At 39.6% G+C, this 284,088-nt stretch overlaps 24 protein-coding genes, 2 long non-coding RNA genes and 1 pseudogene across 37 annotated transcripts in view; 17 read left to right on the top strand and 10 right to left on the bottom strand.

Moving 5' to 3' along the window:
- Window positions 1-20,315, top strand: part of LOC108032576 (uncharacterized) — a 24,689-nt gene extending 4,374 nt beyond the window's left edge. Inside the window, exons 2-12 of one of the 2 annotated variants that reach the window (XM_017106478.3) lie at window positions 1-37; window positions 1,633-1,796; window positions 8,436-8,892; window positions 10,618-11,017; window positions 11,367-11,797; window positions 11,860-12,004; window positions 12,080-12,231; window positions 12,589-12,905; window positions 13,213-13,497; window positions 15,518-15,625; window positions 19,889-20,315. The exon at window positions 1-37 is cut by the window's left edge and continues 86 nt beyond it. In XM_017106478.3, the coding sequence (XP_016961967.1) occupies window positions 1-37; window positions 1,633-1,796; window positions 8,436-8,892; window positions 10,618-11,017; window positions 11,367-11,797; window positions 11,860-12,004; window positions 12,080-12,231; window positions 12,589-12,905; window positions 13,213-13,497; window positions 15,518-15,625; window positions 19,889-20,074 (2,682 nt within the window). In that variant the 3' untranslated portion in view covers window positions 20,075-20,315. The remainder of the gene's footprint in view (window positions 38-1,632; window positions 1,797-8,435; window positions 8,893-10,617; window positions 11,018-11,366; window positions 11,798-11,859; window positions 12,005-12,079; window positions 12,232-12,588; window positions 12,906-13,212; window positions 13,498-15,517; window positions 15,626-19,888) is intronic. The other variant, XM_017106479.3, reaches the window with a different exon arrangement.
- On the bottom strand, window positions 6,713-7,926 carry LOC108032577 (uncharacterized). The gene has a single exon (XM_017106480.3). It carries the CDS (start codon window positions 7,845-7,847, stop codon window positions 6,984-6,986), a length of 864 nt encoding a protein of 287 aa, XP_016961969.1. The 5' UTR covers window positions 7,848-7,926; the 3' UTR covers window positions 6,713-6,983.
- Window positions 20,316-20,341: 26 nt separating the features above from the next.
- On the bottom strand, window positions 20,342-45,711 carry LOC108032575 (uncharacterized). Of its 4 annotated transcripts, none has more exons than XM_017106474.3 (12): window positions 45,608-45,711; window positions 36,415-38,321; window positions 32,582-32,730; window positions 29,211-29,374; window positions 28,252-28,524; window positions 28,072-28,168; window positions 27,213-27,340; window positions 26,213-26,355; window positions 25,005-25,127; window positions 23,581-23,692; window positions 23,255-23,436; window positions 20,342-22,523 (listed from the first exon to the last, which is right to left on the bottom strand). In XM_017106474.3, the coding sequence occupies exons 2-12, from the start codon at window positions 38,206-38,208 to the stop codon at window positions 22,122-22,124; spliced, it is 3,567 nt and encodes a 1,188-aa protein (XP_016961963.1). In that variant the 5' UTR covers window positions 38,209-38,321; window positions 45,608-45,711; the 3' UTR covers window positions 20,342-22,121. The 4 variants fall into 4 exon arrangements, with proteins under 4 accessions (XP_016961963.1, XP_016961965.1, XP_043949891.1 ...); XM_017106476.3 differs by having other exon boundaries at window positions 23,581-23,683; XM_044093956.2 differs by lacking the exon at window positions 45,608-45,711 and adding an exon at window positions 45,402-45,456.
- A 4,490-nt stretch (window positions 45,712-50,201) lies between these two features.
- Window positions 50,202-51,052, top strand: LOC108032461 (uncharacterized). Its single transcript, XM_017106287.3, has 2 exons — window positions 50,202-50,366; window positions 50,423-51,052. Exons 1-2 carry the CDS (start codon window positions 50,336-50,338, stop codon window positions 50,986-50,988), a joined length of 597 nt encoding a protein of 198 aa, XP_016961776.1. The 5' UTR covers window positions 50,202-50,335; the 3' UTR covers window positions 50,989-51,052.
- A 5,722-nt stretch (window positions 51,053-56,774) lies between these two features.
- LOC108032333 (uncharacterized) lies at window positions 56,775-59,004 on the top strand. The gene is made up of 5 exons (XM_017106144.2): window positions 56,775-57,050; window positions 57,104-57,391; window positions 57,471-58,186; window positions 58,247-58,624; window positions 58,689-59,004. The coding sequence occupies exons 1-5, from the start codon at window positions 56,838-56,840 to the stop codon at window positions 59,002-59,004; spliced, it is 1,911 nt and encodes a 636-aa protein (XP_016961633.2). The 5' UTR covers window positions 56,775-56,837.
- Window positions 59,005-59,924: 920 nt separating this feature from the next.
- On the top strand, window positions 59,925-62,089 carry LOC108032419 (uncharacterized). Its single transcript, XM_017106239.2, has one exon. The coding sequence runs from the start codon at window positions 60,011-60,013 to the stop codon at window positions 62,030-62,032; it is 2,022 nt and encodes a 673-aa protein (XP_016961728.1). The 5' UTR covers window positions 59,925-60,010; the 3' UTR covers window positions 62,033-62,089.
- A 23,613-nt stretch (window positions 62,090-85,702) lies between these two features.
- On the top strand, window positions 85,703-88,549 carry LOC108027637 (putative gustatory receptor 22a). Its single transcript, XM_017099154.2, has 5 exons — window positions 85,703-86,723; window positions 86,778-86,957; window positions 87,416-87,601; window positions 87,794-88,209; window positions 88,466-88,549. Exons 1-5 carry the CDS (start codon window positions 85,703-85,705, stop codon window positions 88,547-88,549), a joined length of 1,887 nt encoding a protein of 628 aa, XP_016954643.2.
- A 110-nt stretch (window positions 88,550-88,659) lies between these two features.
- Window positions 88,660-89,819, top strand: LOC108027744 (putative gustatory receptor 22b). Its single transcript, XM_017099297.2, has 2 exons — window positions 88,660-89,679; window positions 89,736-89,819. Exons 1-2 carry the CDS (start codon window positions 88,678-88,680, stop codon window positions 89,817-89,819), a joined length of 1,086 nt encoding a protein of 361 aa, XP_016954786.1. The 5' UTR covers window positions 88,660-88,677.
- A 216-nt stretch (window positions 89,820-90,035) lies between these two features.
- LOC108027634 (putative gustatory receptor 22d) lies at window positions 90,036-90,668 on the top strand (annotated as a pseudogene).
- Window positions 90,669-94,929: 4,261 nt separating this feature from the next.
- Window positions 94,930-96,154, bottom strand: LOC108027745 (gustatory receptor for bitter taste 22e). Its single transcript, XM_017099298.1, has 2 exons — window positions 95,138-96,154; window positions 94,930-95,082 (listed from the first exon to the last, which is right to left on the bottom strand). The coding sequence occupies exons 1-2, from the start codon at window positions 96,152-96,154 to the stop codon at window positions 94,930-94,932; spliced, it is 1,170 nt and encodes a 389-aa protein (XP_016954787.1).
- A 31,341-nt stretch (window positions 96,155-127,495) lies between these two features.
- LOC108027741 (uncharacterized) lies at window positions 127,496-128,560 on the top strand. The gene is made up of 3 exons (XM_017099294.3): window positions 127,496-127,664; window positions 128,073-128,336; window positions 128,398-128,560. The coding sequence occupies exons 1-3, from the start codon at window positions 127,554-127,556 to the stop codon at window positions 128,449-128,451; spliced, it is 429 nt and encodes a 142-aa protein (XP_016954783.1). The 5' UTR covers window positions 127,496-127,553; the 3' UTR covers window positions 128,452-128,560.
- An 888-nt stretch (window positions 128,561-129,448) lies between these two features.
- On the top strand, window positions 129,449-132,227 carry LOC108027638 (putative gustatory receptor 22f). The gene is made up of 3 exons (XM_017099155.2): window positions 129,449-129,463; window positions 131,011-132,042; window positions 132,099-132,227. The coding sequence occupies exons 1-3, from the start codon at window positions 129,449-129,451 to the stop codon at window positions 132,225-132,227; spliced, it is 1,176 nt and encodes a 391-aa protein (XP_016954644.2).
- Window positions 132,228-135,223: 2,996 nt separating this feature from the next.
- Window positions 135,224-135,765, bottom strand: LOC108027740 (uncharacterized). The gene has a single exon (XM_017099291.3). The coding sequence runs from the start codon at window positions 135,696-135,698 to the stop codon at window positions 135,312-135,314; it is 387 nt and encodes a 128-aa protein (XP_016954780.1). The 5' UTR covers window positions 135,699-135,765; the 3' UTR covers window positions 135,224-135,311.
- Window positions 135,766-136,118: 353 nt separating this feature from the next.
- LOC108027942 (glucose-fructose oxidoreductase domain-containing protein 1) lies at window positions 136,119-137,553 on the top strand. The gene has a single exon (XM_017099570.3). It carries the CDS (start codon window positions 136,212-136,214, stop codon window positions 137,364-137,366), a length of 1,155 nt encoding a protein of 384 aa, XP_016955059.1. The 5' UTR covers window positions 136,119-136,211; the 3' UTR covers window positions 137,367-137,553.
- Window positions 137,554-137,734: 181 nt separating this feature from the next.
- Window positions 137,735-157,531, bottom strand: LOC108027865 (ATP-binding cassette sub-family G member 1). 2 transcript variants are annotated; one of them, XM_017099476.3, is made up of 12 exons: window positions 157,458-157,531; window positions 146,980-147,370; window positions 146,795-146,912; window positions 145,450-145,645; window positions 145,130-145,275; window positions 143,748-143,986; window positions 143,539-143,679; window positions 142,865-143,160; window positions 140,691-140,859; window positions 139,538-139,638; window positions 138,714-138,872; window positions 137,735-138,645 (listed from the first exon to the last, which is right to left on the bottom strand). In XM_017099476.3, the coding sequence occupies exons 2-12, from the start codon at window positions 147,344-147,346 to the stop codon at window positions 138,301-138,303; spliced, it is 2,277 nt and encodes a 758-aa protein (XP_016954965.1). In that variant the 5' UTR covers window positions 147,347-147,370; window positions 157,458-157,531; the 3' UTR covers window positions 137,735-138,300. The 2 variants fall into 2 exon arrangements, with proteins under 2 accessions (XP_016954965.1, XP_016954964.1); XM_017099475.3 differs by lacking the exon at window positions 157,458-157,531 and adding an exon at window positions 151,296-151,844.
- On the top strand, window positions 145,643-146,374 carry LOC127010606 (uncharacterized). Its single transcript, XR_007763343.1, has 2 exons — window positions 145,643-145,827; window positions 146,152-146,374. It is a non-coding gene; the product is annotated as an uncharacterized LOC127010606 (long non-coding RNA).
- Window positions 154,726-156,930, top strand: LOC127010605 (uncharacterized). 5 transcript variants are annotated; one of them, XR_007763340.1, is made up of 4 exons: window positions 154,726-155,821; window positions 155,879-155,970; window positions 156,240-156,499; window positions 156,562-156,929. It is a non-coding gene; the product is annotated as an uncharacterized LOC127010605 (long non-coding RNA). The 5 variants fall into 5 exon arrangements; XR_007763342.1 differs by having other exon boundaries at window positions 154,726-155,608; window positions 155,691-155,821; window positions 156,240-156,925; XR_007763339.1 differs by having other exon boundaries at window positions 156,218-156,930.
- A 188-nt stretch (window positions 157,532-157,719) lies between the features above and the next one.
- Window positions 157,720-158,747, top strand: LOC108027750 (rRNA-processing protein UTP23 homolog). Its single transcript, XM_017099302.2, has 3 exons — window positions 157,720-157,903; window positions 157,967-158,167; window positions 158,285-158,747. Exons 1-3 carry the CDS (start codon window positions 157,784-157,786, stop codon window positions 158,696-158,698), a joined length of 735 nt encoding a protein of 244 aa, XP_016954791.1. The 5' UTR covers window positions 157,720-157,783; the 3' UTR covers window positions 158,699-158,747.
- A 263-nt stretch (window positions 158,748-159,010) lies between these two features.
- On the bottom strand, window positions 159,011-160,177 carry LOC108027752 (dehydrogenase/reductase SDR family member 7). Its single transcript, XM_017099305.3, has one exon. The coding sequence runs from the start codon at window positions 160,097-160,099 to the stop codon at window positions 159,134-159,136; it is 966 nt and encodes a 321-aa protein (XP_016954794.1). The 5' UTR covers window positions 160,100-160,177; the 3' UTR covers window positions 159,011-159,133.
- Window positions 160,178-160,537: 360 nt separating this feature from the next.
- Window positions 160,538-161,377, bottom strand: LOC108027751 (exosome complex component RRP40). The gene has a single exon (XM_017099303.3). The coding sequence runs from the start codon at window positions 161,288-161,290 to the stop codon at window positions 160,592-160,594; it is 699 nt and encodes a 232-aa protein (XP_016954792.1). The 5' UTR covers window positions 161,291-161,377; the 3' UTR covers window positions 160,538-160,591.
- Window positions 161,378-162,112: 735 nt separating this feature from the next.
- Window positions 162,113-165,901, top strand: LOC108027749 (enolase). Its single transcript, XM_017099301.3, has 3 exons — window positions 162,113-162,279; window positions 162,908-163,090; window positions 164,344-165,901. The coding sequence occupies exons 2-3, from the start codon at window positions 162,945-162,947 to the stop codon at window positions 165,656-165,658; spliced, it is 1,461 nt and encodes a 486-aa protein (XP_016954790.2). The 5' UTR covers window positions 162,113-162,279; window positions 162,908-162,944; the 3' UTR covers window positions 165,659-165,901.
- Window positions 165,902-166,977: 1,076 nt separating this feature from the next.
- On the top strand, window positions 166,978-177,330 carry LOC108027878 (mitochondrial carrier protein Rim2). 3 transcript variants are annotated; one of them, XM_017099495.3, is made up of 7 exons: window positions 166,978-167,510; window positions 174,514-174,718; window positions 174,931-175,001; window positions 175,062-175,193; window positions 175,282-175,555; window positions 175,618-175,835; window positions 176,338-177,330. In XM_017099495.3, exons 1-7 carry the CDS (start codon window positions 167,464-167,466, stop codon window positions 176,462-176,464), a joined length of 1,074 nt encoding a protein of 357 aa, XP_016954984.1. In that variant the 5' UTR covers window positions 166,978-167,463; the 3' UTR covers window positions 176,465-177,330. The 3 variants fall into 3 exon arrangements, with proteins under 3 accessions (XP_016954984.1, XP_016954983.1, XP_016954985.1); XM_017099494.3 differs by having other exon boundaries at window positions 174,514-174,739; XM_017099496.3 differs by having other exon boundaries at window positions 166,980-167,510; window positions 174,514-174,674.
- A 640-nt stretch (window positions 177,331-177,970) lies between these two features.
- LOC108027791 (WD repeat-containing and planar cell polarity effector protein fritz) lies at window positions 177,971-182,464 on the top strand. Its single transcript, XM_017099359.3, has 7 exons — window positions 177,971-178,668; window positions 179,578-179,878; window positions 179,930-180,880; window positions 180,940-181,442; window positions 181,499-181,896; window positions 181,954-182,113; window positions 182,172-182,464. Exons 1-7 carry the CDS (start codon window positions 178,254-178,256, stop codon window positions 182,276-182,278), a joined length of 2,835 nt encoding a protein of 944 aa, XP_016954848.1. The 5' UTR covers window positions 177,971-178,253; the 3' UTR covers window positions 182,279-182,464.
- Window positions 182,374-183,508, bottom strand: LOC108027790 (39S ribosomal protein L48, mitochondrial). Its single transcript, XM_017099358.3, has 3 exons — window positions 183,376-183,508; window positions 183,216-183,314; window positions 182,374-182,909 (listed from the first exon to the last, which is right to left on the bottom strand). Exons 1-3 carry the CDS (start codon window positions 183,385-183,387, stop codon window positions 182,475-182,477), a joined length of 546 nt encoding a protein of 181 aa, XP_016954847.1. The 5' UTR covers window positions 183,388-183,508; the 3' UTR covers window positions 182,374-182,474.
- A 38-nt stretch (window positions 183,509-183,546) lies between these two features.
- LOC108027793 (transmembrane protein 87A) lies at window positions 183,547-186,944 on the top strand. Its single transcript, XM_017099360.3, has 10 exons — window positions 183,547-183,690; window positions 183,792-183,852; window positions 183,944-184,023; window positions 184,093-184,281; window positions 184,684-184,842; window positions 184,900-185,183; window positions 185,355-185,570; window positions 185,631-185,751; window positions 185,815-185,968; window positions 186,027-186,944. The coding sequence occupies exons 1-10, from the start codon at window positions 183,583-183,585 to the stop codon at window positions 186,251-186,253; spliced, it is 1,599 nt and encodes a 532-aa protein (XP_016954849.1). The 5' UTR covers window positions 183,547-183,582; the 3' UTR covers window positions 186,254-186,944.
- Window positions 186,945-187,345: 401 nt separating this feature from the next.
- LOC108027789 (F-actin-capping protein subunit beta) lies at window positions 187,346-189,423 on the bottom strand. Its single transcript, XM_017099357.3, has 2 exons — window positions 189,215-189,423; window positions 187,346-188,926 (listed from the first exon to the last, which is right to left on the bottom strand). Exons 1-2 carry the CDS (start codon window positions 189,215-189,217, stop codon window positions 188,099-188,101), a joined length of 831 nt encoding a protein of 276 aa, XP_016954846.1. The 5' UTR covers window positions 189,218-189,423; the 3' UTR covers window positions 187,346-188,098.
- A 2,878-nt stretch (window positions 189,424-192,301) lies between these two features.
- On the bottom strand, window positions 192,302-239,935 carry LOC108027753 (zinc finger protein chinmo). The gene is given in 7 exon segments (XM_017099306.3): window positions 192,302-198,677; window positions 198,806-198,953; window positions 199,036-199,889; window positions 200,031-200,248; window positions 204,263-204,964; window positions 237,297-238,340; window positions 239,496-239,935. Coding segments are annotated over 5 exon segments (2,571 nt in total). The 5' UTR covers window positions 204,381-204,964; window positions 237,297-238,340; window positions 239,496-239,935; the 3' UTR covers window positions 192,302-197,444.
- Window positions 239,936-284,088: the final 44,153 nt, after the last annotated feature.

The following is a 284,088-nucleotide window of genomic DNA, read 5'->3' as shown; positions in this document are numbered from 1 at the left end:
CTGCCCTTCACCACTTTTCTTAGCCCGCCCATAACAGGTGAGTGAGCTGCAGGTGGGCGGTTAATTGTTTTAATGCATCCTAATTAGCGCTGTGCGTCGATTTTAATTAAAAGTTTTGCCTTGTTTGGTTACTCGTGCATTAAGACAGCAAAAACCGAAAATTGCCAAGAAGCGTTTTTGCGGGTTTGCCACAATGAAGTTGTATTAAATCTACTCAACCAGTGAAATATAAATGTTAACCTATAATATTTTGTATAACTCTGTAATGTAAAACCCTAAATAAAACGCATGCAAATTGTTTTTTTTTACTAAGAATTAATTTAAAAGATTTCATTTAAAAAGCAACCAATAAAAATAATTAAATCCGGACTAAAAAACAAAGATTTCAAAGGCTCTTCGTTTCGTAAATACATATTTATTCAACCAAACTGCCGACACTTGATTGGTTTTTTATCCAGCAGCTATGGTGCACGTTTTTTCATTGGGCCACATTTTCTTTTTTAGACCAGGCCACTTTTCCAAGCGAGTGCGAATAATTTAATTCACTTGCAGTTTAAATGACAATTAAACAAAGTTCTTGTTGTTCTCCTTTGACCGTCTGTATGTGAAGTGCCCCCATCGTGCGGTTGCACTCGCTTCCTTTTGTCCACCGCGTTGTATATCCATTCTTATTATTTGCTTTTGCATTTTAAAAAATGCATTTGCGGTATGGAATGTCGCCGACAGCGAAGGTTTTTAAACATTTTATGTGGACACTCGCCGCAGATAAATGTTGATGGGAGCGATGCAAGCTGAAACAAAGAGACGAGGCTGGTGGTGGGGGAAAGTGCATAAAGCTGGCCAAATTGTTCGACGTAAAAGCTGGGGAAAAAATAAATAAAATGTGAGCTAAGTGAAAACGCTCTCGTAAAGTTGCGACATCAAACTTTCGATCATCCAACCTGCATTATAATCTTGCTAGATAGTCCCATTTAATGGCATTGAAAGCTGCAAGCGGTGGCGCGATAAAAGTGAAACGAGCTGAAGATATATGGGTAAATAAAATGGGATGATATCAAAGAGTATAATAATAAATTCAAAGGAGTTTGAGATAAGTGTTCTTATTATTTACGATGGTCTATGTTCTACAATTTTGTAAATGTTTATCTCTGAAGATGACTTCTGTCCAAACTTAAACAATATTAAAATATTTTTGTATTTACGAAGGTTTGTGATTTAATATAAGTTTTATACAAGTTAGTTTACATACCAATTCAATTTTTAGCCAATAAAACATTTGTACATTTCATTTACCACAAGCTATTCATTTCTAACCTTTTTTGAAAGTTAAGACTTATAGCCAACCTTAAACAATACTGAACTGCTGCCCAAATTTAAGAGGCACCGCTCAGGACTATTTCAGCTCTTCCAGCTTGTCTTCTTGGTGTGGCAAATCCAACTTAAACTGCATTTAAGCTGCTAGCAACCAATCAGAGCCCCCAGCCAAATTGTAGACAACTTACTTTGAGCAGCGAACTCTGGGACTCACACAACCGTCGCGGCAGTTTCAAAACATCTTGCTGCAATTTCGCTTACATTTTCCCCAGATTGATTCCATTTTCGTTTTTTTTTTCTTCTCCTCACTCCCTGCAGGCTTCCTCGTTGACAAATTTGGCAAATACAAACCGGTCGTTGTGATGAGTCTGCTCCTGAATGCGATTTTCCATCACTCGCTGCTCTTTATACCGCAGCAGGAGATACCGGGCGTGGTGCCATCGGCGTTCGTATTGAGACACCCAGACAGCGGTGATATTGAGGTAAGATGTTCACACACTGCAATAAAATAAAGTAAATATGTCACAACAAAATAAAGAAAAATGAAATACTATGTAGAAACAAGTAAATATGATTTATACAGCAAATATGAAGTGCAAACAGAGCTAGATCTTAAAATATTGAAGTGAAAATGATATTCTTCTTTTAAAAGTAAGGCGGTGTTATCTGGCAACATTTTTTTTTACTGTGCACACTCTAAGGCGATGAAAAGTTTCACCTTTAATCGATTAAAGCACCCTGACTTCGTTTCAATCAGTTTGAATGTTTGGCGAAGACTGTAATCTGCTTAGGGGGCTGTGGTTGAGGTGCGTGGGTAAATATCTTTAGACGCTTGTTTAGTTAAGAGCTAAAAATGATGTTGCTGCGGTTTTCCAACCTCGATGCTCTGAGTTTTCCCTCGCGGGGAAAAGTTCGTGGATGCATTATTCTCCTGCTCATGGGGAAACAGCTGTTGCTCTTGTACAGTTTTAATGCGCTTACTTCATGGTTACCCTGCACTTTCCCCACTTTAACGTCTTCGTATTTCATACCCTTCACATTTTCCTGATGACTTTGACTGCACTGACAGTGAAGGGGAGTGTATGTAGTTACGGGCTGGTAATTAATATCTCACACTTAATATGTTTCAAACTTATGTGCAATTAAGGTGTTACCCATGAAAATATTGCATTTCACATTGGCTCCTCCAGGCTACATTTGGCTTCTACAAAAGAAGCTTTATTAAAGTGTGGTAAATATATTTATTTCAAATTATAATCTAACAAAGCCGAAAATCTCATATATTTGAAGCACACTCTGTGGGATTTCCATTTATTTAGATAGAAAACAAATTATTTCGTTTTTAATTTGCATTTATGTCCAATGGGAAACCACAGCCATATTAGATAATTTTGTTCAAATAATTTGGCACTTGAATAATAAAAACTCAGTGATTTATTATTAAATTATAATTTTCTTTTTCGTATGAAAAAATATAATTTTGATACGAAATTCTAAACCACAAAAAAGTAAAACGTTTTCTAGCAAACGTTAATAATGCTCTGAATTCGCTTTCGTTCTTAAAGTGTTCTACATTTCGGGCAGTAAATTTATTGCAGCCCGTCAGATAATTTTCAATGGCAATTGTTGCGTGCGAGTTGCCAAAAATCTTCGGCATCCTCTTGGCCATTGGGAACTGCTTTTAAGCGCTCTCTCCACTCTTCACAATGGTCCCACTTCAGTCACGGCATGTCTCTATTTTCGAGGGGACCAGGGAGCCAAGGATGTGGCAGACGAGAACTACATAAAAGCCGGCATTTATTCGAGGCAGCAGCAACATAATGTTGCCACATGCAACATACCCACCTATACACACACACACCAGCACATCATGCACACAGAAACATCCATACCAGTGCGAAGTATCTGTGTGGTGGAGTTTGTATCTAATGCGTGGCACGTTGCCGCGTTGCGCGATTCTGCGGATAAAAAGCGGGGAGATGCTCTGTTCCGCTCGGCAGCTTCCTGTCGATTCCTGTGCTCCCAGTAGCTTGCCACATGCTGGCGCACACACAAACGCACCACGTAGCGTATACGCAATGCGACGCGGCACACACAGATGGAGCGGTGGCAAATATTACGTATACGCAGGGAGTACCAGTCCTGGCAGTTATTCCTCTATTCAAGTGACTCGACCCTTGACAAAAGAGCACATAGAAGCACAAAGGGGCACAATTATTAACTCTCAAGTATAGAAATTGTTTTGGAATTTCTTAAATTGGTTTTACTTTCTTTGTGAGCTGTATTTTTCGGTCAGTTCACTGTGGCAATGTGAATATCTGCATCCAACCAACAAACAAAATCGATGTTAAAATTAAAAAAAATTAAAGTATATACTTGAATTTTATAGAAAATGCTAATTTAAATTGAATTTGATGAACTTTTAATGAGTACAAATATATTATATATATACAAACATAACAAATTTGAAAATCAGGATGAAAATGGGTAGACTATACAAACAAAATCACTATTGTATTTGATTTTTCTGCTTTTCTTTTAATATTTAATATTTGAAAATCCTATGAATCTATGTAAATGTATTTTTCGAGTGCACTTGTTTTTCTGTCACCCTCTGAGTGCAGCAGCTGAACATCCCTCCTCCTTTTTCGAATTTTTTGTCCTTTTTGCTGCCGTTGCCATTGGTTTGGTCCTGCTCCTGGTTCTATCTGCATTTGTGCATAAATTTGCGTCATGTAAAATCATCGAAATAAAGCAAATAAATGTCATGCCATCTGAAAGAAGGGGCGGCAGGATATACATATATATGTTGAACCAGAATTTCTGTGATTTCCCCCAGCGTTTCCTTTTTATTGATATCGATATATATGTGTGCGCTTTATGCTTATGATCATATCAATGCAAACGACTCTGACTCGGGCTTTGGGGGCTGGGGGTTGGATGTTATTGCGTGTCCTTTGGGTCCTGTGGGTCCTTTAAGCCGGTCAGATGTGGCATAACAAATTTGAGTACATGCTTTATGGCTGCCATGGAAGAGATTTCGGGGCACACAGAAGCTGCCAGAGCTTTTCCTCGAGGTGTTCGACCAGAGTTCAGCTCCGCTCAATCCTCTCGAGATTGCATTTTCTTTATGGAGTTCGAGGAGCACCCGCTGACAGTCTCACACCTTTTGGCAATTGCATTTGGACACAAGCAGCTCTCGAGTTCGGGCAGCAAATTGCAGCAGTCGCAGGACTACAGGACTACAAGAGTTTTACATAAATCGAATTATGGCCTGGCAGGCGAAACGGAGGGGGGCGAGGAGCAGGGGGACAGAGACATCCGCATGACTGGGATATTATGGTAAAACGAAGCCAAAGGGCCCTTACGATTGAGAGCCAGCCGAGGCTAAACAAATTCAAATGGAAAATGGAAAATAGAAAATGACAGAAGCAGCAACGCAGCCTGACAGCCAGCAAGCGAATGGAACGCATTAGAAACAGCTCACCAGAAGCAACTACAAGACTCTACAGAGTGGGGGAAATATTCGGGGCTCTCCTAGAAGTTCTATTTCTAGGCGGTGCCAAAAAATCCACTTAAGCCGAGTGCACATCAGGTTTACAAGCACTAACAAAAAATCTTCTTATGTTGCACAACAAGGTTGGAAGTAATTTAATAACAAGCTGAAAATTTAAAATTATTGAATTCTTTGTGCAAGATAATTCATTTTGAATATAAAAATTGAGACAGAGTATTTTTTAATCAATTTTTTGACCTAAAACACGACAAGCATTACCTTACAAAATAAGAATATGACTCTACATAGTGCAAAATGTATATTACAAATTAAATCCATTAAATTTTTACGATCGCCCTACTTAAAAAAAGGTATATTTAGACAATTTGTTTTTGTGTAAATAATAGGAATACTTTTTTGTATCCATTAAATTTTTACGATCGCCTAACTTAAAAAAGATATATTTACACAATTTGTTTTTGTGTAAATAATAAGAATATTTTGTTGGCTAAAGAATATTTGTTGACACTCTTAACAGGAAAATTGTGTGGATTTTTCCGAGTGCTAGTGTGAGTGTTTCATGTCCGTGCCCGTGTATCACGTACATTTATCTTAGTGTCGTTTTGCCAGCACTTAAGCCGCACTAAAACACCAACACGAATGCACACTCGCACACACATTAAAATCTTTCTTTCGCTCACTCACACACTCGCAATCGCACTTCAGCCATTGCCGTTAGTCGTAATGAAACGCAATGGAACTGCTATTTTGGGGGAGATCCTGGATTCGGGGTCCTTGGTCCTTGGCCCTTGGCCAAAAGACGGCCCAGCACTCGCCCCATTCCACGAATGTATCTGAAGGATACGCACACACGCAACCAATGGCGGCCAATCCCGCCTCCCAGCAGTGGCCACTTGGCACGGGCGTATATTGAATTTGTATTTATGATGTGCCCATAAAATACAATAACACCATTAAAATAGCTGCAGCAAACAGGGGAAGTTCAGACATCGACTAGGGGAATACGAAATACCCTAAGAAAACAATTCTCTTGAGAAATAAGGGAAGATATTCACCGAATCCATCTGATATTGATTTCATTCACATTTACTAATAGACCAATGTAACACAAATTGCGAATATTTTATAATTAAATTTACATATATTTTAGACAATGAGCATACAGAAAGTAAATAAATTTTACAATAATATATTTATGATCATATTTTAAGAAGAAATTATTGAAGAAATTGCACTCTATATCCTAAATTTCAAGAATGAAGAAATTAGTAAAAATTATTAAATCTCGGCGAAACATATATAAAAGGCTAAAATTGTAAGTAATTGTATGTCCTAAAATATTACATTACTTTATTCTACATGCCCATATCCCAAGCGCAAGTGTATATACCCTCTTTAAAGGACGATTGGGCTGGCATAAGGGCATGCAAACGCATCTTATGGCTACATTTGTGTTCATTCCGCACGTTCGCCGGACGTCGCCATCCTCCGAAGCCAGGGATCCAGGAGTCGGAGTCTCATGTAGCACATCCCGTGTACTCCCGTACCACTGGCCATGTCCTGTTGCTTGCGGTTTACTATTTTATGCCATTATAGAGCCGAGCTCGGTTTGCCGTTTGGCATAAATTTATTTGGCATCGACCGCCGGCGACGGCAGTGAACGGAAATTACCATTTTATTATTGCAGGCGAGCGCTCGATACTGCCGCCCAATCAGCCCTCTGCAACCCTTGAAAGAGCCTTATTGAATTCGCATTAAAATCGGTAACGGATATATGCAGAAACACGAACACATGGCCACAAGCCATACACGTCGAAAAAGGGATGTTTAAGTTGAAGACTTCTCTACTCGATGTCATAAATAATAATAAAAAACATTAAGTCTCTGACACATTAACCCATTTATTTCATAACAATATATTACAAATCCCCACTGAACCTCAAGCAATGTACAATTTTGAGCTGTGTAAAAAAGTTTTGATGATGGGTTCTCGCTGTGTAAGTGCTGCAAATGCAGATACACATAAAATCCGAAATATATTTATGTTTGTGTTATTATGGCTGAGGCTTAAGTTCATATATGGGAGGCTTATGATGGGTTAAGTGCCACTTTTGGCTGGATTTCGATGGGTGATGCGTGAAGGTGAGGGGATTTACGAAGTGGCCACCATCGTTACATCTGTGTCATTCCAGATGGTCTGATTGGGAGCTTCATCTGTTGGGGCATTGCCATCATTGTCCTCCTGGCCAGCTTTAGGGAAATCTTCCTTGTCATTAGCATCTTTTTCATCGTCTTCATCATTCAGCTCATCAAGACGATCATCTTGTCCTGGTGGAAAATCATAGGCAGTGCGTAGGGAATCGCAGTCAGAATTGATAGCCTCATCTGGTGGACCCAAGTCCAAGTCGGGAAGCTCTGGAATCGGTTCTGGAATCAGTTCTGGTTTCACTTCTGGTTCCTGAGTCAGTTCTTTCTCTTCTTCCTTGTCCTTCTCCTCAATATCCTTCATGTTGTTCACTTTAACTTTACCCTCGAGGAACACTTCCCTTTCACCATCGATTAGCTTGCCAGCAGGATAGAAGAAATCCTCCAACATCATTTGCCATTCGGTCAAATATGTTTCATAGTCACGCATTTCGAAGAAGGCTTGTTTCTTTATGAACCCAGTCACCTCGGTTCCCGATAGCTTGGCATATTTACCACCGGGTCCAAAGTCATGGGCTGCACTGGACACATCGTAGATCACGTCGAGGAGGGCCACCAAATAGGTCTTGTCCGGACGCTCCGAGTTATACTTGGCCAACTGCTTTCGATTGAGCCGTAGACCCGTCAGTGGAGCTGGCAGCTTGCGGTGCCCCTCCCTTTCGTAGTCCTCATCATCGTAGGTTCCGTGCTGACGCCTGGTCTTTATGTAGGTAACATAACCCAGGACACAGGTCAATGCGATTATGGCAAAGGGCGAGGTGACCAGTTCGCGTAACTGAATGCTCCAGGATTTGGTCGGCAGAGAAGACATTCTAGATTTTCCTTAGTTTTCCCTTGGTGATTGTATGACCTACCTATATAACTTGATAACTGGGAACTGAGCTAACTGAAGTGTGAGAGCTGTGATGGAATATTTACGGCCTACTGAGGACTATTCGTTATTCCTTTTTTTTTTTTAATGTATTTGATTCCTAGAATCAAAATTATAATCAAATTATTTCGAAAAAATGAAAAAACTATGGAAATTATGTTACATTTGGTATTATTAGTTAGAACTTATTTGTTTTTTGAATAACCTGTTTAAATTCATATTTAAATTCAGGAAAACCTTCAAATATTTTTATTAACTGTGTGTTAAATACAAATACAAGTCGAAGCCATGCTAAGCTTCCTTTTACACATTCTATTAGTTACAATAATACCATTTTAGAGCGATTCCCAGGAAGCAAGCTTACAACCGGCTTAAACAATCGATGTAAGGAGTCCGAGCATGTGTCCAGGGATATTTGAAGTTTCTGTTCGACATGCTTTGGCTTTCCAACCGTTTGCACAAATCCTTTACCCAATTCTAATTTCCAATACATTCCTTTGTCTTTTCACTCCGCATTTTTCTCCGCAGGTCTGGTGGTCTCCGTGTCCGAGTCGAGAGTGTCCGGAGGAACCGGAGCTGGAATTGGCCGTGCATCAGTGCGTCGACTATTGTTTGATGCAGGAGCAAGTTAATCCACAGCTTTACACGAATAACCCGGCGTACGACGTCCGCCCGGCCACCACGTCGACCACCCAGAGACCCCAGCTAACAGCAACCACAGCAAGGACGACCACAATTGAACCCTCCTCCTCCGAATCGAGCTCGTCGCCGGCCCCAACCACATCGACCACCGCATCGCCGGCGTCATCATTGCCAGCATTATTCGCAACGCAAACGAGGAGCAGATACCAAGAAGTACTTAATATGTCATCGACCATGTTCCCGCCAATGTCCCAGCTGAAGGAGGTGGGCCTGGGTCGGAGTCTGGAGCCCGGCCAGTCATCGTCAGCCGAACTGTCAGCCATGTCCATGCAGGGATTGAATTGTAAGTGACGTGATGAACCCGTCCACAGTGGACTCCCCTTGCGCAACCACCGACTGACCACAGCGTTATTATCATGGGCAGTTGGACGTGCACTCAAAAAAATATATGTCCAGTTATTTATTTTTTATTAATTTTTATTTATTTATTAAGTAACTAACTAGTGCAATCGTCAAACCAACGTCCGTTTGGTTTGAAAAAGCTTCACACATCTTATTTTTACATCTTTTCTAAACCCTTTTTCAAAGGTATTAGGAAAATACTTTTAAAGTGTAGGATTGCAAGTTGCTTCTATGTAGTTGGTCCTTTGTTCTTCCACTCAGTTTACTTGTTGTCGACTTGCAATGCCCTCCTATGCTCTCCCCAGCCATTTTTTGATATCCATATACTCCGTCCGTGTCCGTGTCGATGTCCGTATCCGTGTCCGTATCCTGGCCCGTGTCCGTGTCCGTGTTCCTGTCCTGTCCGTGTGTTTTACTTTTATTAGTTTGTTTTTCCGTCTTTTGTGAGCTGCCAACCGGGAACAGGAGCCGTGGCAGGAGCAGAAATGCCACGAACAACTTGCTCCATAAAAGCCAAAGACCGAGTCGACTCTCTATGAAACTACAAAAAATAAGTATAATTCAACCTGTCTGAGTGCGTGCGAGTACGGTGGCTGGTGGTTGTCATTAAAGCCTGACGTTTTGTGGGGAGCCAAAGTTTACGGGGAAACTTTTTTCCAATTCTCCGGAAAAAAAACTTCACTGAGAGGCGTTCTTATTCCACATTATTAAAAGTGGGCGGCAGCTTGTCACTAGGTATGGGAAAATAGATAGGGGAGTAAAATGAAAATATTTCCAATGGGGATGGGAAAGAGAGTGCTTTCACTTGGGATAATATCTTGGGTAAACAGTTTAGTTTTGCAACGAAGAAGATTGTGGCTTTTCATTCAATTTAAAATGGGTAAGCTTTAAAGTTTGGGCAAGAAATTGCGACTATTTAATATAACTATCATTGAAAGTATGCCAACAATCATGTATAAATCTAAATTGAGGTACATACCTCAGATCAAATATTATACTCGTATGTTAAATAATCAATCTAGCTTGAAATGTTTCTGTTCCGTACTGTGATTTCCCTAATCCCAAAAGTGCGAAACCCCACTCATGCTCTACTCATAAGGGAAAAGTAAATGAGTTGTTGGCAAAACTTTCTTCCTGCCCCATTTCACCTAAACAAAACTGAGAACAGACCGAAACTTTGGTAATGTCCTGGCTGGAAATCACAAAAAGGGGGCACTACGGCAGCAGACAAAAGTGCATAACTAACTAAACATGATGGCATTACACTGGGCTGTACGCTTGACACTCGGCACAATTGGAAATTGGTCATGCATGGCCAGCACAGGACATCAGGGCCCAGGACACAACAGAACACAACAGGACACGAATGCAAGTAGGAATCTGGCTTCGCTCTCCTCGGGGGTGCAGAAAAGTGCAGGAAAAGTGCAAAAGCAATTTCACTGCCTGTCCGATTATGTGAAAAACTCACTATTACATTGCGGGCAAAATGGAAAGGGAAAATGACTTACAATTACAGCTCCATTAAACAAATGCACTGGAGAGTTAAATTAACGTTAAAAAGTTGGGACCTCTTATAGACTCTATCTCGGAGTTCAGACTTTTTAAGAAGGGTGAAGCTTATTATAATTTCATTATTTATTATTATTTATTAAATTTTTCCTAACAGTGACCGATAGCAGTCAGCAGAAGTTGCCTTGGAATAGTTGGGTGCACTCTGATAATGACGACGCCACATACTTCATGCTGCAAATGCATCCCGATCTCGCCGATCCCACGGAGCAACTGGGCATGGAGATCGAACAGGATGCCAACGAGACGGTGACTGATATTCTGCAGAGATTTGGTAAGGACTACTTGGACAGGGGTAAAATAAACCTCACCGATATGGACGACCTGGATCTGAGGTGTGGCGGCTTGGTTCGTCGCACGAATATGACGCAGTTGGGATCCGGAGCTGTGAAGTGCATGATGCAACGGTGTACTTTTACCATGAATGCCCCGGAAATCTGTCCACCGGACTATAAGGAGACCGATGAGATCATTTTCTGGGTTTACTTCTTGCTGAGGTGAGTTTCGGGAGACATTTTCTAGCAAGTTTTAAATTATTTAAATTTTCATATAATTTTTATTTAATTATTTAAACTATAAAAATAGAGTGGAATATTTTTCCTTGACTCCTTCTTTTTCTTAAGTTGACAAAAAGCTTAGAGGTAAATCTATGTTTCGCATTTAAGTTTAATATTTTTATAGTCTTCAAAGCTTTTTTTCAAAGTCGCGAGTGATATTTCCAATATATTTAATATGTCTTGAGACGTTTACAGTAGAAAAACACTTGATTCTTTCCTCTTTTAAAAACAATTCATTTCACTTAATAATTTATTGTGCCCATGCTAAAATTGATTGGGTATCCCCCAGATTCCTGGCCACCACGATGCTGTCAGCCGGAGTGACCATCATGGACCCGATTGCGCTGACAATGATTGAGAAGTATGGTGGCGATTTCGGACGCGAGCGACTGTTCTCCAGCATCGGCATGGCCATATTCTCTCCGATAACGGGCATCATGATTGATTACTCCTCGAGGGGCCTGGGCTATACGGACTACTCCGCAGCCTTCTACACGTACGATGTACTGTTGGTAATATCCACGATGTCGGTTCTAATGATGCCTCTGGGCGAGAAGCTGCCAGCTGATAATGTGTTCCGAGATCTGTGGAACCTGCTGAAAATGCCCCATGTGATTGCCTTTATTTGTTTCCTATTTGTGCTCGGCAATTTCTGGGGCTTCATCGAGAGCTTCCTGTTCCTGTACCTCAAGGAACTGGGCGCTCCCAACTACCTGCTGGGTGAGTTTGGACACATTAGAGCTGGTTAAATGTTACCTAAATACGTGCCCTTTGTCGACCAGGCATTACCATCACCGTGGGCACTGTGAGCAGTATACCCTTCCTGTATGGAGCGGAGAAAATCACTCGGATCTTTGGACACGTTAATTTGATTATCATCGCTTTCTTCTCGCATGCGGGTCGCTTGGTGGGCTACTCCTTCATCGAGTGAGTGCGAATAATGCCGGTCACATGTCGGCCTAATGCAAGTCCGAAATTCAATTCCCTTCTCCTTCGATAAAGGAATGCCTGGTGGTGCTTTCCGTTCGAGGCCATGGAGTCGTTATCCTGCCACCTCATGTGGGTGGCTGCGGCGACCTACTGCTCGATTCTGGCCCCGAAAAGTTTGCTGGCCACCCTGATTGGTGTCCTGGGCATGGCTCATTTCAGTTTGGGTAAGTACCCGACTTACAGGAAGAAAACGTGTTGCAGAAATATGGGTCTTCTGTTGGCACATCGAAGTGTATCAGTGTGAGATATTAGTTTAGATACAAACAAAGAATCTCATCAATTTATAGAATTTTCGAAGTGTATTATATTCTTTAAAATGCGTATTAAATGCTTAAATAAGAATTATTAAATGAAATCAAATTTTCAAAAGTTATAAAAATTAGAAGCATTTTAAAATTGAAGAAACTTGTTTGATTTATGTTATATTTTATACTGATATATTTCGCATTTTTTCCACGTGTAATTTCCTAATGAGGCACTCTACGCGTATGTAATCACATTTGGTGTGTCTTCAATTTAAGGACGCGGCAGTGGTAGTTTTACTGGAGGACTCCTCATTGGTCAGTTCGGCACTCGAGATGCCTTTAGGTACATGGGTCTGCTGGCTGTGGTCGGAGGTATTGCCTACGGGCTACTCCATCTGATTTGGCTGCGCAAATTCGATCATACTACCGAGGAATCCGAGGAGGAGGTGGAGCAAGTGGAGGCCGGAGAGACGGAGAAGCTCACCGAACCGGCCACAAAGGAGCAGGGCACTTCCATGTCCTTGGAGCGGCTGAGTCTGATGATTAAATACAATCAGATTGGCAGTCTGTCATCGCTGCCCCGGGGATCGCGGGTGAGTTTAGGCTTAATCAATAAAACCCTTTGCGGTCAGGTCAAAAAACCACAATTATTAATTTAAAGTGCCTTTGAACTAATTATTGATAAAGCCAAGTCAATTATAATTGTGGTTTCCTCTTGGAGTTTGAAGAAGAGTAGTCTTGGAAATTTAAAGTAAGTTGATGAATAATTACCTTAGTTAAACTTTCCTAATGATTCCCTGCCCGCCTGTCCAAGTGTCCACCTGTCAGACCTTTTTGCTTCGATAATTTTGTTAATGACACTGCGAAGCGCGCTTTTCAAATTGATTTTCTTTCCTGCAGGCCGACATCCATGACCATCTGTCGGTGCGTCGCAGCAGCTACAACGTGGAGTCCTTGAGGGGGGTTCCCCGGCACGGAAACATCGGTAGCGCCTCCAAGGTGGATATCCTGCGCTCGGCACTGGAGATTAATCACAAGTCCTCGAACAATTCGATGCTGAGCAAGGCCGATAACAAGACGTCGAATCAATCATTGGGTCGCAATCGGGCCGACAGTGCCCCCAAATTGAATCACACAAATCTGAAGAACATTTCACAGCCGGCCCTTGAGGGCGTGGTCCTGGAGGTGAGTAAATATCTATTTAAACTCCCCTTTTTCGTCCTTTTTGTTTGAGTGTGCGCTCGAATGTCTCGCTGATTGCTGCCAATTGTTTTGATTTCTGTTTTTTTCGTCGACGAAAAAAAGCTTTGGGTCTACCCTCTACTCATCGGTCGTATGTTTGGTTTTTAAATACCCTCTGCAACATCTGTTGCCACAATAACTTTTTAGCGTGCTGCCGCGTGTCCTTTGTGCCCGGCTGTGTCCTGTCTCTGGTTTTTGCCTTGACAGCCGGAAGCCGGGGCCAACTGCATCCGCCTCGGATTCCATGCACTCGGAAAAAAGGCAGTTGCAGTCAGGAAAATATGAAATCCAATTTAAAATGGCTTTTAAAATAAAACATTATGTTAATAATCTATATTTCACACGTCTTTCCTAAATAAAAAGTATTTTTAGAAAGTCTTGACTACATTTATGCATATGTTTATCTAGGAAAAGATATTTAAACATGTACTTCTTCAATAATTTCTTATGCTGAGAAGACAAAACAATATATTTATATACTCCCTTAATAACTGAAACATATTGTAGTAAGATTTTTTCTGAGTGATCGCTTTTTAGGACGGGAGCGGGACACTGAAGAGGCGGTTGTTTTGTGTGTTTGGCATTTGGTTGCCTTTGTTGGGCGGTCGTTTCTTTTGATGCCGCTCCAGTGGATTCGATTTCTCTCTGGTTTCTCTGATGCTCCTCCATGCCTGCTGCCGTGCAGCTCGAATTCGAGCCGGGTTTATTGGTTTTTGTTTTCCAAAAGCATATTCGCCGCTGGCGAACCACCATTCTTGCCAATTTAAATTCCGGGCAGAGAGGAACTTTTCGAATTCCCAGAAAAGCTTGGGGTTTTAAGGTGAAAATCTAATTGGAATGCAGCTTTTGGGGGGAAACAACAGACTTTTCAATAGCAAATAGAAAAATTTTTTTTACGAATTTCGAATTTTATATGCATCTCAGATACTTTTCTTTTTTTAAGTTAGTATTTTAAACTCTATTTTTTTCGAGCCAACTCTGTAAACACCTATTGGCAAATCCTTCGGACATTTTTACTATTTTATTGCTTCTGCTATTGGCCAATCCAAGTTGCAATTGCAATCGAGCGTACAGTTTCATCCGAGCTATCCTGTAATTAAAAACTTTGCCATGATGTATGTCCGGCAATTGATTATCCCCTGCCACCCTTCTTCACCCAAGCCAGCTGCACTCTCAAAGCCGCTTGTCAAAGTTAATTTCGTAATTAATTTTCAATGCTTTGAGGCGAAGCTTTTATGGCAACTAGGCAACCATAATTCAATAAATCAAATGCTGCTGCAGCAAAATAAATGGGAGGGAGAAAAACACAACAAATTAATGAATTTATGAACAAGACAAAGTTTTCCCCTGGCATTTGCTCTTTCGCTTTTAGCAAAAACATTCCGATGCGAAACAGACCAAACTGACAGTTTTGCCTCCACACATCACCGAGCAAAGAAATAAAATAAAACAAAACCAAACCCTAGAAGACCATGAGTTCACTACAGTGTTTTTTAAAAAAAGGGGCAGCAACCTCAGCGGGGAGTTGAAGTTATTACACACCGAATAACTTTTAGTTGGCATTTATTTAAATTAGTATTGTGAAATTATTCAACATTGTTTTTAATTACAGTGCTCCACTTTCACTTAACAAAAATATTATTTTTCTATTTTCACAAAAAAACATGCCAAAATGGAGTTATTAGTGTGGATACTTAATATCTACTAGATCATCAGCTCATTTTCTTTCTGTGTATAGCCCAATGCTTGCAAATTGCAGGCCAGTTGGGCTGTAGAATCCCGAAGCAGGGCCAAAACTTCGCTTTGTGCAAAATAAATTTGCCAAAACCAGAGAAAGCTGAGAGCTTTCTATTCGATTTCAGAGTGTGTGTGTGAGTCTGTATCTGTGTGAGTGCATCTCCCTTTTTACTATACGTGTGGATAATATATGCTTTAGCCGAAAATGCCATTCGCATACAAACAGGGCGTGGAATCAACATTTTTTCCCAGCCGCATGAAAAAGTATCCAAGTGGTTTGTTAACTTCAATACCCGCTGTGGATTTATCCGTAATACCCAGCTCCATGTTAATGGTAATGTACAAGAATCCAGCAAAAAACAAAAAAACCAAAACGAACTGTAAGACCAAAAATAGCCAAAACAAAATGAAGCATGCAAGATCGAATGTCGAATTACCCTTTCTTAGGTGAATAATTTTATAATTTGGGGAACAAATCAGGAAAAAATTCACGAAAGATAAAATAAAAAATTAGAACATAAAAATTATTCAGTCGATATTATATTCAAATTTTTTTATGATCATTTGAAAAGCTCACTACTTAAATAAACAATCTTATTGAATTAATCTGGAAATTAGTTTAACATTAAAACTAAAGTTGTTTTTTGAAGACCTTAGTCATTAAGTAAAGTCATTGGGTATGCATAAAAATAATCAAAATATTTTTTTTGATTTAAGTATTGGTTTAAATTTACATACAATTTTAGAACCTCTCGAAGAAATTTATAATTAAGTCGTTAGAATTCGAAGATCAACGAAATTCTCCTCCTTTATTAACACATTGTGTGGCCACATTGCAGCCAATCGATGTGACCCCTCGACAAAGGGTAATTCGGCACACAAACATATGTAACTGCGACTGCATGGCATGTCCTGGGTCCTTCTGGCACCGCTTGTCCTGGGATGCAAGCGCCCGAAAGCATGCAGCACTGAATGCGAATAAACAGAGGCCACGGCAGTAGCAAAAGCAACTCAGGCAGCAGCATCCATTGCCAAGATATTGCACTAATGCACTGCGAAAAATTGTGTCACTTATATCTTATATTTAATTTATTGATTTTAATGATCTTTATTATTTTTCCATTTGAAACCGCCACGAAATAATAGTTTTTTTTTATTTTCCACCTGCTAAAAGGCTAAAGATGCTTTGTTCTCAGTGTAGGGCTGCAGGAAAATGCAATGGCATATACAGCATTTGTTGCTCACTTTTTTTTGATGGGTGGTTGGAGCGAAAATAGCTGGGTGGCCGTAGAGAGTGGTGGTTCTGGCGTCGCAGTTTGCCAAGCCATCCGGGCATTAAGTTATTTCGTTGAATTAAAGCCCGCACTTGCGCCATTTGACTTTTGGGCATCACTTGTTTTTATGTGCATAACCCACAAAACCAAGCACCTCCCATTCCGACCCCCTTAACCCCCTGAAGTTAAGTTCTCCTAGCTGAATGCTTAGCTGAGTTTAGTTTAATTTTGCACACTCGTCGAGCAATTTGAGCATTCCTCCTCACATCACCTCACATCCCATTTGGCATTTGTTTTTCTTTTTGCCCTCCTTTAAAGTTTTCCATTTCAGCTATGGGGGGCAGCTTGAAAAATGTCCCTTTTCCTATTGTTCTATGGTTTTTTCATGCGCTTTGATTTTGTTTACGTTTTACGCCAAATGATTTGTTGTTGAACTTAATACAAGTTGACAAAAAGGAATAACAATGGCAGCTGTTGCAAAAAAGCAACAATGTTTGTTTTTTATGCCAAGGGTGGGGGTGGTGTTAAAGAGGGTGGGAAAGGAGGTGGCGTGGGTGGCAGGTGATTGCGGGTGGGGGAGTGCAAAAGAACAACAATCCCATAGAATAACAAACAAGCCGAGGCAAGGCAAAAGGCAACTTCTGTTCGAATGTAGCAAATGGTTTCAAACTTTTCAATCGACCGTGGGTAATAGTTTTGCAAATATTTAAAATTCTATAAACTTCTTTCAAAAGGAATTTTAATATATATACATGTATTAAGATATAGTGTTTCACATCGGACTGAAAATGTTCATATAGCCTTAGATCGCTACATTTTTATTATACTAATGTATTCCGTGATTATATTAAAAAGATATTCATGTAGGAAATCCCAAAGAATAAATTTCTTGGAAATATATCTGCTCCTAATTAAAAACATTGCCCGAAAATAATTCAGATAAAATTAAATTTTTTTTACCACGGTTCTGGCAAGAATACCATGTATGAGATGAATCCCAATCGAATACTCAATACTTTAGCATTGCGAACTCACGTCTTTGTGTGTGTGTTCTCTGCACATACACATGTACGTGTGTATGTTTCCGCTTCCTTCGACGATTTCCGGTTTGCTTTCTCCTCTTCTTCACCCATTGCTTTGTAGCTAGGAAAATTCCCATTTTCCTCCACAAACAAACACATATACGAAGACTTTTCTTTCGCCTCAACTTTTTTTGTGCTGGCATTATTTTTATTTCTTTTTCTATGAAAGCGATTTATCGATGTGTGAGAGAAAGTACGGCCCCAAAAAATAGAAATATTTATGGGAATGATCGCAGAATGAATGCCACGTAATTCGATGCTGCTGGCAACATTTGTCATTGTTGATTTTGGCCAGAAACGACTTTATAGCGCGCCGTATACGTAGCTCGTCCGTCGAGGCCAATAACTTCTTCAGCATAACGCACACAAAAAGTGAACGCGAAATTGCGCGTAAGTAATGCCCATTGTAAGGGACTTCAAAGAACAGAGGCGGGGAATATAGTGGTAAAAGGGGGTTTTAAAATGTATATAGACCAACTTGAAGCCAAACAAAGGAATGGAAACAAAAGCGGCGCAAAATGAACTGAACAGGAGCATTATAGAAATTCTTGTCCCTCTTTCACTAGATACACTCAAAATGAATGCCTAATACAAAACTATTTTCGCATTTCACTATCTTATTAATTTGTTCAGTTTTATAAGAATATTCTTAGTAGTAACTAGTATAAAAATACGTATATTGTGATATTTATAATAAAGTAAGGAACAATTTAAGATTTAAAAATGTAGAAAAGACATAAAATATATAAAATAATAATTAACAAAAAGGAGGATATGAAAAATTTTGGTATTATGATATAATCTGTTTTTGATTATTAGTCGGTAAAATGTTTTTACTTTGAAAAAAGTTAAGCTTCGATGTTTTCATAAACTTTTGTCGGTGCATTCTTTTGTGTACCCCGAGCTTTCCTTTCAGTTTTCCTCTCGCTCTCCACCACACATGGCACTTAAGATGCGCATTTCTGTACGAAGGTGCTCCTGTTTGTGTGCGTGAGTTTGTTGGAAAACTTTTGTGCATTCAACTGCAAGGCCGGTGCATTTTCCGGCCACCCCACTCGGCAGCGGCCAGGCGAAACACTTTTTTAATAAAAACCCAAACAACGAGCAAACTACGTTCGATGCATGGCGAATTATCCAAAAAGTTTGATGACGCGGAAATGCCTTTCGACAATAAACCAACAAAAAATAAAGGGGAAAAACACCAAACAGCTTCGTTGCAACTGCTGCAGTTTATTCGTTTATTCGTGCATATGCGAAGCGAACTCAGCCGGAATGCTTATGGAATCGGGAATTGAGTAGGGGAAAAATGAAAACATCATTTGAAATTCGAATGGCGGTGCCAAGGACCATAAAAATGGCATATTCCGCTGAAAAGCACCCGAAGGAATAATTAGGGAGCAGCTTAAAGGGGTGAAATCGAGTTGAAAATCAACATTGCGAATGATCTTGTAAAGCTAAAGGGAAAACTCTTGAACCTAAAAATCCTTATACCCCAATATTATCTATATCTAGACTTTCGTGAGATTTCTAAATGGGAACCATAATTTTCAGTCCAGACAGCAAACACGTTCATTATGTGTGGCATCCATATAAGTAGCATCCTCTTGGAATCATCGAACTACAACTCCATTAAATATAATTTATCGGCCACTTAAATTTCATGTTCAAACTCAAATTAGCATGCATGTTGATTATACTTGCCCGGATGTGCGTGAAAATCCGTTGAGGGCGCAAAGGGAAAAACTAAAAGCAAGTTGAGTGAGTAAATTGTAAATAGCACTTTACACTACACAACACGATGGCGGCCGCTATTCGGGATGGTTTTTATCCGCTCTTTATTTTTTTTATTTCGGAATCGGTTGGTTAATTTTTATGCTCGTTATGGAATTGGTTTTTGCATGCTTTTTACCTTTTTAATTGCTAATTGCATGTGTGCGTATAATAAAACGAGTGTATGAAAGTGTGTGGTTGTGTGCTCACTTGAATTGCAGAAAGTACAGAAAAACTTTAATATGTCTACCATCTATTGGAAGCCCTTTATTTCAATGGAAATATTAAAAAAAAAATCCCCATTTTAAAGGTTCTAGATCTATTTTAAAGTTGTACTGTACTTAGCTTGTCATTGTTGTGATACTTACCCTATTTATATAGCATTGGGCATGGCAAAAAAAGCATCTCTTTTCATAAAACAATTAATCACTTACCTGTTTTTTTATTTTATATTTTTTCTCCATTTGCCAGGATCAAGAGGGTCGCAAGGTAATTCCTGAGGAGACGGAGTTGCACGCCTCGAAGACCACTGTGAATTTGGGGGAGGAGAAGGCGGAATCGCCAGCACAGCCACAACAACAGCCCCAACAGCAGCCAAATGGAAATGGGAAAAGTCCGCCGCAGCAGCAGGATGATGAAAAATCCGATGCCACTTGATGGACTGCCAGCCCAATTCTCTGACCTGCCACACGTGGCGTATGAGTGATATTAATAAACCAAAAGCGAGGGGAATTGAAGTGAATAATAAAATTGATAAACGAAAACTATTGTTTAGTTGTACATGTGTGTGTTATGTTATATAAATGTATATGTCTATGTATAAATTATGCAAAAAAGAAAGGGAAACCCGAATAAACAAAAATTGTTAAAAGCACAAACAAGCAATTGTTTTCCCATTCAAATTGAATTTAAGGCATTCCACGGTTCGATGGAGTTTCCACTTTATTTTGCTGATTGGCTTAAAAATTAAATTGTAATTGCCCAAAACGCCAAGTGTTTTGCCATAGGTTAAGTTGCTATTGTTTTATTTCATTTTCATTACATTACTTTTATTTGCTTTGCTCTCTGTGTCTGTATTTATCTCCTTAGGCTAAGGCTTCTCATTAATTTAAATTTACTTGTTTTTCATTTGTGTGTTTTTTCCATTTTGGTTGCCTCAGTTTATCGTTATTAATTACTTAATATAGCATTTTAATTACAATCTCATTTTCCTTTGCATATCAAATTGCACGAAATTATTGATGCAAAAGTTGATGCATCAAGTCTCAATTTATTTCACTTATTTGCCTTATGGTTTTTTGTATTAATTTGGTTTTTATTTGATTTAAATCGCAATTGAGCTCTACTTTGTGCCGACCTGCCGACCTCTATTGCATTTCGATCAGCATTTATGTTTACATATCAACAGCAATATGCTAAATGTGGCCAGCACCCGGATACACACGCCACACACTCGTTTATGGAAATAATTTCAAAATAAATATTATTTATGCACAAAAAACATATTAACTTTTGTGGTTACAATTTTAATTTATGCTAATTATTTTTCACTAACAACTTTCGACTGCGGTCGAACACTCGGGCCCAGCAGCGGCAATAATCTCTGATATCTGCCCTGACCGAATTCAATTTAAAACGCCCTCCCACTCCGAGAACAATTTATTAGTAAGGCAAAATTAATTAAAACTAAACTAAGCTAAACAGAATTTTCCCGAAATTAGTTTATATAATTCCAATATTTGCGACACATTCAAGAGAAAATTGATTTCATCGGAACTAAAAACGCAAACACAATACAATTCGGTTTCGCCATATTATTATTTAACTAATTGCAAACATTCGCAAATGAAAATGCGGTGAAAAGCGAGCTTTATTAAATGCTATCAAATTCTATTTTCTGCTGCTCATTATAGTGTCATATTTTCGGAATGGCAAACGTAATTAGTTGGACTCTCTTTGATGTTCGCGTGGAAAAGTTTTGAATTTGCGAAAGGCAACTCTAATTAAAATTACAGAGAAACCTTTTTGCTCTTGGCCAGGAAAATCATTTAATCTCCTTGACTGTCCATATGCAAATGAGCCACCTATAAACTTGAATTTCAGACCGGGCATTTGCATAACAAATTTCGAGAAGATTTTATGGCCACAATTAGCCGAGATAGTCAGCCATATCTGCTCCTTCAGGCCGGCCATAAAAAGATTCCACATGAGGAGGCCAACATAAATTAATGTTTTCTCGGATAAATGTGCAAAATTCATACAATAAACGTAGGAGGTCAGGACAGCTGAGAGCGAGCATATTAAACATTTACATAATTCTAGATGATCTCCCACTCTGCCTGCATCATATTTCATTTAAAATCAAACATTTTCCCCTTTTGTGTCAGTGTGGTCTTGTGTGTGCTTAGCCAAAATAAACCTTGGTAAACAAGTTTGCTAGGCCAAGAGATACATGTATTAATCATACATGTTTGTGTTTGCATTAGCCCGGAATCATAATCATAAAGTTAATTCACACACGTCTTTAGTTTATTATTATCGAATACTGTTCAATATTTGGAATATTCAACGAGTAGCATCATAGATAATTACACAATCCCACGAACCCAACCCTATAATTTGCCACTTAACCCACTCACTCCTGCTTGTGTGGGGTGAATTTGACTAGCCAACCGCCGCTGCCGTTGCCGCTGCTGTGCAAGTCTCACTGTATCAACGGCGAGTGCTGTGAATTCTCGCTAAAGTCCACCGTGTAGTACATGTCGTTCTCAAGATTCATGGCCAGGTGCCGTTGAAAAGGTCGCTCCTGCAGCTGGCCACCCAGCGTGGTCTGCGTCAGAGGTTGTCCTGGCAGATGCCGAGTTCCCGGCTGCGCTCCGCCCCCTGTTCCACCGACAGAGCCGACCCTCGGTCCACCCGGGGGCGCCACATTATTGGCACTGCTGGTCGCAGTCGTGGCGGTGGCCCCTTTGCCACTCAGCCAATGTTTGTTGAGTTTGCCCTGCATTTTCGGGCGGCGACTGAAGCCCAATATGGGTATAAACGATGTGGAACGTGTTGAGAATTTCCGATACGTCTGATTGACCTTGCAGTGACAAATGGTGACCTGCAACGGAGAGAAATGGTCACGAGGGGTTAGGTAAATGGTTATGGATTGGTTCGTAATGGTAATGCATGGAGCAGTTTGGTAGTTTACCCAAAAAAAGAGGTTATTCGTTGAAAAGCACTTGGCTAAAGTCCAGATCAAGATGACTTAAAATGGAAATTCAGCCAAAGAAACTCGCTTATGAAGTTCTATATATAAGAGAGTGCACCACTTTATTTGAAACTTCTTAAAAATTTAAAAAATATAAAATAATTATTCTAGTACCCCCACCATTCGACCCAAAGAAATGGCCAAACTTTGGTCGCTAAATAACCCAACTTAAACTTTCGACATTAACCTGTCCAATACAAGACTCTATAAGTTTGCATTAATTTGGCAAGGGAGCCATACCGAATCGCTCTTGGCTTCCAATAAATTGGCATGGCCTCGGCTCTACACTTGAAGGAGCACACATTGTGAACGGACACCAATTGTATAAATTTGCATCTACTTTAAAAACGGCATCCGGGCGATTGGTGAACTTTCGGTTAAAGCCTCGTCTGCTGCTGCTCGAACCATTTTGCCGACATCGAAATGAATATGCAATGGCATTCCGCGCACTTTGCATAACCGCAGAGTACAATTTCCCCCGTTCGGGGAATGGGTCCTTGTACGAGCAGTCCGGGATTTTCGGGGGTATTCAGCAGGAGGATGAGGATGAGGATCGGGAAACCGGGTAGCGGGAAACTTACCACAACGGCAACGATGAAAATGGCGGCTGCCAGGACTCCGGCCGCAAAATATGCATTATGCAATTCAATGGGACTCTTAAGCACAACCGATGAACCGAAAGTTTTGTCATTAAAATTTCTAGCGTTCGCATCGTCCACAATAAATTCGCTGGAACTAACGACCGTCTCGACCACAAACTCATCTGCAAAAAGGCCGGAAAAGAGGCGTGGGTAAAAAATAAAGTTAGATTGCCGCCAAGGGGAACATATTTCCTCCTGGCCACGCTGATGGCCCTAATCAAGTTAATGAGTTTTCGGGGAAATCCGCATGGCTCCGGGCAACTCACCTTCGCACATGGTTCCCGTGTATCCGGGACGACAGGCGCAGTAGAAGCTATCGCCACTGGACCAACAAGTGCCGCCATGGGTGCAGGGATTCACGTTGCATTGCTGGAAGTACTGAAAGTTATCAATGCGTTGGAGGTGGATTGAGTGGCAGAGTGCGTGGGAAGTTCCCATGGGCAAGTACACTCCAATAAATAAAACAACCCAAATAATAATAAAAAATGTTTCATTAAAACGGAACTAAAATATCATATTACTAAGCCGAAAATCATTCAATAATTACATTTGGGAAGAAAAAAACATAACATTTTAATGGGGGCTTAGAAGAGGATTTTTAAAAATCTAAATATTATGTATTTTAATAATATCAGTAATTAAAATTTATTTTTTAAGGACACAAACAAAAAGTGTTCTATTTATATAATTACTAATATTTTAAGAACGAGTCTTCTAACTTCTTATTTTTTTAACACAATCAAAATATTATTTTTTTGGAGTGTAACGTATTACTGTTTATTAACTAAGAGTTTCTTAATATTTTTCTGGTTTTAAGGAAAATAAAAAGCATAAAATAAAAAGCATAATGCCCAAACAGAGAACCACCATTTTTGTATTAAATATCCGTGCCCTGACGGAGCCCGGTATCATCTAACCACACCCAACTAACAATTAGAATGGCGGGGATGCCGTTCCGCCATTCTTCCACTTTCTGTGTGTGTGCCTGGCATGTAGAATGTAATTAATTTTGCTGCCTTCCCCAACAGGAGCCACGAGCCACTGGCAGCCGCAATTTCGAGCCGTGGTCTGCCCCGGCCACGCCCATCTATGCCACCGCCCCTCCTGCGTCCCCCTCTATAATGACAGTGTTCTGCGGATCCTTGGGTCCTTGGAGCAGTCGCGGTTAGTCATCGTGTCCATCATTTTCACAAAGCTTTAATTATGGCGCCTTGACGCTTAATTTATGTACATTTTGTTAAGTTTTATTTTAGCACCACAAATTATCAAGTCCATTGAGCGTTTATTAAATTCCTTTCCCATCCCCTTCCCCTTCCCCCGGCGGGGCTAACTCAATTTATGAACCAAGTTGGCTTGAATGGAAATTGATTTGCAAGTCCAAACAGCCGGAAAACTTCTACACGGAATATCAATTTCAATGCAGAGACTATTCATTAGAGGCCGACGTAGTCGAAGTCGTAAATCAGTTTAAAAATGCACAGCAGCCGCACAAACAATTGGGTGTGTGTGCAATTGTGCAATGGAAAATTGGCTACAATTATGCTACTGCGAGCAATTTGTGGCTAGGAATATGTTGGAATTTTTGCAGGACTAGGAGTACCAAAAGGGCACCACCTCCCTTTCTCCTTTCACCCTTCACCCGCTCCCGAATAACCGAAACCAAAGCAAAACTGCATAAATCATGACTTACCGTTCGTGGCATTTGATTACAATCCGGTCCGTTGCGACCTCCTGGGCATTCGCAGCTAAAATCATTTCCATGATCAATACAGCGATGTCCTTCGGGGCAAGGCTTGTTGGCGCAGAAATCGACCTAGAAAACACACCGAGAACAGAAAAGCGGGCACAAATCAAAGCATATTGTGGCGGCAGAGCTCAAATAGAAACGAAACGAAACAGCACAGGACGGAGCGCATCTGAAACTTCATTACGTATTCAAAAATGTATTTGCCCAGAATTCGAATCTGAAAGATACACTGCTCCCTCGCACACACACACATCCAATTCCATTTCCTATGCCTGTGTGTGTGGGCGCGAGAGTCTGGGCAAATTAAATCAATATCCATTCAACTTCCACAGACAACTGCCTTCTGGCTGGCTGCCGCCGAGTCCTTCCGCTTTCTCATCGGGGAATTGTCGCGGGATTTGTTTTCAATACAAAATATTGATTATCCCGGGGAGCTGGAATCAACTAATGGGCACTCTTGGGGCCTCTTCTCCATTGGAGATTTATAAGTCATGTTTTCGCACTTCTTTAGTTCCTTCTTGAGTATTTCAAGTGTTCAGCTTGAGAGCATTTATAAGAAAATATCTAAGGCAGCTTAAGAGGTTTTTTAAGAAAATGTTTCTTAGACATTTGAAGAGCTGCATTATAGGCATGGATTGAGCCATTTCACAGTCTACTTTAAAATTTAATTCTTAATTATTACAATTTGCAATAGGGCTGTTAAAACCATCGATAGACTTACCATCGATAAAAAATTATGAATTGCGAAGAATAAAATACGATTTTCAAGTGTGTTTATTAATACCCTACAAGATAATAATAATATAATAAGAGTTAAGCATTACGTTTTCGTTGCAAGATATAATATGCATAAGGTGTCATATTTATTTTACTGGGCTTAAAAAGTCTAAAGTATCGATAATTTCGATTATGGCTGCTATCGGTTGGTTAAACTATCGATTCTTAATCAAAGATATTTTTCACAATAATATAAAGGATTGTTAGAAATTTATAACTTTAAAGTCCTATCAGAGTTTTAAAAATATTATGTATATTTCGAAGAATTATTTAAAGCTTCAATCTATTATTAGTCATATTTTTTAGGGTATTTCCGAGTGCGACCAGCCTAAGGAGCGACTCCCTCTTATATTTATTTGGCATTGTTCACTCACCTTAATTTGGCAGCGGTTGCCGCTGTATCCCTTCGTGCAGCGACACTCGTAGCTGCCGATGTGATCGATGCACTCGCCGCCATTCTGACACGGATTCGATTCGCATTCATTATACTCGAAGTTGCACAGCTCGCCGGCGAATCCTGCGAGACAGGAATCCGAGAGGAGACAAAAAAGTGTGAATAGGGGGAAGGGTTCTAAAGGTTGCGGGTAATGTAAATGTGCAAAGTAAATGAAATGGAAATTTCAATGGGAAATGGGAAATGCTTTGGCTGGGCGACAGACTGAGACGCTGCTGCCTCGACTTCCCGGAATTGCCTTCGACTCTGTCTCACCGATTTTTTATACATTTACTTTCATTGTGATTGAGTGCGATTTATGCAAATTGTGTTTGTGCCAATGAAATAATTTATGAGCTCCGATGTAGATTTTTTGATGTGCGCTGATTTCAATTCGATTGCAAAAGCGAAATTTGATTGCCTTAAAGTACGCGGATGTTTGCCAGTCAAGACGGGATCCAGAAAAATGAACTTACAAAGAAATGAAATTTTGTATTAACCTTATGGTTTCTTTCAAAAACATGTCCTATCAACTTAAAAAGATATTGTTTTTTTAATAAATTTAAATTTTTTAGTGAATTAAAATGAATGATTGTTATATTTCTTAAACGCAACAAATTTAAAATTGAGTTTCCAAATGTGGCGACCTGCATATTATACATAAAGTTAATGGTTGCTAATATTTGTGTAACAAAAACGTTTAAAATTGGTTACCGAAATTTGAAACGCCATAGTACAATCTACTTTCAATTACCCTCTCTACGGCGAAACAAAAACCCAATATATAATTCGGCTGAAGCCAACAATCGTTGTGTGAAATTTCCACGATGATAACTCACAAAATATTGGCATTATGGGAGCGATTCCGCCAGCGAATCAACAAAAGAATGATGGCAATTTGCGTTCATCTGGCTGGAACCCTGTTGGACGCATTTACTCACCTGGCTGGCAGAAGCAGCGGAACCCGTCCTCCTGGTCGACGCAAATGCCGTGCACACACGGCGAGGACTCGCACTCGTTCAGGCTGTGCTGGCAGAGAGGTCCTGTGAACCCGGGCGCACAGTCGCAGCTGCAGGGGCGTCGCAAAAGAGGGGCGATTTAATACAATGGGGACTCGCAAAGAAAAAAAAGAACACAAACAATACGGCAAACTGGAGAGAAATGGCGAAACTGGGGAATTTTTGAACATGCGACAAAAGTCAACATTTATGAGCAAACACAGACGGCTAGACAGAACCGCAAAACAATGGCCAGGATAATTGAATGAAAGTTGCTGCTGGTGCTGCTCCAACTGAATGTATGTACTCGGCAAACACTCTAACTAAATATGATGGCTACATTTTCTCTAGGAATACTGAAATCTTCTTTGGGAAGATAATTCAATAATTGGGAATGCTGCAAAAATCGCAAGAGCTATGAAAACTCTTTAAAACGCCAATTTAAGTGTCGAAAAGTATGCAGTGAATAACGATAGCCGTTGTTCTGCAAAAATGCTTTCTAAGTAAATTGTTGCATACTTTTAGACGTCTCAAAATGACATTTAGATTTTTTTTAGATTCTCATAAATCCTTTTTGGTTTTCATTCAAGCAATTTTTTTTTTTTTAATATTATAATTCAGACTTGTTGTGTTGTTTAAAATAATATAAGTTTTCAGATTATTTTTTTTAATTTGCTCATAAACAACTCTGTTTTCTTGCTATTTTTGTATTCAAAAATGAGTTAAATTTGTCACAGTGTACCTAAGCCCCGCATCTTTCAGCCATTTCTGTACTTTCTTCTTTTGTTTGCCCCCGACTCACCGAAAGTGCGTGGAGTTGCCCACACAGCTGCCGCCGTTCATGCACTCGGCGGGATTGCAGGGATCCGACTCGTATTGACAGTTCTTGCCCGCATATCCTGCGAAGACAAAGTGGAATGAATGGATATTAATGGCATAATCGCAGGACCCCTACTAATGAGGCCCTAAGCTAATGACCTACCGTATGGACAAAGGCACTGGTACGAGTTGCCCTCGTGACCCTGCGATAGATCCACGCAGATGCCATTGTTGGTGCAGGGACTCGGATTGCAGGCGTCTATCTCCTCGCAGTGGGGTCCTGCGAATCCACTGCAGCACTGGCACTCGTACTCCTCCATCCCGGAATTCGAGTAGCACACTCCCTTGCCGGAACAATCGGCGTTCTCGCCGCAATTGTCGGTTTTGGTGGTCACCTTCAGGCGCACACACTGCGCCCCCCACAACTCGGACACCACTGGAGGGCAGAGGGAAAATAAAAAAAAAACCAGAAAGGGTTTCATATTAATTAAGGCTACACGAAGGCTCCGGTAAAGGATGCAAGCAAAAAATATATTTAATAGGCCGAAAGGGACCCCCAAACAGGGGAAAAATTGCTCCCCCAAGGCGGCTTCCTTGGACACGAGACGGGTTTAATATCGGCTAGATGAAGATGGGATACCCTAACTGAATAAGCTTTCACAAAGATGGTGGACATTTAAGTAAAATTCGTAATTATACCTTTAAATAAAACGAACGTTTTTGTAAGCCTCTTTGTCCTTTGTAATTCTAAAGGTAATGCTTTAACTTTTCTCTAACAAGAAAAGGTCGTATATAAAGCCAGTCTTTAATAAGGGCTTTGCCAGAATCCAATAACTCCAATAAGCTTTAAAAATATATCTTTGGAAATTATAATCAATATATAAATAAGTTCAAGGAAACTTTAAATAATATTCAAGAGATAAAACTGTTTATTGTTATTGAAAACCATAATTTGCTAGCGTACCGCTTCCTTAATCTGAATTTTTTATCACAGCTTTACCTGAGCGCTCTTATAAATTCAAAGCACAATGATCTAATTAGGACCCTTCTTCAGCGACCAAAGCTAACCGAATTTGCAGCCACAAATTTAGTACCTCCCGCAAGTAGTGTGCGTCTACTCACCAATTAGCAGGTTAACTCCCTCGGTGAGGTCCTTATCATACAGGGTAACCAGCTTCCTGCCATCGACCACCAGCGGCGTGATATCCAGCAGGACGCCCTCGGTAACATCGCAGTGTTCGTGGCCGGAACGAGTTACCTGATACACCTGTGTGGCATGTACCGCGCTGCTCGTTCGTTGACGTTTATTGGGCCCACAATCCAGGTGAGGGAATGAAACGGGAAAAATATACATAGATAGACAATGAGAGCAGGCAGGCAGTCAGGTGGCAGCCAAGTTAAATGGCCCATGTTAGCTTGTTTAAGTTATAAATATGACCGAAGACGTCGGCGAGGGAAGCTCGGTCTTAGCCCATATTCCTTCTATTTTGCCTGTATATGTGCTTAATTAATTGAAATTTATTTATAAGCAGTTGCTCTCTCGCCTGTCTGGCTCTAGCGGAAATTAAATAGCACAAAAACGGAAATGAAATTAGTCGAGGCTGGGCAGCAGCCTCGGGAAAAGGGTATTTTCAGACGATTCTCGGGCCAGGGGATTTTCTTATAATTTCACTGCTGCCAGGCGGTTATTGCGGTTACTTTTTGCTGGGCTTTGCCGGTATATAAGTAGATATTAATAGAGTGCAAACTGGCAAACCCTAGGCTGAGGTATAGGGGTATATTTTATACTGTCTTTAATGTGTTTTGAACTATTACAAATTAAAAATTTTTCATTTCACGAGATTTAAGTGTGATAAAACAATTTATATTTCAACATAAATATGCACCTCTTTAATCCATTTTATTTTTATCTTGCTTGCAATTTATTTTCTATTAAAAATATCTAGACAGTTGTATTTTGTTAATGGGAAGATAACTCTAAATTTGTGTGATATTATGATGGCGATTCTGTTAATAATTTATTCCTTGATAGCGAAATTTATTTATGTGCATGATATATAATACTTCAATAGAAACTCTGCAAGGCCCTTAAAGTGCTGCACGTTTGTATGGTAATTTAAACAGAAATAGAAAAGGAGGGCGTCGGGTTCCCACTCTTGTTCATTTGAAGCCATCTTGTACAACTTTCTACACCTCCTGCGAAGACTTCTCTGTATTTCCCCCAGACGCAAAAACATAGACACAAACAGAGGGCGACACCTCATATAGGATCCAAGTTTGCAATTTTTCAACAACACGTAGTCGAGTCAGTGGAAGAAAAAATAAAAGGAAAACTTGTTAGAAAACTGCGAGCCGAGAAAGTTTTCACTACCTCCAGCTTTTGCCAATCTATTTGCTACCCACTCGCAGCCCGCTTTTCCTTGGCTTCGCCGTGGCATTATTATTTGTTGCTATTGCATTTGTTAACTTGGCCGGGAGACCCTCTATCCGCACACATACACATATTAAATCGATAATAAAAACTTTTTTGACATCTCATTTTCATAGTTGGCGGGAACTTTTCTCTGCGGGTCCTGCGCTCAATTGTGCGCTATACTTCGCATCACTTTCACTCCTCAACTAACTCGATTGTTTGCGGTCTTATTTTGCCCCCCAGGAAAGTTACGAAATCGGAACTTATGCCAGGCATTTCGAGTTGCCAGGGCCTCGGGGCTGAATAGGGAAAAAAAATTATTTATATATAGAAGGAAAAGGCGGAAAATTTCCAACGCGTTCGCGTTTGATGTCTGCCCCGAAAAGTTCGACAAATGAATTTTAATTTTTCTTGCGCTTCTTTTTCGGGGCGCAAAAACTTTGTGATGGGTGGCGGCAGCATCTATCAAGCGATAAGATAAGAACCAGCCACGGAGCTAAATTAAAAAGACCGAAAAATGTGCGCAGCAGCCGGGGTAAAAATGATAGCAAAAACCGAGAGAAACGTGATAATTGCCGTGGCAAAAAGGGTCAGCCAGCTGTGGTGTGTGTACGTCCAGGCCAATGACTAATGGTCAACAACTAGGACTGCACAGGGAAAAAAAGAAAAGGAAAAATCGAAAATTGCTAGAAAAAATTGTATTAAAATAAAAAAGAGGGAAAACGCTAGACCTGCTTTTTACAAATAAATAGTTTTACAAATGAACTCTGATTTAAATATAATTATATTATTTGTAGCTGATACATTTATTTTAAAAGATTTATAAGCACTTTGTTTAATCATGTATGACAACCTAATGCCATTAAGTATTAAAAAACATTGAAGCATATTCAAGTACATAAACATATTTAATTTTTTTCTGTGCCTTGGAAAACCGTCCGACATCGCATTTATATACACAGTTTGTGAGGGGATTTTTGTGCGGCATTATAAAATAAACAACACCGAAATAAAAATTTACAAACAGAAATAAGGAAAGGGATCTGGAAAGAGAGTCAGACTGCGACTGTGGAGTTCGAGGAGACAATTTAATAAACTGTAAAAAGGGCATGATAATGGCGAAACGTGTCTGGGACCAGTAACTATTCCCCCTATCTTCGTGCTCCCGAGCAGACGTGCTCAAGAAAAATCAATAAAGGTCCTTAATGGACGTTATTATATAATAAGCCCCCCGAACAAACACGTTTCAGTGCGCATTAAAGCGCTTAACTGAAAATAAAAACAAAAAAAGGGCAAAAAAATAGCTCAACCAACGCCGCAACCCGCCAACTAGGTGTAAAAATAAAGAAGTGATTTTATGTTTTTTCCATGCCGAGTTTAGGGGATTCTCCCCTTTCTCTAGCCTGCTCAGGTGTCTGGCGAAAGGGTCTGCCCATGATGAGCTCAATGATGAGGCAGCAGTTGCTGCTGGAGGTGTTGATGTTGCCCTTGCCGATGTTGCTGCTGTTGTTGATGATGTTGCTGATGGTCCATAATGACAGTTTTTCCCCGGGACCCCAAGTCACTAGCTTTGATCTACTACATACATCACTGCCAGCAGTCAGGTTAACTTCGTTTGGCCAGCAACGTTTTCAACAAGTAATGATGGCAAAAAATAGAGATTATGTAATTGGATACCTAATCCACAGTAAATTGATACAGTTGATTCTCGTACAACATCGAATGATTTTATGACTTTAAAGCTAAAGCTTTAAGGGATTTCCACTATGAGACCATTATGTATTGCGCAGTGTATTGTTCAGCTCGCTGATAAATCATTGGTAGAAAAACTTTTTTCTTTTTTAACACATGTCACTCTCGATTGTTTTAAGCAAAAAATGTGGTATGCACAGCTGTGATCTCATTTATATGTGCCATTTATATTTAAGCTTGAGCACTAGAAATGGATTTTCGGACTTTTTACTTATTTACACAATGTAAATATTTTTTGCTTCGGTTCACAATTAGTTTTACCATACTCTTCGTTAATAAAAAATGCTGTTGCGATAAACCAATTAACCGAAAATTGTTTGCCACTTACCTGCTGGTGTTATTCGGCTCATGCGATGGATTCAACATGGCATCATTGATTTCCACAATTAAAATATCGCCGGACTGGATTTCCGCCTCACCTCGCCAGGTCAGGACATTCGGTATACAGTGCTCATCCGGCTTACAGTGTTCCGTGGTCTAAGGAAAGGCAAATGGAGGATGGAAATTGTTTATTCAACTCATAATGAGAGGGAGGTCTAAAAGGTTTTGTGGCCTGACAACCGAACATAACTGAATTATTTAGCAAGTTTACTAATTTCACTTTTCTAACATTGTCTACGGTCCAGCGGATGCTGTCCCTTTTAAGCCAGTTTAGTTTTGGGCGCAGAAATAAATTTACATAAGTAGTAGCCCGAACATAATAAACTTCCAGCTAAAAGGTTCATTTTGGGGTGGATATTAGCAAAGTTCCAAACATATGCCCAGATCCACTTGATGTTGCCAAATTTTTATTAATTTGGGTTAAGCCACAGACATGAGCCGCCTGTTAGGCCCGTCAAAATCGGTATACAAATAAAAAAAAAATAATCCACAACCCAGGCTCGCATTTGCGGTTGTCCCTGCCCTTTTTTATGCGATCCACTCCTACATTGTCCAACAATTTTAGCATATTTTTGCGCAATTTGAAGCGGTTTAGTTTGCCTGCCGCTTTTTTATGCCGCCCTTGTACTGTTCGGAGGGGATTTGTAGGAGCTCAAAATTTATGGCATTTTAATGGCCTGTCTCTACGCACATAAAAATGCACATTGTATGTTGGTCAGTTCGCAAAAAAACCGCATATTTACATCTAAAAGGGGAATGTTGGCCCACTGGGAAAATGGCCAAGTTTTTGGGTCACATAGAATTTCATGCGTGCTTTGTGGTCGTCTCTTTTTTATGAACACCGCAGTAGGTAATGGCATAAATTTCCATTTTTATTCGTTGTATACGTTTTCCCTGTTCCTTGGGAAACATACAATTTGTTGAAATTAAAACCACAAATATTTACGAATTTATGTTATTGTACAGAACAGTGGGGGTTTTGTAAGTTAGGCTAGTTCACGCATGGAATAATTCAAAACTTTAAAGGTACTTCTTTGTTTTTAAATAAAGCTATGGGTATTATTATTTTATTATTTTAAAGCTGAAACCCTCCACTTAAGTAATTATCTTAAGTGCTTCCAAACATTATGCATTCAAGTTTTGCAAAAAAAAACTAAGAAACTTTCATCTAGGCTTAAATGACTTAAAAAGTATTTAAATAAAGACCAAATGAGAGGAGAAAGGACGAACAATTCCATCAAAACGAGTCCCAAAACAACAAACGACAGAGTAAACAAATTCAGTTGAGAAATGTTTTCACTGGCCTCCACAAAGAAAAAAGAAAATGAAAACACAGAACATTGAAGAAATGCCTCAGCCTTTTATGCAAAACCTGTTTTCTTTAATTGTTTTCTTTTTTCCGTACCTGGACGCTGGGAAAAGGACCTCGAGGTGGAAGTCGGCATTAATTTTATGCAAGGTACACATTATGCCAATGCTTAATGTATTCGTATACCTGTTTTCCTTTCAGGTGGCCCTGAGTTTGCATAATGCTGCAGTGCTTCTTAATTAAATTCATGGCCGGGCTGCCATTGGCCATTTGCTGACCAAAGAGTAAACAGGAAATCAATTTCGTTGCCTTCGTTGCCTGCGGAATTTTTCTCACCAACAAAAGAAAACGAATCTTTTCGGTTGAAAACACACAGGAAACAGTTTCAATAGACAGCCCCGACCAAATGTTAATTAAACATTCGGTGCACAGTCAGTTAGTCAAAGGCTTTTGGCCCACAAAAACATACTCACATAACTCCAGAGGCCGATGAAAGGGTGAGCAGTTTCTACGAAATGAATTTAAATATTTGCCAAAGGGGCAGCAGCTGTGATTTGGCCAGGCAAATGGCTTGATTTACGTCAATATAAACAGGACGTGAAAGGGATATTGTGCACAACGGAAAACTGACTCCAAACCGAAAGCCAGACCCACACGGACTTTGCCAGATGAGCTCCGGTTCGAGTCCCTTGTCTAGTTTATTCGTGATTTAACAACAAATGCGATTTAATAATGAAATGGATAACCCTTTTCTCGGCCGAGATGACAGTGCGTTTCAAATTTAGCAAAGCGAATTATTGTTATTCCCTTTTTAATGGAATAAATTAACATAAATCATCACCTTTTTTAAGTAATTTGTGGTCATCAATAGCAGTAAAATCGCCACAAATGTTAATTAATCGCTTTTATTTTGCCTTGACATTTGTTTCAATAATACCTAATAATATTTTTTGTGGTTGTCGAAGCGCAATAAAATTACCACACGTTATTAACAAAATAAAAGATTTCCAAAGAAATATTTTTTTTGTAGACAAGGAAAATCTGTCATATACATAGTCATACATATTTATTTTATTTAAAGTGTTTTCTTTCACCTGTCTTTGGTGTAACCTACCCAACCGAACCGGACTGTAAACTCACCCAAGGTCTTGCCCATTTTTGCATAAGAACTAGGGTAAAACCTTCATGTTTCCGGTCAACTTGCTTAGGGTCATCCTCCTATTTCCATCACACACATGCTGCTCGGGAAATGGCCAAATAAAATGACGATCAATAATTTCCCTTTGTTGGCCAACTTATCGGGGGGATTAAATTTGCAGGGTTCGTTCTCGCAGAACCCTTTTTTTCCTAGTTGTCCTTTTCTTGTCCACTCAACTGTTCCCGTCTGTGTTAACTCGGAATGTGCTTGTTATTTATTTATGTGGCTACGGCCGCCATTGATTTCCTTCGGTTGCCGAATTGTCTCAGCTCTAAAAGGTTTTCAATTAGCCGAGCAAACAGTTTTAACAAGTTTCCGTTGTTGGAAGGGAAATTGGATATCGAATGTCGGTTGTCGTTGGCAAAGTTAAAGAATGTTTGGGTTGCTCTGCGAACTCAATCCCTAATCAATCTTTCGAACAACTTCAGCAGCTTCATTAGGGATTCCCGTTTCCGTTTGGCTAATCCGTGGGTTCGTAGAACCCGAAAACTAAGCTTTCTCCATACTAATTAGCCGTCAGCAGGCGTATTATGTAAATGGAGTCCGTTAGTCAGTCGCCCACTTTCACAACCCCCTTTTCCTTTTCCTTTTACTTTCCCCTGCCCTTGCTCTTAGCCACCAGCTAATTGCTTAACCCGCTTACTCGAATAACACGCATACGCCGTGTGTTCTCATTCCATTCAGCTGCTAAGCTGTCTTTTCTTTCGCTTCCTGTGTGTCCTCTTGTCTGTCTAATGATAAGAACTTAATAAGGCCTCAATTGTTTTGATAAAGCCGCAAATGAACTGCACCAAAAGAAATTATAAGGAAGCAAGTTCATAAATATAAGGGCTGTGCATTTTTTCTAGTAACTAAAAAATACTATTTATATATATTCTGTATCTCTTAAATTTAACATTAAAAATAAATACATTTTTAGATAAAACATCAATATTGAACAGTTATAATTCCTTTTTCGAATTTGCATAAAAAATATGGATTACAAGATGAGTAACGTCCATACAACAAAACGTCAATAAAATGCTGTTTTCGTCAATAATCTTTAAATGGTATCAAAGTAAAACCAAATTAATTTTAAATACCTTAAAATTGATTATAAAATCGTTTCCTAATTTATGAAGTGATAAGATACATTTCAAAGATACATTTATTTTATATTTTGCTTTTTTGAAATTAACCTAGCTTTGCTAAATATCAAGCGACTGAAGTGGTTTATATTCATAAATTAGGAACTATAGCTAGTGAATGGTTTTTCAAGTGGACTCGGACTCACCACAATGGGCAGCAGCAGTTCGTGGGTCTCGTTGCCGCGCCACAGATGCGAGTCCTGCGGCACGTTGGGGATCTCGCATTCGAGCGAATTGATTTTCTCCTGCAGGCGACTCAGAATGCGCGGCCTGGCAATTGGCTTTGCGGCGGCCTTAGTGGGATTAGCCGGAGAAGGACGAGTCCTGGCGGTGGCCAGCAGAGTGGCCATCGTTGTGGTGGTGGGCAGGACCATCGATGACGGTGTTGGGGTCGAGGAAGGGGATTCCCCAGCCTCTGTCCGCTTGTCACTCGACTTTGGCGGTGTCAGGGCCTTGAGCAATAATTTGGCACGCTTAAGCTCCTTTTGATATTTTCCTGCGGTTGTTGTTGATGTCGTTACTGGTCTGCCAGTGGTAGTCGTTGTTGCTGCTGATGTTTTTGTGGTAGTTGACTCAGCAGCAGTTGTTGTAGTTGCGGCTCCAGAAGTTGTTGTGCTCCCAGTCGTTGTCGTCATGGCTGGCCCCAAACTTTTCCCTTCTGGCGTCACGTTCAAGTTTGTGCTGGCCCGAGTTGTATCCTCCTCCGCTGACTTTATCGGACTGCCTTCAGCTCTGGTTGCCTTTATTAACTTGCGCTTATTGTGCAGCAGCATTTCGTTGTACAGCTCCTTGCTGTTGTAGAACTTTGTGGTGGAGAACTCGGGATGTGAGGCAGGCGGATTGGGTGCATCGCCATCCGTTTGGAACTTGGTGTTGGCAAAGTCGATGTGTGGCATGGCCATCACATCGCTGGCACGATGTTGCATGGGGAACTCGAAGCTCTTCTTCACCCGGCGATCTATGAAAGTGTTGCCAGGATGCTGGATAGTCGTGGTCCTGGGTTTCACAGTGGTCGTCTCATGCAGCTGGAACTTGCTCTCGATTTCGGTGATGAGATCATCTTGATCGGCCAGCAGTTTGCCTGTGAAATCAGCTGTGGTTCCCTGATTTGGTCTACCCGTTGTGGGTGTTACCGTAGTGTAACTCTCGAACCTATCCTGGTTGATCTTAACTTTCTCCCTCACCTCCTCCACCTCCTTTTCGACCATCATCTCCACTTCGTTGGGCATCAGATTCTGTTTGTACTCCTCGGCATTTTCGGGCTGTGTGAAAATGGTCCTCTGCTTGATCAGCTCATCGTTGTCGTTTTGTATGATGGGCTGGAAGTCCTCGATTTTCAGGGGATACAGATCGACTATATTCAGTTTACTGGCCGTGGGCTGTTGGGCCAACATGGCATCGTATCTGGCCCGCTCCTCCTCATTTAAGTCGGCCAACGTTTCGGCTACTTGATACGAGGCGGCTGCCTGCATTTGGATTTGCAGTGGTGAAATTGTGGGGGTCACATCCTCCTCCTCCCGCTGCTGCTCCTCCTGGTCATCCTGATCCACGGCTTCTGGTTGCTCAGTTGTGGTGGTTCCTTCCACTGGCCTCTCGCTCAGTTTAATGCGATGCAGTGCATCCTTGATGCCTCCTATTTCCGCCAAATCGGCTTCGGCCATCTTTTGGGTGGTGGTCGTCATTAGCCTCGCAGTTGTTGGCGTTTCCACATTTTCCTCGGCAACAGTTGTTGCCCGGCTGGTTGTTGTGCTGGTTGTGGCCGTCGTGGTGGGCGTGGCCGTTGAGGTTGACCCGCCCACAGCTGAAATTTCCCTCGACTCGTCGGTGGAAATTTTCAACAGCGTTCTGTTGCCTTTTGGAGTCAAGTCATTTGTTATGGTTTCGCTAGTTGTTGCAGCCCCAACCGCAATTACCAATGTAAAAATGCAGATTTTCCACATTTTTCTGGCTTTGAATTTCCCTTTGCGGATTCTTTCGCGCTTCAGAAATTTGTATTTTGATTTTATTCGCCTTTTTCTATTTTTGTAAATATCCACTCATAGCGACTGCAAATCTGTAAATAGAAAAATGCATTTTATTAGTGTAAAGCATTTTGGGTTTTCGTTTTTTTTTTTTCGCGACCACAGCCATCGATTTATAAAAAGAGAAATGCATTGGTCATATTTTATTTATAAAACCATGGCCGACTGACTTTCCGTTGTTTGGCTTTGCTGGCATATACATAAACAAATATTTGCATTTAATCGTATTTATTTTCCCAGCTAGTTTCGCTTTACAACATTTGTTTGCTTATTTGAAAATCGGATGGCACAAATAGAATTTATAATGGCTGGCAACATATTAATTAAAAATCCATACACCCTCACTTATTTGCACAAATTCCGCACACACATTTTCAGAATTGTCCAACAATAAACTGGTAAATACACTTGTTCTGCGAATTTCAGGCCCTCGAAAAAGATTTTTCGCTCAATGAGTCGAGCGAAAGTATGCAACAAATTTGTGCACTCAACACTTCGGAAATATTTGCTAAATGCAGAACGAATGTTTTTGTCAGCCAATCGAATGATTTCCATTATACGGGTTCGGTTCAGTACATTCATAATTCATTGGGCAAATTGAATAAGCGACAAAGTAAAATAACTAATACATGCAATTGAATTTGATGGCCCTGATAGGGGGAAGACTGGGATTATATAATTGACAAAGCATTTCAAGGGGCTCTGAAGCCCGAAATCATTGGGGAATTTAAAGGGGAGCCCGATTGACTTGCGGCTCGCCGCCCTTAACCCACTGTGGCCCACACCACTCCTTTGGGGCTCTGCCACTGCCTCTGGCAGCTGACAACTCACACTTGATTGCGCCCAGTGGACTGGACGAGACATCCATTGGGCCAACTTGAGTGGAACTCGAGCTGGACATACATTCATGACTGGCTCTGTACTCGGTCTGGGTCCTCCCTTTCGCTCTCTTATCTCTGCAGTTTGTCAACGCAACTGAAGACACAGAGTCGCCCCATGAATTACCAGAATGCACTGATAAAAACATTTTTTTTGAGAAACCAGCATTAAGCTAAAAACATAACAATGGTTATTTTATTGGGTAAAATTATAAAGCTAATTTTAAATAAAGAAAAAAGAGACTTTAAAAATATAAAAAATAAATATGATCAACATAGTGATTATCAAAGTTTGTACCACTTCTTATTTTGTGCCAACATTGAGTTTAAATATTTAATAAATTATATTTAAAATATAAATAAATAAATTGTATAATTCTCAGCCTTATGGTCATTTATCCCAGTGTAGCCTCATGTGTGGATGGGCTTGAATGTTGAATCTAGTTCAACAGTCGTTCGTTGTGGTACTTTATGTGCGACAGATTTATCAGGAAAAGCCATAATCCTGAAGAAGGATATGGGGGAGCTTGCTTGAGCTATTTATAGGCACATTTTCCCAGATTAAACCGGTTTGTGCACGCTCTGCGAAATGGTTCGTATGACCAGTCCAATGAGATGAGCCATCTTAGATATTCTGTTTGAATGTGGCTTTGGCCGTTAGGCCACTGAAGTCTAACGACTGCTTTAACTAAATTGGCCCCGGCGAAGACTGATTGGGTGGCTCACTTCAGAGTGGAAAACCCATTCAATTTGGATAAATTGAAAGCGATTTTGCATTGACTTAAATCTTTAGAAATTTGGGGATGGAACCCTTTCATTAGAATCTCTGTTATTGTTGTCTAAATAGCATGAGCTACGGCTTCCGGTGACAATGTTATTATTAATATAAATAAGATAAAACATACAAGTTGAAATATAAGACAATCTAAGAGTTTAAACAAAAGAAAATATTATGTTTTCATGACCTAAGATGAAAAGAGGAATATGGTTGATTTTTGTTCAAGACAAATAAATCTGATATAGTGCTAGACAAAGACAAAAGCAGTTCATATTGAAATAAAAAAGTATTTGCAGTCTTTGTCAATATTAAATGAAATATCCTGTATAGTGTGGGCCATGGAAAATCCTTAGTTTGTTCACCCCCTACCCCAGGGACTGTGTTTAATTCCGTTCGGGGTTCCGTTTTGCTTATTTACGAGCGCCCATGGCTGGCAATAAATCAAACCTAGTCGCACACAGTGCCGTCGAAAAGTTGCCTCCTGCGGTGCATGTGTAATGCCCGACTAAGTAGCTGTAAAATATATTGCAATTTGTTGCAGCTGCGCATCCCGCCCACGCCCAGCCACCCACATGTACGCACGTCCTTGAGCGCCCCCCGGCTGGCACTCAATTAATTATTGTAATGACGAAATTAATTAAAACTCATCCAATTTGATGCTGCGGCTGGGGCCATATTGAAAAGTGTATTTATGTTCTGCGGTCTGTCAGGTAGATGGCAAACTTACATCCAGCTCTCAAACGGATGTTAATTCTGTGTTTAAGAGGGCACACGTTTTGTGTGGGTGGGCAAAAAAAAGCTAAGAGCATCGGGGACTTTTCCGGCACAAACAACTTAAGCACATTTCTTTGTTTGGCTGGAAGCAGCTAGCGAAAACAAATCAAAATCCGCTTAGTTCCGGCTCCTCTGGTCCCTCGTCTTTTTTAAAGTCCCCTTAAAGCCAAGTCTGTAGCAAGTCCCGATAACTGGGTTCCCAACTTTTCGCCTCGCAAGCCTTCGTATTCCCAGATTTTTCCTCATTTTTTTTTGCGGTTGAACTGAGCACACTTACACACAAAAAGCTGGTGAAAAAAATCGTAAGATGGGATAACTGCGGAAATTTTCATATTTCCTTTGAGGAATGATTTTAAGCTTCGCAATTGCCCTCTTTTTTTTGCTGACCAGTCTGCACTTCAAACAGACATTTTTATTTTACTGTATTTCTTTGAGGGTGAATGCTTCAATTAGTAGTGGGGCTCAGCCTTCCATTTTATTTAATTAAGTTGCTTCAAAGTGGGATACAAAATGTTGTATTTAAAAATATTGCTAAGAAAGCTGCTAAACATAGTCTGACTTTTATTTATCTGTCCAAATACACATTACACTAGCTTATTGTGATCCCTTAAAAATTTCTCATCTAAAATCAATGAGTTCAAATAACAATTTTCAATTTTAAAAATGTATTTTATTTAGAATTCTACTCTTAAATATTTAATTAAGCAAATGGCATCAAAAGCTGGTTATTTTTGGCAGAAAAAAGTTTTAAAATAAAATGTAATATTCTTTTTGACAAAGCTCATTCAAATCCCAGGCATTGCTTCTCACGAAAATTGTATATTCAAATAGAAAAACTCATTTCTGTAATCCGGAACGAGATCAACGCTCAAGCTCCCCCGACTGTTTCCTGTCATAAATCATGCTCACAAAGCTAATTCCCAAAATGAAACCAATCTTATGCCGGCTTATGGAAAAAATAAAAACACTTACAAAATTTCCCAATTTACTGAAGCTTACAACGAAAGGCATACGAAAATGGTAAATAAAAAAGAAAATGGACTGAAGTAAGCCTGTAAAAGAGCGAAGTAGCAAAAACGCAGAACGAAGCACACATAAATAAACACGTTCAATGGCAAATAAAAAATAAATCAAACATTTCACTTGGCGCAGCCCAAAAATAAATAAAAACAACAACAAAAATATTGTAGAAATGCTGGAATAATAAAAGTGAAAATGAAAAACAAATAAAAAATGTGGGCTGGGGCGGGGGGCGTGGCCCTCTATGTCTGGAAAAACTTTTCTTCTTTGGCAAACAGTTGCAGTAGCCGAAGAAGAGGAGCAAAAATAAAAAGCGATGCGAGAGGGCAAAATGTAAATAGAAATAAAAATGAAGCTTAATTTAAAATGCGACGAAGCGTGGCTCACACACACACAAAAAGAAAATCCTTACAGTGCCCCGAACAGTTTATACCCGGTTATAAGTAGGCTTAAAAATATTGCATACTTTTTTGGGCAACGCAAATATTGTTCATGCAATTTTTTGGAATTTCAACCTTAAACGATTTGGTGAAATTTATACGAATGTTTGCTTCAACATTTCAAAAATATCAAACGAGACTCACAATAAAACAAGTTTCAAACTGGATCATCAGAAAAATATAATGTAAATTTTGTTTGTTAGAATATCTTTCACCAATAAATCGAAATAATCTTAATGTTAATATTTAATGAAAAGAACAAATGTTCGACTACTATTTTTTTGTTTAAAATTTGTAAGTAAGTATTTTTAAAACTCTCTATACCCCTTACTTTCCAAATACTGGGTACAAAAATACATATACACCGGGGCCCATAAACAAGCGCTAATATCAACAGAGCGGGGAAATGGCGATGGAGATGGGCCGCTGCAGATAAACATAGCTAGAAACATTTTTCGCTCTATGCAAAGCAACTTTCCTCCTTCATTTTCCTACCCCCTGTATATTTAGAAATGTGTGTGCTTTTTTTGTAGCCCTCCTTTGGTCGCATTTTTGGGGTAACACACATACACCAACACACCCGTACTCCCAGATCCAGAGAACAAGGTTAAAAAAAGAAGAAATCTAAAACTCGCAACCGCAAAAACCACTCCACTCGCCTGTTCTCCTAGACCAACTCCATCCACAAGTTTTTGGCCTGCCGGTGACGCTTTTTTGATAGCAGCCACAGAGCCACCCGAAAAACCTCCTCTTATCGCCGCCCAAAACAAGGACCTTAAAACAAGGTGTGTCCTTGCACAGTGGTGGCCAGGATGTTGGAAATCCAGTTTGTCTAATTGAAGAGGTGCCTCATTTGCCGACAAGTTGAGTGGAAGTTGTTGAGATGCTTTTAAACACAAACATTTTGAAAACAAAAGTGTACGGAAAAAATATTGTTTTCTAAATTAGTTTCGCAACTTATTGAAATGAATTTGTTGATATTAGTCGAAACGGAAAAATAAAAATGTTCCTAATATAAAATTTAATTAGATAGTTTTAGTTCGAAATAACAACTACTTCCAAAGTATTTGGCTTTTAGAAGCTATAAAACTTATTGCCCCTTTTTTACCAGAGCATATAATTCATCCCAAGAACTCAACATTTAAAATAAACTTATTTTTGCGTTTTTCCAACGTAAGCTAACTTTTCTACGCACTGGCCACAGTGCTTGGCTTCAGGTCGGCTGCAGGGGCGTAGTCAGACGTGGGAATTCTGGGGTTTCGTGGCGACCAACTCAAAGTGTTCGGCACTGCGTTGTAAAGAACTCGCATTTATCTTTATTTTTATGCCACAAACACGGCGTCTTGCTCAAAGCGAAAGGGAGGGCGACGTGGCGAGGTTTTTAGTGCGAGGCGAATGGGGGTTATGGCGGAGTTAACTTTCGCACCCATAGCCTTCTGCTCCACCCCCTGTGCCACCCGCGGCACCCAACGCCACCCTCTCGAGGGCAAAGCGAAAGCCAACATTAGCTGGGGGCCATGTTGAAGGCGGCGAACGCATACAAATCACAGAGAAAAGAAGGTGCGAGTGCAAAAGGGACACTCAAAAAAAATATTCCACTTCGTTTATATTGAAAAAAAATATATATTGTCAAATATTAAAAAAATCCTTAGAAATTAAAAATTAAAAAAAAGTACACCTTTAAGCAGGAGAGTAAAATGTTGATGATATTATCCCTATTGCTTTAAAATATATCCTATCATTTAAATTGAAAAACAAAATATTCATAGGTTTAAAAAGGTTATAAATAAATAAAAGTAAACTAAGAATTTAAAACCAAACCATATCATCACACCTTCAGTTTTAAAATATTTTTTAGCTTGTAAAAAATTTATCTTGGTATTTTAAAAAAAGACAGAAAATTTAAAATGAAATTCTATGTTGATAAAATATGATTAATAAAAGGTTGAAAAAGAAATTTTAAAATATTTTTGCTATTTTAAAAACAAGTAAGCAGAATTCAAATTATATATTTATAATTTGTCTCAAAGTTAAGAACTAAGTACGAGTTCCATATCTTTGATTACTTATTCCTAGTGTACGGAAGGAGGAGGGCCTGAAGGCTTTCGGGTCTTTGGGGTGGGTATAATCTCTTCAATCTTCTAGTTTTTGCTATGTAAAGTGAAGCGCTTAAGGCCTCTCCTCGTGGGTGACAACATCAGTTAACCGCACACACATATAGTACATCTCATCCAGTGCCATACCTTCAGTTGGAAAATCGAAGCTTGTGCGCCACTTAAAGCGCTAGGCTAAGCTGGGAAAAAGGGGACCAGAAAAAGCGGGGAAAATCGCAGAAAATCCAAAGGAGAAAGGGGCCACAAGAAGCTAAGTAAAGTTCAAGTGCTGAAAGCCAGAAAAAGGGGGCTGGGGATAATATCAGGCTCAGGCGGCGAGGACCTTGCACATCTGCCGGTAAACATTGTTCAATGTAGTTCTTGAGAGCAAAATCACGTACAAACTGCGGCCAAAACTCCCACGACCACCGATACGATCCGTTGGCTTCGCTTTTCGTTTTAGTTTTAATTGCGAAATTATTTGTTTGGGTTCACCGTTTTTACTTCGCCCCTGGCTCGTGGCCCTCTGTTTGCACTTTTCCGTTTTTGTGTTTATTTTTTTTGTTAATTTCACTTTGTCGCTTTTTGTTTGTTTTTCATGAATTTTACTTTGTTTGTACTGTAAAGAATTTTGTGGGTGACTTCTATGGAATGTTATCTTTAGGGGGACAACTACCCGAACTGTGGCTATTTTGTGTGCCAGCTTGTGCATTTAGATGGTAATTCCCAAAAGTTTTTTAGACTAACAAATAGGGTTACCACTGAAAGAATTATTTTCTACTCTGTGTTTTTATAGTTAAACATGAGGAATTGGAAATATTTTTATTTTTTAAAGAGTTTTTAATGCAAGCAGTTTTACCATTCAAGTTAAAGCTATTTTTATATGCGACTTAGATACATATTTATTTAGACTTAATGAATATTTAAAAATTAAATAGAAAACAAAGTCTGACATTGAACACTTTTCATCACATTTATTATTCAAGTTTATGTTGCCTTACAAATGCTTGTGCAAACATTTTGACATTTAAATGGAATAACTAATGAATTGAAAAGGCTCTTGAAATCTTCAGCAATTGAAATTGTGTTTTTCATAAATATTTAATACGTTATCGAGTTGTGTAAATACCCAAGGGGGTTTGTATTTATTCTGAAGAAAATCCGGATTGTAAAATGTGTAAATTCTCGTTTTGACCAAGCTTGCTTTGAGCAATATGGTTGGCAAGTTTATTTTTCCCAATTTTGCTATCACTTGGCCAATTAAATTTCAACCGGAAAACGATTTGAGCACTTCAGCAGAATCATGATGATGGGAAAAGTCGGCAGTGAACTCACTTTAGCTTGCAAACAATGTAAACACACTTCGACCGGGGAACTTTTGGGGTCCTTTACGATATTCCGAATCCAAATCGCGACCAACCGTAACGTTTCAAAGTTACTCCGCTACTGGTCAAAAGGATGCTGGTCATGTTCAGATAAACGTCCTGGAGCTTTGCTATAAAATCCGTGCGAGCGTGTGTTTCACTGGGGAGAACAAGATTTTCCCAGCATGCGCACTCAGCATCCGAGAGAAATGTTTTGGGTTTTATTTGCCAGGGATTTTTGTCTCCGAAGCGAAAGGTTTTACCTGAAAATTACCCAAAACATTGGATGCCAGAGCAGCTGGAAAAACAGCTGACAATTTGAGGATGGTTGGGAGTCAAAGCTTTCATAACTTGTGGAGCGTTTTGTCTGTACATATGTTTTTTTTTTGTATCTCTACTTTTTTTTCTGCCGGCTTCTCTGTCTGTTTGATGTTGCGGTTGCTTTGGTATTCCCCATTATTATCGTCATTATGGCGTGACGCACTCTTGGCTGCGAACTTCTTTTCATTATGCGCACTAATGTCTATGGCCTTTATGTCTAATGCGTGCATAAGGACCCTCTCTTAAGTCCCGACTTGGCGCTGTTTGCACTGCGCTTTACGTATATAATAATACGATATATGTGTACAATGTACATAAATATAGGAGGCATGTCGGCGCACACATTATGCGGATTGGTTGGGTTTATTTGTATTTTCCTTGGCTCTGGATTATTTTTATCATCGCCGCTGTGCATGTAATTTATTATAATGATTTACACATTAAGTATCATTAAGCCGAGTGCTCGTCTGTTGTGTAAGGCCGTATAAATTGCAACTAATTGTTCACAACGCGGCGTATGCGTGATATATGCGTGAAACTTTAATGAGAAAAGCGCAAATATTTGCACGCACCCACACGGGCACACAGTTATTAATAATCTGGCATCGTTTGGGCAATTTTACGCAAATTCTCATCGGCACCTTAATGAGCAACTTTTCCACGCGCGGGGAAGGCGGAAAATGATTACGGAAATTCATCCAGCTTGCACGCAAAACTTTCCTTCTCATCAATTCGAAACTAAGATGAGAGTTTCGCAGGCGTGCATGATATTTATGCCTTGGATTTCGGGTTTCCCCGCACATCCTCTCATTTTGCCAGCGAAGTTCATTAATTTTCTCCATCGCTTCTTGCGCAATTATGCGAGAAAAGTTCTTTGCCGGCAGTTAGACAGACAAACAAACGGATTGACGGCGGGTGAGATATTGATTTAATGCATTCCCAGAACTCGACGGTGGAGATTTGTGATTTATTTTCTGGCCGCCCGAGTGAGCAGTGAAATGTGCCAAAAGTTTGGCAGCAACTGTCAGTCTGCAGAGGCAAAAAGATTGAATAACATTTTTGGGGATAAAACAAACGCTAGAAATGATTTTAATAAAATTTAAACAAAAAACTTTATATCTTTTCTGAGATTATATTTCACATATTTAGAAAGCGAAACCTTGGCTAATCAACATATTTTCGTGGGATATTGAAGAAAACAAATACATTTATTATATTTCCCCTATTTTTTTCTCTGTGCCTCCGCTTAAAATCTCACTTAAAACCCACTGAATGGCAGTCGTTCGCTGGGCAACTTTGTCTGCTAAATGCCGGCATACATCTGATATTTTCCTATCAGCAACCAAACACACCGCAGGAATTGCATTAAAAATATGTCGGGCATAAAAAATGTTCTCTTATTCTGCGAATTTACCCCAAAAAGTTGGACAACTTTCGATTTTTTTTGTGGGCGATGGTTGAGGGGCTTTGAGAGATTGGCACCGCGCTTTATTGCCCCAGTTTTGCTGGTCCTTTTTATCTATTTTCTGGGGCTTTTTTTGTGGCTGGCGCCGCCTGCACCTTGACACTTTTGCAATTGTCGCATGAAAATATTTTTTCATTCGTTGTTATTCTTGCTCAATTTGTTTGTGTGCGCCCCCATTGTTTGGGCCCGTTTTGTTGATTTTTATTTTTGCTCTTGCTCTATTTTTCTGTACTTTCTCTGCACTTTTTCTGTACTTTTTATTTATGGTTGCTGCAAAATATTTCAGCATCAGGCCAAAAACCAAAGTGCCGAGTGTGAGGGCTGCATCGGGGCCAAAAACTGTGTGGGAGCTTCTATTTTTTCCGCCTTTTCTCGGCCTCTTCAGTTCAATGAATAAATCATTGGACACCGAGGGGATTTGTTGGGGCTTTTGCAAAATGGAGTCAGACTTCTCTGGTAATGTTTGATAATATTTTAGGGGAATTTTTGTACTTGTTTTTTGCATAAATGTGGCAAGAGTGGGGCTATACGAAAAGAAAACAATTTAGAAACTCGGTTTAGTTTTCGAGAACTTTTTGAGTACATACGTTTAAATCCCAGTGGTTTGGCTAGAGTTGTTTAGAGTTTTGTTTTTGAAAATGAATTTAAGCAAGCTTAATCAACGTAAACATAGTTTTGCAGTTCAGCAAGAGAAAAAAAGCCTTCAGGGGTATACTTTAAATCTTTAAATAAATATACAACTTAACTGCAAGACTAAGGCTCGATTCCATGAATGCTTTAAGAACATCCCTTCTTATGTTGTTAATGCCTAAATCCTTTAGCCCTTTCCCCTTTTTCCAGGTCCATTAGCCAAAAATCCTAGCCCTTTCACAGGCCTGCAGCAAAGTAAACTAAGCAAATCTGCTGGCAATTTAATCCTTTTGAAATTTGCTTTAATTAACTCGAATAATAAGCAGGATCTGCATACTTTGAACTCCTCCTCCTGCCGCAGCCTTTTTATGCTGTTTGTGGGCTTATAAGCTTAGGCACTTTGTGGTTGAAATTTTGTGTGTTTTTTTCTTTTTGGCATTCGGATATCCGACATTTGCCAAAGCAAATTTCAGCGGAGCGGGACTAATAAGCCAAACAAGAGACAGTGGTGAAGGAGGGGCGGAGTGGCAAAGGGGGAGCGACTAGCAGACAAAGTTAATACGACACAGCTGCCTTCGCAGTTGGTGGGCAATTGAAAAGTTTATTAATAACCAGCTGAAATGGCGGCGGCAGCCACAGGAACTTTAAAGAGACTCCTGCTCTTTTTCTGTATTTGTATGATTTTTATTTTTAATTAAAAGAAGGCATGGCCTGGCTGAGCGGAAGCGAGCGCGGTCTGGAGGAAATGTAATTATATTTGAACAGCATGCGAAATATGTTTTAATTTATTAAATTAAAATAAGCGAAAAAAGAGCGGAAGGAAGGCAAAATAACAACAAGAACCGAACAGGCAAAGGAAGCACCCAGCCGCAAACCGAGTGCCCAAAGCAATTTGAACCAACGTCACACGCGGCGTATGCGTAATGTGCTCGCAACAAAATCAACGTTATGCAAATTTTAATGCGAGCATAAGGCGGAAACGAAACGGCGCTACGCTTTCCAGTTTTCTCTTGATTCTTGCCATCGTCAGGGTATCGAGTGGGTATTATGGTACTTAACAAAAAACAAGACAATTTAAAAAAATTATATATAATTTTATAAGAAATATTTTAGAACTAATATAAACATTAAAGACGTATTAAACGCTTGAGAAAACAGCTGAAAATATAAATTTAAATGTTTTAAGCAATGTATTAGGCACTTCAGATAATAAAAGATAAAAAAACATATTTATTAAATACTAAATTGTTTGGAATTCAAGTGGTTCAAGAAATTATATTTATTTTTTCAAAGATACGTTTATACTATAAATTCACCACACAAAAATGAATAAAATACATTTACTCATTTTAACAACTATTATAAAAGCCCAGTTAAGCGAAAGAGCCACAACAAACCAATTTCAGCCTTCCGGGCAATTGAACAATCCGAGGGTATCGCTTAAATCCGACCAAAATCAGCGCAGGACTTCTTCGTCCTGCCAGTCGCCCTGCAGTTGTACTTGTATTTACATATGTGGCTGTATGTATATTTCCCAGGGCACTCTGCTGGCACAAAATTACACTTTGTTGGCGGGACACACACTCACATACTCGTAGCGCAAAATTGTAATGAGCTTATTAAGTCATATTAAAGTCCAAGTACAACCAATTTGATAAAAACAGCAACTGACAGCAGACTGGCGACACACACATGAAAATGTTTTTATGCGCCATTTTTTATGATAGCATTTGGCATTAATGTTAATAACAAATGGCGCAGACTCTAGCCCTATATGTTGGTGCTACACTGAACAAAAAAGCTTCAAGGAAGAACAAATGAAATTGACATCGAACAAAAAAATCAGATTTACTTGGCGTCAGTAAAGTCAAATAATTTTTACAAAAATTTATAGATATTAATTCTTCTATTAATAAATAATTATAGCATTTTTAATGGGCTAAAATTTAAATTCTATTTACAATAGTAATGTACCTGCATCACAATTTTCTTTTTAGATTAACACACATTCAATTTTTTTCCCCCCTTTGTTTTAGTGCATGTAATTTATATGAATAATGTAAATGAGCTTGGCAGCAGGTGGCTTAACATTTTTATTCGCTCCGCACTGCGGTAAATTGTTCTTAACTCGGCTTAATTGAGTATGATCAAATGGCCGGGGAGTCTGCACTCAAATTCGTTTTGATAGAAATTTTCCAAATTCATATAATGCTGAGAACGAAAACTACATAAACAGATTTAATATATGGTTTTAAAAAAAATAAAGAGACGCAAGATTCGAAAATGCAGCTTCTGAGTGAAATATATGCAGCAAGTAAGTAAAGTTGTGAAAAAAAAGTATTTAATTTATTAACTTATGTTCTGGTTTAGAACTAAGCCCCAACTTGGAGACAGCCTCTAGACTGCTAAGAAGTCCTCTTGGTCAGGCGCTCATATCCTTTTTGCTGGGCTACTTTGCCACCACAAAGTTGTCGCAAATGTATGGAAAGTTCAAAAGGGACTCCGACAAATACGATGCTTTAAAGGAGGCTGAGGATTCAGATCCCATAGATGAACCTGATGTTTTGCCCAAGGGGAATGAGGTGGTGCTGCTCACTACCATGGAATTAACTGCTTTCGATGGCATAAACCCTGATCAACCCATTTACACCGCGCTGAATGGCCTGATCTATGATCTGAGTCCGGGTCGAGAGAAGTTCAGTAGTCATGGCCCCTACTTCTTCCTAGCCGGTTGCAACGCCAATAAGGTCCTGAACATTGCCTGCCGTTCCATGGGTGTCTGCCCCAAAGATGTAATCAATCGTTGGGAGCAGAGCCTCAATGCCGAGTTTAATATCGTGGGATACCTGATTGATGGGTATGAGGGGATTACTAGCGAGGACCAGCAGATCGATCAAGAGTCGGAAAATGTTTGCCAAACGGAACCAGAGGAATAAGTTAAATGAGCTTTGAATGTCCCTTTCTTTTAGTTTGGCAATAAAATTATATTTCGTTCTTTTACTTCCAAACTAAAAGAGGGGTATGTTCAATGCAGCTATTAGTATAAATATGTTATCTTAGAAAAATTAGATGTATTTTGCGCTGAAACCAGATAAACAATCTATTAATTTTCTGTTTTCGCATCCAAATATAAATAATTAGATTTTTCCCTTTCCAGAAATACAATTTTTAAAGCAAATGTATATTTACGTTGGCTTAAAAGCTTACCCCTTGGGTCTCAAAGGTTTATAGTTACTAAACAAATACTTGGCTATTTTTTTATGCTTCCCATTGGCCGAGATTAAATTAATTTTCTCTCCCCTCTTTTTGCCGTTTGACCGAACCCTTGGCATTTGGAAAGTCTGAAAGTTTTCCCCGCTTTGTCTTCCAGTTTTTTCCCGGCGCTTTGACAGGAAAATATCGACAACGGCAAATGTCGATAACAACAAATTGTTTGTCGTGCTTTTCTTTTATTTTTTTCTTGGCACTTTTTGCCCATCAAGCTGTTGACTTTGTCAAGTTGTCGCCGAATTTTTAGGGCTTCGGGTGAATCGGTTTTCCCATTGTACCGGTGTGTGTGTGGGAAAAACTTTGCGCCAAACACGCAATTGACTGAAATTGAATTGAAAAGCTGAGAGCTGAAAGCCAAGAAGTGACAAAGAGGGCGAAAAAAGGAAAGGGAATGCCGTCAGGTGCTACACAGCTAATAAAATCAAAATTACTTTTTGCCAGCGCCAAAGTTTCGGCATTCGACGTGCTTAAGGAATTTAAAAAAGTTGTCCAAAAATTGTTAAGCACACACTTCGAATTCAGTGAAATGTGCAAAAGGACAACACTCGCACACACACTCACTGCCAAGTGCCAAGAACAACATTTGGCAAAGTGTTGTTTGAAGTGTTGAATTTGATCAAGCGCAAAGGTGACAAAAGGGCTCAGAAGTTAACAACAGTAAGGGGCCTATAATAACAAGTGGAAGGGGTCCTTAAAAGGATGAAATGGCGGGGAACGGAGCGCCAAACCAACTATCCAAAGTCCCAAAATAAAACATTTGCATAAATTATGTAATGATTGCGTTCCTTTTTTCGATTTTATGTGTTTTATATTTACATTTTCTAAGAGCTTTCAGAAAATTCGATTATTTCAGAGTCAATAGCCATTATTTAACACATAGTACCATTGTGCTATTTAAATGATTATTTCGTTAATGACTCGTTTACTGCTGCCTTAAAGTTGTGGTAATTATTCATTCCACTTTTAAATGAGGGGATTAATAATGACTGAATGGGTACTTAATCAATTTCCCTGCATTTTATCTGTGCACTTGTTATTTTGTGTCTTTAATTAAGCGAATTACACCGACCCCTTTATGGCTCCTCATAATTTCAGTTGGCCACGCCCCCTTCTTTTTGCCATTTATGGCTGCCCCATAATTTTTGCCAAAGTCTAAATTTATTACCATCTGGTTGTCATGTGCAAACGAAGCTTTAACCCCCTGCTTTCTATGGGTCTTGAGACCCCCATCCTCCTGCACTGTCATTCATTCATTTTAATGTTTTACGTGACCCATTCGAAATCGAATCGAATGACTCATTAAATGCAGAATAGACCAAAACAGGTGGTAGGGTGAAAAAAAAGGAAAGGAGGTGCAGGTGGCGGCCATAAGAGATGTGCTCTCGGGGTGAAAGGCAATTAACCATGGGAGCTTATGGCATGGAACGTGCCTAATTGCCAGAAAACACTACTCGGAATCTGGGTTTTTGCTATTTACCCAGGCAAAATGCTTGTGCGAGTGTGGCAAACAATTAGTTTTCCAATTTCGGAACTAAAATGTTTGCAAACAACACAAATTAAATTCGCTTCAATTGCATTCCATTGCCAAAACGAAGAGAAAGGATACGCCTTCTTTCTGGCCAAAAGTTTACTTTGCTCTCTGCCATTCGCTGGTAGCGCGATTGCGGGAGTTAATTTAATTAGTTTTCATTTATCTAAAGTACACGCTTCATTACATAATTTAACAATTCATTAGATTGAGCCGGGTGCGCCGTGGTAATTGAAAAGCGCGTCACGCTCTAGTCCCTTGATTTTCCAACACCCCCACCCAGATTTTTCCCGCCCAACCAGTTCCTGCAATTGCCACTCCTCTGCTCCACCTCATTTCACAGTCTGGTTTTTATGTTCACTTTGTTATTATTGCCGCCAGACAATTGCTAATGGTCGCTGTAATTATCATTAAATGCTTCGCTTTCTTTTTAATTCTTTTGCCATCTCTTCTTTGCCACCTCTCAATCTCGTCTACTTTCTTTTTTTGTTCCTGGGAACAAAGGCAGTGGCTCAACAGCTGCTGGCTACATTTTAATGTGTTTGTAGAAGGATTAAACTGCACTTGGCTCCTTAATTTGATTGCATTCGAGAGTGATTTGGCATTCATGGACAATTATGGGTATGTGAGCAAATGGAATTGGTGGCAAAGGAATTGTAACTGGGGTCTTTCATAAGTGAGCCTGTGAGCTGAGTAAAAATAATTTATTAATATTTTTTTGATATTATTTCTTTCTATACAATACAATATGCAACCAATAGAAAATATTAATAATATACAAACATAGATTTCATTAGAAACAAATAGCTTTAAAACCTTGAAACTTGTTGTAATAAATTGATAAAGCTTTCAGAAATAGTAGGCTTTACGTTTAAATATACAGAAGTCCTATTTCATTTGGTCCCTTTTGACGTTCCCACATATCACTCACGTAAACTCAATTTTTGTGTGCCATGCATATTTCCACACAGCTTACTGTGTGCAACAACATTTTCCAGATTTTCTCGTATTTTCCGTAGAAAGAGGCTTAAATTTGGCAACGAACAGTGCGACAAGTCAAATGTCATGCAACCATTTTGGCAATAATTTCTTTTTTTCGGGGGGTATGGAAACATTTTGATGTTTTTGCCTGGCCAAAATTTGATTTACAAATGGCATTGGGCCGGGCCATCTCACAGCCCCCCCCACATACCATTGCCCAATGGCTTTTTGGGCATTCATAAATCCATGTTACCCACAACGACACGAAACAAAGCGAAACGAAGCGAAAGCTGAACCAGTTTTGTCTCATATATCAAGCTTAATTGCAATTCAGAGCTGGAAGAGTGGGGGCATGCAATTTGCGATCTAAAGAGTTGACCCAAAGGCATTTTGCCGGCGATGTCTAGACTTTGAGGCCCAGCAGCCTCGGGTTCGGCTCGGTACGGGTGTGGGCAACTAAATTTCAGGCAAAACTCTGGCCCGGCCCATTAAACGTGGCCACAGACTGGCTGTCTCGGGTGCGTTATGCGAGTACTTTATATTCAAAAGTGTGTAATTTGCAAAAATGTCGGCTGGAGCTCCGCTGGCTTCGCCCCACAGCAGCTGTGCTCGTCACATTAACCTGATGCCACGGGGGAAATGGGTAAAAACGGGGAAAATGCTGGCCAAGTGCGCAAGGGATTACACTTGGAGAAATTGTCTTAGTTTGATTTGTATTTGTATATAAAAAAGGGAAATTAATAAATAGTATCTGTATAAAAAATATTATTCAAATTTTATAAGTCTTATTTTAGTGGTGTAATTCATTAATTATTAGTTTTTATATATTGTTTTGTTATACTGAGTATCTAAAATATATACCCATTTTTCTTTTTTCGTTTTCAAAATAAAATAAATGATTGAAAATGTAATTAATTATAGGCCCCCCATCATTCTTGAATATTTTTTCTCAGTGTACATTGTGGATCCCTTAGGCTGGCGGCTTTTTGTAGGTCGCCGACGTCGTCCTCGGCGCTTTCACGTTGTTCTGGTGTGGTTGTTGTTGTCGTCAGGTCGCGGTTAATTATGTTTTTTGTATGTCCTTACGCATACCAAGAGGCAAAAGGACGACGTCTTCCCTATGTGCCTATGTGCGTATGCTGTGTGTGTGGGTGTGTGCGGCGTGTGTGTGATTATCGTCTCGGATTTAATGCGCACTTTGATGTGAAACATTGCTAATTTGGCTTTTTATGTTCTTGGCGGCGCTGCTCGGTTCCACTCTCACGGTCCTGATTGCTGTTGTTTTTGCCCCAGCTTGTGGTCCCTATTTTTGCCATATTTAAAGCCGCATTAGTGCCTAACCGGTGACATTTTTACGCAGCTTCGGTTTCAATTATGAGTATGTGACATAAATATGAAATGTCATGACTCATGAGAGGTTGTCAGCAGGATGACAAAAGATTATACGAACAGTCCATTTTTTCCACATTCCCCATGTGAACAGATTTAATATTTTAATCATGAGTGAAGTTTCATAAGTCGGTGGTAATTTATAAAAATTTTAAAAAGATAGACATAGGATTTTTCCCTAATTTTATTATTGGTAATGCCTTTTTTTGACGGACTGTCCTTCCACCTTTGAGATCCTAAGATGCTTTACGATAACAGCTTATCCCGCTCTTAACTTGGCAATTTACTTCAATTTCCAGCCTCTTCAAGTTGATTCCTCCTTAAAGCAGCTTTCAGCCATTCAAGTTCCATGGAGACTCCGAGTTTCTGTGCCTTCAATTAATCCTGGGGAAAAAACATTCTCGGCTTGCAAAGGCCTGTCGATTTTTTTTTACCGGGGCAATTTGTGAATTGTGAAAATTGATTTATGGCATTTTGGCGCAGCCATCTCGCATTTCACTCTTCACTTTTCGCCTTACTGCCGATGACAGCCGACGCACAACAGCCAACAAGAGCCAAAGTCAAAATGTTTCCAAAAAAAAAAGGGGGATGGCTAAAAAAATTACGACGAGCTAAAACAAATGGCATCCATCATCATCAACATTATCGTGATGGCCGAGAAGCAGCCAAGCGTTTGAACAAATTGACTGCAAGCAATTTGGGCGAAGAAAGTGCCAAAAATAAGGAGCATAATTTAGACAAATATTTCTCATACGCAGTGGGGCTCATTAGGGACCGGCTCGGGTGCTTAATTTAAATAAATCTACAGGGACTCGAAACATTAACCAGTTCGCACTTTGGCTGCCTTGATTCTCGACTTAATAGAGTGCTCTGTCAGAAGGCAACAAGTTATTACATGTCTCTGCCACAAAACAGACTGAAAGTTGTATAACATTTCTCGCCGCTGGCCAAATTAAATAATGGAATATTATGAATAACATAAGCCACAGCAGAATCTCCTCAAATGGCGTTGAAAATTTCCCCCTTGGCCATTTTCAGATAAATTAGTTTCAGCTCAAAGTTTTGGTCCAGTCAGTGAGTCCATCTGAATCGCATCTGAATTTCACTCGCTTTTCGTTTAGTTTATTATTCACTTATCAAAGGGCAAAAGCCAAGACCAGATGTTCGACTTTACATTTTGACCAACATGTTTTAGTACTCAAACAACAACAAAAACAGACTAAATTTGAATAAGGCAAAAGTTTTTACCCTCTGGCTGACAATGAAGTTAAGGGACTTGGTTTTGGTATTTTATTCTAAACCAAACTATTTCAACTCTTAAAAAATCCCCTAATAATACTTGAACATCTGAATTTTGGTGTAGTGTTATCATTTAAAACCAGCTCGTTCAGGGAATCTAAGCTTAATAATGGAATAACTGATAATTACGTTAATAAATGATAACAATAATGCACATCAGCATTCAATAGCCGAATTGTTCAGATAAGAATTTCAATTATATTGGGCAGCCGTACAATTAGATGCTGCTCATTAAGTTCAAAGCATCGGATCGGATCGGTCGAAAAACTCGAGCTCTTATCATTCTATTGGGTAGTCACCACAAAAACGTTTTTATTGATGATTTATTTTCAAATAACTCAACACTGCGCAGTTCATACCGTTCAGAAAAACATGAAATATACAATTCTTTTATTTTTGCCCATGCTATTGGTTTTTCTAAAACTAACTGAAGCTAAAAATAACTTTAATTATATGAATGACGAAGAAATGCTGCATTTAGGAGAAACCTTTAAAAATATTGATAGATTAGAGCAACGAAATATATCTCAGGTGAGTACGTTTTTTATGCTTAGTTCCCGTCAGTAATTACCGATTAACCTCAGCACAGACAGGGCGCTGCCTTTGCCATAGATTCAAATGGCTACTTTAAAACAACCATTTCAGGCGTGACGGATTTGATAGATATCTACAATAATATACGTAGGATGACACTTCATTACAACCTTATGAGGAGGTTCGAGACTAATAGGTTTGAAGATACAACACAAATAGATATGGCTCAGACCCAGGTTACAACCGAAGAAGACCAGAATCTCGATGTGATGGAAAAGATACACCGGAAACTCTTTGGAAGCGATGACCTAATCGGTCTCTTGGCCAGGGGAAACCAGGTAAATAAACAATTAAATAAAAAATTAAATTATTAAATAAAAAAACACTTCTTATTCCGAAAAAAACCCGTATTACCAGCTGCAAATCTTTACTTGCAAAACACCGCAGTCTCCTCAGCAATTCCTTTACACGCTATATGTGGAATATGTTATACTAGAACTGAAAGCCCACGCCATGGTAGAGTGGTCCTGGATGTTTCTCAGGAAGTTCGGAAAGGGAGGATCCCTCGAGGAGGAGAAAGCGAGTCGGGAAGCTTACAAGCGGAGGACACCTGGCACTTTGCCGAAGATCAAGGCTTTGATGAGCCAAGCAGATCGCTCCGTGTGGCGCTGCGATCCTAGGGAGCACAAGTCCAGGGTCACCTACGAGGAGATCACCCGCCTAATGCAGGGTTACGTGGAGAATGAGGTGGACCTGAACACCGATGGAACCTGCAGTCCTGACTGTGGCTTCTACAAATCCTCTAAAAATGAGGGGTGTTTCGATAAGAAGTTCTGTTCTGAGCAGCCTAAGTGCGCCGGCGGAGTGTACGACTGTCGCTTTGTGGAATCAGAAATGCAGATTTGTCAGGCGGAGCAGAGCTCCAACAGGCGGTACCAGTTTATCCAGTATGAAAGTGGAGTTGTTCATGGACAAAAAGGATCCTGTCACACGTGGTTAAACCATGCCAAAAGCTGGAATCGGTGGATTTTCCAGGAGTGCAGCTACTGTGCTTGCCTCTGCGATGATCGAATCCCCCAATCGGATCGGTACTTCAACCTGCGACCTGTGATCGCCGATGTGGAGAACAACAGGTGAACTTGTTAGTCCAAGGAAGGACCATGAGCAATAACAATGCAAACCCTATCTTACAGAGTCGTGACGGGCCTTCGATTTGTTAAGAAAAATCGCATTTTTCACCTGCAGATTCAGGAGGGCGAGCTCCTGCCATATGGGGTCATCAATGAGTCAACTGTTCAGTGGAGTCCCGTGGATACATACTCCATATCCGATGAGTATGTCAAGATAAACGTTGACTACCACATGTTGACCTATGAGAATCGATCCATAAATCTTGGCAAAGTGGAGGCGGACAACAAGTGGGTACTGGTGGTTACCGGGCTGCGGTTCCAAGTGGTCGGAGGCCATCTTCAGCTGGAAGCCCAGTTCAGTAAAATCGATTTTGAAAACGGAAAGCTCATCGAACCGACAACATCGAGCATTTGGATATCTGAGGGCAACGATAAACCAAGGTCAGTCTTTTTAATAACTTTATAGTCAATGTGTTGCCAGAGCTCTATACCTCTCGTATTTTAGGGAGAAGCTATCCTTAAAGGACGTCCGAGTGCCCACGCAATCCCCTGTCCCTTCGATACCTTACCCAAGCGACAACCAGTATATCGAATTTGCCAGCACTGGCTTTGAGCATGATGCTGCCCAGACCACCGTGCCCTTCATCGACATCCAGGAGGTGGTTTCTGAGCCGGCGGTGCCACTCTCCGGAATTGGAGTTCACTACAAAGGCCGCGATGGCTATGGTGGGTTTCTGGCCCCCAAGATTATCACCTATGACTTTACACCATACGTCTATGTGCCCACATGGGGGTCACTAAACTCCAAAAAGCCGGAATAAAAAAGTTTTTAATTAATTAATCATAAAACCGAACTGCTTATCGCAAAGTATTATTTTTCTAATACTTAAGAATTTGAAATCATGAATTAGAAGCATTGATGATTCAGACACTTGCTGTGTTTCGCCATTTATTAAAGCGAAACCAAATCTACAAAGCCTTATCACTAAAATGTGTTTTTGAATGGGATGACGCCATCAAGTCAGCTCCCTGAACCTTAACCCTCCGCCACTGCCATTCCCTAAATCCCTTGGGACTGCAGCAGATTGCAAGGAGCAATAGCAAAATTCAGAAGCAGTAGCCAAGGACCAAGAAGAGCTGAACCTTTTTTGTCGCATGCTCGGCGCGGATTTTGACTGCATAAAATATGAAATTAAATTGCTAGCCAACAAAATGGCGCCTGGGAAAATGACAAAAATATGAGACAGAAGTGCAGAAGCCCCGTCTTTTCCCGCACTTTCCCCCTGAAAAGCTCTTTTGGCACTTTGTTGCGAATTCTCTTGGCGCTGTCGACTTGATGACTTGCAGCTGTCGCATTTCTTTTCAGACTTTAGCAACTGCAGTGGAACCAAACGGAACGGCTGTTGGCACCTGGTTAGCCACCACCAGCTGGATGCGGATGTGGATGTGGATGCGGATACGAGAGTAGGAATTTTATTTGACGGCAAATATGGCGGCCCCCCTTGGGATCACATCGCACACTTGCCAAGAGGCAGATCTCTTTCAAAATAATGTTTGAATTTAAAATAATTGTGTAAGGAATTTTTATGACAATTCCACTGTTTATATAAAAATAAAAGGAAATATAAATATTAAAGTATGAGAAACCCAAATGATCAGCAGAAAGGAACAATAGTTCCTTGGACATAATTGATTGATTGACCTAAATAAGTCATACCTAAAATAGCTTTGAATCCTGGCAAGCCTTGTCTTTTTTATCTCATTCATTTTATTTTCTGAAACTGAATCTTTTTTCTTCCCATTTTGAGATCTATTCCTCATCTTATCATGGGCGAAAGGAACTTTCGAAAATTTGGCCTGGGTGTGATCCTCACGGCCCTCATCCTCTACACGGTGCTCTTTATGGACACGCAGATATACGAGTCCGGCGGGAAGATACACAATGCGTTCTTTGTGAACACAGACGGATGTCGTGTTGTAGCCATGGATGTGATGAATCCGACGATCGCCAAATACACCGACTGGGAGTGGAACGACGAACGATTCTATCTGGAGTGCCCATATCAGACTTGGTTCCGAACGGAGGTGGCCAAGGGGGAGTGGTACCTGAAGCTAATCCGCGACATCGACAAGATCCTGGAGGAAAACGATCTAACCCACGACTGGCAGATAAAGTGCTTTTGGTTCCACATGGACGTCATGTCGCGATGGAAGGCCAAGCTCACACACGAAACTCAGTTTGCGCTGGAGTTTCCATATGCCGTGAAAGTGCCGAAAGGTGTGAGGCACTTGCGAGTGAAGTGCATAAATACTTTCACGAACAAATCCTTGTACGAAGATGCCCATTTCTTCATTCAACCGCCACCCGAAAAGTTGCTCAAGAAGGCTCCACCCACTTTAAAGTACTGGGATGAGGAGAAGCACTCAAATAGGGAGACACCGCCCATTTCCGTGATGATCTTGGGCCTGGATTCCGTATCGCACCTTAATTTGCTTCGTCAAATGCCGGAGGCGGTGCGATACATGCGCCAGAATATGTCGCATGTGGAGTTTTGGGGCTTCAACAAGATCGGCACCAATACCTATCCGAATCTGATACCTCTACTCACGGGTCTGAGTGCCATAGAGTCGCAAAAGTTTTGGCTTACACAGGGCTATATGGATGACTTACCACTGATTTGGAAGGAGTTCAAGAGGGCAGGCTATAATACAAGTTTTGCCGAGGACATGGCCATATACTCGATGTTTTACTATGGCAAGCCAGGCTTCAAGCGCCCCACCACGGATAACAATTTGCACGAGTTTATGGTGGACATGTACATCCTGAGGCAGCCCAGTTCCATGGCAGACACCCATTGCGTTGGGGAGAGGACCTTCATGGATGTCCTGTTGGAGATGAACGACCGGCTGCTGCCTCACAAACAGCGCTACCCATTCTTCTCGTTCTACTGGTGGGCCAATGGCTTCCATGAGTTCTTCAATTCTCCTCGTCTTGCGGATGGAAGATTTGAGCGATTGCTGCGGAGCCTCGATGACGCCGGAATTACCAATAACACCATTATACTCTTTATGTCGGATCATGGCCTGCGGTGGGGTCGCTTTCGCAGAAGCTTCCAGGGAATGATTGAGGACTGTCAGCCCTTCTTGTCCGTTATGTATCCCGATTGGATGAGGAAGAAGTACCCCACGGCCATTAGGAATCTAGCTGGCAATGCTCATAGCCTAATAACCACCTACGATCTTCACGAGACCTTGAAGCATATCTTGGACCTGAAATCGCTGAATGACAAGAGCATTGCCCAGAAGACTGAGGAATTGTGGAAGCTCAAGGGTCTGGAAACCCCGAGGGCCGTCAGCCTGTTTCTACCCATTCCACCTTGGAGGACCTGCAACACTTCGCACATACCCAGTGAATTCTGCCTGTGCCACAAGCAGGTTTCCATTCCCGAGAACAATCGACTGGCGAGGAAAGCGGCCAGCATTATAATTGATTATGTCAACCAATTGATGGCGGAGTATCCGGTTTGCATTCCCCTGGAATTGGAATCGATAGAGAGTGCCTATTTCGCTGCTCCCCAGAGGGATAATGAATATTACATTGAGAAGGGGCACAAGAATGCGTATCCCGAGCAAGGACCCTACTGGGAGAAGAAAAAATACGAGGACAGGGATATCGTGGTGCGATTGAAGACCAAGCCGGGAAATGCCTACTTCGAGGGCATGACCCGCAGGCAGGGCAAAAGACTTTCCCTCGTGGGGGATGTGGTTCGAGTTGGAGATGATGGCAATAAGAACAACGACTGCATCGAGAATGCCCTGCTGGAACCATTTTGTCACTGCGCACTATAGGTTTTTCAATTTATTTTAACAAGAAAATAACAATAATAAAGTCGTGCCAAACTTTCATCCATTATTTTTTTACTGGCAGAAACTGGAATAAATAACATGCAAAGGTTTCATATTTAATTCCATTTTTTCCATGTTTTTCCTCTGTTATTTGTATTTTTAATTTAAATATGAAAATGTTACACTTACATTTATATATTATTTAATTGGTTTAAAGTGTATTTTTAACCTTATTGTACTTTTAGTAAGTACAATATTCCGATAATCAATTTTATTATTCCATGTTTTTCAGTTATTTGGTACCTGTCAAATTTGCTAACCTTACCAACAATTATTTTTGGACGTTTTAGGAAGACTTACAACTTTAATACAAACTTCAGAGGCCAAGAATCCCAGCGAAATCTTCTAGCTCCAACCAAACTAACCTCAAGTCGATTTTTCTCCGCTCATGCTAAACTGAAAACTGCCCTCAATGGCTTCTGCTCCTGGCAGCATCATCCCCCGCCAATTATCTGTGAGTTATAACTTTTGATTTTGCACGTCGAACTTCTACCAATTAGTGGCCTCTGCCGCCGGTGGCGAGTCTTTAAAAGTTTGCCGCATGAGTTGGCAGATGCCAATGGAGCACCTGCAGGGGGAACTTTTGAGGGATGCACTGTACATAGGTCGGCATGCAGGTGGACCAGTGCGATTCCAAACTAATGGCATAAGCCGCTTACGTACCGTGTACTCTCGTACTGGCAGTTTGCTCTTACTTTTAACCCACTCACCAGCAAAAACTTTTTTAGGATTATGGCAGATTTACCGAGCACACACATATATGTATGGCTGGGGAAAGAGACAGATAGAGGGGGTGCGAAAGAGACGGGGAGAGAGAGAGAGCAAGAAGCGAACTCTTTATAGTTTCAATATTTGCCTTGTCCTGTTCGGGGAAAATCCCCTGGGCAAACGCTGCACGGATTTTGAAATGGACTGGCAAACATTTGGTCAAAAACTTTAAGGGAAACAGAGACAGAAAGGTTTTCGCAGAAAGAGACGGAAATGTTTGCTCCGCTTTAAAGGAGTTAGGTTTTATTGTTTTTAGCCAATTAGTCTTGGTCTCTAACCCGTCTCGGCAATCGTCTTGAATCTCTCCCCAAGGCGTCCTTAGCAGAAGGAAATTTATATACACTCGTTTCGGGGCATCCTGGAAATCCTTTGGCGTCGGCCAAAGGGAAGTTAAATATGTTTTATGGAGGACCATCAAATTCAGAACACAAGAGCAGCATCTGTTAACTTAGTCATTTGAGACGTTGGGGTAATTAAAAAATATTTTAAAAATTTACAAAAAGTTTATTTCCAAAACTAATTACATTTTTTAATGACTATTTAAAGAACTAAAATATTATAACAAAAGTTTTATTAACAGAGTACACTCATACAAAGTAATCCACTTAAATAGACAACCTTTTATAATATATTATTTTAATAAAACATCTCAGACAACTCCGAGTCGAGCACCAGGAAAGGGTATTCATAACTTTAATATGCCATTCGGATTTCTTCCTTTTTTCATTTTGCGTGCGAAGCTGAGAAACATAAGATAGCCGGATAAATTCCATTTACCATGCTTAAGTTGCTGCTAAAATGATTTATGTGCCGAGTTTATTTATTGCACCTCAATGAATCCAAATTTAAATGTTTCGCCAGCGGAGCAGGAAACCCGTAGAATTTAACGCATGTCAGGAGGTAGACAAACATCCGGGAAAAAAACAATTCAGGGATAATCGAATTGGAAAGCGGAAAATGAAAATGGAAACTGCCAACTAGAACGTAAAATGCATTCAAAGCTTCAATTGTTAAAATTTCCAAAAATATAGGTTTATATATTTATGTGAATTATGTTATTTATGGTTGAATGGGGAGGAATGGGATCAGCAAACAAAAAAATGTACAGATATGAATTTGCCAAACGGATGCTTTGTTGGGCACAAGAGGATACATTTTGTGCATTCGCTTGGAAGGATTTCAGCTCCTCTCCAGCCTGTTCAAACAGATTGCGAATAATGCGATTTAAGTGATTTAAATTATGCAAGCAGAAACAGATCGGATTTTGAGAAAATAGTCCTGAGTCCGCATGAATTTCTTAATAAGCCCTGCCTGGTTGCTCAGCTGAACTTATTTGTAATTTAGGCCACTCAACACTGGCTTAGATTGTTTACTCTCCTGTCCCTGATAATTTTGGTAGATGAAGCCAATTAATTTCTCAATAACTCATTCCTAAGTGCCCAGCTAGGCTTAATATATTTGCATCAATAAAGTCTCCTAATTATCTGCTCCAGTTAACCAAATTAGATTGTTCTCTCCGATATTACAACCACATGTGGAAAATGCTTTCATAAAATGAGCAAGTTATTTCCATTAGTCATTCCAAAACCGCATAAAGAAGCAACCAACCAGGACGAAGGGTAACTGACGCAGACAAGGACAATTACAGGGAGCACAACTGAAGTGGAGTGTCCAGCATGGGATTGAGTGCCAGGATAACCACAGCAACCACAGCAGTTTATGAGGATGCTGAAAACAGGACCAGGTCAAGTGGTCCTTTTGAAAGGAGCAAACTGAAAGCAGAAATTGGAGGAGACACTGCTGACCCGACAGCAAGCCACAGATATCAATAGGGCAACTAATTGTCCAGGTTATAGCCAGAATAATCTAAGTGATTGGTCAACCTTTTCAATATTTCCTCAAAGCAGCAGTTTTCCCTTCTCCCGACTAAATTCCCCAAGGGAAAAGCACCTTTCCCTTGTTTTCCCGGCAATTCCAAACAATAAGTTGCCATTTTACTGCCGAATGCTTAACCTTGTCCTCAATCGTAAAGGGAGCAGTCGCCTCCTGTTCACCCTCGCCTTTCCTCCAGATGTTGCCCAAGATTATTTTCACCATTTTCTTTGTGCCCTTTGTTTGGTTCCCTAGGAAAGGAAAAATTGCGAGGGAAAATGGGCAGGAGTTTTCGTGGGCTGGAGCCTAATCAGATATTTACGCCACAGGCGGTGGCCCAAAGTAGAAAATATCCAGCGGAACACCTCTTTTACACCGCAAGAAAATCTATTTACTATAAAATGGTAAATATAAGTTATTTTATGTATAGGAAACATATATATTTTTTTGGGCTTTATTGATTTATGAGATGTAGGGTATCAACTTACACAGAGTCCGTTTGATTGCTTGCAGTATTTCTCTCAATGTACTCGTATTACATTTGAGCTTTGGGCTTTCGACTCTCGCTGGGTGTTAAAATAAATGAGGAGCATTTAAGGCCAAATCCCCATGGCAGACCAACATCCGCAGTCCGAATCCGAATAGGAATCGATATGTGAGCTCTGCCCTCCCCCTCTACTTACTTTTGTGTTTCCAGGGAAATCCGTTTTCTGTCAAGCTTTCCCTTAATTGGCAGCATTTATCAAAAATTTTCATAGCAATAAGCTGGTAAATTCTGCATAAATTCGAGAAGGAATAGGGGGTTGGCATAGATCCGCAGACACATACATCTGCATCGGAACGTGTCCAAGTGGGAGAAGCCCAGGAATCAGGTCGCCAGTTCTACTTTCTCCGACTTGGAGCTCCATTGTGTGCTCCCTGTTTGATGTGTTGTGTGAGGAAAAGAAAAGTGGCAAATGGGAGGTCTGGGAAAGGAGAAAAGTTTGTGGAGCGCATTTCACTTGACCTGCTTGGAGGCTGAGATCCTCGAGAGCGAATGGCATGGAAACTGTTCGAGGAGCGAATAAAGTTCGCTAAGCAATTGTAGGCCAAGGCAAGGCAGTTTGGAAGGAGCAGATTGAACTCCCTAATTGACTCACTCCTCCTATTAATTATCTCCCATTATGAGCGTGGGAGTAACACCCGATTGTCTTTCAGGCGCTTTAATCGCTGCTCAACCGCAATTTTCCCCTCTCCAACGGATTTTCCTTCCCCCCGGAATTGCACTTCCGGTTCAATTGGCCAACCTCGAAACCGGAAGGATATTGCGCCTACTGCACAAATTGGGGGCGTGACCCGTTCGCCCTCCCACTGGTGTATTGTTAATGAAAAGGCAGCGCAGTGGGGCTTCGTATCTCGCATTTTCCCCTGCACTTCCACATATGAATAAATTATTGATATCCGAAATTCACTGCGATGTGGAACTTGGCTCCGAGCGTTCCAACACCCAGTGCAAAAATGCAAATATTAAAACAGTTATGAGTGGGAGTGCTCCTTGGCCACCCTTTTAATCCTCCGTGCTGGGAAATCCTTAATCCCTGACTGCCCACCAAACAAATGAGGATTGAGGGGGGGTTCTGCGATTTATGGGGAGATGGTATCCTGCTTCCACACTCACTGGCATATTTAAAGTGTTTGCAAATCACGGCTGTGGGAATTAGCAGGGGGTTAAACGGGGGAAAGCGTGGCACGGGCATTTTCATTTGGTCAGCTGCACAATTCTGACCAAATTGGCAAATACCAGAGGCAAGAGGATGAAGGCCTCCATATGAGGATTCCAAATATGAGATGTCATGCGGGTTTGCTCTGAACTCAAAGTGGATGCACATGAGAGGTGAAAAGGGGAGGCATTTGGGTAGATTATTGGGGGCTTAGGGGGGGCAAGACTTCCCTTTGAATTTTTTAAAATAATCTGTACATTGTTTGGTAAAAGTAACTTATACATAATAAGCAGTGGCTTTAATTAAGGACCCAGAATTAATAAGTCACAAACTGGTTGTCTATTTAAATGTCAATAAATTTACCTTTTTTTTTCTTTTTAATAAAGAGTAAACCAACGCCCAGAGGTAAAGAGAATGCTTGTTTATAGGCGGTTTCCAATCTGCAGTATCCACAAGAGACGAGCGCGGCGCAGGACATCCGACCAGGACAACCACGAACTATCCACGTCACAAACAGGAGCAGGAGCAGAAGAAGAGGAAGACAAACAGCGGAGACAGCCGACAAGGACGATAATCAACTGGTAAACAGCCGCAGTTTCCACCAACCTCCAATCTGCTCCTGCCTTTGACTTCAAGGACCTCCCTCTTCTCCTCCCAAACCAGCAGCAATTAAATTTCCCAGTCTCAGTAATTGCGTCGAGAACGGACAACGAGATGTGCCACGCCCCATTAGCCCTGCCCACAAGTTAGTGGTAGCTATTAAAAAATCATAAATTAGGCAGTGTTATCCTTTATAGCCTTCCTATCCCCAATGTCTTCCAGTCGAGTTGGTAGGAAAGCATATTAGTCCCCAATAAAGTTTTCTTTGATTGCAGTTGGATGTTTATTGCGACTTTTGTTTTATTTCTTCCATTGCCACCATAAGGGGAAAAGAAAAACGCATCTGCAATCTGTTTTCCATCCATTTTCATTGCATTTTCATAGCCTCGATTGTTAATTAATTTCCTCTTCTCTTGCTTTTTCCCTCGGCTTTCTTTTGGCTTTGTTTTTGTGGTTTTGTTTGGTTAATTGCCACTTTGTTGTTTCATTTCTCCTTGTTTTCCTCTCGGTTTTCTTGGATTGAAAAACGTTTCCAAACTGATACCACTCAGCTGATGAACTCTTTAAAAATTCAAACCAAGTTTAACCCACATAAATTTCTATCAGTCAGTATTTTCTTTCCCCCTTTAACCTTTTATTATGGGTTATCCCGATTCTGCCAGCCTTGAGACAGGGTTTTGCTTTACTTTCCGCCATAAATTGTAAATAAACTCGGGAGCCGCAGTGAAATCTCAAGATGAGTCATAAACTGTTGGAAGACAAATCATAAAAGCAAGGAAAACACGAATTCCACTTCGAGAAGTGTAATGGAAAAATAAGAGGTTGAGAGGAAGTAATTTATAAAACATTTTAAGAAATTTATGGAACTCGCCACAAAATCTGATGTTGGAGAATGGAAACAGAGTGAACTTTCCCTACTCTCTACCTCCCAATCCAATTTTCCTATCCTAATATTTAGGCAACCTTTGGCTACTTTTCCCATTCATTAATCAACTCCTCATCCCTCCTTTCCACATTCGTCGCACCCCAAGTTCAATTGGAGCAGAGGGTGATTTTGATATATTACTGGGGACAAACTCCCCTTGATTACTTATTTAATTAAAGCTCCTACAAACTCACATCCTGCTGAGAGGAGGAAAGTGGCGGAAATTTAATAAAAATGTCACAGCTGAGCTGTGCCAAGGACCTTCTCATTCTCGCTTTCAATTTCCCCAAGGACCTTGGCAACCTCCCACGATAATTATGAAATGGAACTCATTTTTTCAGCTGTCGCCGGGCGAAGTTTTCCAGCTGCGAACTGACCACTGGGAAAGCTTTAAGGCGGGAAATCGGGAAAGAGAAAAGCAAGAAGATGTGAGTGAGTGATTTGCATTATGATGCTTTCTCCCGCTGCCTTTTTCTTCCTCCAACCACAACCGCATCCACATGAATAAATTCCAATGGCCAATTTTGGACAAACTTTGTGGCATGTGGAGGACGAGGATCTGGTGGTTAACACGTGGTGCCGATGGCATCCAGGCAACATTCTGACAATTTGTGCAAAACAAATAGGAAAAGCCGGAGGAAGAGTTTCCCTGCTGAATTATTCATAAATATGCAACGCATTTCCATCTTGTTTTAGGTTCGCTGGAAAATTCACCTTTAACCGGTGACAGGCCAGAAAAATGCGGATACAGATTTGTCGAACACCCTGCGAAGGTGAGCCTGACATTGAACATCCTGTGGCATCGGAAAAGATGGAAGACGTTTGGACTATGCAAATCAGAGGAAGTCAGTTGGAAAGGGATATCCATTGGTGGGATTACTAGGAAAAATCACATGTGCATTATTGAATTAGAAGTATATGTATAGCCTAAGTATATTAAATATTTATTATTGGCTCTACATATCTATAGACATTTACATGCATCTTGATTCTTATTTCACTGTCCACAGACAGGTTTCTTTTACCATCCCGCGATATAATTTATTTTTTCTCCTCCTTCCCCATCTCCTCCAGCTATATTGTTGGCCTTATCCGAAACCCAAACAGTTTTCCCAACCATTTTCCTTTTTCCGCTTCAGAATTTCTCTCCTTTTTTCTCTTTACAGACGTTTTATGGTTTTGCACTTAGCAATTAACGAGTTTACTCTTTTTAGTGCTACTCCCAGAGCCCGCATCAAGTGGACATATCCTCCTCCACTCTCTCCACTTGCTCCCCACCCGGAACCCGCTTTCTCCGCTCCTTTCACCACCCAAAAACACCTCCCGGTTGGCTCGTTGCTCTCAATTAGAGTGTCACTTCCGTTTGGAATTTAGTTCGCTGCTGGACAAATTTACCTATGTGCAGCTGCCATCACCTCTGCTTTCCCACCTCCTGTTTCCCTAACCCTCTTAGACACACCCTGTTTTCCCACCCACTTTTCCGACTTTTCCAGCTGCCATAAAAACGGAACTCGGACACGAACTGCATTGCGGTCTTTTCCTCTTCGGGGGATGCTTAATGGAAACAGGATGGGGATGTGGATGTGGATCTGGGGAGACTACGGCTGGATCCTCTTCGGGTTCGTTTGGAAATTATCGCACTTCGGAGAGTTGGTAATTCAGGGAGGGGTCAACTGAAGTTCAAGGTCCGAGAACGAATTTATTGCGAGGAAATTTCCATTTCAACTGCATTAAATTCTCTTCGCGGACAAAGGAAACTTCTCAGCATTTTCTCCTGAGTTCTTGATACAAATGAATGCACGTTATTCTTTGGAGTTTCCACTTTCCTTGCTCCTATTAGCTCTTCTGCAACTACTTAGTTGCTTTCTTTGCAGAAAATGCAGCGGAAATTATTTCTAAATAAAAGTAGCAAAGCCAAAGAAATGGGAAGATGTCAAAGAAATTTAAGAACCAGAAGGAAGTGGGGTTTTTTAGGAAGGCAGGAAATATTGCATTGAAAGCTGTGATTGAATTGGTGTCAAGGAATCGGAAAATACAAACAGGTGGCAAACAAAATCTGAAGGGGAGGAGGAATTTCCTCTGAAGTTTTTTCCATTTCCGGAAAAGGTACAAACACATGTCGCTCCTCACCTTTCACTGGCCTTTCAGCTTTAATTTTCCTTGCGGTTTCCTTTTAGCTTTCCATCATTCCCTTCTCCCTGCGGTTTCCAAGCAGGAAGCTAACATTAATTATGGGAAAAGTGCCTGCAAACACATTTTCACATCATTAAAAATTATTTATGTGGGCCAAGTGGAGGATAACCAGAAGCCAAGGATACAATTTAGGCAGAAATAATGTCTGTCCTCGCCTGTTATCTCTTCTACTCAAATATGAAATAGCAAAAACGGCTTTACAGAATTTCGACTTCTGAGCAGGATTCGCGAATCTTCAGAATCCCATTGTCCGTCTCATTGAAATTTGCATAATTCGCAGCGAATTTTGTGGCCAAAATTTAACAGGCCACACAATTGTCAGCGGACAGCCCCGAATTATTCATGGGCAGTCAAAAAGGCAGGACAGGTGTGAAAGGTGGGAAACTCTGTCTGCGGAGCAATCAACTTTTGTGTCTATGAATTTGTAATTGGGAACAGGACAGAAGTTAAATGGGACGGAAGCAGACGAAAATTAAACGCCAAGGAAGGCTGAGTTAGGTGAAAATAGCTGGCCAAATGTCTGAAATTCTTCTTAGATTGAATGGAATTGTTCCAAGTCTGCAAAGGTATGTACTACCAGAGCGAATCATTAAAGTTATATTAAAATAAAATAAAAAAAAGCTTAAACTGTCTTTTCTACTGAACTACTATTAACAAAGTTAAGTAATATTTATGGGTTCCCAAGCTTACATGTTGTATAATTTGTAAACTACCAAAAATAAATTAGTGGCCATTTAGACACAACATTAGACAAAGGCCAAAACGCAAACAGAGCAGCAAAATTCAACTCGGGATGTAATGAGTAGGGGAGTACAAGTACAATCGTTATACTGCCAAATGGGAAAACAATTTTCGAATTAATTGCAAATACCAAAAACCAACAGAAATAATGCAGATGGACGGGGAAAGAAGAGGGGTCTCTGGGAATAGGAGCATTTCATTTGTGGTCATCGGTAAATAATTTAGAACTGCTGCAGCAACCACTCTTCCACCGAATCCCCCGCTTTCCCGATGATATATTACCCCGATATCCGCGACTGAGCTATTTAATCAACGAATTATACGGACAAACAGTGTGGGCGGTGATGCGGACAGGGGCGTGGCAATAGGCAATGACAACTGAAAATGGGAACTCGGAAAATAGATTTGACAGCCTAAATTTCAGAGCTACGTTTTAGATAACATTGAAACCTGTGCAAAATGCTGGTAAATGAAAATATATGAAAGCGGAGCGAAACCTCAGGTCTTTCAATTTATTTTGATCGATTGTTCACGGATGAATTTTTCTGAGGGCTTAGCAATGCAATTCAGACAATGTTCTTTTACTATTTTTTTATTCTTGCCTATTTTTCGATAGCCTTGTTTATCATTCGATAAAGAGTGGAACAACATAAAAAATATCAATATATTTTCTAGATTGTGTCCCTAAAAATACTTAAAACCTTGAAATATTGTCTTCGGGCAGTTGGCATCTCAATCCACGAAATATCAATATATTTTCTAGATTGTGTCCCTAAAAATACTTAAAACCTTGAAATATTGTCTTCGGGCAGTTGGCATCTCAATCCACGAATTCTTAGGGATTCTAAGGATGCTCACCATATACATCATCCCCTCAATCATCATCATTCTCATCGATGAATTCGCACGTGACCCCATGCCACATATTTTCCTTCCCCTCGATTTCCCCCAATCCATCGCTGGGAAAACAAAGGAGTCGGGAAAACGTCAACAAACACGAGCGGGGAAATCGTGAGTGGGATAAGAGAATGGGAGATGGAAAACGTTCTCCAGTCAATTCGCCAAGTGAATATTTTGTGTCGCTTTCGTATTTTGCATGCGTATTTCCCAATCCCACTGTCAATATGCTAGGCGTGGGAAAGAGATGGGGATGGCAGGGAGAAAGAGAGAGACACACACGCTGGCTTTACCCAAATTCTCCTCTCACGTAGCCGTAAACCATTTTGGGGCAAAAAACGAAAAAATAACGATAAATGGAGCGAAACCGAGACCACGGAGAAACTACAAGTTTTGCATGGCGGATGAGAAACGCCACGCCCCCTAGGCCTCAGCCCCTTTTGAAAGGCCTTTCTCCAGACTGAGGCGACTTTATTACGAGCCATTCTTCCCCCGAGGGAAAGGAGAGCAGAACTGAGATGAACGCGACATTTCAACGAAATTAAAAGAAGGCAAATGCTGAGAATGTCCTTTGGAAGGGGAGAAAAGGACGAGGAACCATCGAGCTTGCCAATTTAATTCGTTTCTGAATTCCAAATCCAGTTTGCTGGCTTTTGGCCAAAATAATTTACAATATTTACGTGGGTAACAAGGGAAGGAGTCGAGGGAAGCTCTTGGCCAAGCAAAAGTGGGTCAAAGGAGGAGGAACAAGGGGTTATTTGGTTATGCGAGTAAACATGAAATAAATATGGGATATGCAAGCATTCAAATGCAAGTACCAATAATATGTTGAGTAAATTTCGAATGCAACAACAAGGAAGTAATTTCAACAATTTGGAATAAGTATCGGATTTATTGGCCTATAAGCTAGCATAATTATGCTAGAATGAGATAAATCTTTCAGACACCAAACATCCTCAAAGGGATCTCTTCATTTCATTGGACCTAAATATGCATAAAACTGCCTTATCCGTTATCAGAACTGAGGGTCCTGCACCTGACCCTTGGTCATTATCCCACTTCCACCCTTAGAAGTCCTCCCTGGATCCACTTAAGTTCATTTGAAAACTTTCCCCCAACTACAGTAAACTAAAATGGCAGTGAAACGAAGGAAAAACTAATTTGGGACTCAAAAGACGGCAGAATATGATAACTTCTTCTAGGAGTCCCTCCCCCCTCTCCACCTGAGCAGATTGTTTCGGCCGGAAGCAGTTCCTCTTCCATATTTGGGGATTCCTCAAGTTTAGGGGATTCCAGAGGAAGTGGAAGTGAGCCACATAACTCCTGGACCACTGACAATTTGAAACTTGCACCGCGAAATTACGCGGACTGATGAGCAAAGTTGGCCCACAGAGACATTCAACATTCTCCCTTACACCCACATTCATAGGATGAGAAATTACCCACGGAGAATTGGAGAGAGATGGGAAGTAAGGGAGTGAAAGAGAGGGCTTCTCTGGCTCTCAAGTATCGTGTAAATGGCCACAATTTCTGTTGAAGAGCAGCATTTTTTGAATACTTCCAGCATTAAAATATAATACACTGGTACAACAGCACAGTCGTATCAAAATAAAATATTCTACGAATCTTTAAAGATCGCTAAGCATTTTTAAATATTTTTTTTGTTTTTTAAAATAAGTTTAAGTTTTTTCTTTTTAAATATGAGTTGTTTATTATTTTTTGACTGTAAACACACACTGGCGGTTGATGGTAAATGTGCCTCGCATTATTTAAATTTTCATTCTTTCAAATTTATTTCGCCACAGACTCATAATTTAATACAACTTTTTCTGTGGCGTCTCCCTCTCTTTCTGTCTCTTTCCCTCAGACTCTTTCTTTTTGTGTTAATATGTGTGTGTTCTAATGTGTGTTACTTTCCTCCCGGCGGAAATTTTGTGCTTCCTTTCCTGTGGCTTTTTTGGTGGTTTTAAATTATTCGGTGGCTCAAAATAAGTCAAAAGGAACAAGGGGAATCCCCCCTCTACCCCTGTATACCTGTCTCTTTCCGCCCCATCTCCCCATCTCTTTCTCGCCAGCTTAGTTCCCTTGTCTCACTTCCATCGCTGTAAGCCAAACGCTCAGCATACAAAAGCAATTACGATGGGTGCTCCACTGACTGAGGCCTTAAATGGGTCCAACGTCACCGCTTTTCGCTTTCTCCTCTCTCCGTTCCCTCGGAAAAACGCGAGACCTAAAGTCAAGGGATTGACAGGTGCCCCGCCTCCTTTCCTGCCCTTCTGCCGACCACTTTTCATGCCTCAATATGTCAAAGGAAGGGAAAATCTCTGCAGGACCCACCAAAGTTTTCCTCGACAGAACTGTGGCCAAACTGAGAGCTGTGAAGAGAGGGGGAGATGTCTCGCCAATGCAAACAATGGAAAACCGCTGCCCTTCTCCCGCATTTTCACTCATTCACTCTGCTTGCATTTCATAATTAAACAGAAGTGGAAATTCCACAAATCTGTTGCCAGGAAAAACTGTGACACGACCTCAAATCGGAGGGGGAAAAACATTTAAAAAAGTAAAACCAAAGGGAATGTGGGTGGTGGCGACTTTGTTTCCATTTATCACGAACTTTTCTTTTTCTTCTCCCAGCTTAGCTGCAATATTTCCTTGTCTCCGAGTCCTTTTCCTTTTGTGTAGCCTGGAAAATGAAGAAAGGCGATACAAATCATGACGAGTGACCCAGAATCAAACAAAACTGAACTCGGAACTTAGCAGCTTAGAGAAAAATAAAAATACTTCGGAAGTTTAAAAAAATCTTCAAAAACTTTAAAACTAAGCACATTCGCACATTTATTAAAAAGAAAACACATAAATAAGTACCTAAACTAAAACTAAATAACATCTCCTGGAAAAATGCTTTCCCTTTTAATTTTATGATGCTGTAAATATTAAGCCGACAAATTGAAAATATTTATCCACTTACAACTCTGTGAAGGATGGAAAACTTTTGCTTACAATTAAACTAAAAGTTACTAATTTTTTGTGGCGAGCCCAAACTTTTTGTAAGGGAAAGGTTGGGAAGAAATATTAAATACAATTACCAAATTAATTTACATGACTGAAGGACTTGCAAAACAATCAAAAAGTTAGCAAAGTTAGCGCCCAGGCAAACAAAACTACAACCAACAAAATAATTTGGATTGTATAGCTTTGCAGTGAAAAGTTTGCCAATAAATCGAAACGTTGTTAGACAAACTAAGGCCGAATTCTTTATATCCCCTTCGGCTGCTGAGATATTTCAATCGAGAATTCCGTTTGCTCTGCGGATTCCTGGAACCGCAAAGGTTTGTTTGTTGCGCAGTTGTTCTCGTGGTTTTTCCTGTGTTTGCCAAGCGCATTTCCACGAGAAATAAATTTGAAAGTGGTGCAGTTTTTCCTTTGCTTATCTGTTGATTTATCTGATTTTCTTTGTCTCTTTTTTTCTATGGTAAACAAATTAACAGAAATGTTGAGCAGTGTTATTCGAGAGACAGATGGAGAAAAAAAGAGAGAAAGGTTTCCCAGCCGCACAAATCAATTAAAAGTTTCCCCAAGCTCGACAAAACTCTTCAGTCTTCCGTCCTCATCAGTCTTTAAAGGGAATCTCCTATCTCAGAAGAGGTATCTGCAATCATGAATCAGGATGCTATTCAAGCATTTCCTCCATATATATTTGATGGCGATTCGAACATTGATTGATGGCAGTATCTGCTTCGCTCATCCTCATTCTTATTCCCCGATAAACATTTCTAATTGATATTTAAATTGAGACTTTTGTTTGCTGCCCTCCCAAGGCAAACAGATTCCAAGAAGTTTGCAGCCTCCTGCAAGCCAAATAAATTTAAATTCGGGTGGATATCTCCCATATCCTCGAAATCCTCATCCCATTGGAATGTGCGAGTCGTTGACATGAATAATAAGAATTTCGACCAAGACGGAGGACTGTCTACGGAGCAAGGACTAAGGACTACTGACCTCCCCCAAAATGCGGCCCTCAAACGGATGTTGGTCTCTAAATTATGGCAACAGAGTGCGGAAAACGGGAGAAGAGAGCGGGAGCTTTTCCAGAGAATTATCTGAAAGATACCCTCGAGTGAAGAGAGAATGTTCCTGGCAGCATGTTGTCGATGTCTGGCAACATTTGTTGACGAGCAAAACAGCATCCTTCGTCCTGTGCCTTTCCCTTAACTTCCCCCTTTTTATTGATTTCCCGTTCTGTTTTGACTTCGATTTGGGGTTGGAAAGGGGAAAAGAAGCAGGGGATGGGTGGCAGATGGATTTCTGGGTCAATTGCTTTCTGGTTGCCCATTTCAGCCATGTGTTGGTGCTTGTTGGTGACACATTTCGGGGGTCCTCCTCACCAAACCACAGCCATTCAACTTGAAAGGCGGGTAACCGTGAGCCTACCCCCTCGCCACTTCACACACTTTAAACCAATTACGAACTTGGCCCAAACGACAAACACTTAATTGGTACGAAGGCCTTGACGCGCAGTTTTCACTGGCAATTTGTGATGGTTGCGCATTTGGTCCTGCTCACATGCCACGCCCACAAATTTATTTGTTTGGTTTGGGGTGGGAGAAAATTGCACTGAATTCTGCGGCCGAAGCCCAACATTAATGAGCGGATGCAGGTCAAAGTGCAGTTCTCTATTTTTACTCCTAACCCCTGATCACTGAAACCCCTTTTGTGATGGATGACGCTGCTTGTTTCTGTTCCTGGCACCCGTTTAAAATTCCGCTCACGCAGGACATCAGCCAGGATCCCTGGTCCCTCCCACTGCTCTGATTCTGGCTGTGGTCCTGCTCCTGGCTTCGTCCTTCAGCAACGAGCTGCGGCTGCCGTGGGCGGCGAGGGGCTCAAACCGGGGAGAACGGGTGGAAAACAAGGTGCAGCTGCAATTTGGGGCCTCGGTTCGGCTCACATTGTCAGCACTTTCATTATTGCCCGCATTTTGGATCCAAAATAGGTAAAGGAAGGGGGTTTAGGTACGTGGGCGGAGGGGCGGAGGTCCACAGGGCGTGGCCGTGCAGCTGAGTTCAGTTGATTGGAGAGCATTTTTCCACGCTTCTCACTAAAGTTCCGATGAGGCTGCAAACAAAGCATTTTTCAAGAGTTTTCCTTCATTTTCAGGCATCCGATAAAAGGCAACCAAATGGAGATGGCGTCTGAGATGGCTAAAAGAGTTTTTTTTACTCATCCGGAAAATTAAAGGGTGGCCTTCCTTACGTATTCAAGTTTGGAAAATAAACTTATAAGGACTCAGTAATTTAGTTAAATTTAAGGAAATTCTCGAAACCTTTACTTAAATTTAGCTTTCTCTGAGGTCAGCAGAATGTTTTACTACATCCTCCTAAATGTTCTTTTCTCTTTTCCGCATCTTTAAATTCCATTGCTCATACGCAGCGTTGTCCACACTCGTCTGCCCCACTTGTCTTTTTCATCCGACTGGGGAAATGCTTTCGGTTCCGCTCTCAGAATTTTTAATGAGTTTACAGTCCGACAGAAGTTCGGACACAGATTAGAGAAATAGTTTCCTCCACTTTTAAATCGGTCAAGGTTACTTTCTGACCTTGAACTTACACATGAAGAAACTCGAATGGAAGCCGAATGAATCATTTCCTTGCCTCCTTCTCACTGAAGTAGGAGCACTTTGCCACATAATGTCTTATCCTTCCTCTAGCCCGTTTCCCTGCTTTGTTTCACAGTGTGAAATTCCTTTTGGCACAGAAATGCAAATGGAAACACTCTGATAAAGTGGAAAATTCTTGTGATATTCCACCCACTTTAAGCCGCTGTTTGGCCGGGCAAATAAAGATTTTCTCCACGTTATAGAGAGCTTTCCTGACCCCAATGCCTTGCTAGTTGAGGTTCTACTCTTGCTTCAATGGAGATGAACACCTCGTTACCTCTTGGCTCCCTCCTCATCTTGGGGTCACATCAATTTGAATGTTTCGCCTTGTTTGAGATGCTAATGCTGCGGAGAACACGAATATCTCAGTTGTCGGGGAACAGAGAGGTTAACCGGAGGTTAGGGGAAAGTCAAGTTGGAGGCACCTGAGTCACGTCGTGCGATTCCATCCTCGATTGTGCGACAGGTGAACACTCGGATGTGGGTCGAAGTCTAAGGTGTTGCATGATTTATGGACGGATGAAGATGAAGACGAAGGGAGTCTCTGAAAGTGGGGGAGATGCACTTGCAACCGCTGTTTATGTTCAAGGTGGTTAATATCCTCCGAACATGGAGACAACAATGGGAAACTGGAAGAAGGCAAACGACTCGAAGGAGTCATCATTGGCATACGTACCTCACCCATTCTAGAATTCACTATTTTGCCAGTGAGCTACTTCATGCCCAACAACCCAGGAACCCACGATAGAGACATCTGCCATTTATCCGATTCCTTCCCACATTGTTCAGTGAACGCCCATTGAGGCATGCATAAAATATGTTACAAGGCAACAGACCATGCCCTCATCCCCAAGGGGGCGGAAGATCCTGGGAGATGCCATCCTGCCATCGATAAATTCGTTAAAGTCTTCGCTTCGTTCAATTAAAAGAGGAAAACAAAATAAACCGAAAGCACGTCACCAGAAATGAAGGAAATTTAAGTGGAGAAGAGTGAGTGTATGTAAAGTGAATGTCATCAGTGGAGGAAATCAGAAAAAATATTCTTGAATCGATCCGAACTGACGTAATGAAGAAATAAAAGTTTCGACTTACTGAGGGTGAAAGGATGAAGTGGAGAAAGGTGTGGAAAAACGCAGAGGACCAACTGTTGCAAGGATGTTGTTGCAGGATTCAGGACATTTCATCCATAACTTGTGGCTGAATGTTAATTAAAAGCAATTTCAGCGAAAGTTGAAAACTTTTCAAGGGAGAACTGCTGGGTGGTTAAATGGAAGAAGAGTTAATGACCCTGCTTGATTTCTCATTGTAAAGTGCACTTTCGTTTGACTTCACCCTTAGATTCTCTAGCGAATTCCTTGACCTGTTGATGAGGAAGGGCCAAACCACTTACAAATGTTCTCACTTTAAAGTAAGGTATTTCTGATCTGAACCATCCTATTGAACTTAACTAAGATAATAAATCAAGTAAATGGCTAAAAGAAGCTAAGGAAAGGTCAAGCTATGCAAACTCCTAATAGGAACCTGAACCAAAAGCAGATGGAATCCTTCATCAACGAAATTAAATGAACGTATGAACAATATAATTCCGTTCTCCGTTCTTTTCGACTCAGACTGCGATGTCTAATTCCCTCCATAGTCTCAGTTTTCACTTGCTAATGTGCGAAGAGGTTCCTAATTAATTTTGTATGACTACGCAAGTGAAAGGACTCCGGAATGAAGTTTCTGGGGGAAATCGGGGATGGCAAGTCATGTGGACTAATGATAAACACTCTCGTTGGGGATGTGTGGGAATGGAAGTGAGAATGGAAGGGGAAACTAACCCGAAGCGGATGCTTAGATAACGGACAGCAAAGCCCCGGAAGTTGGAGTTGCGAGAGAAGACTGCGGAAATAGAAGGGTTGCAAGTGCAGAGAACATCGACGGGGTTCAGTGAATAATAACGAGCTTTAATCGAAAATACAAAGTTATTCTTTTAACCGGAAAATTGCAAAAAGAGAGTCAAAAGCAGTAACAGTTATGACAGCAAGGAAATGCAAATAAAGCATAAATGATGGCTAATGAGGCAGTCAAATGGAATACATTCCAAACGCTTTTATGCCAATTAAACGCAATGCAGACTGCAAATAAAAACCCTGGAAAATGTAAACAAAATTAACGAGGGGAATCTGCACAATCAAAAGTTGCGCTCCATTGGAGTTGGTAAACGGAAAGTACGGAATTACCCAGTCAATTATCAATATGATTTTGTTTAAGAGACTCACAAGTATCTGTGCTTAAAGTGAGATTTTTGCAAACTTTTCCCAGGAAAAGAATTTTGAAATCTACCAAATGAGGCGGAAAAGAGATAGAGAAGAGGGCAAAAAGAAGCATTCCAAATGAAAAGAACATGGGAAACTGCCGCAATTTGTTGCAGAAACAAAGGAAGTTTTGCTTGTGGAAAGGGAAATGCAACAAAGTTTAAGGAAGGGCAATGCAGCTGGGCAAATATTTAAATCCCTTTTCCTCAGACTTTTTCCCTTCTTCAGTGGTAACTGCAATCAGCCACGCCCACAGTTCTCGCTACGCCCACTTTGATGACGCTTAATAAAAAGCCACAGAAAATAGAGAAAAATGTTTGAAAACGCAGAGGGGAAAGTTCATGTTTTTCCCTGTCAACTCTTTCTTCAGTTGGCTTAAAGAAAGTAGAAAGCAAAAAATGTGTACGATGAAAGGGGATTACAAATGGGGAAGGACTAAGGACACTTGCTGCTTTCGTTTCTGTTGTTTACAACTGGCGAGTGACTTTTATTGCCTCCCATTTGGATTTGCATATTATAACAACCTAATTGAAAGTAGGGCGAATCGGGATTACTTAAATATTATAGATTCCTACCGATTGAATATCTTTAGAAAACTTCCAGTCCGAGGAATCCCAATGGAAGTACCTTCCCTATGAAAGGATTCCCTGCACAGTTAGTTTTCCACAGCCTCATTTTCATTCTCGCCACATTGAGCAACTCTGAATGTGAGAGCATAAAACTAAGTGCTGCCTTTCAGGATCTCCCTCTGCTCCTTCCCATATCCCTTACATCCCTTTCCAACTTCACATCCTGTGCCTTCCTGAATCCTTTCATTTCATATTTAGCCAAAGGGAAACGCAACAGAAAGGAAAATGCGGCTAGACAAGAGCAAGAAAACAAGAACGGGACCGCAACTGGTATGAGGAAGAGACGGGAACAGAGGGCTGAAAGAGAGGGCTGACAGGTTAGCAGTCAACATTTGCTGACTTAGCTGCAATTATGGCAGATATTTTTATGAACTTGATGTCAGCACACACTAACACTGGGACACATCCTCCGACACATGAGCTGAGTAGATAGGGACATTAGGACTTCTGAATGGAGCAAGGCTGCTGGCTAAAATGCCAAACGGTGCATGGAAAATGGAGATGAAAATGCCAGTTGGAAAATCATTTACAACAGTTTGAAATGTGGCTGAAAGACTTTTTAAGAGAGTGGGAAATCTTCTTTCAGTTTTCCTGGATTAAGTCTAAGTTGCAATGTATATTTATTTTGTTGTTAGAAAATTTACCTTTTTGCTTTCACCAAATATTATCCCCAATTACTTCAAACATAATGGGTAATTTCTTCCACGCAATAAAAACACCCATATAATTATTAATTCCACCCTCTTGTTGACTTTACGGGTGGCACTTGCAAATGAAAAGCATGTACTATGTGAAAAAGCCGCACGAATTTCCGCCGGGAAACAGCAAAAAACAAAACTTAATTGTTTAAATATTTTCAGAGCACTCATCCCCTTTTTTTACTCCCCTGAAACCGTGAACGTAGGAGGAATAAAATCGCAGCTCAGGTTTTACCAAAAACACTCTCGAAAATAATTTACAGTGCAGTTAAACATGCAAACATTTTCATTGTTGATTTTGATGGGGAAAAATAAGGGGGAAGTAAGGGAAGCTGGGATAGTTCGCTCCAATGTTGCAGTTTTTACACCCTTCACTGAAAAACCAAATTTGGCAAAGCTCTGACGCACATTTTCCATTCCAGTCGAGGCTCAATAAAAATCATCTATAATTCATTTCCAGTTTCATTGCGTTCCCATTTGCCAATTTCATTCCTCTTTAAGAGTCTCGCGAGGAAAACGATGAAATTCTCCGTCGTAAAATTAAATTTCTCCGCAATTAATTCCGACTTCCTCTCCTTGGAAAAACTTCGCTGGAATTTTTATCGCTGACCCGGAATGACCTTCGCATCGATTTCATCGCCCCCGACTTACCAACCTCCCCACAATTTTATTTTCTTTTAATTTATTTATCTTTTTCGTAGTTGATTTTATGCTCCAGCTCACTCTGTCTTTCTCCTTAACTTTTACGCATTTTGGTCGCCTTTCCTGTCGCCTTTTAATTGTGTTTAAATTATTGTCGAGAAGAGGGGATGGAGCTTCTATTTCTGTTTATCTTAAGTAATTTCCACCGAAATTGGAATGAGTTTTCTTCGAAATTTATTGCTCCGGAAATTAAAGAAAGTTTGCTGAGAAAAAAGGCTCCAGAGAATTTAGTGTACATTCAGCATCTAACAAAATATTATATTTTGGTGCAGGATCGTGAAATCTTGAGGATTGCATGGTCAAATATCAATCAAACGGATATAGTAAAACGATATAAATATTTATAATCCTTTTATTGACCTCTGCAATTTCTTCGGCGTCTGAATTTCACCCCAGAGATCCCAGGAGCGTAAGCCTTATCCAACTTTCTCCAAAACAACAACAGCCTGAAGTTTTGTATTTCGTCGCTGCGTTTTCATTGCTGATTTTTATCACGGGCACATTGAAAATTTACGAGTTTTCACAGCGCATAAATTTTGCGCTGTTTGCCAATTGTTATTATCTGCAAAATACTTTACGCGCATCTGAGGAATACACGAGTGTAGGGAGTATCTAATGGATACATGAACCCAAATTGAGACACTTTGCATAGACCAAAGCAATCATCATCCCCTCCACTGGAGTCGGGAAACTTCTCCACGGAGAAAGCTCGGAAAATGAGCCAAGAAATAATGATAAAAGGTGAAAAATGCACTCAGTGGGGAGGGAAAAAGGAAATGCTAAGCGTAACTTATTACTAAGGATGGAGGGAGGAAGCGAAAGAAAGGAAAAGAAAACTTTCCGCGAAACTTCAGCTGCATGTGTTGCATACTTTGTGGCGCTCCAAAGAAAGCATGAAAAACGAGCGAAGGGAAAAGGAAAACATGGTGAAATTTCAGCCCCAAGTAAACGGAAAAACTAATTTTTAATGTCCCTCCTAGGAAAGGGAAAAATGATAAGTTTCTTCCCCCGATTGCGATGCAAAATGTTGTCACTTTGTACCCTGACATCCAGGATCATCAATCGCTGCTCCCTTTTGTCTCTGGCACCAAAGGACCCCTCGGAAAAACTTAAGAAATATAATGTATGTAAAAGGAGCAGCCTCATAACCTGCACTTTTTGTGTGCCAATAAATTTTCAATTTCCGTCCTGAAAATTGCAATTTGTTTCACTGCAGCAAAGCTAATTTCTCCGCTCTACCAACACTTTGCTTCTTTGTTTTCCAGGGAGGACGGCCAGTTTTCCCCGCAGTTCTCCACACAAGCTCACTAGAGTTTATCGAAGGACCTAAATGCGATGGCAAATTGCATTGTCTGCCCAAAGATTGCACTTTATTAGATAAGCAAAATAAAAGGTAAACATCTGCCGGGATTCCCCTCCAATCCTTTGACAAGTAAACAACTGGGAAAGTTCGTCCTCCGTTTTCCCCATAAATCACGGCATTTTCCCTCAGCAATTGGATTTGATTTGCAGACTCTGCGAGAATATTTCATAAATATTTACCCACCAATTTTTTCCCGATTTTTAAACACTTTTTCTGCGTTTTTCCTTATTGCAGAGCGAGCATTTGCAACTGTGAAAATATTTTCCACGCTCTCCGTTTGTTTTTCTCTTGCTACTTTGTAGTGCAAATATTTTCCGCCATTTCGCACTTCATTTGCTGGGTGGGCGTGTCCGAGGGGCGTGGCTGTTTGTTTTCCTTTGATGTGCTAAATTGGTGCACCGATTGCATTCGAAATGAGATTTGATCGCCTTGAAACCATGAGAAGTTAACTGGGGTTATGGAAAATAGGGGGAGAATGGAAAGCCCTTAGTTTGCATGCTTAGCTCTCGGAACAGAGATTTTTATTCCCTCTTCCCCTTCGGGACAATATCCATTTGATTTTAACGACTTGCGAGCAAAGTTTCCCGCAGGCAAGCGAATCCTTTTCCAAGTGAAACATTAAACTTTGCCCCATCAGAGAAAAAAGGATAACAACAACATGGCGAAGGATATCACCAGACACGAAAGGCAGTCAGGATAATGGCCAAACAAGACATGACAGCAATGGGAGAAAAAATTTCCAATAACCCCATGAAAAGGTTAAAGGCGCGACATTTTCAAAACGTTTTCTTTCGTTTTAAGGCATTACAAATAAAAGCATTAATTCCAGGGTCTCAAGGCTCTTGAATCATTTGGATAATGTTTACACAAACCAAAAATGGGAAACAGGAAGGCGACGAAAGAAGCTCAAATCGTGTTGAAAAGGCGTTTACTGTGCACCCTCTCTCAACCAACTCTAATTAATTTGCCTAATTAACTCATTCTGGTTTATCCATCGAATGCCCCTTCCTATTTCTTTTTCTACAGGAACCCTTTTCAGAGAATTTCTCTTAACTCCGTTTGAACTTGGCAAAGGAAATCCTTTAGAGGCTCTAATTATGCCAGTTGGCTAAAAATGCGAGTGGCGTTGCCTAATTGCAGGCGACTCCTCGAAGTAGGCTCACGTGGCGTATGCGCAACGTAGGATAACTTTTCCTTTCGCCTTTGGAGGTGTTGTTCCCTAGCGCCTTATTTTTAATGAAATCACGCACATTTCCGGGAAAGTGTGTACATCATGGGTTGAGCTAGGAATCAAGGAACAGAATTGCGCTGATAATGGCTGAGTTCCGCGCTTAATCAGCTCTGAAGAAGGGGTTATATAGATGGCTAAGCAAATATTTGCCCTAGAATTCAGGAGGGGATCCGCAAAGACTTTTCACCACAAATATGCCCTTGCCTCCGTCTCCAACTGCAATCGTTCTGTGGTTTCTCACAGTTTCCCCCAGAAGATGAGGAGTTCATTGAAGGGAAACGATAATCCACAATTTTGTGTCTAATTAAGATCGAGTTGCAAATGAATAAAGTCACTCTCCCGTGCAAAAACAAAGCAGACTCGTTTAGCCATGCAAATTGGATGTGCCGTAGGATGTCCAAACACCTGAAAGGATCCTCGCCCTTCGGCACTATTGCCCTCTGTTTACTACCCGGCTGTATGCTGTGGTCAGCAATTAAATTTCAAAGTAGAGTTGTGTCGAGAAATGCATTACTAATTCTAATTGCAAACTGTGTAGAGAGTGTCCGCAAAGGATCCCAAAAGGACACCCCGAGGACGGTGCTCAGCTGCTACCAATTTTAGCGAAAATGCGGTTGAGTTTTGGGAGAAAATATGCTTGAAAATTACATTCAAAGAAGATGGGAAATTACTTCAGAATTGATTAAAATCTGATTGGGCAAAGATTAAGTCATCTTGTCCTACTAGAAATGGGCACTTTTGTCAGCTCATAATATGCCAACGGCGAATCTTTCCCATTGCCACTTGAATTCTGCCCGAAACAAACTTTGAAAGATGCCAAAAAACACCACTAATGAAAAAGGGAAATAATGGAAGTTCCAGGTGACAGCTGCTAAAAGTTTCCCAGCTAACATAACTGCCAATGGGGAAGGTAGTTGGAAAGGCATTAACTTTGCAGCACTGTCAAAAACTGCAGGCGCATCGGGAAAACAAGTTACTCCATTCGAAAGTTTGTTGCGGCCAATGGGAAAAGTAAAAATGAGGATGGCTAGAAATGTGCCGAGCTGGTATGCTTCGATGACGAATTGTCAGTTGTTAATTTTCTCCACCAGTTCATTCAGCCATTATTGAATTTAATTTAATTAAATTCTAAATATCTGCAAATTTCCGATTAAATCTACAGATACATCGTATTTATTGCGAGTAATGTTCTTCCCTAGGGAGGCAAGTCAAAGCCCCTTAGCCAGTAGATTCGAGTAATTAATTAGCTTATCTGGTTGACTATCACATTCCTACCGAGCTTTCGCCACTCAATGCTCCCTTTGCTTCGTTTGACAAATTACTCGGAGTCAGAACTCAATAATGTTACAACTGAAACGCGTCCATCGCATTCGCCAGAGGTTGGCCCATTTCACCCTGAAATCCACATTGTATGGATCCTGGGTCCTCGGACTATTTCCTTTCACATTTGACTCCAGGAGAAGACAACTGCATCGTTCTAAGTGGCTTTTGGCATATGGTTTGGTTTTAAACATTAGTCTGATGGTTTTGGCATTGCTGCCATCTACGGATGATCATAATTCCGTCAAAGTTGAAGTCTTTGAGCGAAATCCCTTGGTGAAAGAGGTCGAGGAACTCGTGGAGGTTATAAGCCTAATAACCACAATTATAACCCATTGGCGAACATTTTGGAATTCAAAGGAATTGGTTGCTGCTCTGAATGAACTTCTGATGCTGGAAAGCCGTCACTTTAGTAAGCTTATCCTCGGAGAATGCCATCAATTCGATAGGTATGTGATAGAAAAGGGTCTGGTGGTAGTCCTGGAGGTCGCTTCCTCTTTGCTAATTTACTTTGGAGTACCGGATAGCAAAGTTGTTATTCATGAGGCACTGATCATCTACATAGTTCAGCTGGAAGTTCTCATGGTGGTGATGCACTTTCACCTAGCAGTTATCCTTATTTATCGATATATGTGGATTATCAATGGACAACTCTTGGATATGGCCAGTAGGCTAAGAAAAGGTGAAACTGTGGATCCTGAGCAAATACAAACACTTCTCTGGCTCTATAGTCGCCTTTTGGACTTGAACACCCGCCTGGCCGCCATTTACGACATTCAGGTTACCTTTTTCATGGCCACCCTCTTTTCGGCCAACATTATTGTGGGCCATGTCCTGGTCATCTGTTGGATTAATATTACAAGATTTTCACTGGTTGTGATGGTTCTACTTTTTCCTCAAGCCCTCATCATTAACTTTTTGGATCTGTGGCAGGGCATCGCCTCTTGTAATTTGGCCGAGAGTACGGGCAGAAAGACCTCCATGATCCTGAAGTTATTCAACGACATTGAAGGCTTGGACAAGGAAGTAGAGCACAGAGTAAGTGGCTTTATCTTGCATTATCATATCTTTTAATATTTTAATTTCCCTTAGGTAGCTGAGTTCACATTGTTCTACAGTCACCGCAGGCTGAGAATCCGACACCTCGGTTTATTCGACATAAACTACGAGATGGGCTTCCACATGATCATAACCAACATTTTATATGTACTTTTCTTGGTGCAATTCGACTACATGAATTTAAAATTCAAATCAGACGATTTAAATAATCCACAAAGTGACACAACATAATTGATAAGATTTTGAATATTGTATCGTTAGGGACTTCATATAATTTTGTAAGTGAGTGTATTCCCGGCATTATATTTATTGTTCTATTTAAAATCGACATTTCATCACCGTAATAACGCTAAAAGGGTTTATAGATGGTTAACTACATGGACACTTCAGGACATCATTTAGTGGGTAATTACTTAGTACACGTTTGTTTACATTTTCACAATTGATTTTACCATTTTGCTTTTCACTTGGAGTCGGAAATGTTGGGTTCACGTCGCGAATTTTGTCGCCATTGGGCGCGGTTTATCCTAAAGGCAGCTCTGTATGGATCTGTGTTGTTTGGACTGTTCCCTTTAACTTTAGATACACGAAAACGTCAATTAAAGCGTTCTCGCTGGCTGCTGTTCTATGGCGTAATAGTAAATCTTTTCCTTCTGAGCATATTGAGTTACTTAGGAAGTCAGAGACACGAGAAACTGGAAGCCCTGGAACGAAATCCTGTCCTGAACAAGATATACGAGCTAACTGGAGTAATGGACTTCTTCTCAGCCTTTGTGTTGTATTTCATGAATTTTATTGGAAGCAGGAATATTCAGGAGATTGCCAACGAACTTCTTATCCTTGAGTACCAGGAACTCAGAGGTATGACTGAAAGTAATTGCCCAAAATTTAACCGGTATGTGAAACAAAAGTCATTAACATTGATTGGTCAATTTGCATCTCTTTGGATATTGAATTGCGGATTGTCTGGAAATAAACCCCCCTTAATCCAAATAATCTTCACTGGCGTGATTCAGGTGGCCATGAACCTCAATTGCATGCAATATTATGCAGGGGTACTTTTCATCTATCGCTATGTGTGGACCATCAATCGACAACTTGAGGAACTAGCTAAGCAACTAAAAGAAAATCCCCTAACTGAATCCTCAAGAATTCGCAAACTTCTCTCTGTGTACCACCGGCTTTTTGTGTTAAGTAAGAAACTAGTAGCGACCTACGAACTGCAGATGACTCTCATGTTAACTGTTGGCTTAGCAGGAAATATTGTGATCATATATTTCCTGATTGTGTTTGGCATCAGCATGGGCAGTGCTTTGATGGTATTCTTCTTCTGTGTGCTAATAAATATTTCGGATTTTTGGTTGAGCATCGTTGTATGCGGCCTAACGGAGGAAGCTGGTAGGAAAACCTCTACTATCCTGAAGCTTTATACTGATCTCGATCAAAAAGATGCCGAACTTGAAAGAAGTGTATGTATCTATACTACTGCACTCCAAGTAAATAAATAAAAAGTATATTTTTCTAGCAGTGTATAGCAAATGAATTCGCAATTCTGGGCAGCCACGAAAAATTCCGGTTTCAGCTTTGCGGACTTTTTTCGGTAAATTATAAAATGGATTTTCAAATGATCGCAAGTAATTTACTATATCTAATTTCTTTAATCTTGTTTGATTATATGAACTTGTAAAATCTTGTTGTAAATAAATACAACTTATGCTATCTTAGTTGCTTCCATTTCTGTATACCACCGACATGCCGCATCTATATCAGTTCATCGCCGTATTAATAAAGCTAAAAGCGTTTGTATAGATGGTTAACTTCAACAGCCATCAGTACTTCGTTCAATGGCTTTTTGTTCTTTCGTTTCAGTAGAGTGCTCATTCCTTTTCCAGTGTTTCCGTAAATATAACCCATTTATTTTTCACTCGTGATCGGAAATGTTTGGTCCACGCCGCGAATTTCGTCCTTATTTGGCAAAGCGCCTCCTTACGACAGTTCTATATGGATCCTGGCTACTTGGCTTATTCCCTTTCATTTATGACTCCAGAAGATGTCAACTGAGGCGCTCTCGATGGCTTGTTCTGTATGGCTTCACCGCTAATTATTTCCTTCTGTTCTGCCTGGTATACCTTGGATTACACCAGGATCTAAGGAAACTAGAAGCCTTCGAGCGGAATCCTGTGCTGGAGTGCATAAACATTTTAATTTCACTGATGAGCATATTTTCAGCTATTGTGATAAATTTTATGAATGTTTGGGGAAGCAAGAAAGTAGAGAGAATCGTCAACGAACTGTTAACCTTGGAAAATCAGAAATTTAAGGGAGCGAAAGTAACCAATTGTCCGAAACTTAACTGCTTTGTGATTCAAAAATTTGGGACTATGGTGAGTCAGATTACAAATTTCTTGACGGTCAACTACGCGATGCCTGGAAACGAGACCCTTGTATTGGTGGTGCTCCTAAGTTGCCTGATGCAAATATCCGTCAGTTTTAATATCATGCACTACTATGTCGGGATACTGCTCATCTATCGCTATGTTTGGATGATCAACGGACAACTTAAGGAACTGGTAAAACAAGTTAGACTAAATTCCACAACAGACACATCCAAGATTCGGGAGTTGCTCTCCTTGTACAGTCGCCTCTTGGAGCTAAATAGAAAACTAATCGACGCCTACAAATATCATATGATCTTAATTATGACATCATGGCTAGCTGGTAATATTGTGGTCATCTATTTCTTAATAGTGTTCGGAATAAGTATGCGTAAATACTCCATCTTTTTGATGGTATTTCCGCAATCTTTGTTGGTAAATATTTGGGACTTTTGGTTGACTATTTCCGTATGTGATCTGACCGAAAAAGCTGCTAGAAAAACCTCAACCCTGCTCAAACTCTTTATTGATCTACAGCACAAAAATGATCAGCTGGAAAGAAGTGTAAGTACTTTTATGGTAAATTTTAGTAAAATATAATATAAATGAATTTCCAACAGGTGAATGAATTCGCATGGTTGTGCAGTCATCGCAAATTCGATTTTCAACCTTGTGGACTTTTTACAATATGGGTTTCCAAATGACCATAACCAGTTTTCTATATTTAGTTTACCTAGTTCAGTTTGATTATATGAACTTGTAAAAAAATTTTCTAACTAAGAAGATATTTTATCTTACATATGAGGTAAATAATATTATATTTTGTAACTTCTTATTAACTATTCATTAGTGACACAAGCTTTTATCGATTTGAGTTATTTGAGTTTGCCTGTCATTAGTGGTTGGTCAGTCGTACAGCGATGTTCCAACCTCGTAGGGTGGTCAAATTGGGAACCTTTCTGCTGGCCATTCAGTTTCATCTTGGTACAGCATTTATCTATCGCTTTGTATGGCTCATAAATAGAGAACTTCTCACCTTGGTCAGTTCATCAAGGAGAATCGCAAGGGTAGCTTCTCCAGAGCTCGTTTACTCCTGAGACTCTAAGGAGGATGGACAGAATGCCCTCATGATAGTAGTCTTCCGGGCAGCAAACATTATAGTTTGTTTCTATATGATAGTCTACAAAATGAGCCTGCTCTATTCGTAATGCTGGTCTTGTTTCCTTGGGCAATGGTCAATAATTTCTTCGATTTTTGGCTGACTATTGCAATTTGTAGTTTAGTGGAACGCACTGAAACAAAAACTTTTACAATCTTGAAAATGTTTAATGACATAGAAAGTATGGATAAAGAGCTCGAAAGAAGTGTGAGTGCATGTGACTTAAAAATCAAGTAAATATTATTAGTTTATCTTGCAGATTTCAGAATTCGCCTTTAGCTGCAGCCATCGGAGATTGAATTTTCTGCACTGCGGTTTATTTCATCTAAATCGGGAGATAGGCTTTCAAATGCTGGTCACAAGCGTTCTGTACTTGCTTTTCCTAAACTTGTGATTCCCCACGCTTTCAGGGATTTCCCTTTAAAGCTGCTACTTGGTTTCCCAGACAGACGAGATGCAATATTAAGCAGGTGACATCATGGCTATAAAGACTGAATCACTTTCCCTACAAGCTGTTGACGTCGAGTGAGCCAAGTGAATGACTTGCATTTGGGAAATGTGAGGAAAATCGGAACAGGGCCGCAGGGCATAAGCTGCAGCAATAAAAGACAAACTCCTTTGCCATTCCCTCTGTCTTAAACGGGGCTAAGCAAAAAGCCAAAAGTAAAGCTTACAGAAACACATACCAGTCAAAGAAGTCTGGCGAAGGGAGTGGCTGTAAAAAGAAGTGCAATTAAGGCCAGCAAATGAACGGGTTTTGTGCTCTGCAGCTGGCTAAGAATGAGGGGAGTCCCCGTTTACTATTCTCTACAAACAATGGAGTATTTTAAAGCCCCATTTAGATAATTTAAGTTGCATGTTTAATAGTAAAGTAATATTTTCATTTTAAACAAAAATGCTATTAAAGAAAATTTCTTCTGATTTTCGCTTTATTTAACATCCACTGGCAGACACCTGAGTTTGATTTATGCTTGTATTACTACACATTCTATCTATTATTCGTCTGCTCAGATATCGGCAACATTTAGGCCAGAAAACTACAACTGACAGGCAACAATTAGGCCAACAATGTGGGGCTGGGGAAAAAGTCAGACAAAGGATGCCCACACACTGGGGCCTTCGTCCTTGGCATCCTTGCCCTCCTTGGCTGTCACGAGCAGATACAGGCCTCCGGTCCTTTTTCGTCCTCGCCGAGGGAGAGCCCCATTATCTTCGATTATCGAGAGCACAAAGCCAGCAGCGATAACAGGGCCCACAGCAGCCACACTCGACACAATCGCGCAAATTGATTTTTATTATCCTGTGCCGGGGACTCCCCTCCTGCTGCACGGCATCCTCGAGTTTCTGGCAAATTTCCTGCTCATCTGCACGTTGGCCAAACAAATATAAACTCGAGTGTACACAAGCATTTGATTTATTGCCCTCGCTCAGGACATCCGCCAATTGTTTGGGCCACGTGGCGTCCGCCGTATCCCTGGGACCCTTTGTTTACACAATAAAATTCCAGCAGTGAAGTCAGCATTAGGTCAACATTCTTGCCATTGGGGCGACTCGTCAACGCTTACGGATAATTCGATTCGCTCATCTCGATTTGTTCCAGCTTTCAATATATTTTTATTAAAATGACAGCATCTGGTTATCGCCACTGCCACTGCCCCTGCTGAGTGAAGCACATTTTCACCATTCTCACGGAGGCAGAAAAATTCATAAAAATATTTCCGTTTTATGATGATTCGCCCTGTCAGCAGAAAGTAGGCTAGAAATGGATTTCTTTTATAGTGATAAGTTCGGTTATCTTCCCTCGTTTTCGTCTCCATTGTGGGATCATCTTGTTTATGGTATTGGTTTTTATGTTCTGAAATGATATAAAGTATCGATGAGAAAATGTTGTTCTAAATTAAAAAATGTACAGACATTCCCAAGGCAATGTAGAATATCCCATTTTTTGGGGCTTAATAATTAAATTTCAAACTTATCCAAAGTTCTAATTCGTCGTTTTGTCAGCTTCCTCTGACGTTTCCATTATCACACCGAACTTCCTTCTCAGCCCAACTGTAATTAAAGTTTTGCCAAACAAAATGTGCTATAGCTACAATATTTAGTCAGACTTTCCACTAATTGCCCGGCTTTTCTCGGCTGCCTTCCATCGCATTTTCCTCCTTCCGCTAGTTTCATTTTGGCTGGAGACACAAATCGGCTTTGCTCGTCGCTGAATTGTTGTTTAAACTGCCAGCAACTTGCAGCAAATTGGCAATTATTTAATTTCGCAAACTTTTCTGAGCCAAAGTTTCGAGGAGAGCTCAGCCTCATCGATCGGCTTATATAAATTGAGGGCTGGAGGCCAAAATTATAACGCATTGGCAAACTAATTAAGGCAGTCGACTCGAATCAATGGAACAATTGGCGGGTATTTATCGTAATTAGAAAAAGGGCTGAGGGTTGCCTTTTCATTAACTGCCTTCCTTGAAGTTCAAAGTCTCCTTGGCCAATTCCCCCACACTCAATCAAGCCATTCCCCAATTTGCGGCGGCTGGAAAACATATAAATTTAAATTAAAAATCTGCTGATAAACTTTAACCTTTCATTTTCAGCCTTTGGCAATCCTTTTGGGCCATTGAACGTCCTTTACCTCAGAGAGGGCGAAAAAAAAGTTACGCCCTTACCCTAATTACAATAAATGGTCAGTCAGCTCAATTTTGTGGAAAGCCTGGCGGCAAATTTTAATTAATTTACTGAACAAGTTATAAATTGAGGTGAACTTGATGGCAGAAAAGTGTGAAAGGTTGGAGGCAATTTGTATCAGCTTTAAAAAAAGATGCGCAAACCCTTTGTTCCAGCAGGTTTTTCTTTAATACGCCCAAATTTTTGGAATAATTTTATGCCTGAGCCAAAGATACTAAGTCATTTGGATAATTTGAAAGCTATTGCATGTAATTTTATGTAGGTGCGCAATAAATTATGCGCTTCCTACCCCGAGTGATTTTTATATTCTCATAAAATAATGGCTGAACATATAAATATTCCGGCAGACAAAAACAGAATAAGAGCGGAAATTATCGATGAAATTTACGAGGCAGGCGATGGAGCCTTTTGGCGAACTAATGCGTCCATCAGGATTTTTATGGTGTAAACAAAGCAATGAACAATTTGCGCGCATTCCGGATAAAGCCAATAAATCAAATATATTGGCCAATGCGAAAGGGAGGAAATGTGGCCCGAAACTTTTTGCTGAGCCAAGTTGGATGGATGAAGGAATCGGGTAAGTGGCCAAGGGGAATGTTGGAGCCAAGGACTCGGGATAATAAAAATCAATTTACGCACTTTTGCTGTGAGCGACGTGTCCTTTGTAGTTGTTTTTACTGCTGCTGTTCTCCTCCTGTCGATGTTGTGGATGTCCCCCTCGGCATTGTCTTCCTCATCCTGACTTCTAATCGAGGCTAATGGCGGTGATTCCAGGGATAACAGTTGGGGGCAGGGGTGGGTAGATGGTCTTGGCCTGGCCTTGACAGCGGTTGGCCCTGACAGTAAGTGGCTGAGGGTCAGATTACCCGCAGCCTCAAGTGTTGATTTTTTAACAGGATTTCATCCTTGCACTCAGCCTTTTAATAGAAGCTTTCCAAAGGGATTTCATTTCACTTTTAAAAGGACAGTTCGTCGAAAATCTTAATATTCAATTTAAATCTTTTTTCCTTCTTTTTCATCTGTTGAGGATTTTATTAATATATTCTAAAAATGTTCCATTTTTATTTAAACACTAAATTGTTTTTTTGTATTCGAGGCATAGACTTATTGAAGCCAATCTTTGGAAAAAGAATATATATAATAAAAATATGCCATATCACGAATTCAATAAGCAAATATTTATTTTACCTATTAAAGTGTGGAAATACGTTGTTTACGGAACTACATGATAATTACAAAATTTAAGTTAGCTTCAAATAAGTAAAATTTTTTGAAAGTGCTCTAACTTAAAGGATTTAGCTCTACTGCTTCGAAAAAGTTCGCTCAACACTATAGAACACGCATTTATTTGAATGAAAGTCCGCAACAAAAGCCAAACCCGAAGCACAATAAATCAGGAAAAACAAGCAGCCAGTGAGTAAGGAAAGTGCGGAACCAGCTGGAAAATCGCAGCGGGGGAAATTAGCAGAGCACACCATGTGAATCACACAAGAGGCGAACAAAGAAAATGCACCAAAGCTGCTTTCGGCTTTTCACAGTTTTCTCCGCAGCCATTGTTCGCCGGAAAATCCAGCTGCATTCTTAGCCGGCCAAAAAATACAAAACCCCGTTCATTTGTTGCCCTTAATTGCGCTGCTTTTCACAGCTACTCCATTTCTCCAAATCCTTTTGGCTTTTGCATGGCACATTTCTCCTTTTATTGCTGCATTTTTTCCTGCTGATGTCCTGCGGCCTGATGTTGCGTTCCCCCAGTCGAAAAGTCAACAAGGCTTTCACTTAGACACGACTTGGTGTAAGCTCGGGGACACATCCCACTTGTTCTGGCAGCCCCTTTTAAAATTCCCCCGACATCTTGAGCTGTCACTTGTTAGTCCTTCTGGGTTCCCCCTTTCGAGAACCCTCGACTCTAGACGACACGAAGAAGTGCGAACCAATTAGGGAACACTTCCAGGGGCGCTTTTATTACGCTTTCTTCACAGGTTCCAAAAATCAAACTGAAGAAGGAACAGGAGGTACAGGACACTGGTGATGGCCATGCGAAAACCCATCTCGTAGTTGACGTAGAACAAGCCGCAGTGGTGGAATCTCAGCCTTCGATGGCTGCAGTATAGGGCAAAGTCGGATATCTATGGGATGTAATATTTTCATAGCTTAAAGATTAAATATTAAGAAAAAACTTACACTTCTCTCTAGTTTCTCATCGAGATGTTCAATATCGTTGAATAACCTGAGTATGCTGGATGTTTGTCTTCCTGTGCGCTCCGCCAAATCACAGACTTCAACATTGAGCCAAAAATCAAAAATATTTATAGCCACAGCTTGGACGAATACGACTATGTAAAAATTCAGCTTATTATTCAGGCTGATAGAGTAGATAATGAAGAAATAGATGCCCAAAATATTCGCAATCATAAAACTGACCATTACTAGAACCATTTGATAGTCATATATGGATGCCAGGCGATTGCTGAGTTCCAATAGTTGGTGGTACAAATGAAGTAGATAGTCTATTCTCTCAGACTCCACAAATTGTCCATTCGCCAGTTGCTTCACCAGTCCGAGAAGTTCCCTGTTCACAATCCACACATATCGGTGGATAAAAACCACTGCCAGGTGAAAATGGGTGGCTCCCAGGAGGACAGCCATTAGCATTAGGCACAAGCTGGTTACTCCTATGAAGAACTGGCTACTAAAATTCGGTGACATTCCCAGTTCCAAAACCAGCATGGATACAAGTTCCAGAGCCACCGAGACACCTTTGTATATGACAAACCTGTCGAAGCTGCAGCATTCCTCCGAGGAATAATGGCGAAAGTGGCGGTGTTGGAGATCCACCAGTTCATTCAGGATCTTCTTTATATGTCCGCTCTTCCAGAATCCTCTTAGCAGTATTAACGACACCATCGAAAGGTTCTGAATGTCGTGAATTTGGTTGACCTGCTCGGCCAGTGCGTTCCGATGGAACACCTCCATTTTCAGCGGCGTCTCACTCTCCGAGTCATTTGTGATGACCAGCAGAATAAATCCGGCATTAAGGACAAGGCCATACGCAATTAACCACTTGGAACGATGCAGTTTCCTCGTCCAGCTGTCGTAGGTGAAGGGAAACACGCCCAGGATCCATGAGCCATACAGGACGCCCTTCAATGTGAGGCCAGACAACTTCTGGCTGAAGCCACTTCCGCTGGGGCGGAACATTCCGGCCGGAGAATCAACCTCGAATGGACAGCAGTGTAATCCGCCGACGAGTGCCAGCTGCGATAAGGTCGGTTGGATGTACAAATGTTTTCCGGCCATAGGGTGGGAAATTCTGATAAAGGGATTACATGTAGTGACCAACGGGCATTTCGCCACCACTGCACAGAAGAAAACGAATAGGAGTTTTTTATGGAACAAATTTTATTAATTTAAACATGAGGTTTTCATATAAATTTATTGTCCCTTTGGTTGACCTAATATTAATAAAATGCATAAGAATAATACTAAATCAGCATTATAATATTATATTTTATTATATTCTGTTCACATTATTATATTTATTATATTTGTATTTACCTTCTGATCCTTAAATTTATCTCAGTGCATTATGCATCACCATGTTAACCAGTGTTCAGGCTTTTTATGGGCCAAACGAGCTCTTTGTGCTCATAATGCGAACAACATTTGCTGCGATTAAATCATTTAATTAATTGGATGGACATGGAGTTGAAGTTCAGTTGAAGTTTTCCGACCCCAATTCTTCCCACTTATGTAGTGGGGTCATTTCTGATGGCAGGAGGCTCGTGAAAAACCAAAAGGAAACCTGAAAACCAGCTCGAGAAGAGCCTCTCATTGCCATTCATCTGAACTCTGTGAGGAGCTTCGAGTGCGATAATATCCCCGGCATATTTCACTTCATATCTGAAGAGTTCTCCAGGAGATAAAAGGGGAGTACGAGTGTTTGACTTGTGGCCTGTAATCCTCTCGAGAGGCCTTCTCGCAGTGCTCCGGAAAATTGCCGAAGTTGTGCAAATGAAATTTCATTCAATTAGTGTGGCAGACGACAAGTTTGATGCCTGAATGAGCTGCTCAAATTGGAGTGGAAATCCAAGAAGAGTGTGCGAATAATGGTTGGCGTCCAGTCAGGCGTTTAAGTCCTTGAACCCAAATCGATGCCTGGACGTCAGATTAATAAGGCTCGTCGTGTCAATAACTGAGTTATCTTCATCGAAGTGGCAGTAACCGTTTGGACACATTCCTTTCCAGAAATGCCAGTTTTTTAACTTTCCCCCATTGGCCGCAACTAACTTTCGAATGGTTAAACTTGTTTTCCCAATGCGCCTGCAGTTTTTGACACTGTTGCAAAGTTAACGCTTTTCCAACTACCTTTCACTTTGGCAGTTTTGTTAGCTGGGAAACTTTGGCAGCTGTCACCTGGAACTTCCATTATTTTCTATTTTCATTAGTGCTTTAGTGTTTTTTGGCACCCCTTAAAGTTTGTTTTGGGCAGAATGCAAGTGGCAGTGGAAAATAGTCTCCTTTGGCCATATTATGAGCTGATAAGAGTGATTATTTCAAGTAATCCAAGGAGACGAAGTATGTTCGAGTTCAATCCCTGCCCAATCAGATTTTATTAAATGCTACAAAATTCCCATCGACTTTGCTGTAATTTCCAAGCATATTTACTCCATAATCAACCGCATTTTCGCTACAATTGGTAGCAGCTGAGCACCGTCCTCGGGGTGTCCTTTTGGGATCCTTTCCGGACACTCTCTACACAGCTTGCAATTAGAATTAGTAATGCATTTCTCGACACAACTCTAGTTTGAATTTTTAATTGCTGACCACAGCATACAGCCGGGTAGTAAACAGAGGGCAATAGTGCCGCAGGACGAGGATCCTTTCAGGTGTTTGGGCATCCTGCGGCACATCCAATTTGCATGGCTAAACGAGTCTGCTTTGTTTTTGCACGGGAGAGTGACTTTATTCATTTGCAACTCGAGCTTAATTAGACACCAAATAGTCCGCAATTGTGGATTATCGTTTCCCTTGAATGAACTCCTCATCTTCTGGGGGAAACTGTGAGAAACCACAGAATGATTGCAGTTGGAGACGGGGGCTAGGGCATATTTGTGGTGAAAGGTCATTGCGGATCCCCTCCTGAATTCTAGGGCAAATATTTGCTTACCCATCTATATAACCCTCTCTTCAGCGCTCATCAAACGCGGAACTCAGCCATTATCAGCGCAATTCTGTTCCTTGTTTCCTAGCTCAACCCATGACGTACACACTCCCCCGGAAATGTGCGTGATTTCATTAAAAATAAGGCTCTAGGGAACAACACCTCCAAAGGCGAAAAGGAAAAGTTATCCTACGTTGCGCATACGCCACGTGAGGCGCCTTCGAGGAGTCGCCTGCAATTAGGCAACGCCACTCGCATTTTTAGCCAACTGGCATAATTAGAGCCTCTCAAGGATTTCCTTTGCCAAGTTCAAACGGAGTTAAGAGAAATTCTCCGAAAAGGGTTCCTTTAGAAAAAGAAATAGGAAGGGGCATTCGAAGGATAAACCAGAATGAGTTAATTAGACAAATTAATTAGAGTTGGTTGAGAGAGGGTGCACAGTAAACGCCTTTTCAACACGATTTGAGCTTCTTTCGTCGCCTTCCTGTTTCCCATTTTTGGTTTGTGTAAACATTAGCCAAATGATTCAAGGCCTATAATGAGCCTTGAGACCCTGGAATTTATGCTTTTATTTGTAATGCCTTAAAACGAAAGAAAACGTTTTGAAAATGTCGCGCCTTTAACCTTTTCTTGGGGTTATTGGAAATGTTTTCTCCCATTGCTGTCATGTCTTGTTTGGCCATTATCCCCTCTGCCTTTCGTGTCTGCTGATATCCTCCGCCATGTTGTTGTTATCCTTTTTCTCTGATGGGGCAAAGTTTAATGTTTCACTTGGAAAAGGATTCGCTTGCCTGCGGGAAACTTTGCTCGCAAGTCGTTAAAATCAAATGGATATTGTCCCGAAGGGGAAGAGGGAATAAAAATCTCTGTTCCGAGAGCTAAGCATGCAAACTAAGGGCTTTCCATTCTCCCCCTATTTTCCATAACCCCAGTTAACTTCTCATGGTTTCAAGGCGATCAAATCTCATTTCGAATGCAATCGGTGCACCAATTTAGCACATCAAAGGAAAACAAACAGCCACGCCCCTCGGACACGCCCACCCAGCAAATGAAGTGCGAAATGGCGGAAAATATTTGCACTACAAAGTAGCAAGAGAAAAACAAACGGAGAGCGTGGAAAATATTTTCACAGTTGCAAATGCTCGCTCTGCGATAAGAAAAGCGCAGAAAAAGTTTTTAAAAATCGGGAAAAAATGGTGGGTAAATATTTATGAAATATTCTCGCAGAGTCTGCCAATCAAATCCAATTGCTGAGGGAAAATGCCGTGATTTATGGGGAAAACGGAGGGCGAACTTTCCCAGTTGTTTACTTGTCAAAGGATTGGAGGGGAATCCCGGCAGATGTTTACCTTTTATTTTGCTTATCTAATAAAGTGCAATCTTTGGGCACACAATGCAATTTGCCATCTCATTTAGGTCCTTCGATAAACTCTAGTGAGCTTGTGTGGAGAACTGCGGGGAAAACTGGCCGTCCTCCTTGGAAAACAAAGAAGCAAAGTGTTGGTAGAGCGGAGAAATTAGCTTTGCTGCAGTGAAACAAATTGCAATTTTCAGGACGGAAATTGAAAATTTATTGGCACACAAAAAGTGCAGGTTATGAGGCTGCTCCTTTTACATACATTATATTTCTTAAGTTTTTCCGAGGGGTCCTTTGGTGCCAGAGACAAAAGGGAGCAGCGATTGATGATCCTGGATGTCAGGGTACAAAGTGACAACATTTTGCATCGCAATCGGCGGAAAAAACTTATCTTTTTCCCTTTCCTAGGAGGGACATTAAAAATTAGTTTTTCCGTTTACTTGGGGCTGAAATTTCACCATGTTTTCCTTTTCCCTTCGCTCGTTTTTCAAGCTTTCTTTGAAGCACCACAAAGTATGCAACACATGCAGCTGAAGTTTCGCGGAAAGTTTTCTTTTCCTTTCTTTCGCTTCCTCCCTCCATCCTTCGTAATAAGTTACGCTTAGCATTTCCTTTTTCCCTCCCCGCTGAGTGCATTTTTCACCTTTTATCATTATTTCTTGGCTCATTTTCCGAGCTTTCCCCTTGGAGAAGTTTTCCGACTCAAGTCGAGGGGATGATGATTGCTTTGGTCTATGCAAAGTGTCTCAATTTGGGTTCATGTATCCATTAGATACTCCCTACACTCGGGTATTCCTCAGATGCGCGTAAAGTATTTTGCAGATAATAAAAATTGGCAAACAGCGCAGAATTTATGCGCTGCGAAAAGTCGTAAATTTTCAATGTACCCGTGATAAAAATCAGCAATGAAAACGCAGCGACGAAATACAAAACTTCAGGCTGTTGTTGTTTTGGAGAAAGTTGGAGAAGGCTTACGCTCCTGGGATCTCTGGGGTGAAGTTAAGACGCCGAAGAAATTGCAGAGGTCAATAAAAGGATTATAAATATTTATAGCGTTTTACTATATCCATTTGATTGATATTTAACCATGGAATCCTCAAGATTTCACGATCCTGCGCCAAAATATAATATTTTGTTAGATGCTAAACGTTCACTAAATTCCCTGGAGCCTTTTTTCTCAGCAAACTTTCTTTAATTTCCGGAGCAATAAATTTCGAAGAAAACTCATTCCAATTTCGGTGGAAGTTACTAAAGATAAACAGAAATCGAAGCTCCATCCCCTCTTCTCGACAATAATTTAAACACAATTAAAAGGCGACAGGAAAGGCGACCAAAATGCGTAAAAGTTAAGGAGAAAGACAGAGTGAGCTGGTTTATGCTATCAACTACGAAAAAGATAAATAAATTAAAAGAAAATAAAATTGTGGGGAGGTTGGGAAGTCGGGGCCGATGAAATCGATGCGAAGGTCATTCCGGGTCAGCGATAAAAATTCCAGCGAAGTTTTTCCAAGGAGAGGAAGTCGGAATTAATTGCGGAGAAATTTAATTTTACGACGGAGAATTTCATCGTTTTCCTCGCGAGACTCTTAAAGAGGAATGAAATTGGCAAATGGGAACGCAATGAAACTGGAAATGAATTGTAGATGATTTTTATTCAGCCTCGACTGGAATGGAAAATGTGCGTCTGAGCTTTGCCAAATTTTGTTTTTCAGCGAAGGGTGTAAAAACTTCAACAAAGGAGCGAACTTTCCCAGCTTCCCTAACTTCCCCCTTATTTTTCCCCATCAAAATTAACAATGAAAATGTTTGCATGTTTAACTGCGCTGTAAATTATTTTCGAGAGTGTTTTTGGTAAAACCTGAGCTGCGATTTTATTCCGCCTACTTTCACGGTTTCAGGGGAGTAAAAAAAGGGGATGAGTGCTCTGAAAATATTTGAACAATTAAGTTTTGTTTTTTGTTGTTCCCCGGCGAAAATTCGTGTGGCTTTTTCACACATGCTTTTCATTTGCAAGTGCCACTCGTAAAGTCAACAAGAGGGTGAAATTAATAATTGTATGAGGTTTTTAAAGCACGCAGGAAATTACCCATACTTTTTTCAGTTAGTGGGGGTAATATTTGGTGAAAGGAAAAAGGTAAATTTTCTAACAACAAAATAAATATTCATTGCAACTTCCACTTAATCTAAACTTAAAGAAGATTTCCCACTTTCTTACGTTTCAAACTGTTGTGGATGATTTTCCAACTGGCATTTCCATCTCCATTTTCCATGCACCGTTTTGCATTTTAGCCAGCAGCCTTGCTCCATTCAGAAGTCCTAATGTCCCCATCTACTCAGCTCATGTGTCGGAGGATGTGTCCCAGTGTTAGTGTGTGCTGACATCAAGTTCATAAAAATATCTGCCATAATTGCAGCTAAGTCAGCAAATGTTGACTGCTGTCCTGTCAGCCCTCTCTTTCAGCCCTCTGTTCCCGTCTCTTTCTCATCCCAGTTGCGGTCCCTTTCTTGTTTTCTTGCTCTTGTCTAGCCGCATTTTCCTTTCTGTTGCGTTTCCCTTTGGCTAAATATGAAATGAAAGGATTCAGGAAGGCACAGGATGTGAAGTTGGAAGGGGATGTGAGGGATGTGGGAAGGAGCAGGGAGAGATCCTGAAAGGGAGCACTTAGTTTTATGCTCGCACATTCAGAGTTGCTCAATGTGGCGAGAATGAAAATGAGGCTGTGGAAAACTAACTGTGCAGGGAATCCTTTCATAGGGAAGGTACTTCCATTGGGATTCCTTGGACTGGAAGTTTTCTAAAGATATTCAATCGGTAGGAATCTATAATATTTAAGTAATCCCGATTCGCCCTACTTTCAATTACGTTGTTATAATATGCAAATCCAAATGGGAGGCAATAAAAGTCACTCGCCAGTTGTAAACAACACAAATGAAAGCAGCAAGTGTCCTTAGTCCTTCCCCATTTGTAATCCCCTTTCATCGTACACATTTTTTGCTTTCTACTTTCTTTAAGCCAACTGAAGAAAGAGTTGACAAGGAAAAACATGAACTTTCCCCTCGCGTTTTCAACATTTTTCTCTATTTTCTGTGGGTTTTTATTAAGAGTCATCAAAGTGGGCGTAGCGTGAACTGTGGGCGTGGCTGATTGCAGTTACAACAGAAGAAGGGAAAAAGTCTGAGGAAAAGGGATTTAAATATCTGCCCAGCTGCATTTCCCTTCCTTTAACTTTGTTGCATTTCCCTTTCCACAAGCAAAACTTCCTTTGTTTCTGCAACAAATTGCGGCAGTTTCCCATGTTCTTTTCATTTGGTATGTTAGCTTTTTGCCCTCTTCTCTATCTCTTTTTCGCCTCATTTGGCAGATTTCAAAATCCTTTTCCTGGGAAAAGTTTACAAACATCTCACTTTAAGCACAGATACTTGTGAGTCTCTTAAAAAAATCATATTGATAATTGACTGGGTACTACTTTCCGTTTACCGACTCCAATGAAGTGCAACTTTTGATTGTGCAGATTCCCCTCGTTAATTTTGTTTACTTTTTCCATGGTTCTTATTTGCAGTCTTCATTGCGTTTGATTGGCATAAAAGCGTTTGGAATGTATTCATTTGACTGCCTCATTAGCCATCATTTATTCTTTATTTGCATTTCCATGCTGTCATAACTTTTACTGCATTTGACTCTCGTTTTGCAATTTTCCGGTTAAAAGAATAACTTTGTATTTTCGATTAAAGCTCGTTATTATTCACTGAACCCGGTCGATGTTCTCTGCACTTGCAACCCTTCTATTTCCGCAGCCTTCTCTCGCAACTCCAATTTCCGGGGCTTTGCTGTCCGTTATCTAAGCATCCGCTTCGGGTTAGTTTCCCCTTCCATTCTCACTTCCATTCCCACACATCCCCAACGAGAGTGTTTATCATTAGTCCACATGCCATCCCCGATTTCCCCCAGAAACTTCATTCCGGAGTCCTTTCACTTGCGTAGTCATACAAAATTAATTAGGAACCTCTTCGCACATTAGCAAGTGAAAACTGAGACTATGGAGGGAATTAGACATCGCAGTCTGAGTCGAAAAGAACGGAGAACGGAATTATATTGTTCATACGTTCATTTAATTTCGTTGATGAAGGATTCCATCTGCTTTTGGTTCAGGTTCCTATTAGGAGTTTGCATAGCTTGACCTTTCCTTAGCTTCTTTTAGCCATTTACTTGATTTATTATCTTAGTTAAGTTCAATAGGATGGTTCAGATCAGAAATACCTTACTTTAAAGTGAGAACATTTGTAAGTGGTTTGGCCCTTCCTCATCAACAGGTCAAGGAATTCGCTAGAGAATCTAAGGGTGAAGTCAAACGAAAGTGCACTTTACAATGAGAAATCAAGCAGGGTCATTAACTCTTTTTCCATTTAACCACCCAGCAGTTCTCCCTTGAAAAGTTTTCAACTTTCGCTGAAATTGCTTTTAATTAACATTCAGCCACAAGTTATGGATGAAATGTCCTGAATCCTGCAACAACATCCTTGCAACAGTTGGTCCTCTGCGTTTTTCCACACCTTTCTCCACTTCATCCTTTCACCCTCAGTAAGTCGAAACTTTTATTTCTTCATTACGTCAGTTCGGATCGATTCAAGAATATTTTTCCAGATTTCCTCCACGGATGACATTCACTTTACATACACTCACTCTTCTCCACTTAAATTTCCTTCATTTCTGGTGACGTGCTTTCGGTTAATGTTGTTTTCCTCTTTTAATTGAACAAAGCGAAGATTTTAACGAATTTATCGATGGCAGGATGGCATCTCCCAGGATCCTCCGCCCCCCTTGGGGATGAGGGCATGGTCTGTTGCCTTGTAACATATTTTATGCATGCCTCAATGGGCGTTCACCGAACAATGTGGGAAGGAATCGGATAAATGGCAGATGTCTCTATCGTGGATTCCTGGGTTGTTGGGCATGAAGTAGCTCACTGGAAAAATAGTGAATTCAAGATGGGAAAGGGTGAGGTACGTATGCAAATGATGACTCCTTCGAGTCGGTTGCCTTCTTCCAGTTTCCCATTGTTGTCTCCATGTTCGGAGGATATTAACCACCTTGAACATAAACAGCGGTTGCAAGTGCATCTCCCCCACTTTCAGAGACTCCCTTCGTCTTCATCTTCATCCGTCCATAAATCATGCAACACCTTAGACTTCGACCCACATCCGAGTGTTCACCTGTCGCACATGGAATCGCACGACGTGACTCAGGTGCCTCCTACTTGACTTTCCCCTAACCTCCGGTTAACCTCTCTGTTCCCCGACAACTGAGATATTCGTGTTTTCCGCAGCATTAGCATCTCAAACAAGGCGAAACATTCAAATTGATGTGACCCCAAGATGAGGAGGGAGCCAAGAGGTAAAGAGGTGTTCATCTCCATTGAAGCAAGAGTAGAACCTCAACTAGCAAGGCATTGGGGTCAGGAAAGCTCTCTATATCGTGGAGAAAATCTTTATTTGCCCGGCCAAACAGCGGCTTAAAGTGGGTGGAATATCACAAGAATTTTCCACTTTATCAGAGTGTTTCCATTTGCATTTCTGTGCCAAAAGGAATTTCACACTGTGAAACAAAGCAGGGAAACGGGCTAGAGGAAGGATAAGACATTATGTGGCAAAGTGCTCCTACTTCAGTGAGAAGGAGGCAAGGAAATGATTCATTCGGCTTCCATTCGAGTTTCTTCATGTGTAAGTTCAAGGTCAGAAAGTAACCTTGACCGATTTAAAAGTGGAGGAAACTATTTCTCTAATCTGTGTCCGAACTTGTGTCGGACTGTAAACTCATTAAAAATTCTGAGAGCGGAACCGAAAGCATTTCCCCAGTCGGATGAAAAAGACAAGTGGGGCAGACGAGTGTGGACAACGCTGCGTATGAGCAATGGAATTTAAAGATGCGGAAAAGAGAAAAGAACATTTAGGAGGATGTAGTAAAACATTCTGGTGGACCTCAGAGAAAGCTAAATTTAAGTAAAGGTTTCGAGAATTTCCTTAATGGCCATTCGACACTTCCATTAATTTCAACTAAATTACTGAGTCCTTATAAGTTTATTTTCCAAACTTGAATACGTAAAGAAGGCCACCCTTTAATTTTCCGGATGAGTTAAAAAAAAACTCTTTTAGCCATCTCAGACGCCATCTCCATTTGGTTGCCTTTTATCGGATGCCTGAAAATGAAGGAAAACTCTTGAAAAATGCTTTGTTTGCAGCCTCATCGGAACTTTAGTGAGAAGCGTGGAAAAATGCTCTCCAATCAACTGAACTCAGCTGCACGGCCACGCCCTGTGGACCTCCGCCCCTCCGCCCACGTACCCGAGCCCCCTTCCTTTACCTATTTTGGATCTTGGTAAATTTTCTAACAACAAAATAAATATTCATTGCAACTTCCACTTAATCTAAACTTAAAGAAGATTTCCCACTTTCTTACGTTTCAAACTGTTGTGGATGATTTTCCAACTGGCATTTCCATCTCCATTTTCCATGCACCGTTTTGCATTTTAGCCAGCAGCCTTGCTCCATTCAGAAGTCCTAATGTCCCCATCTACTCAGCTCATGTGTCGGAGGATGTGTCCCAGTGTTAGTGTGTGCTGACATCAAGTTCATAAAAATATCTGCCATAATTGCAGCTAAGTCAGCAAATGTTGACTGCTGTCCTGTCAGCCCTCTCTTTCAGCCCTCTGTTCCCGTCTCTTTCTCATCCCAGTTGCGGTCCCTTTCTTGTTTTCTTGCTCTTGTCTAGCCGCATTTTCCTTTCTGTTGCGTTTCCCTTTGGCTAAATATGAAATGAAAGGATTCAGGAAGGCACAGGATGTGAAGTTGGAAGGGGATGTGAGGGATGTGGGAAGGAGCAGGGAGAGATCCTGAAAGGGAGCACTTAGTTTTATGCTCGCACATTCAGAGTTGCTCAATGTGGCGAGAATGAAAATGAGGCTGTGGAAAACTAACTGTGCAGGGAATCCTTTCATAGGGAAGGTACTTCCATTGGGATTCCTTGGACTGGAAGTTTTCTAAAGATATTCAATCGGTAGGAATCTATAATATTTAAGTAATCCCGATTCGCCCTACTTTCAATTACGTTGTTATAATATGCAAATCCAAATGGGAGGCAATAAAAGTCACTCGCCAGTTGTAAACAACACAAATGAAAGCAGCAAGTGTCCTTAGTCCTTCCCCATTTGTAATCCCCTTTCATCGTACACATTTTTTGCTTTCTACTTTCTTTAAGCCAACTGAAGAAAGAGTTGACAAGGAAAAACATGAACTTTCCCCTCGCGTTTTCAACATTTTTCTCTATTTTCTGTGGGTTTTTATTAAGAGTCATCAAAGTGGGCGTAGCGTGAACTGTGGGCGTGGCTGATTGCAGTTACAACAGAAGAAGGGAAAAAGTCTGAGGAAAAGGGATTTAAATATCTGCCCAGCTGCATTTCCCTTCCTTTAACTTTGTTGCATTTCCCTTTCCACAAGCAAAACTTCCTTTGTTTCTGCAACAAATTGCGGCAGTTTCCCATGTTCTTTTCATTTGGTATGTTAGCTTTTTGCCCTCTTCTCTATCTCTTTTTCGCCTCATTTGGCAGATTTCAAAATCCTTTTCCTGGGAAAAGTTTACAAACATCTCACTTTAAGCACAGATACTTGTGAGTCTCTTAAAAAAATCATATTGATAATTGACTGGGTACTACTTTCCGTTTACCGACTCCAATGAAGTGCAACTTTTGATTGTGCAGATTCCCCTCGTTAATTTTGTTTACTTTTTCCATGGTTCTTATTTGCAGTCTTCATTGCGTTTGATTGGCATAAAAGCGTTTGGAATGTATTCATTTGACTGCCTCATTAGCCATCATTTATTCTTTATTTGCATTTCCATGCTGTCATAACTTTTACTGCATTTGACTCTCGTTTTGCAATTTTCCGGTTAAAAGAATAACTTTGTATTTTCGATTAAAGCTCGTTATTATTCACTGAACCCGGTCGATGTTCTCTGCACTTGCAACCCTTCTATTTCCGCAGCCTTCTCTCGCAACTCCAATTTCCGGGGCTTTGCTGTCCGTTATCTAAGCATCCGCTTCGGGTTAGTTTCCCCTTCCATTCTCACTTCCATTCCCACACATCCCCAACGAGAGTGTTTATCATTAGTCCACATGCCATCCCCGATTTCCCCCAGAAACTTCATTCCGGAGTCCTTTCACTTGCGTAGTCATACAAAATTAATTAGGAACCTCTTCGCACATTAGCAAGTGAAAACTGAGACTATGGAGGGAATTAGACATCGCAGTCTGAGTCGAAAAGAACGGAGAACGGAATTATATTGTTCATACGTTCATTTAATTTCGTTGATGAAGGATTCCATCTGCTTTTGGTTCAGGTTCCTATTAGGAGTTTGCATAGCTTGACCTTTCCTTAGCTTCTTTTAGCCATTTACTTGATTTATTATCTTAGTTAAGTTCAATAGGATGGTTCAGATCAGAAATACCTTACTTTAAAGTGAGAACATTTGTAAGTGGTTTGGCCCTTCCTCATCAACAGGTCAAGGAATTCGCTAGAGAATCTAAGGGTGAAGTCAAACGAAAGTGCACTTTACAATGAGAAATCAAGCAGGGTCATTAACTCTTTTTCCATTTAACCACCCAGCAGTTCTCCCTTGAAAAGTTTTCAACTTTCGCTGAAATTGCTTTTAATTAACATTCAGCCACAAGTTATGGATGAAATGTCCTGAATCCTGCAACAACATCCTTGCAACAGTTGGTCCTCTGCGTTTTTCCACACCTTTCTCCACTTCATCCTTTCACCCTCAGTAAGTCGAAACTTTTATTTCTTCATTACGTCAGTTCGGATCGATTCAAGAATATTTTTCCAGATTTCCTCCACGGATGACATTCACTTTACATACACTCACTCTTCTCCACTTAAATTTCCTTCATTTCTGGTGACGTGCTTTCGGTTAATGTTGTTTTCCTCTTTTAATTGAACAAAGCGAAGATTTTAACGAATTTATCGATGGCAGGATGGCATCTCCCAGGATCCTCCGCCCCCCTTGGGGATGAGGGCATGGTCTGTTGCCTTGTAACATATTTTATGCATGCCTCAATGGGCGTTCACCGAACAATGTGGGAAGGAATCGGATAAATGGCAGATGTCTCTATCGTGGATTCCTGGGTTGTTGGGCATGAAGTAGCTCACTGGAAAAATAGTGAATTCAAGATGGGAAAGGGTGAGGTACGTATGCAAATGATGACTCCTTCGAGTCGGTTGCCTTCTTCCAGTTTCCCATTGTTGTCTCCATGTTCGGAGGATATTAACCACCTTGAACATAAACAGCGGTTGCAAGTGCATCTCCCCCACTTTCAGAGACTCCCTTCGTCTTCATCTTCATCCGTCCATAAATCATGCAACACCTTAGACTTCGACCCACATCCGAGTGTTCACCTGTCGCACATGGAATCGCACGACGTGACTCAGGTGCCTCCTACTTGACTTTCCCCTAACCTCCGGTTAACCTCTCTGTTCCCCGACAACTGAGATATTCGTGTTTTCCGCAGCATTAGCATCTCAAACAAGGCGAAACATTCAAATTGATGTGACCCCAAGATGAGGAGGGAGCCAAGAGGTAAAGAGGTGTTCATCTCCATTGAAGCAAGAGTAGAACCTCAACTAGCAAGGCATTGGGGTCAGGAAAGCTCTCTATATCGTGGAGAAAATCTTTATTTGCCCGGCCAAACAGCGGCTTAAAGTGGGTGGAATATCACAAGAATTTTCCACTTTATCAGAGTGTTTCCATTTGCATTTCTGTGCCAAAAGGAATTTCACACTGTGAAACAAAGCAGGGAAACGGGCTAGAGGAAGGATAAGACATTATGTGGCAAAGTGCTCCTACTTCAGTGAGAAGGAGGCAAGGAAATGATTCATTCGGCTTCCATTCGAGTTTCTTCATGTGTAAGTTCAAGGTCAGAAAGTAACCTTGACCGATTTAAAAGTGGAGGAAACTATTTCTCTAATCTGTGTCCGAACTTGTGTCGGACTGTAAACTCATTAAAAATTCTGAGAGCGGAACCGAAAGCATTTCCCCAGTCGGATGAAAAAGACAAGTGGGGCAGACGAGTGTGGACAACGCTGCGTATGAGCAATGGAATTTAAAGATGCGGAAAAGAGAAAAGAACATTTAGGAGGATGTAGTAAAACATTCTGGTGGACCTCAGAGAAAGCTAAATTTAAGTAAAGGTTTCGAGAATTTCCTTAATGGCCATTCGACACTTCCATTAATTTCAACTAAATTACTGAGTCCTTATAAGTTTATTTTCCAAACTTGAATACGTAAAGAAGGCCACCCTTTAATTTTCCGGATGAGTTAAAAAAAAACTCTTTTAGCCATCTCAGACGCCATCTCCATTTGGTTGCCTTTTATCGGATGCCTGAAAATGAAGGAAAACTCTTGAAAAATGCTTTGTTTGCAGCCTCATCGGAACTTTAGTGAGAAGCGTGGAAAAATGCTCTCCAATCAACTGAACTCAGCTGCACGGCCACGCCCTGTGGACCTCCGCCCCTCCGCCCACGTACCCGAGCCCCCTTCCTTTACCTATTTTGGATCCAAAATGCGGGCAATAATGAAAGTGCTGACAATGTGAGCCGAACCGAGGCCCCAAATTGCAGCTGCACCTTGTTTTCCACCCGGTTTGAGCCCCTCGCCGCCCACGGCAGCCGCAGCTCGTTGCTGAAGGACGAAGCCAGGAGCAGGACCACAGCCAGAATCAGAGCAGTGGGAGGGACCAGGGATCCTGGCTGATGTCCTGCGTGAGCGGAATTTTAAACGGGTGCCAGGAACAGAAACAGGCAGCGTCATCCATCACAAAAGGGGTTTCAGTGATCAGGGGTTAGGAGTAAAAATAGAGAACTGCACTTTGACCTGCATCCGCTCATTAATGTTGGGCTTCGGCCGCAGAATTCAGTGCAATTTCCTCCCACCCCAAACCAAACAAATAAATTTGTGGGCGTGGCATGCGAGCAGGACCAAATGCGCAACCATCACAAATTGCCAGTGAAAACTGCGCGTCAAGGCCTTCGTACCAATTAAGTGTTTGTCGTTTGGGCCAAGTTCGTAATTGGTTTAAAGTGTGTGAAGTGGCGAGGAGGTAGGTTCACGGCTACCCCCCTTTTAAGTTGAATGGCTGAGGTTTGGTGAGGAGAACCCCCGAAAAGTGTCACCAACAAGCACCAACAGATGGCTGAAATGGGCAACCAGAAAGCAATTGACCCAGAAATCCATCTGCCACCCATCCCCTGCATCTTTTCCCCTTTCCAACCCCAAATCGAAGTCAAAACAGAACGAGAAATCAATAAAAAGGGGGAAGTTAAGGGAAAGGCACAGGACGAAGGATGCTGATTTCCTCGTCAACAAATGTTGCCAGACATCGTCAACATGCTGCCAGGAACATTCTCTCTTCACGCGAGGGTATCTTTCAGATAATTCTCTGGAAAAGCTCCCGCTCTCTTCACCCGTTTTCCGCACTCTGTTGCCATAACTTAGAGACCAACATCCGTTTGAGGGCCGCATTTTGGGGGAGGTCAGTAGTCCTTAGTCCTTGCTCCGTAGACAGTCCTCCGTCTTGGTCGAAATTCTTATTATTCATGTCAACGACTCGCACATTCCAATGGGATGAGGATTTTGAGGATATGGGAGATATCCACCCGAATTTAAATTTATTTGGCTTGGAGGCTGGCAAACTTCTTGGAATTTGTTTGCCTTGGGAGGGCAGCAAACAAAAGTCTCAATTTAAATATCAATTAGAAATGTTTATCGGGGAATAAGAAGGAGGATGAGCGAAGCAGATACTGCCATCAATCAATGTTCGAATCGCCATTAAATATATATGGAGGAAATGCTTGAATAGCATCCTGATTCATGATTGCAGATCCCTCTTCTGAAGGAGGAGATTCCCTTTAAAGACTGATGAGGACGGAAGACTGAAGAGTTTTGTCGAGCTTGGGGAAACTTTTAATTGATTTGTGCGGCTGGGAAACTTTTCTCTCTCCTTTTCTCCATCTGTCTCTCGAATAACACTGCTCAACATTTCTGTTAATTTGTTTACCATAGAATAAAAGAAGAAAGAACATCAGATAAATCAACAGATAAGCAAAGGAAAAACTGCACCACTTTCAAATTTATTTCTCGTGGATATGCGCTTGGCAAACACAGGAAAAACCACGAGAACAACTGCGCAACAAACAAACCTTTGCGGTTCCAGGAATCCGCAGAGCAAACGGAATTCTCGATTGAAACATCTCAGCAGCCAAAGGGGATATAAAGAATTCGGCCTTAGTTTGTCTAACAACGTTTCGATTTATTGGCGAACTTTTCACTGCAAAGCTATACAATCCAAATTATTTTGTTGGTTGTAGTTTTGTTTGCCTGGGCTCAAACTTAGCTAACTTTTTGATTGTTTTTCAAGTCCTTCAGTCATGTAAATTAATTTGGTAATTGTATTTAATATTTCTGCCCAACCTTTCCCTTACAAAAGGTTTGGCTTGCCACAAAAAATTTGTAACTTTTTAGCAAAAGTTTTCCATCCTTCACAGAGTTGTAAGTGGATAAATATTTTCATTTGTCGGCTTAATATTTACAACATCATAAAATTAAAAGAGAAAGCATTTATCCAGGAGATTTTATTTATTTTTAGTTTAGGTACTTATTTATGTGTTTTCTTTTTAATAAATGTGCGAATGTGCTTACTTTTAAAGTTTTTGAAGATTTTCCTTAAACTTCGAAGGTATTTTTATTTTTTTCTAAGCGGCTTAATTCCGAGTTCAGTTTCGTTTGATTCTGGGTCACTCGTCATGATTTGTATCGCCTTTCTTCATTTTCCAGGCCACACAAAAGGAAAAGGACTCGGAGACAAGGAAATATTGCAGCTAAGCTGGGAGAAGAAAAAGAAAAGTTCGTGATAAATGGAAACAAAGTCGCCACCACCCACATTCCCTTTGGTTTTACTTTTTTAAATGTTTTTCCCCCTCCGATTTGAGGTCGTGTCACAGTTTTTCCTGGCAACGGATTTGTGGAATTTCCAAAAAAGGAAGGAAAGCCCCCACTTCTGTTTAATTATGAAATGCAAGGAGAGTGAATGAGTGAAAATGCGGGAGAAGTGCAGCGGTTTTCCATTGTTTGCATTGGCGAGACATCTCCCCCTCTCTTCACAGCCCTCAGTTTGGCCACAGTTCTGTCGAGGAAAACTTTGGTGGGTCCTGCAGAGATTTTCCCTCCCTTTGACATATTGAGGCATGAAAAGTGGTCGGCAGAAAGGGCAGGAAAGGAGGCGGGGCACCTGTCAATCCCTTGACTTTGGGTCTCGCGTTTTTCCGAGGGAACGGAGAGAGGAGAAAGCGAAAAGCGGTGACGTTGGACCCATTTAAGGCCTCAGTCAGTGGAGCACCCATCGTAATTGCTTTTGTATGCTGAGCGTTTGGCTTACAGCGATGGAAGTGAGACAAGGGAACTAAGCTGGCGAGAAAGAGATGGGGAGGTGGGGCGGAAAGAGACAGGGAACAGGGGTAGAGTGAGGATTCCCCTTGTTCCCTTTGACTTATTTTCAGCCACCGAATAATTTAAAACCACCAAAAAAGCCACAGGAAAGGAAGCACAAAACTTCCGCCGGGAGGAAAGTAACACACATTTAAAGACACACATATTAACACAAAAAGAAAGAGTCTGAGGGAAAAAGACAGAAAGAGAGGGGAAGGTGCCACAGAAAAAGTTGTATTAAATTATGAGTCTGTGGCGAAATAAATTTGAAAGAATGAAAATTTAAATAATGCGAGGCATTTACCATCGACCGCCAGTGTGTGTTTACAGTGAAAAAATAATAAACGACTCATATTTATAAAGAAAAAAACGTATCCGTATTTTAAAAAACAAAAAAAAATATTTAAAAATGCTTAGCGATCTTTAAAGATTCGTAGAATATTTTATTTTGATACGACTGTGCTGTTGTACCAGTGTATTATATTTTAATGCTGGAAGTATTCAAAAAATGCTGCTCTTCAACAGAAATTGTGGCCATTTACACGATACTTGAGAGCCAGAGAAGCCCTCTCTTTCACTTCCTTACTTCCCATCTCTCTCCAATTCTGCGTGGGTAATTTCTCATCCTATGAATGTGAGCGTAAGCGGAGAATGTTGAATGTCTCTGTGGGCCAACTTTGCTCATCAGTCCGCGAAATTTCGCGGTGCAAGTTTCAAATTGTCAGTGGTCCAGGAGTTATGTGGCTCACTTCCACTTCCTCTGGAATCCCCTAAACTTGAGGAATCCCCAAATATGGGAGAGGAACTGCCTCCGGCCGAAACAATCTGCTCAGGTGCAGAGGCGGAGGGACTCCTAGAAGAAGTTATCATATTCTGCCGTCTTTTGAGTCCCAAATTAGTTTTTCCTTCGTTTCACTGCCATTTTAGTTTACTGTAGTTGGAGGGAAAGTTTTCAAATGAACTTAAGTGAATCCAGGGAGGACATCTAAGGGTGGAATAGGGATAATGACCAAGGGTCAGATGCAGGACCCTCAGTTCTGATAACAGATATGGCAGTTTTATGCATATTTAGGTCCAATGAAATGAATAGTTCTCTGTGAGGATGTTTGGTGTCTGAAAGATTTACCACATTCTAGCATAATTATGCTAGCTTATAGGCCAATAAATCCGATACTTATTCCAAATTGTTGAAATCACTTCCTTGTTATTGCATTCGAAATTTACTCAACATATTATTGGTATTTGCATTTGAATGCTTGCATATCCCATATTTATTTCATGTTTACTCGCATAACCGAATAACCCCTTCTTCCTCCTCCTTTGACCCACTTTTGCTTGGCCAAGAGCTTCCCTCGACTCCTTCTCTTGTTACCCACGTAAATATTGTAAATTATTTTGGCCAAAAGCCAACTGGATTTGGAATTCAGAAACGAATTAAATTGGCAAGCTCGATGGTTCCTCGTCCTTTTCTCCCTTTCCAAAGGACATTCTCAGCATTTTGCCTTCTTTTAATTTCGTTGAAATGTCGCGTTCATCTCAGCTCTGCTCTCCTTTCCCTCGGGGGAAGAATGGCTCGTAATAAAGTCGCCTCAGTCTGGAGAAAGGCCTTTCAAAAGGGGCTGAGGCCTAGGGGGCGTGGCGTTTCTCATCCTCCATCAAAACTTGTAGTTTCTCCGTGGTCTCGGTTTCGCTCCTTTTATCGTTATTTTTTCGTTTTTTGCCCCAAAATGGTTTACGGCTACGTGAGAGGAGAATTTGGGTAAAGCCAGCGTGTGTGTCTCTGTCTCTTTCTCCCTGCCATCCCCATCTCTTTCGCACCCCTAGCATATTGACAGTGGGATTGGGAAATACGCATGCAAAATACGAAAGCGACACAAAATATTCACTTGGCGAATTGACTGGAGAACGTTTTCCATCTCCCATTCTCTTATCCCACTCACGATTTCCCCGCTCGTGTTTGTTGACGTTTTCCCGACTCCTTTGTTTTCCCAGCGATGGAGTGGGGGAAATCGAGAGGAAGGAAAATATGTGGCATGGGGTCACGTGCGAATTCATCGATGAGAATGATGATGATTGAGGGGATGATGTATATGGAGGGCATCCTTGGAATCCCTAAGAATTCGTGGATTGAGATGCCAACTGCCCGGAGACAATATTTCAAGGTTTTAAGTATTTTTAGGGACACAATCTAGAAAATATATTTATATTTTTTATGTCGTTCCACTCATTCGATAATGATAAACAAGGCTGTCGAAAAATAGGCAAGAATAAAAAAATAGTGAAAGAACATTGTCTGAATTGCATTGCTAAACCCTCAGAAAAATTCAAGCCGTGAACAATCGATCAAAATAAATTGAAAGACCTGAGGTTTCGCTCCGCTTTCATATATTTTCATTTACCAGCATTTTGCACAGGTTTCAATGTTATCTAAAACGTAGCTCTGAAATTTAAGCTGTCAAATCTATTTTCCGAGTTGCCATTTTCAATTGTCATTGCCTAATGCCACGCCCCTGTCCGCATCACCGCCCACATTGTTTGTCCGTATAATTCGTTGATTAAATAGCTCAGTCGCGGATATCGGGGTAATATATCATCAGGGAAAGCGCGGGATTCGGTGGAAGAGTGGTTGCTGCAGCAGTTCTAAATTATTTACCGATGACCACAAATGAAATGCTCCTATTCCCAGAGACCCCTCCTTTTTCCCCGTCCATCTGCATTATTTCTGTTGGTTTTTGGTATTTGCAATTAAATTGAAAATTGTTTTCCCATTTGACAGTATAACGATTGTACTTGTACTCCCCTACTCATTACATCCCGAGTTGAATTTTGCTTCTCTGTTTGCGTTTTAACTTTTGTCTAATGTTGTGTCTAAATGGCCACTAATTTATTTTTGGTAGTTTACTAATTATACAACATGTAAGCTTGGGAACCCATAAACATTACTTAACTTTATTAATAGTAGTTCAGAAGAAGAGACAGTTTATCCTTTTTCATTAATTTCATTTGACTTCAATAAACTTTTAATAAGTCGTCCTGCTCATTTTCTTCTGGTAGTACATACCTTTGCAGACTAGGAACAATTCCATTCAGTCTAAGAAGAATTTCAGACATTTGGCCAGCTATTTTCACCTCACTCAGCCTTCCTTGGCGTTTAATTTTCGTCTGCTTCCGTCCCATTTAACTTCTGTGCTGTTCCCAATTACAAATTCATAGACACAAAAGTTGATTGCTCCGCAGACAGAGTTTCCCACCTTTCACACCTGTCCTGCCTTTTTGACTGCCCATGAATAATTCGGGGCTGTCCGCCGACAATTGTGTGGCCTGTTAAATTTTGGCCACAAAATTCGCTGCGAATTATGCAAATTTCAATGAGACGGACAATGAGATTCTGAAGATTCGCGAATCCTGCTCAGAAGTCGAAATTCTGTAAAGCCGTTTTTGCTATTTCATATTTAAGCAGAAGAGATAACAGGCGAGGACAGACATTATTTCTGCCTAAATTGTATCCTTGGCTTCTGGTTATCCTCCACTTGGCCCCATAAATAATTTTTAATGATGTGAAAATGTGTTCGCAGGCACTTTTCCCATAATTAATGTTAGCTTCCTGCTTGGAAACCGCAGGGAGAAGGGAATGATGGAAAGCTAAAAGGAAACCGCAAAGAAAATTAAAGTTGAAAGGCCAGTGAAAGGTGAGGAGCGACATGTGTTTGTACCTTTTCCGGAAATGGAAACAACTTCAGAGGAAATTCCTCCTCCCTTTCACATATTGTTTGCCACCTGTTTGTATTTTCCGATTCCTTGACACCAATTCAATCACAGTTTTCAATGCAATATTTCCTGCCTTCCTATAAAACCCCACTTCCTTCTGGTTCTTAAATTTCTTTGACATCTTCCTACTTTCTTTGGCTTTGCTACTTTTATTTAAAAATAATTTCCGCTGCATTTTCTGCAAAGAAAGCAACTAAGTAGTTGCAGAAGAGCTAATAGGAGCAGGGAAAGTGGAAACTCCAAAGAATAACGTGCATTCATTTGTAGCTAGAACTCAGGAGAAAATGGTGAGAAGTTTCCTTTGTCCGCGAAGAGAATTTAATGCAGTTGAAATGAAAATTTCCTCCCAATAAATTCGTTCTCGGACCTTGAACTTCAGTTGACCCCTCTCTGAATTACCAACTCTCCGAAGTGCGATAATTTCCAAACGAACCCGAAGAGGATCCAGCCGTAGTCTCCTCAGATCCACATCCACATCCTCATCCTGTTTCCATTAAGCATCCCCCGAAGAGGAAAAGACCGCAATGCAGTTCGTGTCCGAGTTCCGTTTTTATGGCAGCTGGAAAAGTCGGAAAAGTGGGTGGGAAAACAGGGTGTGGCTAAGAGGGTTAGGGAAACAGGGTGGGAAGGCGGAGGTGATGGCACCTGCACATAGGTAAATTTGTCCAGCAGCGAACTAAATTCCAAACGGAAGTGACACTCTAATTGAGAGCAACGAGCCAACCGGGAGGTGTTTTTGGGTGGTGAAAGGAGCGGAGAAAGCGGGTTCCGGATGGGGCGCAAGTGGAGAGGGTGGAGGAGGATATGTCCACTTGATGCGGGCTCTGGGAGTAGCACTAAAAAGAGTAAACTCGTTAATTGCTAAGTGCAAAACCATAAAACGTCCGTGAATAGAAAAAAGGAGAGGAATTCTGAAGCGGGAAAAGGAATGGTTGGGAAAACTGTTTGGGTTTCGGATAAGGCCAACAATATAGCTGAAGGAGATGGGGAAGGAGGAGAAGAAATAAATTATATTGCGGGATGGTAAAAGAAACCCGTCTGTGGACAGTGAAATAAGAATCAAGATGCATGTAAATGTCTATAGATATGTAGAGCCAATAATAAATATTTAATATACTTAGGCTATACATATACTTCTAATTCAATAAGGCACATGTGATTTTTACTAGTAATCCCACCAATGGATATCCCTTTCCAACCGACTTCCGCTGATTTGCATAGCCCACAAACTCAGTAAATATCAAGGAAATGTCTTCCATCTTTTCCGATGCCACAGGATGTTCAATGTCAGGCTCACCTTCGCAGGGTGTTCGACAAATCTGTATCCGCATTTTCCTGGCCTGTCACCGGTTAAAGGTGAATTTTCCACCGAACCTAAAACAAGATGGAAATGCGTTGCATATTTATGAATAATTCAGCAGGGAAACTCTACCTCCGGATTTTCCTATTTGTTTTCCCCAAATTGTCAGAATGTTGCCTGGATGCCATCGGCACCACGTGTAAACCACCAGATCCTCGTCCTCCACATGCCACAAAGTTTGTCCAAAATTGGCCATTGGAATTTATTCATGTGGATGCGGTTGTGGTTGGAGGAAGAAAAAGGCAGCGGGAGAAAGCATCATCATGCAAATCACTCACTCACATCTTCTTGCCCTTCTCTTTCCCGGTTTCCCGCCTTAAAGCTTTCCCAGTGGTCAGTTCGCAGCTGGAAAACTTCGCCCGGCGACAGCTGAAAAAATGAGTTCCATTTCATAATTATCGTGGGAGGTTGCCAAGGTCCTTGGGGAAATTGAAAGCGAGAATGAGAAGGTCCTTGGCACAGCTCAGCTGTGACATTTTTATTAAATTTCCGCCACTTTCCTCCTCTCAGCAGGATGTGAGTTTGTAGGAGCTTTAATTAAATAAGTAATCAAGGGGAGTTTGTCCCCAGTAATATATCAAAATCACCCTCTGCTCCAATTGAACTTGGGGTGCGACGAATGTGGAAAGTAGGGATGAGGAGTTGATTAATGAATGGGAAAAGTAGCCAAAGGTTGCCCAAATATTAGGATAGAGAAATTGGATTGGGAGGTAGAGAGTAGGGAAAGTTCACTCTGTTTCCATTCTCCAACTTCAGATTTTGTGGTGAGTTCCATAAATTTCATAAAATGTTTTATAAATTACTTCCTCTCAACCTCTTATTTTTCCATTACACTTCTCGAAGTGGAATTCGTGTTTTCCTTGCTTTTATGATTTGTCTTCCAACAGTTTATGACTCATCTTGAGATTTCACTGCGGTTCCCGAGTTTATTTACAATTTATGGCGGAAAGTAAAGCAAAACCCTGTCTCAAGGCTGGCAGAATCGGGATAACCCATAATAAAAGATTAAAGGGAGAAAGAAAATACTGACTGATAGAAATTTATGTGGGTTAAATTTTGTTTGAATTTTTAAGGAGTTCATCAGCTGAGTGCAATCAGTTTGGGAACGTTTTTCAATCCAAGAAAACTGAGAGGAAAACAAGGGAAAATGAAACAACAAAGTGGCAATTAACCAAACAAAACCACAAAAACAAAGCCAAAAGAAAGCCGAGAGAAAAGCAAGAGAAGAGGAAATTAATTAACAATCGAGGCTATGAAAATGCAATGAAAATGGATGGAAAACAGATTGCAGATGCGTTTTTCTTTTCCCCTTATGGTGGCAATGGAAGAAATAAAACAAAAGTCGCAATAAACATCCAACTGCAATCAAAGAAAACTTTATTGGGGACTAATATGCTTTCCTACCAACTCGACTGGAAGACATTGGGGATAGGAAGGCTATAAAGGATAACACTGCCTAATTTATGATTTTTTAATAGCTATCACTAACTTGTGGGCAGGGCTAATGGGGCGTGGCACATCTCGTTGTCCGTTCTCGACGCAATTACTGAGACTGGGAAATTTAATTGCTGCTTGTTTGGGAGGAGAAGAGGGAGGTCCTTGAAGTCAAAGGCAGGAGCAGATTGGAGGTTGGTGGAAACTGCGGCTGTTTACCAGTTGATTATCGTCCTTGTCGCCTGTCTCCGCTGTTTGTCTTCGTCTTCTTCTGCTCCTGCTCCTGTTTGTGACGTGGATAGTTCGTGGTTGTCCTGGTCGGATGTCCTGCACCGTCCTCTCCTCTTGTGGATACTGCAGATTGGAAACCGTCTATAGACAAGCATTCTCTTTACCTCTGGGCGTTGGTTTACTCTTTTATTAAAAAGAAAAGAAAGGTAAATTTATTAACATTTAAATAGACAACCAGTTTGTGACTTATTAATTCTGGGTCCTTAATTAAAGCCACTGCTTATTATGTATAAGTTACTTTTACCAAACGATGTACAGACTATTTTAACAAATTCACAGGGAAGTTTTGGCTCCCATAAGGCTCCAATGATCTACCCAAATCCCTCCCCTTTTCACCTCTCATGTGCATCCACTTTGAGTTCAGAGCAAACCCGCATGACATCTCATATTTGGAATCCTCATATGGAGGCCTTCATCCACTTGCCTCTGGTATTTGCCAATTTGGTCAGAATTGTGCAGCTGACCAAATGAAAATGCCCGTGCCACGCTTTCCCCCGTTTAACCCCCTGCTAATTCCCACAGCCGTGATTTGCAAACACTTTAAATATGCCAGTGAGTGTGGAAGCAGGATACCATCTCCCCATAAATCGCAGAACCCATTTCCCCCTTCAATCCTCATTTGCTTGGTGGGCAGTCAGGGATTAAGGATTTCCCAGCACGGAGGATTAAAAGGGGGGTCAAGGAGCACTCCCACTCATAACTGTTTTAATATTTGCATTTTTGCACTGGGCGTTGGAACGCTCGGAGCCAAGTTCCACATCGCAGTGAATTTCGGATATCAATAATTTATTCATATGTGGAAGTGCAGGGGAAAATGCGAGATACGAAGCCCCACTGCGCTGCCTTTTCATTAACAATACACCAATGGGAGATCGAACGGGTCACGCCCCCAATTTGTGCAGTAGGCGCAATATCCTTCCGGTTTCGAGGTTGGCCAATTGAACCGGAAGTGCAATTCCGGGGGGGAAGGGAAATCCATTGGAGAGGGAAAATTGCGGTTGAGCAGCGATTAAAGCGCCTGAAAGACAATCGGGTGTTAATCCCACGCTGATAATGGGAGATAATTAATAGGAGGAGTGAGTCAATTAGGGAGTTCAATCTGCTCCTCCCAACCTGTATTTAATATTTGCCTTGACCTACAAATGCTTAGCGAACTTTATTCGCTCCTCGAACAGTTTGCATGCCATTTCCCTTTGCCATTCGCTCTCGAGGATCTCAGCCTCCAAGCAGGTCAAGTGAAATGCGCTCCACAAACTTTTCTCCTTTCCCAGACCACCCATTTGCCACTTTTCTTTTCCTCACACAACACATCAAACAGGGAGCACACAATGGAGCTCCAAGTCGGAGAAAGTGGAACTGGCGACCTGATTCCTGGGCTTCTCCCACTTGGACACGTTCCGATGCAGACGTATGTGTCTGCGGGTTTATGCCAACCCCCTATTCCTTCTCAAATTTATGCAGAATTTACAAGCTTATTGCTATGAAAATTTTTGATAAATGCTGCCAATTAAGGGAAAGCTTGACAGAAAACGGATTTCCCTGGAAACACAAAAGTAAGGAGAGGGGGAGAGCAGGGCTCACATATCGATTCCTATTCGGATTCGGACTGCGGATGTTGGTCTGCCATGGGGATTTGGCCTTAAATGCTCCTCATTTATTTTAACACCCAGCGAGAGTCGAAAGCCCAAAGCTCAAATGTAATACGAGTACATTGAGAGAAATACTGCAAGCAATCAAACGGACTCTGTGTAAGTTGATACCCTACATCTCATAAATCAATAAAGCCCAAAAAAATATATATGTTTCCTATACATAAAATAACTTATATTTACCATTTTATAGTAAATTGATTTTCTTGCGGTGTAAAAGAGGTGTTCCGCTGGATATTTTCTACTTTGGGCCACCGCCTGTGGCGTAAATATCTGATTAGGCTCCAGCCCACGAAAACTCCTCCCCATTTTCCCTCGCAATTTTTCCTTTCCTAGGGAACCAAACAAAGGGCACAAAGAAAATGGTGAAAATAATCTTGGGCAACATCTGGAGGAAAAGCGAGAGTGAACAGGAGGCGACTGGTCCCTTTACGATTGAGGACAAGGTTAAGCATTCGGCAGTAAAATGGCAACTTATTGTTTGGAATTGCCTGGAAAACAAGGGAAAGGTGCTTTTCCTTTGGGGAATTTAGTCGGGAGAAGGGAAAACTGCTGCTTTGAGGAAATATTGAAAAGGTTGACCAATCACTTAGATTATTCTGGCTATAACCTGGACAATTAGTTGCCCTATTGATATCTGTGGCTTGCTGTCGGGTCAGCAGTGTCTCCTCCAATTTCTGCTTTCAGTTTGCTCCTTTCAAAAGGACCACTTGACCTGGTCCTGTTTTCAGCATCCTCATAAACTGCTGTGGTTGCTGTGGTAATCCTGGCACTCGACTCCATGCTGGACACTCCACTTCAGTTGTGCTCCCTGTAATTGTCCTTGTCTGCGTCAGTTATCCTGCGTCCTGGTTTTCGGCTTCTTTGTGTGGCTTTCTAATAACTGATGGAAATAATTTGCTCATTTTATGAAAGCATTTTCAACATGTGGTTGACACATCAAAGGAAGACATTTAATTTAGTTAAACGAAGCACAAAATCAAGAAACTTTACTTTATAGCGGTTGAAGTGAACATTTGGAAAATGAACTGGATATTATCATTATTTTTTTTCCTTTAATTTTTTGGATTTAAATTGTTGATTTTTTTTTGACAAAGCAAGGGAACTTGTTATTTTCATCCACGTAAAGTTAACTTTCTTGGAGTGACATTTATTACTTTTTAATGAGCAATTTTCATTCCAGAAAAGGCACCACGTGGCTGTCATTAAGTGGGGCCCCAAAAACCTGGCCCACGAGTCAGTAAAACTTGCAACACTTGCAAAAACTTTTCAACAACTTCGAAATGAACTCGATAAAATGGCCAAATCATGGTGGAATTTGAGGACATCCTTGGCGAGATTACCGCACCCGTCATAAAGGCAAATGATGGCTAAATAAAAATGGTAAACTACAGTTGCCAACTCATGCAAACGGCTGTCCTGTCTGCGTTTAAATTACTTCTCCACTTGGATGCCAGTTAGGAGACCAGGATGAGCAAGTGCCACATGACCACAGGGTGAGCTCAAAGTCGAGCTGTGGTCCGCCCCTCTCAGGAACTTGAGCTCCAGACCAAAGACAAACTCAGACTTTAGGAAAACTTTGGTTTTTGCTAACATGTTGCGGCTGAGAAAATGTCGCCAGCAGGAAAACTTGGCGAAAATGCTGAGCTGCAATAGGCTTAAGTGCTGCACAAAATGGGGAGTGTGGCGAAGATGTAAAAACCTTCCCTAAAAATGTTTCTTTTTAGTTTACAATTACATCTGAAATATTTCCCTGATAAAAAAGGTAATAAATGCAAAGGTTTCACATAAAATCCGACGTCTAATTAAAATTTTTAGGAATAATTTTTTTTTAGTATAATTTATTATTAATTTTTATTTTTTCCCGAGCACCTATTTGCAAGCGCGTTCCGCAGAAGGTAAAGAGTTATTATTATTATTCACCAAACAAATAAAATTCAGTCACAGTGAAACAAATCTATAGAAAAGGGATTATCGTAAAGTAAACTCCCACAAAAATAAATTTTTTTCGCAAGTTACAATAACTTTAATCCATATTGGATATCAATTCTTAATGCATTTTGCAACTGCAAATAAAAACACAAAGCAATACTGCAAATACTGAAATCCTTTGCCATATGAACAAAAATGTTATATTTTGTTATTTTTCCTTTAGACGGAAGCTCTTTGATAATCCTTTGTGCGCACTCAAAGCAAACAAAACTAATTTCTTTTTTGTTTTTTGAGCTTTTACTTGCAGGCTGAGATTTTCTGCTTAGCAGGGAGTGGCGCATAAGCTAAGTCGCTAAATAAATCAGTTTATGCATCTACAAATGGAGTTTGGAATGCAAATCCTTGTGCCAAGTGAAAAGGATTTTCGCGCTGCAGCTTTGGGCGTGTTTACTTTTCAGTTGCCACCCGTTTCAGACCATTTGAAGCGCTAAAGAGACCGCGGGGAAAGATTAAGACAATTGTCGATCCGCTTCGACGCTTGCAGCCGGAAAAATCTTCTGCATTTTGCCATCCGAGACTTTGACATCTCCACTTGCATGCGAAATGAAAATCCTGCTTTTTGCTAATTGGCGGATAGACAAACTTAAGTTTCACCAATGAGATTAGCCGGGCTCGGAGTTTTAAGTTGTTTTTAAGTTTCAGAAACTTTGAACCCGAACTCTGAGCTCTTTCAAAAAGTTTTCATTTTTTATAAAGCATAAAGTGTTCATAAACAAGTTTAAGGGGCTACAAAATGCTTGAGAAAAAGTGTTTAAAAATTACTTGTTGAAAAATAATTTAGTTGCTTTCTTTTGAAAAAACTAATTGGGTAGTCTTCAAGAAGTTTACCCTTTTCAAAGTATGATTTGACTGGTTGCTACATAGTTACATAATTAAATATTTTAATTTTATTTATGTATATTTAAGTTAGTAATGCTTATATCTAGATGTATGTTTTTTTTAAACCATAAATAGATAGATCTCAAGTTTAGTTATTCTAATATTTTTTTAAGCAATTCAATTTAGCTTTAAACTGCCTTTAAAGAAAATATATAATTTAAATCCTGTTGTGTGAGTGCATTTCAACCCAAGGACTTCCAAATCCAAAAGGCCATTTGTCTCCCGTTTTCCCTCCTCGAATGATGCCACAAACTTTACTTTTTTTTGCCTCTTGGACTCTCCAAGGATATGCCAATATTTCCCCGACCTCAGAAATGCACAACGAATGGCATCGCGTGACAGGATCTTCTTTCAGCCCGCAGGCTGTCGAGGCAACTAATCCAATAAGTTCCACTGGCACTATCCTAATGAGCCATTCTATTTGCTTAGCCCCCAGTTGAGTCGAATCCCCTTGATAGTTCCTTCAGCATCCACATCCTGTTGCCGGAGGATAAACTTTTCCAAGCCGCCCGCCGACGAAGGCAAAAGTTACATTTAATGAACCATCAGGACACACCACTCCGGGCATCCTGTCGATGGAGGGGCGGGAAAAGGGGACAAGGGGAAGACAATCCCCAGAAGTTAAGTTGCAATTTTGCATGTCGCGCAATTAGGCAAAAGTTAAATTGCTTGTCATAAATGTAAAATTTGCAACACAAAAATTGACTTAAGTGAGTGCAGGAGCTTCGGCTCCAGCTCGAAATAAATTTAAGCGGCTTTTGAATTTAAATTGCACTCATAAGCGTCGTAACTCCTTGAGCTGTAAAAAGCGCTGAGCCACGCCCCCGTCGGCATCCCACGACCTCCGCCTCCGCCCATAAAGATTATGAAAAGTCGTAAAAGGCCAAAAATATGAATGCGATAGTCGTAGTCTGGAGCCAGTGCCGAAAATGGCTTGAATAAAATAAAACAGCAGACTCATGCAGAAAAGTCAGCGCCGCCAACATTTTGTGACATTTTCCGCTGTCAGCACGCGGACAATTTTGGAGTGGCAAAAGGGGGTTTTGATGGGTGGTTCACTGGAAAAAAATTTAGAAAAAAAACATTTTTATATAATATATTTAAACTGATTTCTTGGTCGATTAAATTTGTTTTTATAAACATTTTAATAGAACAAACGTATTTCCTTATATGTCTGCCTTTTTAATGATTGAATACATTTGGTAAAAATAATTTTAAAGACCGCTGTTATTTTTTCATTATCTAAGTATGTAAAAAAAATGTTAATTATTAACAACAAAAAATATGTCAAAATAAACATACCTTATATTAATAAAAAACTAAGCAAACATTGTTACCCATCAGTTTCCTGTTCATTATTAATTTGGGTCTTAACTTCTTTTAGTGTCCTTGTGGTAGCTGCTAAGCTCTGGAGAAAGGCTTAAAATATGCGCCGCTGGCTCAACATTTTGTCATATTTTCCTGCTTAGCCGCTCCAAGAAGCTGGCTTCATTATGGAACAGCTTGAGTCTTCCTGCATAAAGTATGAAATTAAAATGCTGGCCAAAAAACGAAAAGGAGCGAGTGACAGCAAAAGTTGCAAAGCGTCGACAAAAGTGGAAAATAGAAACCAGCAGAGAGCAACCATTTTTGTTGACTTGTTGGTGGCTCTGGTTTGTTGTATGTTTTAGGGGCATGTTTTCAGGGGGGTCGGGGGTAATGGGCGTAGCGGGAGCTTAGGTCACACCTGTGCCAGTGTGTTGGTGTTGGGTTAAAGTTGAAACTTAATGTGTACAGCTTGTCCGGGCCATTTTACAGCCCCAAAGTCATGGTTAGTTGAACTTTTCATTGTAGTCCTGAACAGTGGCTTCAGTGTGGGAATAGTGGGTATTTACGTCTCAAACTTTAGCAAAATGTGCAAAGAGAATATTTAATAAGCCATGAATTTTATTATTTAAGGGTGGATATGCACGATCCACTGGACCACACACTCTAATGTGTACCAGTTTCTAGAAAGTATACTACCAAGGTCTCAATTTAAAGTACCACGTATGGCCTCTTAAAATATACCTAAGAGAAGGATGTTTTTCTGCATTTACCATCCAACAATGTACAAAAATATTTTTAAATTTCAATGCAGCTCTAAAACAATTTTCTTACAAATTTCCTTATTTCTTAACCTTATTTTTGACCGACTGCAATTTAAGTTGACCTCTCCGACCTGCACAACATGCTGATATTATATCCTTAAGAAAAATAAACTTACGCACCGAACGTGCAAGAGACATAAACCGGAGGCGGCAATAAAATACCAAGAGGCAAGCCAAATAAGGAGCAACATCAACAGACTTGGTCAGCGCTGTGTTTTCAGAATATCAGATGGTTTACAGCCTTTGTTTATTTATGATGGAACCGGAGAGCAAGAGCCCACCTACCACATCGGGCAGCACTCAAATTAAAGGACCCGCAAAAAATGAGATTTTCGAAACAACATTCCCTCGGGCGGGCAGGAAAAGCTTTCACCTGCAATTTACCCAGTTGCACTTGCCATAAAACGAAAATTTCATTAGGCCTACCCAACAAAAAATAAGAGCTGGGAAAATAATAGAGCACGAGGGTTTCACGACGATTAGGGTTGCCGCCCGTTTCACAATTTTTTTTTTTTTTTTGATAGTACTTGCAGGACGAGTATTTTGCAGTAAATTCCGAACCATTTCCATTTTGCACAAAACGTGACTGAGTTCTCCCAGCCCCGCCCCCTTTCGGAAAATTCCTGCCCACTGGCTTCCGTTTTTTCGGAGCCTCCGGCAGGGGGAAACTGTAAATAAATTTTATTTTTCGGTTCGCCAGCAAAGTGCATGGAGAGGTCCGGAATCCTGAATCCGGAGTAGCGGATAGAAAAGTGCGGGCCCGAAGCCTTAAAAATGGAAACTTTATCTGCATTTAGTCCATAAATAATCGAGGGCTCCGCTCCGAGAAGTTTGGGAGGTGAAAAGGCTTTTAGCTGCACTGGGGATGAGTTCGCAGTGCTAATTTGTTTAGGATTGATGGCCATGCATTTTGCATGAATGGGCTGGCAACCCTGATTAATCGAAACCCCTCAGCAGGCCAAGGATTTAGGGTCCGGGGTTATTTACTAGCCGAGAATCGCATTGACAAGAAGAGTCATTCGGTAAAGTCAGTTCGAGCTAAAATGAAGAATTTTATTCATTTCACTGATCAGCTTTTGACGCTGGAGGAGGACTTCATCGAGCAGAAGCATCCCTTGAAAAAACATATTTGTTGCGGCCCAAAGAAACATCAGGTAAATATTCATAGGGGTCTGTGCTATGATGACTTTGCAAAGTTGTATAACCAACTACAATTATTAATGTTATAAAAATTCCTTATGCACTAATGCATTTACAAATATTTTAATATCTATTTTTCAGTTGCCATTAAATTGTTTTTCTACAAAAAGTCCTAATAATTTTATAAATATTTATTGTTTGCTGTGACTTAATTTGTTCCTATTTGCCACATTGATTGGCAGCCATAATGACAAACAAACATCATTCAATAGATTGGTATGCTATTTGTTTTTAAATCAGTGAGTGGCTTTCATTATATGAATTTTTGTTGTTAATTAAGAAGGTTTTGTTAATTTTTTATAAGTCACATATTTTATTATTCGTTGGTTGCCATAAAAAATAACTATTGGTTTTTCTTACAGGAACCAGAAAAATGCGAAGGAAGAAATCCTTTGTTAAACTCTATGAATTTTAACAACTTGTATGGATCACCTTCTAGTAATGATGATATTACCGATTTTGAAGACTTTCCCGACCTAAATCAACCGCTGCCAAATATATCCATAAGAGAGCAATATCGTTTGACCTCGATGAATCGCGGAAAAAATCTTAGCTTGCATCGCAATCATCAGAAGCGTCTCGATGAAATTTGGCTAGCCCAAGAGCGATTAATGCCTTTGCGCAATGTATGTAGTATATCATAGAGATTATGAGGGATATGCTGCTAAAAAAATATTTTATTTTCAGGAAACTTCTTATGAGGGCTCGATTGATGTCAAAGGAGTTGGGTACTTTTTTTGATTTCAACTTATAAGGGATACTACTTTTTTATGTATTTAAACTAAATAGAAAAATACAATTGACAACTTAGTTTTGCTACTATGCAAACTGAATCTCGGTTTTGCAAAAGTTAGCAATCATGCATTTAATTTGTGCGTATTATACTCAAATAGCACCCAACTCTGTGTTATGCCAATGTCCACTAATTGTTAACAGGTGAGTGCAAGGCGTAATTGCAATTTGCGCAGCGTCATTCGGATAATTAAGTGAGTTTTAACTTGTGCACACACAATATGCTCGTGTCACATCGGCCATGGCAATTTGAAATGAAAGGCAATGAGCACTTTAAATGCAAAACTCACAATTTGCCAGTCTGCTGGACGGCCTGCAGAAATCATTTAACGAGCCTGCCAAATTGCCTTACGGAAAATGTTGGAAAAGCTGGGGGGAGATGCATTTCCACAGTCGAATGTCGGGATGTCCAGCTTGTGTCAGGATGCATTGATTTATATCCAGCCAGGAGTCGAAAGGGGGTGGGGGATAACATGAATCTTCATTTGTGAATTGCATTTTATGTGACTGCACTGTCTGACGTTCGGTCAAGTATTTGTGCGTCCAAACATAAATAAGGAGTGGCAGACGCGGTCAAAATAATAGTAACTAAAATAATTTGAAAATTTTATAACCAAAAATAAACGATTCTAGATACGGATTAAAAACATTTCCAAAACTTTAACAAAATGTAAATTTAAATAATTATTAGTTATTCTAGTGTCAACAAAACTAATTTATTATCCCATATGTATTATATTTGATTATAAAACACATTATTTATAAGTTCCTATGTATATTAGGGAGGGTCGATTTATAAGTATTTGCTTAGAATTTTTTCTACACAACGTAACCCCCTAACTAATTTTTTTAAAATTAAGTATCGACCCATCATTAGAACATTCTTAAGAACAGTTTTCGACTCTTTTGTCAACTAAAACATTTTTATTTAAATTAGTTTTCCATCATGTTGACCATGGCTGTGAGTGTGCATCCCCTCATATACATATGTTTCAATTAGTACATGGCATCCTGACTCTTCACTCGGCTCCACAGAAGGGTACCCAAACCCACCTTCAAGCTTAATTAAGGCAAGTGACCAGCTTTATGTTGAGCTTTATTTATATAAATGCACATGGAAATGCAAATTCGTGTTTTTGTGTGCAGCTGGGTATGGCCACTTCATATGCAGCACGAGAGATCCCTGCTAATGGAATTTCCTCAGACAATCCGGAATTCATTCGACTGCGAAGTCTCTTGTTTTGATTTGTATGTGTGCCTGTGTAAATGGAATTTTACAGTTGCCAGCAGAAGACACTCTGTTTTGGGATAAATACTGGGTTCTGTGCACCCCCCACTTCACTCTCACTTAATTATTTAATTGAGTTGTCGTCAGGAAAATTGTTTCTCAAAATTAAATCAAATTTGCCTAGTTGGAAGGGAAATATTATGTTACAATCTTCAAGGCTTACAGGAGTTTTAGCTTATTTATGTGGCATTTTTATACAGTGTTACTGTAAAAAAAAGTTTAGCAAATTGGTATTGTTATATTAAACCTTTTTCTTTTACCTACTGTGATTTCTTAAAAAAATTTTCCTAAAAAAAATCTTGTTAAATAAAGCAAGGAACGACAAGTCGCAAAAGGTTAAAACCATAATTTTTGAAGCCATTTCCATGCAGTTAACTATGAAGTTAACGTCTTCATAACTTCGTGTTATTTGCCTAATGAAATTCCCTCGTCAGCAAAAGCACAGCCTGTCTGCCTCGCCCCTCATCCTTATCCAAGGCTCTGAGTTTTAGCTTATTGAAATATTAAGAAACGGGGACCTCGACCACCCTTAAAGCCTTTTCAGCCCCAATCCACCCCAGGCCCACTTAAGTCATCCCCTTTTCAGCTACAACAATGCAAATATTATTCCTTGACACCAGCTGTAGGAGAGGCGACTTTGCCAGCTGCTGTCACAGGACCCCCTGGTTATAGACATATATATATATCTGGGGGAGCTGAGGACCACCTCCTCCCCAACCACTTGGCATTTCCATTTCGTTGCTAATAACTTGTTGCATAACCAGAAATCCCCAATGTCTGCCATAAAGCACTTAATCAAGTTAATAAAAATTGATGGCTGGCACACAAACAATTTGTTTTTTGAATGATGAAAGGATCTGGAATGAAATCCAGAAGGGGCTTTAGATAGTCGCTGCTTATGAAATGTATATACTTATTATAAAGTGATAAATTCGTTAAAATGATGATTGTATTCCTTTGATACCAGCATTCAGACATTGGCATTCTGATAATAGGTAAGTAATACTACCCCAAATGGATTTTAACTAATTTTGGGAAATACTCAACCTTTTTAAAATAAAAACAGTGGTTAATTTTCCTTTTTGCACGGTGTAGTCCAACAGCGTTTTAATAACACTAATAGCTTTTTAGAGATAAGCTAACTTTACAACTCATCGGCCATCTAAGTTAATATACTTTATTATCGTTCTTTTCGTTCTTGTGTCACTACTGCCAGCCAGTTGAACTTCACAACTTGGTCAAAAATTTTTCGACCTCGCCGCGGTTTTTGTCCCATTTTGGCCTGGCTTATGCTGAAGGCAGCTCTATATGGATCCTGGCTACTTGGAGTTTTTCCTTTCACGTTTGACTCAAAAAGAAAACAACTGAGGCGTTCTCGATGGCTACAATTCTATGGCATAATTGGCCATTTTTTCTGCTTGTGCCTGTTTGGTTGGAACCAATTTGTATACCAGGGGATAAGAAAACAAGGTGCTCTTGAGCGTAATCCGTTGCTGGGACAAATACATGAGAAATTCGGAGTCATCGCAATATTCACCGCGATCGTTACACATTTCAGTACCTTTTCGGGAAGCATCAAAATTCATGAGATTGCCAACGAACTTTTAAGCCTTAGGAATCAGCACTTTGACGATTTTAATGAAAGGAACTGTCCCACCTTCAACTGCTGTGTAAATCAAAAATCTTTGGCTGCGATGTATCAAATATTTATACTTCTAACATTTGCATTATCGCAAGGAAGTGTATTGGCAAAGATCCTGACGCTCCTCGGTTTCGTGCCATTAGTGTCACTCCATTTGATTGTAATGCATTTCCACATTGTAATTCTTTTAATATATCGACATGTGTTTTTGATTAACAGAGAACTCGTGGACCTGGCAAACAATACACAAATCACACAAGCCAATCCCAGTAAAAAATCCTCAAGAATTCGCGAACTTGCCGGCGTATACAATCGTCTTTTGAAGTTAAATAAAAACGAGGTAGATGCATACGATTTTCAGATGGCCCTTATACTAGCTATGTACTTTATTTACAATATATTATTAATATTTTTCCTTATTGTAATTGGTATTAGCATGAACAAACAATATATCTACTTTGTGGCTTCTCCGCACTTAGCTGTTAATATTTGGGATTTTTGGTTAAATATTGTCGTGTGCGATATCACCGAAAAGGCTGGTGGAAAAACTATAACAATCTTGAAACGTTTTAATGATCTTGAGAATAAAGATGTCGAGCTAGAGAGAAGTGTAAGTTTATGTAAAAAATCGTATCCCAATTTAAAATAAATTTTCTTTTCCAACAGTTGAATGAGTTTGCCTGGCTGTGCAGTCACCGAAAATTCCAATTTAAGCTGTGTGGACTCTTTCAAATGATCATTACCAATTTTCTTTACATGGTTTATTTGGTGCAGTTTGATTATATGAACTTGTGAATTATTTAATATTTGGTTCAAATATGGTATATTAAATTATATGTTTTAAAGTTTAATATTGTTATAATGCTTTATGTTACACAACTTTTCTGTTTAGCTTTCCCAAAAAAAACACTTTTCTACTTTAAATGCTCGATAACAATTTCCCATAAAGCCAACGACTTGTTCTCCATAAACTCGAGAGCAGTGCGTGTGGCATTATGATTTTCCTGCCAGGATCGTGACATCCGCGTGAAGGCCGCGACATATACTTTCCCCAATTCGTGAGTGATACGTGATTGGAAATAATTTAAGCTGCTGCGATAAAGCAATTTGCGCAAATTTAAGATGAAAGAGGCGACAGACGGGCAACAACACACACATAAAATGGAAGCATTTTCACAACTGTCATTGAAATGTCAACATAAATCTACTGACATCCAGTGCCAGGTTTCCTCTCCATCTCGTCCTGCTCCTTTCTCCGTTTCTCCGTTTCTCCATTTCTCCGCCGCTTTCCCCAGCGACTTTTGCGCGCTGCGTGACGTAAATGCTGATGAATATTTCTCATCTGTTGGCTGTGGTTCGGTTCTCTGGCTGAAGTGGGTGGTGAAGCTGGAGGAGATGGCTAGTGGAGCGGTGGCTTCCCTGCAGTTTTGTTATGTGTCCTGGATAGCTGGCTTTCAGCTCATCTATACACTGAAATTTAAGTTGGAAAATACATTTGTTCTGAGACACTAAATGATTCAATAAAAAGGTTATAAGTTTTTAAGTGTTGCTTAAAAAATATTTCCTTATTTTTTGAAATATTAATTTAAAATACTTAAAAAAATACAACTGTTTGAAGCCTTTTCTAAACTAATAATTTTCTTTCTATAGAAACTTTAAGAAAAATATTTTAATGTTAAAGATGCATAATTAAATTTATGAAATATTATATAATAATATATAATAATAAATTTGGTTGCCTTATATTTAAATATATAAAATTGATCAAATATTTTATGCTTCAGAGTCCCATTGCTAGAATAATTCCTAAACAAATTTTAGATGGTTATTCTTCAAGTGCAGGCGCATAGCTATAGGGAAAAGCGGGCTGTGACTCCCAACAGCGAAATGGGCTTGTCAGTTTTGATGAACTATCTTTGGCTGCTCAGCTCGTCCTGTTTCGCTGCTAATGCTAATGCCTCTGACAGAGATCTATGTGCGGTCTGATTCATTCGAGTCCCAGTCTCAGTCGCAGACTCGGTTTTCCTTGGGACTCTGCGACTGGAGACCTCAAGATGAGGTCACGTCCGCTTGTTTGGCTTATTAAATGTTCCGTTGTCCTGCCCCCCAGTTGCAGACAATTTTGGTCTCCTTCTCGTCCAGCCCCTGCATTTAGCATTAATCTGGCTTAAATGTGATTAATGTCTGGTTTTTGCAGCAAAGGTTACCGCCGTTTCCGCTCAAGAGTCGTGCGGTCGAACAAAGTCTGAGATAAACTAAGCCTGGATCAGCAAGTGTAATCAATATTCCCATTAGCATTCAGAATTCAATTAGGAGTCGTGTGTGTCTGTGGGGCTTTTGGGCATTTTGCAGATGTCTCTGATAAATTTTAATTGGGTTAGGCTAAGCAAGTTTGCGGTTGCTACTTAGAGTCATTAAATTGGTATATTGTTGATGTTAAACGCATTAAAGGATACTGAAAATCCATTTAATAAGTCTGTAGATTTCCTGTTACCAGACGTTAAATTTAGAGTTTAGTTCTAATGTTGATTTCGATTTAAGACGGATTAAAACTCTTAAATATTTATAGGATTATTCCAACGATATATTCTTGAATTAAAAGCAGAGGAGCTAATTTGCAAGACGGAAGTGTGGCAACTCCTGTTCTACACTGTGCGTGTGCCGGCAGAGGCTGAGCAGAACTATGCCCCTTGCCCACTTGCTGCGTTAAAGCAACATTCTAACTGTCGCACAAAACCCATTTGATTTTATAACTAGCTCTATAGCCGACTCAATATTCAAGCCAACGCCTTGGGCAGTTTTCCCCCCGTTCCAAGATTTCCCTTTTGAGGGGAAAACCCCGTCGATTGCACCTTTGATGGGGCCATAACTTAGTGGCAATATCTTATGCCCTGAGGCCACAAACAGCAACATTCATTAGCTGTTTGCTTGAGCCGCTGGGTTTGCTTTAAAGTTGATTGCTTGCCAGCTGCCGCTGTGCACTTTGCGGTTTAATTAAAGCCCAAGAGTGGGGATACATATAGCTAGCGTGTGGGGAAATGGCAGACAGGCGGCAGCTGCCTTAAACCAAATTACACTAATTGGGTTACCATATGACAGGGCGGTGCGTCGACTGTGACATTTGTTTGCCATGGCTTGCCAATGCTTGCATTATGTCCGCCCACATCCTTCGCCCGCACAAACACAAACACACAACAGCCCCACGAACGAGTGGTGTTGCTGTACACTAAGAGCTGAAATCAATCTCAAAGATTGCATTCTGTCATTCAAAGCTTCTGAAAACACAAAAAAACTTAAAACGCGAATTGTTCAGAATCATACAAATCCTACACATTAAATTGGAGTACTATTAAAGGGGAATGTTAAGACCTGAACAGAACTGGTTCTATTTTTTTTTGAGTGTACTATAAGCCCAGTCGTCAGAAAGTCCTTCACTCCACTGAGCGTTTGCATTCGCAGTTGCCAGCTTGTAATAAGCTGCAGAATCATTTTCCGCATGCCGGCTGCTTTGACAGCTGCAATACCACACATGGCTCAAAGGGTCGAATAGGGGCAAAGGACATGTGGAGTTGGTTAACTGATGTAGACCGCACTCCAAATGGAACCCAACGGAATCTGGCTTAGTTAATTGAGTGGACAGCAGTCAGGTCTTTAAAAGTCGCTTTACATAAGAAATATTAATCCCTTAAATGATTAGGGGGAAGCACATTTTCCATTTAATTAAATCCTTGTTTTTTCATATCAATAAAATTGATATTTTATGGGTGTGAGCTCCAAAAAGCCTTGCCTGGTTTTGACTTTAATCATTGATTTTATTAATTTATTAATGAAAGAAACAAAAATACTAAGATTTAAATTAAAAGAGGTTCGTGGAAAACCCTAAACTTCTACCGCAGGCTCCATGGACAAGGTTTTCTGGTTTACATTTCCGGTGGCGGTCATGATGTCCTCCAGCATTTGATTCAGGGACTCGGAGCCCAAAGCGTACCCCTCCTTTTTGGCACTGCGATTGTGCTTGGCATCTATATAAACGTGACTTGAGTTCTGCTCACTGCTGAAAATGTGCTGCAGGACACTGCTGATATGTTCAGATCCCAGGATCTTCGGTTCTTCCTTGGCCAATCCATCAATTGCCGCAGTTTCCAGCTGGCTAGAGATCTTAGAAGGCAACTCCTCTTCATTGGCAGTCTTTAAAAAAGTAATTGACTGCGCAGAAGCCAAAACTCCTGCTGAAAAAGAGCTAAGCCACTGGGCAATCGAAATCATTGGATAAGTCGTTTGTGTTTTATTCAAAACAGAATTTAGAAGGATCTGGCTGATTTTGAAAATGAATGATTATGAATTCAAATTTTACTAAAATTTGTATTAAAAAGTCTTTTATGATTGCAAAATTTTTGAATTGTATTTTTTAGACCGTTATATTATTGATATCTTTATTTTATATTTTTACAAAGTGGTTAATAATTTGGGCTAAATAAAAACTCAGTAACAGCACGAAGATAATATAATTTATTTATCACGCACAAAATATGTAATCAATATGTTTAATATTTTTCTATATATTATATATTATATATTATATATTATATATTAACATTTTTTTCTTTACCTTTCTTAAAAACAAATATAGATAACATATCGATACGTCGTTACGATACTACCACCCCTAGTCAGCTGTTAACGCCCAGTTTGATCGATGTGGCAACGCTGGCCTGACAGAAAAAATAAACAACACTCATTTTCGCTTAAATTCTTGGAGTCTTTGCCCAATCTTAAGCGATGCTGCCGGGCGTTGGAGTATTCGGGACTGGAGAGATAGCCAATGTCCTGGTCCCCCTGCTGCGGGAGAAGGGATTCGAGGTGCGGGCCATCTGGGGCAGGACCCTGAAGGAGGCCAAGGAAACGGCGGCCACGCAGAATGTTCAGTTCCACACGAACGTCATCGACGATGTGCTGCTGCGAAAGGATGTGGACCTGGTCTTCATCGTTTGCCAGCCCTTCCTCCATGCAGAGATCTCGGTGAAGGCCCTGGGAATCGGAAAGCATGTGGTGTGCGACAAGCCAGCGGGCCTGCACCAGCAGGATGCCCTCAAAATGGTGCGGGCGTCACAGTATTATCCCACATTGATCTCCCTGGTCAATCATCCCCTGAGGTTCCTGCCCGCCTTCACCCACATGCGTCGCTGTCTGCAAGAGGAGCTGATTGGCTCCATCGGCGACGTGGTCCTCATGGATGTGCGCGTTCAGATGGGAACTCTCTTCCCCGAGAAATACAACTGGATGTGCGATGCCCAAATGGGCGGTGGTGCTCTGAATCTCGTGGGATCTGTGGTGGACTTGGTCACCTTCCTGCTGCAACAGCAAGCCATCCGGGTACATGGAGTCCTGCGTTCCTATACCAAGACCACGGCGGCCATAAACGGCATACGCCAGATCACGGCACCGGATTTCTGTAACTTCCAGATGGAACTGGCAAGCGGAACTCTGGTGACAGTGGCTCTGCATAGTCACACAGTGCCCGCAAAAGCGTTCTCCCAGGAGGTGCTCATCTATGGGAGCAAAGGTCATCTGGTGGTGCGTGGCGGAGATCTGTTTGTCCTCAAGGAGGGCCAACCTAAAGAGGAAGCAGTCTACGTAGACGTCCAGGACTTGCATTTTGCCACCAATAACTCATTGTTACCACGACCCTATATCAAAGGGCTCTGCAAGATGGTGGGAGCTCTTAAAGAAGCGTTCGGCAGCAAGGAGTCCTCCTGGGTTAAGGCTCCCGTGTCCACTGCCGCCACCTTTGAAGACGGCCTCTATGTCCAGGCTGTGGTGGAGGCCATCCGGAAATCCAACGAAACCCGACAATGGCAAAGGGTCCAGTTGTCCACCGATAGTCCTTTAAATCACGACCAGATCATTCGGTATGCACGCATGTCGACTATGTAGGGAATCGGACTTAAGTGCAATATCTAATGGATTCCAATATATATTTTTTTATATAATATACGTGTTTAGCTTTAAGCATTCAAATGGTCTAGGCTTTGAAGCCTTCGCCCCCATCATCAATGTAATTAACTTATTGTGTATTGCATCCGCATTTTCAACTAATAAAATTGATTTGTTAGACAGCAAATGATGAGATTAAAATTTCTTTATAAAGTATATTTGAAGTTATAGCAGCATGTGATATATTTCACTACTCTATCTATAAACTCGCTGGTACTGTTTGAATTATTTCAGGAACTTTAATTTCTTTAGGAATTTTTTGACCATTTAATAAAATTAGTCAAACCACCAAATCAAAATATCAAACATTAATAATCAAATGTACCAAATATTTTATTACGAAATCAAAAAATCTAAAACATTCGCTATAAAAACTAAACGTAATTTGCCACATACAAATAATTGGAACTTAGGACTAAAACTAACACTAAGCACCAAAGAGACAAAACAAAATGTTGATCACAAATGTATCTTTGTTGCTGACCTTATGAACGTAGATGAATATTTAGGATTTGGCAAAGGTGAAATTCCTTGCGAAGATCCAGCTCAGTTGATGTAGTTTACAGGGCAAGATGGAAACTGGGAAACAAAATTTGTGTTGGTTGATCTTCCATATTTTTTTGGTATATCAGCACTTAACCTGGAGTAAACTACCCTAAAGCCTTCTTGCATACAATATTTCAGAGAAGATTTAAATAAATACCTAAGCTAGTTGATAATATTTTCGAATGGGTCGATCAAATATAAAAACACAAGAGGAAAAATTCATAAATTTAGGTTCGAACTTAAAACAAGAAGAGATGGAAAGTCACCCGACTATGTACATAGAGATTAAAACTTGGGCTTAGCCTTTCGAGCAGGATATTCCCATATCCTATCGTCTGTTGAGCTTGTGCCACAGTGTTATGATGGTCAGCACGTGCATGACTGCAATCACGGTTCCCATGAGGATTAGGCAATCGGACATGTGCACGTCCGATATCATCATGTACTTGAGGAAGACCTTCGGGCTGCGGAAGTGACAGTACATCGCAGTCTCCGGACACTCGAGGAAAGGTCGATCCATGCCGTAGATGGCATTCAACGCCCCATGGAAACCAGCGCGGAAGTAGCTCAAGTGCCACATCCATCGGAAAAGGGGCGTGATGTCAATATAGCGTGTGCAGAAGCCGAATACGGAGAACATCACAGCCAGAATGGGTCCCAGAAAAACGGCAAGCTAATGGGAAGAGGATCAATCATCATTAATTTGACCTGCGGTTAGTGCGCGTGGAGTGCAAAACCCACCTTAGTTGGCAGCGTGGCTCCCACGAAAAAGCCCCAGGCCTGAGCACTTAATGAGGCCATAATGCCCAGCAGCATAAAGTAATAGATCCGGAATGAATCCACGACATCGTTGCCAGTGAGGTGGACGCTTATGATGATGTACAGGGCGGTACAGAGGCTCTGTAATGCACAAATATTCGAAAGTTAGTGAGCTAATTCATAAAAAATGAATGCATTCACAAAGCTTGATTAATTAATTATTTATAAAGCTATATATATTCAATTTGATATTGATATCATATAACATTTATGATAATCATTCTTAATTGTATTGATCTTGCTAATAATTAATAACACTTAATAGATATATTAATTTAAAAAAACCTGAATTGGTTGTACTTATATAGATTTATTGCGTAAACGTGGAAAATTATTATTTCAATTATATATCATATATAACTATTATGTATGGTATTCCATGAAATTTCGGTCAAAGCTATTTTTAAAAGAAATATTTGCCCTACCCCCAATGGTAAAAAAAAACAAGGCCAAACAAATGAATTCTTTGTGCTGAAATACTACAAATTTCTCTCTATATGGCGTATGGATGTCAGAGTACTGGCACTATCGCTGCAAAATCTCAGGTAGTCCGTATCCGTCAAGCTTTCGCGAGTCTCGCACGCAAATGAAACTCAAACTCGAACATCAGCGATTCCACGCCGTTAATGTGACTTAATGACCGAATGGCAATCCATTAAACCACTGCCGCCTATGCAGGCTTAGCTTTAAATGATGATTAATGATCGGGCACGGCTGGGCTATTTTTCACTAATTGTAAGGCTTACCTGGAAGGGTATTTCGAAGGAGATCAGCGAGAGGAAGTAGGGACCCAGCTTGTACCAGCGATTGAAGTGCTCCCGTGTCAGCATGTCAATTTCCAGCGGAACTGCAAATAAAATTAATTGTTAAACACGATTCTGATTAAATTCGATGCGATGCATAGTGTGCGCACGAAGGTGAGGGCATTATACATATGTAGGTCAGGTCAGTAAACCGAAACCGGTAAAGATCGACTCCCCCAGCTCCTCCGATGTCTCCTGTCTGCAGTAATTTATTGTAAAAAGACTCGAGAATCGCTCGGAAACCGGTTTTATTATTCAATAATCGCAAGCTTGGGACTCTTGTTCGTATCTTTTTGTATTTTTATAATTATTTGAGGGTTTCAGGATGCCAATTTTAGGTAATTTACATGGAAATTATAAATGACAAAGTGGTTCGACTAAGATCTTTTATCGCTGACCAAAGCTGGCCTTGCCTCGGAGGTTAATGTTCTTAATCAATTTGTTTGATTAAGTCAATTTTTAAGGGATTTATAAAGGAGCGTGTGTAACTTAATTGATTTTTGAGATAAAGTAACTTTACCGAAGTCAAAAGGCTTTTCGACTCACCTAAAAAAAGACTCATTTTAAATCGTTTTTGACTCGTATAGATACATATTTTAAGAGAACCGTTTTTTTTATATATACGACAAAGATAAGATCTTCACCCCTTTTTCAAAGTTTATTCAAAGTTGCTAAATATCAAACTTAAAATCTTTAGACCCACTATCTAAGCTCATAATCTTGTTTCCTTTTTGCCAATTAAGAGCCACGAAGCTTGGCAAATGCCAAAAGATTATTGGCCAATCCGCATTCCGAGAAAAATAAATAAATAGATAAAGTAAAACAGTTGGCAGGTTAGAATGCGGCAAGTTAAAGACAAAGCAAAGTTGCCAAAATAAATAGGTATTGCACAAAAGCAGCTGCAGCCTTTTGGCCAAATTTGGCGACAAATTTTTGCATAATTTTGTTACTCACGAATTTTGTGTTGACTGTTTAGGGGGGAGACAGAGATAGAGGTACTCGAAAATACTCGAGAACCACTTACAAAAATGAATCGCGCGGGAAGGTGAAGTACGAGTATCTTGGGGATTCGAGTACCCAGGCGGCAGCTACTTACATGTCAAGACCACAGCCATTTTGCCGGTGTAGACCAAGAGCAGCGTGGAACCATAGAGATACACGTAATTCCCCAGCACACTCTGGGCATTGTTGCCCACGTTCATGTACAGATAGCCAAAGACGACTCCAATGAAAATGTGCGAAAAGATGCGGGCCAGCAGAAGAAACTGAAAGAGATACGAGGAATTAAGATATATGGCATACAGGTGCGGCAAATTTGATAAATATTGCAATTAAGTAATGTGACTTCCACCATTTATCAAAGTTAAAACTCGATTTGGCTTAAGTCATAAATTTGGTGAAGAAAACAAAAATAGTAAATATTTACTTAGGAAAAAATTATTTTTACCTTTATAAAAATGAAAATTGTAATATCTTTGTAAACATAGCGCCTAAAATGGGGGTAAACTTCTTATTATGGCTAGCAAATAACAAAAGTTTCGGTTTAAACAATAATTTAAAGGCCGGTTTGCCAAAATAATGCTGGTCTTGTTGGTTCCAAGTAAAACTCGTAGGATAACTAGCAGTGCGTCTGAGTTAGGAGTTCAACCGAACTAAATTACCTATTATATAAAGTTAAAATTATATTCGAATTTGCTTAATAAAATCGAGCTTAGCGATAGATAATCATTTTTTTAGTAATACTTAAACTAATATATTAGATCATGATGATAGAAAATTGAGCTATAAATCAATATGCAAAATGCCAAGGCTGCAGTATTTTACGGCTAGTAATTTGACCGCAGCTGTACCTTTGGCCAAGCTATAGGCAAACAAACGATCGTGCAGTGGATGTTGGTCATTAGAACACTCTAAAACCAAAATCTATGTGAAGGCTGTGTGGGGGCATTACTTTTGAGTTACGATCCGCTCGAGGGGCTCTGAGATTCTCGATGTCGCCGGTTGGCCAGTCTCTGTGACACTGACAAGTCAATATCGACACAAAGAGGTGCTAAAAAGTCCATACCCGACTGACCAACTGCAGTCCGTATGCAGATTCACATTAATCGTGTGCAGTCACATAATTATGACTTCACTTGCTAATTGGTCGTCACACAAACTGTTCAATTTCACATTTAAACATATGCCAAGTGCTAATTGTGCTCATTCAAATGATAAACGTCAGCCATCAATCCCAGTGGCACTTCTGATTCTCAATTTATTTATTTATTCTTTATGGTAAATATCTGAGGCTTTGGCCTGAGTCATTTATTCTCTGGTATATTAAATAAATATTTGGAACGAGCTGAAAAACGTGTTAAATGGAAAACAACACATCCAATAAAATATAACCTAGTAATTGACTGGGGGAAATCGTATTCAGTTGAGAAAAGTGTATTACACTGTTCGGAGATCCGAAGGAAGCATTAACATGAATTACTTATAAAGCCACAACTTACAGTTAAAAATATTACCTAATGCCCTACTCAAAGCTGTGTTCATAATGATTGTAAGCATAGCATAAGCTTTCGAAAATTCAGCCAGTGCCCTATTGTATACCTCATGCATGATCTTTTATCATTATGCCATTAAAAGCATGCATAAGTCCCATTTTCTGTTAATCTCTTTTTTTTGGCAAAATCCGAAAGCGTGGCAACAGGGCCAACCTTCCCCGAAAAACTTATAATACTTAATGTACGGCAACAAAATGGTAATGTGCAACTGAGCCGTAATTACTCACAAAAAAATTAAACAAAAAATAAAAAGCGGCTATTTAAGAGATTAACCATTAAGAATTACGCAGAAAACGAGATCAGCAGTGACTGGATTCACTTTTTCGAGGACGCCGCCCAATTACCAAATCAACTTGACAGACCATCAACGCTTAACGCCACTGCCCTAAACTGGTTTTTCCAAAAACTAATTGTTACCTACTTAATGCATTAAAATTATTGCAGTCAAGCTTTTATAAGTTGTATTTTGCTATTTCGAAATATATAAAATGTGTTGGTCTTAACCTTTGTTATTTGCAAGTTCATCCCTGAACTATGAATAATGGTTGCCTTTAATTTATATTACTTTACTTTAACCTTTTTCTTAAATGATATACATTTTGTGACCATTCCTTCCTCCATGAGTAGTAACGAGCACATTATAATTTTGTAGTGCGTGACAGGGCTATCTCACTGTATTTTTAGTTTGATTTTATTTTTAATTTGTTTGTATACTCACGTAGTTGCGTTTGGCACAGATCAAGATGCGCTGCATCAGGAGCAGATACTGCATGAGGAACGAGGCCGATCTGGTGGCATTCGGTGGCTTGGCAAGCTCTTTGGCATTGGCATCTGGCAGCTGTTGCTGCAGACTTTTATCCAGGTGGTCTGGGTCCACAACCTCTGTGGGACCACTTAGTGCCTTGATCTCCTCCAGAGCCAATTCCTGCGGCGATGCTTTCACATAATCGAAGCTGGAGAATTGCGCCAGCGCAACTGGACTGGATTTTTCCAGCGACCTACCGTCAATGTTGTCTGCAATTTCGAGGCACAGCGGAAGCGGAGATTAGAGAAAGTACATAATAGCAACAAACAGGTATAATAGGGAGAAATTTCGGCACTGTTTTCTCCAACACAACTGAACGTTAAAAATTTGAGTTCAGATTTTGATTTAAAAAAAGTATTCTGCTACTTTTTTTGTTATAACCAATTTTTCATGTACTAAAGAAGGAGGAGCAAAAGTTCAAAAAATAAAAGACCTAAACTTTAACGACCACAACTTTAATGGATCAAGATGTTATCAAACGTTTGACCATAAAAGTAATCCCATAAATCTTCATTCAAACTTTTTAATTGACAAGCAAGGAATCCTGAAATATAATATCTAAAGCTTGGCAACAGATGAGAACTTACCTTTAATTGTTGCCACGAGGCGTGACATATCGGCACTGCTCATATAGCGATAGCGATCGACCTCCTCGTAATACTTTTTGTTGGCCGCATGGATTAGCTCATTCAGATCACGTTGATGCTCGCCCACGGCCACTTCCAGCACTGAAATTCAAATGAGTTCGGATACAGATATAGAACAGCAGATGAAAGTTTTAGAACTCTTCACTTACGATAATCGGCTGGATTGTGATAGCTCGGGCAGACGAGTTGCTGATCGGCCAGGAAGGGAACCAGTTCCCTCACCGGACCCTGGTACATGCAGTGACCATCCACCACGGTGTATAGCTTATCGAACATCTCGAAGATCAGGGCACTCGGCTGATGGATCGTACAGACTATCGTGTGACCCTGGGACGCCAGTTTCTTAAGCAGAGCCACACACGAACTGCACGAGGAGCTATCCAAACCCCTGAAATTCCAAGAAAAAGGCAAAAAGAGCGACGAAAAAGTGTGTTAAACCTTTAAAGTGACTCATCAAAGATTAATTACTGCCAAGCTAACCTCTGGAAAGTCGAGAAACAAAAACCCCCATTAAACAATGTGAAAAAACAGGCGAGGGACCAAAGAGAACATTAAGAAATTGGGCAATCTAAAACTTTAATTGTTGTACTATACAAAGCGGGTCTTGAACTTGAAATGAAATTATATGGAAGAGTAAAACGAGTTTGTTCCCAAAATCCATTAGCCGTTGCAATTCAAGCGGCATTACCAAGATTTGATCGACTTGTAGTGAACAATTTATTGAGCAGTATCAAAAAGCGCGTTTATTTAAGTATTATTGACTGCCTGAAGTATATACGTATCTTAAAATCAAACTTCGCAACTCGTTTAGCACCTTCAAAGTGCATTTACCTATCTAATAAAACAAATACCTATAAAATAAATATAATATTGAATCAAAAATATATTTAAGTGAATCGCAAATGAAACCCAGTTATGTGCAGTTATTATTATTCAATTTATTTTTAAAATTTTTCAATCGCTTAATTCCTTTGTCTGAAATATCAAGTCATGAGGCTTACTTGAGACTCGTGAGTCGGCTTTACTTACAAACGGTTTCACTTAGTCATTCTGGGTGAAAAGAGATATTTTATCTCCGGCCAGACGATGTAAGCTATATATAGCAAGCCCTTAATTGCCGCATCAAATCGATTTAACTCAGTATTCTCGTACGGTAATATCTACCTATTAAATTAGTTTCCAAACAAATGAACCATTTAATTATTTACTGGATTATTGTTCTGATAATTTAGTAATTAAGGGAATAATCATTAGCAACACATGTTCCCTTGCATAAATTTGTATATAAAACAGCCTTTTGCCTACAGGTCACCAGCAAAAGCTGATCGAAACTAATAGGCGGACTTTATAGGAAAGTGATAAGCCCTAAGCCATATAGACGGGGACAAACTTGACTTGTGGGTCAGACGTGGACTTTTTTCTAGTATTTTTCGCAATATTTCCGCAAAGTTTTCCCATCATCATTGTGATGATGACGATCATTATCAGGGCTATTCTAATTACATAAGTGTGTTTATAAAGTGTCACTCACGTCGTCGGTTCGTCCAGATATAGTACGGGAGGATTACTTATCAGCTCCAGAGCGATTGCGAGTCGCTTCTTCTGTCCACCCGAAAGCTTCCCCGTCTTCACATTATAGCGATGGTCCAGACCCAACAGCGATAAGATGTGTTTGATCTGGAGATATAAATAGAGAAATATTTTAGATAAGATTTTGCACAGCTTGGAATATTCTTTTAAAGGCGATCTTTTCATTTTAATGTATTTAATATATTTAGGTTTAAAATTTAATTATTCAATAATTTTATGTTAACGAAAAGGTTTACTTTCTTATCTTTTTTGCTTGCTTACCAGATCCATTTTATAGGCTTTGGTGACCTTGAAGCCGAGTTTTAAATGGGCCGCCAGCAGCATTATCTCCCCGACCATTAACTGCGGACGCAGCAGATCATCCTGATGGATATAGCAAAGCATTTGGCGGAATCTTTCCGAGCTGGGAGCCATCGGCTTGCCATTTACCCGTATATTCCCCGACACTCCAGTGGAACTAAGGAAAAAGTGAAAAAAAAACGAGGCGAATAACGAGTGAAAATGTGTCGAAGAATAATCAAAAGATAATCTGCGAGCCAAGCTATTAAAATAATTATAATAATGTACACGAGTCCCACTTGAATAATAAAAAACATCTTGTCAAGCGTCTGGATCGGGGTAGTGAACCGAACTATACAAGTACGTAAAGAGTATAGCGTTGTAACATACGCCACTTTCAAGTTCATAGTTTACTGACCGATAACGTTTAGCAATGAAAACTCGTGTACCGCTTGGGGCATACATTTTACCACCACAACCCATCCATTATTTCAATCATGATAATTACACAGAAGCAGCAATTTGCAGGTTTTGTCTCACAAGCAAGATTCATAAGATTTCGCCCCTCTACACGTGCAGCGCATATATAAAGTACTAAAAATGTTTGTTTACAAAAAAATGCTGTAATAACTGTCAGTTGGCCATCAAAAAAAGCGATGCGATTAAACAGCGATTTCCTTTTAGATACGTCAATTGGCGGGCAAGTGAGTCAGAAAGTGTTTTCAGCGCCGGTCTGAAGTCCTCATTATGCAATGGATGGGAACTTGAACTGCGGGAGGAAGTGCTCCGATTATGTCCGGGATGGGATGCCAATCACAAAAGCCCTTGCTTCTATTCGTCGAGCACATCTTGCGATTGTGAATCATATTTAAAAGTGAAATACACTTATCACTTGAGATGTTTTTTTTTAATAAATAAAATGGCAAAACAATTGTATGGAATAACAATTGTTATTATTACCCAAAACACTCTTATCTGCATTGTGTAACCCAAACAAATTTGATAGCGTAAACAAAAAAATTAGGTGAAATTCTACTTATAAGCTCCACTTAAATCCCTTTAATCTTTAACCCTACTATATACAAATTTAATTATATAGAAAAGCAAATGCAGCTGTTTGGCTTGCCGACACTTGAACAATGTGTTGATTGATTGAACGATCGCGACGTCTGCACTTTATATGCATACCCCATGTCCAATGTGTAATTAAATGGCATGAAACCAGATTGCATATTCAGCGATATAACCATAAATTAAATGCATACGAAAGCTGTCTGTGGAAAATTGATTTTTCAAGTTCAAGTGTGTGTGTGAGGCAGAGACTCACCAAAAACCGGACATGACATTTAGAAGCGTACTTTTTCCCGCTCCCGAAGGACCCATAATGGCTGTGAGTTCGCCAGAGCGAAAGCTGCCATTCAGACCATGAAGGATTTCCTTGGTGACTGCAGAAATATAAGGAAATATTAGAAAATGTGATATATATATTAGTTAAAAATAGTTTCAACCTACCAAATTTCCTTTCCGGAAACGAGAACTTCTTCACTGTGTATCTCACATCGGAGAACTCGATATCCACGGGATCGCAGTGATCGAAATTGGCATGGGCCACTGCCTGATGGTAGTTTGGCTGCTGAAATCCATTCAGGTCATTGGTCACCTTGCTGGCCAAGTTAGAGGAGCCCCTGGACGAGTTCGAGGAGGTGTCATCGATGGACAACTCCGAGCTGGCTGCGGTGGTGCAACAATTGATGCCCAGGCAACCACCTTCGTGGTGATTTCCCTTGTGACTGCCACCCGAACTGCTGCTGGCATCACTATTGGCCCCGCCCACACAGCAGGCGGCATCTGAAGCCTTGATATCTGGCAAGAGTGTCATGTTTTCGGGAAGCTCTCAATATTTCTAAAAATACAAAAATAAATCAAATATAAGTTGGCAAACCACGTAAAATAAGTCTTATCAAGCCAGACTTGTTTAATCATAATCAATAAATGCTTAAGAGTCAATCGAGTCGCAGACTTTTCATGTCTCTTCTCAATACTAAGCTATGAGTTAGTGGTTTTTTCAAAATAACAATGCTCTAATATCGCTTAGGTGTAATTTAAAATTTTGTCCCTAATTATTTCACATATCTGTAATCAGATTTCACATTCATAATTAGGGGCCTCTCAACAGTTCTACCCACAAGTATAGGATTTTAATCACAGCTCTAGAATTAACGACCTGTTTGCTCGCTGGAGCGTTAACTTCATTTATTGTTGATATTTGACTAACAAAAAAATTATTTGTTGCAAGCAAATTAATTTTTTGGGGGCGTTTACACTTCGGTTTGTGCAATTTAGCAAGACACTTTATAGTCGTACTGCAAATGCTGATGCAGTTGGATACCGCTAAACTTGGCAGATGCGTCATTAAATATTTTTTACATATTATACACTTTTTCCGTTTTGTTCTCCGGGCCTTTGTTAGGCCCGCTTCGAACAATGAACGTTATTGTAATGTAAGAAACATTTGTGAAAGATGAGCGCGAGATGGGATAAGTAAACCCTGTCAAACTGATGGATAGACAGATTTTTATAGGAGACTTCGCAGTCTGAAGATCCCTTATCTCCCATGAATTACGCTTAGGGTCCATTAAACTTTGAATTATGCATAGACTGATCTATCTGGGTTACTTATCAATTGGGTTCCAAAAACTTTTGCTTGTCATCTCAATTTCTCTTTGATTTGATGACTCGACAATATGCAAAAATAGGTAGTCAAAGAGGGAGTCAAATTTAAAACTTACTTGTGAATTTTATTTCGAAAAAAAAACGGTGTCAATAGCAAATATTGATGTTTACGCTTTGATAGAATTAGAATTAATTTATAGTTGATTATTCCCTAGTTAGCTAATGTTTGCTAATTTTATGTACCCTTGACTTAGGTCAGTATTTTTCTGCCCGATTTAGGGTTTGCTAATTAGTTATGCAAACAAATAAGCTGGAATGAATGGCCTAGAACTTTGTTTGGGTACTAGAAGCTCTATAAATATTGGAAAATGTTCCAAAAACGTGTAATTTTTCGAGAAAAGTCTTTAAAACCTTCAGAGAACTAGTATTTGGGCTATGCAAATTAACATTACAAAGTTCTTTCGATTCGGTGGGACTTCAAAAACGTTTTTCCCATAGCTTTGGGCGGCACATTTTTAGCCATGTTGTCTGCACACAGAGTTTTTGTTTTTATTTGTCCAACAAGTTTCGAGTGGTTAACTGATATTGACTTTCATGTAAAGAGTTTGCGTCTGGCTTGTTAACTGAATGACAAACCAAACACAATCGAAACCAAGAGAAACCAGTTTTATAAAAAGAACGGCATACAAAAAGTGCAAAATCATTTTCAAGACTTTTTGCAGTCTTTAATTGGCCAAAAAACTAAAACGGATCAAGTCTAGGGTGTGAACTGATCTTGGTGCTAAATAGAAGTTCAACTGGTTCTATTCTGAGTGCATTTCGAGTGCAATATCATTGAGATGACAATTTTCATTGATTGAGCGACTCTGGGACACACAATCGAGTCCAGCATATGGTCGGCCAATTTACGATGTTGGACGAATGACATAATTATATATGTATTTATACATTTTTGTACTGGACATGTCTATGCATAATAAATAAGATATATTTCAGCTGGTCTATTACACATAATTCTGAGCATTTATTTTCAATTACCTCTAAAAGATACATTTTTTCAAAAGTTAATTTTGTTGATTTTTAAATTCGTTACCTTTTTTTTAAATGATATATTTTTCTATGAGTTTTTTTTGTTGACTTCTTTAAGTCTGTAATTAAAATATTAACTACATACAAAAGAGTCTACTGTCTAGTCATAAGTTTTTACTCGGATTAAAGGCCATTCAACACCTATATTTTCTCACTTTAAGTTAAGTTTACTTGTACTTTGATGACTCAAAAATTAATTGTGTATGCACTTTAATACCCAAAGATCGTGACACAGCTTTATAAGTGGTTCAGAAGCACCGAAACGAAACTATGAGGGTCCGGGTATTCATTTAATTTTGGAAAGCTCCCGTCACAAAGGTCGTTGGGACCTTTAGGCACTCAGTCGGCGGTCGGCTGTCTGGCTGTCTGTTCATAACTCAGTCAATGCAAATTGTTATTTTTTGCACTGGCTTGACATGCAAATACATAAAACTCGAACCAAATCGAAAAACGCTCGCCGTTTCAATTAAAGTCACGAAACCAAAAGATCATGAACAACTTCAGTAGAACAGCAGAAAAACAACAGAAAAAAGTTTAGGAGAACTACAATAGAATGAGGCAATTGATTGTTTTGGTTTGGTACTGCAAAGCCACGATAAAAAAAAAAGAAAAACTAAGCCGCACATTACGTATACGACCCCTGGAGCCACTATTTCACTACTCGCCTTGCGATAAAGAAAAGTGACATCGCCAAGGCCAGCACGTGGCCAGCTAAATAATGTTAATGGATCGGGGTTTATCTCAAACATATATGCACAAGAATGAGTTCTCAGTACGTCGCAGTAGCCGGCACAATAATAAGTTTGTTTTGATTTCCAATATTTGTCTTTGCCTTTTCGAGCGTCTGTTTTTTCTCTCGTCTCGAGTGTCGGTCAGCCAATGACCGCTATATTCGGTTTGTTTTTAGTTTTTCGACTGCATTAGTTGGCCATTTTTGCTTTCATTTATTCAAGCCGTATTTTTTGTATGGTTTTGCTCACGTAATGGGCAAATTGAACGAAATTGAGATGATTGTTTGGAAATTTAGGGATGAGGAAAAACAGCTCAGAAGCTTAAAATGCGATTTTCACGAGATAAATAATTACCTCAACTGTAAGTCGAACAAATTAGAAACACATTGTAGACTAGAAATAGAAGTGAATACATTTGCATAACACAATTCCCGATTCACTGACAGCCACAACTTAAAATTCAATGCACAATTCATGAATAAGTTGGGCGAAGCTCGAGTGATGCAACTAGAAATGCTGTTTGAAGTCGAATCTCATTGGCGAGTGGGTGTGGGTCGCACGATAAAGAAAAACCTGCCGATCCGAGTCGATTCTCATGCGACGCCGATGGCCTACATTTTCCAGTTTCAAGTTCTGTCTGCGGCGATAGAGAGGGCGATCGAAAAGAGAAAGATAGAGTTTGAACGAAATGCTTTTCTCCCCAGAAAGGCAGGCCAAATTGTGCAGCTGTTACACTGGAGAAATTTTTACTTTCTAATTAGCAGGAAATTTATTTTGAAACTGTGAATTCAAACTATTCCAGTCTCTGAAATTTGTTTAAAACATAATAATATTTAGAAATGTATTTTGATCAAATGAATAGGTAAGGTGAGCACGTGTGATATTTAACCTTAAGGACCCCCATTATTCTGACTAAACGAATTAGTTCTGGTAATAAGCAATGCGGTAAACATATTATTACATAGCATAACTAACAAAATTCTAAAAGAACACTAAGTGCACACTTACAAAACTGAAAAGTCAAAATTGTACTATAATAAAATTAGATTTTGCATTTCCATAAGAAGAGTAATAATTTATTTGAAACTGATAATGATTTTCAATTTACAAAAGTAAAAAAGATAATGTCAAATATTTCAGAAAGCTTAAGTGAAATATTAGTTTTCATATACAGCGCACCACTTTTTCCCTCAGTGCCGAACCTACTTTCAGTATTCTTCTGTTCTTTGTCTACACAATTCTTCTGGTGACTCAACCCGCTCCTGCACTCTTCCCAGAACTTTCTTTCTCTCCCCATTTATTGGGTCAAAAGGTAACTTAGTGGTGTTAACGAACCTGTTGACTGCAAGCTTCAGCTGTTCTTTTTTCGGACTTTAATTTCTTGTTTTCGTTTATGGTATATACATATATTTTGGATTCTTCTCGGGACGACGTAAAAGTTGACACAGAACGAAAGTTTATGAATGAAAACACATAATCCCAAAGGCAATGTTTCTTTGTATTTTTAACGTGACTGCAACGCGGAATAATTGCAGTCTCCTTAATTAACCTTTGATTAGCAAACGGACGAACACGCGATGATTGTTTTATTGTTGTTAGGCGCACTCTTTTTTCTTTGATTTTTCAATTTGATTTTGTTGCACTTTCTTCACACATTTCTTCTCGGTCTTGCGGGCTTTGATTTTACTGCGGCTTTTGCCTCTGCTTCCATTGAACTTATGCAGATGGGCAGCGACGCGTAAATTAATTTCAATTGCGTGTGCTATACATAATGTGCTTCGATTTTCTGTGTGCCTCGATTTTCCCCCCGAATCTCGCTATACAAATAGAGTGTCAAATGTGCGCTGCACGTGCGTTCGCGGCGCTCGTTGGCGATCAACTAAACAGCGGAGCGCTCTCCACGACGCTTTTATAAGACCCCCATTCCGAACCCGACTCAGCTGCTCCATTCTCTTGCCGGCCGGTTACGTTGTGCATTACGTTGCGGGATTAGCTACTCCCAACTCTAGTACCCAGTAATCGAACACGGATAGGGGTGCATGGTACTTACATACCCATATAAACAACAATCATGAGATAAGATTCTTAAATACCTCTGAAATATTACTAGACACCCTTTTGTATCTAGTTAAAAGGATCACAGATACAAACTTTAATTCAAAAGGACCTGTTGGTTTAAGCTCATGCTGTTCAAGGTTTAACATCATCATCATTTTTTATAAAGTACTTTATGATGATAAAGATGTGTTTTTTTTTTTAATTTGGAAATCTACCATAATTACATCGAACTTTATTACATAAGAACCTATGTATAAGTTTAAGCACTGTTCAAAGTTTTATGATGACAATGTTGATCTGTTTAGTGTTTTTAGTTGAATTTCGAAATCTACATATATTTATGAAATAGATATAAAGTGTCTATATGTGTAGTACTTACATACCCAAAATATAATAAAATTTTTGAGCTAAATACCTTTGAAATATTAATAAGGATAACAGATACGAGCTTTATTGCTTAAGGACATATAGGTTTAAGACTCTTCTTCTTTAAGCATATGCTGTTCAAAGTTCACCATCATCAAAATTTGTATTAAGATTTGTATGATATTACAAATGATCAATTTTTAGTGCTTTATAACTAGAATTCGAAATCTAAATACACCTATTAAATAAGGATAGGGTATCTAACAGTCTAAATATACCACCTCCCACAAACTGTTTGCATATGTTTAATGGTAGTGCTTTGTAACAAGAATACCAGTTCTGACCCCACAGCGGTACCGTTAGGCACTACGTACTGGGTACGAGCACTCTCTTGGGCAAATCTGCCGATTTCTTTCTGGTTTTTTCACCCAGCGATCGCTGCGTGGTTTGCACAAGTCAAAGTCAAGTTTTCCTATGGCGTTGCCTGCATTTATTATCCGCCATAATTTTTCTTTTACTGTGAATCATTTTGCGGCATTTGCATTGATTAATGTGTGGGCTTAAAAAAATGTGGAAATTTGCGGTTTCGTTGGGACTTTTAGTACTGTTTGATGGAGTTCGATTTTATTCGGATTTCACTGGTCGACAAAATGGGAAAAGTGCACCTTTTATTAGAAAATTACTGACTGACCACGTGTAATCAATTTCAAGTATTGACTTTATAATTGTTGGTTTGCCCAGGGCTTGCCTTGAACCCACTTTGTGTGATTTACAGGAGAATACCGAGCTGGAAGCACTTAACTGGGCCAAGACTAGCCGATTTAATTGCTTGCTAAATTAGTTATAGGGCTAATTCTACTAGTTTTTAAGTGGGTTACTCTTAATCTATGCGCTAAGCTTGTTTGAAGCATTTGTTGAGAATGTTATAATTGTGGGTATTTATTTAAAATATCTTGTGATTGATAAGAATTAAAGGCAATCAGTTTTTTAGATTTCTTTAATCTTTTATTCTATTTTAACGAAGTAGTTTCCTAATTATTCTTACATCTGTTCCTAAAGGTTATGCACTTTTTGAATAGCTTTTAAAGATCCCTTAATGTTTTGCATTCAATAAACTTGCATTGACCTCACCCTTGAACGTTGATTGGAATAATAAGTGCTTTGGATTCACCTAAGCCTATTTCATCTCGGATTAGTCAGGCTTGAACAATCCCTATATATTGAAGTCAAAACAACCTTTAATTGCAAAAGATTACGGCGAGATCCAGCTAAAGATCAAACTACTATATGGCCCTAGGCCCTACCTTAAAATCTTTAATTACCGCTAATTTTTGCAAATACATTGTTGCTTTAAAAATATCACAAGTTGGCAATTAAGTTAAGGAATATTTCTTAAATGGGTCGAATGAGCACTGATAGACTGTAATTGTAATATGCAGTACCATTGGAAAAGTATGTAGAACTAAGCTTTGGTCATGCCTTTTTTAAACCGTAGGTTTTTATAGCAACAAATTGTAGTGAACTCGACTAGAAATTGCTAGCTTTAGCTCAGATAAATTACGCAGTTCTTCACACAACCTGACATATAAAGTAATTAATTTCCCAGAGATAATAGCGAGATATACCTATCTGATAATGCAACTATTTACCCAGCTTATCAGTACCCAATTATGTGGGCTTTTGTTACCGACAATATCCGTTGATAATTCTGTTTATAGAATGTTGTTTGTGAATCCAGTGATTAGGCTACCAACTATGGACAAAACACTTGCTGCACTTCCCACGAACTTTGAGCCAGGTGAGAATTCAGATATTCTATTACCACTTCCCCATCTAATAAACTTCAAATGATGATTTATATCTGCACTTTATGTGGGTTTACTTGGCACATGAATGAGTGAGCTCCATGCTTAGTTTTAATTTGTAATTCATAGTTCACTAGTCGCACGACAATGTCACGTTATTTCCCCCAGTGAAGTGGGTTTTGAGTAGAGCTATTATTGAGTCAGAATGGGATAAATCGGGTCTTGATATAATAATTTGCTACATTTTTGTAGCAATTCAATATATTTACGGCTGACTAATTACTACGTTATCAGTTAATATTTCGTTGTCAATGATACTCATTTTAATATTTTATTTACCTACAAATTTGTTAATCATTATGTTAATGGTGAAATTAGTCGTATTAGGCATGCTTTAGCCTTATCTGTGAATGAATTTATGTATAATGGCACACATTTAAAGGCTTATTAAAAATTATTTCATTTTGTGTTGGAAAACGGAATTGTTTACAATTATTATGGGTGAATAAAAGTTGTTTACAAACCTAAGCGTCGCCAATTCGTAAACATTTTTCGGTTCTATATGGTTTATAAACAACTCATTAAGGAAAAGCCAAATTCTCAGACATATTTTTGAATTTGTCATGACACCCACTCGTCTCAAATTTAGCACACAGTTTCTCTATTCTAAACCCATATAAATGAACTTTAAACATGGTTATATGAATTTCATTACGCATTTCTGAATAAATTACCTGCTTCACCCAGTTTCCAATTTGTGAGACACTAACCTAAGCCATTAAAATGTGAAAAGCTGAATAAGCTTAAAAACAAATTGCTGTTTGTTGACAGATTCCATACTACGCAAGCAGGAGATCACGTTGAAGATGATGACGATGGTGATTATGATGACTAGCGCGCTATATGTCCGGGGAACTGATTAGGCATCGCGTGTCCTATGTGCGGCAATAAGTTTTGGGTCTACTTCAAGAATTATAGCTTTTAATAAATATTTATATAAAACAAATAGCCCTCTGAGGTGACATGTTGCCGGAACGTGCAAGGGTTCAATCTTGGTTCAAGATCAGATCATTTTTTGCACTCTACAAAGTAGCCAGGGCGACACTTTTTTCAGCTTGAAAAAATTCCAGGCTGATAGTGAAATTCGAAATTAATCGAAAATTGCGAAAAGCAAAACATTATAAACAAACGAACATAAGAAGTCTTTCTTTATGCCGCTAGAGAGAATTGTAAGAAAATAAAATCTCATTATTAAAAGTCCATTGGCACACCAAATGTTTTGCTAATGAAAGGCATAAATATTTATATATATATTGGAATACCGTATATGAAAAGATACAGAACCAAATCGGCATACGTCCCGAATGCACAGCAGACACCAGTTGGCAACTAATGAGGGCTCTGACTGGAATCGAAGGGGTAAGGGATCGGGAGCGGCACCGGGGAAAAAGTCTGGGATTCGGCTTTTAAGCCTGATTGACATGCATACACTTCATCACAGTGGCGTGACGTTAGATGAAATGTGATCAATGGATCGATGAATGAATAAGTGAAATAGGCAAAGAACTACTTGAAATTTTGGTCGGCTTTCATCTCGTTGAGACTGCAAATTTTACGGCGATCGTGACGATGGTAACGTAGACCACAGTTGAATGAATTACTATTTATATATAAGCTGATATTTTATAGTTCGTTGGGTGGAGATGGATGCTTTAAAAGTTTAGGGGATCAGAATTTAACGAACCGCGAAGCACAGTGGGATAATGGCCAAAATTATTAACGTAAGTTATATAGTAACATTAAAGAAAATAGTTTTATGGTACGTAATATAAGCGATAATGAGTCTTTATATAAAATAAAAAAATTTAGGATTTGGATCCTAAGTACCAACAATTTAATCAGTTGCTCTTTATATAATAGTAAACTCATTTGCCTAATTAAGTTGTATTCTAATATCCGCCAAACTTTATCACGACAAATCAATTTCTGTTTAAGTGCTTCCCCAAACCAATTTACGTTAAACTTTAGTATTTATCTATATTTAACCCAGCACAATGCGATTTGTGGGCTCTTTGCATAACCACCTATCCACCTACCCCTCCGAGAACTATTATTATGCGTCACTTTCTTTCCATTCAAATCGAATAAAACAATATGGGAACTACATAAACCAGTCGCCGGAAACAGCGAAAAAAGACTATCAAAAAATATGAGGAAAGGAGCTTAATATGCAAGACAGGCACGCATGACAATAATTCATAATAAACCAAATTTTCCTATAGCGAAAGGTGTGTTCCGAAAGGAATATGAGTACGAAGCCGATTTGCATATGAATATCAGTATGCTTTTGGTAATTTCATTGTATTTCGCAGCCGGAAAGTTGAATAAACTGCAAGAATAAATTGTAAAGTAAAGATGATGAACCATCCGAAGAGTCCCAGATCACGAAGGTGGTTGCACCCACATTTAACCTTCAGTCGATGACAGCTGTCAATGGCCCAACCTTCAGAGATTATTGCTGGAAAAGCGAGGAAAAACAATACTGGATCACACAGCTGCTGCAACTGGTGGCTTTATCGACATGACATTATAGGCAAACTTGACCAATATTCTTTATCGTTCACGGAAAGAAACTACAAGAAAAAATAAATATGATTCATGCAAATCATATATTGAATTTTAGACTCAATAGAAACCCATCTATGCCTTTATCTATGGATAAGTTATCACTTCTTTTTCGTATTATATGAACTGTAATTACAATTAAAATAATATATATTTTATTTTTGTAATATTTTGTTTAAAGTGTTGTCTTTAAGCAAAAAGAAAAACGGAGAACCTTAAGCTTGAGACCCTCGGCGAAAACCAATCAGCATGATTAGGTGAAAAAATCCTTCAATTGAATGCCAATTGAGCAGATTAAAGAAAAACAAGAAGAAAATGACCAAAGAGGAAAAACAATCGAGGGTGAGTAGGTAAAATATAGAAAACAATGGAGGGTTAGAGGTGGTCGGAAAACTTTATATGCGCCGTAAACAAAAACAGACAAATGAATATAAAAATATGGGAATTGTAAGCGGCACTACTGTTGATACTATATACGCCGCAACAAATTCCTTTAAAACACTGTTTGTATTGATATATTACGTATCACAGGCATAAAAAGCTATTAAACTAGTTAATTACTGTTTTTCACATTGAGTATCAAGCTTTTAAAATTAAATGTCACTTTTAAGAATAGAAAAATGCAATAAAAGAATAACTTTACTTGAGCGCTACTTGATGTGCCTGCAACTGCAGTAGAAGAACAACTAACTAGGCGAAGGGAAATGAAAACAAAACGCTTAATAGCTTGGCAAAAAGAGAGATGGGGTGAATTGTTTCAAGAGGGTTGAAAATGCATTCTCTGCTCGTTCCCGGAAATGGCGCAAAATGTTAAATATTTTGAATTTACATTACAGCACGCTGTTAGTCATGGCAGAGCTGTTAGGCGCATATGAGCTGTTAATTCAAAACAGCTGATTTTCGACGTTTCCAACACTGGTATTGGCACGCTGTTTTGTTTATATGGAAATCGAGTAAATATTTCAAAATATGAAAATATCACGTTTCAAGAAGTCCCACAAAACATTGGTGTTTTTTGCCACCAATTTTGATTATCGGGAACCCTACCAAGTGCTAATTGATGCCACCTTCTGCCAGGCTGCTTTGCAGGTGAGTTTTGCCGTAACAAAACTTGTTGATCAAATCAACTTAGAAAGACTTCTTAATTTTCAGCAAAAAATTGGCATAGATGAGCAGATTAAGAAGTACTTTCAATGTGGAGTCAAACTGCTGACCACGCAGTGCGTTATCCTGGAGGCAGAATCCTTGGGAGCTCCTCTCACCGGAGCCACCTCGATCGTCAAGCGATTCCATGTCCACAAGTGCGGACACGAGGGAAAACCAGTGGCTGCCGCCGAGTGCATTAAATCTATGGTAAATTATGGAATAGTGAATATGTTCTTTTCCAAAGGGAGCCATAATCTATAGTAATATAATATTGTTTGCTTTAAAAGTTTATATGCATTATATTTAATTATAATCTTTTTTCAGACCAAAGACAATCGCTACATAGTAGCCTCGCAGGACCGCCTGCTGCAGGAGAGTCTTCGCAAGATCCCCGGACGTTGTCTACTGTATCTACACAAAGCCACTCCAGTTCTGGAAGCCCCCTCTAAAGCCTCCAAAAAGTGGGTGCAACGCCGCGCCAAGAACTTGATGCTGGGCAAGCAGGTCGAGAAAATCGACTATATGAAGGAGAAGCAGGGTCTTAAGCCAGCTGAAACTGCGGTTAAACCCAAGAAGCACAAAGGACCCAAGAACCCAAATCCACTGTCCTGCAAAAAGAGCAAAAAGGAAAAGGAAAAACCACAGCTCAAAGGAGTCGAGCAGACCGCAATAACCAAGGCGAAACGAAAACGTGTCAAAATACCCGCTCATGTCAAGGCAGCGTTGAAAAAAGATTAGATTTAATTTGGTTAAACGACTAGATAAATATACGATAATAGAAAGTAAACTGCAGCAGAAAACATGACAATATAATTAGGGTTAGCTGAGCATATTTAAAATTTTGAATTTTATAATTGCAGAAAAATTGCTTTGGCAATCAAGGAGGTAATAACTTTTTAAAACTGGCAGGAAATATAACTTGCGTCTTATCGGCAGAGATTTCTTTATTAGCTTACCATAATATTTCCCTCGCTCTCCGATTGCATCGAAGAAACTGTTCAGCTCCCACTGTGCCTATCAAGATTATCGCAATTTAAACACTCACTGTACTTAATCTCGTGTACATATTTATACATTTTTTTATATAGTTAAACATTGTACAATAGTATAAGAGTTGACTGAGAGCCGTTAATAGGAGGGAGAGGGCAAGGGCGGGGCGCTTGACAGATCTTATCACAGTTTGCCTTCGCGAATCTTGTTCAGCGTCTTCTCGGTCATGAACTGAGCCAGGATCTTGCTCAACGTGGGATTGCGGGCGCAGTAGGCCAACATGTTGACGGGGAAGAGACCACACCAGGTGAGATCCATCTTATTGGCCAGGGCAACGGCGAAGAGATCACCGCACCTCTGGGCTGTCATCCGCTTTTGATTGGCCGTACTGAGACCCACCTTTCCACCCTGCTCGCCGGTAAAGGCTTCCTGCAGAAAGTCGGTGGCAATGGGTCCAGGTGCAAAGAGGGACACGTCCAGCTTACGCATTTCCACCTTCAGGGAGAGCAAATAGGCGTTCAAAGCGTGCTTGGCAGCGCAATAGGTGGGTGAAAATGGCACCGGACTGAAGCCGGCGATGCTGGAGGTGGCAGCGATGTGACCTCTGCCGCCATTCTGCTCCACAAAGTAGCGCACCACCAGACGGCTAAGATGGACCACGGAGAAGACATCCAGTTCGAAGAGCTCCCGATCCACCTGGATCTCCACTTCGGTCCAACTAGCTCGCTGAGATCGACCTGCATTGTTGACAAGGACATCCAGCCGATGGAAGTGATTGAGCACCGTGTTGAGATGTGATTTATGCTCATCGATTTCGAGCATATCCATTTGGATGACCAGCACATCCTTGGTGGCCAGCAATCCCCGAGCAGCAGCCAGGCATTCCTCCTTAACCTGCTCCAGTTGCTCAATCCTTCGCGCACTCAGTACCAATTTCACTCCATGCTTGGCCAAACTGAGAGCCAGAGCCCGACCGATTCCGCTCGAGGCACCTGTTATCCAAACCACCTGCCCGCGCATCGAAGTCAAGGAGACTCCGAAGCGGGATTTGTACCACAGCGCCACATTGCAGTCCAGCACGATCCAAAGGAGCACGTAGACAACATAATAGAGCACCAGCAGCAGCAGCAGAAACTCCAGGAAGGTCATCTCGATGGCTTTGGGTGGCGCTGTTGGGCAGGAGAAACCTTTGTCCTCTGCCGGAACGTAAGACACTGAAAGCGGGTTTTCGCCTACGACAAAAATCAGTGCTAAGTGGGTCCGATCGGATCAGCTGGTCGTGGGTATCAGTGATGACGCCGTGACCGTAGAAAGTCAATCATACTTCTTAGTTATCAAAATATATTTATTTGTTCTGTTCTCTTTTCTAAAACCCTCTTCATTTTCATTTCAAAATGAATTTTTAAGATGTATGCATTTTTAGGCCCTCGGAAAGAAATAATATTCTTGCGAAAAGAACAAATATATGATTACAAAAAGCTTTCCAACCTTCTCATCTCTGATATGTGTTTCCTTTTACGTAAACGAAAGTAAAGAAATCTTTCAACACTCCGCCTCTGCGCTAACAGTCGCATCAAAATTCAAGTATAAACTTTGACTATACTTTTTTAATATAAAATGTAAGTAATCTAAGAACTAACGCTAAGCCTGCAGAAAGTCGCCCAGATTGTCGCATATCTTGTCGATTTCCGCGCAGCCCGACTGCTCCAGAGCCACAATGGCATTGGCCAGCGCGATGGTTTCTCTCAGTGAATGGGCCTTTAGCCAGATCCTTCCGTTGACGCCTACAGCGATTTCGTAGGGCAGTTCCCGGGTAAGAGCGGCGAGAACAGGGCAGTTTTCCCGCAGCAACATCCTGCCCAGGTTCAAACTGCACTTAAAGAAGAATCCCTCGGTGAGGACGCCAAGTTTGCCACGTTTTCCCACGGAATTGACGCAGACCAGCTCCGGTTCTATATCCGCACTGGCGTTGAGGACCCTGGCGTAGATCAGATCTCCGGGATTCAAGTCCGGGCGATTCTTTTTGGTGGCCGCCTCGAAGGCAAGATATGAGATGGAAGCCGTGTCGGCTGCTCCGATGTCCACGCGATACAGATCACCCGCCTTGGAGCGAACTATACCCAGGACAAGATCTCCACGGGCTGGGATGTACCGCCTCTGGTAGTTGTCCACCCAGAAAGTACTGGGCTCCTTGTGGCGAAGTGGACCCGCCTTGCTGGCCACCACCGTGTCGTCCTGTCGCCGCAGTCCTGGCCCCAGTATCACTCGCTTGCTCTTGGCCAACTCCTCTATAGTCGCAATCCGCTCGCCAGGCATCACAATTGTGCTCGTTGTGGTCATTTTAGGGGATTCTTTCCGGCTTTTAGGAACTCCAAGTCTAAACAAAAAATCCGCGTGTGTCTTTCAAAACATATGGTTGAAATGAGACGTTATCCAACACTCCGGCTTTGGTAGCCCTGGTCTTAACAGCTTGGTCTAACAGTTTTAGTTTCTTTATGTTAAATCATCAGCTGGTCTATTGCTGTTAACCTAACATTTGTTTATAATGGCTAACTTAAACTTTTTAAAAGTCTAATAATATAACTATTGTCTTTTAAAAACATGCTGGTTAAGTAAAGGACTTACAACTGCAAGCAATAACCATGCACAAATTATTACTAGGAACTGTAGTTTAAATTAGTAAATGTCCCCCCCTTATATACAACATTTTTCAAATTAGCAGATGTATAAAAATAGTAAAGTTGTTTGTGATCTAATTATTAAAATCCCTTAAGTACACACAAATCAATCGCATTTCCAGTTGGTATTTTATACGCTGACTTCTCCACTTTTTTTTAAATTTACCGCCTTTTTAACATAAGTTATAATTTAAATATAAGTTATGTTAATTGATTTATATTTATAAATAGCTCAGTCAGCTGTGTTGCTATAAACATAATCGTATGTTTTGTTAAAAACCGCCTTGGCATTTATTTTCTCTAATTTATGGCTGCTAAAAAGCGTGAACAACAATACATTGTGACTTTGAATGACCGACCTGAACGACCAGAAACCTGGGAAAGTTGTTCTTACACGCATTTCAATACTCTCGTCTGGATGTCATTATATAGTTTATGCTTTAATTAACGATTAACTTTGACATTATTTCTTGCGCTCTTCTAGATAGACATGCGATCCACCGCTGCGTGTGGAAGTCAATTCCTCTAACCTTGTCCGAAGGTCAATTTTCCCCAAAAAATATAGGAATAATACCAAAAGTAACAACAACTAAGGGAAAACGCACCCCCACATTCAAAACCGGCGAGCACCTGGAAACGCATACTTATAAAGTGAGTGTTCTCTCTTTTCGCATTCACACTCTTTATAGAGGTGGGTTAAAACATCGATTACACTACATTTATTTTTGTTGTGTAAGTTTTTTAAATAGTTGTAAAATAATAATTTTAGTTTTAGTTAAGCAGTTTTTATTTTTATATTGAAGCTTGAACAGGGTATAGAAGTGGCCTTAAACAAAAAAATTATTACCAGTTAAGGTCTTATTTTCGAATATAATTTTAAGTCTGATAAATTTTGATTTTTGTAAAGAAACAGTTTTTTTTTCACTGGCAAATACAAGATACTTTTTTGATAAGATACGGTTTTATAAAGATACTTTGTGAAAGTCAGGTCAAAAACGAGCACTTTCGAACCCTCTGCAATTTTCACGAAACAAAAAATGATTATGTAATATATTTTTTTTAGCTGTAAACCAATTAAATGAATATAAATTATTTTGTTTTATTGTTCTGTGTTGCATAAGTAGATTTATTATTATCGCAATGCTTATAATGGAGTTATGTTTACAATAAACGAGGTATACACATAAGACTAAAAGCCAAAATCAAACAGTTAATTAAAAATTTTTAATTTTTATAAATAAGCGATTGCATATTTTTTACTAATCGATATTATTGCCAGCTCTAGATTCTCTCAGCCGCTCCTCAAGTTCCACACAATGGCGCACTTTCTGACGCTGCGTTGGGCTCTCCCCAGAGTTTTGTCGGGCAGCGAAAAGTCGGCGAGCGTTTTCAGAAGCAAATCAGCAGCCAGCCAGCTCTCATCTGGATTCAAATTTCTGCAGTTCTTCAGTAACAGTACTTGGTATGTATAATTGTGAAATGAGTGTGTGTGCGTGGGTCCAGCTTAATAAAATATTTAACTATTTTATCTGCCAAGTTCGCGTAGATAAGCCCATTTAATAGACTTTGATAGGAATCAAACACATTTCTGCCAGCCATTTCTGGGCGGTTATCTAACAAATTGTTCTGTGCAAATTTTCAAGTGGGTTATTTTCGTATATTTCCAATCGATCTAATTGCACAAATCAAATAATCTAAATTGGCAGCAAATTGTCATATCGCAGTAAATAAATACTTTCGTTTTTCGCAACATTTCCACGTACTCCGGCTTTACTGAGTGCCTCACTCTGGGTCTGACCTTTAAAAGTAGCTTAGAGGTCATTCGGTTGTTCGCCGAGAGAAATGTGAAAACCTCTCCCACTGAGTCGTTGGGAAAACGGGAAATGCCGCGCGTGTCATTGACTCTAAATAATTTTAGAAATATTTTACTGAAATCTGAAGACAAATTAAATATAGAAAACCGCGGGGGAGTTTTCTAGAAGATTTCTTGGAGAAAGTTACACCACTCATCGCTCGAATTGCAAGCGATTTTTTTTGCTCTCAACTTTAAAAACTTTGTCAATCTTTAGGTACTTTAAATTCAAACTTTAAAGTGTAAACCAATTATGTAGATACATATACCAACACCTGCAAACTTTAAGATACATTTCAAAATTTAAAAAATTCAAAGTACATTTAAAGCTTTTTATAAGTAGATACATATTAACTATCTAGGATATTTTTTTTATTATCATTTAGATATTTAAAAAAAGAGAACAATCAAATGTTATATTAAATTAGAATAGATTTTATTTCAAAATAAATACTTTGATGCTTATACATACACTTAATTTTTTAAGAAACCATTTAAGAAAAAAATATCTAAAAAAATGTTCTTACATTTCTATTAAAACTAACGTTCAATCAAGGAAAAAATTTAAATATTTTTGAAATATGTCAGGATGTTTTACAGTACAATGTGCATCTTATGTACCTTTAAAAAATGTCCTAACCAAGTAGTCTTTGAAATATTAAAAAACAGAACAACTTAAAAGTGTAGTGAAAAGTAATAAATAAAAAATGTCTGGGATTTCTGGAATATTTTGGAGTACTTACAACAATCTGGACGACCCTTATCTGCGGTCAGCTGTTGTTATTTTTTGAACACCATGCCCAGATTGACACTTGATAACCCAAACACTAATTCGCTTTCCTCGTGGACTTTGATTTTTGCAGTGCCAGCGACGAGATGACCATTAAAGCTATCAAGGCCCGTCAGATCTACGACTCCCGTGGCAACCCCACCGTGGAGGTCGACCTGACCACCGAGCTGGGACTCTTCCGTGCCGCCGTGCCCTCCGGTGCCTCCACCGGCGTCCACGAGGCCCTGGAGCTGCGCGACAACGACAAGGCCAACTACCATGGCAAGTCGGTGCTGAAGGCTGTCGGCCATGTCAACGACACCCTGGGACCCGAGCTGATCAAGGCCAATCTGGATGTGGTCGATCAGGCGGCCATCGACAACTTCATGATCAAGTTGGACGGCACCGAGAACAAGAGCAAGTTCGGAGCCAACGCCATCCTGGGTGTTTCCCTGGCCGTGGCCAAGGCCGGAGCCGCCAAGAAGGCCGTGCCCCTGTACAAACACATTGCCGATCTGGCTGGCAACAAGGAGATCATCCTCCCCGTGCCCGCTTTCAACGTGATCAACGGTGGCAGCCACGCCGGCAACAAGCTGGCCATGCAGGAGTTCATGATCCTGCCCACCGGTGCCACCACCTTCACCGAGGCCATGAAGATGGGCTCTGAGGTGTACCACCACCTGAAGAACGTCATCAAGGCCAAGTTCGGTCTGGATGCCACCGCCGTGGGTGATGAGGGTGGCTTCGCCCCCAACATTCAGTCCAACAAGGAGGCCCTGAACCTGATCAGCGATGCCATCGCCAAGGCCGGCTACACCGGCAAGATCGAGATCGGCATGGATGTGGCTGCCTCTGAGTTTTACAAGGATGGCCAGTACGATCTGGACTTCAAGAACGAGAAGAGCGACAAGTCGCAGTGGCTGCCGGCCGACAAGCTGGCCAACCTGTACCAGGAGTTCATCAAGGACTTCCCCATCGTCTCGATCGAGGATCCCTTCGACCAGGACCATTGGGAGGCGTGGACCAACCTGACCGGCTCCACCCAGATCCAGATCGTGGGCGATGATCTGACCGTGACCAACCCCAAGCGCATTGCCACCGCCGTGGAGAAGAAGGCCTGCAACTGCCTGCTGCTGAAGGTGAACCAGATCGGTACCGTCACCGAGTCCATTGCCGCCCATCTGCTGGCCAAGAAGAACGGCTGGGGCACCATGGTCTCTCACCGTTCCGGCGAGACCGAGGACTCGTTCATCGGCGACCTGGTCGTCGGCCTGTCCACCGGACAGATCAAGACCGGTGCTCCCTGCCGCTCGGAGCGTCTGGCCAAGTACAACCAGATCCTGCGCATCGAGGAGGAGATCGGCGCTGGCGTCAAGTTCGCCGGCAAGAACTTCAGGAAGCCCCAGTAAGCGTGGGCCACTTCAAAATTCCAACCACACCAACCAGCCCCCATCGCATGAGATCTGGATCTTGAGGAGAGGGACGCAGCTGGACGAATAAGATCCAAGGACGTTTGTGTCTGGCGCACAAATGAATCAGAATTAAATTACCAAAACCGTTTGCTGTCTCTACGCTTCGTTATTAGACATTATTATTAATGTTAAACCTTGATCTAATCATTATTTATAAAAAGAAAACTTCAAAAAACACTATGTACGAGATTTTTGGTCAGTTGTCAGGAGAGCTTGTCATATCTTCAATGTAGTCGCTGTAATTGTTTTCAAATTATATGCTACACTCACCCCCAAAACACAGATACAGACAGTTACTCACTTCAGAAATGGTTACAAAATTATTGTTGAGACATAGAATTTAAGCAGAAAGCCGTTAAAAGTCATGCTCATCGAATACACGGTGTTCAGTAGTCGAGATCCCACAGGAGGAACAGTACACCAAATATAACACATATTGAGAATGCGTACAAATATTCAATTTGTTAGTTGATGTGAAATAAAAAATACAAAAAAAAATCCACTCGAGTTGTTTTCGAATAATTTTGAAAATTTTAGAGTTGCCAGATGGATTGTTTAAAACAAGTAAAGTATACATATTTATTATAGAATAGACTAGATCTACATTCTACATTTTGTCAGGCTAGGAAATCCATTTCCAGAAAACATCAGTCGACTAAAGGATGCGATGAAATCATTTTAAATTAAAGGAAACTAAACTTTTTAGCTTCCTGGGGGAAAAAAGAAGGGTTAATGGAGGAGGATTATATATACGGTGGAACATAGATGAGGTTTTTCTGAAGGACAGAGGATATCAAGTCGACTGCTTTAGAAGTATACTTGCTCCTGTTTCCCTCCCTGTCTCGGTAATCTGCGGGGACGGGGTTATGTGGGCGTGGCAGGGTTTATTTCAGATTTTCCGGAAATGTCTTTCCGCCTTAGATTTGAATTTCATTTTCGTAAGGCGGTTAATGTTATTCTCTTGACAGTGCTGCAAAACACTGTAAGTTTATAGGAAGTCGATAGCCGATAAGGGCAAGAAACGGTCTCACCAAGAACTGTGGATGGCTTGTGTCACAGCTAAGCTAGCACAGACGCCCACCGCATCGGTGTGAAACATACCGAAAATATACCGTAAATTATCCGAACGTGGTGACGTGGCTTAGTTAGCGAGGACATGCTCCAAGGTGAGATCCATCATTAGTGATGTGGGAACAGCGATAGGGAAGAATCGATGATTATTAAATAATAAAATCATCGATAGGTGGTTCCATCGAAGATTCGCGACCACTAATGGATTTACAGCGGATGGAAATAAAATTAATGGAATTTAAATCTCACACGCTAAGGATCGGCGACGGACTAAATCGAAGTAGTGCTTGCTTTGCGGACAATTGTTATGCGCATAGTACCCTTGTTTAAAGATAACCCCTATCGGTGAACCCAACTGCAGTTGCATAACTCGTTGCCAAAAAAGAGGGGCAAAATCACAACACATAAGCAAAGTTCTCTCCGGAAGTCCAAGAAAGTTCAAAGGACAGGCGAAAGTGGCCAGGAGAGTGCCGTCAGTGGGTTAAGAGCCCCTGCTCCTGGGGCCGCCAAATCCTCCCCGCCCCGTCCACAACGTGCCTTAAGAAAATAACATCGTGTTTGCTTATTACGATAAAAATAAAAGAAAATCAAGTGCGCGTTAATTGCCCCCAAGTTATTAGATAAACCACCTTACATAAAGAAGGGCTTTCGGGATCACGAACAGCGCGAATATGGCCCAAAACACGGCAGACACATTCATCCACCTAATTGCCGGCGGGTAAGTGAAGCCCATTAATGCTGGACTTTTTCCTATTGCGTCTTATCGCAGGTCAGGCCAGCATAAAAAAAAACCGGTTTGCTTGGGATTTAATTGTGAAAATTCGAGGCGAAAACGTCGCAATTGCGATTAGATTTAGTGCATTGAACATTTTTGGCGCCATTGCCAAAAAAATAGAACTTACAAAAAAGAAGAGGCCGAAAAGAGCAGCAAAAAAACAAGCTGATCTTCGGGAAACATGCTCTGTTCACGTGTTTTTTTTTATTAATTTATTATACGGGAACGACAGCTGGCGAAATAACACAGGCGATAAGCGAAATAAAGAAACAAAGTGTACAAGTTTACCTTGCAACAAACAAACACGAATAAACAAAGCGAATCTGCCTTTATTTCTCCACTTTCCCAGTGCATTTTCCCAGGCAATGTCCAATTCTTCAATGCCCCCGACAAGCTTCAATTATTTTGTTGTTGTTCCCTTTATTTCTCTTATTGCTTTTACGGGGGCTATTTTTAGACGCGTCGCATCTGATTTTTATTTTTGTTTTTCCTGCACCCTACACACACACTTGCCGGCCTATTAGTTGCTCGGGAGAACCTGTTTTCGGCGGCGAGCAGCGGGCGGAAAGATACATAAATAATCGGACAAGTCGAGCCCCTGGTCATTCGGGAAATGTAAATTCAATTGGGGTTGCGATTGAAGCAAGGGGTCATTTATTTATGGCTCATAATCGCAACTTGGGGGTGTGTATTACGCGCGTTTTCTCCAGTTTTATGAGTGTTCTGCAAAAGTTACAATACTGCTTGTAAAATTGTAAACACATTTTCGATTAGGGATCTTCGGCTTTCATAGTCTTCTTCGATTATAGTCTTCTGTAAAATTATAAAATCCTTCTAAGTATAATTTTTTTTCGTATTCGGGGTGCCTGATTTATCAATATTATATATAAAATGTAGAAATGAATTTTTATTTCTATACCAATTTAAAAAATTATAATAAAAAAACACATACATTTATTTAAAAGATTTCATAACAATAACACAAATTCTATAATTTCATATATTTGCTTAAATTAGCCGTGACTGAGGCCCCTCAAAAGATACATAAATAATCGGACAAGTCGAGCCCCTGGTCATTCGGGAAATGTAAATTCAATTGGGGTTGCGATTGAAGCAAGGGGTCATTTATTTATGGCTCATAATCGCAACTTGGGGGTGTGTATTACGCGCGTTTTCTCCAGTTTTATGAGTGTTCTGCAAAAGTTACAATACTGCTTGTAAAATTGTAAACACATTTTCGATTAGGGATCTTCGGCTTTCATAGTCTTCTTCGATTATAGTCTTCTGTAAAATTATAAAATCCTTCTAAGTATAATTTTTTTTCGTATTCGGGGTGCCTGATTTATCAATATTATATATAAAATGTAGAAATGAATTTTTATTTCTATACCAATTTAAAAAATTATAATAAAAAAACACATACATTTATTTAAAAGATTTCATAACAATAACACAAATTCTATAATTTCATATATTTGCTTAAATTAGCCGTGACTGAGGCCCCTCAAAAGATACATAAATAATCGGACAAGTCGAGCCCCTGGTCATTCGGGAAATGTAAATTCAATTGGGGTTGCGATTGAAACAAGGGGTCATTTATTTATGGCTCATAATCGCAACTTGGCGGTGTGTATTACGCGCGTTTTCTCCAGTTTTATGAGTGTTCTGCAAAAGTTACAATACTGCTTGTAAAATTGTAAACACATTTTCGATTAGGGATCTTCGGCTTTCATAGTCTTCTTCGATTATAGTCTTCTGTAAAATTATAAAATCCTTCTAAGTATAATTTTTTTTCGTATTCGGGGTGCCTGATTTATCAATATTATATATAAAATGTAGAAATGAATTTTTATTCCCATACCAATTTAAAAAATTATAATAAAAAAACACATACATTTATTTAAAAGATTTCATAACAATAACACAAATTCTATAATTTCATATATTTGCTTAAATTAGCCGTGACTGAGGCCCCTCAAATGACATCTAAAAAGACCTGTCCCCAATATTTTCAATGTACGACTATAATAATAACCAAAACTCTTAGTAATCAAGTCTCTGGTCAGCTTGCCGGCCGGCAGCTCGGTTCCATTATCATCAGCAAAAAAAAGAGTACCGACAACAATGCACTTACAATGTGCACAAATTGTCGTAAGACTTCAGCCACCCAAGTTTATCCGTATCTATGTGAGTTGTTTACACATATGCGTAACATGTTCCTTAACTGGGGGCAGGGAATAGAAGGCAAGAATTGCACGTTGCAACTTGAGCTGGCTTAATACCCCAGTTGTTCTGGCCGCCTTCTACTTGTCGTCGGTTCCCGAGTATCTCGTGTTGGTACACGTTGGAAAAATAAAAATAAAATAAAAACAACCTTGCCTGCCGCACATTGCTATCGCTATAAATAAGCCGCCAAGCAAACAATTAAACGACATCCATCTAATCAGGCATCAGAAGCCTCCAAAGGGGGCTTACATAAGCGGAAAATATAAGGACTGTAATATGCGGGAGAAATAAATTGCCCTTAGAAATTATTCCTTAAGAAAAACGCATATTGAACGTTGTGTAATGAAACTAGATTATTAAAAAACATTTTTTAGTTTTCAAGCATTTTTTTTAGAAAGAATGGAAAATAAACCTTTTGGTTTCATCAGTCATTCGTTTTTTATTTTTTACACTCAACCTAAGTTTTTCAATTTTTAAAATATTTTTTTATGACTTATACTATTCAAAATAAACTTTTCCTGACAATCGTCAATTAGTAGCAATTGCGAAATAGCGAAATTGGTTCAGACAGCTGAGATCTATTCCCCATAAGTTTTCGATTTGGCACACCGTGTTGCACATTTCTCTACCCACCTATACTAGATATTGTGCATTGTGTTTTGCCCACAATCTGTGCTGTTATTTGTCTAGAAACAAATCTAAATTGAGCTTGGCAAGCGATTTCGAATTTGTTTTGGTTTTTCAACGAGACAGCGCAGGCAAATAAACTTTTTCTGGCACACTGACTCAGTTGAAGGCGAGTGGAGATTGCAGCAAACAACAGTGACCAAGGTGTTTTCATGGGTGTTTCAGGGGTAACACAGGGGGATATGGTAAAACAATGTCGCGCAACCTGCAAGTTGCAAATAATCCCCTTGCAATTCCTGGTCTAAAGGTATTTACAGCGTAGTGTCGTATCTTCACTTTGTAATGTCGTTTCATAACCCCATCTTTTCCATCAGCTGGGATTTGCCTTTATATGTTTGGTGGTTGTTTTCTTGCTTGACCAGGCCAAAATATCCAAAATGTTTTCTCCGCTCTTGACTTTTTTCGTCGTGTCTGTCTGCACGTACGCATATTTTGAAAATTGGTAAGGCATACAGACATGTTTCTCGCTCATTCAATAAATAAAATAAATTGGTAATAATACAAAAAATATATGTATACTTAAGTAAAAATATTAAACACAATAAAATCAGAAACCTAATTGTCATAAAAATAATATTTTTATGTTTTACTTTTCGTTTTAATAATATTTTTGAATCACTTTCCCAAGCTAAAATGGTGTCAAGGGCGCCTGTTTTATTATAGTCTTGATCTAGACACGAATTCGTATTATTGAGAATTCACATAAACAAATATATACGAAACCAAGAGAAATTCGAAAGAAAAACAGGAAAAATAGAGAAGGTCACGTGCCAAGAAATATTCGAAAATAATATGAATTTCACTATTTTATTTGGTTATCTTAAGTGTAAAAGCTCTATATAAATCAAACTATCAGCTAAATACAGTCCCCCTCTTAACCTTCGATTCCTTTGACCCATAAACAATAACATTGAAAACTTTCCACAGATTTCGTAATCTGAAAAAGAAGTCAAAGGCAGCAGGAGCCAAACAAAAAAACGTGAAAATAAGAACGGCATTGATAAGATGGGAAGTTAGGTCTGCGAAACGCAAAAGCTATTGAAATATGCGTACTATATATGCTTTGATAAGGAGAGTCTACCCGAAAAGACGACTTTATCAGCGACACCAAGGTGTAAGGGGGGTTTTCTTTAGGCCGCCGGAAAAAAGTCACCCCAGCAGAGGCTGACGCATTACCAATTATCACAACAAGCACATGTGGTCCACTTGTATTCCTTGTTTTTCGTACCGCATAGACGATGTCTGCGGGGTCCAAAATTTCCGCTCTTATCGCTGCAACGCGTGTGTTTTGTTTGGGAACAAGTGTACTGCGAAGCAATGTCAAAGAACAGATAAATCGCACATTAACCGGTTGCAAATTGCACGATTCTCGCACATGCGTTGCCAAAGGCCATCGATCGGGAGTATCTATATGGCTATATGGGTCTCCAGAATCCGTCCGGGTGTACTTGGAGGCACTTGTAGACCTTACTAATTGGGAATTTCACACGTTTCACATTTCACACAGGAACGACAGATATTTCTGGATTTTTTAAAAGCAAGTGTTGACAATGTATTTATTCAAAAGGATTTTTTAGAGATCAAAATGATATTGCGATCTACTTAGTTAGCTCAGAAGGATGACTTCCTGTTTGGGATTAAATTTATCACTGGAAAAATATTTGATTACAAAGATGGGACACTATACTCTAAACACTATATCCAGCTTAAATATTTCTTCATTTAAGAAATTTATTACTAAAAATCATATGTTTAATGGGTTTTGTTTGTTTTTAGTAGAATTTAATAAGGCTGGGATGACCTTAGTATCAGGAAAACTTTGATAAAAGCTTCGCAAGAATAGAATTCAATCAAATTACATTGAAAATACTTTGTTTGCGATCTGTTATTGTAACTATTGAACTATCAATTAATTTGTCCATCTCATTTATCACACTTTATTCCTCAATTCATCACCTCTAACAAGTTAGTCCAGCCATTAATCACCTTATTTCCGTTGAAATTCGACTTATCCTTGGATTGTTTGTCCAACTGTCTGTCTAAATTACTTTCTGTTCGTCTGGACAGGGAACCAATTTGCTTTATTTTCGCGTGATGTGCCAGGCAGATGCTAATTGAAATCCAATAGTCTAGCTTCCCTCTAATGCATTGATTAAATGTGGTTAATGTGTATGGATGGGTAATTGTAGGAGAAAGTATCTAGATTAAATTACCCAAAAGGCAGCATATGGTGGCGTGTTTACCAGGACCGGGACTTAATTAGCCACCGGTGCCAGGGCAATTATGTCACAGTCACTGTGCATACCAGATTCGAAGCGGATCGGGCAACCATACAAGTACTATGTGTACTATGTGTTTAATGGAACATGATAGACAGTCCTAGTAGGACCGATAAGAGCAGGCCGCTTTTGTCCGGTCATTGCAATTCATCCGCTGGCAGGCATCAAAGGTTATCGAAAGTAGAGCCGGGTCAGTCCCAAACCACTTGGAACCGGTTCTCCACAGCCTGGAATCACGGCAATCGCCTACAGATTTGCGAAATCAAACGGGGGAAAAGCAATTGGCATTTCTTAACCAGACAGTTGATTACAACTTGTTTTTCCTATTTATTTTCTGCGTGGGCTTAAGGGAGACGTTCGTGTCTGTCGCCACAAAGTATCTGCCCATCGATCAAACTTTTTCCCCGACTTTTCTTCGCCATTTCATTTCATTTCCGCTTCTGCGTTCTCTTTATTGCATAACCTTTTCCCCCGTTCGCAAGTTTATTGCCACCGATTATAATAATTTAATTTCACGGTTGCCGGTTACCGGTTGCCAAGGGCCAATTTACAAGTTTGCGATCACGAGTTATGCTTCTGCAAATATACTTTATATGTACTCCTAGATAACAAAGTTCCCATGTGCCGGGTGTACATATTGATAGAGAGGGTAATCAGTGTTGGCTTTTGGGAAAGGTCGTGTATAATTAATTTTTTGCGGACACTCTTTGCCCGCGGTGCAAACAAATGTTCTAATCTAGAGTAAAGGTAAACCTGAAGTCAAGGTTAAGGTGGCTGGTTCATGTATCTGATATAAAAGTTGTATATGTTTAGGAACTCAATATAAATTAATCTTAAATTTGGCTTAGCTTTTTGTTGACTGACAGCTGCAAATTATCTTTTCACACATTCTCTCATTTTGCATCTACTTGAAGCTATTTCACAATTCAGTAAACAATCCTCTGACCTTGCCTTACATGCACTTGGAATTCGAAGTGAATTGAAATAGAAAATTTTGTATAATTTGCTTGGCTCACTTGATGGTCCTGCCAGTCCTCCCCGCCCTTCTTTGATTTTCTTGACTTTCTCCAACCGCAACCCTTTCATTGCATTAAGCAAAATGCTATTCATTTCCGATGCAGCCAATCAAAAATGCCCAGCACTTAAAATCGAAATTGATGTGGAATGGGACAAGCTACTCAAGTAGTTGGCTATACTAGATGCACAGAATGGAAACACATTTTCAGCCGAGGAATTGCGCAAATCCAAGAAATACGAGTTTGGGAAATAGATATTTTTCTGCTTGCTCGATTGCCAAGTGGGATTTATTTATGTTACTCATAGTTGAACACTTGCCATTGAAAATGGGGAAAATATGAGGAGGCGTAAAGCTTTTAAAATCTCTTTTATTTTAGTTTTTTTTTTATTAAATAAAAATGTAAATTAGAATAGCAAACTATTTTTCACATTATTAAATATAAGTCTTAAGACTGAAAAACATAACTTTTTGTGTTTATTTTTAAATTATTCATTATGATTTTCATATAAATATATATTTTCTTTTATTAATTTTATAAGTAGTAGAGGACTGTGAATTTAGTTTAATTCAATTATATAAATCGAAGTCTTCTGAAATCAAATTTTTGTAGTCACAGTTGTGTAAGTTTTATAGGTATTTTTTTTAGAATATTCTGCGTCATCAACTAGTTGCTACCCCCTATTTTCAACAAAAGTTTACTTATTATTGTGTTTTTATTTCTTTTCCGTCTCTGTAGCTCCGCTGGCACGGTTGGCGCCGTGGTCACATGTCCCCTCGAGGTGGTGAAGACGCGCCTGCAGAGCTCCACGGCTTTTATGACGCCGTCGCGTCTGGCGGAGAATGCCGGAGGACCGGCGAATGGTGGCCAATCGGAGCTTTTGCGGCCGGAACAACGACGTAAGCTAAGCACAACGATATTACGTAACAGATCACAGCCACAGGTGATTGGGGGTGTGCGTAGGGTAGTACCAAATTCTTTTTACCTATTCTCTCATGCCCATCTAAACCCCTTTGCCACTGCATCCTAACTAGCTAACCTAAGCCCTGGCACAACAGGGACCAGCCTTTAACACCTTCGATACCTTCATCTCCATTGCCTCGCCTTCAGTTTTTATAACATTTCTAATCAAGAGTGTTTTTTACCCCCTTCCAGATCATGGCCATCTCACACTGCGGCATCTCATCCACAACCCCCAAAACCATGAGCATCGTGCAGTGCCTGCGGTAAGTAGATATTGTTTTCTTTATAACCAAAACCCAGTTCATATGGAGCCTCATTTATAGACATATTGTTCAGAACGAGGGAACCCGCGCTCTGTTCAAAGGTCTGGGTCCGAATCTCGTGGGCGTGGCACCCTCCCGTGCCATATACTTCTGCACCTATTCACAAACCAAAAACACGCTTAACAGTTTGGGGTAAGTGTTACCACGACTTCATAAGAGAAACTTTACACTCTAAAGCTATTTTTAAATTGCCCTATTAATTCCCTAATTTAATCCCCAGCTTTGTTGAACGTGACTCGCCATTGGTGCACATAATGAGTGCAGCGAGTGCAGGTTTTGTCTCCTCCACGGCCACGAATCCCATCTGGTTTGTGAAGACCCGGATGCAGCTGGACTACAACTCCAAGGTGCAGATGACCGTGAGGCAGTGCATCGAGAGGGTCTATGCCCAGGGAGGCGTGGCTGCCTTCTACAAGGGCATCACGGCCAGTTATTTTGGAATCTGCGAGACCATGATTCACTTTGTCATCTACGAGTTTATCAAGTCCAAGTTGGTGAGTTTATTTCGATTCTATTTTTTGGTTCTCTTCTAATGTTGGCTTTATGTTAATTATAGCTGGAGCAGCGAAATCAGCGGCATACGGACACAAAGGGATCCCGAGACTTCCTGGAGTTCATGATGGCGGGGGCTGTTTCCAAAACGATTGCCTCCTGCATCGCCTATCCCCATGAAGTGGCTCGAACTCGTCTGCGGGAGGAGGGCAACAAGTACAACTCCTTCTGGCAGACCTTACACACAGTTTGGAAGGAGGAGGGCAGAGCAGGACTCTACAGGTGGGTGATTAAAGTGATTAATTTGGGGAATTTCCTATTTAATCAGTCATCAACACAATCTATTTAAACCACGGGATTCACTAACTTTAGCTGAAGGGAAATCCCATTAAATGCACGTTTTAATTGACCTATAAAATTACATATATTTTGTGGTCTGGGAATCCCATATATTTGTGTATACTACATATAATATTCATCAAAGAATATTTCTAAAATATATATACACTTTATAAAAATATTTTATCCCCTCCTAAATAAGAAACAAACATTTAACACGGATGCCAAGATTTTTGCTTGCGCTAATGAATTATTATAATGCGCCACCCACGAATTCGTAGAGTCTATTTAAATTCTTTTGCGTCGCACATTTGTTTGTTTACCTTAATTTGATTATCACCAGCGAGCGTGCTCACTCGGTGTGTTTAAGCGTCTGCTCAGGCACTTGTAGTGTTATTATTTTACTAATTCCGACATCTGTTTTTACAATCCATCCACTTTATAGAGGCTTGGCCACGCAGCTGGTGCGACAGATCCCCAACACGGCGATCATGATGGCCACCTACGAGGCAGTCGTCTACGTCCTCACCCGGCGCTTCAACAACAAATCGAACGAGTTCTACGACTTTTAGACAGAGTATCCCTTTCAAAGGACTAGTTAACAATCGAGGAGGAGGAACCCTATCTGTGCATATGTAGACGCGACTGCTGCAACCTAATTGTAATTGTAACCCATTTTTTTAGACGATCCAAACCATCGAGCGCAAATTCTTAGTTAACTAGCTTCTAAGTCACATATGAAACGAACTCGATAGACTTAAGACGTTAGACGTTGAACGTTGGCCAATAATACAAACACGCACCAGGATCGAATGCACCATCCAAAAACAGGAAAAAGGAACACTTATGCCATAGAAGGATCTGAGTTTGCGAAATGCGAAAGAAAAACGTTATCAAAATTTGAAAAGGCTGCTATTTAGTTAAAGATACAATATATATTGAGTGTATAAATGTGGTTGATATTTTGATATAGTGTAAATAGGATTCGATTCGCTCAGAGTGTATTGTAAATAGATAAAGAGTGAGTCGACTGGCGTTGCAATATGGCTCCCCTAGTTGTGTTAGTTGTAAGCACAAAAATGTTGAATCGGCCGCAGTTGCCAGTAGAAGCCGCTATATATATTATAAATATAAAACCGACCGATCCGATACATTGTAGTCGTAATTTGTAAAAGTTTCCGTTAAGTTTCCTCAAATGCGATATACTTTTTAGTTACCATTACTCTATCATTACAACTATGTTTATGAATATTATTATTATTGCTGTTTATTTAGTCCATTAGTTAGCTATTTAGTGAGCTCCGCTGAGAGCCGTAGTGCCCCCCAAAAACGTATTTCATTGATAACGAGCAAAGAACGAAGAAAACTACTGTGAATAATTGATTGCAATCTGATTTAATGGTGAAATCAATAAATACAACACTTTGTTTAAAAATAATCCAGTCGTTTATTGTTTAATGACGGTTGTTGGACGATCTGACGACCAAATGGGTCTTTAAGGCCATTATCTTATCAAAGTCTGCAAACCCTCGAACATAGTTCAACTTAGCAAACCAGACTGCCGCCAATAAAAACTGTGCTAAGATAAGCTTATTTCGCCAAGATAATACCTTTCTGCAAAACTAAGAAAGAGTGATTTATTTGTTTATGGTCGGTCTACGCTTGTAAAATATAAATCTTCAAGATTAAAAATAATACTTCATTTTTCAAAATTTGTTTTTTCTAGTAAATTTAAAATGCCTTAATAAAATGACTGTTTTTTCTCATAATTTATATTTGGAATTAAAGTACTAAAGCATAATTTGGAAGCCATATATTTTATATTTAGCCTTGTAAATTATTTTTAATGTATGGAAATGAATCGAAGAAATTAGCTATAGAACAGGATGCAGAAATTTATGTTAATTAACATTTCAAAATATATTTTTTTAAAATACACTTTAGAATTGTTTATATTTATTGAAATTATTTTATTAAAAAAAAAAACGATATTTAAATGGATTTTCTTGTAACTAAAATGGTATTTTTTCTAGATGGTCTGGTATTTGTATTGCTGCGGTCACACTGCTTGTAACGTAACCACAACGTAACGCATACGTTTCGAGCAACAAGTTTATTTTATTTTCATAAACAAAGTTTGTTTAACACGAAAAAGCCTAGTTAAAGTGATGTTTCAGGGTGCATCTTGCGACCTCTGTTGAATCCGAGACAGTGGGCAGCTGCAGAGCAGCGAAAGTGACCCGGATCTTGGGAAATCAGTGCAACTGGAGCAGCTTGAAAGGCACACGCCAACAAATCGAGATCGACAATTGAGTTGACACCCATTCCGCCATGCAAATCGATGCAAATGAGGCCTGAATAATGCTGCTCAGCGAGACCCACTTCTGGACGACGCTGCGGGAGGAGGTGCGCATCAAGAACCATGATCTGGGAGCCTTTCGATACCTCCGCCAGCGGGACAAGGATCAGGAGCAGCAGGACCTCACCTGCCTGGCCAAGCGGGACTACACGGAGCGGCGCAATGGACTGGCCGTCCTAAAGAATTCGGGACGCAAGTCCACGGGTCGCCTGAAGGACAATCTCAAGAAGCTGGAGGATCTGCTGCGTCAGCACAGGATCATCCACTCTGAGTGGCAGGATGCAGCGCAGGTGCTGCTCCTCTTCGCCCACGGCCTGATCGCCCACATCTGTGTGGACATCTACACGGGCGACATCCTGCGAATGGTCTTCGAAAAGTACTTGGTTGGAAAACTCGCCTCCGAGGTCATCACAGATGGTAAGTATCTGCACCCTGGAAACCGCCAGTAATTCACACCCTACCTCATAAAATAAATGCCATCCATCAATCATCATAGGCATAAGCTTTCTGCATGTGAGTCCCAGCTGGAAACCACTTTTCTTTGAAAAAATTATTCAAAAATCGTTTGATTTAAATATGTACCCTTTCTCAGTGCAAAAGCCCAGTAAACACGCAATATTTAATGTGTATTCTACGTATAATTGGAGGTTCTTCTCCTAACCCTTTTTAAGATCTCATTTGTGTCTGTAAATCATTAAGAAACATGGTTAGATTTTCATTATTTATAAGTCTTTGAAATATATAAATAAAAATGCAATTTTTCAAATGAATCAAATTAATTTCAAGACACAACTTCACTTTAGATTTAATAGGATGTACTTATATTTAAGGATCCTTTTAAAGTAATTAATTAATATTTCAAAACAGTTCTACAAAATTAATAGAAACCTTTCAACTGTTAGCCCACTATTCCCTTTGCATGCCAGATTAGAGACTTAAGATCATAGGAAACCAACCCAACATAGACCCTAGGGTATACGCAATTCCACAGAGTGGACTCCGGATCTTGGCCTTGCACTTCAGACCGCTGCTTGTGCAGTTATGGAGAAATTTGCATTGGCAACAAGTGCGACTTGATTTGCACTTTCCCACACCAACACAGCCGCACGCACACAGGCAGGGGCATGCAATTATTGTAATTTTTAATTAATCTGCTTGCTTGTTTTGTTGCCTGTAAATATGCGAACCCCGAACTCCGATCCCCCCATGCCTTTACCTATCCCCCATCCTATAGCTTTCCATGTTTTGTTCGAGGCACTCATTCAGCTTTGTCGCTTGTGTCTTCTTTTCGTTGTTGTGCTCTTGTTGTCTCTGTTGTCTCGTCAGCTTTTTTCACCCGTTCCCACATCGTCTTGGCCTACAATACCAACCAGCTGACGGTGGTGCATCTGCAGAGGCCCAATGCGCGGTCACAGGGGCCGGAGAAGATCGCCAACATGGATCCGCGAATCTTCCACGTGATCATACCGGGCGCCACGGAGCGCAAACTATCCCGCCACCTCACAGTCAATGGAAGCTTCGATCTGTTCGTGGTATGGACGCAGTCCTCCCAGAACGAGGTGTACCCCTGGAGGCCAACAATAAGGGATCAGGATCGAGCCAACATCCATGTGTTCAAGATTAAGGGGTAAGTTCTGTATATCACATTTTGTTACCCAGTCTAATGTTTTCTCGTTAGTTTGCAGCTGGAATCGATTGCATATTGCTGGTCGGAGAACGATCCCCTTTGCGTGGACTTCCTGCGGAGCAGCGAGAGCCAGATAATCACCCTGGAGCAGAAGGTTTCTCGCAAAGGTGACATAAGCGCAGAAATCTGTTCCTATGAACTGGCTGCCGGCAAAATGCAGCGCACCGCCATTACCTCTATTCCAATGGGCGCCCAAATCTGCTCGTTTGCCTTCAGTCCCGACCAGGAGAAGCTCTTCCTGGGCAGCATCGATCGGAATATTTGCCTTCACGACCTCGTCCAGCAGTCCACCAAGTACGCCAACCAGATCGAGATTGTGCCCAATCAGTGCGCCTGGCACTGCGACTCCGCCATGTTGTGTGTGGCCAACGAGCGGTCCGTTTTGCAGTGCTTTGATCTGGCCCTGGCCACCATTGGCCATCAACTGGTCAGCGACAGTGTGACTCCGTCGAGCCTGTTGGACCTATCCCACTACTTTGTGGCTCAGCCAACGCTACTGAGCGTTGCCTTTAGCCGGAAACCTGATTTGAACACCTTTAAGCACACCTACGCCCAGACGGATTGCCTGTTGTTGCTGATCTACGAACAGGGACCTTTGGCCTGCATGCGCATCTTTGGCGGCACGGGAATGCGTGGAGATATCCATAACTCTGGACTCACCGCGGACGTCATTGCGGACAAGTATCTTCGACTGCAGCAGCCGGATAGAGCAGTGAATGTCCTGGCCGCCCTCAACTGGGAGACCTACGGAGCCATGTGTCTGATCACGCTGCACAAGATAGCCAACTATGTGTTCTTTGGCGGTGATCAGCGTCGACCTCGAATCGAGCTGATGGCCAGAGCTCTCAAGACATTCGCCAACACGCTTTCCGAGGAAACAAAGGATGAGTTTAGCGATCAGGTGTACGATCTGAAGCGACGCTTTTGCTTCTACCTGCTTCGGTGAGTTTTGCTTGAATTGTTATGCAACTTTAGTTACAAAATAATTTATTTACACACAGTAAAAACCTATTTGCCGAGGCCTTTGAAATTGCCCATGATGTGGCCGACTATGACATCTTCATGGATCTGTACAATCTCACCAAGTGCATCTCTAGCCTGAGCGAGTTCGCCCAGGTGGCCTTCAGTCAGGCAGCTGCCATAATTCATGAGGAAGATCGTGCCAACGGCAATCTCAGCCTGACCTGTGACCTGCGCTCGGAATCGGCCTGTTCGCTGTCCACCTGCTCGGATTTATTACGTGGTCAGGGCGTGGCGACAGGAACAGGAACAGGATTGGGTGCGGGACAGCCTCAACAGGTCCTGAAGAACTACGTGCCACCGCTGCCCTCGTTCAAGTCGAAGGTTTTCAATGCAGAGATGATCAAGATTAATATACCCAAGCCTGAGCTGAGGCCACCCTTGCCAAAAGTTTCCATAGCACCACCAAGCACTTCATTGGCGAGTCTCTCCTTAAAGAGCAACAGTCTGCAGCAGGCGCCGGTGAAGAGCTTAAATTCAAATGGTTGGTATAGGACTCCCATTAAGCATTTATTAATCATTTAAAATTTCCATGATCAGGTAATGTGTGGTCACAGGACGTGCCAGATCAAACCGTGGGACTGCCAATGGCCACTAGCCCGCTTCCCCGACTTGCGCCCCCAAACATTCCAGAACAAAGTGTGCAGCTTGGCCAATTCAACACGATGCCAGCATCTCCCCCACCGACAGCAGCATATCAGCCGAAGTTCTATCAGCATCCGCTGGTCTCTGGCAATATTCCCGCCATGCTGCCCTCTGTGACCAGCGAGGATTACCAGAAGCGCTTGCTGCTCAAAAAGCCCACTGCATCCATACTGTCTAATCCGGCGAATCCAGCTCCCACGAATGGGGAGGCAGCCACGCCGCCTGCCAAGCCACAAACGGCCGAGAAGAACAAAGTCAAGTTCTCCGATACAATACAAGTGGCCGTGGTGCCGGTAAGACAACTAATAAGTCAGTACATTGTACATTGCTAAGATCTTAAAAACCCTTAGGAGATTCCTCGCAAGGAGAAGCCCATGCCGCCCAAGCGAAACGGCTACTCCAGACCGGCAGCACGCCATCTGACCAATCCGAAAAAGGAACTGGCCGACAGCCTGCCGCTTTGTCATCCCAACGATGAGTATCTAAAGGATTTCAATCCGATCACCACCAGTATGTTTATAGTCAGCTTATGATAATCTCTACCCTATTGACCCTGTATTTCCCTTAGATGTAACCAAACCGCCAATCCGACGACGCGAGGAGGAACCCAAGCAGAGCAGCAGCAAGAGCGGCAACTCCTCGTCCATCAAAGTGGTCCACTTCGGCGTGGTCTAATAATTCATAGTGCAATTCCTAAGTTTACATTATTTCGGTTAAGATCTGCGTCTTCCAATCGTTTACAACTAATGCCGTCCCAGTTAGTGCAAAGCTTTAAATAGGAAAGTTTTTATTCATAGGTTTTCTCTACACTTTACAGACAGGTTACTCATTAAAGCTTAGCATTAAATGTTTGCCAAATCAGAGGCACCGCCTACTTCTTCTTGGTGGTGGTGGGCCCGCCCATGCGTTCCAGTTCGTCCTTGAGGTCGAGCAGCTCCTTGTCGGGCACATAGCGTCGCTCCTCGCAGTCGTCGGTGTGCTCCTGGATCCTCAGGCTGACTCCCTCGGGCAAGGCGGCCTGGGCGAGGCGCAGGAACTGCGGATAGACCGGAGCATCCACATTGTTAAGCTGCAGGTTACGCTCGTAGGTGGTCAGCTTGTACTCGGATTCGATGACGGTGGAGTTGGGACGCAATCGCTGCACCTGCGTCTGTTGCGCAGGAAGGGCGTAGCAATCGGACACGTCTAGGTCCAGATACTCGGCTACTCCGTGAAGGAACCTCTGGTAGCTCTCCAGCTGCGGGTAGTCATAGCCCTTGATCTGGACATTGAGGCTATCGTACTGCGGGAACTTCGGCTTCAGGGACTGCAAGAGAGGAACTTAATTATTAAGGAATTGTGGATTATGTGTGCTGACATCCTTAATAAGTACCACCAAGGTCCTCATTATCATATCAGGGGGTCTACAACATTGAAAGAACTTAGAAATTTTAGGCCTGCCATTAGAAGCACCATATTATTGACTAGAAGACCATGTTCAAGGGTCTAAGAGAGTCGAAATATCATTAAAAACATATGAAAATATAACTTCTTTGTCTATTTCCCTGGTAGATTCATAATACCGCCCGAGGAGTACAATAACTAACGCTAAATAGACTGTTGAAGAACCCACCTCCAGATAGTCCGGTTCATAAACACTTCCACTGGTGTTCCTCACAGCAATGGTGGTTGCCTTGGGCACCTGCAGCGCCAGCCGCACACTGGGCAGTATCTGAAATCAGCAAATAAATATTATTTAATAGAGAATTTAATAGATTTTCCGGTTTATTTACCCTGCGTAACATTTCGGCGTTTCCAATTGTCAAAGTCAGGTTATATCACCAGCTGATGGCAGGCGGGCACACTAATCGCGGTCTTTGCCGTTGCTCGTCATTCACACTACGGTCATACTGCGGCTCAGAGGAAATAAAAATACTACAATATATTTGTATTTACCGAGGCCCATTGTACGCATATAAAACACGTCAAACTCTTGCAAAATGCAGGGAACGGCAGCGGTTTTGGTAGTTGCGTTGGCGCTCCTATGTGGCTCGTCGCCAGCGGCCGGAAAATCGGATCCGGGCATTGTGGACGTCCTGGTGAACACGGTAAATATATGTGTACCACCTCAACCAACCCAAACAAATTTCGGGGCTTCTCCCATTCCGGCTACGTAATCATGGCCTAATCCTGTTTTTGATCCTTCCAGGACCTGCCCAGCATACGGGAGCAGCGACCGCTTTTGGCCAACACGAACATCTACGCGCAGAGTGAGTACATGCGGCTGAAGACGCGTGACGAATGTCTCTGACTAACCCCTTTCTTTTCCACACCCGCTTCTTTTAAATGCCATCCCCACAGTCAAGGGCTGCAATGTGGAAACGAACCTCACCATCACCTTCCGGCTGACGGAGCATCCCTGCATCTACGATGATCGCGTGGTGGGTACTGCTCCTCTTCCAGGTGGCTCTTCATACCTCTAATCCGAACATTATGATCTCCCTGTGCAGCTGCAAGCCATCTCCCAGGATAGTAATCTGCAGACCAACAAAAGCATCAATAACGTCATCGCCGAGATCACCAAAATATATCCCTGCACTGGACTCATTGTGCTGGCAACAAATAAGGACAAGCTGGTGGAAGGAGCAGCTCCGCCGGAACCAAAACATCCCATGATGGAACACAAACATCCGCTTTCGGTAAAAAAGTCGACATAAATCATGCAAAACTCGCGGACAGCAATTACCAGGGGACAAGCCCAAAACCTTTCTGGTTTCGACCTTATCAGTAATAGCTTATCTTTCTTTTTCCTTAAATAGGGTACTTAATGGAGAAGTAGGGTATACTGTTTATAGAACCTGCTTGAATCATTTCCGGTGCTACTTAGGACCCTAAACGTTGGAGTACACTTGCGGTCATAATAATAATTCTTATATTGAGCTATTCATTTTCAGTAGCATTGTTAATAACAATTAAGCAGTATCAATTAGTCGAGTAAGACTGTTTCATACTCCCAAACAAGTGTTCTTTTGAGTAGGGAAGCCAAAACACTGATAAATTGTTTGACACGCAGTATATATGTGATATTTGCTTTCTTTCAGCCGACAACAAATCCGGTTGCCAGCGTCAAGGAGGATGGCATCTACGAGATTGAAGTGCTCATCACGGTGGCCAATAACGCTCGGTTCAGCGCCGTGGTTCACATAGAGTTCCTGGGACCGCACGGTTATATCTCGGCCATTGACTGGCCATTCCTGCCGGTGAGTAATGCTAATTGACTTTGTTTATTTTTGATACACATGTTTTTCTTTCCGCAGTTCTACTTGATCATGTGCATTGTTTACGTGATATTTGGAATCATTTGGCTGTTTGTTTCCTTCTCTCAATGGCGAGATCTGTTGAGAATTCAGTTCTGGATTGGTGGCGTCATACTGCTGGGAATGCTGGAGAAGGCCTTCTTCTACGCCGAATACCAAACGCTGACGAACAAGGGAGTTGCAGTTCAGCATGCAGAGCTGGTCGCCGAATTTGTGTCCTGTGCGAAGCGCACCTTGGCCCGGATGCTGGTCATTATCATGAGCCTGGGCTTTGGAATTGTGAAGTAAGAACAGCTTGCCATAAAGTTACTATATGAGTGTAGAAACTTAATTAATGAATTCCAAAACAGTTGTTGATTGTAAGCGGCAGGCTAAGGCATACAAAACACCAGTTCAACATTTCCAGAATCTTTACGCCGTGCTATTAATTTGATATATACTTTATATTTTTTCAGGCCCCGTTTGGGACCCATGTTGCATCGCGTTGTGGGCGTGGGAACCCTCTACTTTGTGCTGGCCTGCGTGGAGAGCTATTTGCGCATCACCAATGTGAAGACCGACCGCAGCGAGCTGCTGGTGGCGAGCATACCCCTGGCGGTTCTGGATACTGGAATTTGTTGGTGGATCTTCACCTCGCTCGTGCAGACCACCCGAACACTCAGGCTAAGGAGGTGACTTATGCGAAAGTCAAAATCTTAACACTTGCGCCTAAACAAATATACTTATTTCAGGAATATGGTAAAGCTGTCGCTGTACAGGCACTTCACCAACACGCTGATCTTTGCTGTTATCGCTTCCGTCATCTTCATGCTGTTTGCCCTGCGTTTGCGTAGGATCGAGAATTGTACGCCTGTGAGTTGTTAATTAGCATGAGTACGGTTGCGAGCAGAGCTTTACTTTTCACGCTTGATTTAGGGTTGGCGTGACATTTGGATTGATACTGGCTTTTGGCACATTCTGTTTTCGGTGCTGCTGCTGGTGATTATGATTCTTTGGCGACCCACGAATAACAACCAGCGATATGCCTTCACACCGCTACTGGATAATCCAGAAGATGAAGACGATGAGGGTAAGCTGGACCTTGAATAAGTCCTCTAACCAGAAACTAACTCGTATTGTTTCCGCAGAAGAGGAGGACCAGTTTGTGGCTGATGCCTACGGCGTGAAAATGCGCGGCCAGAATGGAACGCCAAAGACGTCAACGACTTCACGGAATGCCACGACCACCGAGGAGGACGACCTGCGCTGGGTGGAGGAGAACATACCATCCTCGATGGCGGATTCGGCTCTGCCCATCCTGGACTCGGATGAGGAAATCATCAATACCAAGTTCGAGGTGTCGAAAATGCAATAATCTGTGACTTTCGCTGGACCGAAGAGACTATGCATCTTTTGCACACTTACACATCCGTGTCACCCGCCAGCAGCCATTTCCCCAACTGCTATGTGTTTTTTATTTCCATCCGCCATTGAGGAGGGAAGCCTTTACTGCTGGACAACATTGCCGTGCTGCACTGACACTGATCTTCCAATTTAGAGACACTGTTGGTCCGGCCACGTCTTCTGATCCCGTGTAAAATATTGTATGTAATCGTAGTTCCTTCTACGCGCACGTCCTCCCCTCTAAATAAATCTAACTTATTCATAATACCTAGCCTAAGTTGTAGATATCTATGCGTGACGAAGCGTAAACATAATTTATAAACTTCGATTTCAATTCTAATGTTGAACCCCCGAGTACACTCGCTAATGTGTATGAGCGAGCTAATTGTTGTCGCCTCTTTGTAAATAGCTGGTAACACAAAATACGAAACGATATATATAAATGTAACGAGTATTCTGTATTAACTACGATAAAACGCGACTATGCAATGTCGTGGAAAAACTTTAACTTAAAACTGCTGATAAATGAGAAAATTAAATTGTAACTGTCTAAGTATGTAAGCACACAATCACTTGCGTCACACCTCAACGTATTTAATTGCATATTTTTAATCAAGCGGTTTAAGAATTTCATAAATAAATGCAATCGTATCTTAAAGGTAGCCATGAGTAGTCATAATTTAACTGACAATTTTTTTGAGGACCTATAGATGTCAACTCCTGAAAAATTTCCAACTCTACTCTAGTAATAAATCACCGGCAATAGGCAAATAAATTCTAATTTAACCAAACCAAGACTCTACTTTTGCCCACCTTACGTTACCAGTGCAAAAACGAGCTAACACCATAATTCCACCTAGTACAAACGGAGTATAGTCAGCTTAAGTTATCTATCGAACCCGATAACACACCTGTCATGATAAATTAGGACAACAGAAACAAATTGTTTCTTTAACTTCGATACAGTAGTGTGTAGTTTTTTATCTATATTATCTTTGCATTGACCGCCTTGCACTTTATAGGAACATTAAAAGTGCTTCCCCCCAATTAAGTAGGCAGGCACTTATAATTCAATATTTATTAGTTTTCTCTTTGTATAAAATTTCTCTTTGCCTTCCAAAATTTTTGTTAAAAAAATATTAAGTAAAGAAGAAAAGGTAATGTGCATTTCCTTGGATAATACAATCACAAAGCGATTTTAGTTAATATTTTTGCTTTGAGCTCCTTATTGTAAGAGTACACACAAACACAAAGTCACAATTAATAAACACAATATATTTATTCGCGGAAGGATTAAGAACGAAACGCAAGTGCCTCGACTTCGGTGCAATTATGCATTATTACAAATAAGATACAAATACTTATGGATACTGTCTTAAGGGCGGCGAAGTTGGCATTTTCGGCTGAACTGTTTGGATGAAGCGCGACTCTAAATTGCAACAATGTGGGAGGACAGTTGAAAACGGGCGGGCAAATTTACATTAATATGTTTCTCGTGGTGTAACAATTTTCTCATGTAACAAATTTACTGCCTAGAAATGCGTATTTAATATTTTTAGTCTGCTTTTTAAGTCCAGGCTAAGTGACGTCCTACAAACTGTTTGAAAAAAGAGTGAAAAATACGGAATTGCAGGGATGCAGCGTAAATATTATGGAAATGATTTATACTCGCTTTCATTAAGATAATATTTTCAGGGCTGCAGTGCCTTACAATTCGCATATTATAAGACCCTTTTTGAGGAAACAGTCTGGTGTTAAGGACCCCTCGTAGACTGGATTGTTCTATGTGGAAATTCAGCCTCCAGCCGCTCGGTGCTCAGTTCGATTCGGGCTTGACATTGCGTCGCAGGATGGCCGCAGCGAGGTCCTGTTTCATGGCCGCCTGCTGGCGCTGATCGGCCAGCGATTGTGTGCTCCTTAGTCCGTTCACAATGTCCTTGGTCTTGCCGAAGTAGATCTCGTTCAGGGTGTTCCTGATCTTGTTCTCCATCTCCTCGACCATTTTGCCAATGTTGGCGATGTGCGGTGAGGACTCACTGACATTGGCGTCCTGCTCCTGTTGGCGGGTGAGGGATCCACCCAGATTCATGGTACCCGAGCCCTGTTTATTGGTCTGCAGCCACAGCATTGCCGTGGAGGTGAGCTTGTAGTGGGCGGTCCTTCCGGTGGTCTTCTCCTGCACCTCAACCACATGAATGGAGTCCCAGCAGCCGCGAATCATCTTGCTGCCGTCGCCCGCCTTTTTGATCAGAATAACGGCTGCGAAACCATGATCAAGATCCCACAGATACACGGAGGAGACACCGCCCTCGTAGTACATCTCCCTGTACTGATCGAAGGCATAGTTGGCCTCGATTTCCAGTTTCCGCAGTCGTTCCGAGGGCATTTGGCCATCCTCCAGCGGCGGATTGTAGGAGTTTGACCAGGGGGATCTATAGGAGTCACCATCCCGGTTGTAGTCACACAACAGGTAATCCTTGCCGTGTTCCTTATCCTTGGCTATCTTCAGAGGTTGATCCACGGAGGAGAGCAAGTCCTCGCAAAGATCCGGTGCCAAGTCTATCAGATCGATGAGGTTTTTCTCGATTTGCTGGGGAGGAAGCCTCCGCATCAGATCCAAAGCGCAATCCATTTGCATTTCCGACTGAAAGAGGAGATACATTTATTTGAAATTGAGTCACGGCAGCGATAAGAGGAGCCCCCCAAAATCCCTTGGTTTTAGACTGCCACCCGGCAAAAACGGGACTACCATATATGGGCATTTACTTAAGGCCCCAGGCCGCCGCCCCTACAAAAGGTTTTCTTTGTGCATCTCGAACTTGATAACCTTTTTGTCAAATATTGGGCGGCACCGCTTTAAAACCACCGCTTGTTGGCCTGTTTTATTGTTTTTTTTTTGTTTTGTGTTACCATCAACTGTAGTATTACTCACCATTTTGATACTCTTTGCTTTCCCTTTGTTTCTATGGGAACTACGCCGCTCTTTTAACAGGCTTCCGTTGGTCGGGACAAGCGAATCTTAAACTCTAACTAGGATTTTGGGGGTTTTATTGCAAGTAATTGCACTAAATTGACTCTTTTTCTTTTCTTTATTATTAGGTTGCAGCGTTGCCAGACGACGACCACTTTCCCCCGACGGTGCAGTGCTGAAAAACGCCAGCCTGTGTGGTATTTGGAAAAGTTTGGTTTTAAAAATTAGTATTAAAATACTGCAGACTCCCGCCCATAACAGCAAACCAAAAATGTCCTAAATTCGCGATAACATAATTATCGAATTCAAAATATATTTCGTTTTAAAATTAATTTTGCAACTACAATTTTTAAACTATTTTATACAGTCTATAACAAATTATTATCGTCCTTCTTCTTTATGATCAACTAACTAATAATTTTGAAGTAAAATACAAGTTAACAAATTTTAATTTATTGTGCGCCCAAGTTACCTGAAAATACAACCTATTTATTCTTTAAATTCCTTCACCGAAATAAAACCATCAGAGTATTTTGTTTTTATTATATTTTAGCAACAAGTTTATTGAATTTAGTTTCGTTCATATACTTTTTATGCTTAATTCCATTCTGGTTGCCCATTTCCTTTCCGTGTTTTGTGAGTTTCTGTTACAATGCGTTTGGTTTTCCGTGACTGTTGGTTTTAGCTTACTCGTAGTTTTTAATATGTTACACAAAAATGTATGGCATAATCGTAAATTTTTTATCCGAGTTCATGTTTAAAATATATTTAAGCCGCTTCGCTTGCGTATTCTTCAGTTATACATACATACATTTATATTTAGAAATTATATGCCTGCTCTGAAAATGTAGTTTACTTTCCATTCTTCTTAGTTAATCCTTGGACTTCTTGATTTTTTACATTAACTTTAGCCAAATACATAGCGTGTGGGTTTTTGCTTCGTTTAGTTAAGTAGTCCAATAAACTTAATTAAACGTTTTTCGGTTTTAGATTCCCGATTCAAATACGTTTTTAAGTGTATACTTCGACCATATACAATAAATGTAAAATCTCAGACTTTAATTTTTAACTAAGGTGCACTACAATACAGAAATCGTTCAGAGAAATGTGAACTAAATCGAGGTCTTGTAAACTGTTACAGGTGTTTCGTAAAATAAGGGCAGGTTTCACTATTCGCGAATAACTTAGATAATTATAATTTGTATTTCTTAGTTGTTCTTTTGAAGTTTAATATTTCGGCTAATTAAATATTTATTTACTTATGCTCTGTCGCATTCTTAGACATTGTGCCAATACTCGAAATCAAAAGCGGTTTCAGATAATAATAGTACATAACTCCATTTTCAATCGTATTCCGTATTTCTCGTCATTTTTCTTTCGCTCAATAATTATGCAACATTTGCTTATCAACGCTTCGACAATCAAATGTAATCACAGTTTTATGTTTTCCTTCTTTATATAAACTCATTTTCATTTAGCTATTTATTTCACTATTTGTGTGTGTTCTCTGTAAGTGTGTTTGTTGTAGTTTGTCGTTCTTGTGGTTCTTGATTTTGTGTGGGTGGTAAAAATAAAATTACTTAAGAAGTGGTAAGTACATGCTTAGTCCTCATGTGCTTCAAAAACTCACCTACACTCTCAATCTCTCAATCCCTAATCCTCAAATCTCGATCTCCAATCCTAAATCTCATTCCTTTCGCATCCATGCTTATGAACATCTCAACTCACTGATCCTGCGCTTTCGCTTTCCATGATCGCTTTATTAGATTATTAATACTATTACGTATTTAGAAAACTTTAAGAATATTGCACAACTTGTGAAAATGCTGACTTTTACTGCCGTTCTCATTTCGTTATAAGTTTTTAAAAATATTTCATTTAATATTTAATACCTGAGTTGTTCATAATCGTTTCGCATGATTATTACATCCGTTTTTTCGGATGCATTTTTTTTTTATTTTTATTTAATCGTAATACATATCGAAAAAAGTTTTTTTTTGTATTAAATGCATGTATACATCGTCGTGAGTCTTGATAATGCCCTGAGTTTGCTCCAAACGGATTTGCGTTTTTTTAAAAACTATTTTTATTTTGTTTAACCCTATTCTCGTAAAGTATTTTTCATACCGAACTTCTTTCTCAAGTGGACCGTTGTCTTCTTTGAATTCAAATTGTTAAAATTTCGATTGGCTGATTCGAAAACTTTTCAGTTCAGGACAAAGTAAATCGAAATGGTTTTTCGTGGTAAATTTTCATGTGTAACTCAAGTTCTGTTGCTTTCTGGTGTCAAATGATTAACCAAAAATAGAGGAAAAATAATGAGGGGTAATTTTTATGGAAACTAAATTTCAATTCTAAAAGTCACACCAACTGTCCCATTTTTTAGACCGACAGCTATTCTTAAAATTTTAACTTTATACTTTATGCCGAAAAATTTGTACGATTTCTTCCTCATCGATACCTCTTCTCTATATATATTTAATTAATTTTAATTTATCTGCTAAATTTTGTTTGTTTTACCTGAAATTTTGTACTCGTCATTGTTCCAAAAGTTTTTGTATGTCGTCAAGTGTGACCCTATACACAACAAAATAAATTCGAAAACCAAACTGAGGGATTACAAAATAAAAAACAATCAAAATACGCACATACATTAAATATAATTTGTACTTGCTTCGATTTATCGTGATAGACAAATTTACAACAACTTGATTTACACATTGAGGGGGGAGACGTGGGAATGCTCTATATATGGGGGGATATATATAGCCGTATCGCTAATTTCATTAAGCATTTCATATTCATTTTCAAATTTCGCATTGAACTGAACTGTAAAGTTGCTTAGACCTAAACACATTAGTTTTCTTTTAAACTACTTTCGATAGTCGTAAACTTTAGTATACATATTTTCGTTACATTAATATTTTTTGGGGGCAGTGGGTTCGGGGCATAATCAATTCGAGTCCAAAACGAGGTCAGTACTGTAGGGGTAAGAATTTTGGATTGTGTTTAATTTGGTTAACCAATAAAATTTGCCAATTAGAGATGTTTTGTGTTTTTTTTCTGGGGTTTAACATTTATTTAGTTGCATTTTGTTTTTAGCATTTACGTGTTTATATATTATAAATTTAGATTTATCATATAATTGTTACAAATTAGAAAAAATGTGTGAACAAGCCAATTTGTTGCGATCGAAAAGAACATGTTACAAATTATACAAAAATATATATTACATTCTTTTGGCTCTTAAAATTAATCTGGGATTGGTGCATGCAGTTTATCGCTTTTCGACATTTATTATTTTATAGTTATTTGAAATAACTTAGGTAAAGTAACATAATAGTGGGGACAGGGCTACTTGGTTCTGTTGAAAGTGTCACAAAATTATATTAAAATTGAAAAGTAATCGTAAGTACAATTGGCTTGTTGGGGGGGATTTTTCGTGTTATTTTGCATCTTGACATTTCGCGCTAAATATTAATAGAAAAACAATTACTAACAAAAATATATAACAAAAATTACATCGAGCTCTTACAAAATGTTCGGTGCACTAGTTTTACACATAAAATTGAACTTAAATTTTGTTTTGTACGTGTGCACACTTTTTTTGTATCGTTACCATTATTATATTTGTAAAGGTTTAGTTTCACTTTTGTTTTATGGATTTTCTTATTATTTAATTTATACAACTCAAGGGTACGGGTAACTAAACAGTATTGAAAATTTACGAATATACAATACACAATTTTTGTTGGTTGATTTATTTTATGTACAATAATTTGATTTCGTGACGTTTCATTTGTCGACGTTATGTGTGCTTTACTGTACGCTCTAAATGCAAAATGGCGACATTTGTGTTTTTTTTTACCATTAGATTAAGTTAATTACGCTCTCTGGGATTTTTCTTTCGATTTGTTTTGTTTGCAAACATATTTTACAAAGAAATTATTTTACGCCTCTTGTCGAAAAGTTGGGCCTAAAATCTGATTACAGATAAAAGTATCTTTGCTTTTTCCTTTTTTTAAATAAATATTTATGTTTAAATGTTGCACGTACATAGAGATTTGCTTGTGCCTAATATTTGTTATATGTAATTTTTTTTTTTTTCGTTAGCCAAAAGTTTAAGCCTAAAATGTTTGTTTTGTAAAGTTTGCTTATGTACGCAAGTTTCTTTTAGAAAATGTTTATCTTCGTTTAGCAAAATGTTTTCCATGTCGTTTTTTTTCAATTTTATAACCGTTTTTGGTTTGCTTTGAATTTAATTTAGTTTAATTTTTGCTTTGCTCAAAGCAAGTATTCTTGCACTGGACTTGGCTCAAGCAAAAGTATACCATTTACTGGGATCGTTTCTTTAATTTTTTTGTGGATTTTTCATTCCTTTTTGGGGTAAATTTTGTAGCCTTAAATAATTTCTTTGTATTTTTGTTTATAGTTAGATTATAAAGAGTTACGTTTGTTTTTCTCGTGTTTTTGTTTGTTTGGTTTGCCTCATTTAGTTGCTTTGCCGAAATTGATGTATACAAATGATCTTAATCCTGGTTCATATATCGCCTACATCATCTGCTCTCTACACATACATAGTAAAAGTTTTGGATATTTTCGTATAGTTAGAGTTTAGCCAAAAGTATATTCTTGTAATTTTACATTAGATGTTTTTGTTTTGTCTGAATTTCGTGGGCTCTGTGTGTCTAGCGCATATTTATGTACATGAAAACGTCTAAAAGAAAATCTTTAATGGGTTTATCCCTTCTTACAAAAAAAAGATTGTTCAGTGGATCTGAGTGCTTCTATATGTGTCACCATTTTACAAAAAGAAGAAAAGAATGTGGGGAAATCGAAAAATCTATATGGTATATCATGCTCATCTCGTTACTGCACAGTCTATGGCTAATTGAGGTAGTTCAGTTTACTATTGCAGTTCGATCTGGTTTTGGTTTCCCATCATTATTGCTATTGTGTGTTCATGTGTGATTGTGTCTTTTACATTTAAAATTAGTCCTCACTAAACATAATTGCTAGCCACTAACTAACCGATAATCGAACTAAGAACTAAAGCTTTCCTTGATAGCATCTTCGATTACAACAAAACATCATTTGTGTTCCCTCTCGTCCTTTTTATCTTTGTTTGTTTGTCCCATGCAAACCAAAAATTATAATCGTAATAATAATAAAAATAGTGTAAACAAGTTTAAAAAACAAAGAGGTAGGTTCTTTCCTGAGGTATATGAGTTCCTGAGTTTGATTAGACTCTAATTGTAAAACGAAACGAATACCGAAACTAATAACTAATTAAAAGGTAAACTAAAAGTAAGTATATCAATTAAAATATATGGTTAATCTTAATAACCCCTGATTACTAAATATTATATTGTTTGATTGATTCACTGACTGACGGATTGAATTACTGACTGATGGCTTGACCCTGGTCCGAATCCATGAATTTGCGCCCCATCAACGTACTTAAAAATAAAATGTAATTCAGACTCCAGCGAACGTTGATGGGGGTGTGCAAAAAACGGACCGGCGACCAGGGGTTAATCTGCATGGGTGTGAAGAGGTAGTTTGGTTTGAATATTGCCAGACTTTAATGGTTTTTTAAAATATTACTATTGCTTTTTGCGGTTGCTGCTGCTTCTTTTCTATTGTTTCTGTTCTCCTGCTCAACACGAATGCTAGATAAAATTCGAGTTGTCGTTTCTTGATTAGGAAAAATTATTCATAAAACGAAAAAGAACTAAACGAAGAAGAAAAAACGCTCTATTCGTTTGCAACTTCAAAACGATATCACAGAACAAACTGGGGGGTCGGGGTGACGTTGGTAGTCTGCATCTTCTATGGGTAGAAAATCTATTTTAACTCGGCTTTGTGTTTCGTGTGGGGTGTATTCTGTGGTTCTCAACAGTTAATAAAAGTAGTTTAATATTCAACATTTTGGCTATTTTACGGTTCTATGGATGCTGGATCACACGTTGTAGCTATTATCCTTTCTATTGCCTTGCTAGCACGGAAAACGTAGAAATTAAGACAGTTTAAAATAAAACCCTTCTTTCTCTCTGTTGGCGAGCCTAATGTGTTCCTACATATGCGCTTAGTAGTTTATGTTTACACAGGTATACATATTTATATATATTAGATCTAGGTTCTATCATTATACAACTGAGGCCACACATATATATGCTATGGATATACATGCGGTAATAATAAATGTATTTACAATTTTCTCAATATTTTCCATTGCATTTTTCTTAGATTTCCATTCTAGTTTTCTTCTCTTTCGCTTACAACAAAATTGTTTTCTTTTTTGTTTAGTATTTTACAGCTTATTCTTCTTGTGGTTTCTGAATTTTTGGGAATTTTTCCCTTGTAGCCATCGAAATTATAAGATCCGAAAAAAGGAATTTTGAATTTTTGTGGTTTGGATTTTTTGGTGAATTTTCTGTTGTACGAAAAATGTTTTCCAAAGGTGTGCCAAAAGTTTGATTTTGAATTTCGTTTTCTTGCTGTAATTATTGCTGTTTGTTGTTTGTTTTTGTTGTTGCCATCAAGTTTTTGAGAACGTTTTTGAGTGGTTTTTGCTTAATATTTTCGCTTGTTAATTAACATGTTTCACACTTGGCTAGAATTATTCAATTAAAAAATAATTATATTTACTTTACGTTTTCTTTGCTATTTGCTTTTCTCTCACATCGTTAAATATATTTTTCCTTTGCTTATAAAATTTTACTAGTAGTCATTTAATTATATATTTCTTATAGGCACCCAATTTACCAATTGTTTTTTTAATTCTTTAGAAACTTCTGAATTTGGAATTGAATTTGAATTTTGTCATTTTTGTAGCCGAAAAGCAGTTGTATGAAATTTTGAGGCCTAAACTTGAATGAGTAAATCATAAAACAGTACGAAAAATCACGAAACAAAAATGTTACTCGTTTTTAAAGCAAATCTTTTTCTGTTCTCGAGCACAGATCTTCAAACCCTTGGTGTTACCCCTTGGAAAAGCAGTCACATCACTTGGCCCTACGGCGTGCCCAATTTGCCTTTTCGTATTATTAATTTAATAAAATTATTTACAAAAAAACCGGACAAAAGGGCGGACGTTCGGGGAAAGTGAGGACCTATCTTGACCGTGTGGGCTGCCCAAGGACCCTCGAATCCTGGCTCCTCCCTAGGTTCAGCGTTTCTCTTCTATTCTGTATTTTGTTTCTTTTGTTTATACTATTTTATTATTGCAGGTACTTGTGGTTGCGGTTTTGTTGTTGCTATTGTTGCTTTGTAGTTTGTTTGTTGCAGCTATTTGTTTTTGCAGTGTTTAATCATAGTTATTAACGTTTCATTAAATTCAGTTTTTTGTTTTAGCATTATCGTTTCGTTTGATTTGAGGCAACTTGCAGTTTTGGTGACGTTTCTATAGGAAATCAAAAATATATGCGACAATAATCTAATCGATCTAATCGATCTCCTCCCTTCAACACACACGAATAAACAAATTCTCAACGTTTTGTTCTTTGTAATATGCTTGCTACACTTTTTTGGCGGTACCAATCAAAAACGTTCAAACTTTTTGCATTTTACTATTTCATTTAGTTTTAGTTTTTAACTTGTTTTTCATTGTTGCATTGTTGCGAGTGTTTTTTGTTTGATTAGCACCCTGAAAACGATTTTTCAGCCGGATTGCATTTATTTCAATGTTCTGTTTGCTGCCATTTATTGGTTTTTGGATTGTGTTGCATTTGTCTTGAGTTTTCTGCTGCATTAACTTTGTATTATTTATACTATTATTGTTGGTGATGTGGCTTTAACACAAATTTGTAATGAAAAATCTGCAAAGAGTTGGTCTTCAAATTCTGCCTTCTGTTCGTGTGTGTTCGTCTGTACTGTCTGATTGTTTGTTCTTGTGTGTTTGGTGTTTTCGTGTGGTAAACCTTATCATATTAGTAATTCTTTGTTATCAGTTATTATAGTAATCAATTTGCCCGTTCTTGGGACTTCGTTTTTATATCTTGGTAGGTGGTCTCCGAGGGCAACAGCAGTTGCATCAGTAGTCATATATCATCTTCTTTGCGCGCGTAAATCGTTTTTTTGTAAATCACTCATCTTTCACTCCATCATCTTCATCTATTCTTAGCCTAAACCTAAGCAGCTTCTTTGGGGGGCATCCTCTCAGGGGGGCAGCATCTCTTTTCTCCTCATCCTATTGCTCCACATTGACCTTGGGCGTGGAGGTCAGAGTGGGCGTCTCGTTGGGCGGTACGATGTGTGGTGGTGGGCTGGTGGGCGTGTTGGGCATGTGATCGTAAATGGCTTCCGCCTGGATATCCGGTTCCGCTTCGGACATGTGCAGTCGGTCCTCGTCGTCGTCCTCGGACTCCGACAGCACCTCGATCTTTGGCTCCACCACCAAGAGTTCGGAACCCGGCTGCGGTTCCGGCGGCTGATCTTCGTCCACTTCCATGGGTCGATCGCTACCATCACTGGCCTCCGCATCACTGCAACCATCACTGGTGGTTCCCGTGGTGTTCGTTGTGGTGGTTGCCGTCGTCGTGGTGGTATTAACCGTGGTGTTCATGGTCGAATCCATGGCCTCGGCCGCCTGTTCCGCCGCCATGGCCGCTCGGATCTGCTGCGTCAGCTCGTGGTGCATTCGCTGCTGCTGCTGTTCGTAGGTGAGCGGCGGTTCAGTGCCCTCTGAACCACCGGCTCCTTCATCCGATCCTGCCCCATCTGCCGTCTCCCCTGCCTCTGCCCCATCTCCTGCTCCTCCTGCCCCCGACGCCGTGGTGGTGGTCACCGTCTCCGCCACCATTGCATCCCGTCGCTGCATGCACTTCTCGAGTGCCATCTTGAGTGATTTACGTTTGCGCTGCTTTGCCGCCTCCTTGTGGGCGTTCATGACTACTGATGCCGCTGCTGTTGCGGCTGCTTCCTATGGTGAATGATTGCTGGCCGCTGCTGTTGCCGCCGCTGTTGCTGCCGCCGCTGCTGCCAGGTGAGCAGGAGCAATGGTTGCCCCCGCCGCCAATCCAATTTCCTGCTTGTGCTCCCGCGCAATGTGACGTCGCACCGTGTTGTTCCGCGTGAAGGTCCGCTCGCAGAAGGGACACGGCACTCGGATGCCCTGATGACGCTGCCGGATGTGTGCACGCAGGTTCGTCTCATAGCCGTACAGTCGGTCGCAGTACAGACACTTCAACTTCTTGCCATCGGCCGTGTTCACGCTGTTCTTGTTGTTCATCTTGGTCGCGTTCCATACGTTCAACATGTCCGCCGGTGCTATCGAGGCGGCCAAGTTACTGGACAGCGTGCCGTCCGCCTTGAGGTTATCCAGCAGAGCGTTCGGTGTGGTCGACGAGGTGTTCGAGTTCGGCGGCGGTGGCGGTGAGTACTTCAAGTTCTCCAGCTTCACGCGCAGGTCCTCGGCTCCGTTCTGTTTATAAACCAATTGGAATGATTAGGGTTTGTTTAAGGAAGTTTTGTTTTAAAATATAAAGTGAAAACCAGGAAGAGGGGCTTCATTTTGACTAAATATCCTAGGTAACCCTTAGGACAACTTACATCTGTGGACTCATCCATAAGCTCGCGGTCGTCATCATTAGCCTCATTTGCACTGCCATTATTGCGCTCCGATTTCACAATGCGATCCAAGCCACTGTTGGCATTACCATTTCCTGCTGTGGTGCTGGGACTGTGGTTCTCGTAGCGACTGAGGAAAGATGGGGGAGTTAGTTGGAGCACATACTTAAGTGATTTTAAAAGGCCTTTATATAAAGTGATGGTAAACTCACCTGGACTGTGGCGATGCGCGTTCTGAGTGCATGGTGTCGGCCTCGGTGGGCGCCGTGGAGGAGGCGCTGGACGAGGGTCGGTGGTACGGCGGCTTGTTGATGGGGCTGGGACACTCGGAGGACTTGGAGCCATCTCGCAGCACGGAACCGCGCTGCTCCTGCTCGGAGTACGGGCTACGGACTATTGCCCTCTTGCGCGGTGGTTCGTAGTTGATGGGTCGGTAGATGGGCGGCACATGGGTGTAGCCCATTCCGGATGAGGAACTGCTGCTGCCCGGATGCATCATTGAGTCGCACTCTTGCTTCAGGATACCGCTGGATCCGCCTAGATGGTGAGCAGCGCCAGCGCCGCTTCCCAGGCTTATGGGTCCGTTGTTACCGCCGCCATTACCACTGCCTACACCATTGCCTCCCAGTCCTGCACCTCCTCCTGCTCCTCCGCCATTACCCGCTCCACCACCTCCACTGTGGGAGCCACCAATGCCGGCCGCCGTTCCGCCGATGATGTTGCCACCGGCACTGCCGCATCTGTCCACGATATTCGCACTGGCCGCCAGGGTACTCAGACTGCTGGCCGCCGCATTGGCAGCCGCCGCCATTCCTCCGGCAGCGGCCATGCCGGCCAAGCTCAATCCGTTGCCGATGCCCATGCCTGGCATAGAGTTCGCACCCGACACGCCACCTCCCAGACCGATTCCCACTCCTCCGCCGGGAACGATGCTGCTGTTGCCACCGCTCAGGCTGTTTCTTATGCTCCGCCTGCCCGTCGGCGAGTCCAGTGGCGAAAGGTCGCCCATGTGTTGTTGTGCCTGCTGTGCCGCCAGACGTCCTGTTTCCGTGGACAGACCTTTGACCTGTGTTAGATAGAAGATAGAAAGGGTTAAATATATTTACGGTGCACATTATTGCCCACTATAAGTGAATTTTAAATGACCCACCCCGAGTACGGCGAGTTTAAGCCGGATTTCCAAATTTTACTTAAATGCATTACATACCTGCAAGCTCTCCGCAGACTTGAGGAAACTGTTGAGTGCCTCCTGGGAGACGTGGACCTCGCCCTTGTACATGAACTCCAGGAGAGCGGCCATGTTATCCGGCGTGGTCGCCTCCAGTATGATGACGCACTGGCCATTTGTGGGCGTGTTCTCGAACAGGTCGGCGAACTTCTTCGAACAGGCCGCCAATATAAGTTTGTGTGCTTTGAAGACTGCGCCTGAAATTTTAAAATATTCACGAAATTATTAAAAAACAAAATACTATAAAAATAATTTAATTCATTTTTAAATTCCTATCGCTCATTGAGGGATGGGATATTGTCAGGCTAATTCCCTTTCCCACACTTGTTAAGGGTTTTCCGATTAAAGCATCTTTGGGACACACCACGACGACCCATAAAAGGCTGCCAACAGGTGGCGAAACGCCGAAACGCTAACTGAGACCTTGAACTCATAAAAAATCATGTCAAATATATACCGCACATAAACACGTACACGGAGGACAATAAAAGCCGCAGCGAGGAAATGATTTCCTCGCTCTTGACTACACAGACACAAAGGGAGGAGCTGCTTTTCATCTGAAACTCGCTCTCATTTTCGTATTTTCCTAGGTATGCACTGTGTGTGGGGGCTCTGTCTGAGTTATTATTCAACATCAATGTCTTGGTCCTGGGGTCCTCTTGGCAATCTTTTGTGTCCTGGCTTGTACTACCTGACACACAAAAACCCACCCGGCGTATACGCAATGCTGGAAAATGTACGACGAGGGCGGCGAAAATGCCAGGCACTCGGAAAAACTAAGTGTATTTTGATGTGCTCTCTGGTGGTGTGTATGTATATAATCGTTTGGCTACAATTTTTCACGCTTTTCTTGTCTCTCTTTTGGGTTTTCCTTGGTTTTTCTTTTGCGGAGGGGGCATGGAAGTCTGAAAGTTATGTCTTTTCCTTTATGGGGCACTTGTTGTGTTAGCTGCTAGCATTACTTAAGCCAAATTGAAACGGCACTCGCACAGCGGTGTTTTGAGATAAACACAGCAAAAGCATAGAGCGAAAAAGAGAGAGGTAGGCTAATATTTACCGCCGACATTGTTCATAAATATATTTCAAGTTTGACACTTTGTGAAATCTTCTGGAGCAGCTGAAGAGCAAATGCATTAAGTCATTTCCTCACTCTAAATTCGGCTGCCTTATCGCACACAGTGCACTCTATTTCTATACGAAATTCGACAGAATTGTGTCAATTCTTGCCTCAGCCCGCACCAGGCGATAAGAGCTGATAACAAAAAATTCAATTCGTGTGGCAAGACAACTGGAAAAAACAAAATGACATCAAGGTCAAAATCAAACGCATTGCACGAGCCCCAGAAAAATATATATATTTATGATAATAATGAACACTCGGAAGTGATTCAGGCAACGCGGCGTATGCGCGATTTGCCGCGTCACCGATTAGCTCTCGCCAAAAATGTATTATATAATCGGTTGATTAATACACCAGACTACGCGAATTGCATTTAACACACGCCACACAAAGCACACTCTCCACACTTCATTTTTTGTTTACTCCCTCGACCGAAAAAACTTTTATTCGTTCTCGCGATTATATATCAGAGGCTCTACTTTTTATGTTATTTGGCGTGGCTGGATTTTCTAACACTTGATACAACAGAAATTGGGTCACAATCACCACAATAGCGAGGCAAAAACAAAAAGAAAAACACATATTGCCATACGAATTCACTTCGATATGCCTGTATGGGCTGGCCTTGATAAAGAAATGTCATTATGTGTATACAATATATATATATTTTTCGGCTGATTTGCTTGTTTACGTTCTGCGTTTGCGTTCGTTTTTTTTCGATTTACCCCGCCAGTTGTTTTGATTTTGGGTACTTTTTCGGGTTTTCGCTATTATGCAGTTTGGCAATAACATCGGCTCAAGTACCCGTACTTTTCGGGTTTTTATGGTCAACAATTAGTGACTATAATCTAATCGAATGAATCATGAATAGACTTTAGCACGTGTTGTTTACTAGGAAAATTCTTCAAACAGTGGAAATATTGGACACATCAAACATTTCTGTCCGCATAAAATGCACACTTCCTGAATGTGAGCATGTGATTGTTTTTAACAATTCAACCCCTTACAACATTGAACCCCAAAATTCTCTCAAACTCTATATCCTAACCCATTAAAAAACCTAGCCAGCGGCAAAGTAATGTTCATTTGGGTAAAAATGCTCATTTCTCAAGTGCTAAATATGCCCCTAAATCCTAAACCAAAACTCCACGAATGCATCCTTTTCAATCACCAAAAAAATTTGAAAAAAAAAACGAGCAAGCAAAATATCCACATGAATATTAAAAACAATAAAAAACATACGTTATTTGCCTTTGTTTTCGCAGACAGCCAAATATTTAATGCTTCATTGCCAAATGGACAAAAGAGCCGAGCAGAGCCAAATCAAACATAACAAATGCAGCACTTGGATGGACTCCGTGGCTAAACCCTCCGGTACCCCAAAGAAATATTAAAAACCACAATTAAAAACAGTCAAAGCAAAGGGTTAAAAGCGGGGGAAGGGGTGTGCTGGGGTGTAACGTTGAAAATTTTAATCAAAAGTAGTACCACTTCGATTGATATGAATGACAACGGGAACTGAGGAACCGGAAGCCAAAAGGGTTTTAGGATTTGTCTAGGTCTCTTTTTTTTTGGAGGGGGTTAGGAGCTGTCTGCGTATGATTCCCCCTTTTAAAACCCCCCTAATAATCCCATCCAGCCCCTGCTACTCCCACTCGATTCAATCAATGGTAAAAAACAAAAAACGAAAATCCATACTTACGCACACATGGCGTATGCCCAATGTGCGAGAGGAATTTGCCGAAAAATCGTGTAAAATTTAAAGCAGGAAACGAGCTGCTAACAGAGTGATACTAAGCCAAGGTTAAGCTACAAAAGAAAATAAATAAAATAAAGGAGCGCATAAAATGGCATACATACGCTCTACATAATAATCATAAAAATAAGCCAAGATGCTACGCCGACACATAAACACCCAAGTAACCGGGCGACGGAATATATTTAAACCCAAATCAAAAGAGAAGGAAAATAAGGTTAACAAGGGTCCCAGAAACGCACACACATCTACATACATACGCCGAAAAGGAGCTCCCAAATAACTGACCTCAGTCAAAAGCCCGAATAAATATATACCAAACATACAAATAAAAGTATATAGGTTTGCCCGCATTTATTCGCCATTTAATAAGCCGGCATAAAAACTGTAGTAAAAGGCCGTAAATGAACTAGCAGACAGACACAGGCTAGAAGAACAACTGGGGGTTGGCTGGGCTGGGATGGTGTGGTATATGAGGATTGTGTAGGATGGGATGTGGCTGACAGACGAGGACGAGACAAGCCATAAAAGCCACTTCCACTTCGCGTCTCCCATCAAACAAAACCGGCAAGCCAAAAAGAAATCAATGTCTGATTCTCCGGCGCACCGGCTTATTAGCGAGAAAAGAAATAAACATGAGCAGCAGGCAAATAAAGGAATGTGAATCAGTAGGTAAATAAGAATAACTCAAACCTTATTGGGGGATTCATTGTTGACTATATCAGGGCAGTACTAACTTTGATATTCATAAAAACAAACATATGTATATTGCATAGTTATGAATATAAGTGGGGCACTATATTATTATGAAATATCCCAAGACCCTGGGAGTTTTATGAACAAACTAGTATATTTTCTTGATAATATATAAGAAAATATCTCAACTATATTATGATTAAATTTCCCAGATCATAAGTATATTATTATAAACCAGATTCCGTTCCTTTCCTTTATTATAATAAAATTATCCAAGACCTGTAGTAAAGACTACTATACTATACTATTCTACTATATATAGGAAATATCCCAAATCCCTAAGTATATTAAGAATAAACTAATATTTTTCCTTACTTATATGATAAGAAAATACCATAAGATCCTAAATAACAAAAAAAAGCTATTTCTATATCAATTATTTTACTAATTTTACTTTGTAGCAAGAAATTCAGTGCCTTATAAAGCATTACCATTGAAATGAGTTTTCATGCTCAGCTTTTCTTTGTGGTTATTCATATCCTTTGCTTTGTTTACTTCAATTCAAAAACAAAGGTTCGTCTAATAACCATATCTGATAGTTTCATGAACCCTACTATAATAAAAGAGGCACAAACTTACCATCGCAGGACAGTGTGACATCGGCCAGCAGATCCGATTTGAACAGATTGGAGAATGTTATTGCCAAGTTCGACGAATAACTGTTCCACTTGAGGCAGAACTGCTGCTGTGGATCCATTTTGCCAGCAGTTTTGCGTCCTCCGTCGCCGCGCCTGTATCTATGGCTATACCTTTGTCCCGATCCGTGGCCGTATCGATATCCGTATCGGTGTTCTTAACTTTCAGGAACCCAATTGTTTGTGCGGCGCCAGAACGGCGACAAGGACGACAGCGTTGTTTACGATTTTCGCCAATGATTTTTGTGTACTGATGTGGATGTTTCTTCTGCTGCTGCTGCTGCTGCTGCTGCTCCTGCTGATGGTGATGATGTCCGCTTTCAGTAGTGCTGCGAATTGATTTGTTTGTTTTCGTGTTGCCAAAATGGAATTTCGTGGAATTTTGTAGCTGCCAGCAGAGCATAAAAGCAATTCGGCCGCTGCAAATCCTTAGCCAAAGGGAATTTTGCAATTGTTTAGTTAATTTCTTGTGTGTCGTTCTCGTTACGTTCGCCGATTTCGTTGCGAATTCTTCCGGTTTTCTAATCACTTCCACTTCCACTATCGTTGCTGATAACTGACTTATTGGCGTTGGCATAGAAATTTAACCAGAAACTGTGAGAGCACCGAATCTCAAAACTGAATCCGAATCCGAACACGCCAAATGCTGCAACGAGAATGAAAAGTTATATTGGTCGATTAGTTTCGGTTTCGATGCGTTTGACAGGCAACCTGATGGCAAACCCAAAGCCTGCTTTTCAGTCTTCAAAAAGTTAGAGAAAAAAAAAAACGAAGGGGATGCAGGTTGCAAAAGTCAAATATGTTATATATCCCCCATCCAAGTAGTTCCGAGAAATATGTTTGCTCTGAGCAAACTCAAATTTCAAAGGGCTCTCCTGGCCAAAAGCTCAAACTGCATCGCATTTGTGTTGGTAACTCTATCTTTGTGGCCTGCAGCATCATTTCCGACCAATTTATTAGAAATTAATCGAGCATTTAGAAAGAAGCGAAAACAGCCCGGGAGGAAAAAAGAGAAAGAAAAAATCGCAAGATATACGATTCAATTCTGGGAACTCTGGGCTGGCCATCTGAAAAAATGCCGCCGCTTCCAAAGGTTTTTGATGCAACGCGCGCGAGAACACACAACTTTCTGATTTCTGACTCCACACTCTGGCTCTTTGGTCTCGTCTACGGTTTCTGCCCCCTCTACCACCATATTATCCTGTCTCGATTCCTGGAAACTGCAGGTGAGGCTGCCTCTCGTTGCATGGGATGCGTTTGATTTCTTCGAATTTGTTTAATCGTTAGAAAAATGCGGCCCCGCAACTTTTGTGGAAGCTGCCAAAAACCAAAAGCCAGCAGTTCCCCGCTTCTTTTACTTGGCCTTTATTCTTGACCATCAAAATCAACGGTTTCGTTTCGATCCAGAGAACCAAACAGAAATAAAAAGGGGGTATAAAAAAGATATCGGTAAAAAGCTATTAAGAAATTCCTGGGAAGTTTGCAGTTTTTGAGTACGGCAACTGGAATTCGTTTGGAGGGGCATGGAAAAGGATGCCCTTGGGGATAAGAATGATTTAAGGATTGGGAGAAATTGATCGAGTTGACTCGCGGTATGTGGAGCAATGCACAAAGCATTGATTAAATATAGCAGGAGGGGCTCAATTTAATTTATATTATAATAGTAAGGTTAACCATATAGAAATGGCAAGAGAGCTTCGTTTTTTCAGTGATTAATCAATTATTAATTAAATTAAATTAAAATAATTTTAAAAAAAAAAGTTTGCCAGGATTTATTATCTACCTCAAATATGTACTCTCCCCCTTCGAAGTAAATCACAAACTTTTACCACCTTTCCTATTTGGAATCATCTTTCCGCTTCCCCTACTCCAAACCAACAACCCCAACAACATGCCCCTTACAAGTCCTCCAGAAAAACTTCTTTATTTCTGCACTTGGATAGCTTCAGAGCTTTGAGCACAACTGTACTTTGGAAACTTCTCTATAAATCCTAATGCTTCCATTGTTGTAGTCGTTGTTGTTGTCAAAAGGGAATACGCAATGAAATTTACGCAGCTGCATTTGAAATGCTTTTTCAATTACACGAAATGCTCAACTCAACCAACATGAAATGAGAATAAAAGCAAAAATCCAAGGCCCAAAAAATAGATCAAAAATGTATATGCCCATCTCGTTCTCGTCCATTGAGATACGCATTGTATATATATCTACTATATACACAAAACGCACCTGAATGGAAGTCTCAAGGCGAAAACATAGCTCAGGTATCTGGTAACCTATCTGCCTCCAAAACAAACAATAACAAAAGCCCAAGATATGTGCGAAATGTACAAGAAAAAAAAAAACAAGGCGTAAATCCTTTTCACAAACACAGATACAGATACATAAGGATATGCGTTCCAGGAACAACGCACACACAGATGAAATAAAAGCAGCTTTTTTCTGCTCCTTTAAAGTTGCTTTGTGTTGGACAGGAAGAAGCAGTAGTATATAGGGTACCTGGATCTAGAACTTATAACCTGAGGGGAGGTTCTTGTTCAGTTAAAAATAGCAACGCACTTTAAGCAACAATAAAAAAGAGGAAATTGCGCCACTAATGATATAAGAAATGCATATTGAAACATCTCTTGCTTAAGATGTGTCTATTTATTAAAACAGCTTAGTGCTTTATTTCTGCTAAAAGAAATCTAAATATCAGCATTGAACTGCCATCATCAAAGCTCAAACGTTTAATTGCTATATTTTTTGATGGCATTTCAACTAATTGACCTTGTGCACTATTTAGACACAACTTCAATTCAATTCCGTGATTCACATTTTTTTATTCGTTGAGTGCAGTTGGCCAGCATATCTCAAGTGGTCAGCAGTGGATACAAAGATACATTCGCATATGTATGTGGCAACAGCTACGTGTCTATTTTCAACATTCTTGTTTGCTTTGAATGGCATTTAATTCCGACAAATGACGCATACAATATTATTGTGAAACCTCATTGCCGTTTTATTTTTTAGCCAAGCAACATAGTGCAGTCATGGGAACTGTACTGAGAAAACCACATATGACTTGATTAGACTTCGCTTAGTTTGATTTTGTTCCTTCGCCTGGGAATCCTGAAGAGTCCAATTTGTTTCAATAACAAGAACAGAAGACATGCTAGAACCAAAATCCACATAAGTGTCAGCAATCGGTTAAGGCAATCTACAAAATACTGAGTTTCCCGCCTTTTCATGTCCTTCTCATCATCAATAAAGAAAAGGTGATGGGAGAAAATCATAACTATTTTTTGGTAATATTTGAAGTAAAGTTTTAAGGTAAGGTTAGTCCATAAATTTGCAGTTCTTCCTCTTACTATATCTAGTAGATACTTAGTGCTTTTTGCCTTATTCTTCTTAATTGCTGACTTTTTTCGACTTGATTGCATGTATACAAGCCCCCTGTTATGAAAATCCAGCCAAGCAAGGAGATTTGATAACATTACCGCATCGTATTGCAAAAGTTGCCGATGACAGCTCGGGTGCAGAGTTAAGAAACCTCGGTGTCAGCACTTCTGCCACTCCCCCTTTTTGTTCCTTTTCCCTTTTTTTATTTCCAAATGCCTGGCGATGACAGCTCCCAAACAGAACGAGAGATCTTGGAAGGGAATTCCCTTCTCTGCCGACACACACACATAATACCTCACATGTCCGCATAATAGCAAAACGTCGGCAGATGTGCAGCAGTCGAGAGATCCAAGAATAAATGTCGCATAATTCACAGCGCCAGTTTTTGGGGGGGAAATTGTGAAATACTTCGCCACAGGGAGGCGGTATACATCAAAGTGAATTCTTGTGCATATTGCATAAAAACCAAAGGGAAAAAAGTGTGAGATTCATGGAAGGGGGGCGTGGCAGGTCGGTCGGTTATCTGAGTTATGACATATCTTTCAGGCCCGCTGAGATAAGCAGCCCAGCGGGTGGAAATCAGGTGCATCTGGCAAACAGCGCAATTGAGTAACTTTCTTGGCATTTCGCTTTTTTACAGCTTTCGAGCGGTTATTACCGCATATAATTGCAGTGGGAGTTGGCGGAGGAAACTCTTTTGATTTCTGGAAAATATCTCAGTAATCTTTTTGCAAGAGTAAGCATTTCAAATGGCACAAAGAGCAGTGATTCTAGCAATAAATTGCAATCATCTTTGATATTGATTTTCTACTGTAACTTTTGAGAACGAACAAAACTTAAATTTGATTCGACACCTTCATTTTATTTTCAATCTTGCATCTTCTCTTGACCATTCATCATTATTTCCTATTTTTCTAAAAAAAAAAATCACCTAGTTTCCAATGAGTAAAGTCAAGTGTCGTGAAGGTAATTAGCTATGCAAGGAAATGCAACCAACTTGAAATGCAGCTCCATGAATAACAAATGACTTGCCACCAAAAAAGAAGAGGGGCCAGAAAAAGTAGTTAACACAAATACGGTTGACAGTTAGCTTAGCACGCTTCGTTGGGCAGCCAACAAAAAAATGTTGTGTTAATGCAGTGCAAGTACATAAAATATATATCTTCAAGATACGCTTGCCTTGTCGCAATTACAAATTGTATTTTTTTTTGGGATTCATTTCTTTATGTAGCTTTCAAAACAAAGAATGCTGGCCCCAACAAATGAATTGTTGGAGTAACATAATTAGGTAAAGAGATGTGGGGTTCTATTCTGAACTTACAATGACTTGATAGCTTTGACCCCAGTTGGTAAACGCTTGGGCGAACTTAGAAAGCATAGTTACCTGCAAGTAAACAGAGAAGAAATACTAAATTAGTTGGGTTTGGAGTAACACTTTATAGCTAAAAACTAAATAAGAAATCCATCAATCATAAAAGACCAGTCTACTTGTCATTTATGACATGTTAAAAAGCCTAATGACTTGTTTTGAATTGCTGGCAATTTCCAAAGTTTACCTTTAATACAGGGCTAAGTTACGTTTTGAAATCGAACCCTCAGATTTGGCGGGCACTCAATCATGGCGAACCGGGGCTGGACAGACAAGCGTAAAGTGGCAAAAACTGTCCAACCAACATCCTATCCTTTTAACCCCTTGGTGGCGACTGCTCAAACCCAATTAAAAATGTCAAAAAATGGGGAATACCTGTAGGTAGTTAGCAGTTAGCGCACGCAGTAAATATTCATCACGCCATGCCAACAAAGGGTTAAGGTAGGGGTAGGGCAGGTTGGTAGGTTGTAGGATGTTGAGTTTTTGGTTTTGGTTTTCTCAGCCGAGTCGATTCAAAAAACATCCTGGCCATGCAGCTCCATCTCCCGCATATCCTAGCGCGTCACACAGTTTAACTTTTCATTTGGCGTTGCCTGCGCTCGGAATCCCCCTCGAAAAAACCCCCCTTTTTACTGGGAAAGGGAGCTGGGGGAGCCACTGCTTATCAGCATGAGACGCACACATGTCAGGACACAAAAACAGGAGCCACGCCGAGTTACTGGAATGCATTGTGGACGTTGGAACAATTGCGTTTTGTATGTTTTCGTGCCTCGTCAGCAAAATTAAAAAATAGATACGCAAACGTTGGCCCACAAAAAGGTGGGTGGAGTTGGGTGATTCTGTTTTTTTCGTATCTGGTTGAGCTCCCCAAAGTTATATGAAAGAAAAGGACTCCAGACTCCACCCCGTATTCCACTTTTCTCTCTGCCGAATTCAAATGTCACACAAGGATCGAAAGGTACGCATGGCCAGTTCTATGGCCCCAACCACCTTTCTCCTTGGTTTATTGCAAAAATACACAACATTCTGGGGGGTGGGGGAGAAAAAACCGAGTGGTATGGTCTCTGGGCAGGTCCAAACAACAGCTGCTTGGGCAGTGTTTCCTCCTCTTTTTTTGGGCACTGGCACAGGGAAAATCTAATAGAAGTAACGCACACAGGAGCCGGCTGGACGGGAATGCCTGGCCAGAAATGTCACTGGTCCAGGCCGATAACTATGGCCCCGCCCCTCTCCGCCCTTTTTGGGTCCAGAGCAGACACCAACAGACCCACAGGATGAATGGTCACTGCCTCTACCCACTTTTTTTTTTCGTATTTTTTGGGTGGTTTTTTGCCTTAGTCTGGGCCGAAAAACCCATCCCCCACGTTTGCTTTTGCCAGCACTGCGTGTGTATTTTTATTGTATATATCATTGATGAATTCGCCGATAACAAATCTCAATCAAATGTCAAAAAGGTAACTGGCAGGAACGTCCAGGCGATGGCAGACCCTCCACCCACCCTCCATTAAATCGAGACTCCCCTCGTTCTTCCTACACGTTGTAATGTTGCAATTTTCACGCAGGCCACGCGTCGTATGCGCAATTGTTTTAAGCAATTCTGCAGATAGATCGAAGGTGGAAAAGGTGTGAGATGATGGCCTCAGGCTGACAGCTGCTGCAGGTGGGTAATAGAAGAATTGACCCCTGGACCCCCACTTAAGCTCACGCTGCTACCTTTGCGTGTGACAGCTCGAATTGTCATCTTGAATTCGAAAAGTGTCAAACTTTTACTGAAACATTTCAAGTTCCGTCATTAAGAAGGGAGAATCTGATGGACATGTAGAGGGAGTCGGAGATTCATGAGGAATTCGCATGCACATAGTGTGAATATTTGATGACCAGAGGAAGCAGTTTGATTTTTCACTTTGAAAAAATCAAAATACGTTTTAGATATTTTTTCAATCCTACAAAATCATTAAGGAATTCCAAGTCGAACCTTTTTTCAAGCCCTCTTTTTATTGTCACCCCTTCCCATTTCCCCTTGTTGTTTTATTCGCATCATCACCAAATTAAATAAAGCTCAATGACAAACTTCATTAGCCAAAAGATCAACTGACCAAATGGCGAACAACAAAAATAACAATTTACCCAACCCAACCCCCGGTGGAATAAATCCGTAAATACCCAGGACCCCTTCCCATTTTCAGCATTTTTTCGCCAACCAACAGAATCCCTTTCAGCCGGACTTTGTCCGGTGGTTAAAAATGGCAAGCAAACGTTATGCCAGAAACTAAATTAAGATTGAAATGTAAAACTGAAAGCGTTTTACACAATTATTGAACGCTCAACGACGAGGAGCATGATGTGGTATCGAAAAGTTTTGGATAGGGGTTGTTCGAACAGGAAAAACCACTCTGGAAAAAAGAATGCGAGCGGGAAAATTCCGCCTGTCGCGACATTTGACAGACAATTCACAGTGCGAGAATCATTCGAGTGCATAACTTACAATCCGTAAATATAAATTTTCCATTCTCTGGGAAAAAAAATGGGAAAAATTGAGGATGGCAGGGTACACGGACTAATGAAGGTTGCCCAGGCCTCAAACTGCCGATACGGAATTATCACTCCAGCATGCATTTTCTAAATGAAAATGGGCAGAGGAAAAAAAGACGAGAGAGAAAGCGACGGTTTCAATGTATGGAAATTTCTGTTCAATCACAAATCCAATGATGTTCGCTTCGACGCATTTTGACATTTGGACAGAGAGCGGTGGAGTTGGATGTTCCGACCGAAAGCGTTCCTCACATCCTGGTTTGAGGCGCTTTGATGAATTTCACTGGCCCCAACCGATTGTTGTTTGTTTGAAAGGCTTCGTTTTCGTTGTCCTCGTGCAACCCCTCCACCCCCAACATATATAGACTTATTCTAGACCTCCCCGTTTGGAATCTAAGCCTGCTGCAGATTGGGCTTCATCGGTTTTTTTAGGCCGATCCTTTGTCCCTCGCAGTGCATTGATTAGAATGTTTGGACTTGAGTACGTAAATATTTTTGCTTGCCTGTCAATTAGTACGTTAAGCTGCTGTTGTTTTCTACTTGGCAGGAGGAAGGGACTTGGATTGGAATTAGAAGTACCAAGGAAAAAGACTGTGGGCCTCTCTGGGATTCCTTTTTATTTGGGTTCTGGGAGGGTGTGACTTAGTATGGGGAGTGCAGTTGAAATTGTCTTGTTGTCTACAACAAGGTTTAAGACTGTTACAAATAACTAAAGGAATATTAATTTAAAATGTTATATTAAATTTTAAATAAGAATAAGATATATATATATTTTTATACGCTTACTAAAGCTGTCCTATTTGTTGTATATCCATTTATACCTTATTTTTAAACCCACAAATCCTTGGTAATTCAAAAATAATTTCACCAAAGTAATCAATAATCTTTTTCTTGGAAACTTTTTAGGTCTTCCTTTCTCGTTCATTATCTCATTCCCTCCCCTTACTTTCGAAATTTCCTACTCTACTCTCTACTTTGGCTCACCTGAGCTCGATCTCTCCACCCCCGAGGGCTACTCAAAAAGTCATTACTTTAATCGAATTCGCATTTCCCGAAATGAACGTTGGCCGCAGGACTCGACTGCAACGCCTCCTGCGAGCGAACAAAAAAGGATAACAACGAAATTCTCATAAGCTTCTGATAACGCAGAGGGTGCCGAGGGTCAATGCAAAATGTCTGACAAACATGCAATTAAGTCGTTAATACTTCATCGATTTAATACACGCGGACAGGAGCAGGATGTTCAGGGGATACGGCGGACGCAGCAAGGATTAAAGCATTAGCAAGGCGAGGATGAGCTATCCTTACCGAAATAAAAAATAAAAAAGTAAAAGGAAGAAAAAAGCGGAAACGGAAGTGGCGATAGAAGCGGGACGATGGCAGACATTTGATTAGTTTGTTTGCCCTCCCAATTTCTCTTTCCTTTTTCTTTTTTAAGAGATATGCAATTACGATATAAAAGTTAAGCAAACCCAGGGATATACAAGCCTATGCGATGCGAAGCGATATGCGTTCAACATTTGAACATTTGATTAAAAACGCAAATAGATTTTCAGGCCCACCCCTCCGATAATCCTTATGTGCATAAAAAATTAACCAACAACGACGCTCGGAAAGTCTAAAAACAAAAACTGAAAAGCGCGGAAATTTTTTAGGCAAATACGGAGGACCACCAGCAATTCATCAGAGGAACGTCGTCTTTTTTTTTCTTTTTTCTATCATCCTTGGGCTCAACTCGTCTCCCACCTGTAATAAAAATCATAACCGGGAGGCGTGGCACCAGACACCGACGCACATATTGAACTAACGACGGAGGGGGGTTTTGTGAAAAAAGTGGGCGGGGGGCGGGGCACCGCCCGCATGTCTGTGTAAAAAGGTAAAAACCAATCAAGAGCATCAATAAAAGGCACGTCAATCAGCGTGTGGCATGGTAGGCTCTAGCCATTTTCCTCCTACTCGGAAAAACTGCTGCTCAACAAGCACGAAAAAATCATATTTCCTGGTCCTGGCCATCATGCGTGGGTTTTCCCTTGCCCTCTTTTTTTTGTTTTCCCTTTTTTTCCGCCTCCTTGTGTGTGTTTTGGCCCTTTGTCTAGGCATTGGCAACGCGGTTTTAGTTCAGTCAAGCTGTCATATCGACGCTTTTGCATGCCAGACCAGCCTCAGACTCACAAAACGGGGAATCAAACTCAGAACCCGGTTCCTGGCCGGTTCAGACTCTCGCTGTGGCTATCAGCCACAATCCCTCCTTTTCGGAACCCTTCCTGCGGTTATTTGATGGTTACATATCATGATTTTTCAATAAATTCAACGTCCATGCGGCACTTTGCTCATTGAATTTTGAACAGCGATCTCAGCGAGGATGGGTTGTAAATGTTGGATATTTGGGGTAATGGAAAGGTGGATCCATGGACCACGAAGCTAGGCCTAAAGTTGAAAGCAAACAATGGTAATGGCTGTTAAAGGAGCTGCAAAAGCCTAAACTTCGTAAGTGAAAAGGAAAGAGAAAACAGATACCTTAATTAAACAATCTTTCTGTATTTAAAGAAATCCTATCTCTTAAACTTTTTAACTCTTAAAACATCATCTTCAAACTGCTTATTTCTTGTGTAATACCTTAATTATTTTTCATAATTCAATTACCTTGAATTCATTAGCCATTTTTATCCAAATTAAATTAAAGCCGAACCAGACCCCCAAACCAAAAAACATTATGCCAACCCATTGCCGTGAAACAAAGCATTTCCGTTAATCAATCTCTTGAAATAAACCCTTGAAAAAAAACAGGAGTAATAAATAATTTTACTGCTCTTTGTCGCATATCAAAGACTAGCGACTGCCAAGTCCCAAGAAGGACCACCCCGTGTTGTTTTACATGGCTTTATAATCATAACCAAGTCTGGCCACCGCATTTTCCCAGTCCTTAGCTCGGTTCTTTGCCTACGCATTGCTGCATTAATGCGTATGGAAAACAATTTTTTATATTTTACATATTTTTTTTTGGTTAATGAATCTGGTTTTGGGGTTGCTGCAGTATGTATGTACGTATGATGTGTGAGTTGGGTCTAGCGTTTTGAAAAGAAGTTTTGGAAATGCGCGACTCGCGGATCGAGGAACCTTTCACTTTACGGTAAGCCGCATTCTGCGTGTCTCACTTGACGCGACCAAAAAGCAGAAAAAAAGCAAAACAGGAATGGCCGTAAAAAATTTATGAAATTTAACAATGAAAAAAGGGTTCAAGCCAAGTATCAGATGCATATATGGTCGCCCATTCAAACTCCACAAACTCCAACTTTCCCCTTCTTAGAGCGTCTGCTGCCAATTTTATTAATGAAAAGTCAAGTGATTTTCATTCAGCGAGTGGGCGTGGCAAACACACGCACAACTCGTTAAGGGTTGTCGGAAACAGAAAAAAAATATTTATTTCAAATATTGAATGCAAAAAATATTTGAAAAAATATATTCCTACTTTTTTACGGAAAATGTTATGAATACTTTAGAAAGTATGTAAAATTGTGTGGGAAGAATGGTGAAAACGTAAGTGCTTTGAAGTGGTATTTATTTGGAAACAGATCAATATAACGAAAATATTGTTCTATTATTGTATTGAAAATAAAAAAAATGGTTTCTAAAACTAAGAGCTTTTTAGGTTGAAAAAATCGCTTATTAAAGGTCTCATTTTAAAAGTTCTGAAGTCCTTACTTTGAGTATTTTTGCATTGCTTTAATAAGAACATAAATCACTGCAAGGACCCACCTATACAGGGTGCTTTTCGACTTCCCACCTATAAATCCTGAATGTTCCTGAGAACACATTTGTCCACTTGGAGTCCCTTTTCGGTCCTGCAGATGCTGCTGCAAATCACCTCGAGTAAAAGTGTCAAAACAATACCAAAAGCGCACAGGCGCAGTGTCCTGCCCCTTAGCACCACCAGCCTCCGCCCCCCCTCAAGTCACCACCCCCAGCCCACTCATACACACGCACATAATTTATGCCTATGTACAAGGACCCCAAGGAGATGAGCTGAACAGGATCCAGAAGCCCGAAAAAGCACTCGCAGGACTCCCAAAAAGGAGCGCGCACATAAAACGCAGACTGCAGCCAGAAAACGGGAAAACTGCGGAAAAATCAATTTTCTTGCGGGCCCACAAATTTCCAGCTAAGGGTGGGATGTGTACTATATATGTATTTTGTGCGTTTTTTGGGGGTTGCACACGCACACACACACTCGCACGCATTCTACTCCTTGTCACGCACTTGTGCAGCGAATTGTCACCCAGTTTTGGCCAGAAAAAAAAAGCAAAACACAATACCCATCGAGAAAGAGAAAGTTGTGGACGTGAGATGGCCGAAAATATTGGATGCCGTCTTTGAAGTGCAAAAATGCAGCATAATTTTGGGCTAACGCAATTAGGCAATTATTAGAAAGTATGTGTGGGTGGGTGTGTGAGAGTGTTGTACCCCCTGGGTGTGTGTGTGTGTGTGTGTGTATCCTGCAGAATGTCCTGCGCCTGCTAATTACTCATGCCGCACGCATTCGCCGCGGGGCACTGAGGCGTATACACAATCATTTTCATTGGACGTGCATTGAATGCGGAGAGGAACACAGAGGAAAGCCCAAAAAAGGAAAGGATGAGTGGTAGAAAGTTCCTTGGGGAGGTGAATACACTTAGGAAAATGTCTGGAAAATATTAAATATTTTAAAGGTCTTGAAGGTTCACGGGATAAAACAGAAATCAGAAGTATAGTTTTGTTAGCTAAATAACACGGCCAGTTTCTGATAGATTTTAATGTACTATAAATGTTACCTATATTAAAACAACTCCCCCCATTTTTGTCCTCTTTTATTCCTATTTTTCCTTCTACAAGCCTAAAAGAAAATGTCATTTAAATTACTTTTTCATAGCCTCCACTTATCCCTTCTCAAGATTGCCCCCAAAAAAGTCACGCACTTGCCAAAAAAAAATTATAGCTTTTCCAATGACGTTGGCAACAAAAAGTTAAATTCTCTTTTTTTATGTTATTAAAAAAGTCCTGGACCAGGACACCAGTATGTCCCCTTCCTGTTGTAGTTGTTTTTAGTGAGCAATTGAGCACAGGCGGCAACAAAATGTTGCAACAAAGTTTTCCCCAAAAAAAGCCCCAAACGCAAAGGCGTGACTCTTTCTGCTTTCGCCTTTGCTTTTCCTCTCTGTTTTCCTCTTCTTGTACATAGGCAGCAGAATAAATGTTTTCCTTGCCGTTTTCCCTTGCAGATTGATGAGGGAGCTGCAACAGTGGTGAGGAAAATCAGGGAGGGGGTGTATGGATCCCAGAGGGTGACTATTGAAAATGTGTCAAATTGAGGCAGCAACATTTCGAGGCGATTCGACAGGATTGCTTTTGGTCATTTTCCCTAGGTCCATGGTAGAAAAAAGGAACAACAACAGTAAAAAGGAAACAAAAGGTCTTTCTTGGACATGACAACAAATGTTTTGCTGCTTGAAGAATTTTTGCGAAGAAAGGAGGAAAAACTTTCAGGTGTTTCGTAGAAAACTTGTAACGAAGTCAAACTTTAGTTGGTATTTTTATTTATTACTTATCATTAACATTGATAAGTTGACTCGACTTTTTCAAGATTTATATAAAAGGAAATCTTTTATTTAAAAATCATATAAATCCTTTAAAGGTTATATTTAAACATTTCCCCAACATCTTAAAAATCATATACAATCCCTTGATAACAGCATTAAAAAGAACTAAGTAAATCTCTTAAATCTCTTCTTGTAAGCACTATTAATCCTTCGACAAAGATGTAATAGCTTGTTTTCACATTTTCCCAGCTCAAAGCTACTTTGTACAAAACTCCTGCCCACAACATACACAATGTAAGGGGAACCCGTTTTCCGCCAGACCTATTTCCATTATCCTTTTAGTTTTTTCTGGATTTTCTGAATAACAACTGCAATTAGTTTGTGAGGCGGCACACGCGCAGCGCCTGTCACATTGGCAATTTGGACAGCTTACCGCATCTTACAACCCTTAACCGGAACAAAAAAATCCCAGCGGTTGCAACAAAGACGCAACGCTTAATTAACCCTGGCTGAAAATTGTTGCAGTTGCACTCGAGGGTTGGGCGCCCTCGAAACGAAATCGAAATCCTTTGATGCAGCAGCTGGGCTGCAGTCAGGGATTAGGGCCAAGGGCCAAATACAGCTACCCCTAACACTCCATCAGGGGATGGTGCATGCACCCAAAAAGGTCGGCTTCATTATCAGCACGTGCCCGAAGGATGTTTTTCCTCTTTTTCCGGCGCCGAGATTTCAAAAATTGCATTCTTGTTTTGGCTGCATGCGGCGGGCATTACCGAAAACCGAGGGTTAAGTTCCTCTGAGTGGGTGTGGCCCTCGACTCGCTTTTCGGTGGTGGCTTAAAGTTTCCTTTTTTCCATCTGCTCAGATGATGGATCTGGTTTTCATGGTTACCACATGGAGGAGGGGGTTGCCTACTAAAATTGCTTAACGCACTTTAGACTGCGGAATTGTTTGCCCATGACGTGGCAAGTCTGCATCTTCGCTACTGAGGGATGACCAGCAAAAGATTCTCAAGATACAGTATCTCATTCAGTTTCATCACTTACTGAGGGTGGGTATTTTCAGATGATCCAAGAGAATGGAAATATTTACCTGCAAAGAAAATAAAATGGGGGAAAAATTAGTATTTGCATTTTAAATTAGGGTTTTTAGGTATATAATTGCTTATATAGTTTAAGGCATTAATTAAAACATAAAAAAAACAAATTAAAAAAGAAAAAATAATTGGACATTTGCAACATTAAATATTATTTATTTATCGCGTCGAATCCTCCAATAAGAACAATGCAGATCCGAACCACGACAACAAAAACAACAACTGAATGGTCACGAAGTCACCTCGTGCAATGCAAAAAGCCAGCCGACGAATTAAAATTCAGCACACGAAGCCGAAAGCGCAAGCGAATTGAAATTGCAACGACAAAAACAAAGCCGAGCAAAAAATTGCAAAGAGTAAAGCAAATATTTACATCAGAGAGAAAGAGAAGAATGCAACGATCGTGCAACTATCTCTTTTCCTCAAAATGAATGCACTCTGATTGGATGCGCACAAATGGCGAAACTACGGTGTTCATTTTTTGCGCACTCCAATTAGAGATTAGGTTAGCTTGTTTTATTGGAATTGGTTTACATCTAGCAGTAAGCTAACCACTTAAAAAATCGCACTTTTATGCACCTGTTTGCAGCTGATTCCATATAATTAGTCATCCATTCGGACTATCTTACTTGGACTCTTCCCTCAATTATTGCATAATCCACCCATACACTGGCAGAAATTAAAAACAGAACATCACTGGCAGCTCGTGTGTGTGTGTGTGCTTGCTATCTCAACACGTAGCTGTTTGGCTTTGTTTTTGCTTTATAGCTATTTTATATTTTTATACCACGCACACAGATACAGATACTTTTTGTATATGTCTGCTGCCCTCGTCGCAATTTCCGTAAATTTAACCTACATTTTGATTTTGTTTTTTTTTTTGCCTTTGTTTTTGTTTTTGGCAAGGCAACAAGAATTAGCAAAACAGAAATTGCACGTTTAGAAAAAGAGAGAATGGGAGAAAGATATGGGGGTACCTACTTATCTGAAATTTCCCATTTCTGGGGAATTACTTGTGGGAGTTCTGCTTTTTGTTTTTCGAAAGTGTTGCTGCCATGCGCAGCTGAATTAAACGCAAAGAGCACAAATGCAAACGGAGCAATACGTTTTCCCCAAAACGGTTGTGAAATACCCTAAATAGATTTTTGGGTGAAATTAAGTAATGAAAATAATTTTATTGTCGTCTAAAAAAAAAAATAATTTTTTTCTTTTAAAAACATACATATAAAAGTGTTTTAAAACTTGCTTGCTTAGTATAAAATACTTTATTAATATTTTTAAAAATAATTAATATCAAATATATTTTTTTTATTTCGATGTTTATTTTGTTCTTTTAAGATTACCAATAAACATTTTAAAAACATTTTTTTTAACGAAACATTTAATATTGCCCTAATATAATATTTTATACCTAATTTTTCTCTCAATTCCCCTTTTTCGTGCGCAGCGAAAATTCAAAGCAAAGCAAACAAGCACCAAAAATTCGCAAATATGAATTCGCATGCACACAGCATGCTATCGCTCTCTACGTCTGGCACATGTGTGTACATATATAGTGTGCTTGTGTGTATATCTTGTTTGTTCTAAGCTAACCCATACAAAGGCGGATCGAAACAAGGTCAAATGCAGTTATTTGCTCAACAACAAGACCAAAAAATACGGATCAAACTGTTTATTGCTGGCTTTTTCGCTCCGTCTTTTTATTATACTTTTTTTTTAGTTTTTTATTTTCGATTGCAGTTGTGAGTGTGTGTTGGCTACTTTTTGATTTATCTTTTCCGTTTTAGTTGCTTTTTTTATTTTTTGTTGCAGCGTGCGACTGCGCCGGCAGCTTTGGTAGATTTTTTATGTTTTTTATTCCTTTGGGTTTGCGTTTTTCAAGGATATTCGGCGCCATTTCTTGTCTTTTGTATTCTGCGCGTGTGAGAACAACAACTTTTGGGTTAGTCAGTCAAAGGAATTCCAGGAATTGGTCGCGCATGCATGAAAGGTGAGAATAATACTCTGGAGATCTCTGCGAATCTGGATCTCGGCAAATGGCAAAGAGTGAGTGTGAGTGTGCTCAAGTGTTTGGCAGTGAATACGAAATTGAGTGAATTGAATAAAATGTGAATCAATTAAGCAATTAATGCACATGATGTATGCAAAACGATGGGAATCGCTGCGGAACCACGATGATCACGATTATGTGGGAATTTTTGGCAAGGAAGTAGTATTTGTCTAGCAAATGTATGATTTTTCGGAATACTCCCTAATTGTTGATGGTTTAAGAAACACTGTTTACACTTTAGATTTCAAATGAATAGAAAAAGCATTGGGCGCCATTAAGGATACGGCAATGTCCCACGTTGGGCGCCGTTTAGATACGCCCCATGTTGGGCGCCAATAATATTATATGAACTTGTAACTATTATTTGAATGCACCGGTAAGTATAATTAAATTGTGTTTTTTAAGAATGCTCATTCATAAACTTACAAATTCACTATATAGACAGTATATATTATCAGACACTATTTATTATTATATAAGAACACCTGCATGATCAACAATCTGGTAAGTTGCAAAACTTTTTCACCACTTCACAAACTCGACGCGAATTTCCAACTCATGTCGAATTCTCGCACTCGCAGAACGACGACAATGCACAAATAAATTCAACTAAAATAAAATACAGCGAGTATTCGGTGTATACAAGGCGGATCTATGTGTGGAACTGACGTCGAACACCCCCGAGTGCCACCCGAAAAAGTTCCCTGTCAAACAAATTATTTACTTTGTACGCCAAACCCAGAAAGTCAGGCGAAGGAAAAATAAAGAACGCATTTCGGCTCCACCTCTCTCTGTCGCACTCTCCCCCCATCTCGCTCCCCCTCGCACTCGGTCTGCATGTGGAGATCTCCTCGGACTGGTACAAAAAATGTATGGAGAGAACAGCGCATTTTGCTGTTATTCATCATTGACCTTGGTTGCAATCTTTGTGTGTATTTGTTTGCTCACCAAATTCAGTTTTATGTGCGATTTTTTTCGGGTATTTTTGCTTGCGCATTTCAAGTTTCAAGTATAGAAAACCAAAAAAAAAAACCAAAGATTTCGTTGCTCATTTTTGCATTTTAAGTAATCCCAAGAAGTATATATAAATCGGTGCGATATAGTGCAACTGGAAAGCAAAAAACGGAAACGAATGGGTGATAAAAAAAAAGTATATTAATCATACGCCGTATGGGACGAGTGGAATTTTACTGCAAAATCAAGTGCAACTTAGTCAAAATATTTGCCCAAACAATTAATACAAACAACATTTAAGATATGAAAAAATAATAAAAAAAAAGAAATTGCTTCATTTGACATTGACGGACACGCGCAAAGAAAAAAAAGATACAGAAATCGCAAACAGAGAATAAACTAACAGCAGTTTATGAGACTTTTTTTTGCATTCAAAGAAAGCCGAGAAAAGGGGAAGCAAATAGGGGAAAAATATTTCAAACAGACACAACAACAATTCCATTCGCACTGCACACAAGTGTCCCAATTCCACGAATCTCTCATTCCACGCTGCTTCCACAAAGGAAAAAAGAAAAAGAAAACAAATGGCGAGGCGGGTAAATAATATTGCTAATACATAATAATAAGAGGCGAGCGAGAGCTTCAAAAAATAAACGACGTCGGCAACTGCCAACAAACAGTTAGACCGCAGATACAGATACGAATACAAACACAGATACAGATAGGGATACAATGGAAAAGATACAGATACATTCGCCAACTTAGTAAAGTACTTAGGTTGACCACCAAATTTACTCGATCAGTTTTGTGTTCATATTAGTGAAACAATCTTAGGAATTTCCGGAAATTATTGATTTGAATTGCTATTATATTTTGGTTTATTAACTATTTATTACGAAAATTTAATTAAATTTCTGGTTTAAAAACAAATACAATTATATGTTTTTTAAGTCGTTTAATGTATTTTTGTTTTGCCTTGTGTGCTCTTTTCAATTTATATAAATTATTTACTGGCCTGCTTGTTTGCACATTTTTTTCATAAATGTCACCTTCTCTTATTTATGGACTTGCATTCGACTTTTTTAATCCCGCCAGAGAAAAGTATTTTATCTCTCTCATACGGCTATAATTTTTTGTCTTTAAGTATATACATTTACTTGCTCTATTATGTCATTTTATTCACCTTTTAATACGTACATTTATATATCCACAATTCATTTGACTTCATCTGATGACGTCGAATTTTTTGTTGAATTTTTGTTTATTTACGGAAGCGTTGTGCTTTCGTTGTTGTGTCTTGATTGCCTCTACGATATTTGACATTTAATAATGAATGCATTAGTTGATTTTAATTGACACTGGTTGGATACTTAGCTTGGCTTAGCTTAGATACTTAGAAATACTGTATATATTTTTTTAGTACTGCTTTAAACTACAGTGATGCAATAAATCAGGCGCGTGTTGTGCATATTTTGGTAAATCTAACAACTCATATTTTATCTAATTAAAGATGGCCATGCTAGACCAATTAAAAGTCGCTAAATGACACGAGCTTCCATTGAAAACAGTGTTTGACTTTGTTCTCTCGTTCGCATTGCAACTCAATTTTTTGCACATGCATTATCCACTTATACTCTGCGATCCTCAGAGATATCTATATAAATGTATATGGAAATATATTCCGTATGTACTCTCGGTTATTTTTGGCCCCTATACAGTTGCGGCTTCTCTTGTCACGATTAACTTTTTTCCACCCATTTTTTGTTTTAGCGATTATCTCATTAAAGCACATTTTGTGTGCATTCAATGTTCTTTTGCGCAGTTAACCCCCTTGACGAAATACCCCATTGCAAAATACAAGTTATTATTATCGTTTGTTATTGCAGTTTGAGTCGTTTCAAAGTCACAAATATATTTCAGCTGACTTTGGCCGGCTGGCATTCAGCGGACTTTGAAAAAAAATATAAAATAAAACAAACACTACAAAAGTATCAAAACAATTGAAAAAGTGATACTGCAAAATGTTAGCTACAATGTTTGAGTTTTGAATCTGCAATTATTGAATATTAAGTTATTAATTTTTGTTAGGAAACTGTTACTCTACTTTGTTATATTATATTGACAGGTGTACATTTTTTAACATTAATAATGGTTAACATTCATTAAGAAAATTAAAAAGCTACCTCTCAACATACATAATACATTTTAAATAACCCCTCAAAATTTAAAATCAACAAAGCCATAAAACGTTAAACCTTGTCGACAGTCTTCGATGTCTTCATTTTCATTTTTCAAGTTCAAGTTCAAGATAAATTTGATTTCATTCCACTTTTTTCTCTTTTTTCTTTCTCCGTCTTGCTTTTTCTTTTATTTTACTTTTTTACATGACTCACAGACACAGATACTCGGAGGTTTCTCACTGCTTTGTGTGTGTGTGTGTATCTGGGTTTTGCATAAAATTATTTTCATTCAAATAAAAGCGAGCCGAACAAAAAAGGGGAAGAGTTTTCTTTAAATTTATGGGTATTGCTGCAGATTAGCTCTTTGTAGGTCAAAATTCAAAAGTTTTGACATCAGCTTTTTAGAGTTTGGATATTTTACAACTATTTGTCATTCCTTAAACCGAAAGTTATTTTAAAAATGTTCTATTTATTTATTTAATATTTTTATCAGCTCTTATGTGTCAATACCAACTTTAAGAAGTACTTGATAATTTCTTAAAACTTGGTTGCTATGCTTTCAATTTTAAATACTTTTAAGCGAGCATTAATCATGGACTGCAAGTAATTATAAAAATATTTAGGCAACTTTCATCGAAACCCAGCCCCCGCACTCTTTATTTTTATCGTGACTATTACACATCGCCCACCTAAAATATTGAAATAAACAACAAAGCAACCTTATTAATTTACCCACAAAATGTCAAATGATTAAAAAAAACAATTGATATACAACAAATAATAAGCTGCAGACAATCGAGTGAGAGAAAGAGGCTTGAAGAAATTGAATTTCTTTTGCACTTCAAGACGCCCACAAGCCGCCACAAAGAGGTTGACTATACTATATTATTCAGACATATACATACGTATACACAATGTGTGCACAAAGTCGCACTCAAAGTGTTCCAGACGATGTTTGTCACGACGTCGACATTTGTACAAAAGGCGTACAAAAATGATACAAAAAACAAACGAAACAGAAATCAAATAAAACGTCGCATGCAATTTACTGCAAAAAATTTGCTTTGTCCCATGACTTTTACTTTTATTTCAGCTTGTCTACACATTTTATATATATTATTCTTGCAAAAAAAACGAAAGAAAAACGAGAACTGGTTGCGTGCAACAACTTGGAAATGCGACAATCCGCGACTCGAGGCTCGGACTGGATCGGAAAAGGCACAGGAACCGGAGTAGAAATGGGGGTCTGTCTGGGGTTAAACTCGCGGGCCCAGCGAAAGCGAAAGTTATGACATTTTGGCAGCCAAATCGAAAGTGTTCAGTGTGGGTGTGTGGGTGACTTACTGCCCCAAACCCACCTCTTTTCACTCTCGTAGTTGTAAAGTGCCTCGAGTGTAACGCCTTGAGATTTGTATCTGCAAATTGCAGGTTGCATAACCGAAATTCAACACAATAAATGGGAATTGGAGTTAGGAAAGAGGAAAAAGACGGTGGAAAGAATATAGATTTCATCTTATGATGTAATAGTATAACATAATATTACAAGAAATCATAGGGGAAGTTAAGTTAAAATTTTAAAGCACCGTCTTCAACAGAATGAATCATCCACATGTTCGTTAAGAATTCTCCATAGACTCATTTCAAGTTCCCCAACGATTTCCAATTAATGCAGGCAGTATACCATACTGTACCCATTCTATTTCTGATTTATAGCTTTTCTTTAGCTTGCCACCGCTTTTTCTCCATCTCCCTTGGTCAATGCAGCAAATCACACAAATTAACTAGAGAAAACTGCCGCAGGACAGCATAGAAATCCTAATGAAAAATTGTTGGGAAAAAAGAGCAGAGTCGAGAGAAGGATAAGAAATTTCATTTGAGTTCAAGTTGTGCAAGCCGCAGAAAACAAAAAGTCAGCAAAAAAAAAGGAGAGAAAAAACGAGGAAGTCCCACAACCATTGACAAGGATGATGTTCCAGCAATAAATTGCTCAAGTACAGAAAATACGGTGGGGGATGGCTGGGTGGAAAATGCAGGCAAATTATAGCCACAAACCAGGCTGAATGTGTCAAGCCAGGAAACTTCGAGCGTAGTAAAATGCTGAGAATAGTGGAAATACTATAAAATACTACAGCCCGGAGAAGGATAGGAAAAAACAAAGGCGTAGAGGGGGGGGCAGTGCAGGCTGAAATGAATTTTCACTCATTTCCTTATCGTCTGTGATTTCCTTGCCAGACTTTTCGGCCAGACGCAGACAAGCCAAATGAATTCTCTCTATGCAGGCAAATACACCACCCCCGAACCCAAACCATTTTCCACCCCCTTTTCCACCCGCCTGCTGTCTGTCGCATTGTCTGCAGGCGGCGCACAAAAAATGCATTTTGTTGCCTGGAAAAAAGTTTTTCCTGGCTAGAATAAAAGAGGAGCAAGCAAAAAACAAAAAAGAAAAGGAAAGCAAAGGAAGGGAAGGGAAAAAAAGAAAATCAATGAACAACAACATTGCATGAGGGTTGTATCCCCTGCAACGTCATCATCACCACCATCATCATCATGATGATGGGGCAGCATCAGGAGCTTGGGCTGTCATCATTATGGAACATACAACAACCCTCGACTGCAGCACACTTGGCCCAAAAAAGGGGGGTGTGCAACCCCCAAACAAAGTGCAGAGCACACAAAAAGGGGGTTCTTCAGCCACCCACTCTCCCTGTCGAGCTCTTTCTCTCTTTCTCTCTTGCTCTCCGTCTCTCTCTATCCCTCTTTCCCTTCTGCAGGGACACACAAAAAAGGAGCAGCACAAACTTTCACTTTTTTGCATGGGGCAAAGAGGAAATCCAAAAAGGGGGCGGTGGGGTTTTGTGTTCCCCAAAAACGAAAAAAGGGGGCGGTTTGGGGGCCGCCGTCATGCGGCATTTCATTTATAGTCGGTTAGTGCAATGCGCCAAAAAGCAGACTACACATATGTATATATAGCCATAAAACAGAGACAGAACGCGAGAAAGAGTAGGAAAATCGAGAATAGAAAGAGAATGGGGCATAGAGAGCGAGGGAGAGAGAAGAAGCAACTGCAGTTGCAACCCTTTTTCTCCACGATGCAGCAATAATTCCCAAACAAATAAGAAAAAGCCGAAAAAGAATCCTTTTTCAGTCGAAATGCAACTCTGCAAAAACAAAACTTTGGAAATGTGAAAGAAGAGGAGGTACATTTGAGTAAGAGGGGGTGAAACTGCCGCAGAGGGTTGGAAACTCCAAACTCCGAAGCTTGGGAAAACTTTTGCAGCTGACTTTGGCAATTTCCATTGCAGGCTACGTGCACGAGTGTAGATAAAAATATTTTAATTTATTTCACATTCGCCGACTGCAGTTGGGAGTGAGTGAGACGGGCACAGAGTGAGTGACTGAGAGAGGGAGAGAAGGAGTAAGGGAGGCAGACTATCACCATCACCACCCCCTTTTTGCATACACACTGCACATTGGCTTTTTCAGCGCGAGGCTTTCCTTTGCTTTCACCTTACCCCCTTCCCAGCCAACCTCACACATATGCTGGGTCGAGTCTGGGTTTTCCCATTTTCATTTCCTTTTTTGCCTGCATTTGTCGCATGCAGCTTTTTCCAACCCACACCCCCGCTCGTTTTTCATTTTATTTATCTTTGATAAAAGGTTTTAGTTTTCTGTCTGTGCGAGTTTGGTGTATCCATCAATAGTTGGTTCATACTAAAAGGATTTTTTTGTTTTTCGACAACTATGGCTGTCCTATGGTATCTGTAGTACGTATATATAGTAATTCTATACGTTTTATACGGCTTTGATTGAATGAATGACCAAGTGTAGTCCACTCAAGTGCAATTGCAATAGAAAATACGACATGTTATATTCATTTCTGGAAATGCATCTTAAATTCTATACCACACATTTTGTATTATAGGTATTTACACAAATGTCAAAAAAATACCCTTTCATAATCGGAAACTGCTGGTCAAAAAAGTCAGTAAAAATTAAAAATATATTTATTTTTCACGTTCTAAAATTCATTTAAACATTCCCACCAATATCTCATCAAAATGAATATGCAACCCAATTTCAAATTCCATTAGCGGAATAAATTCCCTTTGGCCAGCATAAAACGCGATAGACTTTAGTTTTTAGATAAAAATACAGACTGACATGTGGATTTTCCATTTAGATATTCATTCACGCTCCGCAGCATTTTCAGCGTATTTTTTCACAGCATAGCAAACTGCAATTCAATACCCCAGAGGCAAAATACGAAATTCCCCCAATGCACTGATGATTTATTTATGCAGCAGAGCAAACACAAAGGGTAAAAATTGATCTCTGCATTCGGCAAAATTTATTGCTAAAAAATTTATTTATCAACAAAACTTTGGCGCAACTGACAAAACAAACAATGTTCGCCAGCCCCCTGCACCGAAAATTTCCCCGGGGCTTCGAAAAGTATTAATGGAATATTGCCGAAAATTCTGCAGAAAAGCGCATGCAAACAAAAACAGAGACAAGCAAACACATCCTATACACACACTCGCATGAACTGAGAAAAATCGGCAAACAAAAACTTTCAAAGAGGAAATACAACACCAAAAATGGGAATTAAATTTTTGCTTCTTTTATTATTTTATGCTGCTGCTGCAGTTTGCTGATTGTTTATCTAACGAGAGGATGTGGGAAAAAGGGCCGGGAAACTGCAGTATTTTCTGCCACGCCCCGAAAACTAAAGGAAATGAAGTTTCGAGCCAGGACACACACACACGTGTGCTGGGAAAAGCGTTGAAAAATCGAAATTATATTGGAGAGCAGGAGTAAAAAACGGAAATGGACAAAAAGTGTGCATAGGCAGAGATGGAATACACCTACATATATAAAGAGATGGACCCATGGAGATATATTCAGAGGGAAAAAAGGACGAAAAAGCGAGATTAATGAATGGCCAATGTCCATGGAAGCTGATAGAACAAAAATAGAAGACAACAAAAAGCAATAATCCAACTGCAGAATGCAAATGAAAAACCATTTGGCAATAGAAAAGTCAACGAACGATTGGAAACTTATAGAACAGTTTGAGCGAAAAAAACTCAGAGTTGAAATCTTTTTAAATTAAATTTAGGCCTCCCAAAAATATGGTATAATATTTAAAAATTTAAGGAAAGAAATAAATATAATAATCTATTTTTCCCAAGAATTTAATTTATAGAAAAAGTCTCTGTTTTAAAGCGAGTATCCCCTAACTTGATTACCTTACAGATACAGATTACTAATGTAATATGTGTAGTATTCTGTTGTAAGTTATTATATAAACCAGGACTCTTAAATTCAAGCTGAAAAGAATGCCAAGAGATTCCTCAACAAAAACCGGCATTTAAACCATTCCCTATAAACAATTTGCAAAAGTTTTCCTCGACCAGCTCTGCATCACATGCACCGGCAGTTTTCCGACCCCAAAAAGAGGGTGGTTCAGAGTGGCTGCAGTGGTTCAAATTCAGAGTAGGGTGCTCCATGCGGGTGGTTCAAAAATGAAAAGGAAAAATCCCTACCAACAGAGGTTTCGGACTAGGGTCGTGTCTAAATTAAACTTCATCATCGTCACAGGGCAAAACAAAGGGAAAATGCTGGGGCTGGGGCTCTGTTTTGGGTTTCAGCTTGGCATGGAATTTTTGTAAAAATTGCATTGCTTCTTGCGCCCAGCCACCCAACTATATATGTATGTAGTGCCTTCTCATTCGCTTTTACGCTAGCATGGACTGCAGAAATTGGCAGCAAAAATATAAAATGGGAAAGGCGCAAAAAAAGAAATCAGAAATTATTGTAGATTGCAGAGGGCCAGGACGCCAGGACTTTTAGGACCCGGGACCCAAAGACTGACCAGCATGCAACCACCCAAAAAGTGGGTGGCTCTGAGGTCGGGGGGTCTGGTCTATTCCACTTCCACTGGATGGGCAAAAAAGAGAGCAAGTGAAGTGCATAAATGGATTTTATAACGTTCCTACAGCCTGGGCTAAAGTAAATTTATGCTTTTTAATGCAATTGCAGGGCGAGCAGACCGTAAGTGGGTGGTGGGTGATGGGTGTTGCCAGGAGTGGGCTGGTGGGGTTTTGGGTGGGTTTACTCAGCCCGTTCAGAGGCCATGCCATGCTCCGCTGGTCCGGGCTAAAAGCATTCAACCAGCTCTTCGTTTCTGGCCACCCAGAAATAATAAAAACAGCAAAAAAAAAAAGGAAAGGAAAAAGAGTTGGACCCCCCTTTTCTGCAAAATGGTTGCAACCGTCGGATGTCGTCGACTACGTCGCCATCGGCCAGACAAAGTGACATTTGTCGTTAATTGCAAAATTTATGGTCAGGAATCCCAGAGAAGAACGAGCAGCAGGGCGGGGAGGGAGGGCTGAGGAAAACCCTGGCAAATGGAAAATGCCTCAAGGGGAGCTGGACTTAAATGCAAAACAAATGCGACAGAAAAAAATAAATGCGCCATAGAAATGGGAAGTTTTTTATGCAATTATATCGTGGGAGAAACTTACGTTAAGCTTATACAGGACGGCCTAATTAGTTCGAGCAAAGGCACCAGCGCTTACCTGCAAAAGTTAACGAAAACGTTTAAGTTTTAATGATTTTACTTAGATAATTAGGTGCAAAATAGAATACATATCATGCATTTGTTAATAATAAAATATTTATATATTTTCGTTTCAAATAAAATAACTGACAACTTAAATAAGAAAATCTTTTAAGATCATATCTTATCACTTCTTGGAGCTTCAAGCTTTCAGAATACACTCTTCCTTGGAGGCACAACCTATTGCTTCACTTTAATTTTTTACCTATTCCTGTTTTAGGATGTATCGCTTTGTATTTTCTACGCCCAATCAAGGGAAATACTAAAAGAAAAAATAGTGCAACTCCACTAAGACCGCCCACAGCCACTGTTTTTTTTATAGACTTCTAATGAACCTGGTCTAGTCGACCAGTGAAAAAGCGGTTCAAATAGAAAGAAACAAGAAGCGTTGCCCTGGCTGCATTTAGTGCCTTAATTAGTGTGGGTAACTAGGTGGCCCGTCGGTTGTGATGGCCCCAACACCTCGGCCTTAACCCCCCACCGCCCCCCACACCCATTTTCGGGGCTGTCTATCAGCCGTGCAGCCATGTGTGCAGTTAACCCTTTTCGGGCCCATCCACTGACATCGAGTGCACTTCAAAGTAGCAATTCAATTTCATGGTTGCGCCCCCTTCTTTACGACTCACAGAAGGTAAAAAAAAAGATATACTCTCTTTCGTGGCTGGTTCCTTTGTAAATCACGTCCATAAAATTGTTGCACTCCAGTTGGTGCATTTTAATTAGACCTACGAAAAAAGAAGAGGCAGGAAAGAGACTCCACACTGCAGGCGGTCGGTTTTAAATGTGTTTTATCAGCGGTCATCGCAATGTAAATGAAACACCTTGCACAAGAGTCGAGGGAACCAGAATCACCCACGCATAACGACCAACGAAGAGCCCCCGAAAAAGTCTGAGAAAATCCATAAATTAAGCTCGGCGTACAACATCATCATCGGATGGGCAAGTGCAAGACTTGCGCAAATGCATTGTTACATTGTTTAAAAGAGACTTTTGGGGGGCTACGTGTATCCCAAAAGTGTGACTTGCAACCACATACTACCCATACATACATACGTATATCATGTATGATCCAACGAAGCGTAGAGCGAACGACAGTGTTATAATCCTAATATTCATAGCTCTGTTTTTTGGGATGGAATTACTGCCAAAATTTCGAATGAGAAAGTGACTTGGAAAGAACATTTTTGATTTCATATTCAATAATATCTTAAGTTCTAGGTTTCAGTTATAATTTATACATTTTATATTCTTAGATTTGATAATATATTTTTTAAAAAATATTTTTTTTGATCCATTTTAAAATTTTAGTTAGACTTCTGTTTCCCTAAGTGGCACTCCAAACTTCCTCTGATTATACCCCTTTCGGAATAACCGTCAAACTGCGTTACCTCCCACTTGACAACAAATTACCCGGCCCTCCGCTGATTATTTTCCCATGGAGCCAAGTGCATCGTCCAACCATCCAAAGTTCTGCATATCAAACGAACCAGAAACAGCCAAAGAAACAACAACAAAAAAACGACAAAAAATCAAAAAAAAAAAAATGAACCACAGGGAGGAAGAAAGAACGCCCTCGAAGGGCTCTAACGGTAAATGCTGCATATGTGTTCCTCTCCCCGTCTCTCTCTATCCTTCGTTTTGGTAACCCTTTTTTCGCTTTCTTTGTTCCTTCTTCCACTTGAGTTCGCTTTGTTTTAACGGAAGCTGGCGCTGTTGTTGTTTTTATGCTTTTTAATTTCCTTAACCATTTTTCTTTTGTGCTTTTTGTTCCACTTCTCGCTTTTTTCTACCGCCGAGTGCACTCTTCGAGATTCTTTGGAGAAAGAGGGAGATGGGTAGTGGGAAAGGGGTGTAAGCCGGAGGAAAACGCAGAGGAAGTGGAAGCATCGAAGGTGGAAACGCATCAAAAGCAATGTCCCTTGTGGGGGGAAATGTCAAGTTGGTAACGAAAAAACCCCATAATGACAAACAAACAAACATCTCGTGTGGCAAAGAAGTAACAGATTTACCAGATTGCGGCAATTTAAGGGAATTATGTATGGTTGCATGTGTCTTTGAGTGTTTCTTTCGAGTGTTTGCGTGTATTATACTTGACATAATTAGGTGTTATTAAAAAGAAATTGGGGGACCGAAGGTTCTCCAATTAAATAATCATTTCGGTTCCGTTCTTTCGGTTGCCTGCATTGGAAAGGGTTAGAGGGAGATGCAAAATATGTCACTGTTGCATTTCGATGAAGCTTGAAATGGTTGGAGTGGAATGAGTTTAATCGAGAGATCATTTACTTGGGTCTGGTTTCCTATGTCTGAAAGAGGAAGTATTTAAGTTTGGATTAAGCTATGGGAAAAGCTATTTTTCATATGATCTTTCCTTAGTTTTGCTGTTTCCAATTTATTTTACGAATCTGGCAATATTATTCCCATAATTCCAACAGTTTTGATAAAACCTTTCATGAAACTGATCAGCCCAACAAAAACATGTTTATTTTACCACCTTGTTGGCACTATACCAAATTTCGGTAGTAGTATTCCAAAAAGAATACATTTCCAACTAATGCTTCGCTCGATCCCCAATCTATCTGTATCTTGAACTGATCATCGCACTGAAAAGCTTCTGCCTCGAAATGCGTGGCGCCTAGAAAAGCTTCGAAAAGTGCGTGCCAAAGCTCCAAAACTATGCCCCCATCTCCCTCGCTCTCGTAGGCCTAGGAGCCATAGGGTTTTTGTTGCTATGGCTAAACCATTTTTAGACTTCCTCGTTTTGTTGTTGGATTTGCAGTGGAGCTTTTTTGATTTCATGGTTTTTTTCGGTTTTTGGGGCTGGCTGGTAGTAGAGTATAGTCTGATATTTATTGCGCGTGAATGTCATTTGTGAAGCGGGAAAAGCTCGACGAACTGCAAAAGTTTGGATGTGTTGGGGCCGCCTATTGTGTGCGTATACGCACATTTTTAATTATGCTGTGCCAGCTCAAGGTTTTTTCTATCGCTGCCGCTGCTTTATTTCGTTTTTTTTTCCTAGTTTTATTTTTGTTGCTGTGCAGGCTGCCCCTTACGCACTTTGAGCCAATTTAATTGTAGGCCACGCCATATTTTTTCGTTTTTTTTTCTTTCGTTTTTTGGATGCGACTTGTGAATTTTTTTTGCGTTGCGTCCACCAAAGGGAGGGAAAGAGATGGAAACCGGCACTCCTACATGGAACGACAAGTGTGTGTTTTTACATAGGCCTATGTGTATATTTCTTTGTTTGCTCTTGTACATAGCACAAACTTCCAATTGCCAGTGCTTTTTTTGTTGTATCATTTGTCTAAAATTTGTATTTTATTTATTTGTTGCGCCCTTCTGCATGATTTCCTCTCTGTGTGTGTGTGTGCTGTTCGCTTTCTGTGCTCATTCATTTCGCTGTTGGGGAATTATCAGCATTCGGTTCTGGGCTGTGATGTAATAGGTTAGAAATTGACATTTGTTTTCCGTCTGGCTGCAATTTTACTTCCTTTTTATGACTCAATTTTTATATGGAATTTGCATTGGATCTGGCAGATTACTTAAACTTCAAAAATTAGAACTACAATTTCTGGGAAACTGAGTTTCAGAATGGTTTTGTAAGTTCCAAGAAATATTCATTGGGTTTTTTTTATAAAAAACTTTGGGTTTTTAATTATATTTTTCCGACTAAAGACTCCAGATAAGCTGTAGCTTACAAAAAATAACTCTAAGTAAACGAGACTCATAGTTTGCTCTCCAAGCAATATTGCATTTCCAATCTAAATTCGGTAGCTTTATGTTTCATCCATAAGATACAGATACTCATGCATATATGTCACTCCCACACACCCACTTAAAAAATGGCAATGAAACTTTACACATTCCAACTGTTCAATGCAGATAAAGCAAAGCTCAAAAAAAGATGGAAGTAGAGAGAGAGAGAGAAATGCGTTTTCTATTTGTGCAAACTATTGCGGCGGCCATATTCATCCACACAGATACACACACATACGAATGCAGATAACACCCACACAAAGGCGTTGCTTGCATGCAAAAGTTTCGTTTTTTATTGCGTGTGTGAGTGCGTGTGGCGAAGTGGAGCAAAAGGCAACTGGCAATTAGCAACTGGGGAATGGCCAGAAAAAACCTCACAAAACTAGCGAAAAACGGTAGAAAAAACACGAATCGAGTTTGCCAAACCACAATAAACATTGCACATACAGCAGCGATCAAAATGTTAGTTTCACAACCCAAGGGATTATCACATTTTGGAAGTGACCTTTCAGAAGGATTATCCAATACTGTTTGGTTAATCATAATTCATTTATTTCTGTATTGGTTTTTATTTGTTAATATTTAAAAAAATAGGTATCTAGTTTTTAAAGGTAGCCATTTTTTTTAAAGGTTTCTTTTTTGAAAACAAATACTTTTTCTAATTATCCATATTTCCAGTTCAGTGTTGAAAAATAGTTAATGAAAAACTAGATACTAGATTGTCTTAGTTAATAATAAATTTAATTGAAACATATTTTAATTTAAATATTCTATTTTTTTATTTAAAAAAAAAACAAGTTTATTAACCGCTACTGTAGTTCCCGAAAAAGAGTATGCTTTGCGGATATCTCGTTATTTTTTCAGATAGGCCTATACTCTCTCTACCTCTCTTATCCCCTTCATGAATAGTCAACATTGGTAACTTTGAATGACACTGACGGGTTTCCAGACCGCCACACCCCTTTGGACGGTTTACAACCTCACCATCTACCACATTTTGCAGTCAAGAAAAACATCGCTCACTTTTTTTGATAAGCTTAATTAGCAGTTCATAAAAGCGATTATTTCATATGAATTTTTATGATCGCGTCTCGTGCAAGTTTCATTACTTTTCTCAAGTTTTTTTAGTTTTTGGCAAGGCAAGTGGGTGTCTTGACCTTAAGATACATAAAAAAGTACAACTAGTATAGCACATAGTTAATATAAAATCTTGAACCTAGCATGACATGCTAAAAAAGGAAATTGAGATTATTATAAGATGGAATTTCTGCAACTTGAGGTGTATATCTAAAAAGTGCATAAGGGAAACCCATTGTTCATTTGTAGCATAAGTTTTCCATTTCTAATTTAAAGTTGAACATTGTTAAACACTTTTTTTTAATAAATAAATATAATAAAAAATTTACTTCCTAACATTCGTTGAATATTTTCATTTTAAAGAATTTTATTTTTTCGAGAAAAATTGAATGAATTCGGTTCTTCAACTGGCATTTGAAAAAATAAAAAATGCATTTTGGACATCTTAATTGACGGCCTTCTCCCGTTTTTTGTAAGAAACCCTCGGGAAACAACTGTAATAACAATCAGGCAACTGACAATTTCTTGCAACGCGGTTGCTCTGTTTCGCCTTCTTGGTAATCGGTCGCATTAAAATTCAGGCAACTGCAGTGGCAAGTCATAAAATTTAAACAATTTGAGTGAAAGAGAACCGAAATGCGTTCGTCTTAGTGGAAGTTTGGGGCATATTGCGGGGGGTTAAGAGCATATCATAGACACTTTGCGCAAGTGCCGACAACAACAGCAAATAAAAAAGAAAACAATGAAGTCGGTTGCATTGCGTCAGTTACAACACGGCCAAAAAGAAAAAGAAAAGGGGCGAAGCCGCGCAGTCTGCTCCAAAGACAAGTTATTCTTAGAAAAAAAAACCTAACGATTGTGCAAATGCACGTGAGAAGGCAAAGAAAAGTGGAAAGAGCGCACTTCCGACAAGGGAAAATGCAGCAGGCGGAAAACTAAAACAAAAAGTTGAGACAAGCGACAGGCAAATGAAACCAAGAAAGAAAACAAACAACGAAAATATAAAAAGCTAAAATTAATTGTTAATAATAATTTAAGAGAGTATTTTTGATTTTAGAATTTGGTGTTTTTTTCAAGGGTTTTTTAATACTAAGATCTTTGTTGCAATAATTTACTTCATTTTTTTGTAAGTTAGAATTCGAAATTCAAGATTTTCTAAAGTATCTGATAGATACTTTTGTATTTGTTTGTTTTTAACGAAAGTATCTGAGCTATTATTATTATATCTACAAAGATTTTAAGATTATGTAAAGTATCTATTCATCAGATACTTATTTCTAGGCTTTAAACGAAAGTATATAGAGCAAATATTTGTATATGTTCTAAGATTTAGTTTAACAATCTAAATCCATTTAACTAGTTCTTTTCTCATTATTTTTATTATTAAAATTTGTATAAAACCAGTAGATTTTTTGAAATATTGACTTTGAAATATTGACCAAATAAAATCGCAAAAAATCTTTAAAAATTATTTTCTGTGTAGGAGCTTGAATCAAGAAATAGAGAAAAAACTGTTGTGCATTTAATTAAATGCGGAAGACCCCCAGAGCAACAAAGGCAAAAAGCAGAAACTACAATTTCAAGCGCACGCAATGCCTGACCAAGTCCAACGAGTGCGAGCGAGATGGGGCGGTTGCGGGAGCGAGACGGGGCGAGCGGTACAAAAAAGTACACAACGCACAAAATTTGGAACACGCTGCGTTTGCTAAGTAGGTCAAAGTGGCAGCGGCGCCGGCAGCGCAGCCCTAAAAATATATATGTGCTGCGTGTCAACTGCGACGCATTTTTTGTGTGTGCAGCGGCAAGAAGCAGAAATAATATATTTTTAATTTATGCACAACCCCAAAAAGTGAAGTATCTACACCCCTTTGATATGCCAGTGTGCCTGCATGTATGTATCTACACATGTAGAAATGTCAGGCAAGCAACTTTTGCTTTTTTTTCTCGCTATTAATATGCAACGCCAAGTTTTGAGTGTCATAAATCATACGCACAGTGCGTAGACAATTTTTTCTCTTGGCCAAAAAAATGTTTTCCTTCCTTTTTTGCATAAATTATGATTGTAATTAGAGGCGGAGTTTATTTTTTCCGAGCTGTAATTGTTTGCAAATGTTTGTGGACACTTTCTAAAACAACAATTTTTATTTTTACGCACTTTTTCGTGCGTGGGGAAACTTTGACGAGTCATTCAGTAATGCAAACACTGGTTTTACCATTAACTTATATAGTTTAAAAGATATTAAAAAATATTGGGAATTTTAATAATGGCTCAAAACTTTAAATCAGATAAAGAATATTAGAATTATTCATCCAAAATTGTATTTATATTAACTATATCTTTATTCATTTAAAAATGAAAGATACTTTTTAGGGAGTGTTTTCAAACCTACCTTAATATTCAATTGCAAATTTTCGCATTAATCCAAATCCAGAATCTTCAGTCGTAAACCCTTTCACAAGTGGTAATTTTGAATTTATAAGTTTTTTGTGTTATTTTATCTCACTTGCACTTTTTCACTTCGTCCAAAACGTTTTAGTTTTTTACTTGATTTTTGTTTTGTTGCTAATTATTTAGTATTTACTCGATTTGTTTTTATCAAAAAATGTTTACCAAATATTCTTCGATATAATTTGTAAGCATAGATATATGTATAGGTATATATATATATTTTATAAATACATGTATTACGATTACTTTTTTTGTTAAATATTTTTGCGTTGCTTTTTTATCGAAACGAAATTTTTATGCAAACTAACACACACGTTTTATCTGCTGTTGCTTTTACTGTAGTGATCACTGTAGTAGATGCTATGGCTGCTGCTGTTGTTGTTGTTGTGTTGCTGTGTTTAGTATTGCGTATGTCCGAACCAATAATTTTGAAGAGTTTACCAATTTGGTGGCTTAAATTTTTGCTGTTTCTTGCGTTTGTTCTAAAAAGATTTCCCTCGGTTTCTCAACTGACTTTGGGCTGGTTTTTTGCTGACGGTTTTGGTTTTACTTTTGTTGATTTTAAAATTTACATTGATTTAGACTTTCATCTTAGTTGCAAAACATGTTCACGTGTGGACGTTTTGAGATAATTTCAAGTTGTTGTATGATGTACGCAGCGTTGCCGAAAATCGCTTTTTTGTTGATTTATTTTATTTTCGAATTTGATTTAAGACCAAAAAGTTTTGTTGCCAATTTTTGAATTTTGCGTTGCTTTACGAAAATGTTTTTGTTTCAGTTCATTTTTAAATTGAGTTATTATAATTCCGCGAAATTATTTTCAATTTGATTGATTTTTTATTATTGTTATTTAGATAGTTAAATGTTCAAAATTTGTTGCCTGGCTCGCATTTTGTTGCCTTCGCCGGATTTGTTGTGGTCGTTGAATGTTTGTCTCGATGATGCTAAAACTGGCTCGTTGAGACATTTTCACAGTGACATTTGGCTGCAAGTATAAAAGCAGGTGGAAAATCGTTATTAGAAACAGTGAGTGGAAAATGGAAGGGTGGGAAAGTAAAGAAGTATTTTAACTAAATATATTCTGGTTTATGTCGGCTTTTTATTTTAATTTCTTGGTACTACAACTATTAAAGCATAAAAATCCCATTTGTCACAATTTTTCGGAATGAATTTGGTTTGGCTTTGTAATTACTAAGAATTTTAAAGATTTCCTAAAATGTGACATATTTTCTTATCAGTCGGACTCGTTAAGTGGAGTGGGATAAATGGCTTTATTATCGCAACGTATATTTCATTTGCTCATTGTCGGATATTTATTCCCACATGGCTTCTGGCAAATGTCTTTTATGTCCACGGGCTACCCAAAACACTTTATTTGGCGTTGGGAATTGAGTATTTTGGGGCACGGGGGAAATGCATGCACAAACCGGTGAAGAAACTCCGAAATTCGGAGTTAGGGTTTTTATTTTTAGGCTTTGGGGGTTTCGGTGTGTATTTAGAATTTTTAGTGATTTTAATTTAATCGATTTTATTATTCTTCATTGTTTTTAATGCAGTTTCCACATTGCTTTAGAACTTTTTGGGGTTTTCCAACACTTGCATGGATAGTTCATAGTTCTTCAACACATTTACCCGGACAAGTGTCCTGGGGATTAATTGCATTTTTCTGTCTCCCATGCACTTCTTGCACTTTCCTCCATTCTCCCTTAATTGCTCTTTCTCCTTTACCCACTCGCACACACACACACAGGCAAGCACACAGTGCAAAAAAGGGGTTCAGTTCACTGGGATTGCGCCTTGTTTATTTTCAGGGGGAGGCGGAAAACGGGGAGGGTTGTTTATTGTTCGTTGTTCTCCTTGTTGTTGTTGTTGTTGCTATTGCTTTTGCGTATTTTTCTATTGTTGTTGCTTGATTAAAAATGCAGACGTTTTCGTTATGCATAAAAGTTTTTACTTCACTTTTTACCAGTTTGCTTTTTTCGCTTCGAAATTCGAGTTGCAAACGCACACACACACACCCAGAATTCGAGAGTGTGTCTGAAAAGCAAGTACACACGCACAATTGTTAGAGTGTTTGAGTTTGAGAAATGGCACAGGCAATATTTCTTGAATTTATTTGATTAATTGCACTCAAAATTACCTTTCAATCACTGGTCGAAAAACCGTTTTGCAACACTCACGACGCACTGACACTTGCCTAACACACACATATGCACACTGGACAGTTATTTTTTGTGCATTTGCTCGACGAAACACAAACAAAACGTAAATAATAATTAAAAACGTTTTCAATGCCGCAAACTTTTTGCACTTTTCCGCTTTTTTTCGCACTTCATCCGCTGCAGTTCTTCGATTATGAAAATATATTATTGAGAATTACTGTTTTTCTTTCGTTTTGTTTTTGAGCGGCTTCGTTTTGTTGTGACTTTTCGTAATTAAATTTCTAGAAATTTATGTTTTTCCGTAGTTTCCTGGGCTGTTCTGTATTATCTGTAATTTATGCTGCGAATGCGAATATGCGAATGCGAAATGCACACAAAACGCTGCTGCTGCTGCTTCGAGCTGCGAGCACCACCGAAACCTAGGGCCGAATAGACTAGCCTTGTGTTCCAAAATTTCGTTTATGGCCTATCAGCCGGCGGCCAGCGACGCCGGCCGCGGCAGCGACTGCGGCAGAGAGTGTGGAGCCACCACCAATACATGCAAGCGAGGGCAAAAGCAAAGCAACAGTCGGCGAGCGAAAAGAGAGCGAGCGTAAAAACGCAGCAAAGCGCAGCTCTGCACAGTGGCTCGAAATGGAGTGCTACCTTGGTTCTTAAAAGAATAACCATATAAGTTTATAAGTATTTCATTAGAAAGGAAGTTGTACAAATTGTTCAAAATAAAAGAATAGTTATGAAATATTAATAGGTAAAATTAATTGTTGAATTTAATTTGATTTTTCAGAAAGTGGTACTTTACTTTACATTACAAATACTTCTTTCTTAAAATGGCTAAAGTGAAATAAATGAAATAAGTGACAGAATCACAAAATACACAATCCATTTAATGATAGTTATATTTCATTGAACATTTATTTCATTTTTTATTGCTTTTTATGTTTCAGTTCCACTGTGCTGGCGTCGCAGTCGCTGGCAGCAGCGCACCAAACAAGTTTCGGCTGCGTGCTTTTGCTTTTTTGAATTGAATCTCGCGATGCGAAGGAAGAAATGCGAGCGGAGACCTTTGTTTTTTTTTTTGCTTTTCGATGCCGCTGAGAGTGCGCCCATTTTGCATTGGTTCGCCTTCGCCCCCGCCGCACAAAAGTATATTTGTGTGTGTGCCTTTGTTTTTGCTTTTGCTTTTGCTCTGCTTTGGCTTGCCCCATTGCAAATGCAAACGTTTTGCACTGGTTGGGAGAGTGAGGGAGAGCGTCAGGGAGCGGCGCTCTCCCGCTCGCCGAGAGAGGGAAAACCACTTGCGATTCTGCCTCCTTTAAATATTAATCCAATTGGAATGCAACTTGCAATTGTCGAATTGGAGAAGCGGATTATTTTAAATGAATAAAAGGATATTGTTAAAAATAATATTACATTTTGTTTATAAATTTTGTGAAATATTTACTTGGTTATAGAGGGATAATGCCCGTTGCACTGCCCCTTTGCATGTCTTTTTCAGTGTGTATGCACTGCCGCCCCAGGATAAAAATTACATATATCCTCATAATCCGGGGGTGAGTTTCTCTCACCCCTTCTCCGCTCGCTCTCGCTCTCTTCTGCAGGCGCAATTGCATAAGGCAAAGGACATGAGGTAATTTGAGGGAGCTCCGCTCAAGTGGAAAATGTTTAGGGAAATCTCGCCCAGAAATAGCCAAAGCAAACCTAAACTTGGTCCTAACCTATTCGAGCAGCGGGAGACCTCCGCCCAGGTGGTCCCTAAACACTAGATGCAATAGCAGGGGGGTTCGCATGAGGCGATTAATGCATAATGGGAGAACCCCTTTAAGATCGGCTTGAGAACCCGATTGATCGGGTTGGGAGGGGAATTCGATCTGCAGTGAAAACAGCACAATTCATTTTTAATTTTCTATAAAATTAATTTGCATATCCCATGCGTGTACTGGCTCTATCAAACAATTAAAGTGCCAACAAAAACCCTCAAAATACTGGACGATTTTCACCCAAAAAACTTCCCCTATTCCCACAAGTGTCAGTATCCCTCTTTTGAATGCATTTCCCATCGAGAATATCAAATTCCTCAACAATCAAAGCAATTGTAGTTCAAATTGAATGGCGGAAAGAGTTGAAAAACTATTCTTTTGATTAATTAAAAGTTGATTCAAGGACAGTAAAAAACCAGCAGAGACAAAACAAAAGATGGAAAAGCACACAGAAATGAGTAAAGGTTACATTTTACAAGCATTTATTTTAAATATGTTTTTTTGAAGGCCCTAAAACTACAAAAATATTTTAGACTTCTCTCAAATTTAAATCAAACTATCACCAAAATTGTCATCATAATACTTAATATTTCTTTCAGTGCTGCAATGCCAAAAACAATAACAATGCGCATTCGTTTTGCAGTGAGAAAAAGAGAGAGCACGAGAGATCCAAGCTTTTTGCGGCAGAACTTCCCCTCCCAACAAAGAAATCTCAAGAAACGGAGAGCGCATGACGTTCTCTCTCGCTCTCTCGCTCTCTTGCCATCTCTGGGAGAGCGGCTGCTGCTGCCATTTTATGCACACACAATGACAATTAAAGCTTGCTGGGTGGTTAAAGCGGGTGGGGGTGGCGAGGGGGCCGCCGAAAAATTTACGCAATTCAAGAAACACGTGGAGTGCCGACTGCGCTGCCGGCGTCGCTGCTGTTATGCTGCTGCCCAACAAAGCTTTTGCCTTTGGTGTTGTCTTTGCCTCTGCCGCACACCAATGCAACGCCTATGTGCATGCTCGCAAGTGTGTGTGAGAGTGCGTGTATTGCGTATTTTTGGCAGCATTCAATGGCCGCTCAGCCGACGGCGACTGCGACGCCGGCAGCAACGCATGGCGCAGGGACGGAATTCCGATTGCAGGGCAATTAATACCGAAATTGATTGGGGAGCGGACTTAAAGCCGCGGGCGTCCATTAAATTAATTGCCAACATGAAGTTTTGGGTGCACAGTTGGTTTTGAGAACGCTCGGTTCTTAGATTTCTTTCAAGACAATCCTTTTTCCGAATCTGAACCGATTTTAATTTAAAACTTAATCACTTTTTAAGTTGAGATTTTTTTCGATAAAATGTTTTACCTGGCATATATGGCAAGTAAAATGGAAAAACTGAACCTAAATAAGGATCTTGTTTTTGCTAAAATACATTTAAATGTAAATTCAAGATGAGTTGGACCCACCGTATATCTCAACCCGAAACCCTTCTCTTAAGCAAGAATTTACTGCATTCTTTTGGTGGGTCGCCACTCCGACCACCTCCCACCCTCTAAATCCACCCCTGGGCATCCGCCCCTTTGGTTGTTGTTGCTGCTCTCCGTTGGGCTCTCATTTTGCTTTTGCAGTACTGCACGCACTTTTTGGGCCTATGGCTCCCCCTTCCCATCGTCAGTCAACTTTTTGCTTAGCTATACAAGTTTTTGTTCGGTGCACTGAGAAAAAAACAACCCTAAATCAAAATTTTACAAATTTACGAAAAAGCATAGGAAATGTGACTAATCAAACGATTAATTTTAAATTTAAATTGTTTATAATTTATTTAGTTTGTAATTTGCAAAGCTAATTTTATAATACATTTAAATTTTTTACAACTTACTTAATTAAATAAAATAAAAATGGTATTACTTGTTTTCATATTAAGCATGCTTTATTTTCTGTGCATTTTAGGGGGTGGTGAACGATAGGGGGTGCTGTGGGGGTGGTCGCTGGGCGGTGGCAGTGGGTGGTTGTGCGTTATATGCTCCACTTTTTGGGCCTGCGACCACAGCCCCAAAATTCTGTTTTCGAACGCACTTTTGCAGCTTGCGTTTGTATGCCTTTGTATACAGCGACACACACACTCCCGCAAACTCTGTATCTGTGTGTGGGGCGCGTGCGTTGTGGTTGTGTGGGTGTTTGCATTGGTGTGCGCGCATTTTTGGGTGTGCGTTTTTTGGTATTTCGTGAAAAATTTTAGCATTTATTTGTTATGTACTCAAACTGACGTCGCTGCAAAGTTGCTTTTGCTTTTGCTGCTGCTGCTGCTGCGCTGCTTTTGCTGCCTTTGCTCCCTCTCTTTCTCTAGCTCGCTCTCTCTCTCTCTTTCTACAACGCTTGTGCCTGTGTGCGTGAGTGCGTAGGCTCGCCTATGTACACTATTTGGCAATTACATTCGGCTATATATAAATATATACACTTGCACGGCTATATTTGTTTGTTTGTTTGTGTACTTTGTACATAAATATGTTTGCTTGTTTGTGCTTTTCGCTTCGGCTTTTGGGGCCGCCAAAAAAACACACTGTTTTATGTGTGTATACTGCATTTTGATGCCCCTGCAGAGGATATTACCTTTTGGGGCATGCGATATGGTTGCATGGGATAGAGAATCCTTTTAAAGAATTTTCTCAAAGCAAAAATATTAGCCAACATTTTGTTTAGTAGTTTTCACCAAAAAAAGATGCATAGAATTACGATATATAGCCTTGTGCATCTGAAAGATACTCAAAGTGTATATATTAAAAAGGTAAAAGGTAAACACACTTTTATCTCAAATATTCGACCACTTTCGGCGTATTAATGATAATTATTAAATTTAAATATGCTAACGACATGGGTTTTCCGAAAATTGCAAAAAAAATAATTACTATGCTTGACATTTGGTTTGGTATTTGTGTTTCTGTAATGCCCGTCAAACAAACAAATGCTCACACATTCGCCTCGCTTTTCATGGACGTCCCACCCACTTGAACAGCCCACCTCCCTTCACACCACCACCCACCCATTTCGCCATAACAATGTGGTTGCGTTTTCAGATAAAATGATATCATTGTTTTTGTAGCTTGGCCAGCAAATTCAATTCACTTGTGTGAGAGCATGTATTTCGATGTGTTTGTTTTTCTAGAGTTTGTTTTTTTATGTTGGGGCTAAAGATTCATTTCGACAACTGCAGTTTATTTTTCATTTTTTGAGGAAACTGTTAAAAATGAACTTAAAATAGTCAGAAAATTACTTTAACTTCGAAAAACAATTACAGAATTAAATTACATGTTTGAAATGTAATTTTATAAATTGAAGTACGTTTTTTGGAAAGCCAATAAAAAACTGTGGCGCAGTCCCAGAAATTATTGCGTATTTAAGTTGTTCCTTATAGAATCCTCGTATTCACTCAAAAGTAAGGCGAAAATGAGCGCAAGAAAGCAAACAATGCGGAGAAAAGGAAGACAGACAACAAAAGATAAAAAAGGGGTTTCAAGGACATTTTACACATAATTTTTACTACCTTAGAGGACAGCCACGGGGAAAAAGGAAAAGCCCCGGCTAATGTAATAATTTTTGCGCTCGTCTTTTGTGACGGCGTAACTCCTGTTGCTCTCGTCCTGAATTTGGGACCAAGTTGAATGCTCTATTACCCGCAAAAAAAAGGGGGAAGCATGGTGGAGGGACCGTGAAAGTGGCGAAGGAACCAGGATGTAAGGCAAAGTTCTAGGACGACGACATTGATTGCCTTTTCACCTTCGACTCCTACCCATGTAGTTATATTATAAAGGCTTCCTTTCGTATACCCACTCCATTTCCAACCTCATTTGTTTACCTTGCGCGACCCGGTGAATCGATTATTATGATTTGGGTGAATGAACTTGAGTGGGTTGAAAACACTCATTTGCATATGAAAAATATTTCACCTTCCTTGTTATTTGAAATTCTGCATGAAAGGGAATCTAACATAAATATGCTATAAATATATTATAGGGAATTCTAGAATTACCTAGTTTTATGATGCTTCAATTGCTATTTAGTTTTAAAAAACTTGCAGTGATTAGCACTTTTTCAAGTTCGCGCTCGGCACTTTAAAGTGTAATACAATACTGGAACCCCATTAATAATACATTCCATTTATTGTGCCGAATAGAACACCCAATATGTTCGGAGTTGGCTGAATGAAACACAGGGCTGTGTGAATTAGAGCAAACAGCGGGTGGATGGATCCGAAAAAGGGCAGGGGTAATGTAATTTAATGATGAGCGTCAAGGGAAACTGGGTCACTCACGCATGTTGTCGCTGCAGCAACGCAGCACACGCACTCCAACTAGATGAAGAGATACGTCAGACGTTCAGATACACATCATCAGCAATGCCAAACTACCAAGCTACCGAACTAAATCCAACCCAAAAGAACACAGACAATGCGTCGCGAGTGTGAGGAGACGGGGAAGTGGTGCAGAGGTGGGGTTTTTCGGGTGGTGGTGCATGCAAAATAGAAAGCAGTTACTGTGAACTCTGAATATGTAATAATCCTAATAAAAAATTTTCTGCATTTATGCAACGCTAGAACCATTTGGGAATTATAAGACCGTAGAAGACATTTCAAATGAAAAATGGTTACTTTTGCCCCTTTTCTAAACATAAAATAATTTTTTTTTGGTATTTTCTTCGTTTATCTTACTTGGAGCCCACTGTACTTCAGTTTTGACTGCTGCAGTCCCCTTGTGCTACCTTTCTCACTTCCTCCCCTTGATCAAATGCAATTCTAACGCACAACTTTTTGTAGCTCGCTTCTGGCTTTTTGTTGATGTCGTTTTCGTTGAGTGGAAAATTGGGTCACTTGCATATAATCCACATGCGAGTGCGTGTGTTTTTTTCTCGGTGGATGTTGCAACGATGGCGCTGATGCCTCAGCTGCTGTTCTCCCTTTGATCTTTGCTCCGTTTGTTGTTTTTCTTTTCGGGTTTGCCCTTGCCTCCCACTGGGCGGGTTGGGAAACGTTCTGAATGCAATCTATCAATCGCTGGCTATGTTGCTGCTGTGTGCAACCACCGAGCGAGTTATGTAAGAGCCATATTTTAGCGGGAAAAGCTATTCAATGAAATGTGTTAGTGGTAATTAGCAGAATGATCCCCACCCTCAAAGGTCGATTTTTGTAATGGTTTATTTGAAAGGGATTTATATATTGGCTGTAATTTATAATTAGGGTTAGGTGATATTTGTTTTACATTCTTAAAAATTATTTAATACTTTATGGGTATTTGAAAAAGCCCTAAAAATAAGTGCGCTGAGTGTTTTCCTAATGTTTGCACTCTATATAAAATCAGCTTACCCGCAGTACCCTAAAAGCAAACGGAAAATCCTCTCAGGCTTGTCACATCATAACAAAATCACATTATGTGGCCAAAACAAGAACCTTCAACCCAATTAGCCATAAATTAAATTAACTAAAAACCCAAAGAGGCTGAAAGGAGGAAAAAAAAACATTCGAATAATATGGAAGACCAGCGAATAACAATTTTAGCAGCCACAATTGTCAAAGGTTTTCCAGTTTTCTTTTAGGGTATTTTTTGTTTTTCCGCTTTTCCTCTGCTCTTTATTTATATTTATTTTATGCAGAAGAAAAGTTAAAAAGACTTGCACAACTTAATGGGCCCACAAAAAAAAAAAGCGTCAGCCGAGGAAAACAGAAATACCGAATCAAAGACAGAGACACACAGAAATGTTCATAGGCAATTCTCAACATTTTCTTTATTTGTTTATTATGCATGAATTGTAAATGTTGAGCCAAATTGCTGGCTCCACAGATCCGCAGAGGGGGTGGATGACGTAAAGTTTTGTGCTTGCAACAGCAACCGGAAGAATTCAATTGTGTGTCAGATGTTCAAGATATTGGCGAGGGGGTCTTGGGAATGGGGCAATGGTGCCTTTTTGGGGGAAAGGCGGGCAATCAGAAGGCAAAAGGCAATTGTGAATATTAAAATCTGGGCGGCAAATACTGCTGAGGAAGGCATTATTTGCATGATGCTTTTACGCAAAAACTGAAGACGCTGGAGCAATAAAATAATTACTGATTCCTGCCTGGTTAATTGGATTTAATGCCAATATTTTATAAAATTTTGTATTAGATTTTAAAGAAAGAAACTCTATCCAATACATTTAAAAATTATTTAAAGCAATTGCTCTTCTTTTTATACTATTTTTGTCATCATAAAAAAAAAAATGTTTTACCAAATAAAGAAATTTTCCACAGCATTTCCTTCTAAATTACTCTCTTAAGGTAATTGTACCTATTTAAAAAGTGAATGTTAAACGACTTCCACTTTAAGCCAAGTTAAGCTCAACCCACTGAGCAAATCGCTTTATTAATTTTTCACGCACTATATGATTAAGAAACTTCTAGTGAGCCCTCAGCCCGTTGTAATATTTTCTGGGCTGGAGAACCCCAAAGATTCACTAAAAGTTTCGCCGCGATTGGGGAAAATCGCAGGCAATTTCGATTCCCACGCGCGCACAGTTTACGCCTGCGAACTAATTGCAAATTAATGACTTTTGGCGAACGCAGAACCATGAGATACACATACAAATTTGCGCATCTCAAAGATACTAGAGCCCTTGGGCACCGGTTAATCAATCATTTTGTCTATTACATGCCTGGAGTAAGGCAAAAAAAAAAGTATTTCTATCATATGTCTGTCAATTTGTAGTTAATTACTTTGGTTATTCTTCTTGGAGCGCAAGAGATCTTCAAGTGGTAGAAAGAGACGGTGAAAGGTACAGCAGAATTGCAATCAACATTGCTGTAGAGATCTTCAAGTGGTAGAAAGGGACAGCTGTAAGTCCAGTAGAACTGCAATTTCCGCACATAATTGCTATTTCTTTCTGCCCTTCTTATCTCTGTCGGAGCTGCATCTGTGTGTATTCGATTGATCGAGAGTGTTTGTGTGCGAAAGTATCTGTGTGAGAACAAGCTTTTTGCGCATTTTCGCAACCGCAGGCGTTTCCCATTGGATGCGCAAAAATGGCGATGGATCGCGAGCCAAAAATATGCAAAAAATACAATAATGGCAAATGCATGGAAAATGTACTATGGTTTCACTTTTTTTTTTAATAAAATATAGTCTTTATTATAAATAAAGCAATAAATTAAAACTTAAAAAAAAACTTCACGAGCAGTAGTAGGAATTAGAAACTACCATATTTAATATTTTAAAGAAATGTAAACCAATAAAACTGCCTGGATCCTATGATCTGCCGAAATAAACAACTCAATCGACTTAACAAATTAGTGCTCCATCCTGAAGCCCATTTGTATTTAAAAAGCATTTATCAAATATTTTATTGCGTTCGAGCAAACAAAAGTCAATATTATTTGCCGTAAAAAGTTGAATATTTAACAGGGCGATGGAGATCTCCAAGATGCGTGATCAGATCCAAAAAACCTAAATTTAAACAGAATTTCCCGCAATGCAAAAATAGCGTTAAGTCCAACAGAAAAAATAAAACAAACACGTTTTCGACATTGTAGAAAAATAAAATCTTGGAAATTGTTGTAGCTGCTTGTCTTGTTGCTATTTTTGTTGCTTCTTTTTGTTAATCTTTGTCGACGAGCCGCGTGGACATGAAATTTATGGGATGTCAAAGGGCCATACAATCTGCTGGGGAGCGAGCGGGATGGGGCGATTGGGGGGACTTGGGGCAGAGAGAGGTGCGTTGGATTTTTGGCGCGTGCAACGAGCGCCGCACTCTTTTCACGCACTCGCTCTCTCGCTTCGACTCACACACACGCACACGCACACGCACGCACTTTGCCGATTACCTCATCGCAGCGAATGTCAGCACAAAAGCACCAAGCAAAAGCACAAAGCAGAATAGCAACAGCAGCAAAGCACAGGCTTGGAATGCGTGCGCATTAATTTTGGAATGGGGGAGGGGGGTTGGTGCCCAGGGAGGAGGGGTGTTTGTATATGCTCAAAGACCATGCCCACAGTGCTGCACATAAGTATAGGTGCTAGCAGGTTACAAAATGCAGCATTATGTTATTAACATAAAACCAAGAAAAAATGTTATACATTTATTACAATTTTTCCCAAAACCTAAGGAAAACTAAACCTTAAAAACGAATTTAAAAAAACCCATATAAACACTAAAATGAAATAGGGAAGTGTGCCCACACCAACTTATTTTCTATTTTTAAAAAACAGTGTGGCCTTATTTCCAAAACACCTCTGATAAAGAAGTGTTCCCATTTTCCATGATTTAAAAACAGTGTTGCCTTTCTTCCAAAACTCCTCTGATAAAGAAGTGTTCCCAAGCCCACATATTTTCTATGATTTTTAAATAGTGTTGCCTTGTTTCAAAAACTCCTCTGATGAAGAAGTGTTCCCATTTTCCATGATTTAAAAACAGTGTTGCCTTTTTTCCAAAACTCCTCTGAAAAAGAAGTGTTCCCAAGCCCACATATTTTCTATGATTTTTAAATAGTGTTGCCTTATTTCCAAAACTCCTCTGATGATAAAGGGGTTAAACAACAAAATAATTTAGGAGTATTGGTGTTTTTTTCACCGTCCTCAAAAAAGTGGTTACTTAGTTTTTAGCATGTAGAAATCCAATCTTTTTCCCCATTTTAACCACCTTGAGTGTACGTTCTGCCTGCTGCGATCTTCATGTGGCCTGGCTTCTGCGTTTTTGGATTTGTTTTCTGGCTTTGTTGTAAGTTTTGGAGCCCAAGAACTGGTTCGGGCAGCATTTGAATTAATGGTCCATTGTTGTTGCGGCTGCGGCTTCTTGTTCTTCATTATTTTGTGCCAGTTCATGATGTTTTTTTGGTTCAGTTTTTTTTTATGTATGGGGTAGGTCATTCTGCCTGCCTTGTAAATGCCGGAAATGTAGCCAGCTAGTTTTGTAATTTTTTGATTACAAGACGGAGCGCCACAATTACATTCGCCTGGGCCTGACCATTTTGCATTTTACTACTTCTGGTTTTTTGCGGTCGAGGGCCAATTAATCAAAAGCGACTGAAGGCATAGAAATCCCATAAATCACACAAGAAAAGGGTGTGTGTGAAACAGCTGCACTCCTTGACCACCTTTCATCGGCTCCTCTTTTCGGTTTATTTCACGCAATGCGGAAAGTATAACATAATTATACTAATTTGCATTTCTAGGCCGCTGGACTATGAAATGTGGAAAATGTGCGTAAAAACTATTGTAATAATAAATCAAACAAGTGGGGACAAATCGAAAGCAACAGTCCTGTGAACGAATTTTGGTTACCCTTTGAAAAGAGATTCAAAAATCGCCAAAGGAAGATAATTACCGGCAAATTTTAATATATATATATAAAAATTAAGAACACAAAAACATTTGTTAAATAAAGTTTTACAAGAATAAAGAAAGCCAAACTTCGGTAAATGTTGTAGAATTACAAAACCTAATTGTTTGGTGGTTTTATAATCACAGAGAATGTTTTGCAAACCTTTTAAAGAACTGTTGTAATGAAGATCTAGTGGATATGCCCATTCATATCCTTACAATGCGTAAAAAATCTTTTAATTTACGAAATCATATATCAAAAATTCAGCAAGAGCTTTTTCTGGTACGTGCACATGTATAGCTGCGCCCACAGAAAAAAACACAAAAAACTATAATCAAAACCCCAACACAAAACCAAAACCAAGGCGGCGTATGCGTAATATAGTTCTTTGTTTGGGCACGCAGGTCACCTGCTGTTGCAGGACACCCACACCTGCCCCTTTCTCCACATTATTAGTTAATGGCCAAATGGCATTCAAAATCATGGCACACATACGCCGTGTGGGACGTCGGCCAGCCCACGGAAAATTTCCTTTTAATTTTATTATTTTCACATAAATTTTTGTGTGCCTCGACTGTAGTTAGTTGGTCCTTTTTACGCTACCCTCCTTCTTTTTTATTGCATTTTAATGGAAATTTTTTGGGGTAACATGCATGAAATAATTCGCCATTCTTGTTGCCTCCTTCTGCGTTAATGCGCACAAGTGAAATAAAAATTCATTACAAAAATTAAATAATTTAATTATTGACTGCGTTTCTCAGGGTTTGGCCCGGCGCCCAATGGATGTTTTTATAGGGAAATTGCGTTTTCATTTATAATTTTTTGTTGTCGTGTCTCATCAATTCGGGTTAAAGGAGGTGTGGCATTGGGATAATGGTTATTTTAGCTGATTGTCAGCTGGAAAAGAATTCCAATGCCGAAAGATAGTATTAGGCTGGCGCATTTGTTGACACTATCGTTAAAGGTAATCGAAATTAGATTTTAATCGGTTTATTGATAAGGTTTGAGTTGAATTAACTTGAAGTTAATAGTCTGGCAAGTTATCTAAGTCTACGGTAAAAAGTTTTTGAAAAGATCATAAAAGATTTTAGAAAACTAAAACTTTATTTAATTAAAAAAAAATGAGTTTAATAAAACAGAATAAATTAAAAAAATAAATATAAATTGAATTTTAAACTTATTTTAATTTGGTTTTACTCAAAATATACATAATTAGAGAATTGGTTTTGGTTTTGTATGTCCGTTTCCATTATAGTTTCATAGGTCCTTACTTCCTTTATTATGTATCCTGATTATCAGTAGCACAAGCTAATAAAATTAGTAAGAATGAAATTATATATTTTTCAAAATTTGCTAACTATTAATAGTTTTTTACGACCATTTCCATCATAGTTTTATGGGTCCTTTGTTTTCTGCTTCCTGCATCCATATTTCTACATTTAACGATTTCAACAGCCTACTTTCCCGCCAAACAAAAATATGATAATAAAGTTAAGAAAAAATGGTATATTTATGCCCAAGCAAGGGAAAAAATTCATTCAAATTAGTTCCAAGTTCTGGCTCTCCCGAAAACAAGCAAATGATGTGAAAAACAAGCCAGTGAAAGGGAAAGGAAGTGCCGGGCAATCCAATCCGAGCTGAAAACGGAAAAACCGAACCGAAAACCAATCCAATCAGACGGAATGAAATGTGCAAGTGAAGGCGAAATCGCTGACTTGGTGGAAGCCCAGCCGAAATACCACGGGGATCCGACGAGGAGCTGGGAAACTATCAGGCCTATGGGAAGCTATAGGAAGCAGGAATCCTGGCGCCTACTGACGGCCCATAAAAATAACACAGCACAAATCTCATCTATATGGTTTATATACATTCTTTTTTCCTCCATGCGCTTGTTTTTAATCTTTGACTTGTTTTTCGCCTACTTTTCTGGTCTCCAGACAATGTTATTGCATTCTGGCGACGCTGACAACTTTTGGGATCTGTGGGTCGGGGGTTAATGGTTAACTTACAGCCAAAAATATATGGCCTAAATATATACATACATCTGTGTCTGTGGTGCACTGTGTCCTCTGACATTGCCCGCGAGTTCTGTTTGTGACATTTGTGGGAGGTTTTTCCTTTCGGCCGCCCTGTTTGGGGGCCTGCCCCCGCTGACGCCAGTTGGCCATTAAATTGATAAGCGAAAGGCCAAAGCAAAAAAAAAACTGCAAGGAGGGTTCGCGAAAAAAGGGGGAGGAATGGGGGCTCGATGCCAGTCGGCTGATAGAGATACCAGCCGGGGATATCCCAGGAACTGCTCTTAAGAGGGGTGTAAATGGAACTTAGGGGGAGTAAATAAGATGAAGACATAAAGCCAAGATACAGTTGGGTGCAAATGGAGGTCACACTACTTTAAATGTTATTACATAAATTCCAGAAAGTACTAAATGCCAAATAAGAAATTAATTTAGAAAGGTATAATACAGTATATTAATATTCCATGCTTGTTATAAACTACAAAATAATTTAACTACTAGTTTAATAGACGTTATCCATTTCCTAACTCACAAGCCAGGCGTGTCCTATAAAGGGAATAAAATGAAATGGGAAAACAAACCACTCCACTCTGACAAATTTTTTACAAGTTTTCACTTTGGTGGGGGGGACACTTCAAAAAACAACTTGCCAATAAATGTCAAAAATATAAAATGGCAATAAAAGGCAAAACTTCGACTGACAGTTCCCCAGGATCTTGGGTCCTGGCAGAAGTCCTGGCACAAACACATTAACATGTGGCACACATTTCCCAGTGACCGCCAAGGGCAGGAAGTGAAAGTCAATGACAAAATAAACCAGGGGGATACAAAAGACTTTATTTCAATTGAGATTTTCTTGCTTTTTGGGGGCGGGAAAGAGGAAGGGCCGCAGTTATGGTAGCCAATACATTAAGTACTTTCTGGACTAACTTGGCCCCATTCTGGTGTCCAGTCCACTCTACAAATTGTCGCCTTAATAATGCCAATGACAACTACAAACAAAAAGGACAATTGACAGAAACTTATCCTAAAAAAAAGAGGAGACAAAAATGTCAGCAGATCAATAAGGATAATGAATTTTGGCTTTGTTTTAAGGATGTGTTTTTATGGGAGGGTGTTAGGGAAGTAAATTAATTTTAATTACTTTCAAGAGGTCTTTGGACCGAAAATAAAGTAAAAATGTTTGAAAGATATACCTTTTCCAACTCCTAATTTTTATAAATTTTTTTTATAATTTTGTAAATTTTATTTGAAAAAGTCCTATTAAGATTTATTTGTTCCCAGGTTGAAAGGCGTGTTATTAAGTTATTTCTTCGATGTGTATTATTAAAAATTCACTTTTATTAAAATTTAGAATTAAGAAAGTATACACAATACCATTAAAAAACAAAAATGTGAGCTATTCAATAAGGATAATGAATTTGGGCTGTATTATCCCAATAAAGCTTTTGATTTTAATAAGATATTTCTTTAATTTTTATTTCCATTAAAATAGGTTATTAAAAATAATGACCATTGACATTTAAAAATTTAAACAGAACACAAATCGATTTATCAACTGCCAAGATCTCTTATTTTTTGGCCAATTAAGAGAGAGGCGCAACAATCTAATCTAAGAGTGCCGCGAATTTCGTCAAGCTTAACGAAAGCAAAGTCTGCTGCGCATTAGTTAAGTTGGTTTGCAGCTCGAATAAGTTTTCGACGTTGGGAATTCGAAAATCCGAAGAGGCAATAAATTGCAACAAAATTTTTAGCCTTTAATTAAGACTGTAAATTGGTGGCCAATTGAAATGCGGAAATGTCGAGACATTTGTGTGACGATGCTGTTTCTCTTGGAGATTTTCTCAGGCCCAAAGTTTGCAGCGCACACTCATACGCAACGACACAAATGCGCGTGTGTATATATTTTGCCATATAATTACCGGTTATTGTACGCTGAAGCTGCGTCGACCTTACGCACAAAATGCGTGTTGAGTTAACATAAAATACAGAAGAAAAAAAACGAATCTTCGAGCCCACATAAAGCCAACAGATTTCAGGCCTCGCGCATAGACAAACTCACTGACGCTTGGCAACACAAATGTTTGAACAAAATATATGTATTTCTGGTTTTTTGGGCCTCTAGTGTATCTTTGGGCCCAAAAACTCCGAGCCCAGGTCGAACAAACAGCTGGAAGAGGAAGACTTTGAGCTCGAGGAGCTGCCGAAAAACCGCACGCAGAATTTTATGCGCTCGGCAAAAGATTTCGATTTCGTTGTCCCCCTGTTTTCTATCTTTTGTCCCCTCTTTTCTGCCCCCTCGTCATTCGCATGTCGCTTTTGCGCTTCATTTTCGTAGATCGCTCATAGGCTTCTATTCCAAAGATTCGACTTTGGGGGCTTACGAGATCAGCTACTCAAAATATTTTCGAAATATTACAACGTTTGTAACGTAAATACAAAATATGGAAATATTAATCTTGAATACTTTGAAAATTTTTTAAAGTTTTAATAATAACGCCTTAGTCAAATATATAATATTAACATAGGTTGAGCATAAGTCAAAAAATAATGCGTTTTAACACTTGAATTGAAAAAAAACTAATCACTATGTAAAAATAAGAAAATTTGAAAAATAATTTATTTGTTTTTTTATTTTTTAGGTACGAAATATCTAGAATATAATTTGAGAAACTAAAATTATTTATACATATTTTGTCTCTAAAAATTTAACCTAAGCGTCTGATTTTAAAAATATAACTACCTTGTAAGCATTCATTCTGGGGTAGATTATTTTTAACTTAAAATATATTTTCAGGAAATTTAAACAAGCAATCAAAATTTAGAAGCGCATTTGCTGGGCTACATGACCACTAAAAGCTACATCGACGCATAATTTTTGGATTTTTGTTGTTGCCAGTTTTTCGGTTGCCATCGAGTGTAAATTGTATCTGTGTTGGTATACTGTATCTGTGCGATTCGCCTCTATCTTTCAGTTGAGTGCACAAGTGTTTGTGTGCGTTGCTCATGTGCGTAACGCATTTTTCACTCACCATCCCGCTCTAACGCATTTCGGTTCGACAAAAGCTCACGAAAAAAAATGTATGAAAAAAATTAACGAATCTTTAAATAAAAAGAGCAACAACACCTACAACTACAACTACAACTACGGCCATAAGTCAACCCAACTCAAGGTTATGTTCAGGGCTATACGCATCGCATCGACAACTGAATTTCAGTCGCTTTTTTCTCGCTAGCATTCGGATTTTTTGGTTAGTGCGTTTACGCATTTTTCGTTGACTTTAGATTGTACATATGTACACAGATATATATTCTGGTTTTTTCTGTGTAGTTTTTGCAGCTGCTAATCAAAATGCCTAATGCTCTTGGTTCGCTGACTGTAATTTATAAATGCCCAACGAGCTAGTTTTTTTGGATTTTCTTGCCAGCGATACGCATTATTTACGCAACTGATTTGTATTTGCACTGCAAACTATATACACTGACTGGCATTAGCTATGTAGCGAATATATACTCAAGTTCAAGTACATATCGTATGATTTGTGGGCCTATGAAACCCCAAGCAATTATCTTTACAATTAATATGTTCATTTATAGAGGCACAATTAGGAATACGTATGCTGGGGTTAATTACAATTTGAATTCTGGCTTTAATTGGAATGATGCAGAGAATTTCGGGGTACAGGTCTGGCGATCAATTAAAATTCAAATTAGCTAGATAATTTAAGGGTTTTTGGCCAAACTATAAGTAAAGTTCTATAAATTTTTAAACATAACCAATAATTTTTATTTAATTTCTCCATATTCTTGATTATTTTCGAAACACTAAATAATTATAGATATGATAATGAAATATTAGATATATATATTAGATATAATATTAAAAAACATGTGAACTACTCTTTAGTCAAGATTTATTTGCCTACTGATGATTTAAACCTACCCACCTTAAGTTTATTACAAAATCTCAAACTTCTGTAGCATTTTATTAAATCGATTTCGGATGTATTTCCACTCACAAAACTTTCAACAAATTTTCAATACCCTAATTTGAAATAAAGCTTACAGGCCTAATTACCACAATTAAAATCTTGTTTACCTGACCCCTCTAGATATTGAATATTTAATGGATCCCAAAGTCGCTTCCCTTCCTCGATCATAAATCGAGTTCCCAATCATCGTGTAATAAAATGCATGACACCATAAAACTTGGATAAACAAAAGCTTCAGTTAATCGAATGGCGCATTAGGTTAAATTCAGATATTGATATGGATACCCCCGAAAAAGCAAAAACAAATGGTAAACTCACGTGCAACGGTTTTTCAATGGCCCTGCATCGCCAGAGGTCACAAATCGAAACCAAAAGCCATCAAGAGGCCAATCGAATGCCAACCTTGAAAACAGCCGACAGGTTACAAGTTTACGGCTCAATTTAAATATTTTAACAGCTCGGAAAACGGAAGGAGGGGGCCCAAAAGTCATTACACGCTACAAGTTTTGGTAAAAGGAAACCCGAATATTTTTAAGGCGTTGTCAAGTCAGCTGCTCAGGCTCCCAAGGAAATTATGGGAGATATTTTATATTCCTAATTGAACACATCTATTTATATTGGCTGTGCATGTTAAAGGGGAAACTACAAGTTTACAGGCTCAAAAATAATTATAAATTTACCAAATATCTGAAATAATAATAATAAATAATTCTGTCAAAAATGTTTTTCTATAAATTGAAAAAGAAATAATTTTCGGTGTTTTAGCATAGACATATGCTTTAAAAAGCATTTCGATTTTTATGTTATTTTTTTAAAAAATTATTTACAAATTTAATACCTGATTCAAATACACGTTTATAAACCATAGTTTAAATTTTAATATATTTATAATAATTTATCAATTCAACATATTGCATTCATTTAAAAATCGACAAATTTATCAACTTTACCCATCAAAGGGCAGTTAAACTATTCTTATATATGTATCTGAATGAGTGCCTAATACAGCTTTAAGTTTGATTAAAGTATCTGTATCTGGCAAGTTTAACGATCTCTTTGTTAAATATTTTCCAACTGAAAACCCCACCGAGAGTCATAAAATATTGTTTTAATAATTTTTCAACGGCTCTAATCCCGCACAACTAAAAGATCGTGTTTTCGAAAACGTGTTCGAGTGCGGAAATGAGTAGCTCCGAATGAAAAATAGAAACACACACACACACTCCATTGAAGGGCTAAGGTCTCCAGCAACTACAACAATAAATTTAATTGATATACGCATTGATAGTATGGCAAACACAACAACAACAACAACAACGGCACCCAACTGTCGATTGTTTCTGTTGATTTTATTCGTTGTTGAGTTGCCGATGTGAAGGGCACTTTTTATAGGGTTTTGGTGAGCGAGAACGAGAGGGCTAGATATGGGGGCCCTTAAGAAAAACGCTCGTGTCTATATGTTTGAGTATGTGTTGTAGTGTTCAAGGTCACTCCATTGTCGATTTTTCATTTGTGGCTGCGTTTAGAGCGACTTTACGAACAACACAAAGGCAACAAGCAAAATTAAGAAAAACTTGCAGCTCCAAACATCGATGAGATCATTTTACAAATATTTTTCATTGCAAGGTCGGTTTTTAGAGGGCTTTTTTATGATATTTTTATGGTCCAAGAATGGTTATGGGTGCAGAATATCAAATTTAATCTTTATTAATTATCGAAATCGAATCTTAATCTATCTAACTCAAAACCTTACAGATACCATGGTACAGCAGTTCGGAAATTATTTATTGAAGGCTTGTGTTCATGTACTCAAAATAAACTTATCAATTAAATAAATATTAACTCTTTATATTTCTATTTCTATAATCTTAATTTAACCGTTTAACTTCTTTAGAAATTTTTTTTATTTATAAGACCACCACTCGAGCGCTGAAAGCTAATCTAGATTCTTGAGCTAAGAACCCTCCCTTTTCGCGGCTGTCAACTGTAAATCAAAATCCCATAACTCACGGAGACACTCGACCCGTAATTAGTGGGTCCGTAATTAAGCCGTAAACAAAAGCCGAGAGCAAGAGGCCCAAGTAACAATGCATTTTGGCCGGGCCAAGACACGAAGGTCCCGCGAGCGTTGAAGAAATCTGCCCACGCACATGAATATAAATATGAGCATATATATTCGTACATTTGTCACCATTAAATGTCGGTGTCCAAAGCGGAGCTCAACAAATCAAAGTCAAAATGAAGTAGCCGAGAAACAGAAGCTCAAAAATGGGATTCATGGACTGACAAAGGTGTACGAAAATCCAGATACAAGGGGAAAAGAAAATCGCGTGCTTGTCGCACCTACAAAAATATGCAAAGCAAAAGGCAAGTGTGAATATGTAATTAAATTTTATGAAACAGACGTGAGTGTGTGTGACTGAGTGTCTAATTCCACCCACATTTCCCCTTTCCAATTTCGAGGGTTTCCCCTTCGCCCAAAAGCCCTTTCACATCAAGGAGATATACGATTGCGGGCTGAATAAGAGCGTTTTAACGACTATGTATCTCTAGGTACGCAAATGAGTTCGTGCCTTTGATTTATAAAAGTGCTACAATAAAAGCCAGATAGGCCAATGTAATGCATACATTAGATTGAATTATAATTACAACTATAATAACTAAAATATCTAAAGAAATATTCAATATAAAATTAAATGGGTATATTTATCGTGTTAAAAAAATATATATCACATAAATCTTGCATTGTTATTAGTACATAAAATATTAGAGATTTAAGAAAAGGTATTGGAATAAGCCAATTTTTAACTATAGAAAAATTAGTTCATTTATCATTCTGCTTAAAAAAATATAAGACTATTACTTTACTGGTAAAATTTCAGATATAAATCACCCGCATGTTTCAAAATAAACAGATGAGACCACCCCATAGACAAATACGATCCACCTTCCAAAAATATTGTGTCACTTGTGTCTGCCACTTAAGAAGTTCACTAAAAATAAAAATTAAAAAAAAGACGACGAAATATTGCAAAACTAAGAGGAAGGCAAAATGAGAGACGGAAAAGGCATTAATCAAAAACCAAAACTGTCTTAAATATTCGACAGCTGTCATTCGAGACACGCATTTCTGTTTTTTTCAGTTTGCTTATTTTTTATGCAGCTTACGCACTTTGCACACTGTAACAGAAAAGTGTAAAAAACAATAGCGGAAGTTTTAAAAATATTAATAGGGAAGAATTTGCAACATATCAGCAAATTTAAATTTACGTAATTAAAATACGTCATTAATATAAAAATATAAATATATAAAATATACCGGAGATATCTGATAATAGAAATTTGATAGCTGGATTTTTAATGACGTGAGTGTGAAGCGTCATATCCGTCTTGCAGTTTTATCGCAATTTTTGATCCGGATTTGAATTCGGATCTTGTACTTCTTCAACATACTACGGATGTGCGTAAATACATTTATGTATTATGACTCTAGCTTGGAGCACCCCGCTGCGTTCCATTATCAAAAAGGCAGCGACGCACGCGCGGATCATGGATCACACGCACTCTAGCCCCATAGAACGTCCAAGGTTAGAGGGTTACTGACTTTGAAAATGCGATAGAGGCAATTTCATTCTTTTTCCTCTATACATTTTATTTGAATTTTTGTTGTTGCTGCCTTCCGTCAGCAGCAGCCGAAATAACAACAATTTAATTGAGCCTTTTCGCATTTTTCGATTCTTCACTCGCAGTGCGTGGCAAACGGGCAACAAAAATATAAAAAAAAAAACTACGAAATGTCATAGAGCAGCGAAAAGATACGGGAAGCGAGAGAGAATATGGAATAAAGGGAAACTACTGCAAAAACATTGGATTTGGGTGCTCGAAACTTAAGTACCATAGATATGAGATAATTTCAATGCAAAATAATTGCAAATGAAATGTACATGGAATTCTAAAGACAAATTCAATGAGTACTTTTTACGAAAAAATTTAATTTAATTTGCTATTAGAATTTGAATACTTTATGGGGTAAAAAAGTATAAATGTAAAAGGAATATTTTTTATAGATGTATCTTTAATGAGGAGCACTTTAATATGATGTATATTTTTTATAAATATGGAACACAATCGTTATTATAAAATACTCCAAGCTCCGAAATTGGTTAATGAATGGAAGTTACGCATCTAAAAGGAAACCCCTCGTAGCTAGGTGACTACAGGGTATCCAAAATCAGGCGCAAATAATAATGACAGGTAGTTTGTCTATGAGTTTTTTACGAAGCTGTGCTTGTGTGGGACGCTGCAGGTAGCAGATATTGCTTTGTTCCCCCCAACAGTTGTTGTTTACTGGAATAATTCTCATTGCCTTCCCTTCGCACGCACTTTCGTAAACAACTTTGGAGCCAGATTTCAGGTATTCCTTTTTTTAGTGCAAAATGGTTGCCGAGCTCTAGCACTATATGTGTGCAAGGGAGTGACAAAAGAAGGGGGAACTATTATATTACTTTTTGCCGGGCATCATGTGACGGTGATGAATGCGTGCGGCCAAAAAATGAATCGGAGTGAGCTCATTTTTAAACGAAATGTGATGTTTTATGCCCCCAACAACGCAAGTGAAGAAGTTTATTGATCTACAGTTCTTGAAATGATAATAGCATAAATGTATAAAATAAAATTAAAAATTTAAACAAAAGACTTGGACTCGCTAGCTTTTGCATTCCTTGAGATAAGCCGGTTTTACGCATGGCGTATGAGTGATTTCATTGAATGAGTAAGAAATCACGCATACGACGCGTTGAATGGCCTGGTAATTGACCGATAAAGTGAAGATGTAGAAAGGAAATAGCAAAAAAGTAGTTCTTATTTTTAGTTAAATAACCCCATTAACTAATCAACAACTTACACTATTTAGACAAGTGCTTGGCCTCTTGGAATATCACTCATACGCCGCGTTGGCTGCACACTAATAGTGAAAATAAACAAGCTACTTGGCCAAATGTCAAGCGCTGACTGCTCGAGTGCCGAAAATTTCGCCACGAGGTTATTGCACTTTCTAATGCTCGAAAGAAATAGCAACAACAAAGCATAGAACAATCAGGAAAAAAGGCGAGAACAAAAAATGAGCAGCAAAAAAGTCAGTAGGCGACGCAGCGCAATTAAGCGCGGCAAAAGTTCTGCTGCTGTAGTGGTGCAAAATGTATGAAAAAAATTCCATCCATGATCAGCATAAATACGCAACACGCGCACGCACACCAGCACACGTGTAGGGTAGCGCAAAAAACAGAATAAAAGCAACAAAAAAAAAATAAATAAAAGCAGCAAAAGCGCAACGAAAAACGCACGAAAGCCGAGGCGTTTTTTATTCTTATTTCCCGAGTGCCGACGAACGCCGAACGGCAAACTTCTGGATGTTCTGCGTGTGCGGCAGCGGTTCACTTCTTTGGTGGTGTGCGGACTTTGTTTTTCTAAATTTGATGATGCAATACACGCATTTCGCCGACGCCACAGAGTACAGTGAAGCTTGGCTAAGGGGAAATATTCCTCAATTATTGTAGCAAGCTTTGGGGGTTTCCTGAAATTTTCCTAATTTTTTACCCGTGGAGAAAGCTACGTTGCAAGCCTTAAAATCCTTTAAGATACTTTAAGATACTTTCAGTATTGCACACAGTTTTTAAGCATATTTGTAACTTATATCATATACACATACTTATTAAACGGTTAAGAATATATAAGTATGCAAAAAAAACGTAATATAAATTTTTTTTTCTATTAAAATAACATTTTAACATTTAAAATAACATTTTAAAAACCATCTAAGATACTTTAAGATACATTCAATATTGCACATACTTTTGAATTCTACTTGTCAGTTATTAATACTTATTATAATTTTGCTAAACGTTTACAATTATCTAATTATTATCATATAATGTATAAAACGATACTCATTATTTTATATGAGATTTCTAGTATTTTATCTAAGAATTTCGATTATAAAATCTAAAGGCACATTTTAGCTTCTACTAAGAACCTACCTATTGGGCTTGTTGCTCTAAATGGGCTTCTACTCTACCTGATATATGCTTTTTACATCGCCATTCCCACACACCTCTACCTTTTGTACATATGTTCCCCAACTCGTTCATCGTTTTTTATTTTTGCTGCCTTCTTAGCACGCACTCTGCACTTTGATTTCGGAAACTTTTGTTTTCTTGCCTTCGGAAATCTGATTTGCAGGGAAATATTTGGGATTGGACTTGTAAGATATGAGAATGGGGGAGGAAAATAAAGGGAGGAGCAGTTAGCATGAATAATAGCCGCGATGGGCAAATAACGCACTGAAAACGATGGCGATTCATCAAAGTCCGAGCTGAACAAGTTTTTTGCATTTGAGAGACACAATAAAATTAGGAAACTATAAAGGAAGCGGGAATCGCAAGAGGGTATAGGTTAAGTGATAGAATGGCCATTTTAGAAATGTTATGACATATTAATATAAAAATAATTAATAGCTTCGAATAGAGCAATTCGTTAGACATCGAAAAATATTCCATTCATAAAAGTATTTAAATTGGTTGTTTGTATATTTACAAGATACACAGATACTTATTAAATTGATGTATCTACCTACTTTATTTTGATTAGATTGTTTTCTATTTCTATCAAAATATTTTACATTTTTTATTTATGAAGTGACATGAATATAAATCAAAAAATTATTTAAGCCCATGACCTTGAATAACTACGGAGGCCCTCCCAAAATTTGATGTTGAGGTAGCGTTAGAAAGAAAGAGTGTGAGAAAGGGTGGGAAAAGGGGGAGAGGACGAAAGAGAAGGTATAAGAAATAGAAAACAACTTTTACTCAGGTTCTTTGTTATGATTAGCCATTCGCGGCGTACGCACATAAATTCTAATTTTACTTTTCGTACGCACAGAAAAACGAACCCGAAGATACAAAAAATATCTATAAGTATGTTTATATCTCAGACTGTTTAACGAGTAGTTTAAATTTTATTTTTACCCGTTTAAGTGTACTGTCACTTTTCATTAAGCTATCAAAAACTCGTACAAGTCAATAGATTTATAAACTTGTATTTGTATCTATAGGTTATTAGGTGTTCTATATTTGTTGGCCCGCCACTGATTCAAACTTATTGTCTCCCACGCTCGTGTCAAAATATTAATTTATGTTCATTATTGTTATTGCTGTGTCAGCAGTCATTGCACTCTGACCGTAGAAACGCCACGAAAAAAATGGCATTAATAAATCGGCGCTGAAAAAAAAGATAATACTCGAAGCGAAATTTCGCGAAAGCAGAGGCGAAAATTACCGCATCGTGCATAGAAAAGTTCATTGACTTCATTAGAAATCCAGCACATGTGTTTGCACAAGTCTGTGTGGCCGTATCTCGCCATGAACGAGTATATTGTTATTTTTCGACGTGGGTTCGCTAACTCTGTTGTTGTTGCCGGCCTGCACCAATCAGCATTAAAGCACTTCCTTTTCAAATCTCTTTTCTCAGCCCTCTTTGCTTGTCCCCATTTTGGGGATCGCAAACGAACTGCAAAGTGCCAAAAGATTCCATAGCATAATTAGATACCATTTTTAGCACGATACTGAACAACTGCGACTCTCATTAAATTTATGTTTTGACCAAATAATTGTTGCAAATGCAAACGATTATTCATGCTCCAAAATGTTTTTAAATTAAAAAAAAAACTGTTTTCTTAAATATGTGGTAAATTTTATTTTCTATTTAACTTATAAATAGTTTAAAAAAGATAAGTTTGCCAATTTTTATTCAAGATCATTTCCTTTCATTTTAGTTTTCCCAAACATCTCACTGGTTCTAATGTTATTCATAAGGTTCTTGCAACACTCACTCAGCGCTCAACAGGCATTCAATTAATGCCTCTCATTATGCAGATAGATTCATTTGGAGTCTATTAGCGAGGCATAAATTTCAATTTGCGCTCAACGCCCACAAAAACAATAAGAAAAACAATAAAGCCGCAGATGACTTCACGCACATTTATGCAAAGTACTTTTTTTCAAATCCATTAAAAAAAGTCATGAAATCAAACAAGTTCTACTCTTTTCTAAAGTTAAATAAACATTTTGGGAACCAACTATTCTCTGAAAAATCATAAAAATTAATTATTTTCTCCAAATTCATAACAAAATGATTAACTTTTTTGCTATCCCCCACCAAGAAACTTTTACTTTTCTTAAAAATAATCCAAAAATATATATAAATCAACGCACTTTTTGTATCCCGCCCATTTTGCGCGTAGGAAGTAGACAGTCCATTAATATTTCCCCCCATACTGCATACAAATCCAACTAATTTGCATATAGATAAATGATTCTCTTGAAAACTATAGGCCTAGCCCAAGAGACAACCTTGAAACACTGTACAGGCGATCATTCCACTCTATGCATACCAACTACAAAAGAGGCTTTACGATATTCGAAAATGCGTGAAGTTTGAATACATTTTGTTGCTGCGTTCGGTTCTTGCGGCTGCTAAGCAATTAATTAACCAAAAGTTTTTTACCCTGCCAAATTGATTGGCAAACGAAACGTAAAAGTGGGGTTTATAGGAAGTTTCAAATGCGTGCGTCCCACCATTTACTCGATTTCTTTTGGGTTCTTGAGTGGCGAAGCACAAAAACTCATTGAACTTAATTTCAAATTAATGAATAACTTTGAAAGTGAAGCAAATTCAGTTAGGCTAGATAAATAAATATGAATCATTTATTGTCACTAAAATATTCTAAATATTTAAATCAGATAAGTCTTATGTATATATTTGTAACTTACAATTATTAGAATTGTTAAAAAATGCAATTTTAGCTTCACCAAGAAAAATAATTTTTCCAATTTTAAATAAAAATTGCTTACAAAATAAAAATTCGATTTAAAATAAATCAATAACATTTTAATTATTAAATCGCAACTTTTGAATGTTTATTGGCATTTAAAAGCTTAACCTTAATATTAAAGTAAATGATTTATATAAAAAAAAAAATAATCTTTGCCACTGTTAAAGGTTGAAGAAATTGGGGAGTGCGAAGCATCGGCAACCAGTCAAAACCAGTGGTAAGTAGGGGCTAGGGGACCTGGGGTTGGGGCAGCACAGGTCCAAGAATAAACGCAGAAACAACAGAGCCCACAAAAATGACTTTTTAACCAGAAGAATAACAAGATTCAGACAGAGCAAAAGCCAAACGAGGCGAGTCCAAAGCCAAGCCAAAGTTTTTCAAGCAATTCCTAGCTCCTCAGCTTCTATCCGCAGTTCTCTATTTTTGCTGCTCTGTGCGTGGTCCCCATCATCTTCCATCCTCCATCAACTTGCAAGCGATGACTCTTTTCTAATGGCCAAGCAGCAAAACAGATAGAAGTTTAATGCACTGTAAAAAAAAATTTGTTACATTCTTTAAAATATCATACGCAGTGTGGGCTTTCTATGAAAATATAAATCATACGCAGTGTGCTCATTATTTTAGATGTGTTCCAAAATACATTATAAAAACTCAAAGCTTTTTAAATATGTATTTTTTATATTAAATTCTTTATTTCAAAAAATAAAATACAAACATAACATTTTATTTATTTTTACTTAATTCTTTATTATAATTTAGTTCAAGATTTTATATAAAATGCTTTAAATGGATGTATTATAAAAAGCAAAACTATTATATTAATGTGGGTTTTTATGTTTAATAATTTATTTCAAGAATTAAATATATATAATATTACTACAATTGAATTTAGTTTAGAAAACTAAAGATTATTAGTAAATGGTCATTACAGACAAAAAAAAATAAAAAAATATGGATACATTTTAAAACCCAAAATATATGTAAATTGTACTAAATTATACTTTAGAAACAGAAGATTTTTGGACTTTTCACATCATAAGCTTGTGAATTTAATAATGTTTTAAATGTGTATGGGCTATATTTGTTCATCGATTGGGTAACATTTTAATAAAATGTTAGATAATATATAATATATTTGAATTGTTTTAAACATCTCACATTAATTACTATTTCCTTACTCAATATAATTTGATGTAGCTTAAGTAACTATGGATTTTTCTAAGTGCATGCGTGTGGGGACTGCTGTTGCCGATTCAGTCCCAATCACACGCTCCCCGCACACACACTCCGAGGCAAACGCACCGAGGCAAACGCACACACTCTCACGGCGGTTCCTGTTCTCCTCTCTTTTTTTGCAACTTGCCTATGCCGACGTTCTCGCCATTTTCCCTTCGCCTATTCTTTCTAGTTTCACCTTGAAAAGTTCATTCACGCCAAACGCAACGTCCCAAGTCCAAAAAGTGGAGGCAGCCGAAAACTTGCACAAAAATAACATAATTTATTTGGACGCAGAATTCTCGACGGACGGTTTTTCTTGTTTTTGGGGCCCCTCAAAAACTTGGGCTGCACGCAAAAAAAAAGGGGGAAAGAAACGCTCACACACGCATAGGGATGGTCAACATTTTCAATGCAAATATATACGCATTTTTTGTGCCGCCATTCCCTTTGACTATTTATGGCCGCTTTTTATTTTCTATTTGCCTTTCGGACCGAGCCAGAGGGTCTGGAGTCTTGGAACCGGGAATGGGGCTAGTAAGAACACTTTCGGTTCTTGGAATCGGCTGTGGCTTGACTTAAATATTCTTTGTTGCGGCCAACTAGTCTCGACTTTCAAGATTTATGGCCGCCAACTTTAGGACATATAAGCATTTTCTGTAAGATCAAAGATAGATATTAATTATGGTGTCGTTAGGGTGGGTCCTAGACTTGTAAATTGTTTTTATTGGCACCTTTAATAAGGGATGCTTTAAGTTAATTAAATTAAAATGTATTTTTTTTTATTGATAATCAATATTTAATACTTACCATTAAATAAATAAATAGTTTTTAATCTTTAATGTTGGCTTAAATGTGTAATTTATTTGCTTTGAACCTCCAACTTCCAAAAAAAATACATAATATCATACTTTGGTTGGCACCTTTAATAAGAAATACATAAAATATTATTACTATTATTTTACTGATGTGTAACTTTTAAATCATTAGCATATTTAAACTCTACAGCATCCCCAGCTTTTATTAGAAAACTAAAATGTTTTTAGTTTGTGAGTCACGACAATCAGATCTTCGTATTCCCCCTTTCATAATGAGGCATCCACAAAATAAATCAACAAAACTATTTCGCACCAGCAACGAAATTGATTACGATCCAGGGACCGGGGAAACACTAACAAATTCGCACACCCCCACACACGAGGAGCCAAACAATAACAAACTATCAGCATTCGCGAAATAGAAATGCGAAAAAAACACAAATTAACAGCAACAACAAAGTGTGCGAGTGTTCAAAACAAATGGCAAAATTCGGTGAAGTTCAAGGTATGAGCCATTAAAAAAACGACCAAAAAGGCAACAGGCAAACTACAAAAATAAGCTATAACTATTGTTGGCAAGGGAGAACTATTCGAGTGTGCGTATTTGTAGATAAGGATATATCTATTTTTCGGGGAGTGTAAGAGGGGGGCGATAAAGATACGAGAAGTAGAACCCATTAATAGGTGCGTTCGATCAAGTGCGAATTTATAAAGTCAAAAAAGCTAGATGTAGCTAATCTTAGTTTATTTAAAAAATGATTATATTTTTTCATATTTTTTACAGATCAATTAAAGAAAAGATTTATTAATGCTACAGTTTAAAATACATTATGTTATTGGCTTTAAATTTTTAACTCAAATAATTTTATTAACTTATTTAACTGATTTCTTTATTTATCTAGTGATATACTGGCTATATTTTAATTTCTTTAATATATTAAAAAAAAAATGATATTAAATAAAATAAATATATATAGAAATTTTTCTCAGTGTAGCATAAACTTGTGAGAAACTTTGGAGCGGAGAGCTGAGAAAATGTGCGTGGTTCGATCGAAGCTTGGAGACGCGGTTTCTCGTCTATGATTCTCTATATAGGTACATATGTAAGTATATTATAAAAATCGTCTGAAAACGCAAACCCACACTAAACTACCGAATCTTATCTGGCCGATCGTGCGTTCTATTTCGCCGACTACTACTATATTTTTTTTTTCTCGGGCAAACGCATGTCTGTCTATATGTACACAAATGTATGTGTTTTGATAGTTTGTTTAGTTTGTTTTTTTGTATTTTATTTGGGGCTGGTTGGCGAAGCGTGTGGCTGATTCTATATAATCTATGATGATTATTATGTTAGTCTAGGTCTGGCCACCGACGAACTATGCGTATGCTAGCTGCCGAATGTCATCTGCTGGTTATTTTTATCTAGTTTTCTGCTTTGACATATATTAACCACTTTTATAGGTTGAGTTGGCAGAGACAGACGGCAGACAGGAGGGCAGATAACGATAAATTGGGGGTAATTGTATGCAATTAACAAAAGATTATGTAAAAGGGTTTCGGCAGACAATAAAAATATAAATGGATTTGATAAATAATGTAGTTGTTAGTGATCTTTTAAATTTAATCTTACGTTTTAAAATATAATTAGCAATATAAATGCTATAAAGTTGTTACATTTATGTACTTTTAAGATACACAATAACAAACTATTGTTAATACATAATTTTAGTTAATAATATTTTTTTTAATAATTTGCATGTACTTTAAAAAAACAGTGTTTAATTTTAATCATTGAATTATTAATTTATAAATTAATTGTAATATTATTATAGTTTTAAAAGTGCGACTAATATTAATTCTTGATTTAATTATTTTTAACCAAAAAGTATGCTATACTTTCTTCACAACAAGAAAACCCCCAAACCTAGGCAAACTTAATACAGCCACATAATAAAACTTTTAAATTAAACTGATTTTAAACGCACACATCAAATGGCAAGTAATTATCCTTTTATTATTCAAAATGTATGCAAAATGCAAGGCAAATGTGAGTCAACATAAAACTTTTTTGCTGACCGGAATGAAAACAAATTATAAACAGACCTTCGCCATTAGTATTCACCTATTTTGGGGCACACACAGCCAAAGGGGAATGGCCCCAAGTGGGAGTGGGCCAAAAAGGGCTTGACCTGAATTTGCTTGTCAGCCAACAGCATCCGAATGACTTAAATATCTCATTTAACGCCAGACCAAGTACGGTTGAATTTTTTGGGGGGCTTACACGCACACGCATATTTACAACTAAATATAATAAATTTCCACATGTTTATCCCCTTTATTTTGAACACTTTTTTCACCCACACACAAACGCATGTTGGGTCCTTTATCCCCATTTTTGGCCAGGATAAGTGTGTCTTCTTCCTGCTTTCTCTCGGTTTTGCTGCTTGTGTGCATGTACAAAGTGTGTCAGAAAGTTTTATTTTTTTCTGGCTTTTACTTTCACTACTTTCGAGTTGGAGTTGTGCGTTGCGGTGGTAAAAGTGAAACTGTGTTATGGATTTCCTTTTATTTTCCCTTTAAGGGTTGGCCTCTTCCTCCTCCTCATTAGCTGTTGTTGTAGCTGTCGTGCTTGTAATGCCACAAATTAACGATGTATGTAATTAATATCTCAAATTGGCTTACAATTTGCTAAAAATGTGTCATATTTGTTTTACGACAGTTTTATGGGTTTTTGCTGGGGGAGAGATTTCAGTTGGAGATTTGGGGCGTAATGGCATAGTGGGATATGAGGCTATCATAAAAACGAAATCGTTTATTAATTAATTGGGTTTATCTATGAGGGAGATGTGATTTTGTCAACGGAATCATTAAACAAGAGAAGCTTTTGGTTCTTGGGAACAAAGAGTTTTATAAGGGCATTTATAATATTTTTATAGTTTATTTATAGACTACCGTTTTTACTATTTTTATAGTATATTAACTTTATTCTAGTTTTCTGTTTTTTTTTGTCAGCTTGTAGCTTCCCCAAATCGCAGCTCCGTTTAAAGCTATTTTGCCTTAAAGTCCCTGCCTAATTGATTGATAAATATTTTAAGCTATTTCGCTTTGATTTCGGATTTCCACACTCGCATACCAGTTGTCGTCCCCTGTCAAATTCAGAAAATTTTCATTGGAGGCTCGAGACGAAGAAGGAAACGCCAAGGAAGTCAAAGTCGAAGTAAGCCACTAAAAACTTATCGCGCATATATAAATATATAAATTTTAATTAGAGCTCGCGCGCGCACACACACACAGAGACAGTTGTAAAGTTAGACAGAGAGGCAGCGAAAGCGACACAGATACTTTCCCTTTTAGCGACCTTAATTAATTTTTGGCCCAGTGACATTGTGTTGGAGTGCAAAGGGAAAGTGGGAGGGCATTGATTTTCCTTATTACGAGCTATATGTATACCAAAGACGGAAAATGAAAGCGAAAGTGCAAAAGCGCAGCGCGCAAAAGTATCTCATGGATACAAAAAGTTGGGGGATGATGGGGAGTCGAGTGGTTTCTGCCTGCTTTTTCAAGTGGCATGGGTAGTTGTTGTCAAAGTAACGAGTGGGCTGTCAGACTGTCAGGACTCTCGGGGTTCTCCCTCCCATCGGCCGAGATCTTTCTTCCGACCTTTCTCCTGCTTTCTCTGAGAACGCCTACCATTCAGTCAGTCGCCGCCGCCTTCGCCCCTCCTGTCAGAAGTAAGTAAACTAAAAAGACAAAGGCCTCGCCTAAAAGTGTGCTACACATAAAGAAAATAGGGGGTGGGTTGATTATGGGGAAAGGGGGTCTTATGGACAAGTATATAAAGAAGCTGCCAGTACCATATCTTTCTGCTTTCTGCTGCCACTTTTCCTGCTTTTTTGCGGCTGTGTTGCTGCTGCGTCTCCATCTTTTCTTGCTTTCTCTCAGATGTGTTCTTGTTGTTGTTGCTGTTGCACGTTGCTGGGGCAACATGGACTTTCGGCCACGAGTCCGCCTCAACAATGCAAAAACAACAGCCTCTCGGGCAGCTATAAAATCGTCAGAAGAAGCAGCAACATGAGCAGGCACAGCAGCAACAGCGGGCATTTTCGGGTTGCTTCATGCCACACGCAACTTTTGCTGCTCCCCCTGTCTTTTTCCCCCTGCCACACTCTTCTTGCCCATCCAAAGTTCGTTGGAAAATTCGAATGTCAGTTGTAATAGCTTCGGCATATAAATCAATAAAATGATTGTACGCACCTTTGGGGCTGTGGCCCTCCTCCTGGCCACGCCCCCTCTGCTTTCTCCTTACCTTTCACCTCCCCTTATCGAATCCTCTTCCTCATCCTTTCGCTTTCTTGCAGCTTCTGCTGCTTCTGGCAGACCGTTCTCTGTGTTTGTGTGCGTGCTGCCACTGCTGTTGTTATTGCAACGTTGTTGCCGAAAATATTCACAAAAAGGGGTGGCACTGCGAGGGTAGCTTGAGAGCTTCGAAAACATTAAATGTCTAAATTGTACTTACATAGATTTAGCAGAATTTCGAAAAGTTATGTTTCCTGCGACTGATTTCAATCAAATTCAGTTGGCATATTGCAATCAATTGAAAACAGAATTCCACTGGACTTCGCGAAGGCATTGGAAAGGATGGAAACAAATCTGACGGAGCTCCAGCAATGGTCTTTAATGGAAGTCGGAGATCCGCAGGACCACCGAAGATCTTCGGAAATCAATGAACGATCTCCCCTGCTCAAAGGAGCAATACTTCATTTGCCGATTTGGGGATGATTTTATTAAGTTAAAATACAAATATTTTAATAGGAGACATCTTAGCTTTGTAACATAAAGTATTGTCCATTATTAAACAATATTCATGTCTTAGTAACGATTCCAAATTCTTAAAATAAAAATATATTTTCTTCAGCAATAATTTATTCGTTGGAGTTTACTTCTTTGTCTGCAGTTTTAAGTCTTTATAATATTTAAATTGTTCGTGAATTACTATTTCATTTATATTTATTTATTTTTTTTTTTTCGGAAACTCCAGAGACTTCCCTCGCAGAGGAAGCTGTGAGCTTCAGGTGCGCCTGCTTGTTGCTATTCGAAATGCTCCTGCCCCTCAAAAAAAAAAAGCACCCACCTCAGCCTGGGCCATTTTGCTGACTGTTGATGATGATAATGGGCCTTTCCCTATATATACACTTTTGCTTTTATTTTTTGGTTGGGGGATTGTGGGAGTGCCCCATCCTGTCCGCTGTGCACGAAGTAAAAATTTTTACGCATTTTTGATTTATGGCCGCAGCGCAAATAAATTGTCGACGTTGTCAACTGTATATTGAAAATGCATTGGGCGCCAAAAGAGAAAAGTAACACGCAGGAAAGCAAGCAGGGGAGAAAGGATCTTAAAGCCAGTGATTCGGCTCGGCAATCTGGAGCAATAATGTTAATGATTATGGCCGGGAATTGAGGTAACAGCTGTAAAGTTGTTGCCGAAATATTAAAAGCGGATGGGAGATGGGGTTTTTCGGTTGGACTCGAGCACCTGCGGTTCACATATGCAGCAGGGGGCCAAAAGCAGACTTCGCTCTTGGCTTCGAAAAAGGAGCCCTGCCCGTTTTGGCCATTAAAAGTTTTTACAATGCAGACACACGCACTTCGGTGGGGGCCCAAAAAAAAAAAGAAGAGAAAAACTGCCAGTAGGTTTGGGGCCAAGTAACGTGGCACTTTTCACAACACAACGGCTACTTTTACCCGCAGCTCAGTTTTGCTCTTTTTCCCGTAGGTTTGCTTTTGGTTGGCAGGGCCAACAGTGCGCATACTTGATGGGCCTCAACCATCGTACTTCCCTTACTTACTTGGCTTTTTTTTTAGAGCTCTCCCTCCCTCCATGGTGATGGAAGACCACAACACATGCGAACTAAAGTTGCCCCTGGCCAGGGGTTTGAAACTCCCATTCCGCTGACTTCTTCGCCTGGTAACAACTAGGACACGTCAAGTGGCTCTTGAGCTTGGATGCCCTGCCTGGGAACAAGTTTAAATTGCAGGATGGAAGGTCCTGGCGTTCTTGGAGATAAGCTACTTAAATTTGTCTGCCAATAAGCTGTGTTCTAAGGAAGTGGCCAGTGGCATTTTCGGTGATTTTATGGTCATATTGGCAGAAAGTGCAGGGAAGCTACAGGCGAATTGCAAATTTCTCTGAATATTTTTGGCTTACAAGAATAATGGATCAGGCTAAGAAAAATATTTTAAAATCTATTGGTAAATTTGTTTCAGTTGAAATGGATTTGGAAATATTTATCAATTTATAAAGGGTAATCTATTATAAGGTTTCCTCAGAATGGGGTTAAATCTTGTAGAAAAAATCCAGTTCCTCGGCCAGGGATTTTCTCCTAAATCCAGGCAACATCTCATTAAAGTTACATTGAAGCCATCTCCCTTCTAACTAACGAGCCATCCACTTTAGCCTGCATATATGGCCAAGCCAGCGCCATTTACCAACCCCCCCACACACACACACGTACACACGCACCCCCATGAGGGTGGCACACACACATACACGCATATATGGGGAAGAAAAAAACAAGGATGGACATCGGCTGACGTTGCTGTGACAGCAAAGATAACGCAATAACAACAGCAGCAATGTCAATGCATGTGGCAAGCAAATGACCAGCAGGACCTCCCTCACACACACACACACCAGTACACCACAGGATCACACACACACTCACGCAGGAAGACCCGCTGAGCATGTGATCTATGCCTATCTGATGTATTTTAATGGTGCTCACATATATTTTTCATTATTGCTTCAGCCTCTTGTTGACCAGTAGGTAAAAGATTTATGAAAAACAAATGTATAACGAATAAAATGTTACCTTTTAATATTTACTAGAACAAATATTATAATAAAATATATAATAACATACAAGATATTAAACTAATCCTTGTATAATATTTTAAAACATCTAATATCTTTTCATACTTTTTGGTTAACTTCAGTGGAGCTTTCATTACTTTTTTAGGAGTCCTTTTGTTTAAAAGTTTTTTATAAGTATTTACTCGATTAGTATTGTAATTCACTTATAAAAAAATATTAAAATCAAAACTATAAAAGTATTCAGTCTTAATAACTATACTTGAAAGATTTGCAGTAAATTTAATTTATATTTTAGCTTGAGGTCCGAGAATTTCTCATAACTTTTTTATCTTTGAGCATACCTAGACATACCCAGTTACCCATCTACAAAGTAATACCCTCGTTAGCCCCTCATCTACCATTCCCCTGATTTTCTGCCCTTCGCCCACTCCTCGCGCATTACGTATACGCAGTGTCTGATGCCTTCCCCTTGCAGCACAGACCAACAATTTATTTCTATACACTGGAGGCCGCGATTTTTTACCAGCTACCATGTGGATGCAACGCGTTGAGGCCGCTGGCAGAAAGCCACCCGCACCCAGATCCTGACCCAGTCCCGGTTAGAATTCTGGCTTCCTAACCTCTCGTTCTTTTTACCCATCCCTTAAGGATTTTTTTGGCCCCTTATCTGGTCGTGCTGCGGCATTTTTTCGTGATGATATGTGTTGGAGTTTGAGAGGAGCTGCTATACGGACCATGTTTTGGGGCTGATATTTTTTATGGCCCGTTGAGCTTGCAATTTGAAAATCGATAAATTGCAATTAATTTAATGGTCACAACGACAAGCGAACAAAAGAGGCAATAAATAATGCGGCTAGTAAATGAATCATAAACGTTGGAGTGAAAAGTTGTCAAAAGTTGGTAACTAAGAGCCTTAAGGACTAGGGGAAGCAGCTTTAAAAAATAAAATTACAATTTTCGAAGAACCTGCAGGACATCCACTTAATTAGCCACAAAAATGTGCCCCAATGGCTGCCTTGGCAACCAATTTAAAATGGAGAAAGGAAGAAAATTAATATGCCAAGGTAAAACACATAGTTGGAGAATATTATAAATCTTAAACTTAATCTGTAATGCAACTCAAGTCTTGAAGTTGCCAAGTTTTAATTAAAATTTCGCTCTGACCTGGAACATATTTCCCAAATGCAGCAATGAAAAAACAATATCCACATTCCTTATTATAGAAAATTTACGCCGTCGCTGGGTATTTGCATAATTTCCACCACCCATCCGCCCAGCGAAAGGCAAAACCAGATCGACTGGGATTGCTGATTAGCAGTCCCCAAGCAGCACCCCCTTACCATTTTCCACCCCCTTGCCTTTTTCCACCTTGGTAACTGCGGTCCAGCCGGCCAGCATTTAATTACCTTGGAGAAAAAACGTGGAAATCGAGCGAAGAGCGCTTCAGGTGGGGGGAAAAGCGAGGAAAACGAAAGGCATAACCTAATTTTCTCAAATTTCCCAAGCAACGAGATGTGGGCGGCAAAATTCGGCCTGGAATTTTCAGATTCGGAGCATTGGTTGCTCGCCAAATCTGGGGAACAGTGTGCTCAGGGTGCTAAACATGCAAATGCACAAACTGAATATTCAACAGGAGTAGGACTGCCTATCCGAGAAATTAAATGCCGAACAGAAGATTGCCTTCGAGAGGAAACAATAGCAAGGATTCCCCAAAATGCCATTGAAAAAGATCTAAAGATATATCTTTAAATTAGTGAGTTGAAAAAAATCTTGTAAAATAAAATCTTTTCAGTTTTCTTAAAAATATAAATATAGAATATTTAATGATATAATAAAACCTATATATATAAGATATATTATATATGAAATATAGTTTAGTTGAAAGGTAAAACAAAAGATTAGAATAGAACAGAGCCTAGAGCATAGACACGTCTCACCCTTGACCTTCTTTTCGGATTCTTTCACTTTCACTTTCCCTACCACCAACACCCACAAAAACAGAAGCACACATTCAATTTTGCATTACGCTCATGTACACCACGCATAACAACAAAACAACGCAGAACAACAGCGTCGAACAACACAGCACAGGCCAAGGCAACAAACAATGATTTTCATGGTACGTAAAATTAATTAGGGCACTGAGACAAAAATCCTCAAATTTCAATTGAGCCGCAGCGCCTCGTCAATGGCCAGTGCGAGTGACAGAGATGGCAGATGGGGAGGAGAAAGAGAGGGGGAGTAAAACTCGTGCACTGAAAACAAGGGGGGCGAGGAAGGGGAAGAAGCTGTCCAACTAAAAATACCAAGGACTTAAATGAGGGGGTGGGTGGCAGAAGAAGAAGAAGCTGCTGGGGAAACATAATTACTCTGCAGCTGTGTGAGTCTGGTTGCTATTGTATTTGTGCGTAGGCCGAACAGAGGTTTCGACTGCACTGAAAGAAACAAATAATATAAAATAAACATCAAATACATGTTTTAAAATTTTTCAGTATTCAAAAGGTTTTTACTCAACTTTAATGATTTCTTATACTATAGTTTTTAAAAATTTCAATTTAACTATTTTATTTGCTGTTTTAAAAAATTAAAAAAACAATTAAATTAAATAATACTTTTAAAAAAGTTTAAGCTCAGGTATTTTAAAAACAAAACCTATCTATTTTAAAGGCACAACTACTTTTGTTGTATTTAAATAATTAATAAAAATGTTATAAATTGGTTATGCCGAAAGTTCGATTAACATTAAAAAATGTTTCAAATCTTATTATAAAAAATGTCAAAATTTATAAAAATTTAAGATGCGCAACGTAAAATATTAAAATTCGATAAGCTTTGAAGTATTTTTCAAATCCATTTTTTTGGGATATTTAAAATTGATTTTAAAGATGAGCAACGTGCATTTTCTTTCAACTACTAAAGAATGAAAATAATATTTTTCCAAGTGTGCGTTTCTTGTCAATGCAAGCCTGCTCCTTGTGTTTCCTGTCTGCGTCCTTTCCCTGGACTCCCCTGTACATAAGACCGAAATCTTCCACATAGCAGTGGGATTTTCTATGTATTGCAGACCTCTGTCATGGTGTCTGTGCGTCTGCATCTGTGTTGGTGTTTGTTATCAGCCCGAGAGCAATTACAGCAGCGGCAACAACAACCTGAGTCGCAGCATCAAAGCTCAAAGGAAAACGAAAGGCAAAGACTGCGGAAAACTCGCACAGCGTTTTCAGCTAATACATAATTACAAATACATTTAATCCTGACGGTTTTTTAATTGTCCTCGGTTTTCGCAGATGGAAGGGTTGAGATACAAACGGCAAGATGGGGGCAAAAAGACAGCAGGCAATGTTGTGATTGACATTTTACGTGAAACTGAAATTGGAAAGTCAGGAAGAGCTGAAATGTTGGGGTGTCTGTTTTTAATCGCCGATTTGAGGGGTTGGTGGAGGCAAAGTGCAACATTTGTACAAGTGTAAGCACTTAGGGAATATGGTTTTATTTAATTAATTAAAAAAATGTAGCATGCTTATTTCAGGCAAGTGATACCAGATATTAAATTAATTTTATAATAATGCAAAATATATATAATTTTTTATCTGAGTTGTCAAAGTTTGAAACAAATTTTCTAGAATATGTACTATATAAAATTGTTTATATTATTCAACAAAAATGTAACAAAAAAACATTTTAAGAAATAACTAAAAATAGAAATGACTAAAAATATTTTTAAGTTTGGAATTAATTTTACCAAAAATTAAAAGCTGTCTTAAAGTATAATTTTATCATTTTGAATAAAATACAATATTTCAGCTGAGTTTGTTTGACTTCCCCAAGCTTGGCTACCAAAAAAGCTTTAAAATTGCAATTAATTTTCGAGTTAACCAAGCCTACAACTCACTTCACTCGGCAGGGAAGGCACTTTATTAGAAAACCGTAGAAACTGTTTGCAAAAAAGCAAAGATGATGAAGAGGAAACGGAAGTAGAAGTAGAAGAGGGAGAGGGAGAACTGACATAAAACCTCAAACCTCAAAGAGAATTTTCACCGCTGCTCGGAAAAACAGAGGACGCCGCAAGAAAATAAAAACCAGCAGGCTCTGGCCGCAACTCGGAAAATTCAACCGTCACCCCATTTTCCAAGCCAAGAGAAAAACCTTTAAACTAACGCGCCGCAATAGAAAACATTCACAAACACACTTATCACTATGCACTGCAGGAAAATCGTGAAAATACGAAGAAAATGCCGGGAAGAAGCAGCAGACGACCCACATTGAAGGAGGCGAAAAAACAGCCGAAGGCGGAAAATGCCAGTAAAGAAATTTTGGCGGGCGGGGAAAATGTTTTCGCTTTTCTTGCATTTCCAGCGGAGGAAATAACAAAGACCGAGAGGCCGAACTACGCAATTTGTTGAAAAGCTGGCCTGCAACACGAACAGGAAGGGCGGGAGTAGGCGGTTGTAGGGCCAAGAAACCCAAACTTCTATGTACCTCAACTCCCTGCGCTATATAGTATGTGCCACATAGAACCCAACCAAGAATAACCGCAGTGGAGGCAACGTCACTCACATAACACTGAAGAAAATGTGTCTGCCGCACTGAACGAAAATGGGGCAGCTGTTAATGGGTTTTTGAGATTTACGAAACATGATTAAATATTTTTAAATACTCCTAGAATTTACTATATGATAGTAAAGGTGTTATATTTTAAGCCACATATTAAATTAAATTCTAATTAAAAATTACTATATATTCAAAAATTTTAAACCGCATCTTAAACCAAATCAACAATTTTATAAACTATTCAACAAGTCAAAAATATATAGTTATAATTTTATATTTAAAATATAGATTAGTAGAGTATCCTCTAAATATAAAAATAAAATAATAAAATAACAAAGACTTAAAATACATTTCATAGTTCTTATGAATTTATTAAAATATAGAAGGTATCACATTTGTATTTGCATGATTATTATATTTGTATTACCCTTTTATACATTTTTTATTTTTCTTAAAAACCTAATTAAGTGACTTCCGCAGGCGAAAGGATTTCCACTCACTTTGTTAACTATCGATTAAGCCCTGAGTAGTCTGACATTTTTTCACTATATCCCGGCCATTACGCATCGGAAATGCCTACACGAAAATATATCAAATTACATTCTGTCACTGTACAAACCCCGAGCTGCGAGGAGCCCCAAATTTCCCTTTTCCCACTTTCCACCAGACCATCTTGCCGTCTTTCCATCCTTGTATTCGCCCCATGCCATTTCCACCAGCTCAACCGCTGCACACGCACAAAGGCGCCAAAATTACAAACGCAGCGAGTGGTCTGTGGACTGTGCTAATGGGTGTGAGTTTTCCGCCCCACACCCACTTTCCCATCCTTCCTACTCTGCTTCTTGCTTTCGCCCATAAAGGACTGCAGTAAATTCCACGGCCCCCCGAAAAATACACCCGAAATACACCCCCCCTTCCACTGCCGCTGTCAAAAAGAAAGTTTTATATAGGCGCCGGCGCACGCACATCTGGCCAAAATATATATGTACGAAGTACATAAAAGCTGCAGCCGAAAAAAACACATTTTCAGGGGGGTCTGGGGGGGCTTACCACCCCCCACTCAAACCCAGCAACCCGTGTCAAAGTCATCCCCCCGCCAGAAGACTCCGAGCGCCCTGCATTTTTTTCTATTTACTTTACTTTGGCTTTACTTTTCATTTTCCCCCACGCCCCTACTTTTTTTGGTTTTGTTTTTGTTTTCGTTCTTGGCCGTGGATTTTCTTGAACGTCCTTGATCCTTGCAACGCACCGAAGAAGAAGCAGAAGTGGCGCCTGCTGGTCGCCTTGGAAAAAGTGAGAGAGCAGAGCGTAGCATACTTTTTGGGGAGGTGCGGCTCGAAGGACCAAAGCGCCGGCAGGAGGCCTTATCAGTTGTAAAAACAAAACCGGAAGCCCACACAGGAAGTTGAGAGTGAGGAAGAGAGACGGCGAGTGCCTGCGAGAAAGAGAGGCGCTCATGTCGGCGAACTTTCAGGGTGAAAGTGAAAGTTGAAGGCAAAGGACAAGGCAGCCGAGGAAAGTGAAAGTTCCCAGCGAGAGAGAGTGAGAGTCAGAGTCAGAGAGAGCCAACGCAAGCGCATTTCCCCCAGATAGTTATAAACAATGCAGAAAATCCAAAGAGAGAGAGAAAAGTTGCAGTTGTCTCAAGAAAAGTTGGCCGACGAAGCTTTCGCTGCTACATTTTTAATGGCCGCAATGTCCTTGGCTACTTGCAGGGAGAAATGGGCTGGCAAAAAGGGGGCTAAAGAGCAGCGCTGCCGACGTCGTGCATTTACTTTCACTTTTCGCCCGACACCCCAGGCGAAAAAGTTAAGAGACCCCAAACCCATTTATAATGCCACCCCCTACTTTACTGCTTGCATATAATGTACTTTCTTGCTTTCTATTTTTTCTTTGGAAACTTTTGCCCCAGAGCTTTTGCATTTTTTTTGTGGCCCTGCGCCTTCTTGAAAGTTTATTTTTGACAGAGTTTTATGTGCCTGGCGGGCAAGGAGGAGCGAACAGGACACCGAAAACAGGACACTGCAGCGGTCGAGAAAAACACCAAGGGAGCCGCCCGCCACCCCAGGAAAATGACAAAATAATGTAATTTGGGGCCGTAGATTTATGCGTGCTGCGCCTCCGCAAAAAGGAAACGAATTTTCCCTTCGGATGGGGAAAACGCAACGTTTTCGTTTCCTTTAGATCCCCTTCCTGCCCTTTCCTCGATGATGCTTTCCTGCTGCGCGTGCCTCACTGTTTTTTCCTGCCTCCGCTTTTCCTCGCTTTTTATTTAAGCCGCTTGGTCGAATTTAGGGCAGGTTTCATTCGCGCTTAAACCCAACGAAATAAAAACGAAATGCTGCCGGAGGAACTTTGGTCTTCTTTCCTAGCCAGCGGCAAGGCGAGAGTTGTTGACAAACTTTCAAGCCGAGAAGAAGTTAAAAAAGGATATGGGGATGGGAATGGGATAGGTGTGGGGATCGGAAATGGATATGGATAGAAAATTGGGTTGAGAGCACAGAATTAAAAGTGGATTATTTTATAAGATATTTTTAAAAGAGGATAAATATGAATTATAAAAGGTTTTTTACTTACAGTTAACAATACTGCAAATATAAAATATCAAGAATCAAATGTTCTTAATTTTAGGATTTATCTTCTCCCTTGTTCGAGAAGAAACAATATTAAAATCAAGACCAAAGTACTCTCAATTTGTTTTTTTAAGGTAAAACAGTGTTGAAAAAGATGAAAAAAATCAAGATTTTGTAGTTCAATACGGAATTAATTTCCAAAACCGTTTCAATATCATCTAGAGTTGAGGAATTTTTGAGAATCGCGAGAACGGTTTTTAAAATGTATTGTTCTTGAGTTATATAAATATTCCCTTATTTTGTATCTTCTTACGTATGAGTAATTATTGCTCATTTAAAGACATTTTAAAACCTATTTAAATAAATTTAAATTTAAATTAAATTAAGCTGCTGAGTTAAAGAATCTATTGACAGCACTTACCCTACTTTAAGGTGGATTAGCCCTTTCCAGTTTCATCTCCTATGCCAAAATCATCAATAAGACATTAAACACCAGCAGAAAATAACTAGAAATACCCGACGAAGGATCATTATTCACATGCCTTTAAGCAACGTTCCTCGACCCCGACCAATAATAAAATATGAAAACAAACAAGGGCCCATTGTCATGGTCACCTAATCCGACTGGCCAAAAATGGCCCGACTTGAGCCTCTTTCAGGGCCAAAAAAACGGAAGCTGGAGGCAGGGAAATAATCATTTCAAATGCAAAAACCCCACCGGTGGAGATGGAGATAAAGAAGTCGCCAGAAGGAAAACATAAATGACCGCCAGCTGTGCCAAATTCCTGGATCCAAGCACCGCTGCACATGCTTGGCCCTCCTCCACAATTTTCCGAGCTCCTTGCGGCCTCCTCGCTGATGCTGCACAGATGATTCTCTGATTCATTTAATTTTCGTTTTTGTAAATGGGTGAAGTCGGTGCAGAGAAGGGGTATATACACATATATAGAGGATGCCAGTGGGCGTGGCTGCGCCTCCGCATCTGCGAAAGACTGTCAGTCAGGGGCCTCAGAAAACTTTTGCCTGCCACGCACAATTTTCCACTTTCAACTTTTCCAAGGGGGTGGTGTTCGGGGTTTTGGCGAGGTAGAGGGCCGCTGGGTGGGTGGGCTCAGCTTTATGCTTGGCTGATGTTGCGATAAGCAGGCTATGTCGTCACCGGTGCACAGCAAGAAAAAATATTATTTTTATAATAATTATTTTCATTAATTATTTCTAAGCAAAATGAAAAAAATATTGCCAAATAATCAAAGTAACACAAGTTTTTAATAAATTTGTTGTATTTTTTAAATTAAAATTAATTGTTTTTATCACTAACCTACTTTATACAACAACAAATAAATAAATTAGTAAATTAAATATTATAAGCATCTTAAATTGTTGACGAAAAAATTAAATCTAATTTATATAACATTTAATAAATATCTTTAAAACCTTTCAAGACTTTTACGTTTTTGCAATATGGTCAGTAAAATTATTATAAATCCACTATGAAATATTTAAATCAAGCTTTAAGTAGCTGGCAAAAGTTTAATAAAATCAAAAATAACAATTAAAAGTGCCTAACAATTTGTATGATATTTTATTTCAGTGCATCTTCGTTCTTGCCACTGCTCCTGAAGTTGTTGTTGCTGCCGCAGCCGCAACGCTGCACACGCCACACAGAAATGGGTGAAATGGGGACGGGGGCAGGCGGTGGGTGGTAGTGGCAGGGGTGGGGGCAGGGGATGCCCCGGGGCAGGGTTGAAACGTTGTTTTTGTTGCTGCTGCTGTTGTAGTTGGCGCCAGTTTCCCATGTAAAAGTTGCTGAAAAGTGTAACGCAGTCGAGGCTTGACAGAGTTAAATTCGGAGGGGGGATGCGGTTGAGTTTTTGGAGAGTTTTGGGGGGAATGTGGTGGCTGGGAAATTCGGGAGTGGGTGGAAAATCCAAAGGAAAGGGCAGATGCCGTTACCACGTCGCCTACGCGGCATAGTTTCAACTTTTCTGGCCCACGCCCTGGCAGAAAAGGAAGTTATCTAGACTTTCACATAGCGTTGGCAAGGTAACGAGCAAAAAATTGGTAAATTAAGAAATATCTAAAAAAATATTCTGTTGATACACAATATATGTTGATTTAGAATAAAATGATTTATTTAACAGAATTTATTGTTTTTACAATACAAAGGATTTTAAAAATTTTAAATAAATAAATTAAGAACAAGTATTTTTCTAATTTCTTTGTTTTTATAATAAATTGTTTGATGTTTAAACGATTATACAATTTTTTTGCATGCCCAGGGACTTTAATAATTTTTAAAATTATCTATTCTGAATTGTAACTTAGCATCTTTCTTAATATTCAATATGGATTAAAAGCAGGATCGAAAATGTCTTTTATAATAGATTTTAAATGTTGTTAGTAGAGTAACAATAAAAAGTACAAATTAGTTTATGCCCAACAAATTAATAAGTTTATTTATAAAGGTAGAGTATTTCCCTGCCCCAAAACCTAACTACATTTTGAAGATTGTTTTTGTTTTTGCCAAAAATTCACGCACTTTTCCGGAGTGCCTCCGTGCAGCCCCCCAGTTT

Source organism: Drosophila biarmipes, chromosome 2L (assembly GCF_025231255.1).
Source record: "Drosophila biarmipes strain raj3 chromosome 2L, RU_DBia_V1.1, whole genome shotgun sequence".
NCBI lineage: Eukaryota > Metazoa > Arthropoda > Insecta > Diptera > Drosophilidae > Drosophila > Drosophila biarmipes.
The sequence above is the reverse complement of the archived record's forward strand: the minus strand, read 5'-3'. Positions and strand labels throughout refer to the sequence as shown.

Excerpts from the sequence above, each read along its gene's own strand:
- LOC108032577 (XM_017106480.3), bottom strand. The coding sequence starts at position 7,847 with ATGTCTTCTCTGCCGACCAAATCCTGGAGCATTCAGTTACGCGAACTG.
- LOC108032575 (XM_017106474.3), bottom strand. The coding sequence starts at position 38,208 with ATGTGGAAAATCTGCATTTTTACATTGGTAATTGCGGTTGGGGCTGCA. Across the intron at positions 28,169-28,251 it reads CCAGTGCCTTTGTCCATACG|GATATGCGGGCAAGAACTGT; the intron begins GTAGGTCATTAG and ends TTGTCTTCGCAG. Across the intron at positions 22,524-23,254 it reads TTTTCATCGTTGCCGTTGTG|GTCACCATTTGTCACTGCAA; the intron begins GTAAGTTTCCCG and ends TCTCCGTTGCAG.
- LOC108032461 (XM_017106287.3), top strand. The coding sequence starts at position 50,336 with ATGCAGCTTCTGAGTGAAATATATGCAGCAA. Across the intron at positions 50,367-50,422 it reads GAGTGAAATATATGCAGCAA|AACTAAGCCCCAACTTGGAG; the intron begins GTAAGTAAAGTT and ends GTTCTGGTTTAG.
- LOC108032333 (XM_017106144.2), top strand. The coding sequence starts at position 56,838 with ATGATTTATTTTCAAATAACTCAACACTGCGCAGTTCATACCGTTCAG. Across the intron at positions 57,392-57,470 it reads TCTTGGCCAGGGGAAACCAG|CTGCAAATCTTTACTTGCAA; the intron begins GTAAATAAACAA and ends CCGTATTACCAG. Across the intron at positions 58,625-58,688 it reads GAGGGCAACGATAAACCAAG|GGAGAAGCTATCCTTAAAGG; the intron begins GTCAGTCTTTTT and ends CTCGTATTTTAG.
- LOC108032419 (XM_017106239.2), top strand. The coding sequence starts at position 60,011 with ATGGGCGAAAGGAACTTTCGAAAATTTGGCCTGGGTGTGATCCTCACG.
- LOC108027637 (XM_017099154.2), top strand. The coding sequence starts at position 85,703 with ATGTTACAACTGAAACGCGTCCATCGCATTCGCCAGAGGTTGGCCCAT. Across the intron at positions 86,724-86,777 it reads GGAAGTAGAGCACAGAGTAA|CTGAGTTCACATTGTTCTAC; the intron begins GTGGCTTTATCT and ends TCCCTTAGGTAG. Across the intron at positions 86,958-87,415 it reads CGATTTAAATAATCCACAAA|GAAGTCAGAGACACGAGAAA; the intron begins GTGACACAACAT and ends TGAGTTACTTAG.
- LOC108027744 (XM_017099297.2), top strand. The coding sequence starts at position 88,678 with ATGTTTGGTCCACGCCGCGAATTTCGTCCTTATTTGGCAAAGCGCCTC. Across the intron at positions 89,680-89,735 it reads ATGATCAGCTGGAAAGAAGT|GTGAATGAATTCGCATGGTT; the intron begins GTAAGTACTTTT and ends AATTTCCAACAG.
- LOC108027745 (XM_017099298.1), bottom strand. The coding sequence starts at position 96,154 with ATGTTCCGCCCCAGCGGAAGTGGCTTCAGCCAGAAGTTGTCTGGCCTC. Across the intron at positions 95,083-95,137 it reads ATGAGAAACTAGAGAGAAGT|ATATCCGACTTTGCCCTATA; the intron begins GTAAGTTTTTTC and ends TACATCCCATAG.
- LOC108027741 (XM_017099294.3), top strand. The coding sequence starts at position 127,554 with ATGAAGAATTTTATTCATTTCACTGATCAGCTTTTGACGCTGGAGGAG. Across the intron at positions 127,665-128,072 it reads GCGGCCCAAAGAAACATCAG|GAACCAGAAAAATGCGAAGG; the intron begins GTAAATATTCAT and ends TTTTTCTTACAG. Across the intron at positions 128,337-128,397 it reads GATTAATGCCTTTGCGCAAT|GAAACTTCTTATGAGGGCTC; the intron begins GTATGTAGTATA and ends TTTTATTTTCAG.
- LOC108027638 (XM_017099155.2), top strand. Across the intron at positions 132,043-132,098 it reads ATGTCGAGCTAGAGAGAAGT|TTGAATGAGTTTGCCTGGCT; the intron begins GTAAGTTTATGT and ends CTTTTCCAACAG.
- LOC108027740 (XM_017099291.3), bottom strand. The coding sequence starts at position 135,698 with ATGATTTCGATTGCCCAGTGGCTTAGCTCTTTTTCAGCAGGAGTTTTG.
- LOC108027942 (XM_017099570.3), top strand. The coding sequence starts at position 136,212 with ATGCTGCCGGGCGTTGGAGTATTCGGGACTGGAGAGATAGCCAATGTC.
- LOC108027865 (XM_017099476.3), bottom strand. The coding sequence starts at position 147,346 with ATGACACTCTTGCCAGATATCAAGGCTTCAGATGCCGCCTGCTGTGTG. Across the intron at positions 145,646-146,794 it reads AATGTCATGTCCGGTTTTTG|TTCCACTGGAGTGTCGGGGA; the intron begins GTGAGTCTCTGC and ends CTTTTTCCTTAG. Across the intron at positions 143,161-143,538 it reads CCTCGTGGCAACAATTAAAG|ACAACATTGACGGTAGGTCG; the intron begins GTAAGTTCTCAT and ends TCGAAATTGCAG.
- LOC108027750 (XM_017099302.2), top strand. The coding sequence starts at position 157,784 with ATGAAAATATCACGTTTCAAGAAGTCCCACAAAACATTGGTGTTTTTT. Across the intron at positions 157,904-157,966 it reads TCTGCCAGGCTGCTTTGCAG|CAAAAAATTGGCATAGATGA; the intron begins GTGAGTTTTGCC and ends CTTAATTTTCAG. Across the intron at positions 158,168-158,284 it reads CCGAGTGCATTAAATCTATG|ACCAAAGACAATCGCTACAT; the intron begins GTAAATTATGGA and ends ATCTTTTTTCAG.
- LOC108027752 (XM_017099305.3), bottom strand. The coding sequence starts at position 160,099 with ATGACCTTCCTGGAGTTTCTGCTGCTGCTGCTGGTGCTCTATTATGTT.
- LOC108027751 (XM_017099303.3), bottom strand. The coding sequence starts at position 161,290 with ATGACCACAACGAGCACAATTGTGATGCCTGGCGAGCGGATTGCGACT.
- LOC108027749 (XM_017099301.3), top strand. The coding sequence starts at position 162,945 with ATGGCGCACTTTCTGACGCTGCGTTGGGCTCTCCCCAGAGTTTTGTCG. Across the intron at positions 163,091-164,343 it reads TTCTTCAGTAACAGTACTTG|TGCCAGCGACGAGATGACCA; the intron begins GTATGTATAATT and ends TGATTTTTGCAG.
- LOC108027878 (XM_017099494.3), top strand. The coding sequence starts at position 167,464 with ATGGCCCAAAACACGGCAGACACATTCATCCACCTAATTGCCGGCGG. Across the intron at positions 174,740-174,930 it reads TGATTGGGGGTGTGCGTAGG|ATCATGGCCATCTCACACTG; the intron begins GTAGTACCAAAT and ends ACCCCCTTCCAG. Across the intron at positions 175,556-175,617 it reads AGTTTATCAAGTCCAAGTTG|CTGGAGCAGCGAAATCAGCG; the intron begins GTGAGTTTATTT and ends TGTTAATTATAG.
- LOC108027791 (XM_017099359.3), top strand. The coding sequence starts at position 178,254 with ATGCTGCTCAGCGAGACCCACTTCTGGACGACGCTGCGGGAGGAGGTG. Across the intron at positions 178,669-179,577 it reads CTCCGAGGTCATCACAGATG|CTTTTTTCACCCGTTCCCAC; the intron begins GTAAGTATCTGC and ends TTGTCTCGTCAG. Across the intron at positions 179,879-179,929 it reads CATGTGTTCAAGATTAAGGG|TTTGCAGCTGGAATCGATTG; the intron begins GTAAGTTCTGTA and ends TTTTCTCGTTAG.
- LOC108027790 (XM_017099358.3), bottom strand. Across the intron at positions 182,910-183,215 it reads ATGAACCGGACTATCTGGAG|TCCCTGAAGCCGAAGTTCCC; the intron begins GTGGGTTCTTCA and ends CCTCTCTTGCAG.
- LOC108027793 (XM_017099360.3), top strand. The coding sequence starts at position 183,583 with ATGCAGGGAACGGCAGCGGTTTTGGTAGTTGCGTTGGCGCTCCTATGT. Across the intron at positions 184,024-184,092 it reads GCATCTACGATGATCGCGTG|CTGCAAGCCATCTCCCAGGA; the intron begins GTGGGTACTGCT and ends CTCCCTGTGCAG. Across the intron at positions 185,571-185,630 it reads CGAACACTCAGGCTAAGGAG|GAATATGGTAAAGCTGTCGC; the intron begins GTGACTTATGCG and ends TACTTATTTCAG.